At 37.1% G+C, this 274174-nt stretch overlaps 4 protein-coding genes and 1 non-coding gene across 6 annotated transcripts; 1 reads left to right on the forward strand and 4 right to left on the reverse strand.

The window, feature by feature from the left end:
• Positions 1 to 39124: 39124 nt before the first annotated feature.
• LOC109095934 (protein Wnt-10a) lies at positions 39125 to 53903 on the reverse strand. Its single transcript, XM_019109603.2, has 4 exons — positions 53475 to 53903; positions 52437 to 52699; positions 49506 to 49879; positions 39125 to 41293 (listed from the first exon to the last, which is right to left on the reverse strand). Exons 1-4 carry the CDS (start codon positions 53702 to 53704, stop codon positions 40826 to 40828), a joined length of 1335 nt encoding a protein of 444 aa, XP_018965148.1. The 5' UTR covers positions 53705 to 53903; the 3' UTR covers positions 39125 to 40825.
• An 8433-nt stretch (positions 53904 to 62336) lies between these two features.
• On the reverse strand, positions 62337 to 86241 carry LOC109095710 (protein Wnt-6-like). The gene is made up of 4 exons (XM_042763469.1): positions 85432 to 86241; positions 79445 to 79665; positions 68272 to 68576; positions 62337 to 64389 (listed from the first exon to the last, which is right to left on the reverse strand). The coding sequence occupies exons 1-4, from the start codon at positions 85656 to 85658 to the stop codon at positions 63928 to 63930; spliced, it is 1215 nt and encodes a 404-aa protein (XP_042619403.1). The 5' UTR covers positions 85659 to 86241; the 3' UTR covers positions 62337 to 63927.
• A 5683-nt stretch (positions 86242 to 91924) lies between these two features.
• LOC109072302 (chondroitin sulfate synthase 2-like) lies at positions 91925 to 105563 on the forward strand. Its single transcript, XM_042763471.1, has 4 exons — positions 91925 to 92420; positions 94323 to 94887; positions 102690 to 102872; positions 103139 to 105563. The coding sequence occupies exons 1-4, from the start codon at positions 92128 to 92130 to the stop codon at positions 104399 to 104401; spliced, it is 2304 nt and encodes a 767-aa protein (XP_042619405.1). The 5' UTR covers positions 91925 to 92127; the 3' UTR covers positions 104402 to 105563.
• Positions 105564 to 110619: 5056 nt separating this feature from the next.
• LOC109072301 (acid-sensing ion channel 4-A) lies at positions 110620 to 190866 on the reverse strand. 2 transcript variants are annotated; one of them, XR_006160785.1, is made up of 11 exons: positions 189724 to 190866; positions 119096 to 119240; positions 118724 to 118851; positions 117236 to 117389; positions 116268 to 116321; positions 114496 to 114649; positions 114302 to 114393; positions 113452 to 113531; positions 113092 to 113211; positions 111503 to 111683; positions 110620 to 111393 (listed from the first exon to the last, which is right to left on the reverse strand). XR_006160785.1 is itself a non-coding variant. In XM_042763472.1 (10 exons), the coding sequence occupies exons 1-10, from the start codon at positions 190297 to 190299 to the stop codon at positions 111567 to 111569; spliced, it is 1620 nt and encodes a 539-aa protein (XP_042619406.1). In that variant the 5' UTR covers positions 190300 to 190866; the 3' UTR covers positions 110620 to 111566. The 2 variants fall into 2 exon arrangements, 1 of the variants encoding a protein (XP_042619406.1); XM_042763472.1 differs by having other exon boundaries at positions 110620 to 111683.
• Positions 190867 to 203353: 12487 nt separating this feature from the next.
• On the reverse strand, positions 203354 to 203460 carry LOC122146257. The gene has a single exon (XR_006160917.1). It is a non-coding gene; the product is annotated as a U6 spliceosomal RNA (small nuclear RNA).
• Between the last annotated feature and the right edge of the window lie 70714 nt (positions 203461 to 274174).

A 274174-nucleotide genomic window follows, 5' to 3' on the forward strand; every position in this document is an offset into this window, starting at 1 on the left:
TACACTGTAAAAAAATAAATAAACATTCTTTATGGTTCCATGAAAAACCTTTAACATCCATTGAAACATTCCATTGACTTTCCTTTTCCGCATTAGTGATTCATGCGATTAGTATTCATTAGATTATTAAAATGTTCTTAACATTAAGAAAAAACACGCATAAGACCACAAAGTAAAACCAGTAAGCACTATACTTGTACACAGTTAATATACATAAAAGGAATACAAGTGAACACATTGGTCCTGTCCAAATGGTGCACCAGATTTAGACTTAACAAAACAGCAATGTCAACAAGAGTGTTTAATTTTGTCATTTTTTGGGACAGGGCCATAGACGCATTTTAGGTGAATAAATGCTGAACTGTTATTAAGAACAAAACAAGAACACAGAAACTGTACAGTAGTTTGTATTTAACAATGAAAAAAACATAAAAGCTGCCAGCTTTGTTTAACCTCAATGGGCCTAAATGAAGATCAAAAACTGGTTAATACTTATAAAGGCTCAATATGACTAGCCGAGCTCTCTTGAACACAGACACACCTGCCTTTGATCAAAGCCTGCTGCTTGAAAGCCATGCACAGTGTGACGTGGTATAGTTCTGTCATGCAAACAAACCTGACACTATATTTAACTGGGCAGCTATCACTTGAAAGGCCTATTTGTTTTTATCTGAATCTGAAAGACATCAGATGGCATCTGCTGCCTCAGGAAAATGAGGGGAGGAAATCCATAACACCCGACGACACTGAGAGGACCGCAAAGTGACAAAACTATTATAACTATCCAGGTATAATTTTCAAAAGTGTCACACTTGATTAGCTCTGTTGATTTATTTAATAGGTAGTTCTGGTCCTCTAATTTTGTTTCGTATCACTCCTTTTGTCTTTGTAGCAGTGTGGACTTTCTGTAGGTCACATCGGTATTCCAGTAGGTGGCGACAAGTGACTCTTTATGAGCGATTCATAAAGAGTCATTCATTCAACCGATTAGTTCAAACAGATTAGAGAGAGAGAGAAAAAAAAACAAGTTTGAATTATTATTATTGCTGTTATTTTATTATTGCTTGAATATCCTCAATAAACACAAAACATAATACAACTCCAAACTGCAAAAACATAACTATTAAAAATAAATAAATCAAGAAATCAATTAATTATTAATTAATATAGACAAAAATGAAAAAGAAAGAAGAATGTTATACAAGGATGTAAAATCTGCATTTATGTACAAAATAATTGGCCAAAACCACAAAGAAGCGAAACATGCCACTGACTTTATGAGTGTGTCATTGATTCATTCACTGGATTGAATCAGTGTTTTTGAACCAACTCATTAGGAAAGCAGCTACTGCTGCTTGGAGACATGCTATTGTTAAATCTACCGCTTCTGTTATTTTCTTTGGCAAAAGTAGACAAACAGTGACTAACAATGTTGTCTCTATGCTTGCATGTGTTATATTGCTTAATTTTCAAATCGAAAGAAGCTTTTTCAAAGAGAATAAGACCATCTGCCATTTGTTTATCACTTCAAGGAAATCATTTTGTTGTTTACAATCACGTGATCCTTGGAAATTTAATTATTCAGTTTATTAATAACACAAGGTGGAGGAAGGATGCCAGGAGTGAGGGAAGCAGTGATTTACCTACTCCTACTCTATAGCTTATGATTGGTCAAATTAAGTTAAAGAGCAGGTCATATGGTTTTTCGAAAGATTCTTTTTTGAAGTTTGTAACATAGATATCCTTCAGTGTTAACAGTCTGCAAAGTTGTTAATCAAAAAAGTGCATGATGAATTAAGATATTGTCTCTCAAAAGAAAGAGTCGACTCTGAACCGCCTTAACAAATTTTATTTTCAAAACTTCGGCCTGTTACCTATATACGTCACAAGGTAACACATTTGCATAATCCTCACCTGCCCGTGAAATACGAACACTCTGACCTGCCTACAAACACTACCGCTAGTAAGTATGTTTACATCATGTCGGGAAGACGCTGTGTTTTCAGCCTCACTATCCATTCTAACACAGTTCCCACACGTGCACCTCAAATAAGTAAATAGTAATAATAATGGATGCAATAAAACTGCTGTCACATCACGTAAAGTACCACCTACAAAGTTTAAACTTAACACTGAGAGACGTCCTGATCAAGTCCTGCTTGATGGAGTTTCCGGAGCGACTGGATCTGTATCATCCTAGAAATCAGGCTTGAATAGATAAGGTAATATCGATGCCATTTTTGTAACCTTATAGCATCTTTGTTTATGGAGAAAAAAATTATTATGGTAATGGGTGTTTCTTTTCCGACACGCATTGCACACGGAAAGAGTTTACAGACTTTATAAGCTCAGAACTGCTTTGAATGAATCATTTCAAAATCATTGAAAAATGATTCTAATATTAAATATATATTCTGAAAAAATTACAATGTTTTTTTGACCTTAGATGCATTTAAACCTGTTGTAGGGGACTCCAACACAATATTAGGACACTTACTGGCAGCTGGATGGCAGTAATTTACTGTCAAATGTTTTATTGTTACTGTATTACAGTATTTTCTGTATTTTCATTTTCATTTTCCTATCAGATGTCAAATAGACATTTAGAAAATGTCTTTAAGATGTTTATGATTTAGAATGAAAACTGACAACTTAGAGACGTCTATCGTTTTGTACTCAGCAGATGAAGCAATCTTTAAAAGACATGGGTCTGAGGGGACATGGATGCATTTAACCAGCAGTTATTACAAATGTATAAATAATGTTTTGTTTTAAATGAAGAACGATGAATACTGATATTTGAAAAGATTTAAAACATGAAAAGATACTTGAAATGTGAAATTAAAGCTGGCATATAGGTGCCAGCCCTATGTGGCAGCAATTACTGTTAATGAGCAAATCATTGATTCATTCAAAAGGTTGATATGAGTGAGTCACTAAATCATTTGTTCAAAAAACAGATTCATTCAGTAAGAAAACACCATCCTTTGTTGCTCAGCGTATGCTAAAATTTTTGGAAGTGGTGCCATACCTAGACAATTTCCCACCAGCCACCACTGCTGTCACATGCTATTAAAAACAGTTCCAGAAATTCAAGCAAACCACTAAATATTTCTGGGGATATAATGTGGGATTTTGTGTATTTAAACTCACAGTAAATAATATATCTTTCATAGGCTCAGTGCAGATGTGTTAAAGTACACATTAACAAACTGCCTAAATGTCCCACTGATGAGTTCTTGCTGATGGTCTTTTGGGTGATTGGGTGCAGGTGATGCAGAGTGAGACCCCCCAGCTGGTGCTGTATCTAAGGTCATATCTCATATTCTAACAATGGAAACTTGTACCATAGCGTAGTGACATTTTCCCCTTGATTTCAACCTAAAGGTCTTTAAATCAGCTGTTATAGAGGGGTGTTTAAATGTAAACAGTGATCTTTCCTTCCCTCACTCATTTCTGATCTGCACTGATGTGTATCTGTTCAATAGAGTTTTTCACATGAATGTCTTTTAAGCAGCAGCATAATTAAGTAATTATAATTACTGCTATTAATGAAAGTTTAACAGCTATTTTAATCAAATAAAGGAAATATTAGAAAAGTGGAAATAAAACGGCTCATTAATAATACAGTGTTATATATGGTTAGGTGTAGGAAGGTCCTTATTGTCCCAATAAGGTGGCATCCATTTAATAATATTAATAAATATGAATTTACACTCAATATGTAATTACATAGTGTTTTATAATGTACTACAGTACTGAAGTATAAATGTCTTCCACCTTATTTGCACTTAGTGTAGCTAGAATATATCACTTTTTCCACTTAGGGTAACTGTCAAAAAGAAAACAATATTTTAATTCAGTTTAAGACAGCTTAGTGTTGATTCAGTTCTGTTTAATATGTAAAGTTAATTAATTATGAAATGAGTTAAATTTAGCAATATAGCATTGTTTACTAGTATGAACTCTTATTAACAAGCCTTTGTTAAAAGAGTGGTTAGCACAATTATTTGTAAGGTAACAGGTAACTGGTTCAGTGTTTGTCATGTGACAACACTGTAGCATACTACTCTGATACATTATGTTGCTTATTGTATACTGTTTCACACACTATTCTTAAAAAAAAAATAGTAGGCAGTATACACTGTATACTGGGCAGTACGCAGTTTGTTATGTCATTTCGAACACAGCCCTAGATTAGCTGGTTCAGATGTGTTTAATTAGTGTTGAAGCTAAACACTGCAGGACAGCGGCCCTCCAGGAGTAGACAGTCAAACTTTGACTGAAGTCAAAATTGAGTTTTACCAGCAGATGGCATCGTTGTCTGTTTATGACAAGCATGAGTGTTGACTTCTATAAATCACTGGACAGCATGGCACATGTGTTTGGGGACAGGGTCATACTGAATGCTGTGCCACTGCCAGAATCAACAGACGGATCCCTGAAGTAATGCGGCTCATGAAAGGCCAAAGCCCTGTGATAAATCCATTACCCATGACTCCTGTAGTCATTGTCCCACCTCTTACTGACCTCCCAAAATAAACCCTAAAATCTTCCTCTCCCAGAGCTGGGAAACTCACTCGGACGTCCGATCAGCCGGAGAAATGTTCAACGCTTCATTTCAGGGAAAATGTATAAATACGTTTATAAGATCATCACTTGGTGTCCTGTGGTCTTTTATGACACCAATGAATGACAAAGTGAGGGTGAGAGACACAGTGAGCAGATTCCTGCGCCCCAGGCCCATTTATCAGCATGTTTGAAGTACCGAATTGACATGGAAAACACATGAAGCACAACCACGTGTGTCCAGAAGTTGGTTTTCAGCAAGGAATCATGATAGCATTCTGATGAAACTCTAGTTTTAGGTGAAGGAGATGTAAAGATGTTACTGAATGCATAATTTAAACAGTACAATAGTAGGTGGTGCAGCCTAATGGTTGAAGACCTGGGCTGCTAATTGGACAGTTGCAGGTTCAAACCCCACAGTGGGTCATCCATAAACTAATAACTCCTTGGAGTAAAACACTTGACCCCAAGTTACTCCAAAAGTACTCTATATTCTGTAAACTGCTTTAAATAAAAGCATCAATGAATTGACAAATCAGTAATCTGTTCAGACTTTCTCTGTTTCCCTTGTGAAAAAAAGTGTATTTTTTTTAAATAACTGTACTTGCAGATAATATAATATTAATAATTATATTAATATCTCACACGGGTATTGATGAGGCCTAATGGTTAGAGAGTTTGACTCCTGACCCTAAGGTTGTGGGTTTGAGTCTCCGGCCGGCAATACCACAATTGAGGTGCCCTTGAGCAAGGCACTGGGCCCCAACTGCTCCCCGGGGGCCGCAGCATAAATGGCTGCCCACTGCTCCGGGTGTGTGTTCACGGTGTGTGTGTGCACTTTGGATGGGTTAAATGCAGAGCACGAATTCTGAGTATGGGTCACCATACTTGGCTGTATGTCACGTCACTTTTCACTTTTCACTTTTCACTTTCATGAATGAAATAAAAGTCTCCTTAAGTGTACTTAAAGAATTTAGAGTATAGTTTGTTTCTTACAAAATGTTTTAATAATCTTTTGTCATGCTTTAAGGAAATACACTTATTTTGATGTGCTGGTTAACATACAAAATCACATGTAAACAACTTGATCAGAATTTGAACTGTGTTCAGTATTACTGTTCACCTAATTTAAATACATAAGAAAATGACATTAAAATGTATTTTGGTTTACCATTAATGCATGTCAGTACATTCAGCAGCAAAGACAGTGGGAGTAATTATGAAATTACAGTTAAAGGCATAGTTCACACAAAACACCCAAACATGCATGGTTTTCTTTCTTCTGCTGAAAATAAACATAAAATAAGAATTTTGCAGACTGTGGGTAATCGAACAGCTGATCGTCCCCATTGTTTTTCTTCTTTCTCCTTATTGTGGAAGTCAGTGAGGAACATCGACTGTTCAGTTACTCATATTTTTCAAAATATCTTCTTTTGTGTCTTTGTTATCTGTTTTCTATGAGCTAAGCACAGTAACATTTAGGTTAATGTTAATTTATGCATTTACTAATACATTTTTAACATTTCACATTTTATAAAATAACATTATTTAAAGGGGTAGTTCACTGTATGACTTTTTTTGACATAGAACATGAATTTAAAATCTGGAAAAAATGATTTTTATTTCATTTTATCTTATTTATTTATTTATTAAAACGTTCTTCACAATATATTTTTCACAGAAAAAAAAAATTGTTTAGTCATACAGGTCTGGAATGATATGAGTGTGAGTACTTGATGACAGAATGTACAGTTTTGGGTGAACTATCCCATGTAATAGATTCAATCTTATTGTAACATATCACCCATTAAGTGCAGTCTTAAAATACAGTGAACACACTACATATCATGTCATACGGCACAGGAGAGATCAACAAGATTTCCGCATTCCTGTTTTCAGGTGGTGGAACCAACCTCTTAATCAGTTTTGGCCACACACTGGGTTCTTTCACTGCCTCAGAGGGAAGGCTGGTTCCCTGTTCTGCAAAGTACTTCAAACACCTGGTCCAAAATCAACAGCACATACTGAAAGCACTAACAGCCGCCCCTTCCAAGCAGGACGATGATGTCACCTGAGCCCGCCATACTGCAACACTATGACTTGCGAAATTAAAGAGAGAAAACCACAGAGATGTGTACCCCTTGGAAGCGACGAGGCCTTTTTCTCCTTTCCTTCTGGGAAATGGAGATTGTGTGTCGGGAGGACAGTTTCCAGAATCCACCTGTTGCCAAGCTTTAATGGCGTGATAAACAAAGAAAAATCGTTAGAGAGCATTAAAAACACAGCCCCTAACTCGCATGTGACTTTGATTTATGAGAAAGAGGCAAACGCTCTACTCTCGAAAGCTAAGAACAGGGGCTGTTTATACTGTTTATATATCGTTTTACAATTTATACAGCACACTGAAGTGGAGACATTGCAGCCTTGTAAACATTTTTCATTAAGTGTCCTTAAAGCAACTAGTATTAGAATAAACTTTCACAACAGAGCAGCTACACAATACAGTCATAAAACAGCCAGTATAGAGTATGAAATAAGGATGTAAACTTTCCAAAAAAATAAAAAATAAAATAAAAATAAAGAAATAAAAATATTGGTCTTATCACAGCAGAAGCTATTTGTTATTTATATTTATTTAATCTCTACAGTACTGGCTACAGTATGTGGCTATTAGCATGGTTAGCATTCTTAATGATTGTCCAACAGAGGGCAACACAGTCTCCCATATCAGATGAGAGAACAAAATATGAGCATAAACCAGCTTCATAAGCCCATAATTGAGTCCCTATACTCACATAAAATGATATTTCTTATTTTAACCATCACCCTTCTGCCTGAATAATGATTCATCAATGCATGAAAAGCTGTTAAGTATAGGCCAAAACATAATCCGTGTCAAGTAAACGATATTAAATAAAGCCAATAATTTCAGCATCTGTTCTCATTATGACTAAACGGAGAGTAATTGTTTTCAAATTTGAAAAATGTGGTGATGGAGTTCTCAGCTACTGCTAATGTGGCTGTTGTTATTTCAGAGGGACCCAGAGGAGTATTTAGGCAGCTGCCGAGGCCTCCGTCCCAGCCCTGGTATCATCCCCCCATCAGGCACTCCTTGAAGTGGTTTTATAAGACATGACGAGGGAGCCCAGGCCGAAAGTGATCAGCGGGCGACGCACATCTGAAACCCATTTCCCACAATTAAAGGGGAGAGACTATCAGCTCTAAACATCGCCTGTTTCCACGGTATCGGTTCAAACATTCGCCTCGCGCACACATTCCCATAAACAGTGACAGAACATTTCCAAATATATTTGTTTAGAGAAAAAACACAGTGACCGTTCCAGCTGGGCCTGGAGGGGGGGCTTCTATGGATCAATAAAGGTCGTGTTTTTGACAGGGGTTTGAATGTTTGAGAGCTGTCCCAGCATCCACACCTGGGGTGGGACGGGTCTCGATGTGCAGCGGTGTGAGTGTGTGTCCAGCTCGAGAAATGCTGTGAGTGTGTGTCCAGCTTGAGAAATGCTCCCCCCGTCGATCCCTGCACTGGTCATTTTCTCTCTATTTATGAGCTCATCAGACTTCAAACGCAATAAAACAAATACCAGACATGCAGCTAGTGGTATGGCAGACCTGATTGCTATCAGAAACTGCAATCAAGCCATTTTAACTTGAAAATGCATTGTTATAATTCCAACACGCAAAGAGATAGTAAACAGCTATGACTTGGCGTTGTTTGGTTCATTTCTGCTCATGAAAAATGCTTTGGCTGAGAGCATAATAACTTCTGAAACTAATTCTGTAATGATGGTTTTGTGAGATAAAGAATCTGTTGGTTTGTTGAAGAAGCGCTGCAAAACTTTTTTCTTTAAGTGTGCTTTGGTCCATACGAAGGGGGTCATTAGGAACGGAGTGAAGGGGGGCGGTTTAGACCCTACATTGCAAAAAGGCTCATTATTACATCAGAAACTGAGTGCAACAACAAAGTGATTTGTAAAAAAGTCTCTTCATGCATAATAAAGCAAAATGGCATTAATGGAGATGCGTTCTAGGACCTTTAACATTTTGGTGTCTTTACACAGAATGTGAAATGCTGCTCAGAGGGGGCATTTACATAAAAATTACATTTGTATACATTAATACTAGGGGCTAAAGTGGGTCAGAGCAAGCATCATTTAGTCTGGCTTTTATCCAGACTATCATGTCTTTACACAGAATTTTGAGCAGGCACAGAGCAACCTTAACTCAGATGTGTAAAGAGGCCTTAAGTGCAGTTTTATGCCAATATTTAGTTGTTTGGAGTCACAGTTTTGATTGCTATAGGTGACAAAGACATGCTCTCAGTGTTGTTACTGTTAATTAAAACTACTACTACAACAACTACTAGAACTATATATATAGAGAGAGAACTTTAACTGAAATAAAATGAGTTTAAGTACTAACACTAAAATTAAACAAAAATAGATATTTAAAGATATTTAAAAACAAAAACTAATAGCAATTGTCAAAAGCATATATTGAAAAATAAAATTACTAAAGCCTAAAATAAATTTCAAATGAAAATGTAAAAAATAAAAGCTCAAAATGTATTAATAAATAACAGTATATAAATACATTAATGCAATATTAATACACTGATAAATACTATACTACTAATATTAAAACATTAATAAATACTATATTAGTACATAAAAATGTAATAAACTAATAGCAACGGATCTGCAAAATAAAATACATTTGACATTTTTCTCATTGTCATTTAGAATTTAGGTTGAGCATACTGTAAACATTAAAGCATTTGGGACTGTAAAACTTAGCACTGCCAGAATGTTAACTGAAATAAAATGATGAAGGATGGCTTGTGTCTGATGAACACTCCATGAGGCTTTAGCTCAGTCATATGAAACAGATTTCCCTGTGGCCAGACATGCTCTCCTTGGTGGAGGGCAGATGTCTCTGTGGACTCAACCACTTGATAGTGAAAGACAGAAATCTCAAAAGTGAAACTGTCTTTGGGGTTGGGGGGGGTCCTGCTTCATCTTTGGGGCAAACTGTGCCTAAGCTCATTACAAATATTAGACAAGAGCTGTTCCTCGGCTACCTAGACTTGTGTCTGGACACAGTGATGAGATAGAAGTGCAGAGAGGATTCCTGTGTAAAGTTTGACAACTTTAAACTTCACTTTCTTTGTAAAATTATTATGTATGCTCTGCAACATATGTGGTCTCCTGTCATGAATGGGTAAGAAAGCAGCATGATCCATATCATACCCATATGAAAAAGGCCTAAAATAAGGACAAAATAAGATACCGAAGTGGCCCAAAAAGTATAAGCACTCTTAAAAAAAAAAAAAAAAATTAATGAAATCCATCTATCAATTGATTCATAATAATATAATATAATATAATATAATATAATATATATATATATATTTATAATATATATATATATATATATATATATATATATTAGCATTCAACTTAATTTAATAATAATGAATTGCTTAAACATAAATATGTGAACATGATTTGACACATCCCTAAATCTGATTAAAAGTCAGAGAGAAAAAATGTCTCAGAAAAGTGAAAATTTGCTTCCAGATGGCACCTGGTTTGATATTTTATATTTAATGAATATTGTATCCAAATGTCTGATCTTTAGACCTAAAGCTTAAAGAAATTTGTTGAAAAATGGACAGAAACAAAAGAGTGAAGACATTTGAGTATAGATAGCGTTCTGTCAACTTCTTTAAGTCTATAACCCTGTGATTACATTTGCACTGAAATTACTCTATATGACATTGTTGAAGTCTTTGGAGGGCAGCAGTATATGCCAGTGTTAGCCCATAAAATGGCCAGCAGTGAGGCCTCTGTTCGCTGTAAGGCAATATGAGCATCTCAGCAAGAGCCTGCTAGACTCATCCATCTCTGTCCAGCAGCATTGTCTGCCTGCTGGCTGGAGCTGCATCTGGTGTCACCGTCTCTGGGAGAGTCTGCCTGCAGACCCATAAACATACTAATCATTAACACAAGCTGCTTTAGCCAAGAGTGCTACACTCCCACAGCTGCTGAGAGCACTAAAGGCGCACATAAATCTGTCCTGGGAGAAGCGAGCAGAGGACACGCTCTCTGGTGGGCACTGGGAAAATGGACATTTGTTACCGTTTGGATGGTTGCCGTTGCTGATGGGAACAAAGGTAACCTTTTGGACTACGGAGGGGGATAGGTACCTCGTTGGGCCATATGGTTTCATGTGTTTATGCTTACATTGAACTTTCCAACGAGTTACCAAGCCTATCTGTTCCAGACCAAAAATTTGGAATGATACATGTCGTTAAAATACCTACAGATGCTCCAGATGTTGATTATTTTTTGTGCAGGACTGAACTTTGAAAAATGGGTCAAGGGTAATGCAGCATTGAGAATTACTTGACTCTATCACATTATTTGATTGTTTTCTGTATTTTCATAACTCAGTGCCATCTTCTGCCATGCTTGCTTGGCAGCCAATACCATTACTATTATGAAGCAGCAATAATTGCAGATGCCCAGAAGGAAAATACAGCTGCACAAAATAGCACAGAGACACATATATCATCAGCTAATCAACTGCTGCAGAAAACTGAACCAATCAGAGGTGATGAGATTAAATAGTTTGTTTGTGCGGTTTCTGAAGGCACCAGAAGGCAAAAAAACGATTCCAGTCTTTGGCACAATATCAGTAGGATGCTTTGTGCCTCTAGGGTTTCTATGAATGTTTTGTTATTGAGTAAAATATAAACTATATATATAGTTTATACAGTTTATATGTAAAGTAAGTGTAAGTAGGTTTTACTTATTCTTTATTCATTTAAAAAAAATTTAAAGGACAAACTCATCTAATTTGTGCTCTGGAACAAGACTATTTGCTAGAGAGTCAGCTAGTCATCCAGTTTTTTCTACTAGACCAGTTGTCATCAATGCAAAGGTATGGATTAGAGATGCAATGCTCGTTGTGTCCTGTAGAGGGGGCACATCCTAACGCTAGTCACTAAGCCCTCCAGTTATTCTGAAACCCACCTGCCTGCCAGATGTCATTGTGTTTGTCCTCCATGATTCATAGAGGTTGTGTTTTTTATTCTCTTCTGCCCTAACCGCTGATGGTATTTCTCTTACCCTGCTATATGTTTATAGTAGCGTAGTAACCTTGAAGAAGGTGAGGAAAGGTGAGGGAAATTACACCTGATGACACTGCGACTGTGGGGAATCCCAGAGATGTCACTTTGCTGAGGTTACATGGTTATGGTAGATCAAAATCTCCACACCTACATTTACACACCTAAATGATTTTTAGGGACACATATGTAGGGTGGCTATGCGCCGTTCATACGGGACACTTCCTGGCCGGTATTTTAATATTGCCTAAAACATCCAAAGCAGTTTGACCAATAACATGCAGGTATTGTACATAATCGACCAATCGTTTGTTCGTTTGTTTGACTTGAAGCGTACACGTGAGTGTACTTCATTTTCAAAGTTATGTTCATTTTGTGTAAAGCGACTCTTTAAAGTTAAAATGCCTTGATGATTAATTAGTTTATTACAAAGATGCAGTTTTTCCCTTTACAAGATGTTCATTGATGGACTGCATTACTCTCATGAACTCTCATTTTTCTCTCAGACTTCTCATTCAAATGTCCCCAAATCTGATGAAGAAATAAACTCATCTACATCTTGGATGGCCTGAGGGTGAGAAACATTTCAGCAAATTCTAATTTTGGGTGAATTATTGCTTTAAGCGACTAAACAGTGATTGCAGGATATGTAGGACAACAGAAAACCCTGCCACTGTCTACATGTGCAGGTGAAAAACAGTTTTGTTCTAGTTGGTTGAAGCACTAAGCACATGGCTTAGAATAATTACCTCCTGTTTACTGATGAAAGCAGCTCACAGTACAGTGACTTGGAAAAGAGGCAGAGTAATCCTCAGAGTGTTTTACAGTAGACTATAATTGCTTGCTTACTGTGAAGGAAACATGCCAAGCACAATACTAAGTTGATTACCTGTGGTATGAAGTCACTTAAATTTGCTCAACTTCACTGTATTACTGTCTAGTAAACACTCACTCACATACAATTTGGCAGCTATAGTTTGAAAAGCTTACGGGAGCCAGAAGTATAATTCTGACTGATTCACGACAGAAATGGAGCATCACTTAATGAATTGCTTACACAAACATTTCCCGTGTTGTTATGGAGACTGTCTGTTTTGTGCCCAGCATATTAGTATTGAGATACGTTAGTCAGCACTGGCATAATTTTAGCACATCCGTTTTACAAAGCAAATGGACAAGAATGCAAATACACATCTTTGTTGTCAAAAAAGGGTGAAAAAATGGAAAAGCACAGCAGAATGCGGCCAGCGAAAGTATTTCTGCAGCTGGTAAACAGAACATGTGCATGTTTTCTTGTGTATTTTGAGATTTCACTAGATTCTCAGATATTAAACGTTCAAATGAATGAGTCCATGGCAGTTTTTATTTACACAGCCACAAACTGGCAGGGCTAGAAAGAGAAGCTCTGTCCCTACGAAAGGAACGGTCTTTAATATTTGTCGAGAAAGCCACAGCGAGGGTGTTCCCTTCAGATTGGTGGTCAGCTGTGGTAGCTGGAGCCTATAGGCCGTTTGATCCCTGCTAAAGCTGAACTTCCTTCTGCCTTCCGAGTTCAAATGCTCCGGGTCGCCTGCTGGAAACGTTACGGTTCCGCCAGCAGCAGCGGAGCAGCCCAGCTGCTCCCGGGCCACCACCACCAGAACCACGCCAGATCCTCGACATGTGTCATAGCCACAATTTACTGAGAGCAGTGTTGTGTAACAGATATATGATACCACAGTACTTATATAGTTATTTTTAACATGGTCAGTCTCCTGCCAGCAGCAATTAGGAACATCACATCTATGGGAAGCCCAAAGAACCACGGAGGCTGATAGGATTGCTGTTAGCTGAAATAGCATGTTTTCTGTGTTCACTGTGGGACAAACAAATGCTTTTCTCGCCATCTCCCAATTAGCCTCAAGCAAACACATGATTGGATTTGTTCCATGTTCCTGTTATTCCTTCAGTTTTTTTTTTTCAGCAACAAACAGTATTTCAGTTGGTCTTTATCATGTTTGAAATTTCCTGTAATGATCCAGAAGACAAGCACAGGGTCCTTTTTTTAATGATGAAATGTGTGCGTGATACATGGTAACAAACAAAGTATACAACTCTAAACCAAAATGAAGACAAGCTGTATCAGGGATTTCTGCAAAAGACTTTATGAGTCCAGGGATTAAGCAAAACAACAATGGAATGAATTAAAGAGATTTACGAAACAAAAGAAGGATTATGTCATTACAAGAAAAGTTAGGTTTGATGGCAAAATAACAGAACTACATCCGATTTTAAATTGCAAAAAATAATGATATTGCTATTAAATGAATGACACATGGGTCAGTCTGACACAGTTTTATTTTGTCTAGATCTTTTAATACATAACTGCTCATTAATATTTGAAAATTTTATCTTAAAATATCCATAATTTGACCTTTATATGACCTTTTTAAGGCAAGGTTAATTCAGGTTGTAAATTCATGTGTTGTGTCCCTCCAAGAACAATTACATCTCTGAAATAATAATTCAAAAATATTAAAAAATAATATTTAACCATTAAAAATATTTTGCATATATATATATATATATATATATATATATATATATATATATATATATATATACATACAGTAATGCTTAAGAAGTACATGCTTATATTTGTATGAGCTGTAAGAACAATTTTTTACTTTTTACTTTTATTTTTTATGTCAAAAGGCATTTTTAAATGAAAAGACTTTCAACCTTATATGAAACCAACATGAATACAAAGACTATCTTTGTCAATGACATTCTTATTTGTCATTGGCCCACATATTACTATAATGCCACTGTAAATAGAGAGGTTAGCTTTAGGAAGCTTGGTCGTCTGCACATAGGCTGAGTGGGAAGTGAATCATTCCCTACAGACCACAGAGCATCTCACAGTGATGAGTGTGTGCACCGGCCCCCTCGTGTTCCCATAGAGTCATCCTCACACACTCTCTGCCCATAGACGTGTGTGTGAAGCAGTGCCACCACATCAGTTCTGGCCCAGTGCAGCCTGCCTACATTCCCCTGACACACACACTTCTGGATGCTGGATGCCCCACCCAGCTAAAGACCAGAGGCAGTATTCAGACCCAAACACAACTATAACATGCAGTCGTCGGAAGTTGCGAAGAGCTGCAATAGCATTTAGTTTTAGGTGGGGGCTTGTTTGTTGCTAATTATGAAGTGTATGCTTGTAAAATAACCAAAACTAATAGCAAGATGATGGTCTGAAACATTTGATGTAATGTCATGATTGTGTAAGTCAGTCGATGAAAGCATGGCGGTAAACTGAGATGCCGTCTAGCACTGTGTTAGGAAGAGCCACCTCAGTATGGGAGAGCAGACCTCCGTCTTGTTGCCAAATTCCACGACTGATAGTAAACGACAGATCCTGAATCACTGGATGTTTAGAGGTGTTATGATGTGAGAGAGCGCACATCTTCAGTACTGCTCAGCTTTGAAAGGTGTTCAGCAATCTGATAATACTTTTGTTTTTTGCACGGCTTTATTCTGATTGGTCAGTTGAGTCATTCTGCAGTAAAATAGTTTGAATAGTGACCACTAGATTTTATGCAAATCTGTGGCCTCTTACTTCTTACATTCTACAAAGTTTTACAAAATAAAAAAATGCTGTTCCTATTCATCAAAGAATCCTACAAAAAATGTATCACAAAAAAAAAAAGGTTCCTATTCACAAAATAAATATTTTTAATACCAAAAAAAACAATAAACACTAAAACATCAAAAGAATCCTACAAAAAATGTATCACAGTTTCCACAAAAATAATAAACAGTACAACTTTGATAATATTTTTAATACTAAAATGTTCCTTGAGCACCAAATCAGCATGCTAGTGTAATTTCAACTTAATACAATATTTTATGTCTATTTAATTACATATTTGGCTAAGTACTGTATAATAGGATAACATATAGTCAGCCGGTCTTTATTGTAAAATAACCTATGATGATGCAAGACCCCCTTACAAGACTCCTCGCTCTGCCTGGGTTAGTTATGTGATAATGACCAGCTGACTGCACTTTATCCCTTCGTTTTAGGACTATGCAATCTTACAACAGTCAATACCACTGGGCCTCTTATCAGTATAATAGGTAGTCTGAGTACTTGGCCAGAATAAACAGCAAAGTGGAGCAACCTTAATGTTTGTCTCAGAAAAGCTAAATAAAAGGTAAAAACTGAATATATATTTTACACTTATATACATATAAAGCACTGTAATTCTGTGAATTATGTATTCAGTACTCTACAAATCTAAATGAATTATCGTCCCCTATGAAACATAAAACCTATGAGATTACCACAACTAAGACTGTGTTAGCCTGCGAATTTGACATACTGTACAGCATGTCTTGAAACTGAAAGTAGTTCCAGGTGGAGACAAAAGATATTGCCATTTTGGGGGAAATGTGTGTGAAAAAGTTAAATGAACTGCTGTATAAGTCAGTTAAATGAACTGCTGAAGAATGATGAACCTCTCATGAACTCTAGAAAAACAATAGAATTGTTTTTAAAATAGTTCTGGCAGATTTGTAGCTAATAATTAAAGTTATATATTACCAGCTCAGTCCAGCTAAGTGTTAATAGGTATTTTATGAGGCAATAACATGCAGGTGTTCTCTGTGGAGTCAGACACTTTCTTAGAAACTTCACCTCTCAACTCTGCTTCTGCATGGAGAGCTGCCAGCGACGAGACAGGAAACCTAACTGTAAATTAAAACTTAATTAACATTAACGTGACAGTCGTTCAGAAGTAAACCTTAGTTGTGAAGCTGAGGTACTGCCGTTGTTTGCTTTCTCCCTTTGCTCTTCCCCCATACGAACAGGTCTGCCCTTAAACATCCTGCTCTGAGCACAAAGCGCTGCCTTCATTTGATCTTTCTCCACTTCAGACACGACAAAAGAGCAGTATGGTTGTAATTAGTGTGAGGAGGAGAGGACACACCTCCCTCACTCTCTCCCTCCTCCCCAGCTGCCGTCCACGAGCTCAGATGAAAGGCTGGCTTTAGTGATTCAGATCTAAGTGATGTGGTCCAAAGCGGCAGCAACAACAGCAGGTTCACATGCCGGCCCCATAAAATGGCACCAAAGTGCACATGGAGTGTGGCGCTGGCTGATGAGTTATAAAAGACCCCGGCTTATCATCTGGATACAATTCTATCATTACAGCTTACTGCTGTCTGTGAGTGTGGGCACAGTTAAACATTCAGCTGATAGCGGTTAGAGAATGGTCCTCGTCCACCCGTGCAGACGAGGGGGTGAGATTGTGAAGCCACACAAGATGCAGTTTGGTGGGAAAATGAGTCTGCAGTGTGAGCCCGTGACGCGACCCCTCCTGACCTCCGGTTCGCCTGTAGGTCGGCCACAAAATGACAAAATAATTCACACGGGCGGTTACCGTAAAGTCCACTCCCTCGTTTCCATCTTCTGCTAATTGAAAAGAGCGAAGTCATTCAAGCTCTAATTATGTTTGGACAGTGATTGAAAGTTGAGCTGCAGACGGATGGCAGCTGGAATCACACAATTAGAGAGGATAATGTTTACAAACACATATGGCAAACCTATAGGACAGCGAAAGGATTGATATGCTGCTGTAAAAAAAGGCAAAAATCTAGACCTGTTTTAAGCACCTGTGGGTTCTTAAAGGAATATTCCGGGTTCTGTTCATGTGTGGCATAACATCGATTACCTTCTAAAGAGCAAAAATCGAGGTTATAGTTAGGCACTTAAACAGTAAGTAAAAAAGCTCATAATTTTAGCATTTTTTTTTTTTTTTTTAAGTGGAGTATTATTTATTTATACATTTTATAGTAAGTGTATTAAGTATTTAGTATTATATTATCCATTTTAATAAACATTTTATAGTAGTTTTAGATTTTTTGTTGCCAGTGTAATCAAATGAATTAAGTTTGTTAGATTTACTGAAAACATAATTCCCTTATGGTCTGGTTAAATTATGCTTTGTTGTTTTTTTTTTTTTTTTTTAATGGTTATGGTCTGAGAAATTTTGACTTATCGCCAATAAAACAAAATAGAATAAAAAAATAAATAAAAAGAGATAGTAATTGCAACTTATCAAACCAAAGGTGTTTTCCATTGCCAGTGTGTAGCTGCATTAAGAACTACCCTGTTATTTCAGTCTTTAATGACCTGACAAATTTGAAATCAGATCCAGAACAGACATGTGGTCTTCCTCCCTCAAACATCTCAGATGCAAACAAAGCAGGAGAAAAAAACATTGGTTTCATTTCTATTTTGCTTGGAGAGATTTCGGTTAACTATTATAGATGTAGTCATAGTCACATCACTCTTTGCTGTCCTGTGGTTCAGAATCTCACCTGAGCTCCAGTTTTTGTAGGCATGACTTCATCTCAGAATACTGATTCTTTCATCATAAACTATGCCAACATGAGTCATTTAGCCACTCATCTTCTAATGCTACACTGGTTAGACAACTATTTATTCACTTGTACCCAGACATTTAGACAAGCAAATTGTCTCTCTCTAATCTCGACCACTGTTTTATCCAATGATGGTTGTGGTAATCATCTTGCTTTATAATCAAAAGCTCAGGCTATAGTGAACAATTTGAGCCCCTTCTGTCAAGTGTTTGACATCTTACCTCTGGAAGTCTCAGACTAGTAATTTTCAGTCTTTTCAGTTTATTTCTCTCAAAGCACTCTTTTATTTCAGGTCAGACATTTTTGAGGAAGCTAGATGCAGGCCTATTACATTTAGTGAGACAAAGATTGTTCAGATTGTGTGGTCTGAATGTCTCTCGCTGTCTACTGACCTGCGCTTGCTCATATAAAATTGATGTCTTTGTAATTGCAGTGAGATGTTCAAAGAGACCAAGACCTTTCTTTAGGGTAGAGGTATTTTATGTGGACAGACATGTATAGTTGTGCTCTAAACAAACTCGACAACATTTTTTTTGTCTCTTAATGTGCCACGTACCAGTGTTTTTATGAAAAGTGATTTACAGTATTTAAAAAGTTATTTATTAAGATTGCACAAGATGTTGCCCATGCAGGGACTGATTGTTTAGATTATCTTTACCAGCTAATACATCACCTTTCTACTAACAAAATCTAATCCTCACACTACTGTATTTAAATATAATTATAATTAAAGCGATAGTTCACCCAAAAATAAAAACTCTATATTCTGTTACACATTCACAAAACATTACTGGACTCCATGGACACTTTTCAAGATTTTTCAAAATATATTTTATATTCCAAAGGAGAAAGAAAGTCATACAGGTTTGGATTAGATCAATTTGAGCAAGAGTAAACTGATTTTCATTTCTAGCTATCCCTTCATTTATCCCTTTAAAGATTTGCTCATAATTCTTTAAAGGGATAAATGAAGGGTCATATGACCCTAAGGTCATAAAAAAAAAAAAAAAAAAAAAAAAAATATATATAAAACAAAAACAAAAAAAACAAGCTTTTGAAAGAACTCCCTTATTCTCATAAGGCTGCATTTATTTAATTAATTAATCAAACAAACAAATAAATAAAACAAAAACAGTAATATTGCGAAATATAATTACTAGAATTCATTATTACTATTATTTATTATTTAAAATAAGTGATTTCTATTTGAATATAATTTTAAATGTATTTTTTTCCTGTGAGAGAACCAAGCTGAATTTTCAGCTGTCATTACTCCAGTTTTCAGTGTCACTAGTTTTCAGAAATTTCTAATATGCTTCTCACGAAACATTTCTTATTATTATTTATTATCCATGTTAAAAACAATTATGTGGTTTAATATTTTTTGTGGAAACCATGGTACAGTTTTTTTCCCCCAGTATTCTTTGATAAATAGAAAGTTCAAAAGAACAGCATTTATTTCATATAGAAATCTTTTGCAACGTAAATGTTTTTATGTTTTTCTGTTACTTGTAATCAGTTGAATACATCCTTTATTAATTTCTTTTTAAAAATGATTGGTAGTGTAGTATCTTGTAGTGTAGTAAAGTTCAGACTTAAGTCAGATTTTACAGGCTTTACAGACTCATAATTGTATTGTAATTTCAGATATGTTCATAAGCAAATAACTTTTGTGCTTGTTGGATAATCAATTGAACAACTATTTTATCTATCATTAGATTGAAATCGTTATTCATTTCATTCGTTATTTGGGCCTTTGCAGATGAGGCATTTGGCTTCGGGGATGTCCTTAACGTACCAGAATTCACATGAACCGAACCCCAGAACATCCTTTTCAAGCTAAAGGGTTTAATTCGCTGGTGTGTTCGCCCGAGTTCGGAAAACAGCTTTCACACCAACCAAATGAACCAAACTCTGACGTCAAACGGACTTGGGTCTGCACCACAAACTCTAGTGTGAAAGCGCCCATAAAGTTTACCAGACATTAATAAGTCTTTCGTCTATTGCCACTTACTAACTGTGATGACCTGGTTTGTTTTTGGCACTTCAGGCTAAAACACTTAGTATTAATGGATAGCACTGGCCAGTCACTGATTTAAGGTTCGGCATACATAGTAGATTAGGATATTAAATTTAAAAAGTAAATAAAAAGAGGAACTGTTATACAGCTTTATTTGTCGTACAGATGTCATATGCAAGTTCGAAAATATCACACACTGTCCTAGTGTGTACCATTTAAAAAATAAAAACCTGACGTAACATTCAGTTCTATAGTTTGAAACTGATCTTCATCAGTATGACCTTTCACAGGTTAATAGCACTGAGAGATCACCTGACAAGTAATTAGTTGTGCCATTTTAACTTTTAAATGAGCATTTACCTCAACTGTATCTTCAAATGCACATCAGAACACGTGCTGCTCGCTAATTGGCTTGGAGAGGAATGAGTCTAAACCTGGCTGAATGTGAGTATGAGACCACATAGGGACCACACCGCTCTCTCAGAGGCCTGTACATTCATCAACATGGACTCTCATAATGTGGAGGGATGGGTGACCTCAAGAGCAGATGTGCCGGTGGCCCAACTGTGGTCACCCATATTGATGAGAGCATCTGTAACCAGGCTTTTATTGCTTTATTTAGACTTGTGTGAATCTAGGATACAGTAGCTACTGATTCTGCATACATCCTGAACCTGATCACATGATGTGACACATGATTTATGATCAATGATGGTTGGACATGGCTCTACCAGACTGTTTTGCAAGAAAAAGCCCAAACTTTTGGGGTCAAATCATAAGTAATCTTTGTGAACACATTATAAATGAACAACAAAATGCTACCATGTCATATAGTCCTAATAATGAAACAAAACCTTCATCATGATGTTTTTTTTTTTTTTTTTAGCAATATAAGTGATGAAATAACAAGGAAAGCTAACTGACTACTGTAGCAAGCTAACTAGCCTACAGCACAATGAAAACCTGTCAAGTAAACATGCAATTAATGGACATAAAATTAATAAAGTGTCTATTTACACTAAGTGCAAATAGCCAGTCATGCTGGCATTGCAAAATCTATTTACACTAACTTTGCCCACAATTGCCTGACCCACAATTACAAAAGATACTGTACCAGTCCAGTATAAACTGAGACAGTAGCGTTGAGAGTAAAGAAAGGGGATTTAGCTTTTGACATGAATGGCCCGAGTATGATTCTGCCATTTCTGATTTCAATTCTTCTCCCTTCCCAGGTAAAAAAGAAATACAATTAAGTTGTACTAATATCGATGCACTTTTATTTTTATTATACTATACTATAACTTCATAATAAATTTAATATCTCTTAAAAACTCAAATTAAATCAAATTCCATTAAATATATGCTTAAGATGAACTTTATACTAATACACAGATCTTCAACAGATCACTGGAGCTGTGCAAAGTCTTTTCATGCTTCAAACACTCCACCATCATCCCCATCCCAAAGAAATCCAAAATTACAGGACTAAATGACTACAGGCCTGTGGCTCTAACCTCTGTGGTCATGAAGTCATTTGAAAAACTGGCGCTGGCCCACCTGAAGGACATTACTGGACCCTTGCTGGATCCTCTTTAGTTTGCCTACAGAGCAAACAGGTCTGTGGACGATGCAGTAAACACTGGACTGCATTCTGTTCTGCAACATCTAGGCAGACCAGGGACTTATGTGAGGATCCTGTTTGTGGACTTCAGCTCGGCCTTTAACACGATCATTCCAAACCTCCTCCTGCCCAAACTAACTCAGCTCTCCGTGCCCACCTCCGTCTGTCAGTGGATCAATAGCTTCCTGACAGACAGGCAGCAGCTAGAGAGGCTGGGAAAATACACATCCAGCACCCGTTTAATCAGCACTGGAGCTCCTCAGGGCTGCATTCTCTCCCCACTGCTCTTCTCCCTGTACACCAACAATTGCACATCTAATGACCCCTCTGTCAAGCTCCTGAAGTTTGCTGACGACACCACACTCATCTGGAATTCTGATTCTGATTCTAATAGCAATATATTTTAATATATTTAGTTGTGTTAAAATGGAACAACTTAAAGTATCTTTAGTGCAATTGTACTTCACGTTATTTAAAATACTTCTTGAAGTACAGTTAGAATATATTTTAAGCTTCACTTTACTGTGCTTCTAGTACATTTTGATTAGCATTATGAATGTATCACCAGCACATTATTATTTTGTTATAAAGCTATTTTTCAGCAATCTAAAATGGTATATTAAAAAGTGCAAAAATCATTTAATGAACATGCCGCATGTACACGTTTTCACATCTAGAAAACTTTGTTGTGCTATATCTTGTGTACGATACAACAATACATTCCTTGAGTACATTTAAAAAGTACAGCAGGATATACAAACTCTTGACCAAAATAATTAGAATAAATGATTATAAAATAAAGATCAGTGAAATACTATGAAAGAATTACTTCAATCAATGTGTGGAACATTTCTGTTACATCGTATTACTGGAAAGTACACTATAAATATTCCATAACTTAATAAAAATGCATATGTAATTATGTAAACACATACATAAAGAAGTTACTGAAAAACAATAAAGCACAGAAGTGAACAAAAAGTTTATTTTTTATTTATTTTTTTACAAAGTTAAGCCTGCAAATGGCTAAACCAAACAAAGAAACAGAACATTTCAAATGTCACCATCGTCATCTTCATGTGGAGGATCACTTTTCTTTGAGTATGACTTGCATTTTCTGCATTTGAGTGCTTGCAATTCAGACACTATGATTTTTGAAAACATCATCACAGGGTCTGTAAAAGGAAAAAGATTTAATCAGTGGTTTTAAGTGGTGTTTTTGAATATCATATGTATTATTATTTGCATAGAAATGCATTAGAATTTTTGTTGTCAGCTTACCTTTCAAAGCTTGGACTAAATCCTCATCAAGCTTGACATGATTGTCTGTTTTTATCCTCTTGTCTGTCGTCATTATACAGCACTCTGTGTAACATTGCACATAAGGTTAAAGAGGCCCAACATCTCTACAACAGAAGTGCATGAAAATAACAAATTTTAACTTAATATTTCACAATGAAATGCTAATTTATATTTAACATTTACTTCTTACAATTGAAAATTAAATTGCTTATTTAAAAAAAAAAAAAAAGCATGTTAATGGTGTACATTCTATAAGGACAAATTATTCTTTCTGCCAATACTTTGGACAATGTTTTTATAGTTGTTATAAGACAGACAAGAGGATAAATACTTTGCACACGCAAATCAGAACTGATAAACAGAAGCTCAGACATGCTTGCTTGATGCGCGTGAGAACCAATCAGATTTTGTCACACGTTACGCAAACAAGACTGAGCTTCCACAAAAGCTAATGAGGTTTGTTTTCACGCATCACACGGCAGGCTGAGCTTGTTTGAATTTAGGTACATAAACTAGTAAATAAATAGTTATTTTAAGCATATCTTTGGAAAAATGATTTAAGATGCACTTCAAATGATACAATGTTGAAATGTATGTGGAAAATACAGTTAAATAATAGCCTATTACAATTAATATATCATGTATTTAAAAGTGAAATTAAAATGTGTTTAATTTGTATTGCAAAACAGCCTAATATTCTCAAGTACAAACAAGTAAAAGTACAAAAGTACAAACAAGTAAAACCAAACTTTAACTTTTAAGTGTGCTTATTACTAAGGTATAGTTGAAAAGTTGGTACAATGTAAGAATACTTTTGCTTATTTTATAGCTATAATGTATTTATGTGTGAGTGAATGAATATACTTTATGAAATCTATTAAAATGTCAACAAAAATCGCAACACATCTTTTTTTGAAAAGTAGGCTGAAGCATGTTCATTACATAAATATTTAAAATATATTGCAGTATGTCTACTTATGGTTTATAAATAATATGCATATACTTTAAACCCACTAAAAGCTGTATCATTTTACTATGTTCTTATAAAAAGTAAACATAAAATATATTTTAAGTAAGAGTAAAATAAGTATGTTTTCCGTAAATACACTAAAATGTTACAAAAGTATGCTTGTGTTTTAGCATTTATTTATTACCAAAGTACTTCTAGTATACTTTTAATAAACATATTAAAGTGCAATTCAATACATTAAGGTAAGCATGTCAATAGTACAACGCTACTATAACTATACTATCTGAATTTCAAGTAAATTGTTAGTACATTTAAGAGTGCTTCTTTTTCATATGAGTTCTCCCATCACATCCCATAAAAATGTATTTAATTTATTTACTGATCAGGTTCAGTATATCTAGGGGTAGGTATAGGGTTAGGGACAAGTAAGATCCCAATAAGCCAGCATTCATTTATGATTTTAATTAAAAAATAGTAATGATGATAAAATACGCAGAATGTGTTGTTATTATTTACACACACTTACTAACTACTTAAATAAACACACTTATTAATAATTACATCCAAAAAAAAAAAAAAAAAGTTTTGTATATTTTTTTGTACAAATACAAATAAATCACAAGCATTTGTCAAATGTCATAAGTCCTTAAAAAGTGTCAGATTAAAATAAAACTCAAGTCTTTGTGAAAATGACTCTATAATATATTTCATTGCAGTGTGAATTGTGAGAGTTTAGTGAATACTTACTGTATGGTTAGTGAAGCACTAATTTATGATTTATGATTTATTTAAACATTTTAGAAACAAATAATAATTGCAATGGAAAATATCACAGTTTATTTTATAATGTATAGTTATTCAGAAAGGATTTCTTGGCTATAAATAATTTTTATGTTAAGACATTGTCGTAAATACACTCCTGTCTGCTCTTGGTCATATGGGAAAATCCATGATTCACCAACCACCTCGAGACACTGATAAGAATCTAACAGAGATTCTTGATGTCTCATGCTGAATAAAAAAAATTCCACATGCATCATCAGAACTCCTTGAATTGTGACAACCAAAATATTTACCTTGAAATATAAATTTCAAAATCACTCCAATGGTGCACTGACTTCCAATAAGGTGAATGGCTTCTGTTTCTGTCACTGCCTCCCCCCACCCCCAACAACAAATGCACGTTTATGGCTATTCACTGTAATTACAACAGTGGTAAATTTATGACAGTGAAAACCACTTAGGGAGCCTATTGAATTGGTTGTTCTTTGCATAATTTGTTATTAATAATTTAATATTATCATGCTCTCTACCTTGCAACATCTAGGCCATGAACAACAGGTAGTGAACCAATGTTTTAGACGTTCAAATGGCTAATAGTTGTTAAACTTTTTTGTTTAACAGATGCTAGACGGTACAAGTACAAGTTTCTGTACGTTCATGAAAATCTTTCAACTGAAAGCAATTACAGGAGCCACAGATAATATGCTCTCCGAGGCATTCTCTCCAAGGTGTTTATCTTGAAAAACAGTTGATGTGTTTTGATATCCCTCACACCGACCAACTAACAGCATATTTACACATTGACAGTTTTGCTTATTTTTCAACACGCGTAACTTAACATCATAAAATCAATTTCTTTCAGCATCTGATCACATATAATTGATTTTATACATCTCTGTATACACAAAGTATGATGTCCGTAAACTAACAGAGGTACGGCAGCATTCCCCTCCTCTGAGTTATGAGAGCTTGGCCACAGGCGAGAAATGTATGAGTCATTAAACTTGTGAGTGCGCCATCGCTGCTATTGTTACATGATACACTCCATTTCATAATCACAAAACATTAAATGTGCACGGCCAATCAGCTGCCTGTCATACTTTTGCTGTAGAAAGATCATAATTTGTCTCAGTAGCAGTCTCTCATGAGCTGTTGAAATGTCAGCGCGTGTGCTGTGCTGTTCTGTCATGAGATGTGTTTATAATACGCCACACAAAAACAAAACAGAACATCACAAGATCCCCTCTTTTTTTCAAAAACTGATAAAAAAGTTTGCTCGCTCACTCTCTCTCTCCACTGTTTCACAGTTTTTTCTATCTCAACTCTGTGACCTGTCTGTCTCTCTCCCTTTCTGTCTCTCACTCTCTCCAGCTCACAGTTCTGTCTCACTCTCTCTGGTGGAAAGTCCCATGTGCACTGGGAGTGATGGGGTCAAGGCACGCCACTTGCAGCTGTGTGACCACATGAGAGAGAGCGGAGTGGAGGAGTGAGGAGATAATGAGAACCTCTGTGCTGTCGGATGCAGCCAGCTGCTGCAGCCAGATTAAAGACCAGCTTTACTGCTCTCCACATGATCTGCACTTCACACTGCTGCTGCTTCTACCCAGGATCCACTCATTTCACTCACTCACTCACTCATGACTCTCTCTCAAACATGAATTCATTTTCATTCACTCACTCATGCATGTATTCACTTACCCATTCATTTGCTCACTGACTCATTTATTTCATTCACTTTCTCAAGGACTCAAACCCTAAATGAACGAGTCAGTGAGAGAATGAATGGGTGAGTGCATGGGTGAATGTAATGAGTATCTATCTTATTCACTTTTTCATTGACATTGCTCACACCAAGGATGATTTTTTAAAATGAGTTTTAATAATCGTTCTAATTCTATGAGATCTAATCCACACGACTGCATTCCATCAATTAACATCTTGTGAAGTGAAAAACTGTGTGTTTGTGATAAAAAAAAATCATCATTAAATCATTTTTAATGCCAAATCATTGCTTTTGTTGCTATGGACATTCCTTTATTCGCAATATTGCTTTCTCCAATTGTCTTGTCTGAATCAGAAGATGAATATGAACAGATCAGGAGCTTTTCATAAGTGAAAACCGTCCAAAACAGTTCTAAACAAATATGCCGGTGGATTTTGATGTGAGAGGACAACAAGGGTTAGACTTTATTATGAATTATGGATGTATTTTGGCCAGAAGTGAGGGTTTAAAGTTGAAACACCTTAATGATGGATTTGTTTCTTACAAACACACAGCTTTTCACTTCACAAGACATTAATTGATGGAGTTGTGTGCATTACTTGTGGATTATTGTGATGTTTTTGTCAGCTGTTTGGACTCTCACTCTGACGGCACCCATTCACTGAAAAATCTGAAGAAGAAACAAACTCATTGACATGTTGGATGGCCTGAGAGTGGGCAATTTTTAATTTTTGGATGAACCATGGCTTTAATTCATTCCCTTACCCCATTGTATGAATCAGGGTGAACTTGTGTCAGAGTTCACCAAACTTGAACCCGATGTGAAATTCCCAATAAGAAAATTCTTTGCCACCAGAAGTCCATCAAGCGAAGTTGTTCATTGCACTGATTCCCATTGAAGTGGGAGTTACTCAACCTCCTAATAAAAGGTCACTCATTGTCCCATTTACTCACTCACTTGTTAAGCTGATATAATCCTCATTGCTTCATCCACACATTCTCCATAATTTAGTAATTTGCACACTGACTCATGCTTTTCTTTCTGTGTGGGAAGCCCCACGCATTCATCACTCACACTCCTTTACTGCAGCCCCTCACTGCTTCCGTTCGCTTCTGGCACACACTTCAGGCTCTTCATAATTAAACACATTCCTGTCCATAAATAATTTTTTCTCTTGCATTAGTGGCAAATTGGATAAACTGTAATATTAAGAGAGGAATAGGAATGGTGGCGCTTTGCGGGATGCCTTACGAGTCGGTTTCCAATACTTTAACCACTGATTAAAATCTTCAATCCCCATTCTCCACTCCTAATCACGTTTCACACAGACGCTCAAGGTTTTTTTTTTTTTTTTTTTTTTTCTCGTTTTGGTTTTATTACACTCTCATGCAGGCAGTGTGTCATTACTGTCTGTTTCTTACTGAACATCCAAAGAATGCACAGTGACTCACTCGTCTTCATGTTCAACCACCGAGCTGGCAGGGGAGAAAAGAGAGAGAACCTAAAAAAGGAGACTTCCCTCTCAGAAAAAGATTGGACAGTTAGCTATCATTGGCAAACACTTGCTCTGTAATGGTTTCGGGGGTGGAGAGGCTTTCCATTTTTTTTTTTTTTTTTTTTTTTTACCACATCATCCAAATAGCTAATAACAGTCATTTCCATGTGCCCAAACTGCCAGACAATGAAACCTGCAGAGGTACTAAAGGAGTTGTGGGCGGGATTCTCCACCGTAATAAAATCCCACAAGTGACTTCACTGCCTAGCCTTCTAGTCAAAATGCAAAAATGTCAATTAAGACTAAGCGTATCCCATCAGTCAAAAGGACACAGGAGGTATATGCACTCAGTTGTGGTTGACACCTGAGGATGAAGCGTATACCTGTGTCACAGTCTGTTTGTAACCGCTTCAAGCTAACTTATTCAGCTCCTTTGTGCTCTGTTTATCTGTGTAAAAGAATACCCTTATGTCATAACCCTGAGAGGTGCAGCTGGCCCTCATACATTGTTTCAAAAGGCACAGCTCCTCTAGTTGGCACCTATTGCAAGGGAGTGAGAGGCCTGAAACATCTTTTTATGTTTTATCATGTAAGAATAAAAGTGCTTAAATGCACAATATACTTCAAACAAACCAAAAACCCAGCCCACATCACAAACTAAAGAGATTTAAAGGGGCAGTTCACCCAAAAATGACTATGACTTCATTTCATCTGTTGAATGTTTTTTATTCCAAAACTTAAAAAAAAAAAAAACAGGCAAATCTTTTTTAATTATCATTTTTAAACTATCTTCTGTGTTTCTTCAAATGTGAATGTCATTAATAATCACTAATGCTCGTTCTGTTTCTGAAGCCTAAGATGGCATTTGGGGCACTTACGGTCTGTATTACTTTTTGATGTAAGGACAAACATTTAAGGTCAGACAGGTTATAACATTAAAACACAGAGACTCCAACAAACACCCTAACAAATACACCAACCAACCCTCTCCTCTCTCTCTTCCTCCTTTTCTCTCTCCATCTTCTTTTATTTTCTTCTCTGACACTCCTGTTTTTTTGGAGAGAGGGTTTGATGTGACACACATCGTCATGCAGCTCCTCAGTGAATCAGGATTCAGATGGGCGGCTCGGGTCGGGAGGGAAAGTAAAGAACATTGAATGTTAACCCACCTGTAGGAAATGATAGGATGAGCTAATGTTTGCAGTTGATTTACTTGTTTCAAAGACACATGAATAGATATGTTCCACTTTAAACATAAATCTACAAACACAGTGATCCTCATTCACCTTCTCTACAGATGTATTTTACTCGGTGCTGATCTTTCACAGATCGACAGCTTCCCAGGAAAAATGGTGTGAAATAATGTATTTGATTTCATTTAATGCACAGTTTTAGACAGACAGAAAACAGGAAGAAAAATGCCAGGAATGATCCTCATACTCAGCACGGCAGGTCTGTGCACGGCATGCTGAATTTCTGTTTGCGAGCAGAACTGGCCTCGGGCTCTAGCCATTTTTCTTAACAAAGGACTGGAAGTATAACTGATTAGTGTGTATCGAATCTACACTCACTGATGCCAAAGCCTCCTCATCCAACGGATTTACAAAATATTAATCTAAGCATACAGTTGCACAAGTCTTGAATGTATTTTTATTTGCATGCTCTGCTAATGCAATAATCTCATGCATATTACAGTACCTTTGAAAAAAAAAATTGAAAGAAGTAAATCTAATTTGATTTTGCTTTGTTCAATTGAATTCGTTGGTTTGTTTTTTTGTTTCGGAGGATTTAATGTTTAAGTCATTTCTGAATCATGTCATAATTTCAAAGTCAAACAAACCTTTGGGAAACCACATAGAGCTGAATGGTCTATTCACTAGATCCCTCTAATACCAACCTGTCTTGTTTGATGTTGCGTCAGGTGGCCACAAAAAGAGGAACATTCATTTGTATGCAAATATGGCATTCGACTGAAGGAACAAACATTTTCTCTCAAAGACAGCATTGCACAAAAGATTTTCACATTTCTCCACAGTTTTCCCCTCAAAAATATTTTTTTCGCCGCATCATTTTCATTTAATATAAAAAAAAACATTTTAACTTAACTGTGGCTTTACTGAGGTTGTATTACACCAGTTTAGTCATATGATTGAATAATACAGGATTTCTGGGGGTGAAATCTGATGGTTTTAAATGTCCATTTACTGTCACTGGATTTGTTCTTTCTAGTCAACCCCCCAAAAAAATCCTGGGGCGCTGTAAAGGGGGGGTAAACGATGACGATTCTCAGGGCCCATGACTAAGAGGGGGCCCAGAGAAGCCCCCAATAAAATTGTGTGGTGCTAAAAAAAAATATTTGATAGTAAAAATTTTTAACTTTAAATGTTTCCTGGTGTAAAAAAAAAATATTTGTTTAGGAAACACAAACGTCCGTGGGCCCCTCACCCCCTCTACACCATAAAATGGTTTTTCAGTCCGCCCAATGATCCAGTAACCAAGGGCAACACAAACAGCATTGACTTCACTTATAGGGGCAGATTCAACTTGAAATGTGAAAATGCCTCAAAATCTGGAAGTCAAAAACGTCCATTTACTGAGAAAAAAAATAAGAGAAGTGAAAGAGGCAAAGGGTTCGACAGTATGTTACCGAATATTTCACAACAAAAGGTGGGTTGTAAGTAGGCCTAAATTGTTAGTGGACCGCCCGTGACAATGATCGTAGCCTACGGCACTTTTCTGTGCGTACGCACGCTTTGTACATGAGGCCCTAGGTCTCTACGGTACCATTTTTCGATAAGTTAGCACGTTTCGATAGAGCAGGGTGCAGCGGGTGCACGGCTTTGCCTCACATGCAGCCGGTGTCGGCATCTTTGTACGAGGCGGCGCCCACTTTCATCACCCTGCTGCGGTCCACGCTGTTGCACCTGTCTTGCAAGCAGTCTAACTTCATGAACTAATAAAAATCCTCTGCCAGCTACTGTACAAATCACTTTCAGCTGTTTGTGAGGTTTCAGTGCATCTCTGAAGATGATGTGGAGTTGTATTACTACAATGTCCCCTATATTGTCAAATACAGCATGATTCCTCTGCCAACTATCTTCACATAATACTTTCACATTATCTGATACAGACCGTCGGCAAAACTCAATTTAAACAGCGCAAAATGACTGCCTGTGGACGTTAATAGGTAGAAATGATTATATTTCTGTTTTTATTCACACAATAAAATTTAAACTAGTTTTAATGAAAATTCATGTAGTTTTAGGAAAAGGAGCAGCAAGGCTTTGTGATTTATTTACACAAGGATTGACTATGCAAATTTCAAAACGGTCAAAATGATGCCTTGTTCATTCTAGTGTTAAAGATAAACCATAAGTTTAAATGTTGCGCGGTCTAAAGATATAAATACATTTCATTGTATTAAGGTTCAGTGTTTCCGTTACATTTCATCTGTCATGTTAAAAATTTAGGTTAGATTAGATTAACTTTTTTGTCATTGCCAGTGTACAGTACAAATATGAGTACATTCATACAAATATAAATATATATGTGAATACACCATATGACACATGTACAGCTATGCTAATACATTATACCGTACTGAAGTAGTGTAGTATTACAGAGGACAAATTACGGGTGTGGACATGGATGGAGTTCAATTGTCTGATTGACCTTAAATATATGAGAATGATAGTCAAATACCATAAAAGCGCATGATTTTATGTAAATTAATATGAAAAAACTCTCAGCTGTGTTGGGGGCCCTGTCAAGATTCTCCCCAGATGTATCTCAACCTTTTCCTTCCTTACTATCAATAAAACGACTCAGATGGTCTCAGTATAGGTTCAGATTCTTTTCATGGGGCAAAAATTCCTGTCTCAGTATAGGCCTGCCACTAGATCTTTCCTTCCTTACTATCAATAAAACGACTCAGATGGTCTCAGTATAGGCCTGCCATTAGAGCTGAAGATCTTTGCCCGAACCCGACGGGACCCGATGGGACCTGACGGGTTCGGTCGGGTTCGGGCTTAATTTATATCATCTTACGCGGGCTCGGGCCGGGCTCGGGCTTGCGCTCCGGTTTGCGAGAAACGAGCGGTCATGTGATGTGTTCCGATTAGCGCGAGAAAGATGCGAAAATGGATGCTGAGTAGGTATAACGGAGGCTTGCCTCTGGCGATTACGTTTTGGTTGCACCAGCAACTAAAGCAAAGTCTGAGGTTTCCAGGAAAAGTTTTGACCATGTTTATAATGAGAATATGAGTGAATAATGACGCACCATCAGTGAGCGCAGGAATGCGCTGAAGCCATCTACAGTGGATTCAATAATTTTCCCTCCACAAAAACATGTAGGATTAGCCAAATCTCTGTGGTAAAGGTTTTTCAAATGATAACTAAATATTCATTAAGTATAAAAATGCATAATGTGGACAGAGTATATACGCTAATGTTGGCATTATTCTTTTATTAGTTAAATGTCAGCTGTCTGGCGAAGCAAATCCTGCGGAGCCTTTATCTTAATTTCGTTATTGCCAATACCCATCTTAATTAAAAATGTATCTTAATTTAATTTGTTTAAAAAAAAAACCTCGTTTTGTGGTGCGTTGGTCTATTTATAGGCTAAATGAGATGCCTATTTAGAGGGCTGAGATGTTAAGATGTTACAGCGGACTTATTTTTATTTCTTTATTAGGCTTCCAAGTGGTCGTCTATGTTAGTTATGAATTGTTAAAAACATGTATAAATGATTTTTGACAAAAGGCAAAAGAGCTGTGTTGCGCACATTTGAATACTGTCGGGCTGTCGGTTCGGAAAAGCTGTCAATCAAAATGTCATTCTTGGTCCTGTCGGGCTAACTTTGAGCAATCAAAGCTTGGTGGTGAAATGGATGTTCAAAGATCTTTGAAAGGGCTTTGTGGCTCCTGAAAAAGGATTAGGAAAAGAGGGACAGGGGAAGGAAGGAGGAAAAAAAAAGCTTAAGATTAAAAACCTCCTTTTCCCTTATGCACTGTTTTGAAGGTTTTTGATGCTTTTCAAGTGCAGATAAGATTCAAAGCTATCACTGTGGAGGATGGGGCATAGAAAACACTCTAACATTTTCAAAGAGATTTATCTGTGGTGATGGTGGGAGGCCCTGCTTTCCCAGTCGTCTGCATGCTAACCTCTTTGAAAATTGTGGCCGAGGTTGTGATAAAGGTCTGTTTTCTGATATTAGGCCCTTTTGGCACATTAGTAGGTATTTTAGGTATTTTAGGCATTCTTGAGCAATCAAGGGTGAAATTGTTCAAAGATCTTTGAAAGGCTCTCCTGAAAGGAAAAAAAAACATAAAACAACTAAAAAAAAAAAAACAATTTAAAAAAAAACCACATGTAAATCTATAAATATATTAATCTGAAATTAAATATATTCCCTATATTAAAATAAAAACACCACACCTGTATTAAAAAAAAAACAATTTAGCTCTTCAGATCGCTCTTCCGCTGTGCGGCTGAAGAACGTGATGTTCTTTAAGACATGCAACAAGTGACTTAAGGAGCCTATGAGAAACAGAGCTCATGCAGTATTCACTACGGCTCAATACAGAGGGCGCACTTAAATAAAGTCCAGATTTGCTGTAAGGACAGGCGGGGGAACTGAGGAACAGGAGTGCGTGGACTGTGAGCTAAAGGTTTTACGCATGGGGCCGGAAGCAGAGCCTCACTCGCTGGCTCAGGTCCATTTATAGCATGAACGACGGGGAAATATTTAACCCTGTTGATCAATATTTCAAAGAATGGCTTCCAGTGTCGTTCCCCATCTCCACACTTGTGAGGCAGCTGTCACAGAGCCTAATCTGAGAGTAAAGTGGAGCAGTCGCTGGGGAAAGCGCCACTTCACATCTTCTCTTTCTGAAAATGGAAGTGAATTCGCTGGCAGTGTTGCCTAAGGTCACCCCAAACATGTTGCAAATGGTGTTAAAAGCATGTACTTGCTGGCCCAGTCTCAATATTTCATAAAAACTGTGCGCAAATTATCTCTCTCGCTCCCTCAAAAACCCTGCCACTCTGATGTGGTCTATTAAAATAATCATAAGGATCAAACTGTGATGTTAGCACAGATCAAGTATTTGTAAAGAAGCTGCCAGAATGAGGTATGAAGCCTCTGGGGAAGAGGTGCGTGCTGCGCAGATGTATGTATTAAATTATAGTGTGGAGTTTCCTTTCATAAGAATTTAACTCAATTAAAGCTCTAAAGCTCTTTTATTGTTTTAATACTGATGATTTTGGCATACAGCTCATCTCAAAAAATTAGCATATCATGAAAAGGTTCTCTAAACGAGCTATTAACCTATTCATCTGAATCAACTAATTAACTCTAAACACCTGCAAAAGATTCCTGAGGCTTTTTAAAACTCCCAGCCTGGTTCATTACTCAAAACCGCAATCATGGGTAAGACTGCCGACCTGACTGCTGTCCAGAAGGCCATCAATTGACACCCTCAAGCGAGAGGGTAAGAACACAGAAAGAAATTCTGAACGAATAGGCTGTTCCCAGAGTGCTGTATCAAGGCACCCTCAGTGGGAAGTCCGTGGGAAGGAAAAAGTGTGGCAAAAAACGCTGCACAACGAGAAGAGGTGACCGGACCCTGAGGAAGATTGTGGAGAAGGACCGATTCCAGACCTTGGGGGACCTGCGGAAGCAGTGGACTGAGTCTGGAGTAGAAACATCCAGAGCCACCGTGCACAGGCGTGTGTTTTTGAACCAGAAACAGCGCGGCAGAAGCGCCTGACCTGGGGCTACAGAGAAGCAGCACGGACTGTTGCTCAGTGGTCCAAAGTACTTTTTTCGGATGAAAGCAAATTTTGCATGTCATTCGGAAATCAAGGTGCCAGAGTCTGGAGGAAGACTGGGGAGAAGGAAATGCCAAAATGCCTGAAGTCCAGTGTCAAGTACCCACAGTCAGTGATGGTCTGGGGTGCCATGTCAGCTGCTGGTGTTGGTCCACTGTGTTTTATCAAGGACAGGCTCAATGCAGCTAGCTATCAGGAGATTTTGGAGCACTTCATGTTTCCATCTGCTGAAAAGCTTTTATGGAGATGAAGATTTCGTTTTTCAGCAGCACGACCTGGCACCCTGCTCACAGTGCCAAAAACCACTGGTAAATGGGTTTACTGACCATGGTATTACTGTGCTCAATTGGCCTGCCAACTCTCCTGACCTGAACCCCATAGAGAATCAGTGGGATATTGTGAAGGGAAAGTTGAGAGACGCAAGACCCAACACTCTGGATGAGCTTAAGGCCGCTATCGAAGCATCTTGGGCCTCCATAACACCTCAGCAGTGCCACAGACTGATTGCCTCCATGCCACGCCGCATTGAAGCAGTCATTTCAGCAAAAGGATTCCCGACCAAGTATTGAGTGCATAACTGAACATAATTATTTGAAGGTTGAGTTTTTTTGTATTAAAAACACTTTTCTTTTATTGGTCGGATGAAATATGCTAATTTTTTGGAGAATTTTGGGTTTTTCATGAGCTGTATGCCAAAAATCATAAGTATTAAAACAATAAAAGACCTGAAATATTTCAGTTGGTGTGCAATGAATCTAAAATATATGAAAGTTTAATTTTTATCATTACATTATGGAAAATAATGAACTTTTATCATAATATGCAATTTTTTTTAAAAGGACCTATATATATATATATATATATTTTTTTTTTTTTTTTTTTTTTTTACTTGATGGTTACACTGATTTTACTTTTTGTTGAAAATATTACCAAAATTTTTAATGCATAAAACCAATATGCAGACAAAAAAGTTTTTTGTTTTTTTTCTCCTCATTCTCATATCATCTGTCATTTGGCCTTGCTATATAACTGTGGGTGGCCGTTTGAAGCATATATTCATCCTTCTGATGTCATAACCATGACAATTTCTAAACCACCCATTTTCAGCTTTTGTTTTTTTGTTAGATGGGTGGCTTTGTGGTGTGAATGTTATTGCAATCTAATTTCAAAAGAGCAATGAAAATCCTTTTTTTTCATGAAATGTCCTGTCTACTTAATAAGCAAACATTGAATACATTGGAATAAATCCTTGCAAATAAAAATATTTGATAAAACGGCAAGATAATAGGCATTTTAGCTGCAGTTCAATGGCAGGAAAAGGAACTCTTATCATAATTTAAAGTATCCATATTTTGTTCTTTTTGCTGTTGCTTCTTGTTTGTATCATGACCTTTCTGGTGTCTGACTGTGGAGAATTACTTTTTGTCTTACTGCTGTCTCTCTGTGCGTCATGCTCTAATCTTTGTGAGGCCTATTGCAAATCAAAGGACCTTCTCTCTGACTGAGCCTTTTTTTGCCTTTGTTTGTGGTTTCACCATTTTACAGATTTCCAAAATCTTTATAGTTGCCATTAGAGAGCTGAGGAATCTTTACTGGCATTAAGATGTGCTTTGCAAGTCTGAAATCAGTTGAAAAATGAAAGAACAAACGATGACAAATAGCAAATATTGTTGAGAATTGAATGAGTGTATAACAGACCAAAACTGACTAGTGGTGGGGTGGGTGTGCTATACAATAAGAAAAAATCTTAAACAAGCTCAATCCTGCCTGTTCATTTTGAATGTTCACAAAATCACACGCATCACAGAACCACAGAATTTCAGGGGCAGCTATTGCATGCAGAGTCTGACATTCAAACAAAGGGTGTTACCAAACATTATTACTATGCACAATCACAAGAAAACCTTTGATTGATAGCATTGATAAAAGAGGAATGTGGCTGATTTCCTCTGCATTATGACGTCAATATTTATTATAGACAAAGCAATAGTCATGTTGACAGCAACATTAAAAGGACAGTGACAAATAAGAGTATTTGTGATATAGAAAAAATCTAGACAGAAAACAAGTTTTTAGAAATGTTACACACACACACACACACACACACACACACACACACACACACACACACACACACACACACACACACACACACACACACACACACACACACACACACACACACACACACACACACACAAAAGTTGTACTGCTTAATATTTTTGTGGAAATTCATGGATGTCCTTGCTTAATATAATGATGTAATTCTTAGCTCAAACTTTTAAATGGTATTAGAAACATTTTTTTCTTTATTAATTTGTTATCATTTATCTTTTGAGGAAAAGAACAACACGATGATTAACAACCTTAAAGATGATATACAATTAATAAATTATGGCAAACTACCTATTTTCAAGAATTGATTTTCTTTTGTTTTCTTCATGATATCAGAACAATTGTATCACACTGACTTTATTTTTATGATGACACCAGTTGAAGAACAGACAGTGAAGTGTGGGTAAACCACCACCCAGGGGCTGTTAGTGTGTTCATCTGCCTGCACAGGATCTTTCCATGCTGAATTCCTCATGTATCTGCAAACCAATACCTGCTCAAACATTCATGTGTGGTCTCTGAGCATGTAGGCAGGTTAAAGTTCACTTATGTTTGCAAACAGATAATTAAATGCGCCTTTGACTCTCAAGATTATAATTTCTTTAGCACAGTGAAACAACCATGGCCAAATGGTGTACAGGTCTCAATACACACGGTTTGGTCTCTGCCTCTCACATGTCATGCTTTTGCTTCAGTTAACAAAATAATAATGACTTATCTCTGGCTGCAATAAAAACTGTGTCATTCTGAGCTTTGCTTGGTGTGTACAGTCTCTCTGTCTGTTCTGTCCTGTGCTTGTAGAGACTGGCCCATCACATCAGCTTGACGTGATCCACCCTTGGGGAAAAAACGCAGAACATTTATTTCACATCAGGCATTGGCACTAAGGTGCTTGTTTTCCATCGGCTGCTTTCCCCAGCTGACCTCTTTTTTTTTTTCCCTCAATGTCTTCTCAAACTTCTCTATGAGTCCCTAAGCATCAACTTCCTGCACAGAGCGTGCTCTTCAACCGCACAGAAAACAACACTTTAGTGAATGATATACAGGACACAATATATGCAAATGAGCTCTTTCTTAGAAGTCACATCGGTATGAAAGTGTCTGCCAAGAATTTGACTGTCAGTGCAAATATACTGTAAATACAGTACCATAAATCATGTCTTTTTTTCTTCAGCTTAGTTCAAAATGAAGCTCAAAAATAAATCTTCAATGTGTAGAATTTTGTTTTGCCTGTTACAAATCAGTGCATCAACTCTAATTGCATTTAATACTTGTGAATATTTTTTGCGCACATAGACATATGACATCAGAATTAAAAGGCTATGTTTGAATAAATATTATATATTTATAAAACAACATGATCACACACTTCAAATGTCTTCAGTCCTGACAAAATTAAATGCTAATTAAAGTAATCAATTTTAAAAACTGCTGTTTTTATTCAGCGTTTTGGCCCTCGAAATACAGAACATGAGGATTTTCTTATGTATTTTGTTTAATACAATCGGTTGAGTTGTCTTGTTTGGCCAGATATTAATGTGCACTTATCTTATAATTATGATAGTACAGTATAGATTATCCTGTACACTTTTATTTGTGCATTTCTTGTCTCTAATGGAGCTTTATGATACTCTTTATGAGTAATGACTTTACTATGTTCTTTTTGGCAATTAATGATTAAAAGGGTTACTTGTCTAATTTATGCTGCAACATGTTTATATAAAAGCAGAGCTGATAAGTTTTGCTACTCTATAAATGGCTGTCAACTGACTAAAGCCCTGAGGCATGTCTCTGCAGGCTGCAACAATGTACTTGTCCTCAATGTTCATGCAGTTCACAAATGAAAAATAGTTTACTTTTGCCAGAGAACAGAAGAAATGATTTATAATTTTCTTTTGCACTCTCTCTCTCTCTCTCTCTCTCCTGATTTCCATAAATTAAAAAACATGCACGATAGGATATATTGGTCTGCATGATGATCAACACATCGGTCCTGTATAATGTGTGGTTTTCTTCCTTCCTGCTGCACACACAAAACAGGTGAAAGTGAAAGCTAGTATGCAGGAATGTCAACATCACTCTTTAACCATTTATAATTAAGTTCTTTATTGTTTTACAAATATTAAGTTATCAACAAAATAAAATAACTTATATATTCAAACTTACAAATTATACCATTTAAAATAAAAAAAAATGCATATTATCGCGCTCACCCCACACAGTATTTCATGTCAGTCATTTTCTCCAGAATAATTGGTCTAAATGTGCAAACAATCAAACTAAATTAAACATTAACCAGAACTTAACTCTGACAACTCAAAACTCAACTGACTCGGTATATTTTTACAAATGCACTTTTGATGTTTTGTCATATTTTAACATGAGAAAAAAAAAATCACACAAATAAATAAATACAACAACAACAAAGCAAAACAGAAGAACAGAACAAAATTAGCAGATTAAAACAAACAAACTTTCTTCTTTCATTATGGGACAAAGTTTAAAATTACTGGTAAATGTAATTATGATTTATTTTCATCAGATACTATGAAAAATGGTTCAGATGGGCAAAAGTATACAAAAGGTTATTGAATGTATTATTATTGATCAAAGTAATGATTTTTGCAGAAACCTCATGATTTTTTTTTTAACTAAAAACAAATCTAAAACATATAGAAGTTTATTACACTGGCCATGAACAGTTACTTCCATAAAATATGATATTTTACTACTTTATGTAAGACATAAAACACAAACAACTTTGAATGTTGAATAGTCATGTCTGAACACGTGTGCCACCTGAAGAATGAGCTGGCAAAAATTTTTATATTTTATTTTTATAAAAAGTTTGGTGAGTTGAGAGGACCTATAGCTACCATGTGTGGTGATCAGGACTTGATTATACATATGTCTAAATATCTATTGACTGACATTAAAAGCTCTGGTGAATATGTTCCTGTTACAGTGAACAGAGGCACAGCCAACAGTCCGCAGGGAAATTACATACACACAAGCATCTTTAGAGGTTTAGTCCAGCTTCCTTTCATACATTTAGTATCCTCAGATCCTTTTTACAATCTGTTTTTCATGAGATTTGTCCATAACAAATGTCCAGATCCATGTAACAGTGTTGTCCTTTCCGAAGGTAACCAGGACTGATCCACAGCTTGCAATCCATTCATTTGACTGTGCTTAAAAAGCCTACAGTATGAAGACCAGTTTACACTTTTGCCAGCATCAAAGTGGTTTTATATATACTGGAAATTTAAACAAGACACACTGGCCTTTTTGAATTGATATTAACTGGTATATGATACCGTTTTTATACTAAGAGTTCATTTGGTAAACTCTTCTGAAAAAATGGCTCTGTGCAAAGGTATTTATATTTATATCTAGATATATTTATTTCTCTTCTTTATGTACCGGAATCCAATGCGTCTGCTTGGTGCTATATTACAGGACTAGGAGCCATTAATTTCTTTAATAACTGAAATAAAACAAACACCATGTAGTGTAGATGAGTGCTCTGTTGGTATTTTACTCAACAATATATCCATATTCTTAATTTATTTAAATTAAAAATACTTTATGAAATTATATGCAGTGCAAGTCCAAAATCAGTCTGAAATCTTGTGCTTGGACCCATGCAGTGCGCAAACACGTGCACACTTCTCTAGCACTCAATTCATCTCAGTCCGTTTTTGTGCTTTCCATTCGAATCATGGAAATGGCAGTCCATTGCAAAAGGGAGGGATTTCTCAGTCTTTCCCTATGTTTAATGTCTGTTTTTGTACATTTAATAGATGATTGCTTATTTCATTTGCAGACGCTGACCCACTCTGTTATCCTGCACTCCTCGCACACAACGTAACAGCACCAGTGGAACTTGCAATTGCAGCGTTCACTGCGAGTCTGCTGTAAGATGTTGTGGCCCCGGCCACAGCACAGGCTCTCACAGTTGTCCATTCCCTGGCTGGTCTTGTTACAGATCCGGCCCTGCGTCCCGGCAGAGTCCGACCCAGGGTCCCTCTCGCAGAAATCTGGGGACTTTTCAAAGTAGACAAGATCGTTTGCGTTGGCTCTCCGTCGGTGCGTCGGGTGGGCGTGCTCCACTTGACCTGTGTTTCTGTTGTGGGCTTTGATTAGCGTGGCGATATTGAAGCGATCCTTCAGCAATGAGCCCACCGTTCTGAACTCTGGAGTCACCTGCCAGCAGGTCTTGAGCTGACAGCTTCCTGATGTGCCATGGCATTTGCATTTCCTCCTCATGTGGTCCACCACAACCTGCACACAAGCAAAACAAACAAGGAAGACGTTAATATCTGGAAACCGCAGTATCTAGACCATAGCTGGCAATCTAGAACTTGCAATGCAATGACTAAAGCTGCTGCATTAGCGAAAAATCATCTTAGCTTTTATTATATGAATCACTGATTTGTGATGAATGGAAAATTATACAGATATTAATAGATGAGTCAATGACATTTAAGGGTGTAAACGGTAAGGAAAAATATTTTTAGGGTTTTAAATGTTTATTTTTTTAATAAAAATACATTTTTACAATTTTTATTTTGCTTTTCATAACAGTGACCTTTTGATGGCAACATCTTCTCATATTACATATATCACAAGTGTGAGAAATGATTCCTCAATCATTGATTCACGCCATCTTTAAATTACAGAAGGTATGAGTTGTACCTAATTAATAGGTAAACATATTAAATATAATGAATAAATTCATAAAGCTTATTAAGTTTTCATGAGGGTCTATATGGGTTTTTTTCATATATTACTTCATATTTTCTGCATGTTTCTACATGTTGGTTGGACCGCATGACTTTGATTTGGCTGACAACATTTTTTCAAATACTTTTGTTAATATATTTTATACTAGAAAATAATAAATGATTATGCCAAAATATCCTTAATGAGGTTTTAACTTTTTTAATGAGTTTTATTTCTAAAATCTGGACAGTTGTACTACCATGACATTTTTGACGTTAAAAAGACCAAAAACAAATTTAATTAATTCAGAAATTAAAAACATGCTAATAAATTTATTTTTGAATAAATGAATTTTTCCTTTTTTTTAAATTTATTTTAAAGAGTTATGTTATTGACAGATTTATTCAGCCAGGTATTGCTCATGCACTTTTTTTCTCTGTGTTTATAAGTTTCACCACATGACATCAGAGTTGGAGATGAGGATGCCCTACTCACAAGTTCAGACCTCCCATTCTCTCAACAATGCACTCATCTGTCATCCCCAGCTATAAACTTTTAGATCCAATTACCAAGAGGAAGAGGGGCCACCCTCACTACTGACAGATGCCCCAGCACTCACCCATATCAACAACACTAGCACAAACATTACGGTTTTGCAATCCCACATTTCACGCTGTCTCAGGCTTCCTAGCGCTCACCATGGGACAAAACACAATTTGAACATCTTTAGAGATAAGTTGAGTTTTGTCTGTCAAAACTCAATGGATTAGGTTTCACTGTTCATGTCACTCAGCCATTGCTTATGTTTTTATTTCTTCAGTTTCCCCCTCCTATGCAGTGGCGTCACGATCCAGGACATATTTTTTTCAGTTTTTGAATTGACTCAAAGCAACTTTTCAATCCTCCAGGGGTGAAACCTACTTAAACCGAATGTTCTGATATTCGGCGGACAACTGTTGTCGTTCACCTCGAGTCGCAGGTCACTTTCAGCAGTTGTCAAAAGCAGACATCTCCCGTCCCTGAAGATTGTGAATTCTTCAGGCTATGCGGTTTGCATACCGGTGGTTTCTATTTCAAGCTATTAGCCACCATAGGTACGCATGCAAATGGAGCAGGTCTGTTTTATATGAATGGGCTCAAAGAGTAGAGAGACAGATATGAAACAGATATCACACCCTTATTGAGGCCAAAGATAACAACGATCAATCACAACAATACGCCCACAATGGCAAATCAGGTACTACAAAACTGTTTTCACAAAACACAGACACAAGAATTTCAGGCTGATCGCGCTCCGTCTGATATGAACACCCCAGTGGCACTCAAATTAACCCTTGGTGATGCATAAACAAGGATTAACCCTGTGTAGCACCAGCCTTTTCATTGTTTCAAGGTCATTTCGGGATTGTTTCGAGAGACTGCAGCCTTCCAAAAGGAAGCCAAATCAGTTCCCTGAGGGCTAATGGGATGTGGGTACAGACAAATAAGGATATTCAAATCCTTTCCCTTTGAGTGCTGAGAATTTAAATGCCTCACCTCCAGCAGTTAGGAAGTGGACCTGCCTGCTCTTGCCATGTGCGGCCCATGCTAAGGAAACTACAGGGATGGGATGGAAGATCTCAGGGTCTGATTGCTCTTCTTCCTCCTCAGCCTGGACTCGGCACCTAAGGGCAGGAGTGGTGTGGCTGCGCGGCAGCAGAGGAAGCAAGGAAGACAGAGGAAGTGCTCTCTTGGAAGCTGCTGCCCTGCTTAAGTGACAACAGGTTAATCTGTCAGGAGTGTGTGGAGAGGTGGAGCGTCTGACTGAAGCCTGGCAGACCGTCTAGCCTGAGGAGCTACAGATGAAGTGCATTGCTGTGTCTGCCATGTACAGATTAACATCCTTAAATTAAAGCCTGTCAAGTCTCTGCACTGCCCTGCTGGCACAGAATCAAATTTGTGAAACAATAGGCTGTATCGACACATTTGCTTCAACGTATCTTACAGTTTCTATAGGGATACAGTGCTTTATATGCAGAGGAACCTACATTTACAGCGCAACCGCATGCAATCACAGGATGTTCTGGAAATCTAAAGAGGGTGTCAGCACAGAACAAACCATATTTCAACCTTACAGAGAGCAAATCTTTCGGTTTGACAATTCTTTGGCAACAGTAGATTCACAGTGGAAGAAGGGTTGCAGTTATTCGTCAGCATTTAATGTGTACAGCAACATGTGCTGCTCCAGAAGCTACAGTAACACAGCAGAAGCCACTATAAATGGATCTGCAAGCAAAACATATTAGGGCCTATAAATTTGCACATTTTCTTTTCTGACATGCAGTGGATGTGGATGTTTTGAAGGGTGTGCTGTAATTTCATTGGTGCAGAGCAAATTGAGAGCCACATCTGGGCCACTTTAATTGAAGAAAAAGTGAGACAGGCTAGCCCATAAACTGGCACCAGACTGAGATCAAGTAAAACACATTGGTAGCACATTTGGACCACAGGCAGTATACAGCAAAAACAGTTGCACAGCCCCTAATGTCAGATGCTTTTTCCTTCACAATACATCAACAATGCAAACATTAACATTTAAGCTGAGCAGCTTTTACAATAATATTCAATTATTTGGGATCTGTCAATCAAGCCATTGATACAACTGAATATTTTCAAGACTATTAAACTGAAACAGCATTTGCAAAACATTTAACTTGTTATTAATGTGCTGCATTTCTGAGTGGGACTTTGTTTTGTTCATCTGGATTTCATTGGGGTGAAAAATATTAGGCTATAATAATGTGGATTAAAATGACTTTTCTCTGTCATGCCGCCTTTTAATCATCATTTAACAAGTGGATAAAGTTATTACATTTTGATAAAATAAATATTAATTCTTTTTTTTAAGAAAAACTTTTTTTGTCTCTTACCGTACAGCGTTTCGATGTGGCAAGATTTCCCCGATAACAAATTAAATTAAATATTCAAAAAAAACATAACACATTTAAATGCATTTAAATGACTCATTAATGAATCATTGCCATTTATTCCTCTTAAAACATGCTCAGCATTAGTCACTTGAGAAAACAAAATAATCACACTTATTACATAAAAAACAAGATAAAATAATAAAAAAATAAAAACACACATTTTCATGCGTTCAGAAAACAAAATAAGCACACTTATTTTATTATTTGCATTTAAATGAATACACATCTAAAAATACACATTTAAATAAATTATCGCAGTAATATATTTGATGCCACTATCTATAGAAATTCCCAATCAAGAAATACATCACAGCTATTCCAATGTGGAACAGAATTGCTATATTTGTGAAATGTGAGAATGTTGCCATTCAATCGAAAGGTCAATTTTATTTCATGATGTCAGTAACACTAATTTACAGCCACATTAATGTCTAAAATCTCTGTATGCCAGTCCAAAAAAGCAGGAACATATTAGTGTCTGTCAACACAAACAGAGACAATCATGTGTGGAGCACTTTTGTGTTCAGGGCTTATAGTCGCAGTAAGACACCGTTAGGTATGGCTATAAGCTGGAGAGTCCACTTAAGATCTAGGACAAAATGATGACAGGGTGCCTTACAACTTTATCCTCTATCTAATGGCTCTTGATGAATTGCTGAATGAGTATTGCTTGGTTCCTTTGATGTTTTAGAGGAGGCGTTCCACCAAAACCTCAGTGTCCCAACACACCTCTTCATTAATGTCTCGGATAGATGCGTAACCGGAATGTGATGTATTTGGTCAATTAAACATGTTTACATTTAAATCATGTGTGGTGTATATAGCAAGGAAATGTAGAGGAAATGTCACTAATACTTTTAGTTCAAAGCATTGTTCTTATAAACTGTGTTTCTGTACCGTCTCATGCCCTTTGCTTGCTTTGCTCTAAAAGTAGAAACGCTGCCTGGCTTTCCAACCGGTCTTCATTGAATGGAAGGAGCTCCAATGAAAACATGCAAAAAATAATTTACAACCCCACTAGACGTTGCCATGTAATCGGCGACTACTGCAAACATAATAACATGCCCTGTTCTTTTTGCCCTGCCGGTCCACATGATGTTGGCAGAAGCAGTAAATGGCAAATTCTAAAACAATACAATTAAATCGATCCTCGTTATGAAGTTTTCTTTTTTTTTTCCCCTCTGTGTTGCCCTGGCCAGTGACAAATTGTTTAAAGTTGTATTTGGGGAAGGAAGGGCGAATATCTTTCTACTTCCCGCTGTGTTTGATCTTTTGCAGGCTTCAAACATCTGTTTCCAAATAGCCAACAGCCACTAATTAGAGCTTTTAACAAGACTGAACGTCGTGAGAACCAGAGGGTGGGCATGAGGCGACATGTACATCCCAGAAAAGTCACTACATTCCTCGACAAGTGACTACCTTTCTCGGGGAGGGAGGTGAGGGAATGCTGGGTCGCAAACCTTGCAAATAAAAAAAAGTTCTGTGATACAGAGCGTGTCCCCTTCTACACGGCCGGGACCCCTATGTCACATCACCCATCTGCCAAAATTATGGGACCCAATTCCCAAAGACAATGGGCTAAAAAGAGAAAAACATAAATATATCATGAATTTTGAGAAAATGAGTTTAATTAAAGATGGAAGATTTCTTTCTCATCTTGATGACACTGACTCAAGAAAACCTGCCAAGAGAAACATATTTCGGTAGCAGCAACGTTTCTTGTCTGTATGTTTTCTGACAATCAGGTTTGGATGCCAAATAGGCTTACTGGCAGGAGCAGAACAAATATTGTGACTCTCTGTACATCACACCCTCGCTGGCAGCTTGATCAAAGCTTGATCACCTCCTAATTGAGCTTCTCAGACAGAAATCCTGAACTTCCAGCATCCTTTATAGATCACCCAATATAAATAACCATGAATCATTTTAGAAACTGATAACCATAAAGATCCTTTGAAGTGTCATCTCTGAGTCTTGCCAAAAAATCTACAATGATCATGCTTATTATCATAATTAATTACGAAACTGTGACATAATTCATCAATAACAAAGATTCTAGAAATTTACCAAATTTACAGTCTCTAGAACAATGTGCCTAAGCTTATAGAGCGAGACAGAATTGGGCATGAGAATTCGTAGAAGTACTTTAGATGGCAAACACAGCTACTATCTGTTCATTTATTTGGGACTGATGTTTTGTCTGCATAATCAAGGGAACCAAAAAACTGATGGAACGATACTGAGACAAATTATAGAAGAGGAAGCAGCAAACAATGAACAATCTGCGACTCTGTCTATGTGAACCTGCCAGTGAAGCCCATCAGAGCTTATCATGTTCATTTACACTTTAGCTCTGTACCGTCCTGATAAAGAGTGACAACAGATTAATTCATGATGATATCTTTCCTCCCACGTCTAAAATGCACAGCTGATGAGCTGTCATTGCCACACCAAAAGCAGTTTAAATGGCTAATTTTGAAGTTACAACCAATAGTGAAACTCTTAAAATAGTGCTCAAACAGTAGAGCGTAGCGCTAGGAGTGCCAAGGTCATGGCTTTGATTCCCAGGGAATGCATGAACTGGTAAAAATGTACTGTATCTATTAAAAGCAATGGAAGTTTCTATGGATAAAAGTGCCGGCCAAATTTGTTACCTCAGGATTACAAGAAGAGAAATAGTACAAATACTTCTAATCCAACAACAGGAACTCAGAGCTTTATCTAATGTTGTTGAAAATAAGTTTCAGCAAATACTGTTTAATTCTTACAGTAAGTGACATTTAAGCGTTGTGAAGTAATGCCAACAGCAAACCAAAATGACTGCCCTCAACCACTGAATTAGCCAATAGTGGGCCTGCAAGAGTAATATGACAGGAATGGCATTACGTTATGCATGCAAGGTTTATTTCAAAAAATGTTATTCACTTAACTTTCATGATCTTATGGACTTATGGATTTGTTCAAGATAAAAAGTCAAAAACTTTGTTTCACTATTCATAGCTGACGAAAATGCACAGTCTAATATTTAAAGTTTAACTATAACTTGTGCTGCTGTTAGACTGTACTATTTTGCGAAATGCAGTAACTCACATGATTTGAATTTATAATATTTATAGGTTTTCAAAATAATATATCAGTAAAATGTAATGTGATGTTCAGGGGATAAACATTTACAGTAAAATAACATTAAACAGCACAAGCAAACTGTCTTGCCACATGAGATTCTTTGAGAAAGTTTTATATCAAAGCAACAATGAAATAACTAACAGAGGCACTGGAAAAATTGCAAAACGCAAGAGGTCCACATGTACTTTTTCACCACCTCTGTTAGTAGTTGCAATGCTGTAGTGATAGCATTTTTTTTTTTTCAAAAGCTTAGTTGTTTCTCTCACTCTGGAATAATAAATTATACATAATAAATAATGAAAAAGACAAATTCCAACTTATTTTTGCATGGTTTCTGTCTCTGTCTACATAATGCAGTCATCTTGCAACTCCTAACCAGGTTAGGATACTCTTTCCAGTTTTCTTACATAATTTAAGAAGATAATTTATGAAGTCTAACATTTAAGAACAATTGTGTTACAACTATAAAAACAGTGAAAAATTTGGAAAGGTTTCTCATGATCTTAACACAACTGTGATCTATATGCTTATGTTTGAAACTAGTTGTGTAAAAAAAAATGCCTATATGATATTCTTTACAGGAGTAAACATTTTTAGGATGGGTAACTTGGACTAAAGAGTGAAGAAAAAGCAATAAACAAGTGGCCAGATGACTTAAAAGATCCCTCAGGTCTGTTGGAAACAATGCTCTTAATGCTCCTCGTGAAGTTGGGAAAATATCCAGAGCGTGTAAAGATGTTATCAAATCAAAGAGTAAAGAATCTAAAATATAAGACAGTTTTGATTTGATGGAACGCAAGTAACAAGCAATGATTCAGAAAGGCCATTAGGATCCATCAGTTCTTTACCTTATCCATGTCCTGTCATTCCTCTCAGTGCATTTACAGTAACTTAACTGCTCTACAGTGCCACTAATCTGCCTCTTATTATCTAATTAGTACAACACAGGCAAAGACCTAGATCTCTTACATCACACATTGCCACCAGGAAGGACTCACGGATCAAAGGCAACACCAGGGAAGGCATATTTTGATAAAAAGCTTAAATGCCTTTTAAACATTCCCAAATCCAAAGATAACACGTTTCAGAGAAGCACATGTTTGCTTTTGCTCGAGTAGAGTTATTGCTCATGTGTGTGTGTATCTGTTGGTAGGTGGTTCGGGGGGTGTGTGGAGATCGGAAAAGGTTCATGAGAGCACCTAATTGAGCATAGAAGGGGCACCAGCTTGTATGTTTAGATGCAGGCAGGAGCCCAGGCAAAAGGTTCAACAAACCACTCGCAATGCCAGGGCCTCGCTTTAGAAAAACCAACGATCACATGACTCACAAACAAAAATGTTACGCTTGGAAAAACGGAAAGGGATGAAGCTTTCAAGAGCACAGCTGCAACATGAGCGTCCCTTTATGTTTAACCACCGCTCAGAGGAAATCTGTAGCTTCTAGGTACATCAAAAGGAGGAACTCAGCCACTATTGTCTCCTATAGTACATGGGACACGGTTATAGTATCTCAGTAGAAAAATAGCGCTCATCTTTGAACACCACGTTTTAACGCACCTTGAAAGGGAGCGTAAGTTGATCCCTTTGCACTCTTTGGAAATGCAATCCAACACTGCTGATTCATTCAGGCTTAGTGTCACACATCACACACACAGCCAACGTAACGCCGTCTCTCACCTGCCTGCCAACTTTGTTGTTATGAAGTCTCATCCTGGAGTGAATGTCTCTGTATGTCTCACGGGAGTCTAGGAACTCCTTGGAGAAGCGTTCCCCAAACTCTACATTAGGACTGCAGCCGCCCCATTCCCAGGAGTCCTGGGGGCCGAGAGTGTCGGCGGGAAAGTGTTCCATAACGCCGTGCACCATGCCTTTACCCCGGTTGATTGCTTCCAGCTGGAGACGGTTGAGTTTGATCCTGAATGCCTCCTCATCCCCTCTGCGTTTCTCGTCACAGCCGCAGGCCTTCAGCTTGCCCATGGCGCAGGCGTTGGACACGGCGTGCACCACACCAGCCGCTGCGATGGCATATGCAAACGCACTTTCTCTGAAACCTGCCAAAGAGACAATACAAGAGATTATTCAGGCACGCCTTGCTCAAATGTTGTCTATCCACTGCCCACTTTGCCCCTGGAATTGTTCTCTCTGTGCTTTGTGGAGAAGAATGCTATCATATTTGAGGAGAAACCACATGAGCCCTGATGTTTAAAAGCAGTACCAGTATATTCCTTCAAACAATAAGCGACAGGAAGACCTCACAGGACACAGCTAGTGAATGCTGCACAGCTCTTAAGCATTCAAAGCATGCACAATCTGGAACAATGGAGAAGGTGTAGAGGGCTCTTGTTAGCGTGGCTAAGCACAGACATGCACATCTGTACACAGGCTCTGGGCTGAGCTCAAAAACGTGGCTGCAATTAACCTGGCTACCGTTAGCGGCCGTTTGATCTACACTAATCACATGCTGCTCATCTGGATTTCAGCTTTCATCCACTGTGCTCTTTATTGGACCTGAAGTGTGGCAGACTTTAAGGCTTTCCGACAAGATTTAAGAAATTCCTCAGCAAATATGTTTGAACACACGAGAGCCACATGTAGCAGTAGCAAGTTGTGTTGTTCTCGTATAAGAATATTTAACTACAGTGTTTTTTCTCTCTCCAGGGTTCCCACATTGAGGAAGGTGCCTGCATGTGCTATAGGCTTGTTGAAAACTAATGGTCTCAAACAATAATAAATGGCGGTATCATAAAAGCAGACTCTCCTGAATCACTTTCGGGGCAGATGGGGAATTAAAGAAGGTCATGCTCAAGAACATGAAAGAGCCCATAAAGGCTAAATAGTTTATAGTTCCTTCTGCTTTGTAAAACCAAAGGGCAGTTCTTCATCATTAAAAGACCCTCTTAAGTACACATAAAATTCCTGTTTTTGCCGTTAAATCATAAAAAAAAAACATTATCAAAAAAAAAAAAAAAAGAAAAAAAGATAAAGATAAAAATAAAAGCCTATCTTGCCTTTTAAATAATCAAAAATCTGAAAGCATATGAATCTCACTCTCTCTCGACAGATAAGATTCCTATTTTTAATTATTAAATCATCCAAAAATTATTTAAAAAAAAAAAAAAAAAAAAAAAAAAAAAAAAACTTTATCCAACTGGTTAATATCAAAGATTGGAAAAAAATATACATATGAGAAAATAAAACAAACAAATGAACAAAATAAAAAATAAAAATAAAAACTTCAAAGAAAAATACATATGAGAAATATGAGAAAATGAAAGCCAATGAAATTCCCAATTCGTCATTTATTTGATCAAAAAAGGAAAAGAGGTTCATGTCAAATATCCGTACAATTTATTTACATAATATGTATATACACACATAACGACTTTTGAGTCTTTCTGTATAAAATTTCTGTTGTTTAAATCATCAAAAAAAAAAAGAAAAACTCTTGTCTGGTTAATATCAAAGATCTGAAAGAAACTCAAAAATATGAAAGCTTATTACTTCTCCATCATTGACTGTCTACATTCATATGAATTTGTGTGACCACTAATGTTGATTTATAATGCAAATTGGGGTTTGTCTTATTAGGCCTGTGAATGCAGCCTCGCCTCACCTCTGTGTCCTGTTTTGTCCATCTCTGGCAATTACTAATGACTAATGCATCTTTAAGACTTACAGTAAATCAGGTGTGAAGCAGTCAGTGTCTGGAATTCACTGTGTTTTACAAAAATGCTTGCTGATGGCAGAGCTACCCTTGGGGCTTGGAGCAAAGATCTGAGATAGCTGAATGGTGTTTAATTGATCATTTCAAAACACACAGACACTCATACCTATTAAACCACCCACCCACCAACAGTGACATATACACTCACGCAGAGGAAACCTGCATGCTGAAATACACACACGCGCACAAACACGACACCAGCCGGTGCTGCTTTTTTTCCGTACAATCCTCTCATGATTCTATGGGGGGCAAACGGCACTTAGGCACAGGCCAGAAGACATGGACATGGAAATGCTGTTTTAGATTTCCTTCCAAGCCAATGAAAGACCTGGAACAAATCAATCTAACAAATAATTTAAAGTGAGAGGCACGCCCGGCTGCGCTGATGGTGGAGGAAGTGGGAAAATGAATTAAAGATTGAAGGAAACTGTCACTTTGGGTTACAGAAACTAACTAAACAGGTTTATGCTTTTGCCACTGAGGGTTGGGAAAATGCTGAAAGCAAATTCACATCACTTGCACTGGCACAGAGCAAAATGCATTAGCTGGCCAGGGAAGCCCTCTTGCAGGATATTTACATCCACTCTTGAAGTGATATATGCCTATGGCTGATAAAGCTTTCCTACTATCAAACATTTATGTGTGTTTGCAGTATACAAACTTCAAGGATTTTTTCACCAATATGGATCCATTTCCAGCTAACCAAACCAAATTACAAGTAGCCTAGTTTGTTAATAAAGTACATATACCAACTTTAATTTTTTTGTACTTCTAAACACCAGTCCCAAGAGAAGCAAAGACCAAACAAGATTTTCCCAGAATGTTCACAAACTAAAAAAATCACTATTTCGACATGGGTTTATTAGGTTCATTCTGTTTCTTACCCCTGCTGAAGACAACACTCTCGTAGGGGATCTTGTTCCTGGTCTCCAGACTTGAGCAGTTCCAGCGGTGTCCTCTGAACTGATGCTGGCACTCATAGATGGCGATCTGGATGCCCTGTATGGCTGAGGCCGTCACATCTGGATGCCTCATACATACATCCAGCTGTTTCTTTGTCAGGCCGGGCAGTGTCAAACACACCGTGTTGGCATTGAGAATGGGGTCAAAGGGGATCTTTAGTCCCAGGATCTCGTTTGAGTTTGCCCTAGAAGACAGAATGAAACCTTATCAATTATCCAAATACATCTGCACGAAAAAAAGGTAATAAATAAAGAAGTAATAAATAATAAATACCCTGTGTTCTTTTGCATTGTGTAAGTGTTTATAACATACAAAAGATCCTTTATTACTAGGTCATACAAACCTGCTGTTGCCAAAAGTGACAAAAGTACCACTGAGGAGCCTAATGCTCATGACTATTACAAAATACACCATGTGCTGGTAATAGATACCATAAACATGCAGAAAATATGGCATCAAAAAGGGCTGATTTGAGACTATTACAAATGAGTTTATTTGACAAATAACAGATGCGAAGCTCCTTCCAGCACATATAAGATGTGAAACTATATATGAGCAACTACAAACTTAGCTCGTGTATAAGCTACTAAATTGCAAACTAAAATATAATAACATAGCCCTAAGTAATAAATAAACTGCAAAGTGGATTATATAAGTGGATTCACTGATATTAAATGAAACTCTTAGCACTTTATGACACTGACAATACTTTAGTTACATTACAAAAGAGTGAAAACTTCCAAAGATGTAAATCCAAAAACGGATGTGCAAAACTTTAAAAACTTTTTTGTTGTTGTTGTTGTTGTTGTTTTTGAAAGTTTTATGATGCACCTAAGTACAGAATATCATGGCAGTTCATTTAGTGTACGTTTGTTAGCAAATGTGTGCAGTAAATATTCACGTGCAGAAACGAATGCACTCGTTTAAATTTGACACGAAACAACTGAGCAAGTTCTTACCTTTGAACTAGAAGCGACGCCAAAGATAAAGAACAGAAGAGTCGAAATAAAAAGTAATCCATGCTGCTGCTGGTGCTCTTTTGCAAAACTCTCTCACAACAACTCTTCTGCTCGAGGAGAAGATCCGTCCAATACGCGCTCAGCTTTCCAGCGATCAGCTTCAGATCGTCCAAATCTGACGAAAAATAGAATGATGCTGGAGAGTGCCAAGCGATGTCGTGATACCTCATTCATGAAACCACTTTACAACTTTTCTGCAGTAGCTATCAGTTTGAGCTTTCAGAATGAATGAAAATGTGAGCCTCCGCTGAGATATCATCTGACACAAGACACTCATGTACACATCAGTACTCAGACTGAGCTATCTACTGTCTTCAGGACTTCTGATGTTTGCCTTATCTTGATGGCACTCAGACTACACTTAACTCTCTGCCAGCCCACCTCTACGTCAGCGCACACACACTCACACACACACACACACACAGCAGACTGCCGTACAGGACAAGTGCCTCATTAGACAAATCCCGATTGAACCGATAAACAGGGAAGTTACGACTCATTTGGATGTGTGGGATCGTTCGAGGACAGATAGAGAATGATATAATCTAACGAGGTACTTTCATGCTATGAAAATGGATAAAAATGAATGTTGAAGAATTTGATTGAGATATACGACAAGAAATATCCTATCAGATAAGCATATATCTATAATTCATTTCTTAAATGATTTTGAGTAAAAAAAAAAAAGAAGAACCTTTGAACGTTGTACCTGGTATGTTAAAATATATAAAAAAAGAACAATAAAAAAAAAAAAACAATTTTATTGTGCCCTTTTATGAAAGGTTTTGTATTCCATAACTTTAAATTTTGCAGAAATTTTGCCATATGGCATTATTGGGCCATGTTGTCACAAAAGGTCAATATGTGTTTAGTGAACTATATCTTTTATTCTTTTCAATTATTATTATTTTTTTCCAATTATGCATTGTCCAAAAGTAAATTCACAGAGAAAAGTCTCTTAATAATAGAAAATACAATGTTTGTCTTATTTCTTTAAACTTACTGTCTATTTTTAATTTCTTTCTTGGTGTTTATGTTACCTGGAAACACAATTATGGACATTGAATTTATAGTAAACCTGTGACAAATGCAAAATACAGCCACATCTTACATGCTGAGAAAGGAGCAAAAAGCTCATTAAAGCTGAAACCTTCCCACAGCTTTTGTAATGTTGAAATTCCATATGCTTCTTTGTAAATCTTCATTTGAAGAGTGTGTGCATAGTGGTATCAATAAAGCGAACCACAAAAAGTACCTTCAATGTGGCAGGATGGTTTTAGTCACAGTGAAGTAACAAGGAGGGAGTCGGTACGGTTTAAAACTTCAGTCCTGAATGAGGGTGAACGGCCCCTGCTGACTTCAAATGAATTGATAATGATCTCTGTCTTCAATTAGGCACCATCACGGCTTAGTTTTTTATTGCTAGTTCATGACAAGTTAAAAACATTAAAACAGACCCATTCCCACTTAAATGGTTACTAGTAAGATGTCGCAATGTCCAGGAAAACAAAATCCTGCTTCCATCTGGTGTGGATCCTTGCCAAGAGATCTGCGGTCAAGAATTTAACACATGCTGATTTTAATTGTGTCTTAGTGTCAACTGGGGAACCCCTTTCTCTATGATCTATTTAATTGTAAAGCATTAAGATAATTTAGTAATGACATTTATCCATGGTAGAACAACACATCTTCTGATCATGAGTTAAATGGCTGAGAAAGACATAATTTAGTAAAAGGCAAAATCATTACAGCAATTTTACATTGATTAATCACATAATGATTTCTGTCTTGTGATGTAATGACTCAAATGAGCAAAAAACAGTTTTGTTCATTGATTGTAGTGATTACCAGAAGAGCCCCAAGGCAAAAGAAAATGCTGAATTGGAATTTCCCATGATAAAGAGGTGTGCTGCGAGTAGCGTGCACTTTTCCTTGCTGAAATGGCATTGTAGATGGTAATAGCTCTTGTCCTTGTCCAAATGGTCCCACCAGGGACATCTGAATTATTCACAGTCTGTTAGGTTTCAGAAGTTCTCCAAGAAAGTCTTCACGAACCCAGAGACATGAAAATGTCACAAAAATGAAGGAAGAAACGTAAAAATATTTACCTTAGATATGGAACGTATTTTTGAGCGTCCCCCCCGTAAGAAAGCCTTATAAAGTTAAAAACAAACAAAACTGTTATGATTTTGTTTTTCAAGCTTTATTTACCTAATTATGCTAATTTTAAGGAAGTTAAACAATTCCCAGTCTTCCTTTAATATTTTCTCCTTTCATGAGTGGGCAAAAGATGTGACGCTAACAGAGAAACAGAACAGAGGGTAAACAGATCAACACTGCAATTACTGGGGCTCCTGCAGGACGTCTCATTAAGAAGGTTTTTAAAAGAATTAGAAAGTTCAACCCCCTGCTGTGGAGCAATGACACATCTGTGGAGAAATGAGTTCTTGCAGGGAAACCTTTCCTTTTTTTCAGGGGAAAATAAAGATGAGTACTAAGCTTTGGTTTTTCCCACAGGAATATTTGTCTCTTTTTTGTTGTTAAGCCATTACAGCATGATGGGAAAAGGACTTTTTGATTGGCCTAATGTAGGTATTGGCTACTCAGACGAAGAAAGTGAGGACACTCAAAGAATAGAGGAAAATAAGCACTGTGTGTTACAGCGCAGCATGCGCAGCTCCCAAGAACTGTTGCCCTCTGATCTGCTTGTTGATATGTGGAGATGGGGATGGTTGTAATCAATTAAATGTTCATTGTGTTGGAGCAAAACATTTGGGGGATTAGAGAAGTTTTGTTATTGACTGTCTTAGCAACCCAAACAAAGAGTGTCTTGTGCTGTTTAAGAGATGTCTTAAATTGGCCGCAAAAGATCTTTATAGGCCATGGAATGATGCGGTCTGTTTTGATCATAGTCACATCGTTTGTAAAATTGTTCACTGCACTGTAGTATTTAGCCGTTATTTATAACATATACTAGTTGTTGGACTTAATAACATGCAAACTCTCTTTGAAAACAGCACAACAGGAAGTTTTCTCTTTGATGGAAACCTGCAGTTAATTTAGACACTTAAATATTCTTTTCAATAGCGGAGCATAATTCTTTAAAAAAAAATGGAAATTTCTATCAACAACTGCAGTTGTTGTGTTGATACGTAGATACAATTTTATTGTTGCTGATGGATCAGATATTTATTTTAATGGATAAATACATTTTTGAACATTAGTGTTCTGTATTTAATCACAATGAACTCTATGCCACAATGTACGACTGCACTAGTTATTAATGCCTGAACATGGCAAACTGAAAGTTAGGACATGATATCTGAAGCTCCCCCTACTGGCCCTATACTTCTCCTATTGAATCAGAGGAGATGTTCGGTTTGTGTATCAAAAACAATTTCCACTGGTACTGATATTCATAGAGTCCTACCGTCAGGTACTTGCCCAGCTGCTGAGTTGGCTAAGCCATGGCTATTGAAATACAGCAGAGCGTTGCTTGTTTTCTTTACCGCTTGGGTTACTGCTCACTATCACTAATTGAGCAGAATTGCACCCGCTTGCTTGCTTTTCTTGGTACTGTGAAAATGTTTGGGTTACTGCAGCAGATGATATGACTATAAAGATATGTGAAGCAGAAGAATGTATTAGAGATAAGAAAGTCGTTCGCCGTTTGACAGAAATATGCACGGATGGATGGCTGTGTGCCACAATTTAGTATAGCATAAAGAAAAACTGCCATTCTTGGAAGTATGGTAAAAAGTCTGAGACCACCAGTGAAAATGCTTCTAGTTTGCATTTTTTCATTTAATATGTACAGTACATATGCAGTAAGAAGGAACAGTGCTTGTTATTATCAGTATTGAAAATTATAAATGCCTTTACTGTCCCTTTTGATCAATTTAATATAGTTTATATCCAGAATTTAATTACATTTTTTAAAATCCTATATTTTCAGTGTGGTCTCTGCCTTTTGAACCCCACGGTGTATACATAGAATGTACAGAAAAAACTGTGTACAATGGTTGTGGTATGGAGTCGTCACAGCGGATTTCCTCTTATGTTGAGGCACATACTCCTTATTCTGCACAGATCCGTGCTTCTGTTATTCATTCGTGAGCAAACCGTTTACCCAGAGAAGAATTCCAAAATGAATTCTGCATGCTGGTGGTTTCTGATCTAGAGTGAGAGCGAGAGAGAGAAAAAGGAGAGAAATGAGACAATGGCAGACAGAGAGTATAAAACTGAGGGAGACTTTTCACTTGTGTCATTAAGATGATGGTGAAGATAACAGAAGAAAGAGTTATTTAGAGGTCATTCAGTACGAACTGCTGGAGACGGTGAACGTTTCTGACCTTGCTGGATGTCTTCATCAAGATTCTATGAGTAAACCTCCCACGATGCACTGCACTACTAAATCTGTCTGAGAGGACTTGAAAGGCTCTGAATCAAACATCAGCAAAGTCCAGCAAATGAAGAGCCTATTTGATGAATTAAACAGCAGCTTCTGGTCTACTTTATTTTTCAAAAATCACTCAAAGCACCCTGACATCACCTTTAACTAAAAGGTATAAAACAACTCTGAATAGCAGATGTAGGCATTCCCTCTACAAAAGAAAAACTGCACTCTGGGACACCAAAATAATCTATGATCCCTTTTATCCTGCTGCACATCCAGTTCTTCCAGCTTTTCTCTTGGAATGTACAATAAATCCCTATACGCTTAGACCACCGGTTTTCAGAAGAGTATCTTCCCACTTCAGCCAAGCAAACTAATTCTATACGGCTGTCTGACAGGTGCTGCTGCTCTGCTACCTACTAACAATTGCATCCTCCATGTACAGGTCTCATTCATTGTAGGTACTGCACTGATTGGAAAACACATTAATCTTTATAGATCATGTATATTGTTCTGTTTGCTACAGTACACTTCAGGGCTCTGTGTGATCACTGTAAAAACTGTGCTTAGTTGTGTTTTGCGTGGGTAGTCTATGTATAACATGTCTACAGTAAGGATTTTGGATAGAGTATTGATTTGGATGGGTTAAATGCAGAGCACAAATTCTGAGTATGGGTCACCATACTTGGCTGTATGTCATGTCACCAGTGAATCACACCGCTAAACATATCAACTTTATCAAAGTCCCTTGTAAAAATGAAGTGCACTTAATTGTATTGAATGTGCACTTACTGTACTTCAAATCTTAAAAGTATATAAAAAAAAAATAAAAAAATCTGCCCTTGCAGATAATAAAATATTAATTAAATAAAAGGTCAATTATGTGTACTTGAAGAAAGTGCACTTTTATAAAGTGTACTTTGTAATAATGTCAAATTTAAAAATACATTTTAAATCATAATCTTGTAATGCTTTAAAGTACACTTTTGATGTTTTGATGTATTGACTAATTACAGCACATAACGTACTTTATTATTATTTTAACTGTGTTACTTGATATTATATTTAAAGTTAATATATTTTAAATGTTAAATTGCAACTTAATCATTACAAATGTGTAATTATAAATATATTTAATTACATGGCATACAAGTTTTAATAGTTTCAAACACACTTTCAGGAATTATGAAATTACATATAAAGCGGGTCAAAAAAGAACTCTAACGTTCAACAAACTGCATGTAATATAAATTAATCTATAACACATTTTAATTTAATTAGCCTATAAATAACATGGAATTAATTTCCCAAAAAAATATTACATTCAGTTCACACTTAAGTATATTCTTTTAAAGTTTTTTTGTTTATTCATGTAAGTGGAGTGGAACTCTGTATAAACCCAATTGGGTTTCGTTCCCCTCATTGTACTTTAGCCATGTGATATCCGTGCAGAACAAATAAATAAAATAAATAAAAATAAATAAATAAAGTATATTATTTCGGTAGCAGGCCTACTCGTTTTACAGTAACAGAATGCAAAAGTGGACCTCTTTTTCTTGCAACTTCTTATATCTTTGTTCGCCCTTTTCTATACACTATATTTACAGTTGTCTTTAATTTGGTTGCACTTATCTTGCTGTTACTGATGATCTTAATTACGCTGTATTGTCTTTCAACGGTGTATTTCAGAAGCACAAAATAATCTGAAGTTTCCTGTGAAGCATGCAGCCATTAAATGAGACAAATAGCTCCATCTTGTGTTAAGTGGCAAGCAGTGTTTTACGGAGTGTGCGTGTGCGTGTGTGTGACCAGAGGTTTGCATAATCCTTTGAGACCGTATGCCTGCAAACCACAAATCCATAAACACTTCATTGCAGGTCCATTTTGGAAACAGCAAGCCTGATCTAACTGAGGAGAGGGACTCAACTTCCATCTGGAGATAGAGCACGCAAACAACATTGTTTATTGACACAGACTTGCGCGCTGGGTCACTTTACGTTTTAGTCCGTCCAAAAAGAGACAAAAATGGTAACTATGAGTAAGCTTTGTTCCTGAGATATTATCAGCACTTAAAATCCTGACATTGAAAGGTTAACAACCCAGCGAGAGCAATAAACTCCGTTTATCCACAGAAAGAAATGGTGCAGGTAATTGTGTTATTTACCGAGCAGAGTCGTTGCCATTAGGGGAGATGAGGCTGTTTGGGACCTCCTGGAAACGCCTGAACTTCCATGCCCTGTAGCAGGACGTATAAATATTCCCTCTGTAAAAGACGTCCAGGATTTTACAAGATTTAGCAGTAATTATTTTTTTTATTGTGGTACTACAATTTATAACTGCATTATTGCATTGTGGGATATAACAGTTGTATTAAATTTGAATTAAACAACAGTGAAACTGTGGCAACACAGCTGATTGCACTGTTACGTGCAATAAAATAAATGCAGAAAAAAGTTTAGCGATTGACTTCAAGACTGTAACTTGTTACATTTACAGTATGTGTAACTATAACTATGTAGCCATGTTATAGTAAAAACATTGTATCTATTAAATAATCAGGGGCAGGGCAGCCATCATGGGGAACAACAAGGAACGTTGTCCCAGAAAACACACACACACACACACACACACACACACACACACACACACACACACACACACACACACACACACACACACACACACACACACACACACACACACACACACACACACACAGATACACACACATACATACATACATTTGGTATAAGAATGTCTTAATGTCTTATTTAAAAAAAAAAAAAAAAAACACTAACTTAAGTGGGGAAAAAGCTGATTAAAGTTAATTCTTTAAAATTAAAGTTATTCTTGTCGTGCATAGTATTATGGAAGTCACACTATTATAAGTAAAGATTACTATGATGCACTAGACCTGAACTGTTAAGTCACAGTAATAAATTTGACAAAAATTGCTGTTAAATTTTGTAGAGTGAACTCTTCCATTCCATCATGCACCTCACAGACTCGCAGAATAGAGTCTGACAGTGCCTAAGTTGTAATTAGACTGATTACCTCCCGATAAAATCTCCCACGAGGTTTCAAAGCCTTTATTCACAGCTCAGCTTTTATGAGTATGTCTTCCTAAAGCAAGCATCTCTATTTAGATAAAGACTGGTTGTCAGGACAAGGGGGATGCATGGTGGTATTACATTACAGTTTTATTCACTCAAGCTATCTGCCACACACATGCACCTGTGTACACATGCACATAAACCATTTCCTGTCTGTGCATTTCCTTTTTGCTCTATGATGATATAAATCCTGCAGCAAAATCTCCATTACTGCAACAAATCTTGAATCATAAATGCATTCTTCAGCAGCTTAAATGATGATTACCACCAATGACTTGCAACTAGAGTTTATGGCCTCTCGTCTGAGCGTCTTTGCACCTCATTGTCTGGGTGATAAGAGGAAATGAGAGTGTATCCCATCATGCTGTGTATCCACCCACAGTGGCAGGCTTTCATTAGTGCCCTGTGTGTTTTACTATCAGCAGGCAAAGACAGAACGATTGTCTCATCCTGCACATTTCACAGCCACTCTCTCTGTGTTAAAGTACATTGAAACACAGCAGCTATATGAATACCAACGCTTCTATAAATCTATTGGCTGTTTGCAGTATGAGTCTGGTGTCGTCCTGCTCTGGGCTGTCTATTGGTGTGTGTCTCTCTCTGTCTCTCATTCCCTCACCAATGCTCCTGGCACATTCCCGTTCTCCATCTTTCCCTGTATCTTCAACACTGTTGGCTACGCAGCCCAAATTCCTGGAAAATATGAACTTGTGCCGTCTTGCAGGACTTATACTAATACAAAGGGAGTCTTTTCCAACTGCGTAAATAACTCAAAACAACACCTTCTTCTGAGTGGCAAAGCGATACACTTGAAACCAAAATCTCTGAAATGTCTTAGCGAGAGAGAGAGGTGGGAAACATTGAGCGTTGACCCTGTGTGAAGTGAGCCAGTTAGAACAACATTTGTATGATTTGTTTAACGTCAATGAAAGGAAAGTGTGACAGAAGCTTCATTATGCTGTCTATATAAAGATCTCAGGCTAAAATGGGATCATATATCCCAGTCAAAACGTCATGTGAGAGTTACAACATTTAACCAAATTATCATTGAGGAAAAATGAGAGACAAAGACAGACTATTGACGCAAACCTTTAGAAATGGCTTCTAGCAATGTCTTGTCTGTCAATCTGAATATGTTAGAGAATAGTTAACTTTAAACTTTAGTTGTACATTTTATACAAAGTTTAGTCTCACTATATAGATAGATAGATAATTATCAATAATTTTTTAGCAAGACAAAACCCACTGATAAATATGACAGAATAACTGGGATAAAAGTTTTTGTGCATTTTATTCAGTGATGAGCAGCTATGAGATTGTCACTTCCAGTCTTCTGTTTTTCAAATCTTAAATGCATTATGATTAAATATCTTAAAATATACAGTTCTGGAAGGAATTGGTCACTTTTCAAACAGTTGTTTTGTGGAGTAGTAGATAATTTTTCACATCTTTCTGCACATTTTTTTTTTTATTTCCAGACATGAAGTTTCGTATGAGAGAGGAACAACAAATTTATCTACAGATAAAAAAGCAGGATACAGTTATTCAAGCAACAAATTTCATCTTAATTTACATTTAGTGTACATTTAGTGTCATTTTCTGTCTCAAGTCTATTATTTTTATGCACCTAAAACGAACGCATGTGAAAATTATATTTCTCATTGGTCTGTGGCTCACAAGTGCAAACTCCAGATGATATTTTGTAAAGGTATTTTCCAAAAATGCAATACCGTCCAAACAAAGGACAGGGTGCTTGAGATTAACACTCGATGAAAGTCTCATGGCTGACCCCTTAGCTTGTGAAGCTCTGCATTCTTTATATCTGTTTCTTAGCATTTCTTTTTTTCTGATTTCATTAACTGTACAGACTGGAGAAATATTTTATTTCAAACAAAATGCATTTGGATGACACTGAATGAACATGGTGTTGAAATTATGTTATGATGACCTGTTAACACTCCAGTGAAAAAACAAACAAACAAAGAAAAAACAATAAGGTGGTAAAACAATGACAATTTCTCATCCATTTCTGTGATATTTGTCATTAATGATCATTTGTAATCTGTTTTGAGAACTGTTGAGCAGTGTTAGCATACTGAAAGGCTTTTCAGAGCATATACTGTACTGTACAGTATATGAGGTCAACAAGTCAACAAGTACTCTTAAAAACCAACACAAACTGCATGAAAATGCATTCAACTTAGAAGCAAACCAATGAAAAATAGTGATCAGTATCAGTAAAAGTGCATTAAAAGCCCCATAGATTAAATATCTCACAAAGATAAAGAGTTTTTACATGTTGCTTCTCTTGCATTTGGTTTTTACCTTTGAGTTTAAGAGAAAAAAAATAGCTTTTACTCTTTCTGTTAAAAGTTCTCAAAGTGCTTTTGAAAGAAAATGACAGGGCATTAAACAAGAAGTAGTCATGATGGTATTAAATGCTTATAAATAACAGTCTTTGATCCATATCTAGCCCGCTTTACAGAGCAATATGCCAAATCCTTGATGATCTGTCAGTTCAGAGCATGAACAGCCATTACTGTGGTGCTGATGTGGATGTGCTTCCATTCATTCAGTCTGCACTCGTAATGTATATAGGGCTGATCTAACAGAAAAAGCCCTTTGATAAGAAGCTTTCTGAATGTCTTGACTTCACAGCTGAAGAACCCCTCCTAAATTTTGAGTGTAGTCATTGAGACTAGCGGTCCTGGGTTTTCTGAGAGGTGAATCACAAGTCAGACACTCCTCTAGGCTTTTCCAAAGCCTCAGGGTTTGAAATGTGTATGCATGAATCTGGAATGTTGTAGATTCTTTTGGTCTGAGACTGACACTACTACCTTGTTTGGAATCGCTCCGCTCAATCCCATCATCAAGGATTCTCGGGTTAGTGACACAAACTCAGTTCCTTCCTGACCAAGCACTTTTTACACTGGACCACGCAGCACCAGTGGAAACGGCAGAGACAGTTCTCCTCCAGGACCACTGTCTCGTCCCGGTGGCCCCGCTCACAACACAGAAGGTCACATCCGCTCACGTCCAGCGCTGTGCTGTTACACATCCGTCCCCGCGTGCCCAAAGAACCCGTCTTTCGATTGGGCAGGCAGAAGTCTGGCGACTCGGCCGAGTAGATGAGATCTTGCTTGTCTGGAGGTTTGATGTTCTGCCCCACTGGAATGAGAGTCTTACCATCATTTCCACCCATCACTTTGGATGCCCCATTGAAACGCTCCAGCAGGCGGTTGCCCACTTCACGGAAGTGAGGCATTTTCTTCCAGCAGGTCCTCAGAGTGCAAGAGCCAGACAGCCCGTGACATTTACATTCAGTTCTCATATAATTCTTCACCGCCTGCAGTTCAAGACACAAAGATAGTTCAGTGAGATAAAAGAAGAAACTATTTAGAAGGAATTTACCCTCGTGTCTCCCCTCCTTCTTTAGCCTCCAGCCACTCGAAAGCCAACCCAAGAGCTTGAAAACAGACATTTTTACAGTTCTATACCTGTTGAAATTAACATCTGATAAATGCTGCATTAACATTTTTGCTCACTTTACATCCAAACAAGTTGCTGCGTGGCATTTGAGTCCTCATTAATGTAGAAGAAATTCACCATCTGGCAAACATGCCTATATGCCCCATTAATGCCTATTTACCTGTGACTGACCCCATGCTAACGGGACCTTAGGCTGTGGGGCAGTGACCTCTGGAAGACGAAGCACTACTGACATTAGTGAATAACTTATCTGAGGATTTGGTCAGCTGTTGACTGATGATGGCTTGAAGGAAACCGTAAATCTGACTTCTTTACAGTACTGATTCAGTACTACTGAATAATAATGAACTATAAAATTTTAAACTGAGATAAGAGTAGTTTTATACTTCAAAATGATCTAGCACACACTTGCACCAGAGGTTTCTATCATACAGTATTACAAAATTAGCTACAGTGCTGACATCAAATGACTGTTTAAAAAAAAAAAAAACACTGCTATTTATTAAAGACACACTTATTTTTGTTTCTGCTAGACTAAAATATGAAAGAAAAATGTAAACATACTACTATTCAAAAGTTTGTGGTTGGTAAGACCTTAATGTTTTTTTTGAGACTCTTATGCTCACCAGGCTTTATTAATTAAAATATTGTGAGATATTATATACATACATTGGTCTGACATTTTTGTCAAAATTGAGTTATTCACATATTCTTATTCTGTGACACTTATTTCCATTATGTGATAGATTTTTTAATGTTGTGTACATTTTGAGACATTTTATTCAAAAAACAAAAAAGTTTCTATCTACACAGTCGAATGGAATGCCAAACCTTTGAAGCTCAATATCCCAAAACTACACAGAATGCAGATAGAAGTTAGAACTTTATAATTCCAAGGGGACGAATTGTTATATTTTCAGCAGCCATTACTCCAGTCTTAAGTATCACATGATTTTTCGGAAATTAGTGAATTTGCTGCTCAAGTAACATTTCCTATCAATGCAGAAATGTTCTGCTGCTTGATATTTTTTTGGAAACTGTGATACATTTTTCTTTTTGTATTATTTGATGAATAGAAAGTCTAAATACAGCATTTACTTGAAATTCATTCATATTATGTTAAACAGTTAAATATCATTATGAGTTAACACATCCAGGTCCCTTCAAAGTAGAAAAAGTAACTATTATTAATTTTGTAATTATTCGGGTCAGCAGTTTGTGTGAATGACACTTCCAGAATATGTGTATATGATTTATTGAGATTTATTATGAAACGTCTGCTCCGCTAGGGACTTCAGTGTTTGTATGTGAGTGGTTGTGTTTAAAAGGGATGCTTGCACTGCAGCTCTGATCACTTCCAATCAGCTCTCAATGTTGTTTTAGTAATCACACAGAACAGTTTCCATCTTAAATCAATTAAAAGCATTAATATATTGAATGCATGTTAATGTTATTACTGTAATTTGAAAGCGTTTTTTTTTTTTTTTTAAATGACACCCCTTTATTAAATGGATATAGACAGTCAATAAGGGAACAGAGAGAGTGGTGAAGTTATGAAACTAGTCTCAACTCAGTTCATAATGCTTTCTCCAGCCTCTGCCAAGTATATTTTCATAACATTTCGGAGCTCTTCCATGCTTGGGCTTTTGAAGTGCACAGTGGGCTTTTTGATCTGCTCATTTAAGCTTGACTATCTCTGAAAGGTTGTACAGGCAAAGCAGCACACGACTGTGCTTGTATCATCTATGCATCGATGCAAAAAATCTATCCACACTGATATCATACCAGGAACATTAAAAATAAAAAAAACATCTACGAACATCTACACAAAAACCTGCATGAGGGCGACAGGTACTATAGTCGTGGCCAAAAGTTTTGAGAATTACATAAATATTGGAAATTGGAAAAGTTGCTGCTTAAGTTTTTATAATAGCAATTTGTATATACTCCAGAATGTTATGAAGAGTGATCAGATGAATTGCTAGTCCTTCTTTGCCATGAAAATTAACCTAATCCCAAAAAAAACCTTTCCACTGCATTTCATTGCTGTCATTAAAGGACCTGCTGAGATCATTTCAGTAATCATCTTGTTAACTCAGGTGAGAATGTTGACGAGCACAAGGCTGGAGATCATTATGTCAGGCTGATTGGGTTAGAATGGCAGACTTGACATGTTAAAAGGAGGGTGATGCTTGAAATCATTGTTCTTCCATTGTTAACCATGGTGACCTGCAAAGAAACGCGTGCAGCCATCATTGCGTTGCATAAAAATGGCTTCACAGGCAGGTGTGAGCGCATCTGCACGCACAGTGAGGCGAAGACTTTTGGAAGATGGCCTGGTGTCAAGAAGGGCAGCAAAGAAGCCACTTATCTCCAAAAAAACATCAGGGACAGACTGATCTTCTGCAGAAAGTATAGTGAATGGACTGCTGAGGACTGGGGCAAAGTCATGTTCTCCGATGAAGCCCCTTTCTGATTGTCTGGGGCATCTGGAAAAAGGCTTGTCCGGAGAAGAAAAGGTGAGCGCTACCATCAGTCCTGTGTCATGCCAACAGTAAAGCATCCTGACACCATTCATGTGTGGGGTTGCTTCTCATCCAAGGGAGTGGGTTCACTCACAATTCTGCCCAAAAACACAGCCATGAATAAAAGAATGGTACCAAAACACCCTCCAACAAGAAGTTATTCCAACAACCCAACAACAGTTTGGTGAAGAACAATGCATTTTCCAGCACGATGGAGCACCGTGCCATAAGGCAAAAGTGATAACTAAGTGGCTCAGGGACCAGAATGTTGAAATTTTGGGTCCATGGCCTGGAAACTCCCCAGATCTTAATTCCATTGAGAACTTGTGGTCAATCCTCAAGAGGCGGGTGGACAAACAAAAAACTCCACTAATTCTGACAAACTCCAGAAGTTATTATGAAAGAATGGGTTGCTATCAGTCAGGATTTGGCCCAGAAGTTGATTGAGAGCATGCCCAGTCGAATTCCAGAGGTCCTGAAAAAGAAGGGCCAACACTGCAAATACTGACTCTTTGCATAAATGTCATGTAATTGTCGATAAGCAAAAACGTATAAAGTGCTTGTAATTATATTTCAGTACATCACAAAACAACTGAAACAAAGATCTTAAAGCAGTTTAGCAGCAAACTTTTTGAAAACTAATATTTATGTAATTCTCAAAACTTTTGGCCACGACTGTACTGTATGTGAGGCTGCTTTTAACAAACAAATTAAGTAAATACAAGACACCTGGCTAGTCATAGCAATTCCTAACTGTGTTTATTGTTTTGTATATAATAAGGGTTGTGTGAACCAAGAACTAAATACGAAGACAAATGACATTTATTGCATTAACTGTTCTCGCACATTCATCCTAGTACGGATTATCTAAAGACAGCACTCTGAAAACAATTTCCTACAATACTGTATTACCTGTTTTCTATTTTAATATATTTTAAAATGTCATTTATACCTGTTATGGCAAAGCTGAATTTTCATTCATTTCAATCATTACTCCAGTCTTCAGTGTCACATGATCCATCAGAAATCATTCTAATATGCTGATTTGGTGCTCAAGAAAAATGTATTATTATTATCAATGCTGAAAGTAATAGTGCTGCTTAATATTTTTCTTTGGAAACCATGATGAAACCATGATGATCTAAAGAATTTTTAACATTTATTTATTTTTATTTTGTAGCTACATGTGTCAAGATAAAGAGGAACTAGCATACCAGTCGTCCAGCCTCATTATTATGAAGGTCTATCAGCGTGCGGATGTCACTCTTGCCCTTCCTTCGCCTGGCGTCCATGAACTGCTTGGACTTCTCGTAGCCGAACTCCACGTCATCTCCGCAGCCCCCCCACTCCCACTTGACCCCCTCAGTTGGACCAGTACTGGCTAAATGCGGGGGTGGCCCTCTGCTCCGTGTGGCCTCGCAGCCGCATTGCAGCAGCTCCCCCATGCTGCAGGCCTGAGTCACTGCATGCGTCACACCCGCGGCCGTGATAGCATACACAAACGCTGTCTCCCGGATGTCTGTGAAGACACACACACACACACACACACACACACACACAATATAGATAGATAGATAGATAGATAGATAGATAGATAGAATCAAAGAAAGCTTCTGATTGTTGGCCAGGCTGGGTTACATCGAACTCTGATAATTATGGCACTTTAGATATCCTAAAACTGCATGGGCTATTTCTGTGACAAGGCAGTCTCATCCACAATGACAGCATTACTGTGGCACAATGAGCCGTAAGAGGTCATGGCATATCAAACCAGAATAAGCTGCATTGTGAATCAGAGCGTATGCTATTCAATTAAAGATCTTGTTCCATAATGTTCCAATATGCCAACAACCCAAAATTAAACAAAACCTTGAAAATCAGGGGTCCCATGGTCAGAAAAACCTAAAAAATTCTGTTTATCAAATTTGCCCAAAAAGATGGAAACTCTGAAAAGTATTAATAAACAATTGCATTAAACACCACAAATGGAAACATTTATTTATTTATTTTTTGTCACATGTACACTACAGTTAAAAAAGTTTGAGGGCAGTATGATTTTTTTTTTTTATTAGAAAAGACACATTAATAAAAAATGACAGTAAACACATTTATAATGTTAAAAAAGATTTCTACACTGTAAGAAAAAAAAAAGAAAGAAAATGTCCTGGTACATTTCTATTAACCCTAAAACACAACACAACGCAATGAGTGATTCAAAATACAGGTAAAACAACTTTGAAAAAACTTTCTTTTTTAACAGTGTATTTGATATAAATTATATTCTTCAGAGCTTTTTATTTATCAAAGAATCCTGAAAAAAATCACAGTTTTCACAACATATATTAAGCAGCACAACTGTTTTCATCAACAAGAAATGTTTCTTCAACAGCAAATGATTTCTGAAAGATCATGTGACACTGAAGACTGTAGAAATGACTGCTGAAAATTCAGCTTTGCCACCACAGGAATAAATGACCTATTTTAAAATGTATTCAAATCAAAAACAGTTATTATTGTTGTTATTGTTTTTACTGTGTTTTTAGTAAACATTATGGACTTTTTTTTAAGTAGTGTAGCTTATCTTTCATTTATTTTAATTACTTACAAGGAAATGACCTGCTTCTCTTTCTGACAAGAAAATGACAAGGCATAAGCCAGTTCATTGAAATATTTATTAAATGCTAACATTTAATAATGCTGATTGAAAAATGCTGTGCAATATCAGAAAAGAGAGAACAGAGCAAAAAAGAATGGAGAGGTTGGAGAGGACAGATGTGTTTACCCACTCGTAGTAAGGGAGTTGAAAGGAATTACTTTTATCCTGTGTAAACGCTGGATGCAATGAGCGTACAGTCACTCTTCAGCCCTGTGCCAATTCTGCATCGCATGATTCAGTGAATGGGATTCATTAAAGCCAGTGAAATGGAATCAGAGCTCAGAGTGCACACACACACACACACACACACACACACACACACACACACACACACACACACACACACACACACACACAATACACAGATATTAATCCCAGCTGTCCATTCACACGCCCACTGTCATCTTCATACTGTGAAGCAATGTGTGTGTGTTCCTGTTTTGATACATGTATGGGCATTCTGACAACACCCCACCTGAAAACACCTGCAGCTTTCTGGCGCACAAAACACCAACCAAGTTTGTATAAACTGAACACTGTTCACTACGTTACTATCAAAACATGCAGTGTCCTGGAGAGTAGCAGCCTCTCTGCTCCTTCCAGGATTTGAGCAACGGAGAGCGTAACATTTAATACTTTATTTTCCTCCAGGATTACGATGGCAGAATTTAATGCAAAATTAGGCAAATATATTTGTGGAAGCTGATTCCTGTCCAATTCCTGACCTACACTTGTCTATTGTCTTTCCGACATTTTAGCAACGGAGAGCGTAACATTTAATACTTTATTTTTTAGTTTTACAAATGATCTTTCCAAATAATTAATTCCTGACCTACACTTGTCTATTGTCTTTCCGACATTTTTGCTTTCAAAATAAAATAAGAATGGAGACGCAACTGCACACGCGGTCAACATTTATATTTATGTGTTAAGTGCATGGGAACTTTCTAAAGGTTCAAAGATACTATTAAACTACTATATATAATACCGAATATAATGTATATTAGTTCCCATAATACCTTATTTCACTAGTAGATTTAAATAAGTACACTATTTTACTGGATATGCACTTTCTGTAATAAGCAAATACAATAACTTAAAATACTATTATAAACTGTAAATAATAATAATAATAATAATAATAATAATAATAAAAATAATAAAAACAGATATAAACCCCACACAACCCATCATAACCCTGTTGGCATGGGTTGCAGGTCTGTTGTGCATTAATAGACAGTACGGTATCTGGTTTCAGTTTAGGATGTCATGAACCACCTGCATGTGTGTGCACTGTGAAAAATGATTGTGATTTTAACAGTAAAAGACTGTAAAAATGCTACAGCATAAACCTGTTAATTGGTCATCAGTAAGTTTCCATACTATATATGGTGAATAACTGTAATTACATTTAATTGTAATTACAGTGAAACACTGTTAAAATTACAGTTTTTGGAAGTGAAAAAGAAAAAGTCATTGTGAAAACTGTTAATTGACACTCCCAGAATTCCCTGCATGACACTTCATATTTTATATATATATATATATTTTTTTTTCGTTGAAATAACTGTTTCGTTTAGTTTTTTCTTATCAGTTGTGTACTTGGGTTTTAATCTAATGTTTTTAAATTAGTTGCATTTTTCAGTATCATAAGTACTTGGAACAGTAAAGACAAAATTGCTTTCTATCTGTGGAGTCAAGACATTTGCAAATATGTTAAAAGAATAATATTACAAAACTGAATGTGACATTTATTATTAGGTCTTTCAACACATACATGTTTTACAAATAAAATGACAGCACTTTTAGAGTTCATCCCATATTTGATGTGAGCATAAGTATTGGAGCTGAATTTTAGGCAGATGAAAGATTAAAAGCTAATATTTAGTTGCAGGTCCCTTGCATGCAATCAGAGCAGTGAGTCTGTGATACAGACATCACCAGACTCTTGGGTCTTATGCTTTGAAATGCTTTTCTCCAGCCTTTATGCAGCCATTCCAACTGTTGCTTGTTTTGGGGAGTTTCTGTATTTAGTCTCCTCTTCAGCTGGGGAAATTAATATTTAGTATTTAAATCTGGAGATTGATTTGGGCAATCTAGCCAAGATGATTTTGTACCCTTAATTCTGCTACTGAAGACAAAATTGCTTTCTCTGCTGTGAATATGAAGTGCTTTCTAATGAGTTTGGTGGCATTTTCTTGAATATTGTTAGCCAAGATGATTTTGTACCCTTAATTCTGCTACTGCCATCATACATTAAGTCATCATTAAAATGAAGCGCTCCTGTTCTAGAGACAGCCATCCATGCCCATGCCATGACACCACCTCCACCAAGCTTTACAGATGAGGCTGTATGCTTAAGATCATTTGCAGTTCCCTTTTTTTCTCTCCACACTTTTGCTTTCCAATCACTTAGATAAACGTTAATTGTTGTCTCATCGTCGGTCCATCAAAACTCAGTTACAAATCTTGCTTTTTCTATTTTTGATGCTGATCAGAGGTTTGCATCTTGCTGTGTAGCTTCTGTAATTCTGTGTCAAATTCTCCTGCAGACTGTAGATTGACAGAGCATCACCCCAGATTTCTGCAGGTTGTTGGGGATTTTACAGATGTGTATTTTAGGGTTCATTTTCACAACTTTTATGATTTGTCTGTCATCAACTACTGTTGTTTTTCTCAGCTGATCAGGTCGTCGTTGATTGCTGATGTTGCCGGTAGTTTCCCAAACTCTTGATTTCTCCAAGCCCTTTATTTTTCCTTTAGTTCTAATTTACTTCCACTTTTCTTTTAGCATCCAAATTGCTTGCTTTTCTTTCAGAGTCGCTTCCTCGTCTTCATCCTGGTTTGTGTGTATCATCGAATGCAAGACTCAGAATGCAGAAGCAATGGATATAACTGATAAGACACATTCCCTGCTTTTAATATCTGAAGAATGAATGCAACAGAACACAGCTGAACACTTAGAAAGACCTGTGAGGCAACTGTTCCAATACTTATGCTCACATCAGATAGGGAGATGAAGCTCTAAAAGTGCTGATTTTCTTAGCTGGTAAAACATTTTTGTGTTGAATCACCCAATAATAAAATGTGACATTCTGTAGTCATCTTTTAATCATATTTACAAATCACATTAAAACACATCTAAAAAAAAAATAAAACATAAAAATTTCCAATACACATTTACAACACTTCTCAGCTTGTGGAAGAGCTGTTTGTGATGAGCTCATCATGTTCATCACATATATATATCTATCACCACCTATTTTGGTGGTTATCATATATACACAATGGTTCAAAACAGATATAAGTACTTCATATGTAATCAGTTTATTGATTACAGAGTACATGAACAAAATTTTTTTTCATTGTGAATTTAACTTAATCTCTTAGAAGGCACATTTTTGCTAACCATAATTTGATTACTTTTTGGCAACATTTAGATTACGGTTGTGCTAACCCTTATTTGTCACAGATTTTAACTTAACACTGATGGCTAGCTTCACTATTCTTTTTCTATTCTATCTTTTTCTTTTTAATTTTTGAATTATTTAAAATGCCCTTGCTACAGACAACATAAACCACATTGAAGCTAACTGACGACATAGTTATATATGTTTTTTTTTAATAAAAAAAATCAAAACAAACAAAAATAATAAAAAAATATCTACGAAATAGCTTTAAAAAAGTTTTATATAATTTTTTATAAATTTAATATAAAATAAAAAGCAAATCACTAAATATAATGTAATGGCTGTGAGATAGTGAATTAGCCTTTTTTTTTACTATTTGACAATTGTAATAATAAAAAAAATCAAAAAACATCAACAACCGACTCACACAACCAAGTCCAACACCAAAAATTTAAAAATAATCAACAACATACTGATCGAACCAAGTCCCCATCCAAATATTGATAGAAAATACACCAAATTCAACACAACAAAAAAAAAAAAACTACAACATCATCCCAACATACACATCAAATAGATAAGCTACTTCTATTGCATCGCAACATACAGATCAAAGTGATAGCATGGTCCCATTAGCTCCTGCTAGTAGATGTCCTCACCATTATGGAGCAACCTCCAGGTATTTCAGACCATCATTTTTTAAACTCTGGGTCGTGAGCTACTTGTGGGTCATGTAAGAAAACCATGTTCATAAAATGTCAGAAATATGAAAATCATTTTCAACCAGTTTGTTGATGGCATAACTGGCACAGATGTAATGCAGCACCGATTACAGAAGTTTCTTGCTGTGTATTTCAGCGTCGGTACTGCTTATGTGCTGTAGGCCTAAACAACAAACATGCTGGTGACCTGTATAGCTCCACTCATGAACAAATGATTCTTATTAACCTGTTTGTCTCTTCACTCAATGAACTCAAACTGAATTGAATCCATCAGAATGGCCACTGAATCAATTTGTGGCTCACTTACTGTGCTTATAATCATTAGTTAAATTACCTTTACTTAAACAATAGAAGTAAAATGTATTAATTTCCATGACTTTTCCAGAACTAGAAAGTAAAAAAAATATATAAATAAATAAATAAATAAATAAAACTGATATTTTCCATCCCCATGGGAACCCTAATATTACCTCAGCTGTTTTAAAAGTCAGACATATGATCAAACTATATTTTGTAAACAGTGTGGCATCCAACATTTGAACTACTACAGAGACAAAATTCACCCATCTGGATCCACATTATTCTAATCCAATACATTCATAAGACGGAGGCTGTCATGACACGAGGGTAAAAAGTCTCTTGATTTCACTTCCCTCTCTTATTTTTTCCTCCAAGACACAAATTCCAAACAAATTTTGTGCAGCTGTCTATGCCCAGGCCTGCCTAGAAAAGAGAGAGAACTTAATGCCAGAAGGGGTTTCTGTGAGAATTAACAAATATTTTTTTAATACTCAATCTTTGAGTCAATGAAGCATGGGGCTGCAGGATGAAAAGAGATGAGAAGGAATTGCCCCACCAGCGGCTCCACCAGTGCTGATGGGCGGGAATCATTTTGATTGATTTATTTTGCCACCATGTGCTGCCTGCATGCAGCGAGGGTTGAGACAATCTTTTATCAACTGAAGGCAACCACAGCAACACACACACACACACACACACACACACACACACACACACACACACACACACACACACACACACACACACACACATCCTCATGGACAATATGAGTAATTCTCAGGCTATTTGACCTCGATTTCTTGGTCTAAACCAGAATTTGAAGCAAGAAAATAATTAAATTATGCATTAATACCAAATTCAAACTACTAGGGTCCACATGAAGTGTAACCATATGTCACCTTTTCAAGTGGACTTAGGAAATCTGATTCAGAGTTTGAAAATTCGCTTTTGATGCTAACAAACTTAAGTGAGTTCTGACGTCAAATGGACTGTCTCAGCTCTCAAATATGTCCAATACAGTTACTCTTGTGCGCACAAGGGATCCATTACAACAGGACTGGCTGTCCCTTTAAATGATAACACATATTCATGCAGTCCTTCATGCTGAGTACACTGGCCTCTGACCTGTTTTAACAGTGGGGTCTGAAATAAGGCGTTATTGAAAAGGACTGAAGAATGCCACGTGTGTTATGTGCTTTGGTTTGTAGCAGACATTAGGGGCTTGAAATAGGATTATATAGAAAAAAGGAGCTTTTATGGCTTGGAGATGTACTGCAGAATTATTTTCTGATATAAGCTTACCTTTTTATCTTTTTTCCACTGCCTCTTATCCCCTGCTCTTTTTTCAAATGCATGCATGCTTACAAGTTCAAATGTGAGTTCACGATCACTACTATCAGAATACTGAAGATACCGAACACATCTGCTGAACAAATGGTCAATGTGTGGAAACGAGGATGTTATTTCTGATAGTAAATTCGAGGTGGGAGGGGGTTTTGGGTCATGCACCTACTATATGACACTTCTGGCTCTTTGTTTCCCTAGGCAAGATAAGATGTTACCAAAGAAATAAACACTTTTTAATAACTTATTATACTTCATGTAAGTGTGATACAAAGGCATTTAGGGAGACCTATTTTAGCCTATTTTTATATATACTATCATTCAAAATAAATGATTTATTTTCATGTGTTTAACATGCATTCAGTTGATTTAAATTGAAGACTTTTAGATTTTTACAATATATATAAAATACAGAAATGAAGAATACAAATGAAAAACCATCTATGTTGTTCTTTAGAACTTTTTATTCAGTATTCTGAAAAAAAAAAAAAAAAAAAAAAAGATTGGTTTCCACAATAATATTAAGCAGCATAACTGTTCAACATTGATAATACATTTTTCTTGGGCACCAAATCAGCATATTAAAATTATTTTTTAATTGTGACAATGAAGACTGGAGTAATGACGGCTGGAAATTCAGCTTTGCAATCATAAGATCAAATTACATAAAACATATTAAAATATAATAACATAGATTATTAGTTATTTTGAATTAATTCTATATTACTAATATTACTATATTACTTTTAAATTAATATTTTCATTGAAAAAATTCAAATACATTAAAAAATCTTCCCAAAACTATATATATATATATATATATATATATTACATGGAAAAAGGTAAAAACACCTTTTGATAGTATAGTGTAAATTTAAGATATTGAAGGCTAAAGACTTAAAATATATATATAATGGAAAAGGTAAAAACATACACAAACACCTATATCCCTTATATATATATACTTAAAATATATATATATATATATATATATTACATGGAAAAAGGTAAAAACACCTGTCTCCCTTTCACCATTTATGCCGTAAATTAAAAGAAAATTTAATATAATTCAAATTTAAATGTGAGTATAGGAGCATGCTTGTTGTAATTCTGAGACCTGAACCTGAGGTAAAATGTCAGTAACCTCTGTACATCAGACAGTATACACATTTATATTTACAAAACACATTCATTGACACAGACAGAAACAAGAGGTCTTTGACAGCAAAAATAATGAGGCACATTCTTGAGGCGACAGGGCAAATTACGCACACATGGCGTCCTTATCATTTCTTGTTTTTTTAATTGGAACCGCATATTGTTTCTAAACGATTTTAACGACTTCATTACAACCTCAGGGACAACATGTAAGAGAAGCCGGCAGCATTTCCAGCAAATTCTGGCATTAGGAGGCCACTCCCTTGGGCCAAGAAAACAAGCTCTGGTTTACGTGTTTGAATAGGGGAAGAAAATAGCCCCCAGTTATTTAGCAATGGAAGAAATATGTTAGACACTTTGTACAACCCTATCACTCGGTGCAGGAAGTGAACCTGCCTTAGCAGAGATCTCAGCTCTGACATGTGGTCATTAGAGCCAAGTCGCACGGTAATTGTGCTAAATGCATGAAAACAGAAGAGCACTTAAGTCTCACTTATAAACACAGAGGAATTTATGATTAATTTCCATTTTGTGTGGCAGTCTCCAGTGCTCAGTCTAAGATGGGCTGATGCAGACAGAGGAATCATGTTGCAATCCGTGTGTGAACATGTCCACACTGGAGGCCAATTCGTGAACTTTCAGCTCCAGACCTGGATATGACAAGCCTGCATCTCTCTACATCACTGTGATATGGGCATGTCTAAAGATAAATCTTATGTGAAATTAGGCAAAAAATTGTACTGACCCTCTTAATCTCATACCCTGCTGGCTCAGGGCAGAGCATGTTGAGCCAAAATAGAGCCCTCTACTGGTGACAACCAATTAGACTCTATACAAACAGAAAAAGGTGAGCAACATGTATCACCAAATTTACTACTAATGATTTTCTCATGGATATTTATCAGAAGCCAAAAAAATATGTATTATTAGCCTGTAAGATTAGGGTTAGTAGAATAAGTTGACATGCACTTACTTATAGTCAGTATAATGAATATAATAGAATGTCTGTTGGGGGAGCATCAAAACAAAGTGTTAGCAGACATTAAGCAGTAAATCTACTAATATTCTAATGATTGGTGGCTGACATGTAGTTGCAAAGTTGCTTATTTTTAGTAGAATGTGAGCTATCAAAATAAAGTGTTACTAAAGTTCTCATTGTAAACTGAGGCCTGAACTAAGGATTGCCATTCATCAGGAATGCATGTTCACTGTAATAAAGAAGCAAAGAAGCAGAACAACTGCTAGAATTTTAACCACTGAACAAAGATTGATTACGAAAAAAAAAATAAGAAAATAAAAAAAAGAAAAATAAGGTAAGTTATCAATAATAATAATAGTAATAATACTACTAATAATAATTGTGTCATAGATGAAGATGTACTTGTCCAAATCCTCATGACCCTGTGTCTTCTGCCATCATTGTTTAGGGACGTTTTGCAAAGAACAGTCTCCAGAATCTACAGTACCTCAACCATTTGCTTCTGGACTTTCATACAGTAAATTTGGATTACTGGTACATTTAGATTACCCTAATTTCATAAAAACCTTTACAGGTTCATTCAAAGTGTGATGCTCGACTAGAGACCGAAAACAACAACAACAACAACAACAAAAACTAACAAAACAAAACTAAAACTAAAATGACTTTTTGAACCATAGGCAACTTGTGCTGCCTCTCCAGTGCCATACTAAACTCATCCAGCTACCTCCACTGTTTACAAGAAACGTACCTTAAGTCAGATTGTATTTGCTTTGTTTCACAATGTTTGTAATCCAAGTAAAAACTGCACGGTTGGTGAAAACCACAATAGGAAAGGAACAAAAGCAGTTGAAGAAAACCATAAATTCATGTGTATTTGTATATGTAATGAATGGAACATTGTTTTCATTAATTTAAAATGGATGTTTGAAGTACTTAAGAAGTAACACTTCAGCAATCAGTTTGCATGGATTTAGCAAATATAATTAGACTGCTGTTCAAGTAAATACAATTAAGAAATTCCAAGTTGCAGGAAATGTTACATAAGTTAGCTCAACTTAATTAAATGTTTAAACAACTTAAACAACTTAAATACATAAATAAATTAATTGTTTGAAATTAACACATAGTACATCGTACTTAATCATTTAGTTGTTAAAAGTTGTTGAAGTAATTCTGAGTTACCAGAAATTGCATGTAAATTTACAACACTAAATAAACATTTGTTAGTACAAAAAATTAGTTCACTTTCCTTGGTTTCTTCAAGGCAATAGGTTTGTATGATTTTTTTAAGTAAGGTTTACTGATTAGAATTTACAGTGTTGGAGAGCATTTACACTTAGGGTTTGGGTTGTTTGTCAGATCTTTAAAAGAAAAGGTTTCCAAAATATTAGATAATGCCAGACAGTTTAGCATCAACACTGCTGTTGTGAGGTACTGTAGAATAATTGCCTCTGCTGAACGAGGTTAATCCAACGTGAGAAGGGAGGGGTTGAACCCTGTGGATGGCCTTATAATTGTAGAGGCTACGTTAGTTTATTACTCTTCAAAGGGCTGAAAAATGTGGCGGATCAATGATTATGTAATTTGGGGATCGTTTTTAGAGAGCAATTTAACACAGAAGAAAGGTAAACGGGACACAACAGCTCTCCTTGTTCTCTCTTGAACATGGATCAGACATGCTGAAATGAGGGCACACGTCTCTAGGTCTCAGGGCCAGAGTTCATGCCCTCAGAAAGACATCGCTGACCCATAATTGAGACAACGATTGATTAACTTTGGTAGAGAACCTTTTGCTCTGATAGGACAAATGCTCACCTTGCTGGAGAATTTTGCCAAAGTACTTGTTCTGGCTGGTACAGTTCCATCGCCGAAAGCGGAACTGGTATTGGCATTCGCGCACACCCAGCTTGGCGCCCTTTGCAACTTCGTTGACGATCTCCGGCTGGGTCTGGCACAGCTCGGCCTGCTTGCCTGCCAGACGTTTGGTCTTCCTGCAGATGCTGTTTGGGTCCATGACCAAGGGACTCCCCACTGCCCTGAAACGAACAAAGCTTCATCAGATGACTCATCTGAACTACACAGGTTTTCACAAGATAAAAAGCGGTCACCTTCTCAAACCACACGGCACACAAACCACTTTAAATGATGTAAAGCATTATAAATTTAATGTTCTGTTGCTTTACCGCAGGGTTCACATTAAGGTCTGAGCTGATCCTCATTCATTTAAAGCCTTTCTTGGTTTTTAGGTGTACTCATTGTTCCTTGCAGATGACAAAGAAAATATACAGAAAAAAGACAACTACTAGAGTCAGACACACTATAATGTCAGTGGTAATCGAATTACCCCTTTGAACATAAACAGATAACATTTAAAGCAAAAAAGCTGCATCTTAATTGCTGGGTTTTATCAAAAGTGATGACAGACGTGTGTTTACACTTGAATCAATTGTTTATTTCAACTGCTAATGGGAGAAGAGGCCTCAGGTCCAAAGCATTGAGCAGGCTGCCAGAGCTTTCCTGTGACAGTCGCTATATGACGTAATGTGAGAACGGCACAATCCTCCAGTTCTTTCTTTTTAATAACTCTCGCCGTATTGGAGTGAAGTTCAGTGTATGTGATCCGTGCAGCTGAAGTCGGTTTTTATCATCACCTTGCCGTATGGGGGAGCAGAGCTCTGTGCGAATACCTCATTGCTTTTCATTCAGCCCTGTCAAGGCTAATCTTTCAGACTAATAACATTCATCTGCCATGCGAGTTTATTTTAAAAAGTCAAACCAACGCTCTTGCCAGTCACCTTCCATGGCGGTCTGATAAGAAATATGAGAGGAGATATAACAGGTTTTACAAGTTATGCATCCCATTTTGATAAGCCTAATATTTCATTTACATACGACCATTCAACAGAAGTCTTTGGACATGGAGCAATGCGAGCATGTTTTGCTGTGATATACATGCTTACATACTAAAGGACACTTCAGATTAATTTCATTACACATTTTAAAGAATTATATTTTACATTAATTTATTATTCAATTCATTTAATTATGTTTTTTTTTTATTTTTTTTATTTTATTTTATTATTTCAATTCATTTAATTATATTTTTTTATATTCTTCTTCCAATGACAAAGGTATTAACTCTTTTTCCTTACTACTGTATGTGTCAAACAAACATCACATGACATTGTTTCATTTTTAGCATATCATAAAACATGAGACAGAACTTGTTACTGTACTTCAATTGCTTATATATTTTAGTGGTCTAATGTGAGGAATATTCCACATATGTCTGGCTACATGGAGTACAATAAACTTATAAACATTAAATTTTTGATAGTCAGTGCTCCACTGAGGTAAAATGAGTGGACAGTTTTTAGTCTTTCTTTTGAATCACATGTCTCTCAAATCAGTGAGGGTTAGACTATTGTTTTTACAATTTGACTTTAACCATGTATTATGTTGCAGTTCCTAATAAAATTACAGGCCAATTGGCACATACTCGACAATGTCAATTTGTATTTGCATTTGGTGCTTGAAGAGTGTTTTGGACCCTGCCTATAGCAAAAAAAAATAAAATAATTAAAAAAATTAAAAAAAAATTAACCCCACCAATTGTAAAGCTAAACATTACCACTGTGTATTATGCATAACACTACTGTAAAGTAGTACTTATTCATCACAAATACCTGATGACTTATGACAATAATTTATGAAATTGTTAACAAGCACAGTATTGTATCTCACAGGTTTGTGAAGGCAGCACAAAGTGGACAACAAACAACAAATAAATCTCTATTAAAAACAGAATTAAAATGCTGATATCGTTAAGATAGTTATATGTGATGCATTGTTTTGATCATTTTTAAACCCTTCATGACTCCAGATTTAATTTTCATCTTTTGTTTTAATTTACTGGCAACACATTTGATCACATTTATTTTAATGACAGTCAGACAATGTTTCTCTTTAAAACTGTTGTATCTAAGGTTGCATTCAGTTTGATTTTTGACAGTCTAGCGTCCCACCAGGAAAAGACTTGGTGTTCCCTATGGCCAATCCATCCCTGAGTGTCAGGGTTTCCATAGTGCTGAATGGACAGGCATGTAATAAAGCCTCTATTAGTATATCTCACAGATCTTGATCTATGATGCGCATACCCCTGCATGATAATAATGTGCAGATTCAGTGTTCTCCTCTGCAGCCTCTGATTATTTACAAACCTGTGAGTTTCTCAGTGCCAGGATCACTGCTTAAATAATGGAACCACATTTTACAGCAGGAGGTGTAGATTCGTAAAAGAGCAGACAATGTTGGAGCGACTCTCTCTTTCCAAGTCCTGCTTCACTGTCAAAAGGGGCGAGGCAAAGCGCCTGCTTTTAAACGAGAGCTTGAATATCACAAAAGCGGCCCTGGGTTGCATATGTGGTCACATGTTGGCTTGGGTGATATAGAGATGAAGATATTTGTCTGCGTCTGATGATGAACCATCCCTTCCCTGGCTCTAATCGAAACCAGCTACGACCAAGACATAACAAAAGACAAAGGAACATGCCTGCAGAAAGAGTCAATCTGGACATGACGACGACTGTTCTAAGATCACTTCTGCCATTTCTCATACAGTGATTCACATAAGGACTTTAACAATGGAATAAGAATGGTCTCTAAGCGGTGGAAGACCACATGCCCTATAGTCCAACCATTATCCTAACGGCTTTATTCAAAGCCACTCTTTCCTGCTTCTCCTTTATCTGGTAAGACTCCTGATAAGTGCAAGATGGGGCCTAATCATAACATAGAAAAAGATGTACCCAACTTGTGCAATCAGTAATATTCAAAAACAGCCACACCATGATGTATGAGAGAGATAATGCAGAGGGAGAAATTGAGGGGGGATCTGTGATTAAGAGAAGTTATCCAAATAATCAGTGCGAACATACACATGCACATTTATCTTTTCGTAGACCTGTCGTTCTCTGCGCCTGCTGAGACCTCAGGTTACATTATGAATTGCATGGTTACAGATAAGTCTCTTCTTTTTTCACTTTGTAAAAGAGCGAAATTTATCCCGACTTAATCCCCCAAGTATGCTGGATATAAAGTCAGTCACGACAGGGCTGGAACTGCACAGAGTGGCTTGGGTTCACTTCTGTCACGCGTGGCGCAGAGCCATGGCACAACCTCCTCTTGGAGCACACTACTAAATCATGCGAGTGGAACCACGGCGCTGCACAACTCCATCACTACAACACTGTCTGTCACACGCCGATGGGATAGACCCAAAGTATGAGAGAACAGCAGACGCACGTTCAGAGGTGTGCCAAACGGGCTAAGCAGCTGTCATCTAATCGTTATATGATCAGTCTCTCACTGCTTGATTGTATATCTCTCCATTCTCCAAACTAGATTCGCTTCTCCCAGATTGAACATCGGAGCGGAGACTGTGCAGTCTGGGACATACTAATATAATATACATTGGATAGGTCCAATAGGAGACCTGTAAAAAAAAAAGACAGTTCTGTCACCATTTACTCAATCTAATGTTGTTCCAAACCTGTATGACTTTCTTACTTCTGTAAAGCACAGTGGAGGTATATATATATATATATTATCTATAATATATATATAATATATATATAAATGATTATCCATATATATATATATATATATATATATATATATACACAGTATATAGATTGTCCATACAATGAAAGCCAATATGGGCCAATGTTCCCTTTTGGGACTCCATTGCCTTTTATTGTATGAGGGGAACAAAAACTGTTCTTCTTTTTTTGTTCCACAGAAGAAATCATTAAGTTATACAGGCTTAAAACTACATGAGGCTGAGTAGATGATGACAGAATTATCATTTTTGGGTGAACTATCCCTTTATTACAGTGGTCCTCAACCATGGGGGCAGAAAAAATTGTTTAAATTAAAACTTAAAAAAAATTTAATTCAAATATTGTAACTTTCTTAAAATGCTTAAATACACATACTACACACTAAATAATTATTGTAATAAACTAAATATAGATTGTATCTAAAAATCCCCTATTTCATTGCAACATTTAATTATTATTAATAATAAAAATCTATCGTTTTATTAAAGAACATTCAAAAATTCTGGAACAAAAATTATGTTACTTAATTTAACATATCAAAATTCCCAATTTCTGTCAATAAAATGTTTGTAAACGTTCAATATTGTATTGGATAATGGAGGCCTTTAAGTCAAAAAGGTTGAGAACCACTGTTTTAATAGAATAAAGTGAGTGTGAACACAGATTGGGTCACAAAGGCATTTAAATGCAAAAATGTTGACTGAGAGTGTATTCACTCTCGGGACACACACACACACACACACACACACACACACACACACACACACAGACATAAAAGCTAGAGGGTATGGCGCGTGCACAGGCACACCTGTCCGACAGACTCCTGGCGGGCCGCCAGCACATGACCCCGAAGACTCCAGAAGAGGTGAGGCTTCCCATTGCTTCCTCAAGCACTCAGCTCTCAGCCCCATAGATCAGAGCACAATCAGAGTCCTGAGAGCCAGTTTATCTGCCTCCGTTTCATCTCCTCTCAGCCTCAGCATGTGAATGGCATGGTGTCTGTCAGAGACCCTCAGCACAGCCCAGCCCCAGACAAGAGGTTTGTGATGGCATGCGTCGTGCCCCAAAGAAAGCATCATTGTCTTTGCAAACCTCCAGGTGTATGAGAGAGAGAGTGTGTGTAAAAAGTGAGGGGAGCTTTAGGTGCAGCTGACCTTTTATAATGTGAAAATTTGAAAACTGGATTAGCTAAACAACACCTTTGTTAAAGTGAATGCGTCATTTTGGATTGTCTTTGTTTATCAAACAATTTGTACCAAACTCTTGTCAAACTCGTGCATTTCAGAGTGTTAAGGGAAGGAGTAGTTTATGATGACACCCACAGCCCGGAGGTCCACCTAAAATTCCAACTCTGACCCCCAATATGTCTACCTCTAACACAGAGTACAGCTTAACCCTTAGTAAACCCATGATAATGGAAGCTGTTTAACAACTTTTATGTAAAGATTTTAAATATATTAAGGTATTTAGAGTGACCTTCTGATACACCCGTTTTGTTTTTTTTTTTGTTTTTTTAGAAATTCATTTTAGTTCAATTTTGTTTAACAATTTTTTTCTTAAAAATAATCGTTCAGATATTTTATATCATCCATGCAGTTATATACTGTGAATAATTCATTCTTTTTCTTAACATTTTTGAATTTGGATTTTTTGAGAAGTGTGCAGGAAATAAGGCATATTTATAATACTGAAATTCATCTAACGCCTGTAATCACCGAAACTGCACCACATTCACTCTAAACAATAAATGTGAAACAGAAACAAAATTCTTTACAACCTGATGCAACAAAATGACTCAAAAGTACAGCTAACAGATTTTTATTCTTTCCTTATGAAACAATCTGCTGCTTTACCGTTCCAGCAACCAACATAACGATCTGAAGAACCTATGTGTAACATGAAGAACGTTTTTAACCTCTAGAGAACCATAAAACCCACTTTGGAATACAGTAAGAAGTTTCTTGATACGAAGAGGGGGTTTAGCCGAACCTGAGAGTGCCTTAGGATGTTTGTTCAATAAATAATTATGTGAAATGTATGTGAAAACCCGGAACGGTGTGGTTATATTTTCTTATTCGATCATTTCTAAACTATCACACCACTAATCACACTGATCGAGCTTTAAATATGGAGCTTGCTGGAAGGCGATTGAGCGCGCGCATGAGATAGCAGGCTACTTACCACCAGAGCCCGATAATGTTGACTGGACAAAGCAGGATAAAGAAAAGGGCAAGCTGTGTTCTGGAAAGTGGAATCGTCATTGTCAGATGCCTTCCGAAGAATAAAAGTGTGTGGTCTGATGCTGAAGAACTAGTCCAGAGAGGAAAGAAGCTTGTCCTGGGAGAAAGTTGATAATTTCTGAGGAGATTCAGCACCCCTGAATAATACACGTCCAAGAAGCGCATCATCAGGTGTGGACGATCGCAAAATCCGCTTGGAAAGTGGTCAGCATCTTCAGTCTTACTTCTTGGAGATCTTTATCCACCAAAATAAAATGAAGAAAAAATCCAGGCGTGGAATGCCCTCAAACCTCACGACCTACTAAAATGCCAGAACTTTTAAAAAGAGTTTGGGTTTGGAATGTAAGTAATTCAGTTGTTCTTTTGAAGCGCAAAACTGTAGATCTGAGTGCCATGTGCTGAACCTGTGTGCGCGCCCTTCAGCGAGTGCTGCAGATCTCATCCTGATCCAAACAGGTAGACGTCTAGAAGGCATTTCGTGCTCCTCTCGTCACGGGATTTTTTTTTCTTTTTTTTTTTTTCCTGCCTTCAGCTGGGAACCTTTTTCTCGTGGTGTAAGAAACTCAGAGCTCATCACCCACTCAGTGACGTCGCCCGGGGCTTGAGTCAGGAACCTTGTCATACAGGAAAGAACGGTTCTGATCTACAATTTCTGGAGGATCAGGTATACATGTCACATTATGAATGTCCAGTGCTGCTAAGCGGTACATTTATAGAACAACTTTATAGAACAGGCTGATATAGATAGATAGATAGATAGATAGATAGATAGATAGATAGATAGATAGATAGATAGATAGATAGATAGATAGATCATCGATAAAAATGTGATCAATTCTCTCTCTCTCTCTCTCTCTCTCTCTCTCTCACACACACACACACACACACACACACATATATATTATTTACTACTGTAGCACAAAGATCGTAAGTGAAAAAAATATTCTTTGTTGAACTAAATGTCCTGCAAATATCTATTGAATAACTATTATTTATTGATTATAAACAACAACAAAAAGAAAGAGATTTGGTGTACATGCTTGATTTATGACTGATTTATGACAATATGACCATCTCTGAGAAGAAGTCTAGAAACATGTTTAATTCAGTTATACAGTCCAGACAGGGTGAGCAATGGTGACACACTTTATTACAGTATTTGGTTACTCGTGCTCAGGGATCTAGGATCTTTCCCAACTTACTCCAAGTGACTTAGCCTTGCTGTCTTGCTTCTTCAGAATTAAATATTTTATTAAATATTTCAGGATTTATTTAGTTGTATAAAGACAACCCAAAAATTCTTAAATTCCATTCAGCTTGTGCTTTTGCATTCCAGCCCCCCATTGTTTAAATAATGATTTATGAGCATATCAAATCATAAAAACACAATCGCATTTAGCCTGAAGCGCATTTAAAACAAAGCCATGAATCTCACACATTTGGCCTGTAATAGCTGACCTCTCATCTATCATCTGCAAAGATCTGCATTATCACCCTCATTAACTGTCCTCCCAATGTAATTTGTGGCTCTCAAGATAGTTCTTCATTGTGATGTTGTCTTCATTCGCTGTACACGCTCTACCTCATCTATCCGATGGCCAGGGGGTCCCGGATTGAAATCCAAGACCTCCCTGCTCTTTTGAAGTCTCACTTTACTATTGGATTCAGATACAGTGATGTACTGCATCACATACAGGTACAATCAAAGATAGAAGCTCTGGTTCTGTTTTCATATCTCGTTTGAGATAGCTGAGAGCAGAAAGGGGATGTGATAGGCTGTTTATCTGTTATCTCAGGGTCAGGTCTTTTTGATTTTCATTCTTTGTTTTCCCTCCAGCTTCAAAGCAGCAAATATGGAACAGTTTTGTCTGAGCTGCAGGTGTTTTGCAGTTCCATTTATCATTACATAAAAGAGAGAAGATAACCTGCCTGTCTTGTGAGATATTTTAATTACAAAGAAACAGCAATCAATTCTGGTCTGAAGGCAAATAAATTTACTGAAAGTTAGTGCATATACAAAATTGATCAATTTAGCAAATCAAATCAGTTTAATAAATAGCATCTAATCACACTAAGACAGGTTTGTTCTTGTTGTTCCTGTAGTAGTTATATGAGATGAAGAGCCTTCTTTATATTAAAAAAAGTTATAAAAAGTACTTTATCATATCCCATCTATATATATCTGCTGCATAATTGGAAACATGGCTTTGACGAAACAGACTGCGCTCTTTCTCCCTTTCTCTCTTTATACGTGTGTGTGTGTGTTTTGTTTGGGAGGAGCGATTCTTCATACTTGGCTTAAACTTTATGGACAATAAAGATCCCATTTCAAAGTACAGCAGGGTGTTGAGCCTGGGGTCTTGGCTGAGTGTTCCTGGGAACAGCCCTCTGAAGACCAGGAGAATATCTTCAGCTGACACACGGCGTGGAAAAATCCCCATGCAAAAGTTGTCCACCATACAGAGAGTGTGATAATACCATCTCTCATTTATTCAGGGCTAAATTTATATTTGATCAAGTAAAACCGAGCCGCCACTTTTGCTACTAATACAGATATCCATTATTTAGAAAACACTGTTAATTATTATCTCCCCCTTTTTCCTATTGTTTAACATTCTGACGTCAAACAGGGAGTGAGACAACTCCCTGTTACGTTAGCATCCAATGCGATTAGAAATCCCATTGCACACAATATTTTTTAAGCGTAGTTAAAAATTACGTCCAAATCAAAACCACATGACATAACCTTTATAAACAGGCCACAGTCATTTCTGGAATTCCCATAAGAAGGCAAGTTCATGAAATTCCTTCACTACTGGCAGTAGAGTTTGTGTTATAAAACATCAATATTGCCACACGCTTCTGTGTGTCTGTGAACAGGCCGCTCAGAATGGAGAAAGGACAGTGTCAAGTCATGCGATGACCTAAACAACAGAGGATGGGAGGGGATTCGGCAGACGTGCTGTTTCCTGGAACTCGTATCAGATGAGTAAGTTTTTGTCTCTTCAGAACATGAGGGCAGAGTAAAAAACACGTATAATCACAGCACACCGTATAATAATCTGTTTTGTGCATTCTAATTTATTCCAGTAAAAAAAAACTGTTGCTCACCACAAGATTTGAGCCATCGCTGAATCAGTGCTTGCTTTGCAAGACTTTTTGGAGACAGAAAACAGATCATGCGCTCACCCTATCAGCAGCAACAGTTTTCACTTGGAGTACAGTAATTCATTCCAGAAGAAGTTGCAACCTTCAAATGGGTCACTTTTAATACTCTGTAATGGCATGACATGTGAACTTTGCCCCAATGGAGGGTGTTTAGTTTTAGGGAAGATGTCTTCTGCTCTACTGGGTGCCATTTAGCATATGAGTACAGTGTGGACGGTCGCATTGGCCAGGTTCATTTAACACTATCTTGAGGAATTTCTCAAGTACACTGATGATTCATTTAATACGCTTCACCATACAAGATGGAAGATTTCCGATTTTGTGGGATTTTCTAAATTGAAATTACAGTGAAAATGACTCTAAAACATTATTTGTAATGTTTGGATTTTTATGGATTTTGATATATTTGGGTTAGGATTTATATCAATTTATATTGTTTATATTTACATTTTTAAAAATAGATAGATATTGATGTATATTGAAACATCTAGATGAACAAACCATGATACCATAAAAATGAGACATTGGAGTAATGCAGCATGGAAAAAAAATGTAGTCGTTGCAAGGTCAAAAAGCCATGTTTTCTGGTGAGATACACATTTGCAAGGAGATGAGCCAAGGAGATAATGGGCCACACACTGATTACTGGTGTGATAAACTCTCTGCAAATTAGAATCAGCACCTTTTTTGTCATGCTGCATAAGTAGCTTTTCATCCAGTTCTCTTTCCTTATGTTTACTCATCTTATAAACGGGAGAAGGAAAAAGAAAATCAGCAATGTTTAAAAAAGGAAAAACTATTAAAAAATTTTTTTTAACAATTTTGAATTTCTCAATAGTGATAGATAAATAGTATTATGGTAAAACAGATGTTTCCCTGAAACATCCCATTTATTTAATAGGCACATGGTTTTATGAAGCAAATATCGTACAGCTGAATATGATTTTCATTAAGCCATGAATTTTAGGGGAGACTTTTGAACTCTAAATGTGTGAGCATATAGCACCACCATGTGTTAAGATTTTGTTTTGTAGGCAGATTTTGTTACAGTTTTTTGACGTACACTTGGCTACAGTTTCAGAGACTAGATGGGTGTGCTGAAAAATGTGAATTATGTTAATTTAGTGGAGTTCAATTCAAGTTGATTTTGACATGATTCTATCAAAAAGAACGGATTTGTTTTAATCACAGCCATTTGCATGCCAACTGTTAAATACTTCCAGGAGTAATAACAATCAAATTTAGCCAAGGAACATCTGTTGAAAGAAAATGTCAACTCTCATACACATGCCTTTATCCTAGCAGCTTGACATGAATAAGTCTGATGACAGATCATGACTGTCAGATGGCTTCCGCAACAAAGTCATTCACCTCTCCTGTCTGCAGTATAAAATCCAAAGCAGAAATTAAAGTCTCTGTTTTGATTAAACCTTTCCTTCTTTAGAAAATGACAAACGCAATACTTATATCAAGCAAATTCAGTTTAACATGCCCTGTCGAAGTTCCACAGAAAACCCAAGAGTAGAAAAGCCAACATGTCCTGACAGATACTTGATAGGTTTAATCTGGGACTAGGCTGATCATGTTTCTCACTCAGATCAGCAGAACTAGGTGAGGTGCTGTGATTTCCAAAGGAAAGGGTTTCCACTGTGATGTCGTCCTAAGGTAAACATGCAAATATGCTTGATAACGTCTAACACACCCTTGATCTATTAGAACAAAGAGCTCAGTGAGGGAAACGTTGCCTCTGGGTTTTTTTGTGGCCCGTAAAGAAATTGTTTCCACTCAATGTGTTTGTGTCTGATGTGTCAGAGAGATTTGGGTGGGTCTTGTACATTTTCATTCACGTTAAGTTACTGCAGAGTTCACACCTCAAATCAGAAAGAGAATTATTTAATGGAATGACTGCTTTTGTATATAAATTTGTTTCATATTTTCTTCCATATTTTCTATATCTATCTATCTATCTATCTATCTATCTATCTATCTATCTATCTATCTATCTATCTATCTATCTTAAATAAAAAGACACTGATGTACAGACAATCAATGAACTAGAGAGGTCAGTGATTATTTAAAAATTAGAAAAGCATAAGCAAAGATGCAATAAACAAACAAACAAATAAATAAATAACTGCTCGGTAAAGACAAATAAATCCATAATTCTATAACAAAATAACTGTGTGTCTTTATCCTCTCCAAGCCAAAAGTATGTCATGCAATTTTTCATATGGCTAATGGAACCTCTCAGAAAGGTTTAGTCATAAGTTGAATCTTGTTCCCTCTCTCTTGACCTGCTTTATGCATTGCAAGGATTGTTAAGTATATTTTTATGTTAAGTGTATATATTAAGTATATTTTCATTCCCTCGTTATATATGTTATATATATTATTCGTTCATTTGTTTGTTTGCTAAAAAGTTACAGAACTCAGAAATTATTGCATAACAGAAAAAACCCTGAAAACACTTGCATAATTGCCTACAGTTGAATTAACTCATGCAACCATGACTCAATCTTGACACTGGTAAAGATGCATGGTCATGTCAACTGCTTTTAAATAGCATCAGGAAATCATGCCACTTAGATGAGTGCCCCAATGCCAAAAGAAGTAATCAGGAGCATTTACTTTTATTATTACTATAAAATCTTGACATTGGTAGATAAGTGAAGTGCCATTACTTTGTTTCTTATTGTTTATTTAGTTTAGTTATGCTGTTTGTTATTATTTTTGTATTATATTTAGCTTACTTATAACAGCGTATGGTAAAATATGAGCCCAGATCCCCCTCTAGTGGAAAAATATAAGTCATGATAATAGGATTTAGAGTAAAAGAAGTAAACATTTTCGATTCCGAGCTCATGACAGAAAGTATATATAAAAAATGTATGTTTGTAAAGTGCAATATTCTGTTTATGTTAACTTACCAATTTGAATTTGTATTGGTTTTTCAAAGGATCAAACGTCATAACAAAGAGACCTCAGCTTTAAAAGAGTAATTTTTCTCACACTGTACAACAATAATTACTATTTTTGCATTATTGTAAGGAGTAGATTTAGGGTTGGTGTAGGTGCATACGTTAAAAAAACAAGATTAACAAGACAGGTAGAAAATTCAATTTATTGTTAGCTTCCGGTTTTTGCTGTATCCCTTCTAGACATAACCCCATTGGATTTCAAACGGGACGGCTTCGTCCATAGAACACCATAGCCCCGCCCACTAAGGGATGCTCCGGCTCTTCGTAATGACGTTTGATTTTGTGGGCGGGGCGCTCGATTTTCTCTGGGAGGAGCAAGCCACTGACACGTACGAGTGCCTCAATAATTTGGAGGAAGGTGATACAGTTACAGGAAAGGAATACGTCCAATGCATTTCCGCTAGCATTCGAATCGCTTTCTTAATGTGCGCTACTCTGTTCAGAAGGTCGCGCTTAAGGGAGGTGTGCACAGCACCATTAGTCGGAGTACAATGAGGTTTTCTATGTTGATCGGTCTGTTAAGGCCGATCGGCCCGGTTATTATCGGGATCTCTCTGGGATTTACTCTGAGTTTGCTGAGTGTGAGCTGGGTAGAGGAGAGCTGTGATATTAATTTTATAGGAGATGAAGGAATCATTTTATCCCAGGATGGAAGTTTAAAAGGAGCCCGGAGACCCAACTCCATTTCCACTGGGAATGATGGTGAGGAGGAGGAGGAGGATTTCCAGCCGAGAATAATCCCATATAAACCAGTCAAACAGTCTCAGCCCAAGAAACTTTTCAGGTAACGTTAGACTGCCTCACTGTCTTTTATACTGTGGTTCGCGTTAAAAATAATAGAATCTCAGAATTAATACCTAAGGAATAGTTAACTAGGCGAGTCGATTCCACGCTGGATGCATTTGCTTGTAATAGTTTTGGCCTTCCTGCATTTTTTAATTTTAAAACACCATTGTGTGCGTGTATACCAATAGAGACAGAAAGACAATCAAAACCTCTGCTGGGGATAATAGATTCTTAAATTTTGTCCTAATTAAAATCTAAAATAGCCCATATTTAGGGAATGGAATGTGGATTGAGGTCAACGTATAATTACAGTAATTATTATTATGAACGATAGCCGTGAATAGGAAATCATGAATACCAGCATGTCTGTCTGTGAGAGTACATTTCTCGGACGATTAACTAAAAAGCATAAAAGAACCACACAAAAACACACCAGGTGTTATTGTTGTTTACCTTTGCTGGAATTTGTGGTTTTCCTGAATTTCAAGGTTAACACAAGGTTAGTAATCCTGTTTTAATCAGCCATGCCTATGATGTTGATTTCCTCAAAATTAATGCACGTTGCATTTTGCAACAGCACTAAAATGTTTACATTTTATTATTTTTCTTTCTTAATGACATTTTGACAAGATAAGTGACTTAAGTAGTTAAAGATCAGCATTTTTCAGCAAATGGAAATATAAACCTTTCTTTATGTTCTTCCCATAATGAAGAAAAAAAACAAAAATACTACTCTTACTGGAGCTTTGAGTTTAGTTTTAACTTTTAGTAACATGACTGAAACCTCAACACTTCACTGTTAGTGGTTTTCACAATTACAGATGAATCAAATATTTGCTTTTGCTATTAAAAGGTTTTCGCAACAAGATTTTCAATGACTCAATGTCATTTCACAAACACTGCGAGGTATTTCAATATTGTTTTATGGGATTTATGGAACAGGCCTGTGGCAGGCTTTTACTTTTTTCTTTCCCACAATCTCCTTCTTTTAATATGTCCCATTGGGAACTCTGTAATCCTTCAGGGTGGCCCCATGGTGCTCATTTCTCTATTCCAGTCAACACTTACAATGTCCAGAGGTAAATTAGGAAGGTTAGAGACTACAGTTAACTAATCCCGTAACATGAAAGGGTCAGCTGTCTTTGGTTATCAGTTAGGCTCACGTTGACCTCATACTAACCTCTTCCTCCAGGCACAAAGCTGTATCCTGATTGTAAAATTTTATCCGAAACTACTGTTTTCAGGCTGACACCCAGAATTTCTGCCTACAAAAAAATTAAATGTTATAATAATAGTTATTTCTCAGTGTTGTAACATTGTTTCTTATAATTGCAAATGCATGCTTTATCTCAAAATTGCATCTTTATATCTCACGTACTTATTTCTTACTTATTTATTGTAATGGCAACTTTGTGTTCAATCTGTTTTTTAATATTATTTATATACTTTTATAGTTTTTTTATTATTCTTTTAAATGAGCATTTATTTTTAGATTTTCAGTTTTAATTTTAGTAATTTTGTTGTTTGCTTTTGTCATTTTAATTTTTTTCCAATATTTCTATATTTTTATTTGCATTTTAATTTAAAATATTATTTTAATCAACATTTCTAAAATTTAAAATTATTTTTTTATTTATTTTTTTTTTAATTTAAAATGAATATAATTGTAATAGATTGATCTTCAGTTTTAGATGTAAGCAAATCGTTAAATCTCACAATGTGGCCTTTTCTTTTTTTTCTTTTTTTTTTTTTTGCACTTTTTAAAACTTTATCCCAGAAATCACTTTTTTTTTTTTTTTTTTTTGTGGTTAAACATTGCATTGCATTACATCCTGAATTGCACAATCATGAGTTGTAAATTGCGATGCAAGTTGTAAAAATGATCTGTTTGTTTTCTCAGGGCAAAATACATCAGCACAGAGTTGGGAATCCGAGAGCGTCTTTTCGTGGGAATACTTACCTCCAAAAACACCATCAACAGTCTAGGTGTGGCTGTCAACCGCACCATCAGCCATCATCTGGACAATGTTGTGTTCTTCACTGGTACGCGAAGCCGCAAGATACCCCATGGGATGGTTGTGGTCACCCACGGTGATGAACGCCTCATCTGGAACATGTTCCAGACCATCAAGTACATTCTAGAGCACTACATCACAGAGTACGACTGGTTCTACCTCGCCCAGGATGACACGTACACTCAGGCGGATCGAATCAAGGCTCTGGTGGAACACTTGAGCATGGACCGGGTGCTGTACATGGGCAGCCCAGAAGAGTTCATCGGAGGTGAGATGCAGGGGCGGTATTGCTATGGGGGTTTTGGATACCTGCTGTCCCGAAGTCTTCTGCTAAGGCTCCAGCCCTTCCTGGAGAACTGCAGGAACGACATCCTTAGCGCCAGACATGACGAGTGGCTTGGGCGATGCATCATTGACTACGCTGATACCAACTGCGTGGAAGAATTTGAGGTAAAAAGTTTTGCAATAATTAGATGTTTACAAATATGTAAACCGTTTCACTCAGCCTTGGGAAAACCTTTTATATTCAATAAAATTCTATATCTGTGCAAAAATGTACATACAATACATTAAGATTTTTTTAATGTTTTTGAAAGAAGTCTCTTATGCTCACCAAAATCCCCTTTTTTAGATCAGAAATACAGTAAAAACTTAAAGATATCATAAATAATTAAAAAAAAAAACAACTAATTTAAAATTTAATTTATTCCTGTGATAGCAAAGCTGAATTTTCAGCATCATTACTCCAGTCTTCAGTGTTACATGATCCTTCAGAAATCATTCCAATATGCTCTTGGCACTCAAGAAGCATCTTTTCTTCTTATTATTATTATTGATGTTGAAAATGTGCTGCTTAATATTCTTTGATGAATAAAAAAGTTGAAAAAAACAGCATTTAATTGAAATATAAATAAAAAAAAAAAATTATAAAAAACTTTAGAGTAACTCCAGACCTGTATTCATCATTAAACAATACAAAACAAAAAACACTCCAGACCTGTGATCCTGTCTTAATCATGACACTGTGTAAAACAACATATAACGCTTAAGACCCGATGACTGATGGTTAACATACTTCAACATGTTTAGCTCATGTGGGCTATACAAGGCTAAGGTCATCTTGCATCATGCCTGACCATGTCCCCCTTCTTTCCATCATTTCCTGTCTTGTTTTAAATTTCCAGTCTATAAAAGTGTGAAAAAGGCTTAAAACAATGAGTATTTTTACATGTGCAATCATAATTAAGGTGCAGGTGTTGATCTCCAAATATACATGACAATGCATAATCAAATATATTTAAAAGAATAAATACACACCACACATCACCTCTGTTTTTCAGAGTGAGTGTGCATCACTGAAGGCAATTGTATAGTCCGATTAACATGTTTATATGCTGCAAGCCAAGCTACAATTGCATTATCCAGCTCTATTGGTCAGACTTCACTAAAACCTGTCTGGTACAATTCGCTCTGACTAAAGCATTTACATGACATTTTAAAAACACATTTTTTTTTCTCACTATAATCAACATTTAAAGGGTATTTAAACACAATGACATATTTCTTGGCACATCATACTTCAGTCATTAAAGAAGAACGTGTAATGTGTGATGATGTTTAGGGCATTTTACGAGGAGTCTAATTCTATGAGTATTATTATTATTGTTTTATTTCCACACATAATCATATTTATGTTTTGTAGATAAATGTCTGCGAATGTGAGATGCTAGAACTTGGTGTTATTGGAAATGCTTTTGTGTAGAAAGAAATGCTTGGCATATTTTCAACTCCACATTATTTGAATGAGCTATCACTGTCTGTAATTTCCATCTCTGTGGCCTTGATTGAAAGAGAGTCAGAATCCCTGTAGTAAACCTGCGGTGTTTGATGACAGACAGCTTTATATGGGGCCTTATTCTTGATGAAACTAAATCTCACTGCCTTTCAACTCACCAGCATACGTTTACAACAAACAAAGACAAGACTCAGATGTCTCCTTTGAAATATGCTGCTGTTCTCAGCAATTAAAGGGAAGATCTCAAGTCTGCTGCTTTAGTCTGTCAGTCAGCACAGCATAACCTCTATTCTATAAAGTTTCACCTCTGTTCAGCTCTTTACGCTCACAGCCAGTAACTGCTGGAATTTAGGTTAGTGACGGTGAAGAAATTTTAATTGATGTGTGACAACACCGGTAATACCGGCAGGGGCGCATTAACGTACGGGCTTTAAGTGGCTGAAGCCCAGGGGCCTACACTTGGGAGGGGCCTACTGGCTGCTGGGAAATAACATTTCTCAAAGTTTGCAGCAGTGACAACAGCATTCTGTAAACAAACTTAAACACTCATTTTCAGCGATGCCCTGCTTGTAGTATTTGTAGTGAATGGTTCAGTTTAGGTTTCCCCCACACAGTTTGTATAGTTGGTATGTTCCACCGATATTCTGTAAGTGGAATGCACAATGCGCTAGTAAAGAAGCCTGTTAATGTGCTAGAGTCCTGCATTGCAGCCCAGGCCCAACAGGCCCCGACTTTTTTACGCCCCTCAGGCTGGGCTTCGGGCCTATTTTCATGTCATAGTTCAGATGCGGGCTGGGCCTCGGGCCTGTTTAAGGCTTCTCATTATTTTTATATTTTAGACATACATCAGTTAGTGATGAAAAAAGGCACATGAGACCGTGCTGCCGCGACTGTCAAGAGCGGCTCTACGGTGTGTAGTGTCCTGCCAGCAGCAGCATGTATGGTGCGTGCTGTCAGCACATCTGAAGAGTTCTGCGTTTAAATGCACGCAATAGGCTAATGCTTGCAAAGCATCTGCAAAAGTAATTACCATAAATGTGTCGGGGTGAAACAGTAAGGAGATATTTGAATTATTTACTAATAGTGTTTTCTGAGTTGGTGTGCAAGGATAAAGTTGCCGATCCTGACTCGCCATCTCCTCAGACGTGCCTTCAGAGAGAAGTGCATCTTTACGGATTATGATTATAATGAAAGAGTTTTTGTTTTTGATCTGTTTTATTTTGTTAAGTAGTAATTTAAAGCTTTCTATATATATATATATTTATCATGTCAGTGAGGCATGTATTTGCTGAGTTTCGGTTCATTTTTGTGAAATGCTCCTGTTCAAGACGAGACGGCAGAAAGCGCATTATGTTTGTTTTCTTTATTTTATAAAAGCGTTTTGTAGATATTGTGAGTTTACACAAATACAAGTAGACCCTTTACAGTTATGATTGATGTATTACTCATACCTTTATGAGCAAAAATAACGTTGTATCCACTGAAAAAAAATATGCAAGTAATCTGGCGCCTCCATGTCCTGCAAAGCGCACTTTAGCTTCCACTCTCCGCACAAACTATTGGATATAGCGCACACTTATCTAGGTTTAACGTTTAAACATTGTTATATGCTTGAACTGTTTTAGTCAAGTCAAGTCAAGTCTGCTTTATTGTCAATTCTTCCACATGTACAGTACATACACACAGAGAATTTAAATTGCGTTACTCTCAGACCCCCGGTGCATACAGATAACACTAACAGTAGAGCCTAAAAATCCACATAGATACAGATCAAATCGAAAATAAACTATACACTATACAAATAAGGGCATGAAAAAATAATAAAAAAATTAAATAAAGCAGCACAAGGCACATGGCAGATAGAGTGCAAAGGTGAGGTGAACAAACAGTGCAGATAAAGATTGTAGTGCAGAAAAAAAAAAAAAACCTTATTCAGTCTGATTAAAGTGACAAAGGGCTCAGAGAGCAGTTCTTTTATTTAACTGACTGAAGAGGTAGTAGAATGACGTCAGTTCTATGCTGAATGAGGTAGTGAGCAGACCAGTGCTGCACAAAGTGACTGGTGCACGTTATCGTATGTTAGTGGGAGGGGGGAGTGGAAGGACCTGGGGATGTGGGACCTCATAGTTCAGTGGTGCGGGTTCAGCTTCCTGACAGCCTGATGAATGAAGCTGTCCTTCAGTCTGCTGGTCCCTGGCCTGGAGACTCCGCAGTCTCCTCCCTGATGGCAGCAGACTGAAGAAGCTGTGTGACGGGTGAGTGGACTCACCTGCAATGCAGAGGGCTTTGCGAGTGAGGCGGGTTTCGATAAATGTCCTGGAGGGAGGGGAGAGAGACACCAATGATGCTTCTCAGCTGCTCTCACTGATGCGTCACAGATATATAATATATATAAAATAATAATGATGTGCACAATGCATGGTTCATAAAATATGACATATTCACAGATATATAATATATATAAAATAATAAAAAATTACTTGACTTAAACAAGGATATCAGTGCATTCATTCTTACCATTGCAGTGTACAGTTTGTGCATGAGGGACCTTCTTTTGATCCGTAAACAAAAACCTATCACTTAACACCATGTTCTCTTCAGTTAGGCATTTTAAATCCCTCCGAAATCATATTTAATCTCATAAATATATTAATTTTAAGTGATCATTCCATAAATAGGTTGATAAATGAGTGAGTCAGTCAGCCAGTAAAATGAAAAATGGTCATTATTTTTTTTTAATTCTGCAGCGTGCGACTCTCTGTGGAAGACAGATGAAAGCGCGTGCAGATCAGAGGCGTGCAGTAAATGAAGATGAAACAAACCCACAAATTTATGTTTTCTGTTATCACTCTACGCTTAACCCTGGTTTAACAATATAATTTAAATCGCGTTTTGATTGATCTAATTTCTGTATTTTAATAAATGCTGCATTAATCAAATTTCAGGGCTCTGTACTATAGGTCATTAACATCTACATTTTCATTGGAAAGATAGTTTTATAGGGTTATAAAAATAACCTGAGAATAACCGTAAAGGAACATTCTGTATAAGTTATTTTTAGGTTATTTAAAAACAACCACCCCGCAAAGTTCTGGGAACGTTATTTTATGGTTGCAAAAATGTATCCTAAAAAGAACGTTCCCCTAATGTTACTAATTGGTTCCCAAAAAAAATAACCAAACAGGAACCAAAAACTAACGTTAAGGGAACGTTCTGTGTTTGTTGGGTTTAGCCTATATATAAAACATAGAACTTTTATTAACAAAACATAAAAATATACCATGCCATAGGGCAGGCTATGCCTAATATAAAATAACAAATAACTTACATAAAGTTTAAATAAGTATACAAAACTGGAAATAAGCTAAGTAAACATAATATATAACCAAATAAGAAACATAGAAAGTTTATTAGCAAAACAAGTAAGAAAGCTTGGAGACACGGCAAACACCTTGATGTCAAAAAAATAAAAATAAATAGCACAAAGTTTAAATAAAGTAAAAATCAGCAAACAATGTGGAACCCATTAAATAAGAAACAAATGTTTAAAAAAACTTCCAAAATCACCTTAGATAAACGCCAAAAGTCAATAGGCTTTTCAAAATCCAAAATATTTTTGCATTTCGTTTCGCTACTAAATCATTCGCCATCATCTTGTCTGTCTCAACTCACTCTTCTTGTCAGTCAGCTCGACTCACTCTCCTCACTGGATAAATGAAATCTGATCTGTGATGCGACTGTCATTCGGCACACTACATTGAGCAGCCATGTTCAGTTTTTAATTGTAGTGTCTGTCCTTTTACTGAACTAAATGATTTTTATCACTATAAAAAATCTAAACGACGGTGGGCAAGTGACGTAACCGGTGGCTTAATACCGGTATCACTGTCAGCACCGTCTATCGCGGCAAGCCTACTGGAATTAAATTCAAGACACTATCTACAGTAGTTGCTATTTCCACAATCTTCAAGTACAGAAACAGTTTGGAATGTTTTTTTGTTTTTCAATGGTAATATGGCATCATGGCCTTTCTCACCTGAAATACCTTTTACATTTTGGAGTCTGTCTCTTCTGACTGCAGTAGACAGAGGTTGGATCTCAAAGCTTTCAGTTCTCCTGTCTTTCTCTCTGGGTTAGAGGTGATGTAAGTCAGCGGCTTTGTTTGTGCATCCACAGATCCCTGTTTGCCCAGATCCTGTCTGGGAAATCGGCAGTGCGTACTTCGTAAGCAAGAAATAGTCTAGAATATATACAAGCTTCTTTTTTTAAAGGCAAGAATTCATAATCCATAATTTTTTAATTAAAAATATATAGACTTCCCTAAGCATCTCTGTAGTTTTGTCCTTTCCACTTGACCAGGCAATTTTAAAAGAATTATTAAATACAAGACAAGAAGGACTACTACTTATTTTCGATATATACAGTCTGTCTTATAAATGCTGACATTCACATGTACATTTTATACATATAACTTTTTCTGGCTTGTTTATGTGACTGTGATTTTGTTTAGAATGGTGCAAATTGTGGCTTAGTGTTTCCTCTTGTTCTCTTAATAGCTTGATCAGATTAGATTCACTTTTCTCTGACTGTGGTCTAATCGGCTCAGGTGCTTAGCTTCTGCACCCCACTGGCCAGTACACAGTGTTCAGCACTGTTTTGTTTTTGTTTATTTTACTAGAGTTATAAAGGACCACAGGAAATGTGAAGCATGATAATGTTTTTTTTTTTTTTCATGTGCTTTTGGGAATCATCTATTTTCTTATTTTTGGGTATTTTGTAATACAGTTGTATTACATCTATGGGAATGTTTATGGTTTGTAAATGCAGCAAATTTAGGCATTATTGTTGTTGTTGTTGTTGTACTTTTCTGTATGAGTGGTTAATTTTGTTTTCTTACCAATATTTACTACAAATACCTTAAATTATAGGTACTAATTTATTGATATGTATGCAAGATATATATGCATAGGTTTTTACTTTAAATCCCCCACAAAAAATGTTTAATGCAGGAAATTCTTTGGTGTATTCAGTTCTTTGTCTGGTAGAACTGTATAAATTATAGCACTGACATTTGCCCAGAAATGGACTTAATGCATTTAATGCGGTCCTTACATAGACTTCACACTTTCTTTAATTTTTTTGTGGGTGAAGTAGTTTTGAGAACCTGTTATGCTATAATTTCCCACTGTGGTCTTTCATTTAGCTAGTATAAACACCTGCTAAAATTTGTACTGGACTCTGGAAACTAGAATAATTAGAAGAGAACTTGACCAAAGTTACTGCCATACACATTTCAGACTCATACCAACTCAGGCAGACTCATTCAGAGTCGTACAATGTTTTAAATTTAATTATTCACAATAAGCATGAGCATTTAAGACAATTCAACAATAAAAACTTCAATGTTTGTCTGCTTTGTGACCGTGCTATTGAGCTTCGGCACCTGTCGCCCAGACAGAATCACAGCTCAAAATTGTATCTCACCTTCAGAGACTGAGTCATATGTCACACTTTTATTTGGAGGGGTCTGGGGTCCGCTGGTTAATCTTTTCTTAGAACAGGTACTGAGACCTCTATTAATCCATCAGAGGAGCATTAGATGTCTAGATGTTGGGGGTGTTGGTCAGACACACTAAACATGATGAACTGTGTCTATTTTGTCATTTCATCCAGTTATAAATCCACCTCTGCCTTTGTCTTAAAAGCATCTCCTGTCTCTCAACACATCATTGCAGTGTGTCCTATATCCTTTTATGGAGCAGTACTCCTGCAGGATCAAAAGTGGAAGCATTTACTTTGCTTGAACATCAATTGTTGCAACCTGGAGCCAGCATGTAGAAGAGGTCAAGAACCTCAGCTAAACCTTGGTTTACAAAGGAATGCACCAAAATGTTAATTCTGGCTGATGCAGATAAGCCAGCACTTATCTTTGTGTTATGAATGATAATTGATAAATTCTATACTGTTTTGTCTGAATAAATAAAAACAAAAAATAATAATCATAATTTTATATGGTACAAGTGAATTTAGGCAAATTTGCTGAAGATTACATTTAATAGTGTTGTCATTAGTGTTTTTAAAGATTACATTTAAAGGGATTGGGCTCCACCCAAAAATGAAAATTCTGTCATCATTTATTCACCCTCAAGTTGTTCCAAACCTGTATGTTTGTCAGTAGTTACTGTCAACTGTTTGGTTACCAACACTCTTTAAAATAGCTGACTCTTTGAAAAAAAAAAAAAAAAAATTTTTTTTGGAACAACTTCAGTGAGTAAATGATGACAGATTTTTCATTTTTGGGTCCCTTTAAGTGAGAATTTTATCCCTTAAAGTGAGCACTTGATGACTGCAAAGGTCATCCAAATGTAAAAATAGTAGCAATGAGCATGCTCAAACAAATGAAATGGAAAAAAAGTTTCACTAACCATGCTTTTTTTTTTTTCTTTTTTTTTTTCAGGGGCAGAAGTATTATTATTACGAAATGGGAAAAAATTCTGACCCCAGTAAGGAAGATAATGTGCAGTTTAAGAATGCATTGACCGTCCACCCAGTGTCTGATCCTGAGCAGATGTACAGACTTCACAAACACTTTACTGAGATCGAGCTTCAGAAGACATATGAGGAAATCGAAAAACTGCAGGTACCCTTATAATAAACCCGTGCTGACTAATGCTGATGCCAAACTGAGAAGAAATAGTTATTTCCCTTGACCTTTTGAGTACAGTGATTCATTATGGGCATTTTGTAAGGGTGTGTAAAATTGCTAGCACTTTCCTTTCTGCATTTTCAAAGTGCTCTGGTAATGTGCAGCGTAATTTTTTTTAAAATGGAGGTAATAACCTGCTCATCAAATATCTTAAAATGCTTTAATTGTATCCCACACCTTGCTCTCTACTTTTTTAACAGGCGGAAATAAAAAATGTGAGCGTGGTGGCTTTCGAGGGCAACCGTAGTGCCCTGTGGCCAGTTGGAATCAATCCACCCTTTGAGCCAAAGACACGTTTCGAGGTCCTGCGGTGGGATTACTTCACAGAGGATCAGGTGTACTCCTGCATTGATGGTTCTCCGAAATGCGAGCTCCGTGGTATCGATAAGCTGGACGTAGCTGACGTCATTGAGACAGCAATGGGAGAGCTGAACAAGAAGTACAAGCCCGTTCTGCACCTGAAGAAGCAGCAGCTTATTAATGGATACAGACGCTTCGACCCCACCAGAGGGATGGAGTACACCCTGGACCTCCAGCTGGAGGTGGTTAACCAGAAAGGACACAGTCGCTCCATCACCAAGAGGGTCCACCTGGTGAGGCCTCTCAGTCGGATTGAGATCATCCCCATGCCTTATGTTACAGAAGCAACTAGAGTCCACATCATCTTACCCGTCTCTCTTCAAGACCGAGAGCAGGTTCACCAGTTTTTGGAAGTGTACGCCACAAACGCGTTTGAAACCAGTGAGAATGCCATCTTGACCTTTCTGTTTATCTACGATCCAATTGAGGCCCAACAAGTCAACCAGAATGACATCTTCGCCAGCGTCAAAGCGCAGATCAGTGCTTACGAGCACCGGTATCCTACGGTCAAAGTCCCCTGGATCAGCGTTAAAAGCGGAAGTCCCTCTCAAATCAAATTTATGGACATCATCTCCAAGAAGCACCCGGTTGACACGTTGTTCTTCATCGCCACTGTGAAAACCAGCATCAACTCGGAGTTCCTCAATCGCTGTCGGATGAACTCCATCAACAACTGGCAGGTGTTTTTTCCTATCCATTTCCAATTCTACAATCCCGACATTGCTTATCATAACCAGCCTCTTCCCAATACGATGGATTTGGTCAAAGAGGCTGGCCACTTTGATCGCAGTTCCTTCACCGAAGCATGTTTCTACAACTCGGACTACATGGCGACCCGGACGCGCATGTCTTCGGATGTCCAGGAGAATGAGGAGATCCTAGAGAACCTGGATATATATGAGATGTTTGTCAAATACTCTGGCCTCCATGTTTTCCGAGCAGTGGAGCCGGACCTGCATCAGAAATACAGTTACCAGCCGTGTAATCCTCGTCTTAGTGAAGATATCTACCAGAGGTGTGTGCAGAGCAACCTGGACAGCCTTGGGTCACGCTCTCAGCTCGCCATGCTGCTGTTTGAACAGGAACAGGGCAACAGTACTTAAAACCAAACCCTGAAGACTGAGAGATGACTGAGAGGGCATAAACGTTTTTTTGTCCATTGGGTTGATGCTTTACTAGTAGTCGATCTGTGGCGTCACAGTGCTGAACAATCAAAAATGCTGTCAGTACCAAATGAAAGACTAAAAACGTTTTAAGTCTGTTTAAATATAGCATTTTTGTGACAACAGGGGATTCATGATTTGCAGTCATTCTCTTTGGAGCAGATTGGTTTATGTTGGCTCTTAAACCATGCAACTGTTAGCTGTTGAAATAATAACTACCGTAACATATCTAGATCGACGTGCCTTCAAAAAAATGCCGTCCTTTCATAATACTTTTGTCTTGTCATCACAGACACTTTTGCTCAAGCATTTTTTTTTTTAAGGAGTTTTAATGTTTGTTTAATGTAACAGGGTTTTTGTAGAATGAAGGAACCATATCCAGGTCCTAACAATAATAGCAGTGGGTTTATTTTTGTTGAAAGGTTTTAAATGCTTCAGTCAGTTCAAATCTTCAGTCAAATCTTAGACTGATTTTAAGAAGGTAAAACCAATGACTTATTGCCCAATAGTGCCAAAAAACAAATGTCAGGACAGTTTTTTGAAAGTTTCAAACACTGTTTTGTCCAAAGCATTACAGCCAGCATTTTTCCATACTGTATGTAATTTATGCTTGAATTCTAACAAGAGAACACAGATGCAAATATCTGCATTTAAATGCATATAAATATTTGTACCATAGAAACCACCTCAAAGAGATTTTTCTGATGAAACATGTAAACTTGCACTAATACTTTCATTGCTAGTCTGTCTTGTATATCATAATGCTGCACAATACGCCTTTTACAGCATTTCATTCTGTTCAAGAAAGATTATAGGGTGCATTACACGGTTACAGTTAGTTCCTGTGCTGTCTACCAGAGAGGAGTGCAATACTAGTGCAATACTGTTCAGATGGTGCAGTGTATTGAGTCTGCTCAGAGCCAGCTGATGGAAGCACTCCGGATGAGTTAAATACATCTATTGAACACATTTCTGAAGATGCACTACAAACAGCCTCTATTACGTACCATTCCAAACACTTCACAAAACGACGTGTTTTCGTGACAATATATTGGCTTATATAAGATAATTCAGATTTGTTTTTGCAAAGTGAGTGTATAAAGCCTGTATCTGTTTTTGTGGGTCTCCTTTTTGTCCCTATTTCTTGGTACGTGTTTACTGTATTGACTTAGTGTTGTATTGAAATTTTCTTTTGTTATTTTATATTTAAGCAATCATAGACTTTATGCAGTACACTGACAACATCTTACACAAGTGACTTGTGTTCACAATATCATGATGCTGGATGTCAAATGATTTTGCGTACAAGAGCTGTGAAATAGGTTTTACAACGTAATATGTTTGGTATGTTTTAAATGACACATGCACAACATTAATGGACGCATCACAAAATGAGCACATATTGAAGCCGCTACTGGCCTTTAGGGGTCAGCAAAGGAGCGTGGGATTCCCTGCTCTCGGATATGTAGACTTTCACAAGACTATTTCTTAACCTTTGTTGTTGTTTTTTCACTATAAATATTCTTTATAAATCTATTGTATTTTGTTTTAATATTATTGTACAAAATGTTTAATAAAGATTTTATTTTAGGGCTCAGATAAACACGGGAATTGTCTCTTTTCTCTTATACTTTCATGAGGCCATTTCTTAATAATGTTGATATTTACTTTTAGGTCAGATTTTTACCAAAATTAACCGATTTTTCTGTGACCATTGTTGCAGCATAAATCAAGGTTACAATAGGTTCCAGATTTCAGCATCAGTCTTAATGAGATGCTGTAAATTTTCACCTCTATTTATATGTCCTCTCTTTTAGAGCCCTTAACCACACACACTGCCTTTGGGCACACGGTGAACCCATATAAGCACCAGGCAGCTGAAGTCAGCAGTATATAATTATATATGACTCATTTTTACATCACAGGTTTTATTCCACCCTAACTTTTCCCCAGCAGCTCAATTTATAACAATTTACATCCAACAATCACTTGCATTTTTGTCACTCCAGACAGTGTGATACATCATCACAAAATCAGACTAAAATATATGAAACACATCAGCAGTAAAAGATTTGAAATCCAATGGGAACAGTTTTTTTTTTTTTTTTCTATTGGTGGCAGACTTTTAGAGATTCAGCAAAACACTCTCATTTACTAACATTATATATAACATATTGCATACATAAACCCAACATGTTTAACATCTTAAAGAGATAACTCACCCTAATGTCATTCTAAACTGGTATGGCTTTCTTTATTCTGTGGAACATAACACATATTTTGAGAAATTATCACCACAAGGTTCTATCTGCCTTCTGAGCTGTTTCTCAAGATATTGAGCATCAAGGTTTTTGCATTCCATATAGTGAATAACTCAATTTTGACAAAAAAAAATGTCAGATAGAACCTAATAATTCCAAGGTGACAAAATAAATATCAGTTATCAAAAATCTAAGTCAATGGTCACCAAAACTGATTGGTTACCAAAGTTCAATCTTCTTTTGTGTTCCTCAGAGGACATAAAGTCATACAGGTTTAGAACGACATGAGGGTGAGTAAATGATGATTTAAGGCCACGAGTACTTAAAAAATGCTTCATTTTGGACTTGGACTGTAGTTGAAATCTAGATATTATCACCATTGTGGGAACTTTAGATCAATATGTCATAATATATTATGCTGTATCTTTTAGATTCAGCATTTGTGTCTTTTGAATCTATTGACAGCATCTGTGACACAGTTGATTGCCAAAGAAAATTATGCTTTATTAGTTTGTCAAATGTTCTTATAATGGAAATGTGAGGAAAACATTTTGGTATTTATTTATTTATTTATTTATTATATTATTATTATTATTAGAGAATTGGTGGCTAATTCATATACAATATTTCAATCTTATTTATTTATTTATTTATTTATTATTGTAAAAATAACCAATATACGGAAGTTCATAAGAATTTTACATGTTGGAGAATTGGTGGCTAATTCATATACATTTTTACAATCTCATTTGTATATTATTTATTTATTTTGGTAGGGTCTACTTATGCCCCACTAATAATTAGGTTTAAGGTGGACCTTCATGCTTGTTTTCTCTAAAATTATAATTTTCTGTATGAATCACATCATACAAATTAATACCTTGTAAACTAGTTGCATTTTCTCATGAGATCAGATTCCAAATAACAGAAATTACTGTGTAAAGTTCTGTTTAAACTGTAAAGTAGTTTCCAGTATCCTTTTAGCCTTATGGTTAATTATTACAGAAGCAATTTTAACAAGATTGCACATTTTTGCTTGTTTTTATAAACTAAAGGACATCATTTTATATGGTAATTGACAGCAAGCCATGGATACTGTCAAGAGAGTAAGTTGTATTGAACCCAGCACATTCCTTTAAGATGTCCAGCATCCTCAGTGGAAGCATAAGCCATCAAAAAGCACACAGTGTGAAGTGCTTATATCTCAGTGAACAGAACCAAAGTGATTCATTTATCAAGATTTTATTATTGGACTGCAGAACGTACCATTGTTACAGTTATAAAAACAGAAACCACGGTCATAACAGCAGACCTTTGTACAAACTGTATTATGTGTTCTCTGAAGTCTGGTATACAGTCCATTAGGTTCTGGAGCATAATGGGTAATTAGCCTGATTAGTCTTGATGCCTTTAATCGTGTGGAAATCTCAACAGTCTGTTTGTGCTATATGCTGCTTCAGTGCCTTGTTTTATGGCCCCCTCTTGGAGCTAAATGGTGGTCTGGCTGGCAAAAGTGGGTGGAAAAGAACAGCATTTCAAAGTTAAAGCAGCATGGCACAGCTATAAAAAAAAAAAAAAAAATACCTTCAGAGCTCAACAATGCCCCAAATGGACCAAAATGGAACTGACGTCTGAAGATGAAATAATATTATATGAATGAATATTACAGTTGTCCGGATCAATTGTACATATTTCTCCAAACTAAGTTCCGTATATTTAAGACCGCTAACACAGCCATCCAAACGGCAGGGCTGTGCAAAATTAAGAACTGAAGAATCAGCTTCCTTAGCAAGTTGAACTGAAATTTACTGATTGTTACTTAAAGTAATTCAGCACAGGTAATGCATTCCAAGTTATGGATCCAAGAAAAGAAAAGTGTAAATGTTAAATCATTACTTAACTGAATTAAAAAATAGAAAATTTGCTGGAAGAAACCCTATAACAAAATGTGAGTGATTCTGAATTCACTCATGCACCAGCGCTACATGGAGGAACTGGACATAAACCACAAGTTGCTCCGGTTGTTTCTGCTGTGCCTCCGCTGTTGCTCTCTCTTTTCCCTTTCCGCTTCCTACATTCTCTTCTATTTCTCTCCCATAATCTTTCACCTGTAGTACTCCAAGAAAATGATGTAATTTGTATGAAATCATGAATAGATACAATCTATTTAGGAAAACAGAACTGTGTTAATTGCTAAAAACAGAACAGTGTGTAACACCTCCATTTGGATAAATGTTTTATTGGTGTGGAAGCATTTACATCCTCTTTCTGATGCAGATCTGCCTGCTGGATTGCACAAAATCGCTGCCATTAGCTAAATGGCAAGGACTATGAAAGAAGTCCTTTTTAAAAAGACCTGTGAGTCGTGCACACACAATTGCATTTCAAAATTTGGAGCAATTCCTTCTGCACAGGTAAGATAGGCCACAAATGCAGAAATATACAACTGTACAAGTGCATGAGGTTGACAGATAATGCCAAATCAAATCTGAGTGATTTGTTCCAGTGCAATTTTTGGACATGCACTGGCATGTCAGCTCTTCTGCTTTCACTGCTGACAACACAGTTATTTATGACAGTGAACTGTATTATTATGCATAACCGGCTCAGTGTGCCATCAAGAGTCTGACTGGGAACTTTTAAAAATGCCACTTTGATGCAGTTTTATGAATATTAAAAGCCTATATTAGCCATAATTACATTTATATGAATGGATTATATGTTGCATGTTTTTGACATCCAAATATGAGATGCATTTCAGAAAATATGAAAATAACAATGCAAAATCTCCTTAGCAAATAGGATCTAATCTATAGAGGATACACTCTGTCATTTATAAGAAAATTCTGTAGTTTGTGAATGTAGGGAAACAAAGTAAACTCAGAAAATGAGTAAAAATGCTGCTGCAATTAGTTATAACAACCTAAAAAAATTTGAGATAAATAATATATGTAAATTAAAGTTAACTGAACTTTAAGTCAAGCACAAACACTTATTTTTTTAAGTTGAAACAACACACTGTTACTTATTCTGACGTTGAAGTTTAAAAGTTGCGATAACTAATCACAGCAGTCATTTGTTACAGTATACTAAATGTGCAGGAGAAAATTATATAGCACATTTAGCACATTAAATATGAATAAATATGTATGTACTGTATGTGTGTTCTATGTAATATAACAATTTTACATGAGTCTTACATGATATTTAATTATAACACCTATTAACCTAACAAAAAAACTGCACCATTTAAAAAAAGGAATACACACACACACACACACACACATATATATTTAAATGATACACACACACACACACACACACACACACACACACACACACACACACACACACACACACACACACACACACACACACACACACACATATATATTTAAATGATACACACACACACACACACACACACACACACATATATATATAAATGATAAAAAATAAATACAATAAAAAACTGTAAAATAAATAAAAAATTAAAATAAAAAAGTTAGAGGTGCTACACTGTTGACTTACAGTACTATTAGCCATATTTAAAACTACAATTCAATACCGGCATATACGATAGGACTGTAGCTAAAATTTAAAATATTTTCGTCTTTGAAAATTGTCGTTGAATGTCAGTTTCTTGCTGAATTTCACACACAGAGAAGCCGGTGGTTTCTGATTGAAATGCTATGCACATCTGGCCTTTTGTCAAAGAGACCGCTAGACATTTCACAGCTAAGAACCCTGAGAAAAACTCAACGACCAACTTTTAAACATGTAGCCATACGCTGCGGTGCACCAGATTACTCATACTTTGTGAGTGTGCAGAGCAAACCCGGTTTATCTTTCTCTGTGGGACCGGTGCACTTGGTCTCATTCAAAAGTGAAACTAGGAACATAAGGTCTGTTTTATTAAACACTTTTGGGAGGTCTGGGAGACTGGATCCATCAGCTGATGCATGGATGAAACAAACCTTTTCCATATGGCTACCACAATGGCTTCTTCTGGCTCTGGTGGGCTGGTGGGCTTTACTGTACACATCATTTGGCTCTCCATTGTGAAGTAACCTCACAAGAAGATTATGTTGTTACTGCTAATGACACCCGTTACCACTCACACGTTACATCTCTATAAATAACATTACAAAATTTGTGGATTATTTAATATACTTTAAGTTAAATTAATCATAAACCATTTGAGAGGAAAACATTTACCAGACATATCCAGTAGAGATGGATACATATTACTTTTCTGAAACACAAACTATTCTACACCATCCCCATATTTTCAGTGAAAGAGTATACCAGAGTAAAGTTATTTCTCTTACTGCTCTGGAGCCTAAGGGCTGATAGCCATAATTCAAATACATCATTTACATTTGTAGGTTAATCTGATTTATAATATTTCACAAGATGAGAACTCACCAAATAAAACTCTAACAGCTGACAAAATATAAAGAATGTAATGCTTCAAACATGACCTGGAGTATAAAGTGGCTCTAGATGTCATGCAGTCTATGCCTTACTATAGTAGAGGCCCAGTAACAAGGTATCCAGTGTAGAAATCGTAGAGTTGCCACTGATGTCACTTCCTGAAGGGGTGGGGGGTGGGCAATGAGGACAAGATTTCAGATAGTCTCCTGCTGGACCGCAATGTCCGATCCATGCCTGCGTTCAGTTAGAAGCGAGGGTTTAGAGTTCGACTTTGGCTGTAGCTTTAACTGGTGACAGTGAGAGAGAATAGCGCTGAGATTTGAGGGTCTTTCAGTGAGCCCACCTTCAGCACTGAGAGAACTCTTTCTGTAGATGTCAACAGCACTTGACCCGCCTGACAGGTCTTCCTAGCAGGCAAAGTCCTCGAAGACTCGGTGATGGGTACGGTGGTGGTGATGGTGATTTGGGAGGATGGTGTTAGCATAAGCTCCCTCCGAGTGGCTCCGGCTCATCTCGCCAGAATCCTGACAGGAATAGAGAATGTCAGACAGGATTCTACAAGAATACTTCGACTCCTACATCTTACACACTGCCAGGTTGTGAATAAAATGCCTAATGCTGTGACTCATTGTTTAATCTGTGTTGTCATAAAATGAAAATCTACTCGCGGCTGAGTGTTACAGTAGTTTATCATGGTTAAACCCCTTTAACCATGGTAAACTCACTGGTATGCACCGCCTTGAGTGGCTTATTGCATCTATAAAATGGTGGCAACAGTATCATGATTAAAGACAGAATTTTTAACCAGTAGTATCATAATATAAAGTCTTCTGCCATGGAGTCTTTTAGTTTGTAGTTTTCAAACTAGGTCTGTGAATCTACAGGGTGTGCAAGGAAAATTTCAGAAAAAAAAAAAAATATATATATACTCTACTGTTCAAAATTTGGGGTCAGAAACAGTTTTTCGTAAAGAAACTAATACTTTTAGATTGCTACAAAATTTCAAAACAAACTGGAAATAATATTAAAAAAAAAAAAAAAAAATATTAAGCAGCACAACTGTTTTCAACATGGGCAACAATTAGAGCGATTTGTCTTTAAGCAGCACAACTGTTTTCAACATGGGCAACAATTAGAAATATTTCTTAAGCACCAAATCAGCATATTAGAATGATTTCTGAAGGACCGTGTGACACTTATATATGAGTGAGTGACGTGACATTCAGCCAAGTAATTTAACCCATCCGAGTGCTCTGCATTTAACCCATCCGATATCCCCAAGTGCACACACACAGAGCAGTGAACACACACACACACACTGTGAACGCACACCCGGAGCAGTGGGCAGCCATTTTTATGCTGCGGCGCCCGAGCCTAGCAGTTGGGGGTTCGATGCCTTGCTCAAGGGCACCTAAGTCATGGTATTGAAGGTGGAGAGATATGTGCTTATATATTTATTTATGTTTTGTTCTCTAACGATTAATCATGAAATTATAAGTAAAATTATTTTTTGTAGTACAGTAACAATATACAGAAAAATGCATATACAGTATATTGGCTATTTTACACTGGCTTCAGCATGATTCAGGTTTTAGAGCTGTATCTCACAACTTAATAATGAATGAACAATCTTGGGTCAAGACCCACTGGCCATGCTCTGAATCAAATTTGTTTTGAGCATACTACATTTCTCATGAATACAGTGTGCTCTGCCAACATCTGTGTTCTTCTTCCATGAACAGAAGATGGGATTGCAATAAGAACAAGGGATATTTGATTCAATCCCAGACTAAGCAGACAGCCTGGCATCCCAATCATGGCTCAATATCCTGCTGGTGATGTTATATTTCCCTCCGGGCTTTGTTCCTATTCACAGAGTTGATCTGTGCTGCATCCTAACAGTAACGCTCCAGAGATTAGCATGTGGCTCACCTTAGCTTTCATCTCCTCCAGCTTTACTGTGGCGACTGTGCTTGCCTGTTGCTGCTGCTGGGTTTGCTTTTTGTCATCTCTTTGTGACCTAAGCAAACGCTCCAACCTGTGTTTGATCACCTAGGAAAGTGAGGGGGAGTCAGGGTGAAGAGGGCAGCAGGAAAAGTAGGACAAATGAGGGCTATAAACAGAGGTTAGCAGCATCAGCAATTCTGCTGCTCAGCTCAGAGGTCCAGTTTTATCTGCTCTTTTGGGAAATACTGTTCACAATGTAAAAACACTGCAGGAGAAGAGCTATTGGTTAAAATGAATGGAGGTGGAATGGGAAAAGGGGGCCTAAACAATACATGCTTTGCTTACTTCATATACATAATCCAGAATCTCCAAGATGGTGAGAACACTCGCTCCTATAAAAAGACCCATCTGCCCACCAATGTCCCCTGAAATCAAAAAGTAAGAACGAGTAAGCACATTATTTTTTTCAAGATGAATTGTCATTTGCAACACAAATTCTTTAATATGCCATGTTTTTGACTCAAAAAGTGTTGTTATTGTTAACTAAAACTATTAAAAATGTATTTTTTTTTGTTAATTGAAATAAAGCTTAAATATTAGATGAATAAAAAAATTGAACTATAATTAGAAATGTTGCCTTAGCAACTGAAATAAAATAACAATAACTAAAACACAAACAAATAAAAAAAAAACAAAAATATATATATATATATAAATAATAATAATGATAAAAGCACTTATATATATTAAAAAATATATATATATATATAAATAATAATAATGATAAAAGCACTTGATAAAATTATATAATAAAATTAAAATGAAAACTAAAAATATATAATAAAAGCTAATAAAAAAAAAAAAAGTATTTAAATAGTATATAAATAGTACTAAAATAACAAGGGACTGAAACAAGATTTTGGGTGATCCAATAGCTTGTGGGGCCTGAAGTGTTTTGAAGTCATTTATGATAAAGAAAAAAGTTATTATAATTTGATTAAATTATACAAAATTATACAAACATGTTTCTTCTTTGGAAAAATGTGCAGTATTGAATTGTTCACAATAACACCAAGTGCATTAAGAAAGTAAAGAGAGTTTAATTTTATATTGGTTTTAACTCAGAAATGTTTAGGTGTACTGAAAACTACTTAAAGATAAAATGAAGTGGTAAAATGAGGCTTATGAGACCTACCTAATAAACCTGCAACGTCATATGCTTTTTTCTGTTCTATTGTTTCATAATTTAGAGCTTCAAAGAAAATGTCCAAAACAAGGAAGTTGTCCCTAAAACAAAAGGACAATAAAACATGTATGTGTAAATCATGCAGAATCAGTGCAGTATTAGATCTGTTTCAAACTATACTGAAGATGGAAAGGTTGCCACACCTGATGTAGTCTTCAGACTTGTCGTATTTTCTAGATAGGTAGCGAGCCGAGCCTTTGCTGGGGATTTTTACCATGGACAGCTCTTTACCATAACGCGTCAGATTACAGGGAGTTTCACAGGAGCATGTGTCACCTGAACTTGTCTGTAGCAGTGCTGCGAAGAGGACACACACACACATTAGTTTAGAGCAGCAGACAGATGTGTGTGTGTGTGTATGTGTGTGTGTGTGTGTGTGTGTGTGTGTGTGTGTGTGTGTGAGAGCAGGTGCTCCAGCCCACACCTGCACACCCATTCTTCATTCATCAAACTAATGTGGAGAGATAACACCAGTGCTAAATGATCATCCATAAGATGCTTAAAACACACTCAGCATGTTGTTCAGATTTAATTTGGTTTCTGAAGGGCATCCAGAAGAGAGCACACACACTCTCACATGCACACTCACACACACTCATGCTTATAAATTTGGCCGTGTACACAGGATACACTACACATTTAACATTAATTCCCACTTTTTAGAACAAAATTTAGTAGACATGCCATGACACCACCTATTTGATATGCAGATGTTGCAGTTTTGGGGAAGCTACTTCGAAATTTATCAGGCCTCTCATAATTTCAAGTATTAAACAAGTCTCTAGGCACACTACAAGCTACTAGCAGCTAACTACTCTGAAGTTATTAAGGTGGGAAGTAGCTTGTTAAATATCCTATATATCTATATTTAGAAATGAAGCTGTGTGTCTCTATCATCATATTTCATACAGAATATAGAGTATGTAATAACTACCATTCAAATGTTTGTAGTCTGAAATATATTTTAATGTTTCTGAAATAATCTCTTATGCTCACCAAAGCACCAAATAAAGTACTACTACTACTACTACTACTACTAATATTGTGATATATTATTACATTTAATATTTTCTATTTTAATATATTTTAAAAGGTAATTTATTCCTGTGATGGAAAAGCTAAACTTTCAGCAGCTATTTCTCCAGTCTTCAATGTCACATCTAATTTGCTTATTTAGTGCTCAAGAAAAAAATCTTATTATTATCAGTGTTGAAACCATGCTAAATTTTTTCCAGCAGTGAATCTGTGAATTGTTTTAAGTTATATGTGAATCTCAATGCTTTTAGATAAGATTTTAAGCAAACATTTTTGTTGTTGTTGTTGTGTTGTTTTGCATGTGATATATTTATATCTACAGATGTGTTTGCGTGTTTGGGTGAGAAAATAAATAATTAAACTAACCTATCATAGAAGAGATTTCAGTTTAAATATTTGAATAGGTCAATCCAATGAATGGTAGTACAGTCGATTCTTTCAAGATATATCTGGATTTAGTTCAACCACCCATTAAATGGGGTCGGGTTTCCTTTTGACTGTGGAGATAATTAAATTTCTGGCTTATTAGATAAGGACTATCATAATTGTACCAATACATCTCTCATCATCAACTTTTCATGAGCCGCTCCATTTAGGAGTGTCATAAAATCAATGGAACAAGACACCTACAGTGGACAATAACGCCGTGAGGGTATCAGGGGGTAATGCACTGCAGGGATCTTCAGTTTAACACTGCTCTGTATAGGATGTCGAAGCACAGGAGAACATTCTCCTTCATGGACTGACTGAGTAATCCTGTGTCTCCCACCCCAGACCATGCACACAAACATCTGTTTATCTGGGATTTAATTATTTGTGCCACTACCTCCAGAGATATAACACTCCAGGGCGTTAGCAAAAATGAAATACGCTTGCTTACCAAGTGCTTTGTCCACACATTTGATATTGCTGGGAGTACAGATATCGGCATCTCCTGAGAAACAAAATACATAATGACTCTGATCAATCATGAGCAAAATGATTGCTGTTATTTCACCGCCAGGAAGAGAAAGCGTGAGCGGCAGAGAAAGAGACAGCGCGCCTCTGCTTTGTTATTCATCCTAAAATGATGGAAGGCAGTGTGTGACTGAGGGAGATGGGTTCGCTTTCACCACGCCTCCCTCATGACCATCAGTCTAGGCCTAATTGCACCCAAAATGGACTGATCCAAACCCTCCCCAAAGGCACATTTATAAAGTCTGTAAAACCCAATCCCCATCAACACACAATACCTCAGGAGGTCTAACTCACCACCAGAATCCATCAAAAGAGCAACCGGTTCGAGGAAATACATATGGCACCTAAGAGAAAATGTCCTTTGAGTTAATGCATTTGGAACAGTCTCTCTTTTCAATTTTCATTATGGGAGATTGATTTAGGGACATTAAAGGAGAAAAGCAGAGAAGCAGAGCTTCCATTAGAGCGCGGCCACCAACAGTCACACGCTCTCTGAAAAGCCACACTGATAACAACTCAGGTGTGGTGGAGTTAATTAGAAAAGAGGTTTCTGGGGACAGAGAAAGTCCCTCAGTCTATACATCGTTGGTTTTCTAAAGAGAAAATAGTTTATCAGCTGCTTCAAGTGGAATGTAACGTCCATGTTCATCATTGCTGGTGGATTGCGATCATCTAAATTTTCCCTCCAATCGCCAAATGAACCACCCAAGCTCCTGGTATTGTGTGACTAGACAGTAAGTTAATTTAGAGACTTGCATTAAGCTTTCGGCTCCACTGCCTGGAGCAAATTAGATGAGAAGAGTTTATTCATTTAGTATTTTAGCAATTAGCAGAATACATTAGCGTGCTGATTACGTTGAGTGGGAAATGAATGCATCGGTGTAGCGTTACCCGGCATGTGCACCATCCTGCATTTGCACACACGCTGAACCTCAAGAGTCTCGCAGCGCAGGCGGCAGGCGCTGATACTGTAGGTATCATAACCCGGGATCATCTGCTCACTGGTGGAGCGGCAGTTCCCCCAAGGCTGGGGCAGGTAGGTCAACTACACACAGAGAGGGAGAGCAGTGAAGAGAACAAGGGAGATAAAGTGAGAGGCAAACAGACAGAGACAGATTGTAAGAGCAGGAGAGAAAGAAATAAAAAGAGAATTAGTAAATGCAAATGAAGTATGCAAATAAGCAGTGTTCTCAAGCTATGCCACAATTTTAAAGAGCATAAAACTGAAGTGAATGACAATTTAGCAAGTTTTAGTTGTATGTGGCTTGATTTTCAGAAGGAAAGCTTAATGAGTGGCCTGCCTTTGAAACAAAAATATTGCATCCAGCGCTCATTTTTAAGCATGAGTTTGATAGTGTAACCATAGACAGATCTGAGATTTAAGAATATGTTGCCCTACATATTAATATATACAGGACAACAATATTTTGAATTTGTAGTACAAAAGTACTTTTCAATGCACTTCACCCTATCTATTTTCTGAATGCCTGTTATTGATTTTATTGCAAAAGATTCAACCATGCATATGTTCCAATTTTTTCTTCTTGTAAATTTTAAATCAAAATGATCTTTCGGATGAAACATCAGACTTTCTGATGATGTATGCCAGACTTCTCCAATCATTTAGTCTGCTTAAACCTGCCCCTTTCCTACAGTTAACTATAGGCTTGCATTCAGATCTGCCTCCATCCAATCAGCAACTGATGGATAGGACCAAGTCACCAACATATATTTCTTGTTTTATGATAATCTGTTTCACCTGGATGCTATACAGAAGAAAGAAAACAAAATGTCGCTACTTCTCTTTTAACGCAACTAAGTAGAATCTTTTTGTCATCTTTCAGTACTATAGTTTATTAATTTTAGCAATTCAATATGCGCCATTCTCCTGCTCAAAAAGCAAACAAACAAACAAACAAACTTGATGTCATATAGCACAGATACAGAGTTTAGATTACTACACAGTTGATGGATTTAGAAATACTGTAATATCCACATTTATAGTTCAACTTCACAAGCATGGTGACCCTTCAACTGCCAGTCACTTTCTAAACTCTGAATGTGTTTCACACTTGCAAAGAAATCCTCCTCCACTAATTGCTTTCTTACTGGCCCATATTTTTATTTATTTCTTCACTTCAGTATAACGAGGAACAGCATGTTTTCTCTGGAATTCTGTATGGCAAGAGCTGTGTAACAAAAAATCTACTTTTGTAGGAACAACATGACGGTAAGTAAATGATACTAGACCATTAAGATATTTTAAAAATTGAGGGAATGTTGATGTGACTAGATGGTACTGTAGTTGGATGGTCTGGTTTCATTGTAGGTGGTTGTTAGACTGAAAAGTTTGAAAGTGATTCAAGGGAAGGGTTATACCCTTTGTTCTTGACAGGATACAAATGTCTGAAATCCCGGAGAGACTCCAAATCCCAGCTGATGGATGTAGGGCGGCTCGTCCTGACTGTGGATCTGAACACGGATTCCAGCCTCTAAAGATGTTTCATCTGCAAAAACAAGAGGATGAGCAAGGCAGAGAGAGGGTAAGAAAGCAGAACGAGCAATCTGAACGATAACACAAAGATAAGCCTCATATATCCCTTTATCAATACAAATGGGGAAAACAACATCACAAATTAACCTTGAATTTAAACATGTTTATTTTAACAGATTGTGCAGACACACATCTGAGAACCAGAAAATATGCAACTTCCGGACCAGAAATCATCTCTGTATTGAATTATGACTCACTTGTCTCTTTCCAGATAGGTAGATATTCATCCTGCTGGATATCCAACATGATCTCCAGCCCATTCCCCATCCCTCCTTGCTTTGTCTTCCTGGAGGTTGTTTTGTTCCCGTTGAAAGTATAGCATTTTCCATATCTTGTGTAGACCTATGAAAAGACACCCATGACTAATTAAAAAAGTAATATTCTGGTATCGAGGAGGCCATAACAACAAACAAGCTACAATCTTTGAAAACCATAACCTTTGTTTTTCTATGATTTAATACTTTAATGAACCTTTGGATCCCTCAAATAGATGCCTTTTAAGACGCTTATGATTAATCGGGGAAAAGGTCACTTTAAACTTCAAAAGTTCTGAGGCATTAAAATCTTCACAGAAGATAGTTTTCCAGCTCACATGAAAAACCAAAAGAGACGCTGATTAAAAATTGTACAATTTATCATTCTGTCAGTGGGCATTTGTGTTCGGTGGCATAACAATGTTTTCTCATGTCTCATTCCTGTCATATTCATTTTGACGAGAGAGTGAGACAGTTCTACAATCCACTGCATTATCATGCAATGCGTTTGTTCCTCAAACAAGAGGAAAATGAATACTTAGAAACATATCCACTTCCACAATGAAGTCATCCCAACATATTAATTGCTCCATATGGGTAATACTGATAAGAGAAGACAAAATCAAAAGCAATAACTTTTCAAATGGGACTTAAAATCCTTACCACAGCCACTTAAAATAAATAAAATAAAATAAAATAATATAAAAAAGCATGCAATTTGGTATTTATGGACCCTGTATTTCTTCAAGCAAAAGTGACAAAAAGACTATTATTCAGGTACACTGCAGCCTGACTTTGCAACAAAATACTCAAAGATTGAAGACAAAACCACTGACAAATAAATGTCAGGAGGGAATGGATCAACAAAACACAGATGGATGAAAAATAACTCTAAATTGGTGTCCAGTGACTCAAAACACAGAAGAAAAAGAAGAAACATATTCTTGAAAGATCTAGAAATTGATGTTTTCACTTCAGTCTTGGGTGCTCAACTCTTTCTGACCTTTTGTTCACAACATTTTTGGTTCCAGTCTTTCGCTAAAATGCCATATCAAATCACTACCACAAATAAAAACAAAGCTTAATTTGTTGGATTGCCTGAAAACACTGGCAAGAAAGAAATGTAAGAAAGACACTGGCAATTCTGAAAAGCATAGCTGGGTTCCAGCACATGTTGTGTTTTTGGATGCTGGTCCCAACAACTGTCTCATCAGTCTGGTTAAAGAGATAATTCCTTACAAAAATGACAATTCTGTCATCATATATTAGGCCTCATATCATTTCAAACCTCTGTGGTTTTCTTTCATGAGATGTTTAGCAGAATGTCTGAGCTGTTCTTGTAAGGTGGGTGGTGACCAGTGACCACTGCTGTCAAGCTCCAAGCAATGTTATTAACTAAAACTCAGACTATTAAAAATAAGTTTAGTTAACTAAATAGAGCTGAAATAAAAGTTGAATATTTAACTTAACTCAGTAAATTTAAGCTTAAGTACTAAAATTACAGGAGTAAAAATAAAGCTTAGAAGTATTCAGAAAAAATAAACTTAACAAAGCATAACAAAATTACTCAAACTAAAGTAAAATATAACAATAAAAGCTAATTAAAAATATTAATAAATACTGTAATAGAATAGAAAAAAAACACTATTTATAATAAATGTAAACATGCGCTACATTTCAAGTCTTTTGAAGTCCTACAATAGCTTTGTGTAAGAAACAGGTTTAATTTAAGTTGTTCACTAAAAGTCTTGCTTGATAGCACCATTCACTTTCACTGTATGGAATAAAGCAGCTTACACATTCTGCTAAACTCATAAGTTTCACTTGTAAACAGCATATTTATCATGATCCACCATCTAGTACCTACCCAGTACAAACCAGTCTACAAATAAATACATGCTGGTATAAGATGATCTTTTCCTTAGGCAGACTGACATTAAAATTTATTGTTATAAATCAACCAAATTTCTCCAGCAGCGAGGCTTGTTCTGATGAGAAGGGACCTTTAGGGGCCACACTTGTATGTAACACATGGCTGTTCATTTAGCAGCCTGTGTGTGGAGTCTGATCTCAGCTGGCTCCGTGCTGAATCAAAGCAGGGCTCTCTGAGCAATATGGGCATGAAGTAATTGTCAGCTGCAGCTGTGGACGCCGCACACCATACAGCTGTAATTAAGGCTGGAGACAGCCAGTGTTTTCACAAGCAGACGCTGGTCAAATGGGATAAAGGAACACAGATATAAACATTTTATATAATCAGAGTGCAAACAGACAACACACAAACATTACCCCCACTTATGTATTGTACATAATGTATAAAACACACACATAAATGTGCATGAGTAAAATGCAGTTCCAATATTTTGTATAAACATATACGAGAATATTTAAAAAAGGTCAAGTGTTAATATAACATTTAATGTAGTCATATAAGTCAACATGACGGTGTGATAATGGCCTTTTTGACTGACATGAGCTATTAATGTGTGATGGGGCAGTGGAGCAGCAGTAGAAACAGAGGTCCAGCAACAATCGATTCAGTCCTGTTTATTGACTTGTTTAAGTTTTCCATCGCTGCTCTAATCCGGTCCAATAGAAAACCAGGAGGACTGCTAAGAGCAAAGACCTCTCATTCCAGTTCTGCTCTGAAACTTCAACTTTCAGGGGATGGTCCACTTTGTGTTCACAAATGGTTTTTGGGAGGGCAATGGAAGCTTTCCTGTCATGCAGCAGTAGAAATGTCTGCTGGCACAGTCTACTCCGCCTCATTTCTCTGCTTTAGAGCCTAGTGCCTAGAGCATATCTGATTGATGGACCACTTTATCTTGGAACATCTCGCCCAAAGTCAGCAAAGGTAAACAGTCCAACTTTTTTTTCTGTTCCCAGAAACAGCCATCCAGTCTGGTGTGTTATGGAGTTATGGACAGTTTATTTATTTATGTAAATCTAAATGTTTTTAAATCAAATTAAGTGTATCTGTATTAGATCCAGAAATATAGGCCAAAATTTATTTATTTTAAGGCAATTTTTATTTTTTTCAATCTGAAAATCTTTGCTTAAACCTTCAAATGACAGCTATGGCATATTTAAATCTAAATATATTGCCAAAAAATTAGGAGATATTAGTAACTAAAACATATTGAAATTAAGTGCACATATAGTACACACACACAGACACAGACATAACTAATGTTCATACATATTGATGAATGGGTTTAAAAAACATTTATTCTCCAAAAATATAAATATATCATCACAAATAATGCTTATGCCACTATAGAATATAAATTTTTGGATACACAAATTCCACCTGCAAAAGCTAACCTGAATTTAACGAATTTGCTGCAATTTTAGAGAAGATCATTTTTTGACAAACACAATATTTGCTTACCTTTGAAACCTCTTCACACTGGACCACTACCAAACAGGCTTTCAGCCACAATCTTTGTTGGAGAAACGCCTGACTGCAAAGCATTTGCATAATTCTTCTCTTTCCACTAATACCACAACTTAATTGGGCTTAATGGCTGGCTATTAACTGTCCTCTGTTTATCTACCACTTCCACTCAGTTCGATGTGTCTTTACTGTCTTTTCTCTTTTCAGCACAAAGATGAAGTAAAACCCAAAGCCTCTCATTTGTGGCAGGCATCAGACAGATTCAACTGCTCACCGTTCTTCAATTATCTAGTGAAGCTGCATGAGAACTTCAGTTTTTTAACATGCAGGATGTGAGTTGGTGGAAAGACTCTGATTATAAAAGTGAGTTTAAATTCAGCACTGGTTTTTGAAGGATTTGAGCTAACTGCCTCATAAGAAATTTGTAAGTATCAGAGTGCCCAGAGTGTAAAATGTATCAGTCATTCCCTGGTCCTAGTAAATTGTGGTGCGGTCAAACATGGCGCTTTGACTGACAGGATGGTGATTCAAGCATCAACCCAAGAGATATATCTGAAAGGTATTTGTACCAGGGTGTGTTTCCCAAAAGTAGTTCTCATAGAATTGCAAACAGCATCTCAAATTTCTGTGGTCAAAAATCAACCAAATTTACTGTGAATTCATAGTTCCAACGAACTGCAAACAGCATCTCAAATTTCTGTGGTTGGAATTTCAGCTCTTAAACTGTGGTTAGAAGCATAGTTTCTAATTAGTTTAACAGATCATGCTCTAGAGCAAAAGCAAGCGAACATGTAATACAACTTTTACAAGTTTTAATGTAAGTGTACTGTATCTCTTTTAATTTGCCAAAAGAATGAAAGCGAATGTCCATGTCTGAATGTGCTCTAGTACCCCGGAGAATGACATAGACTGAATGATGATTAATTATTCAGATTATTGCTCCACACCCTGTGTGACTATATTGTACATTATTGCACTATACTATGATAGTTAAGCAGAGAGTTACATTGCTTTACAGAAAACACACCCCTAAACAGCAGCTGTAAATTTATTCACTTGTTACACTGATACACACATAAATATGTTTTCCCACATATAAACAGAAAGAGAAAGCAGAAGTTATGTCTCTCATATTTACCAAACATAGCAAATGAACACCAAAAATATGCAAGTTCCAAAAACCAATGCTTTTATTTGAATACAAGCGCAATGTATTCTGGGATTGCTAGAACAGATAATGTAAGGCTGCTTTAAAAATAAGGTGTCTTAGGGAGCAGTCACAGAAATAATGCAGAAAACTAGACTCACAATTGATTTTTGACATTAACATGTAGCTGAGCTAATACTCAGTGAAGCTTAAAAATACGTAACATACAAATGTTGCATGAAATAGTCTTAGTACTGAAAATGATATCTTCAAATACTGCCTCTTTAGGCAGCTCACTAGGTTTTAGAACAGAGCGCTAGTTTTGTCTTTACCTAACACATCAAAATCTTCAGAGTAAACGTTGGAGACTTTTAAACAGTCAGACTAAACAGTTGAGCCAGAAAGTGCCATGCAGCGTTACGCTCCATTAGTTCAGCTCTCGTGGGTAGCCGCTCAACTCTGCATCTATGGTGTCTCTTTGGCAGGCTATCAAGCACTTTACATTTATTGTATCAATTCTTAACTTCATTAAACAACTGACTGGCAGTATCTTTTCCTAAGCAGCTTATCCCTCATGCACACTATGCAGAAAAATTGGCCACGTCTCGAGGACTCATCGACACCGTTTTACACTTGTTCCGAGAGGATTATCACAGTTCTTCATCTTTAGGCATCAATCTGAGATAGAAATGCTCAGAGATCCGACACAATCTGACACTCACATGGGATGTATCAGCACAAAAGCATGTCCCTCTCCAGTGAGAAGAGCTCCTCTATTGTGACTGTTCATAAACTGAAAAATACATCAAGTAATCACAGTAAAGACGACTATCAGGAAGCATGGGAGTGTGATAAGAATATAATGGGGAAATCCTTCAAGATAGCATCAAAGCTTTCCATTACAGTGCTATGAATTGAGAATATTGGCAGAAACATTGTATATCCATACATGGATATTACCCCAGGCAATCATTGTCACTCTTTGCTCAGTTTGTTACAGAAATGTATCGTGTTGGGCTGATGTTTATGGCAAGAAACCTTACACAAGGCAGAAATTCAAAAACTGTCCCAATCGCCATTAATTCACCCACTGAATATTATACCATTATCATATGTATGTCATCTGTTTCTGTGTACACAGTGCTGCTGCAGTAAGTATTTTGAGACCTGATGATACACTCTCTGCCTGAGGCTGGTCAGATAAACCCTGACTATTTTACTTGAACTTTGATAACCTGGACTGGAGCTTAGCTGAGCGGGGTAATTTGCAGCTGTGCAGCTTATAATTATTATTTTTTTAATTAACCATGTGCTATATGGCCCACTTTTGGATTAATTTGTCCCCTTTTCTTCACAAATAAGCAAACACCCTGCCAGCAGCATTAGTCTAACTGTGTTTTTGAGACACACTTTGTTTTCTTCAGCTTTAATTAAGGTGCCTTTCTTATTATCATAAGCCTCCATTTCCCCTGTCTTTAGTTTCTCTTCGCTGAGAAGAAGCATCTCACCAAGGCCCAGTCAAATATCAGCCCTGACCGACACTACAGAACAGCTCTTTCACTGCAATCAGCTGAAAAGGTAAGCAAAATAACTTCCTTACATTCTATCAGAATGACACAATGTCCTTAAAATGGTGGAAAAAAATATTTGTGAATTAAGTACCCTGGATATTTGTGTTTCTGCAGCCTCTGGAATCAGGCTGCATGGCAAATACTATACAAAGGGGTCTATGATGTTTTAAAAGTGCTTTAAGTACAACATGTGTGTCACAGAGGAATGAATGGCCCACTGCTCGTGTAAATAAGACATGCAACACTTGATTTATTCACAAGGTGGTGCAATAGCCACAAAATAACATACCATATTATATATATATATATATATATATATATAATATATATATATATATATATATATATATACATTACATATACACACACACATACACACACACATACACACAATACATACATACACACACATACACCACATATAACATATGCTGGTACACACACAATATAATATTAGAATATCATAAAATTTGATATTTCATCAATTCCATTCAAAAAGTGAAACTTGTATATTATATTCATTCATTACACACAGACTGATATATTTCAAATGTTTATTTCTTTGAATTTTGATGATTATAACTGACAGCTAAGGAAAATCCCAAATTCAATATCTCAGAAAATTTGAATATTACTTAAGACCAATACAAAGAAAGGATTTTTAGAAATCTTGGCCAACTGAAAAGTATGAACATGAAAAGTATGAGAATGCACAGCACTCAATATTTAGTTGGGGCTCCTTTTGCCTGAATTACTGCAGCAATGCAGCATGGCATGAAGTCGATCGGTCTGTGGCACTGTTCAGGTGTTATGAGAGCCCAGGTTGCTCTGATAGTGGCCTTCAGCTCTTCTGCATTCTTTGGCATATCGCATCTTCCTCTTCTCCATACCCCATAGATTTTCTATGGGGTTAAGGTCAGGCAAGTTTGAGGGCCAATTAAGAACAGGGAATATCATGGTCCTTTAAACCAGGTACTGGTTAGCTTTGGCACTGTGTGCAGGTGCCAAGTCCTGTTGGAAAATGAAAATCTGCATCTCCATAAAGTTGGTCAGCAGCAGGAAACATGAAGTGCTCTAAACTTACCTGGTATACGGCTGCGTTGACCTTGGACCTCAGAAAACACAGTGGACCAACACCACCAGATGACATGGCACCCCAAACCATCACTGACTGTGGAAACTTTATACTGGACCTCAAGCAATGTGGACTGTGTGCCTCTCCTCTCTTCCTCCAGACTCTGGGACCCTGATTTCCAAAGGAAATGCAAAATTTACTTTCATCATAGAACATAACTTTGGACCACTCATCAGTCCAGTCCTTTTTGAAGCGAGATGCTTCTGACGCTGTCTGTTGTTCAAGAGTGGCTTGACACAAGGAATGCGACAGCTGAAACCCATGTCTTGCATACGTCTGTGCGTAGTGGTTCTTGAAGCACTGACTCCAGCTGCAGTCCACTCTTTGTGAATCTCCCCCACATTTTTGAATATTGTTTGTTTCACAATCCTCTCCATGGTACGGTTATCCCTATTGCTTGTACATTTTTTCTACCACATCTTTTCCTTCCCTTCACCTCTCTATTAATGTGCTTGGACACAGAGCTCTGTGAACAGCCAGCCTCTTTTGCAATGACCTTTTTGTGTCTTGCCCTCCTTGTGCAAGGTGTCAATGGTCGTCTTTTGGACAACTGTCAAGTCAGCAGTCTTCCCCATGATTGTGTAGCCTACAGAACTAGACTGAGACACCATTTAAAGGCCTTTGCAGGTGTTTTGAGTTAATTAGCTGATTAGAGTGTGGCACCAGGTGTCTTTAATATTGAACCTTTTCAGAATATTCTAATTTTCTGAGATACTGATTTTGGGATTTTCCTTAGTTGTCAGTTATAATCATCAAAATTAAAAGAAATAAACATTTGAAATTTATCAGTCTGTATGTAATAAATGAATATAATATACAAGTTTCACTTTTTGAATGGAATTAGTGAAATAAATAAACTTTTTGATGATATTCTAATTATATTACCAGCACCTGTATATAAACAAACATATTTGGGATCTTAAGAGTCCACGCCAATGGGGGCTGAACACAACACCGTGTTATCAAATGAAATGTAAAACTTGAAAGTCTGACTTGATGTGATAAAGTTTGAAAACCTTATAAAATAAGAATAGCAGCCTGTCCATCCAGAGCTTTCACAAGCCCACTATGGGAAGTTCGCCTGCATATCTCTCTCTCTTCTAAATGAAGAGATGTATCTAGAACTGCTGGTGTGCTATTAGTGATGTGGAGCAGGGCCATCCTCACAGATGTTCAGCATGTGGACTCCACGCTTGCCAAATTGGGATCACAAGATTGCAAGGTTCTCCAGCGAGGCCAGTCTGACTCCCCAGCATCAAGAACAAGTAGATGGTCAATATTCTCCCTCCATGAAGAGCAACTAATAAGCTTAGCTCTCTCAAATACACGACTGCAAAAGTTTCACACTGCTGACCTGCAGCTGCTTGATTTGCAAGTTTATCTGGCAAACATGCCTTTAATAGTTTTTTTTTCCCCTCATCCCCCTGCTGAATGAGTGACAGATGTTGTTCGAATGCATTGTATGGCAAAAGTACAGAATTCTCAATCAGAGCTGTAGCAGACAAAATGGAAGCAGAACAGACATCTGAAATATGTTTGCCTTAGAGTGAATAATTACTCCATTTCTGGGTTAAGTATTTTATTTATTTATTTTTTGCTTTGAATTAAAAAAATTTATTTTTTTTTTATTAAGCAAGCATGCATTAAACTGATCAAAAGTGACAGTCAAGACATTGATAACATTACAAAATATTTGCATTTCAATTTCATTTGAACTTTCTTTTCAGAGAATCCTAAAAAAAAAAAAAACAGTTTCCACTAAAATATTAAGCTGCACAACTGTTTCTGACATTGATGATAATAAACGTTACTTTAGCAGCAAATGAACATAGAATGATTTCTGAAGGATCATGTGACAACAAAGACTACAGTAATGATGGGAAAAATTCAGCTTTATGATCACACTAATAAATTACATTTAAAATATTTATTTAAATAGAAAACAGTTATTTTAAATTGTAATATTTTCCAGTATTACTGTTTTTACTGTATTTTTGATCAAATAAATGCAGTCTTGTTAAGAATATGTGTATGTTAGCTTTTAAAAGGTACAGCCTTTATATACTGGGACAATAGACTATAAATATTGATGGCTTGGCTTACACACTTTTTGTCTGATCAAATGCTGACATAATTGTTAAGAAAATCTGTTTAGTAAAAAAGTAAATTGTGAGATGAATTTACAATGAAAAATAATAACAACAATAAAAACAAAGACTGTTTTGTAAGATATAAAAACATCATTGTGAGATGTAAAGTCACAATTACCTTTTTATTTTTTTACTGTCATCCAGAAAGTAAAGTTAACTTCCATACAATGTCCTTCTCCAACTATAGCGAATCGTAATTTATGGCTGTGACATGACCTATTGGCTATTTTAAAATGGAATTAGCCCTTTGACATGTCCTACCCTTCCTGTTTCACTAGGAAATAAATAAATAAATAAATAATAATAATAATAATAATAATAATAATAAATTGAATCTGCACTGAATCTTGCTCAATTTTCATCATATATTTACAAAAAAAAAAAAAAAGTAAGTTTGCTTTGGTGTCCACAAAAATGAAGGTAAATACCAATCTCCTCCCTTTTACCAGTGTAAAGACTGTCTCTCTTCCAGTCAAATTCATGTGCTATTAACATGCATCAACAGTGCTGAACTATTTCTAGCCGAGAGGGTGTCAAATAATGTGCATCTGAAAAAATTGCCTGTTGCTTTGCATTTGCATTCGGTGCAAACATCATTTGAATTTTTCATTTTCTAAAGGTTCTTTATAATTTTGCATATGCAGTCGCTATGACACATTAATTTCCTGCTGGTTAGCCCTGATTCTACCTGTGTCCTGTGCAATCTCGAGAGGTAAAAGTGACACAGATTTCCTTGCTGATGACCTAAACTCCATCTTTGGAATAATTTTATTTTTTATATTTATTCAAAGACAGACATGAGAGGGAAGTTAATTGATTGATTCACCTTATAAGGCCCAGATGGCCCTGAGCAGAGCAAACCGAGCAACATGCTTCAATATTTGCCCTTTCATCTAGACTGAATGAAATTAATATTTTTTTAATTAATCTAATGCGTCACTCAAATACATAATGTAGATGTGAACTCCGAGCAGGGTGAGAGCCAGAGTCTTGTGCCATGTTGAATTCCAAAGAGTTTGATCTTGTTTTGATTATTTTTTCAATCAAATCTCAAGGTCGTGAAACAGGGGACCAGAGAAATGGAAATGTATCTGCTGCTATCCACCACAGCAGCTGACAGATTTTCACTCTACCTAGTCGCACAGCTGAACCTAATCACAGCAGAATACAAAACACTGAATTTCATCACTGAATGCATTAACAATTCCCGATTGCACACATTATATATGTAAACAGTGAGGTGGTGTTGGCGGTGGGATTAGAAAATACTGCCAGTTAATGCTTTGAGATCGCAATCTTAATACACAGGTTTATTACATGTAAATAGCAAGGACATGAATTTGTAAGTCAGGGATTCTGCAATTTTAAATGGTTTAACTGTATCAATTAGTCCTTGCTGATTTTATTTTCGGTAATACCCTGAATCTATTTTGACTGGTGAATAAACAAAGGACAGAGGTCCAGATAACCATAAAAAATTGATTTAGAATGTGAGACAAAATAAATTACCAAGCTGTCAGACAGATGGGAGCTCATCTCTCTCTCATTGTCTATCTCTATCTCTTGATGTGGACATACTGTCCTGTAAAAGGGGAGCTGGCAAAATTTTATGTGACTGCTTGTTGCCTGAGATGAAAGAACAGAATTAATCATGGTCTAGAGTATAGCATTTAATTCAGGATGTGTCCTTAAGTTCACCTTGCATGTTATAACATTTCCTATTAACTGGTAATCAGTGTAATTTTTAGTAGTATTAAGTATACAGTACTACAGTTATATTTTTATATTACAGTATTTATTGATATCTGGAATTTATTTTTATTTTAGATTAAGTTTTTTTTTTAAGTTTAGGTTTTTCATAATAATTATATTTTGTTTCAGATTTAAATAAATAAATAAATAAATAAATATATGTCATCAATCCATACATCATTACTTAGTGTTATGTTTAATGAAAAATAAAGTTAAAAAAAAAAAATGTGTTAACTAAAATAAAAACACTGAAACTAAACTAAATACATTTTCATGAAACTAAACATTAGACCTTTAAAACATTAAAAGTACCCTTTAAAATTAAGCCATTCAAATTTAGCTTTTGAAACGGAATAAATTGTAAAGGAAATTCAAAACTAATTTCCCTGGCATGAGTTTGGGGGTGTGTTTGACCAGCCAATGGCACATAAAGTAAGAAAAGTATTTGTGAAAACTGTCTGAAAAAAGATATTATTGACAACTCATTTGGTGAAGCTAGTGGTGCAGAAACAGCACACTTCACCTTTAAAACTGACAATCATCTAGATTGTCATGGCATCCCTGAGGTGAAATGCACAGCAATCAATCTACCTCAATGAATCTTCAAGGTCTAGGCTACATCTTGAGCTTTACACACACACAGTGCACATTTTAGAGGGTATGCACCTCTATTGATGCATTTGTGTGTGTGTTTCGTTGTTGGGGTTGGTTGTGGGGGACGGTGAATACATAGATCAATGAGGTTAGATTCCCTGAGTTGCTCTTTGTCTGGTTTTAATGCCTTGTGCAGAGGTGGCAACCCCAGGCTTGCTCCCACCCAAAGGGGTAAAGTCAGACATCTGATACTGATGTCCAGGAGTCTGGGATGCCTGTGCAAGAACTAAAAAAAATTCTCAAGCAGCCATGTCCACCTCCTCCAGTCTACCACCAGCAACCACCCTCCGGTTTTCTTGATGGGTCATTTTTAAACACAGCAGGGAAACACCAAAAAAACACCAGCAAGGCTGATGTTATTTCATTCATTATTTCCACACTTCTAACGTTTTAGCTATAAATCTTAAACCTTACAACTGGCACTTTAACATTCATCATATCATTCATTTCCAATATTTGTATTTTTTTTTTTCTGGTTTAAAATGACATAAATAATAGATAGATAAAATGCTGTATTTCATAGATTGCAAGATTCAAATTCACTAAATATGTGCAATGAAAAACATTGACTAAACTATCAAAACATTAAAACTTGGACTAAAACAAAACAAACAAACAAAAACATTAAAATTATACATTACTTTAATAACAGTCCTGACTAAAAATGCAAAAAGTCCTCAATTTTATGCTCACAGTAGAAACAGATGATTTTTTTTTTCTTTTCAAAGCATATTGTCATAAATCAATTATGGTTTGCACAATAACCCAAACCTTAAACCTTTCATTGTAAAAACCATAGAAAGACTTGCATCAGTCTTGCTCAAAATTTAAATGAAGTTTGACCCTCCCAGGGAAATCTCGAGATGATGTGGAACAAGCGTGTGCCAGTTTCTTTCCTCTTTTGTACATCTTGAAGTTCTCTGTAGGATTTCAAAGAATGCAAATACCAAATTGGATCAAAGATATTGGACAGCCTGAACCTTGTGGCTCCTTTGTCCGCTGTTGACACAGTGAAGGCTAACGTGAACTAAATTTCAGCCATGAATCTCATTATCACTCCAGAACATACAGAACAACATTATCCAAACCACATGCATCACCCATTGATAAAGTTGATTAATTAAAGCAGTTTGTATTTTGGCAGTTTACACTGAATATAACAGATTGTGATCCGCCGTTAGTGAGGGAGATTTCCTTCCAATCCCACACAGACTGTACACCGTATCGGTTCTAGTGCTTCTCATTTCTCAATGACCAATAACCCCACACATTAGCTCTGAGTGCACGATACTCCATAAACAGAACTACAAACTCAATCTTGACCCTTTCAAAATCCCAGTTTAATTAAAACCTAGTCTGTCATACAGTAATTCAAGGTCTCCTTTAAAAAAAATATATATAATAATGAAAAAAATTAAAAAGTACCCTCTCCAGAGAGTCTTCCAGTCAGAGGGAAACACTTCGCAACAATACAGCTTAATTTCCCATGAGACCTTGAGCATAGCAAGTATTTAACAATTGGAGGGACAAGCCCACAGTGTGTAAGCAAAAGGTAAGGTCTTTTTTAGCCCAACCTCACTTGAGAGCCATCTCAGTATTTTACTGCCGGATTGCACTTTTCATGACACCTGACCATAAAAAAAGTATTTGGTACAATACAAACCGTGTACCAACTCTGATCTAAAAGGGCCCTTTTGTGTTGGGGCACAGAATACAAAATCAATCTGTTCTGCCTTCTAAAAGATGCACAGTGTGCAAATATGCAAATGCGCGCGTGGAATCACCTCCACGATACACTGGACCAACCCCTATGTGGTCAGAGTAAATATAGCCTTTATGTGGGAAAATGCAGTGCGGGTTTGGCGAAACAGGTTCCTTGCGAATGCATAAACTATGCAGCAAGGTTTTGCACCTCAAGCACAATGGATCCTTTGAAGAGCTTTGCAATCAGAGCCTGACTGAGATTTGGTGCTGAGGGAATAGACTCCACCGGAGCAAGCCTGGGTGCTTTAGTACGCAATGACAGCACGCAAAACAAACTGTTAGAGCTCTGTACCAAAATATATAAAGTACATATATATAAACATAAATATTCTAGTATAATTTATATTGTGGGTGGTATTGTTCCCTAATCTCCTTCCAGAGGCTTAAGAGCTTTAGTACTTGGCACTGTACTGTTCCTAAGATTTTGGAATTCTTCTGGATTAATAACTTTCCCTGGAATCTGCAATAGACATTCCTTCAGCTGGGGTTTCACAATCACTATTGGATCTACTTCGACATACTCTCTGTAACTCTTCCTTCGGTATCTGGTATCTCCAGTTTCTCATACATCTTCTATTCAATGTACTGACAGTTTTGACCACCACTTCTATAATACATGTCCTCCTCCTGTCTATGATCAGAATCAGAATCAAAAGGAGTTTATTACCAAGTATGTTTACACACACAAGGAATTTGACTTGGTGACAGGAGCTTCCACTGCAATCACTATGTCAGGTTGGTTTGCCCGTACTTGCTTGTGATTGTATGTTGAAGTCCCACCGGATCTCAGAATGTCATTTTGGACTTGGTAGTTTTCAGCAAGTATTCAGCACTGACATATGCCAGTGACTTGTTTGTGCCATTCACTGTATATGCTGTTCCCACCTGCATCTAACTTCCTGTTGTAATGTGTTGGACGGTCTCAGGGGCTTTCTTGCACACATAGTCTGGGGTCTTTTGTAATGCTGTAGACCCCTGTCATGATTGATTTGGGGCTGAGTGCTTGTGTGCTTTCCTAGTTCTGCCATTTCTAGTAACTGGAGGGATTTTACAGTGTCAGTTACCTTTGCTATTTGTCAAAGACGACTGTCTTTTTGAGTAAGTCATTTTATTAATTCACATTCATTTACAGATTCATTCCAAAAAAAAAAAAAAAAAAAACAATAAAAAACATAAAAAAACAATTGTCTTTACGAGTAAGTCATTTGAATTATTCACTCAACCGATATGTTCATCAGCACTGATTCATTCAGGGAGAAAATAACTGACTGTCTTTAAAAGTGAGTCATCTGAATCATTTACTGAACTGATTTAATTCATTCAGAAACACATCTACTGTGTGTTGCTCGTAAACACACTGTGGCTGATTCTGAGCTGACTTTGTTTAAAACTATTTTCATTAGCGGAGCACAAAAAGTAATTTTCAAAATTTTCAGTTTTCAGTAGCTCTTTGTTTGAAATGTTGTTTAAAAGCCATATCACATTGGCAAATACAACAACATTCTTGCTTTTAATACATCGCTTACATTTTTAATTGTTTAAATAATAATAAAAAAATATATCTCAATCTATTTCTCTTTTAATAAAGAAAAGAAAAAAAATCTAACTTTCGGTCTGGCTTTTATGATAAATCAGACTGAAATGATGTGATCTGCTAAATGTAAATGTAGTGTAAAGAAAGCTAAAAATCCCATAACTAATCTTGTTCAACCTGTACAATGACTGAATCTTAAATGCGCTCTTCTGTGAGGAGAAAATGAACCAATGCTCATGGGAAGAGGGTCATTTAGGGTGTAATGCTCAGATTTGAAATCCATCTTCACTAGAAGAGCATCTGGTTAGATAGAACACCAAGCCGGATGCAATATTGGCCCTTCAGTAGAAATATTGTTTTACTCAGAGCGGCTAGAGCTCTTTGTTTGATGCATGTATTTCATGAAGAGTGTTTGACTCCTCTGCGCCTTATGTTGCTGCTGTAGAACAGAACGGTCAATTACGAAGGCCCCGGCCTAGTGCATTTTTTATTAATGCACGGAAGCAAATATCATACTAAACTGATCACGAGACTTGTGTCAAAAGCAAACAGTGTTCCATACATAGAGCTGATTGAAGAATTCATGTGAGGATTGAGATCTGTGGTGAGTGAATGATATGTATACAAGCTGATATTCATGCAGTTCACAGAGGAAAGCTTAGCTGCTCCAAATCTTTGCTTTTCATGCAGCTTGTTCTCTGATGGTGGCTTTCTATTCTATTGACAAACAGCATATAAAGGGAAAGATTTCATGCAATTCACCCACTCAGTATGGATCTTTTGGAGGACAGCAAGGATTAAAGCAATATCTTGCAGAAAAAGCAGATGATCTTACATTACAAAATACGTAAGATATTTTACCAAAATAAATAAATAAATAAATAAATTCCCTCAAACAGTGGTGGCTGCTGGACGCCACATCCAACAATTTTAGCATGCATCCTGGTATGATTTATCCCAGTATAACAGTTAACATTGACAAGATGACTGACAGGCCAGTTTACTTAAAGACACAATTGTATGACTTGATAGTATGTCCCAAAGCTTGCTTACTCTTCTACTACACACTCAAAAGTGTGTGCTTTTTCTTTAACAAAAGAGTACATAATTTAAGGGCATAGTAAGTAGGCACACTGGGATGCATCATGTGAGAACAATTCTAGGCGATTATCTGCCAGTGTGAAAAAAGGTGGCCAGATTTCTGAAATGAAAACCGGGGACATTTCCTAGTTCAGTGATCAATATATCTTTGAAATCTCACATGTGATTATCTACAAAATATTTGTGTATGTTTTTTAATTGTTTTAGTTTCCATATATTAATATCATAATTAGTAATTAAATTGATGTTGAATGACCAAACTTACCCTAGTTTATCAATAGGAATATAATTCTCCTGGTCTGGTCATCCTACCAAAAAGGGGCAGTACTTTACATGACTTGACGCTGATTGGACTTTAGATCCAGAGGCAGAACAAACAGTCTAGAATGCTTTGGCCCTATCGCCCTAATGAAGAAACCGCCCCTGCACTCAAATTATTTTACTTATGAAGAACTTGGGATAAACTTTTACTTGAGAAATGGGATGTTCTTCTATTACTGTTAAAAAAAAAAAAAATATGCAAACCGGCAGTGAATGAAAAAAAGTATGGGAAATATCAAATAATTTGAATATGTATTAAATATTTATTATTATTATTTTTTCATTGCTTTGCATTCTGCTGTGTTCCTTTCAGCTGTTTTTGAACACAAGAACATATTGCCCTTAGAAATGCTTCTGACCTGGGTTAGGTGAACCTGATCAGGTCTTCCTAAGTACCTTTTAGTCAACTACTTGTCCACACAATCCATAGACTGGTCGATTTTGATGTTATGTAGGTTTTATACATCCCAAGCCTTGGGTAAATTACGAAGCTTAAACAAATTATAAACCCTGAAGTACCTTGAATGTTTAGTCATTGGCAGATAATGTCTTAATCTAAGTGTAATACACAGCATGCTGTTAGCGATTACATTAATCAATATGTTCTTATAGGACATTCTAATCCTTAAATATCCAGTGGGGCATCCTTTTATCCTCCAGTTTTCTCCTTACCGCCTGTGCTGAGTGGCAATAGAGTGGACGTCTCACTCCCATCAGCTGTAAAGAGGGATTAAGTGATAGATTTAGAGCCCTAACCTCTACAAGACCAGCCAGAGGATCTGGAGCGAAACAAAACAAGACCAGTTTTGTACTGAGAGTCCACTGACATTTATGAAAACAACATAAAACCAAATACAAATAGGTGGTGAGGGGGAAAACAACTAAAATAAAAAAATAAAAAAAAAAAAAAAAAAAAAAAAAAAATAATACAAAAAATTCAGTGTGGTTAAAAAAAATAAAAAAAATGTTCAAGTCTGAAATTAAATTTAATTTGACTGAATCAATCTGACTAAAATAAGTTACACAGACAAAAAATAATGTTATGGATTAAATCAAGTAGAAATTGGTTCTTAAGGTAACAATTGCACCAATCTTACAGTATATCAAACTGGCAGATGAAAGCCATCTGTTATACTTAACGCTGACATTTTTCCAATTGTGAATATGTAAAATGATTCACTGGAAGGGAAACTACTCCACTGTACCTGAATACATGACAGTCTGGTGGAGGATGGGAATAAGCAAAGCATCTGGCTTTAATTCCTGCCTCAATAGAACTAACATCTGTATCTGTATCTACTATACAACAGTTAATACATGCAAACTATACCATTTTAAAAATGCCTTATAATAATATAATATAATATAATATAATATAATATAATATTATAAAATAAAATAAAATAAAATATAATATAATATAATATAATATAATGCTATTTTTAAAATATGTGTAACATGGACACTGCAACATCGCTAAAAATTGAACAAGGACAATAACTCTTATACTGAGTAATACTGAGCTTGTTATGGTCAAGGTACAAAAGGGTTATTGTACATCTATGGCTCAACTTCTCAACAGCTGAGATTTTACAGTCTCCCTAAACCTGTAATGTGGAGCATTTCTCAAGGAAAACATGAGCCGAGTGGGGATATTGTTGAGGAGAAAAAAGGCTAAATGTGTCTTAAAATGTAATTTCTCTGAGTGTACTCGGTAATGGACATGGGATGATGAAAAGGTAGGTTTTTCCTAGATGGATGTGGCTTGAGTTGGGCATTACACCCCACTCAGTTTGCATCAGTAATCCTCTTAGGAGCACTTATGCCACATTAGCCCTGTTTCAGCCCTGGAAACCCAGCTCACCAGCACCTCCATTCCCCTTCTATTTTAGGAGACCAAAAATGGGCACAAAAATAAAAGAGCATAAGTGACGTTGAATTATTTCTTCAGCCGAACACTGTGAGTGTACCAGGGCTACGTGCGACTCAACACAGAAACTAACAGCAGATCTTAGGAGAGAGATGGCATATAATTGAATCTAAAAGCATGAAGCCTAGATCGCATTCAAAACTACTCCGAGCCTGCAAATTTGCAAGCAAGTCACGACCCCGGTGAGCCCTAAGTACAATTCTACGTCAAATCTTGCTTGCCTGCTTGTGTGTCTCTCTGTCACAGGCAATCCAAATTCCCCCATCAGCTGGGTGGCAGAAAACACGATCCCTGACAACTTTTCACATCAGCCAGGGATTAAGGAAGAGGGGTTTGCACTGGCCTTGCCAAAATCAGGGATAACATTTTTTTGATTCAGCAATTTAAACTAATTTCAAGGCTGGCTCCGCAGCAATTTTCTGGATCAATGGAATGTCATAGTTGGCTTGGTCACTAGCCCTCTTATCACAGGTGGCTGCAAGAGAGCGTGCCTATGCTAATAGCTGACGTTTGGATGGTGAAGTGCAGTGTATTTAGCGCAGCACAAATTGTCCTGATTCGAAGCAGCAGACGTTTTTCATAAATGACGTTAGAAAAATTATCGTTTGAGAGTTTATTCCAGCAAATGAGTCGTTTTCAGCAAAACATGTTAAAAAGGGATCCTACAAGCAGCTGTGATTTGATTTCTGTTTCTTTGAATGCCGTTTTGAAACTAATTACATATTAACATTACAGCATCGATTTGTAGAATTAAACTCTCTGATAAAATGCTTATATAGCCCACAAGCTGCTCTAAAAATGTCCAAGTATATCCTCATTAGAAGCATTAAGAAACTATAAGTATTGTGAAGCTATGCGAGTCACAAAGTATTGACTGATGAAAGTAAAAGGAACCTGCAGAGGAAAAGGGGGAAAAAACTAAAAAGATTTATTGAAATTACTGCCATATTATCATTGCTATTTCACTTCATATTTTGATGGCATTCCCAATACCAAAGATGTACTTGATTATTGTAGTTTTTGAGCTTTGAAGAAACTTGACTGAAGAATCATTTTTTTTTGAGCTATACTTTATTGTTCAGTATAGTTTTAAATACTTTTTTTTTAATTTTTTAGTTAAAATATACAAAAAAATTCACAAAAATCCAAACAACCACACTACTATTAAATAAAAATACAAATACAATATAATTATATAGTTAATGTTGCCAAAATTATTTACAAATAGCCTAGTGCTAAAAAAAAATATAACATAATGAAAAAATAAAAAACATTTTGAAAAAGTTGCTAAAAAGATTGATTCCAGTTGGTGAAAATATAACATAATGAAAGATTTACAAGCAAATTTGAAAAGACCAGGAACACCAAATTATGCAAAGGATATTCAACACAGCACAAGGGTTAAAAAAACATTGGACCTTACTGACTTTCATTGCACTAAAAATATACAAATATATTTTAGATATATTTTATATAAGAAAATATATTTAAAATATCTTCCTTTGTGTAAAAATTAAAAAATAAAATAAACTAACACCAATACAGGTTTGGAATAACAGGAGGGTGAGTAAATAAAAACAGGATTTTCATGTTTCATGTGTGAAATATGCCTTTAAATCATGGTAACATTTTAAAGGGAAAGTTCATCCAAAATTAAAAAAAATATATTTTATCATTTACTCACCCTCATGTCATTCCAAACCTGAATGACTATATATTTTAAGTTTAAATATCTAAGTTTGCTCAACACACATATTTTGATTAATTTAATGAATCAAACTAACATAGAGATATTTATTGCTATAATTTTTAAAACATCTAAAAGCACCTGATTTTATTTCTGTGTAGTCACACCAAACACAGGCACACAAACACAGTAAATCACTGTATAGTCTGGCAACCACTGCTGCCGCTCTTTATGATGCAGCACAAACCACCTCAGGCTACCTCATAAACTGAACTATGTAAATAACAATAACTTCATTTCAGTGAATTCACTTCAGATAACACTTTGTATGGCAGGCATGAGAGTGACAATTTTTTTTTAAAAGGGCAGTCAGACTCTAAGGTTATGGCAGAGAGCCTTGAGGCTGTAAAATAAATAAATATCTACAAATCATTTCAGTCGAGTGGCTTCGGGGTGGTACAGCTGAGGACAGTGTTATAACATTCTCAATTTACTGGAGCTGCTGGCAACTTCATTACTTTGAACATGAATAACTCAAATGTGAGTCGGAATCCTCAAAGTGATTGCATTCTGTGAATATGTTAAAAAATAGATATCACTATTGTAATTCAGTAAATGTGTAATTTTAGACACATCCAATGTTCGGTGCTTATGCTTGAACTCAGTTTCCCTTTCTAGAATTTAATAACAAGAACGGACCCTTTTCAGGTTCTTTGTATTGTAGACATACAATTTGGTGTGCTGCTTAATTACAATTTGTGCTTGTTATCACTATTATAATTAATTATTTCCATATGGATAACATGAATGAGGTTTCATCTGTTAACATTAGTTAACTGATATAAACATGAAGTAACAAAGAGCAATATATACATTTTCAGCATTTATTAACCTTTGTTAATATAAGTTAATAAAATATTCATGTTAAATAACAACACATACATACAATAAAAACAAAAAAAAACCACAATAAAAAAAAAAGAACACTTAAAAAAAAAAATAGGTGTAGAAACAGCTATCACTCAAAAATTGCACAAAAAATTATGGCACTTAACACACTGAATTAAATGTAAAAAAAAAAAAAAAAAGTACTTATCCTGTAAAATATACTGCAATAATTTATGTTTTATTTACAACTTCAAAAACTTTTTTATTTTATTTTACAGTTGATTAGTAATTGTTGAGATCATTATTAATAAAAATGTTTTCTTTTTTTTATCTCTATTTACTTTTAGGATTGTTAACTATTTCACGTTAACTACAATGTAAAAAAAAAAAAAGTTTTTTGCAGATTTTGTGGATTTTGTTTCACAGTAAAAATACTATTTCAGTCTTTCTACTTCAAAATTTCACATTTAATCCAGTGTGTTACCTGTCATTTCTTTGTTACTGATTGTGAAATTTACTAGAAATTTCTGAGTGAAAATTCTTTCTATGCCATTTTTTTACAGTTTAATGTAGTTAATAAAAAAGTGTTACCTTTGTACTGTATGCAATACATGTACACTAATGGCAATTGTCCTTTTTTCCCCCGAAATCCAAGTCATCCTGTGTTAAAAAGCATCATTATGCCCATCATGGCATATTTCTAAATGTATGGTGGCAAATGTTGGTGCAGATGGAGAGGTGGTTGGGGTAAGGACTGGTGGAGGAAGGGGAGGTTAATCCCTCTGTTTAATCTGTAAGGGTATGGGAAGCTCTTATCTCCCTCTTACTGGTACCGACACACACTTTCTGCTCAGCAAGGCTGACTGGCCGAGATCACTCAGCGGAAGAGCAGAGGAGGGATGACTGCCAACACTCATGATAGTCCCTCCACCTCAGCCAGGCCCCAGACCCCGGCACGAACAACCTCACCGCTGATGCTATCGGCTGCCCTGTGGGCTAAAAGCATGGTGTTTCTCCCTCGGGCTGTTTGTTTTTCAGTAGGAATAATGAGGGATTGTCTCTGGTGGCCTGAGACTCACCATCAGCTCACACATGGGCTCCAACAGACAGAAATCAGAGTGGAGAAATAAGAAGCTGCCACTGGATAATAGGCTGAGACTGAAATGTACAGCTTGTCAATTCAAAGTGTCCAGAATGTCACTTTCAGCTCATCCATTTAAAGGTGCTTTGTGGCCCCCAATGAACCTTCCTGCTCAAAGTGTTAATGGTAATGCCAGCAAAAGGAGTTTGGACATTTTTTCTTTGGCTTTTGTTCTGAGAGAGAAGCGGGAGGATATATCCATCTCCCCTGTGAGATAAAAACAAAGTTTGTGTAGGAAAAGAAAAACTCAGTGGGTGGAAAAATGAGGCTCAAATCGCTGTGTACCTGTTCATTTGTTTTCATATAGAGCAGGCGTTCCACGCTGACATTAACCTTACAACTCTGATTAGTGGATGAGCATGAAATATGAATGTAGAGATGAGAGAGAGAGAGAAAAGAAAGAGATGAGAGAGAGAGAGAGAGAGAGAGAGAGTGTGGTTTTGGGGGAAAAAAAAGGAAGAAATGAGATGGAGAAAGAAAGTGTAACGTTACACGCTTGGTTTGCTCATAAGGTTAATGCTGTGGATGGCCCAAGGAAGATATGTCACATCAGCTTTCTTTGAAAAGGCCTACACCATCCTCTTATTACCAAGGACAATGAACGGATGATTTTCAAAACCTTATTTGACCTTATGCAAAAACATGGTTTAATGCCTTTAAAGACCTCTAATTGTAGAAGCTCTCAGAATATAGTACTATAAAGATTACACAATTTCAGTATGTCCAATAATTAACCCATGGATATCTCCTAATTGCTGGATTTCTATCCAAACTTGTTATGCATTTCTGAAGAATCAGCTACAAAGAATGCGAAACATTGCGTGTTTCCATCAACTGTGATATGCTCATAATATTCAGAGAGCCTCCATGTGCAGAAATCCAGAATATCCACCTCCTCCTAGTGAAGAAACTTCCATGTGAATTTTGAGAGTTTATCCACACAGAAACCATTTCCATTCAGAATTTCTTTATCACAGAATCAAGATTCGCATATGGAAACCCAGCAACAGAAACAGAAATATTGAGGAAAATACTGAGGACTTCCAAGCAAACCACCTGCTTTGTGAAAATCCAAACAGCGGGCAAATCATGTTTGGATTTGGTTGGATGCTAATGAATTTTGATAATGAATTACTGGCTATGCTCAGCAGCTCAATTTAAATGGGTTGAGAAAATTGTTCCCAGTTAAGCCGAAATGGCACAGTATTAATTCCAAATTGGAAATGTTCCCTGAATCAATTTTCACTACAACAGGAAAAATAAAACGGCCACCTAACCCATATAAAAACTCTGACCTCAAGTGGAAAATAAAAACCATATAGCATTTCTCTTCTTTATTCAATAGGGTCACTATTTTTCTGCAAAATAATGAAACATTTATGTAACTGTTATTGTGCATTTGATTGACAATCCACATTCCACATGTGTTATGTACATGCTGTTTTCACAGAGTCTCCCCAGTTGGTCTTTCAAACTTCATACCACCAGTAAGTAAAATTATTCTGTATTCTTCAAGAGTCCTGGGCAATTTATAGTGGTTAACACACCCACAAAGGCTAATGGCTGACATATTAAGTGATCATAAGCTTTTAATGGCCATTAAGTCTCAAACACTTGGAGAGATCATCTATTTAAAATGAGGAGCTGAAAATAGCCTGAGCAGCTGTCATCTTGCCAATCTGAGAGATGGCTATGAACCTCCAAGACCAACTCTCTTTCTAAATGAATACCAGTCTGAAATAGCATAATTTCTTGTTTAAAATGAAAGGCACTAGTGAAGAGAGCCATTAGCTTAACATTGGATAACAAGACTTTTGAAATAGTTTTTGACAGGAGTTGTCAAAGTTTTGGAGAACGTGACAAGCAATGGATGCTCTCAAACTAAAACAGACGCTAAAATGAGAATCGTTAGTGCTAAACGGCGAGTTGAGATTTATGTTGGCAGTGAACATATACTGCCAGCGGAGCACTTGTTCCGGTCTCCTCCTGTGACAGAGAACACTTCCTGCATCTCAAAGGGCTTCTGATGAAGAGACTCAAACTGATCACACGCACACAGGGTGTAAGTTCAGCACCCCCTGCTGAGAGCTCTCTGGATTACTGTCTCTCACTGGTCGTCTTCCAAACCTCTGCTTAGTAGGTATGTCGGTGATGGTGTATGTTTCATTCAGTACTGGTAATACTTGCCCTTATACTGTACATCTAGAACTACAGCAAGTTAAGCTATTAGGGGTGCAAATATTTATTTTGACATTTTCGATTCTTTACATTATGATTGCAATCTAAAACACGGTCAAGTTTTCATCTGATTAAATTTGATAACTTTAGAACGATTCATATTTTTTTCCAAAAATATTCTGAAGACAAATGTAACAAACTGGCAAGACAAAACATGATAGTCGAATATTGATAAAATAATAGTGTTCCAAAGTTGGTTGGTAGGAGTTTTATTGATTTTTAAATGTCTATGAAAGACTCTTATGTTCACCAAGGCTTAATTTATTTGATTAAAGATACAGTAAAAGCAGTTATACTTACCTTTTAATGCAACTATTGTCTATTTTAATAGATTTTAAAATATAATTTATTCCTGTGATGGCAAAGCTGAATTTTCAGCATAATTACTCCAGTCTTCAGTGCCACATGATACTTTTGATATCATTCTAATATGCTGATTTGCTGCTCAAGAAACATTTCTTCTTCTTATCATCATCACATTTACACACATTTAGTCATTTTGCAGACGGTTTTATCCAAAGTGACTTACAAATGGGGGAATTATCAAATCATAATTATCAAACAAAGCCATGTTGCGTAGTATTTCTGTGGAAACTGACACTTTTTTTTCCCAGAACTGTTTAATGAACATAATCTTTCAAAAGCACAGCATTTATTTGAAATAGACATTTTCTGTAACAATATAAATATCTTTACTGTCACTTTTGATCAACTGAATGCATCACTGCTGAATGAAATGATTAATTTATTTAAAAGAAAAATTCTTACTGCACACACACACACACACACACACACACACACATATATATATATATATATTATATATATATATATATATATATACAGTATATATAACAGGGTCTGTTAAAGCACATACAGTATTCTTTAAATATTCCAGAATATGCATAATAAAATGCAATATCCGTAATAAAATATAAGAGGAACAATTAACTTACTTTGCTCAAATGGATGCATGCAAAAGTCTGAACTCAGCAGCATGAATTTCCTTTATTTAAAGTGCAATTATTTCTTCAATCTTCTGAGTCCAGTGCTTGTGTAATATGAGACGACTCCTGTAACGCACTGGGTATTATTATAGTTTTCATAACCGATTATTTAATTCTATAATCAATGCATTGTTACACCCCTAATAGCAAGATTGGCCATGTAACAGGGCAAAGAAGCATTTTTCTGACTCATTGGCCATTAGTATCTGTTAAGGAGACCTGCTCAGGACCAGCAGGGCTCACAAGGCAGATAGGCAGAAGCTCTGGGTTGTTGAAGCCATGCAGACAGCCATAGAAGAAGCACATCTTGTGACTTTCAGCTGTCAATATGCTTACTTTCCTGGATCAATTCATTTCCTTTTTCTTGGCCACTTCACACATTTCATCAAGCCTCATTTTAAATGCCAGTGGTTTCATTGATTTCCAATAGGACTAATCACTCCTATCAACAATAGTCCCACCAAAAAAATAACAACAACCACTAACAAACACAATCCAACTCAATAAATGACACAACAACACAAACACATACCTAGTGAGAGGGTGTTAAATGTGTTTAATTCAAGCGTTACATGCCTTCTGATTTAAAAAGAAATATCCCACAGACCACCTCAAGAAAATCAGACACTTTAGTGTGAAGGAGGTTCAACCTTCTTGGTGTTCTTATATCTTTTCCTGTCAATGAAACATTGCCCTTCAACCTCCTGAAGCTGTCGAGATGGAGTGGGCACCATAAGACATGTGGAGTGCAGGGTCAATGTCTTGACGAGTGCTCGACATGGAAGCGCACCCAACAGCACTCAGAACAGAGGCTCTGTCCAGGGGACATACTTGGATGTCATATCGTATCACATCACGGGAAGTAAGAGAAGGTCAGTCAGTGTGTGAGTGGCTCAATGTAAGTCTCCGAGCTAATGGGGGGAAGGGGATCTGCGACTGGAATAAGCCAAAACAATCAGTCCCTTGATGATTAGATAGTGTGAAAATATCCCTCAGATCACACCCTGAATCCATCAGGCCCTTAGCGGTGAGACCGCTAGCAGACAGACATAGCTGCCCACACCATTAGTGTAATTGTCAGATTGAAAGCTTTGCCGTAATTGGCCGGCTGGCTACTAATCTCCAAGAGAGTCATCAGAGCTGCTGATTAATGTGTCATGGTCAAATGTCGCCATGGACGATGAACATGGGAAACATGGTCTTGATGCGGTCTCCATGGTAACTCACAAATGTTAATACCGTTCATCTCATTGTCTGGACCTTCTGTACTGAAGATGGTAATTTTCATAGCTCATTTGTGTAATGCTCATTGTCGATTCCGTACATGACGTCTTACAGTTGATCAACTGATTTTTTTTTTTTTAAGTGGTACAATTTCTAAAAAATGAATTAGGGCTGTGCTGATACAATCATATACTGATACACACAACCATTTTAAAGTCAGTATTAATATTATTATTTTTATTTTATTTTTAAACAAAGATGCATTCAATTAAGCAAAAGTGATAGTTAAGACATTTATAACGTTACAGATTATTTCTGTTTCAAATAAATGCCATTCTTTCGAATTTTCTTTCTCTCTCAAAGAATCTTGAAAAGATATGTATCATGTTTTTTAAAAAAAAAAAAAAAAAAAAGCAGCACAAATGTTTTCAACATGGATAATAATAAAATGTTTTTGTTTTTTTTTAGCATCAAATCGGCTAAATTAAATTAAAATTAAAAATAAAATTGAATCAGGCAATTAATATAAAATCATGTGACCCTGAAGACTAGTAATACTAGCAGTATTATATATATATATATGCTATAGTATATATAATATATATATATCACATCCATAAAATATATACACCACACACCATTCAGAAACACTCTTGTGTTTTATCTTAGAGTTGCTTCTACAAGATGCAGTACTGGGCAAAAATGTTTTGATTTGCTCCTACAAGATTAAAGCACTGTGCAAAAATGTCATTCAGAAACACTCTTGTGTTTTATCTATAAATGGCTTTACATGGTAAATTTTCATTCAGAAAAATATTTACTCTTGTGTTGTTATTTATATGACATAATACATATTGGTTTAAACTCTATAGTAACAACAAAAAACTATTTGGATGCGATTGAATCGTGATTAGACATTTGACTCACTAGTAAACAATATAAGACACACAAGAGGTCACATGAATTTGAAGTTATCTCAGTAAGCGCAAACTTGCAACCACATTTATTAGTTAAATTAGAGGTCAAACAAGATGCAAAATTGGGCATCAAGCACTTGAACTATCTATCAATCCATGTCATTAAAAAACTAATTCACTCTGAAATCAATTTACATATCACAATAATATAATGAACAAATAGAATATCATTAATATGGTTAAAAATTGGGCATCAAGCACTTGAACTAATGCACTCTGTAATGCATTTACAGATCACTGTACTGTACTGAACTGAACTGAACAGGAACTTTCAGAAAATGTTATTACAGTATGACTGGCTTGATACTGCAGTTGACCTTTGCAGAAAGGGTTGAGTTATAATAATTCGGCAGCCTCTGTCATGATAAGACCTCTGTTTATCACATGGTGGACAGTTACGTCCAAAGCCTCATTTGACACAACGGTTCCCTCTCATGTCTGCCTCTTTATAACAGCCGTACCCACCTCTCTGACCTCTCTGATGGGTCTCTTGTACAAAATACTCATTGACTGGCTCCTGTCCTTAGAGGTGTATCACACTCTTGAATATGGTGAACAGCTGTAGTACTATTTGAGATAAATTGGCAACATTTATTGGAATGAATGATAACAAATGGAATAAATGATGACAGAATTTATACATTTGAGAGACAGAAAAAAATGGAATGAAATATACACAATATTAACCATCAAAGCACATAAACCATTGATCAAATTAAACCTGGGTTAAAAAAAACAACAACAGTTACTCACTTCATGAGACACAATAGGTCTTGAGGGGTTAATATGAGTGACTCAACACAGAGTTGTATGTCCGCCATCATGCAATATTCCTCTGCAAAAAAGCCAATAAACTCACATCAGTGAGCACAGGGCTTAAGCTACATTCATACATTCAGTGTTAATCTCTCTCAGTGTGTATCTGATCTTCTTATGCTAAGCATGGAAAATTGCAGTCATATAATGCAAACACTGAATAAGTGATGTACCTGCAGAACTATGTAAATGCTCATAAATGAAGTCGCAAAATGTTCCATCTGATAAATTACTCACCTAACAACAAAGCACCTGTCATGTGAATGTGAAATTCCCCGTGGGCAGTTTTAGCTGACCAATGCACCTACTATGACCACTCAGGTAACACTGATGATGCCCTGAAGATGTGCAGATCAAGGCAAACCTTGTCACGTTCTCGCCTAAAAAAAGCAAAGGCATTAACAGCACCTTGCTGTTGTCAGCAGAAAACGAGCAATCCTAACACAATGTTAGCTAACCAAGCACTCTGCGAGCATTTCGAGGCTGGATGGAAAGCAAGCTTTCTCTCAGAGTCAGCTGGTTCATGTTATGAAATGTTTTGGGAATAATTTTGTGAAAGGTAAAGACTATGAGTTGATGATGTGGAGGAATGAGCGCGCCTGCTGCAGGCTGATAAATTATTATTGATTTTACAACCATAAACAGCAGACAGAAGGATCAGAGACTGTACACAATCACAGGAGCTTCTGATTATGTGTCCCTTGACAATTGCAAGATAAAATATAGACTGAACACATGCTTTCATACAAAAGAAATGCTCTCCTGAGGAGAATATTTTTTTAAAAACGTATTATACTCTATATCATGACTTTGTTACATAATGGAGATACAGAAAATTGTCCATAGTAATTGATAAATGCCATTTTGATTTTTGGGGTCTCAAAGGGATAGTTCATTGACAAAACAAAAATTTGTCATCATTTACTTACCCTCATTTAATTCCAAACCCATATGACTTTTGTTCATATTCAGAACACAAATTAAGATATTATTAATATTCTCTCATTCATTTTGTCCATCCATTGAAAGTCCATGAAACCAAAAAGTTCAAAAACTAACAAAAAACACAGTGAAAGTAATCCATATGAGTGGTTTAATTCACATAAACAGAGAACAAACCTCATTAGTTGTCATGCGACAAGAGCAAGCACAGTTGAGTTTCCATTTACCATATTTGATATGTTTTTTTCTATGTGCGTCGGTAAATATTTATGTGAATAAATGCCTAGATAGAATCTGTTTATGATATAAAGCAATTGTATCTTTTCAGAAGATTTGGATTAAACTGCTACCTTCATATGGATTCATTTTATCATCTTTTTTTTTTAAAAAAAAGCCTCAAAATGTTGTTTTCTGTGGACTTTCAATGGATGGGAAAAAAGGTGTACAAAAGTCGTGTGGGTTTAGAACAAGGGAGAGTAAATCATGACAGAATTTTAATTTTCATTTAATTTAACATTTGGTCATGTTATATGAAAGAACCAATAAGATTTGATTTTGAGGTTTACGTCACCATATTTGATGAGGTCTGTGCATGCAAGTGTTATTCACTGTTTGAATTTGATTTGAGATTGAATAACGCCATCCCATTTAATCTGTTTAACATAGAAAGTGATCATGTCATATTTAGAGTATACCTCAATGAATTGCACTTAGAATATACCAGAATGAATGGATTATTTTTACACTACCTTTGTCCTTTGAACCCAATGGCTTTCACAGTATGAACAAACTAATGTAGAATAACGTTAATCGCATCTCTTTTAATTGTATTTATATAATGCAGTTTACTGTGCAATTTGGACAAGAGTAAAGCATTTAGAGATGGAAAACAGATGATAAATATCATTTTGACAAGGTGAATAGATGTATCTTGCTTAAATTAGGCTCATACTTCACTACGGCAAAGGATTTTACAAATATCACCATTAGAGGAACATTGGTGTTGAGGAAAAAAGGCTAAAATCTCTCTAAAGATCATTAACTGTTGAAATTTTTTAGGGATGTCCTACATGTGAGCGTCATTTGAATTGAAATACTAAAGAAACCTCTTAGGTTTACATTAAGAAAGAGAGACTATTTATATGTTCTGATGAAGCAGCTGGTCACTGTTATAAAGGGGGGTTGGGGACCCAGCGATGCCGTTTGCGGCTGTACTCTCAAGGCATTTCAATGGCTTTCTCGCTGTTCACAGATCCCTTGGCCAAACATTAGTGGAAGCAAATGTTAATTAGCGCTTGTCAGCAGAGCCTTGCCTTTAAAAGGGGCCGTGGAAAAGGTCAATGTATTACATTATTATATCTTCTGCTTTGTGACACAGGAACTTTCCTCCCAAGTTTACGAGTTAGTAATGATCTGCTGAGCCACACCAGAACTGTGCTGTCCAATTAGCTAAACTCACAAAGCCATATGGCACCTGGCTATTAGAGTGTTACAGAAGTCCTTAAGATGATCTCTGTGTGTTGTGAGTTATGAGTCTTCACTTATGTTTTATTTTAGAAATTTGGCAACTCAACAGTTCTCCAAAATAAATCAAATGGACAATTTTATCCTCTACTTTTAGTTGACCTTTGGAAGTCTCTCTTGTGGATTCAAAAAATCAAAGGTGTGGCATCTCAAAATCAGCCTCTGTAATTTCGATGTGTTCGTGTGTGTGCGTGATACCCTCATCTCCATCAAGATAAGATCATCCCAGCTGCATTAGTGTCACAACAAAATTAGATCCATAAAAAACAGGTGTTCAAAATCAGCACAGTGCTGAACAGATTGAGGAGAAAGTGTGCGCCTAATGTATTTATTGGTTTTGCCAAGCAGTCAGGGTCTCAGTGCTTCCAAGTCGCTAGATTAACAAGATTTCATCGCTGTCAAATGAGTTTCATGTGAGTCTCATGTTACCAAATCTCTTCATTTCGAATTCATAACAACATTTTATCATTTTAAATCCTCTGCCATGTTCGGTGATAACAGAAATGAACAGTTGCTACTGCCAGAGCTGCATCCCTAAACGTGTTGGCGTACGCAGCGGAAAAATCCTCATCCAGGTCTAGTCTTTACACGGGAGCGGGTCATTAATCAGGTATCACTCTCATTCAATACCAGGCGAATGGGAGGGCAGAGATAACGCAGTATTATTGTCTCCACCTTCATCATCATGGCATTTGTTACACCTCACCAAAGTGGGGCAAATATTCATCTGATGTGATGCAATGTTTCAAAATCATCTTGGATAAAAAGAGACAAAGGCTCAGGCAACATCAAGGGCCGGTGGACGCAGAGTCATGCTGACAGAGACAGAGGTGGGGGTGATGGTTTATTACCATGTCAATGGCAGCCAAAACAGCCATGCTTTATATTCAGCAAGTCCACTCGGCTCTGGCGCAGATCTCCTCCACTCTCCCTGTAACCGGTCTGCACAGTGGCCCAATCACAGGCCATATATTCACAAACACAGTTAGACTTTTGAAAATGACATTTCTAATCTGCAGCCTCAAGCCAGGTGAGATGATCTACAGCAGTCTACATCATGGCATATAAAACATAAATCTGACCAGCTCGTAATTTATGAAGATTATAATACAGGGGCTCATGTTACTCATCTCTTGCTGGCAGAGAAACATCTCACCATTTGCTTCACAAAGTTTACAGAAAACCATTTTTCTCTTGAGTTCTGTGGAACATAGGGAAGACTGGGGAAAGTTGCCACACAAGGTAATTGTCACAAGATCTATATCTCAGTAAGTGAGGTTTTAAGTCAAAATCCAACTACACAAATGTGTTTTTGTAGCAGTTTTTTTTTTTGTATGTTGGTTTCAAACATGTAGTTCAACATCTTCTTATAATAATTAATGAATTAATTAATTATAATAATAAATATTAATAATACAAATATAATAATAATAAATACACACACACAAAAATATTTTATCAAAATAAACATACATATATAATTCAGACTAACATTTTATTACATTTACATTTATGCATTTAGCAGAAGCTTTTATCCAAAGCGACTTACAGTGTGCATTCAGTCTAACATTTTTTTTTTTTACCTAACATATATATATAATGTACATTTTATTGATTGATTGATTGATTGATTGATTGATTGAAAAACATAAAGATTAAAATGAATCCTATGGATGCATTTCAGTCTTCAAAAAATATGCCTAGGCATTTAATGATAATGAATTAATCATTTAATGTTTCTTAAATATAAGTATGTGTCTGAGGAGGAGTGAAATGGCCTATAATAATATCTTACACACTTTGGGTCAATTAATTTCACTTTCATTTCAGTTTCTTGATAGGGTTCAAGCTTATGAATTTATTTTAATCTGAAATGTTTAATGAACCTTGTAAGCTTTAATTTAATAATTACATACATGCATGAACGAACAACAAGGCGTAGAAATTGGATGCTTTCATGGACAAAACCAGCTCATTAGCTTTAAAGTGCATGAGAGTTTGTCTTGACTAGAAACCTTTATCTTAATCTTGGTTTAGTTTTAGTTTTGAACTCAAATAAATTGTTCAAAGCTGCATCATGTCGTTAGCTCATCTGGCTCACATCATTCATTCATCACTCTATTGTTCATCATCATTTCCTGTCATCTCTACACTGAAAATACAAGGCAAAAGAGACTAACTCACTCTTTAAGGCTCTACACCTTTAAGCATGCTGGATTCCTTTTCGGCCAGTTAGTCATCAGAGGGAGCAGATGGCTAATTTGAGGCACTTGCTGCGTGTGTTGTAGAGGATGTCATGGCTCACGTGTACACGCTAAGATCAAGAGGGCGACTGTGATGTTTTAGGTTCATGCTGTTACATGGAGGCCAGGCATACTTGAACACGAAAGTCATTTACACTTTCACCATCCTCAGTGTCGCATTGAGTTCCGCCTCTAAACACACATCCTGCATTAGGGCGTAAAGATACAGCTGCCTCTGTAGATTCTCCTCACCCTGTAGGCAGAAGGACTGCTCCGCCACTCACCCGACACAACACATCCGGCTCCTCAACATGGACGCTTCTAGGGTCAGTCAACGATCAGGGTTTCTGTAAATGTGTACATCCTTTGATGAGATATTAGAATGTGTTTCATTTAATGAAGTAAATCTCTCAATATAACTGGGACTAAAAATGTCCCACTAATTGTAGCCTCAGGAATGGCCAAAAAGATAAGAAATCGGTTGTTAATAGACTGCTAAAAGTTAATTATTTATAAGAACATAGAGTTAATGGATAATTCATATTTTATATTAAAATGTATTAATCAATATCAATAACTAATAAAATATGTAAGTTAAATAATGCCAATAATCTAAATTATTTTTATGTACTATCTATGAATTTGTGAATGTATATATGTATTTTATGTTTATGTATTTAATTTTCACTAAATACTATAAACACTAAAGTTTTAAAGATACGCACTAATGTTCAAAAGTTTTTGTTGTTGTTGTTGTTGTTGGTTTTTTTTTTGGGGGGGGGTGGCAGGTATTTTAGTCAACCCTAAACTTTTGAATAGTTGTGTATCATATACTGAACATGTACATGCAAATTCAACACATAAGTTTTTAGATTAACAGCATTAAATAATAATAAAAAAGCATTAGATTATGTAAAATGTAAATATTTATTTTATTTGCATATAATATAGAATTAAAATAGAATTTATGCTGTCAAAAATAAAACCAAAACTAAAGACTTTATTATAATCAAAACATTATTATAGTTATATTTAAGACTAAAATATTAAATAAATCACAAAGCCCACCACTAACTCACCATCCTTACATATGAAACAAGCTGCACACCTGCCATGACTGCATGCGCTGTCGACTGCTTACAAAACTGCTTCAGCCACACCAGGAAGATCCGCCTTGACCAGATTCCACATCATCCAATATAAACCAGAGAGGACATCAACTCAGAAAGCAACTGTGGTAAAATGGCTATCAGGTTGCTGAGGCACACGTAGTTGCTCCAGGTTGGAAGTGTGTAGAGGTTGTGCTGTGTACAGTGATCAGTTCTACCCTACCAGTAAAGACCAGGTGTGTTTGTGATGTGCTCTTTATCTGTCTCACAGGCCGGCTTTTCTTAAATTACCTCATTATGTTCATGACAATATCAAGTGTGCCCAGGAGGCCCATGTTCTGTACTACAGATGATGTCGGCAACTTGCTTATGCATAGTCACACGCTCCCGCCTGCTGTGCATTACAGCCGATAAGCCAGACAGGTCACAGGCCCTATAACCAGCAGCACGCAATACCATGAGTGTCTTACAATCACTGCCATTTACATGATCCTGTCTTAATTTACAAGAGTGTGTTCGTAAGACAGGACATCCCAAGGGTAGAACTGTTATATGGCTTTATTAAACTTCAGACCTTTTGGGGAAAATTTTATAATATCGTAAATATGCACATATATTCATGATTGAACAGTATCAAACAGGGCCCCCTGCAAACAGGGCCTATGCCAAACATCATACAGTGTATTATAAAACAAAATTGTAATATAAAAGCCTAGCAGGAAAACAGCTAGTGCATTGCTTTGGAAGTAATTTCCCCAACTGTTATCTCGTCTATGAGAAATGGATTCAAAGTTTTCCTTATGGTCTTTGAGTCAATTCAAAAGCTCAAAATGTGAAAGCACCCTCTGAGAGTTAAGGCAAGATTTAAAAAAAAAATATCAATACAGAAGTCATTGATTTTTTTTTTTTTTTTTTCTGGTGAAAAATTGGCTCTATTATTTCTGCTGCAGTTCAAGCTTATTGTGTTAGCAGTTCTTTTATGCCTTAAGAGGTGAATAACATAAATGCTGTTGACCTATGCAAACACAAAAAGATTATCCGACAAACAGAGAGGACGGGTAATAATTACAGGGGGCAGCAGTCCAGACAACAGCTCACCAAAACCAGATCAGCGAGCGATGATAACTACCTCAACCACTTATGCAATGATTAGCCTTTCCATGACCCCCATCCAGCACCAAAATTAGATTAACAACATATTTGCATAATTAGGGACAGAAACTGATGGAAACTTCCAAAATAATGTTGTATATAAGATGCATATAAAGGTAAGAGAGCATGCAATGTGCATCTTTGCAGCTTAAATAAATATTGATCCACATAAACCATAATTTCTTTCATTGATCATTGAGGTTTAGAAATGATTCTAATAATGAACTTCTTTGTAACAAAGTTCATTATTAAAACAGGCATTCATCATGCCCATGATCCATAAGGTCAGGGTTGAAGGTCAAGTGTACCTTCACCATAGATGGCACAAAATCTCATCTGTTTTGATGCACTTTTGATGAAGAGCTATGCTATTTTTAATTTCGTCATTTCTTATGAATATCAAGATTTGTGAGATTTAGTAAGCTGAAACAGTATTAAATGATTTTGTGTCTAATTTTGTTAATGAACAATTTGTGGACACATCAAAGTTCTTAGATCATCTTACCTCTCTTTTAATATTCTACATTTCGTGCCATAATAACTAAATTAGCAAATGTCTCTATTTCCTAATAACACACTGGCTGATGCATCATCATCCTGCACATGCTAAACTTACATCTAAATATGTTACACCATCTTACCCTATCATTCACTTTACATGAATGTTAAATATAGTTAAATGGCTATTAACTGTAAATTGCATTAACCTTTAGAAGAAAAAAAAGGCTATATTTATTACACAGTTATTTTGTTGTTGGTTCTAATAAAACAATAGCCTGTGTAGCCTAAAGATGGTCAGAAAGAACAGATGGACCCACAGTATCAATAACATATTGCTGTAGGAACAAAAATTATAGTCTTTAATTTCAGCTTTAGATTTTTGTTGGCTAGATGGCTTTGTATGCTTAAACACAATAGTGAGGAAAGTAGATTGGTTAAACCATGAACCTTTGCTCACCGTGTCAATACTATTAAATTCAAAAGGTCAGATGCTCCTTGAGGATCTGAGGTCTTTAATCAAATGCATTCAAGATTTGAGTACTCAAAATATTAGCACCAGTGAAAACAAATGTAATCTTTGACCACAGAATGGTCAAATCATATTTCCCTGTATTATGACAAAACGCATCCAACAGCTAATGACTGCCACTTTCACGTGTATTATGATTATGAAACCAGACCACCCACCAACACCTAAAAGAGGTATCATTCTCACATTGGCAATCTATCAGTCTATTTCACACTACATATATCATTAGAAAACACCCACTGCCAGGTCTTATGCAAAATCATGAACAAATACAACAAAACAAGAACAGAACAAATGTAGCATGAAGATTGTTTGCACTCAGATTGCTCTAAGGCTTTTCCCCCACTCCTTTTTTTCCCTCACCCATTTGAGAGACAGATTTCATATATTTCATCTGTTTTAGGTGGGGAGCAACATTTATGACTGCCGATGTTTGAAAAATAGCTTTGAGAATTCTTGCTTTTATTAAGGGCTTGTGAAGGCTCCTGTATCTTGTGTTCCACAGTTATTCTCTAAAGCATGTATAATACCAGTAGCACGAGAACATTGACCCAGAAATCACAAAACTGTTCAAGGTTGATACAAATATGATAATAGATTTATTATATATATATATATATATATATATATATATATATATATATATATATATATATATATATATATATATTAGGGCTGTCAAATGATTAATCACGATTAATCACATCCAAAATAAAAGTTTTGTTTACATAATATATGTATGTGTACCACATTTATTATGTATATATAAATACACACACATAAATTATATATTAGAAAATATTTACATGTATATACATTTATATATTTATATTCTTATATTTTATATTATATATAAATATATTTAATAGACACAGTACACACACATATATTATGTAAAACATGCATGTGTGTGTATTTATATATACATAATAAATAAACACAGTACACATACATATATTATGTAAACAAAACTTTTATTTTGGATGTGATTAATCGTGATTATTCATTTGACAGCCCTAATATATATATATAGATATATATATATATATATATATATATATATATATATATATATATATATATATATATATATATATATACATACATACATATATATTTACACACACACATACACACACAGCAAGGTCAAAGTGAGCCAAAGTGAGTGTCAATTGGCTTTTCAAACTACCCAATAAAGCTATGAGCAGAATAATCTGATTTATACGTAAATTTACAGATTTACAGATAATTTTTGTACTTCTGAAATGCACAATATCGATACACTTGCAGCATCTAACACTTTAAGAGATGTACAAATGTTTATGAATCCTTTGAGAATAAGTCAGGAGTGAATAGTGGGAATGTTTGCCAGGGCACCACCACCAGTGACCCAATTTACTCACAAAGCCCATATTTATTTATAAATGAAATCCAGTGGGACTAATAAAAGTGAAGTGATTTACACTCTTCATATGGCTGAAATCAATTATTATGCTCAAAACCAGGGGTCACCAAAAAATATGCCTAGGCATTTAATGATAATGATTTAATCATTTAATGTTTCTTAAATATATGTATGGGTCTGAGGAGGAGTGAAATGGCCCCCACATGCTTTAGAGAATAGCTGGTGTCCTGCAGAGTTTAGCTCTAACCCTTATTAAACCCACCTGAACCAGCTAATCAAGGTCTTACAAGGTACACTTGAAACATCCAGGCAGGTGTGTTGAGGCAAGTTGGAGCTAAACTCTGCAGGACACCGTCCCTCCAGGACCGCCCTTACCAAAAAGTAGTATACTTCAAGTTTATTTTATTAAGTATACTTAAGTAAAGTTCAAGTATATTTTTAAGTATACTTTATGTAACAAGTATACAAATATCAGTGTTCTAGTAGTATACTTGTAAGTGTACTGTTTCAGTACTCCTTGTGACTAAATTGGCCCACTTTCTAGTATATAAAAGTATACTTTTAAGTATACTTTAAGTATAACAGTAGCAAACTTTGAGTACACAATGAGTTTACCTGTATGTTTGTAGTTTGTACTGCAATTATACTAAAAGTGAACGTATAGGTATACTGATAGTTTACTAATTAAATACTTTATACACTTTAAAAGTATAGTTTACTACTTTAGTAGTTTTATACTGCAAGTTTTCTTTAAGTGAACTTTACATCATACTTTAAGTATACTACTATGTCCCTATTTAGGTTTTAATTTGTATATATTTTGTTATATGAATATCTGAACATACAAAACATACAAAGAAAGAACAGGGTATCTGCTTGTAAGCAAAAACATTTTATTTTAGCTTCATACATTCTTTTTTAAAACACTTTAATGTGGGTAATTTTCATACAAAATAAAGAAATAACATTTTGAACAAAAAGCTGAAAAAAGAATACAAAATGAAAACAAAAATATAATAAAAATTCAAACAAAACCCAAAAACAAACCAAAGCTTGACTGTAATTATTACCTCTTCACCGGTCGACATTTTATTCCATAACTTTACAGTTCCCTTTCGATACTACACTTGTACTGCGTCGTAAGCCGTTTAGGCTAAGAGGCTACGAGAAAAGTCATTTTTCTCCAATTTCTGAAGACTTTTTCAATCACACAGTGAAACTGCAAGAACATTGGTTTGTGGAGTTCGATAGAAACGAACCAGTGGCAGCGCGGCAGAGCTATGCAAGCCTATGGTGAGCAAGCCCGCCCGAGCCAGCCAAAAAGGGCGGGGCATCGGGCTATATAAGCGGGCATCTCACCCAGGCAAACTGATTCATTCTCCTTCAGTGACGACTGATATCTCTTCGCTGGATCCTGCAGTGTCGATCGCGCTTTGGGGCTTCCACTTGCTTTTGCTGAGGTTTCTAAAAGAGCTAATTTCTTAGAGCAAATTTTGCGGTGTTGTTGCAAATGTTGGGCCACAGCTGTGTCACGTGCAGGGCCCCCCTGCATGCTGATGATGGCCACAATGTGTGTCTGCGAGGCCTGGGGAAGTCCCACGCTGAAGCCGCGCTCATCGACACGACCTGTCCACATTGTGTGAATATGAGTTTGGCCTCTCTGCACTCACAGATAACTGTCTTTTCAGAAAGTGACTCCGCCCCTTGCGCCCTCCCGTTTCTCTCCTCCCAGGAGCCAAACAGCAGGGCAGAGGATCCCAGCGCTCGGATGAGATCGAGCTCACATCGGATCAAGGCCCGTGTGCATCAGTCTCTCCTCAGAGATAGTTCTCGCCTGTCCGTTTCTCCCACCTAGACCTTCTGCCAATGCAAATGACCTGGTCTCATTTGGTGGGTCAGAAGTCGAGCTGCTAGACGACAGCATGTCAATAGCAGCCTCAGACGCCGAGGATTGGTCGCGCTCGACTCAGGACCCCGTCCCCTTGCCGTCTAACCAGCCGGTCGATGCCAGGACTTCTGTGGACACCAAACTGATCCGTGTCCTGTCTAAGGCTGTCGATGAACTCAGGCTGGAATGGTCTGCACCTGAGGAGCCCTCATGCAACCAACTAGATGAGTGGTTCCTGCCGGGACGCTGCCAGGCCCCTTCCCAGAGGGCTGCACCCTTCTTCCCTGAGGTCCACGAGGAGCTCACGAAGTCGTGGCGTGCCCCTTACTCTGCTCGCCTCAGAACATCTGCCTCTCACACCCTCACTGCGGTTGACGGCACAGGGCACAAGGGTTATGAGAAGATTCCTTCAGTGGACGAAGCCGTGGCCATACACCTGTTCCCACCTACCGCTATTGGATGAAAGTCTAAGGCGACCCTCCCGTCCAAGCCATGCCAGAGGACTTCGGCTCTTGCTGGGCGAGCATACACCTCAGCTGGCCAGGCTGCTCCGGCACTGCACTCCATGGGGGTGCTTCAAGTGTACCAGGCCAAGCTCCTCCACACCATGGACAAAGTGGGGCATGACCAGGCCACATTTAAGGAGTTGCGCAGCACTACGGACCTGGCCCTGCGCGCTACTAAGGCCAACGCACAGGCTATCAGGCATTCGAAAACACAAACATACTCAAAAAGAGAGCAAATTTCCTCTATTTACGAGCACCACAGTTCCTTGCAGCGACTCAGTGCCCGAACCAATACAACCCCTCGCCACGTGGGCCGAGGCACGGCAGGCCATCCCCGGAGTGTCAGAGTGGGTGTTGAAAACAATGAATGAGGTTACGTACTGCAATTCATTCGGAGCCATGGTCCTATCCTCTGTGACAGGCGAGGATGTGCATGTTCTCCGCTCAGAGGTAAAATCTATGCTGATGAAAGCGGTCATAGAAGTGGTCCCCCCAGCACAGAGCGAGTCAGGCTTCTACAGCCGGTACTTCCTCATCCCCAAAACGGATGGCGGTCTCAGACCCATCCTCATTTTAAGACATCTGAACCAGGCCCTGAAGAAGCGCTCAGTCAGAATGATTACTTTGAAGCAGATCCTCGCACAAATACGCCCAGAGGACTGGTTCTTTTCCCTGAATTTGAAAGATTACTTTCACATCCAGATAGCCCCCCATCACAGGTGCTTCTTGAGATTCGCTTTTGAGGGAGTGGCATATCAATACACAGTCCTTCCGTTCAGGTTGTCCCTGGCTCCCCACATTTTTACAAAGTGCATAGATGTGGCTCCCTCCCCTCTGAGACAGAGGGGAGTTCACATACTGAATAACCTCGATGACTGGCTCATTTTGGCCAAGTCAGAGGCGGAGCTGGTGGCTCACAGATCCTTCCTCCTCAACCACCTAGAGTGTTTGGGGCTCAGGATAAATTTTTCCAAGAGCTCGTTGTCCCCCAGCCAGCGTATCACGTTCCTGGGGACAATTATTGACTTGACCCGTATGAGGGCCCGTATGAATCTCCATATCAACCGCCTGGAAATGCTGGCTGTATGTCGAGCTCTCTACGTTTTCTTATCACTCCTGTCAGGGAACCACGTCCTAGTCTGGTCGGACAACATGACAGTGGTGTCCTTCATAAATCGCCAAGGCTGTCTCTACTCAAAACCCCTATTCACTCTAGTGAAAAGCAACCTAGAGTGGGCCCAGCACCACCTGCTCTCGTTAAAGGCAGCGTTGTCCTGGAGCAACCTCCCTTCAGAGGAATGGAGGCTCCATCCCCAGACTGTTCAAAGGATTTGGAATGTCTTTGGGAGGGCAGAGATCGACCTCTTCGCCTCCGAAGACAATTCTCATTGCCCAATCTATTTTAGAAAGTCAAGGATGCTCTGGCCCATGGCTGGCCCAGGCTCCTCCTTCATGCTTTTCCCCCCGATCGCTCTGATCCCCCAGGTCATCAAATGAATCAGGGAGGATGCCCACAAGGTCCTCCTGGTAGCCCCTCTGTGGAGGAGCCAACCATGGCTCTCGGACCTGTCGCAGATGTCGCTAGCGGAGCCATGGCCGATCCCCTTGAGACAGGACCTCCTCTCTGAAGCAAACGGAAAGATATGGCACCCCAGACCCGAGCTGTGGGCTCTTCATGTATGGCCTCTCGACGGGAGTTGGTAGACCTCCCAGAGAACGTCATGAATACCATACTGCAGGCTAGAGCTGCATCAACAAGGCACCTCTATAGCCTTAAATGGTCAGTTTTCACCGCCTGGTGCACAGCCTGGGGTAAAGACCCATTCACTTGTGACATATCACAGATATTGTCCTTCCCCTAAAACTTAATGGATAGGGGCTGTACTCCCTCTACCCTTAAAGTCTATGTTGCGACTATCACAGCCTCTCATGCCCCCATAGCCAGGCAGTCCGTGGGCAAGAACAACTTGGTTGTTCATTTTCTGAAGGGGTCCAGAAGGCTGAACGCTCCTTGCCCCTTCACGATCCCCACATGGGATGTATCCATGGTTCTTAGGGGCCTCAAAGACTGCTGAGTTACGTTCTCAGAATAAACTTATTTTTCGTAAGTTTGGTGACCCCTGCTCAAAACAAATGAAATTCAGTTAACTTGTTACTGTATTTGTGCATATTAAAACCGAATTGAAACTCTTAAAATGAGCGAAATGTAATAACAGCATTAAATAAATGGGATTTTAATTAACATTATTCACTATATGTACCATAAATTTATCCTATTAATTTTATTAGTTCACTATTCTAAAAGGATTCATAAACATTTAAACGTTTCTAATGTTGTACAGTATGTGTGTAAAATGCCCAAATTGTAGATGCTGTCTGTCCAGATCTTGTAGGTTTTGTTGTCTGCCTGAACATTTGAAAATGCATGTATGTTATGTTAATATGTAGGTTAATACTTATGAATACATTAGGTCATGTTGCATTAAGAGTTACTGTAAATAAGAAACTCTTGGTTTTTGTGAAAACCAGCAGTCAAAAAGCACATTTTTCTCTGCTAACCACAGTACAGTTACCAATAACAACCATCTTACTGGAAAGCAGCACATTCAGTGTTTCAGAGAATTCCTTTGTTGCCATCTTTCTGCTGTTGAGAAGCTATATAAGTTTTTTGTCACCAGTCTTTGGAGACCTCTGTGATTTTATACATGACAGTAGCAGCAAAGCTGTTTTGCTGTGTAAACTACCTTTTGTTTTTCTTTTGAAGGTCTTCATTTCTGCTTTTGATTCCATGGACCATAAAAACGATACAAATAAAAACAGCATTGCAGTGAGACCTCTTTACTGCTATGAAATGCCAATACTGCTGCTCTCAGGTGCAGAACACTGTCATAAAATAGAGGCATCAGAACAAACTCCTCTATTCTTTTGGACACTGACATCTTTATGTGCATCCTGATTCCACACCTCTAACACAATCAACATCAATGATGCAATATCTTAGGACTGCAACTAACGATTATTTTGATAATTGATTAGTTGGCAGATATATATATATATAAAAATTCATTAATTTAATTTTATTGACAAAAACACACAAAAAAAAAAAATTCTTTATTTTAATTTTATTGACAAAAACACACTATTCCACATTGTTCCAGCAAATGTGCCACCTGAATGCTATGAAAACACAGTGCTTAACACTTTATTAGACCAACTGTCATAATAGAGAAAACACAAATATTTTAGGATTTATGTAAATCTAAAAATGTTATTGTCATTTATTGGGCAAATAACAACCCGAAACAACTAGTTTTATTCACATAATAACAAAAATGGCCTCCTTTGCCTTTGATAACAGCTTGCATGCTTGCTGGCATTGTTTATATACTTTTTGACTAATTGGATATCTGAATATCTGATATCTGTTTTAATAGATTTGTTAATCACTCTAGGCAATATAGTTTAAATCTCTAGATCAAAAATTAAAATAATGAAGATAATTAAGACGAATAAAAAAAACAGTAATGTTCTGCGGGAACACTTTGATCACAGTCAGTATCCTCTTACTGTCATTTCTTTATCCTATAAAAGCGTCTGAACAGTGGCGGGACACCCCCGCAGTCCCCGCGGTGCGTGGGGGCACCGCCTTTTGTGGTGCCCCGTCGCAGGACATTCTAAAAGGCAGTGCTTCAAGAAGACACTGCAAAAGATGCGAGACATGGGCGCAAAGGTAGTGCAGTGGAACGGGCTTAATGTTCTAAAACAACAACCGGGGGAAATCATTTTTTATTTATTTATTTATTTATTTATTATTATTATTATTATTATTATTATTATTATTATTATTATTATTAATATTATTATTATTATTATTATTTTATCACATGTTACTTGTCATAAACTTATAAAACAACCACACCTTAATCTAAGTGGATATTTTTACGCTTAAAGTGGCTCATGTACGGAGCCCCACATTTGACATAGTAAAGCGTGCGCACAATATAATTCATTCCCTTGTTTTACTAAATCGTGCACACAACTTACTAACTTGTTCCGTCCTTTTAAGTAAATTGTGCGCACATATAATAATTCGTTCGTCGATTTGAACTAAATTCTGGCCAAGATTTAGTAATAAAGTAATGCACACAGTAAAACGAGAAAACAAATTCGTGCTCACGATTAATTTTTTTCCCCTGCATGTGCGAGGCTTATCTACATAAATCATCATCCTTCACAAAGCTATAACAGCACATTGACGCTCTGGTCACGATGAACGCAACAACGGACTATTTCAACTGAGCATTGTAAGTGTTATATGTTTCTTTGTGTGTGTTTTGTTTTGATAATGAACAGGCTGCGATGTCAAGGGAGCAAAAATGTTGTGTGTGCGCATGAGGCGCCAGTGCGATCACTGCATTGTTTTCCCATCTGTTATTCATAATTTAGTCGGATACCAACGCCCGTATACAATGTTACAAGAAAGAACACTCCCCAGTTTAGCTCTAAGTATTAGGATTCCCAGCACTCGCAACATTGACAATAGCTGCAGTTAAAGATTTCGCGCACCAAAATGCTCGAAGAGCGCAAAGGATTCAGTAGAGTTTTTGCTTGTTTGTGGTTGTAAGTTAATAAAAAGAATAAAGTTAATTGCAAAAGTTGGTAAATGTATAGAAAGTTGGACATATAGTTTCTCCTAGGTTTAATGTTTTTTTTTTTTTCACTTTTCATTTACCGAAAGACATGAATTTTGCTTGTATAGTTTTTTAAACACTTACATAGTCTTATGTAGGACAGGGTTTGAACTGAAACGTGTTGGCCATTAGCCTACATGAAATGCATCAATGCAATGATAATTCTCCACATTCATGACTGATAAATCAGTTATGTAAATGGGAGAGATGGACTCAGTAGTATACTTGCAGCAGGTGCACAATAACTTTTTGTACATGACATCACTGCTGGTGGGAGGGGGCCCATCTTGTTCTTTGCGGGGAGGCTTTAAGATGTGTGCGGTACGCCACTGCGTCTGACATTTATATTCAGACAATTATACACTGCTGTCCCTACAGTTTCTAGTACTCTCATAAATTACTTGCACTGCATGTTGACTTTTAAACATAAATTTAATGTTCAACAAGAGATTTCAGCACAGTGAATGTTTTTGTGCTGAATCCCTCTCTACTGTGTTCCGTCTGTTTAATGCCGGTGCTCTTTCAGTAAAGATTTCAACTTAACGCAGACTGTCAGGATGGGCCTTTATGCAAAAATGGAAAGGCACGTGTGAATTTTTGACATTTACAGATAAGGATATGACCATTAACAGAAAGTTTTTTTGCGCTGAGGACGCACACATGTATCTGTCAAAGCGACTGACAGGGCAAGCCATTACGCTAATGCATCAGCTTGAAGCTTAAAATAAAGATTTCTCATGTTTTGGGCAGCCTGGATTGGGTTCTTTTCCTGCAGGAGCTCATTCTGTTTCCTCCGCTATTTTTAGATGCATTTTTGTCCATAGAAATTCAGTGCTGTAATTTGATGCGACCGGCTGAAGTTTCTGTTCAAACTTTCTGCTTTTGTAATTGTCTTTTTTTAAATAGTAAAATTTAACGCCTGTTGTTTATATTCTGGTACTCTTAGGCAAGATGTGGAGAAAAAATAAATAAATAAATAACATAAGCATGATTAACTTCAAATAAGATTTCAGTAATAAATATAATTTAATATAATTTAATATTTGGTCATTACTTCCCATTGAATATTCTGATTGCACTCAAAAACACATCACATTACAAAAGTTAAAATGTATTGTGAATGCTGATGCTGAATGATATTGTAAGAAATTAAAGGAAGATAACTCAGTTTGAACTTCTATCGGGGCATAATGTTTAATAATAACTTTTTCACATGTATTTTGTAATTAATTTTATGGTTTAGTTTAGGGTTTTTTTTTTTTTTTTGTTTTTTTTTTGCATGTGCTGAATGCTGCAGGTGAACAGGCTCTCGTCATTGTTTGACACAGCATAGTTGAGAGTGGCATCTGAGTAAATACATCAGAAGCTGTAGTTAAAGTTGCCTGCTGCCCGTGTGCAGTGACTGACAGCATGGTGACAAGATACAAATGTGAGCCTTCATCACTTCGGGCACACACATAAACACTCACCACCCCCGGGTTGCTCTTTGAATTGCTAATTCATTTTCCAGAAAAAAAAAAAAAAAAAAAAAACATGAAATGCAGAGAGGGAGCGCCATCACTTTACACGCCTCCCATCTCCAGACTTCCTACGATGTCATCAGTTTGGGTTGTTTTTTGCTGTCCTGCTGCTGGCGGATGGACTGGACAGTCTTCCATTTGCAGTGGCTTTGATAAGCCTCAGTGTGGAACAGTCGGGGATGCGAGAGGGAAAATGATCAGTTAGAGATGCTGAAGCGGGGTGCACTGCAGAGAGACTTTGATTGACTTTCCACTAGGGATAAACTATGTTTGGCCTGAACATTGATGCTTTACAGCACTGCTTGAGAAAAACCAGGGGAGTCTGATGATGAGAGAAATTATTTACAAGAGAAGAAGTGCTTTTGTTTTTGCCTTAATGTGGGCCCTCCCCAGTCAATACAAATGTGGAAATACAAACCAAGCCCCTGCTAGGAGCTGAAATTTAGCTCTCTTCCTCTGTCTTCTTTTCCTTTATAACAATTTTGTCTTAAAACAACATGTAACAGCATTCGCAACATATTTAACTTTAGTAAAGGAAAAAATTGACCAAAAACAACAACAACAAACAGTCACATCCATCTATATCAGGATGGCATATTCAGTATTTCTGGATACAGGAGAACAGGAGGAGGACTACTAAACCTGCATCTTTCAAAGCATACTTTAATTGGGATAACTTAGTCAGTTCAAATGATCTCATTCAATAATGTCTCATGGGCTCAGGCCCTTATGTTGGTAGAGTCACGCTGGGAAATCTGATTCATTTCAGTGAATTATCAATTTTCAAATTATCAAAAAATGAAAACGTTCAAAAACTCCCAACAACAACAAAAAATAAAAGCCTGAAATGTATCCAGATTTTGTAAGTTGTTGTGAGTTAGCCAAAAGTTCCCATTTGCGTACTTTTGTGAGTATGTAATGTTTCCAAACATGCTATCATCAGGCTTACTACACTATATCATTAAAATACAGGTATCTGCTTCAGTATCAGAGAGTAACAGTCACAGTACTTATGAGTGCAACCTGGTAATGGTATCAGTGCAACCAGGTTTAAATTACAACCAGACGATTGCAGGTTTGATAGAAATTCACTGCATGCAGGAAGAGCAATCTGCACTTCTGTACTTGATTGTTTTCTGCTTATGCCGTACACGTTAACATATGCCAAAACAAGATTTTATAATTGATGTGATACCTATGTGGGTGCGTTCTGCAACAGATGGGTTCCACCAGGTCTGAAATCGATGGGATTAGAGAGAGAGAGCAGCCTCGTCCTTTATAGAGAGATCTTTGTGTTCTGGCCAGAGCTCTGTCTGGGGACTTGTGCCTTGGCTAGTGGGGGTAACAGATGGGTTTCCCCTTCTGATGCATGTACATGCAGCACTGGCTCATATAATTCCATTCATCTTTTAAACAAGTTTGGTGAAAAATCAATTTCAGGCAATTCAATAACAAAATGCTTGGGTCAGGAAATGAAGATATGAAGTGGTTGTTAATTTGCTAAAAGGCCTATTGTACAGCACATCAATAGCGTGCACATGAACTTCAGCAACTCAACGTTACAAGGGTTTGGCTTTCTGCATTTATGGACTTTGTGGTTCAACAAACCAGCTACTCCATATGGAACATTTCAAGCTGTGTCTGAGAGCCTTCCAGTAAGAGATTTTCATCTGCTTGCCAGGTGTGCAACACATCTCCCACACTTGTCATCTATTGTGAGTCCCTCTTGTGTTCCAGAACATGGAATGTTAATGCATAATGACCAAAAAAAGATTTCCATCAAGCCAAAGTATAAAGCATTGTGTAAAACACATCAATCTTTAGTACTAATTTGTAAGGAACTGAAATGTTCAGACAACTGTACGATGGCAAAGTTTCACTTTTCATCATACTGATTACAGCTCTACAGTGCATTTGGTCATTTTCTTTGGAAATAGCCACAGTACACCATGGGAAATGTGTCGTATAGAAAACAAGATCACATACAGCCCTGTAGAGTGCACATATGAACTCTGGATAGACATAAGGGTAAAAGCCTCCGAGGTACCCTGTGATTAAGCAAAACTTGACATTAAAGCGCCTCTGACAGGCTTTAAAGCATTTTAAGCAACTCCAGGCATGGTTTGAGAACCTACAGAGAATGTGAAATGATCAGGCCTCCACATACTCCATAATCTCCATGACTCTCCACGCTAAAGCTGATAAATTGTATTAGATTTCCCATTAATACACAAGGCTAGGACAGAGCCAGCCTCTGATGTTTGGGCACATCTCTTTTCCCTAGACGCAGTGTCTGGAGTGACATGAGGAATTTACCTCAAACTCTGATGGGAACACACCAATCAGGTAGATATATTACAGGCCCGACTTGATCAACAGATCCTGCACTCTGCTCTCAGAGCACCCAGTCCACATCCAATTTTTATTTATCTGTTGTTGTTTTTTTTTTTTGTTTTTTTTACCAAACGCTGTTCTCTCCTTTACAATCTAAGAATGCTTTCGGTATTTTTTTCCCAAGTTGCTACAAATAGGCAGATTGGCTTGCACAGATCTATAATAATTCAACAAGCATACTCTCTTTAGTGTGGATTCACGGGAAGCCACAACATTCATGTAGCCTCTCGCAAGTCCACTAATAGGTGAGTTGATAGAATTCAAAGCAGGTTCCAGTAGAGCTCTGAGTCAGTTGAGACACTGCTTAACATTCAAATCGTGAGGCTTCTGGCTAGTTTTAAAAAAGAAATGTCAGGTCATTATAGATTGCAATTTTTGCCTGAGTAAAATGAATACATGAAATCTTTATTACCCACCAGACACCAAGCAAGGTGGAGCGACAGCTTCAGAATAACTCGGATTCTATTCTCTCCCGCCTTCCCTGGGCACATCAGAGAAAGTTTTCCTTTTTTCCACTCATGCTTCTTTTACAAGTTCTCGGGCCTGTCGTGTCAGGGTCAGTCTCTAATCACGCAAGGGCTTGATCAAAGCACCAGGAGTGAGGAAAGGAACACAGAGCCTAATTTCTCTGAGGGCAGGAATTAATACTGCTCCCCTGTCAGCGCAGAAACCCCAGTCCACACTCTCCCACCCCTTCCAGCCTCTCACCGGGCCTGACGGCTCCCACACCTGTTGTAATCAGTATGATTAACTATATACAGAGAATCCAAAATATGCTCTCGGCAGAGAGATGATAAAGGCGATAACGTTAGAGGCTAGCCAGAGTCTCTGAGCAAACTGATTAAAAAGCTTCTAAAGTTTGGGACTCTCTGGAATGTGCTTCCTTCGAATCATGACATCAATATGTTACAAAGTGCACTCTTTTATCTTGTCTTGCGAGCAAGGACGATTATCATCTTTGAGAAAGATTCATGGAAAACAGCCAGGCATGACTCAAGAGAGGGACAAACAGAGATGTTAATCTGTCAAGTAAAGTAATTCTCTGTACAATACTAGGCAAAACTGGACACTGAATTGAAAACAAATCCCAGTCATGGCAAAGCATGTAAACAGCAAAAAGCAAAAAACAAAAAAACAAAGACAATGAATAGAGTCAAATGCAGAATTTAAATGTTTTTCAAATTGATGTGTGCAGTTGATATCAACACAAATGACTAATTCATATATTATATTATATTATATTATATTATATTATATTATATTATATTATATTATATTATATTATATAACACTATAAAATAATCATAATAATTTAAATTATTATTACAATTATTATTATTATTATTATAACAATAATTCACTTTTGATTAATTATTTAAAAGTTGTCTTCCATGGTCTTCGTTGGTCTGATGAAGAGTCGTGGGCTAAAAAATATCCACATAAAAAAATAAAAAAAAAAAGATTTATTTCATTTATATATATTATGCAGACTTTTCCCCCATATATTTATATTTTTATTTCTATTTTTGGCTGAGCACCTACATTTAAATTTGTTGGGATGTGCTTTCTTTTGTTTAAACCTGCTTACACTTCACGCTTTGCTTTCACCGCTTGGTTTGAGGAGGCCGATTATAACCAACCCAAAAACCACTCCGGGTGCAGTGCTGTATATGTTATCAACTAAATGGAAAGAACACGTACTGGAGGGTACTTTTGGCCTATGAACCTCACAGAAAAAAAATTAAATAAATAAAAACACACTAAATTATGGGTTTTCTGCTAACGAGGAAGGTGAGAAATATGCCTTGCTTGGTTAAATCAAACTACTTCAAATCTTGTTTGCAGCATCATCTATACCTACAGTATCCTTTCGCAGCACACCCTAGACTGTCAAGTTATCAAGGTCAAAGTAAAGAGTTGATACTGCTGAGCCAATCTCATATCCACCATCACTCTCCCTTTATGCTCCATGGTGAGTCCTCTCAATACAGCCTCTTTGGGGGGCTAGCATGACACAAAAACCACTAGAGACTGGGGTGGACTGAGATTCACTTCATCTAGCGAAACAGCACTAATTTGACCAGCTGTTGATAGTGTGAAAGAAGCATCGCGTCTACAGTATCCACTCATCTGAGTGTCGACTGCTTTATGGGGCTCTGAGCCCTAATGATGGGCAGGTTATTTGATTCCTGTGATTGTATGCCCCGCGTTCAACAAGCCCCTTGACTCCTTTCGTTTGCTGCTCCGGTGAGCAGGGACACTTATCTGCACGAAATGAAATCAAGGGTAATTGCATGTTCATGCCACAGAAAATGGCAACTACCAGACAGCGGGAGACTCCTTCCTTTCGCCAAATTATCCTGCTAACAGCCTGCTTCCAACTTGCTCTGTTAAACAACCTGTATATTTTACTGGCTCTGTGTGTACAATTTAATACATATCTTTCTCTCAGTCAGTCTCTCCCTATCTTTTTCTATTTCTGTCGAATGTACCTGCCAGGGGCATTTTCTTTGAGAAGAGATGCAGTGCCTTCTCCGAAAATATCTGGATGAGAAAATAATCAACAGTGCAGAATTAAATCTAAACAAATACAGGGAAATTTGTGATGAAATCATGTGTAAATCACTCATTTTTCTAAAGTGACACAGTCCAGCAGTGACATCAGCATAACTTTTGCATTTGCCTGACTTGAGCTCATTATCCTCTTGGACGGACTCTCTGTAATGTTCTTATCTTGCGAATGAATCAACGGAAACAAACAAAGGAGTATACAGGACTGTCGCTAAGGTGTTCTATGCGGTTGTTAGCGTACCTGGGGTGGTTGCTAGGGTGTTGCTGAACGGTTGCTAGGGTACTCAGAGTGGTTGCTAGGATGTTGCTATGTGGTTGCTAGGGTACCAAGGGTAATTGCTAGGGTGTTGCTAAGTGGTTGCCAGGGAACACGGGGCAGTTGATAAGGTGTTTCTATGTGGTTGCTAGGGTATTTAGGATGGTTCTAGGGTGTTGCTATGTGGTTGCTAGGGTACCCAGGGTGGTTGCTAGGGTGTTGCTATGTGGTTGCTAGGGTACCCAGGACGGTTGTTCTGGTGTTGCTATTCAGTTCCTAAGGTACTTGGAGTAGTTGCTATGGTGTTGCTATGCAGTTGCTAGGGTGCTCAGGTGGTTACTATGGTAGACACTCAAAATGATTCCACTGAAATATGGTACGTCATCACACTGTAAAACTAAGCAACTACATATTTTCCAGTTCACATGAATTTTTGAGTCACAAATAACAGTGAAAAACATTGAAAGACACTAACAACAACACGCGCAAAATGTCTAATAAATAACTTATAAACACAGAAAAAGCTTGTGAAGTAAAGTTAATTTCTGAGTCATCAACCTTGTGGACATCCCTAAATGTACAAGACGCTGTTTCTATTCAGTGTTAAGGTAAAGACGCTGCATGTTCAATTCATTGTGAGTTTTCAAACCAGAGTTCACGGGCTCTTACATATTCCAAGCAGGCAGGCCAACATGGTCCCACTCTTGCTCCGTGGTTCACACCTTTTGTCTGTAAACCCTCACACTTCTATTTTAATGAAATGCTAATCCCAAGCAAGCTATTCCACTGTTTGGTCTGGAAATGCTTTTATTTATGCAACATCCAGGTACGTGTTCTATCTACAGAGATCAAGCTACACTCAAAGAGCTGCATTCATAAAAAAGATAAAGAGAGAAAGTAGATAGAGAGAGAGTGAAAGAGAGAAAGGTGACATCGTCGTGAGCTTCATTACACCTGCTGTGTTGCTGCCTTTTCATGTATAATCTAAAGTTTTCCACTCAGTTTCACTGACTCGTTTCTATGTGTATTCATTATTTGTTCATGTAAAGGCAGCCTGCAATATGCCGTATTTTCTGTCTAAGAAATTTGCTGTGGCCTTGAGGAAAATAAATGCCTGGCATCAGCCTCAGGTTCATCTCAATTACAGATTAATTGAGGACATGATTATGTGATCTGCACTGACTGCCAGTCTAAATGGGATGTGTTCAAAGAACAATTAGAAAAACACACAGAGATTGAAGGATTCCTCTACGTTACTGTTGGGAAGAACTAACTACAAGTAGCAGCACAACATTTAGTGTTATTTCTGTCATGACTACTCTCGGGGGGATTGGCATGGTAATGTACATGACAATGTTAATGTATTTGGTCTTGGCGGAATAGATCTGCTACGCTGCTGCTGCTGCGGCAGAGCATGTAATATATTGCTACTGCAAATATAACATACATGAAATAACCCCATAGCATGCATGAATCACCTAGTAGCAGATCTATACAGGTGGAGCTGGGGAAGGTGGAGGGTTTCTGAACTAGTCATATATTTGAATGCTGAGCAGTGAGCTCATTGGCTACCAATACAGGAGAGAACCAATCAGAACTGATGTGATGAGACAAAACCAAGAAAACCCATTACAAACAAGGCATTTGTTGCATCCAGTGGGAACATAATTACTGATTATAATGACTTAAACTGTCTTTTTACGCATTGCGTATCGCGCTGCGTAAACATAAAACCATGTCTGCATTTGTGATCGGAGAAATGACAAAAAACAAGTGCTACTCTACACTGCTCAAAACTCATGTTTGAATCATCAGTTGCAAATCCTTTACATATGAAAACATACTTAACAGACTGTGTGTCAGAAGCGCCAGACTGTCCTTGCAAAGTTGGAATTGCCCCACTTTATAGACACCAGCATTGTAGTCTACTCTCACAGGAAACAGTCCTTGTCCTCCGCAAAATGCACTGCACACATCTAAATATTTGGGTTGGACTGTTCTGAAACAGTGTTGTAAATACAACTTAACCACTAATTTCTAGTTGTGTCCTCTTTTCAAGGCCAAACAAAGTAGCTTCACTTTCACCACGAAACACAAAGCATCTCCACAACATGGCGCCAGCGGCAACAGCGAGAATTAAAGTTACGCCTTCTTTCTTTGCGTGAACATTTGGGTGGCATTATGCAAATCTTCCCACATCATGATGTAGACATGTGCGGCCATGTTAGAATGAACTGTTTTAGGTAGGAGTGGTTGACTCTTAACTTTTATGAAGAATATCTCTTTGGATTTGAGACTTTAGTCTTTGCAACTTTACAGATCTTCTTTATGCACCAAGAGCTTGTAACACTCCAAAGAGAAAGGAAAAATTGAAATCGCATCATATGACCCCATTAAGGATACACTTTCTGCCCGGTGTTTTACTTAATCAGTGGAATCTGGCAACCCTGTGTGCACTCACTGATGGCGGAACAAGCGCTGATGATATGAAAACATACCTGTGCTGGAGTTTAGCGATTCCTCCACAGTGATATTCTGCTTAAGTTACATGGAAGTGTCATACAGTCAATGTGTGTTTTTCTCACAAGCCAGAATGCATTGCTTTGTCAGGGGGCAGCTGATCTTTGCGGCGCCGCATGAAGTCGAACAAGCCTATTGATATGACTGCGATAAGCGGAGGCTTCTGATGCTGCATGCAGCTGAAATCAACCGCACACTCATCACAATGAAAACATCAACCTTAGAAATAATGAACATGAACACTGGGATAATCGCAGATCTATATGGTGAACCCCCTTATTTCATTGTCCTTTACTATCAGCGTGTCCTCAGAGCAATTGCATATGCTCTAAACTGCATTTTGCTCTAGCTGTTTAAATACAGATTCTAAATGCTGCTGCTAATATGCTTAATATTCGCTCCTGCATACAATGCAAACTGCTAACATGACACTTAGTTAAACTTGATTATGGTTGCTCATTTTTTAATTCAATTAGGCAAACCACGCAATACACACAGCGATATGGATTAAAAGAGCATTCACTTATTGAAATTGCTGTTCTGAAGCAAGCTGCACTGCTACAACAAGCTCTAGTTATATATTTGAATGCTGAGCAGTGAGCTTATTGGCTACCAATACAGGAGAGAACCAATCAGCTGTGCCATGTGATAATGATGTCATTACGTCAGATTGAGTTAGACCTATCAGACTGCACCATCAGAGTTTCATGCCAGAACTCTGTATTTCATCTGTTCCAAGTCTGATACTGTCACTGATTGATTGTGATCAATTATATTAGAGTAGTTCACTCAAAATCCTTAATTGTATTAGTAGTAGTAGTAGTAGTAATAACCCAGACAGCAACATAGTGTTGGCCCAGATCCAGCCCACGTGAAATCCATGCGGGCCAGATCTGGGCCGAAACTGCATGCTGTCTGGGAATAATAATAATAATAATAAATAATAATAAATTTTAAGACAAAAAAAACCTGTTATTTTGACTTATTTTCCAGTTTTTGGTTAAAACAAGAACAATTTTCAAAATGAAAAAAAAGAAAAAAGACTAAGATTTGGGTTCTAAGAAGATTCTTAAATCATGAAATTATTTTAATAATTAAATCTTAAATATTTAAGCATAATTCTAACAAAATGTATGCTTACCGTAAATCAAGAAAAACAATCAGAAATTTGGGAAAGAAAACTTAATTCAAGAAATATTAAAGTTGGGGTGCTTGGACTCGGGACTTGGAACTTGGACTGGAACATGTCTTGACATGGACATTTTAAACTCAGAGTCAGGATGAATCCATGTAATGTGTAACATAAAAGATAAAAAAAAAATAAGTAACAACAAAATTAAGATAAAAAAGACCTTAAACATCTACCATTCAGATGCAATTTGTTAACCCTCTGGGGTCTTAGGGTGTTTTGGGGCCCTGGAGTAGTTTTGGCATGCCCTGACATTTGTGTGTTTTTTTCTTTTCAGTATATTAAAAAATATGGACTCGGACTTGACAAGGACTTGGACCCAGCACTAATACATTCTCAAAAATGTCTTTATATCATATAAACTTTGATTTTTAAAAGTAAATTTACCCTTTTTTACTGATTAAACAAGACAAAAAAATAAAAAAAAATAAAATACTGATTAACAGTGCAGGCTGTAATGTAGCTTGCTACTTAAGAAATGTATTTCAACTACAGATAATAAATTATAGGCATTTAGTTTCAATGGTCCTTTCTCAGCATACTCCCGACCGTTCGGCTCACACTGTGGAATATGACGTTTGTACTATAATATCACCTTCAGCAACACATTCACTCTCTACTTGGCAAATGGGATTCTGAGCTTCTTTCAAGGGGCTTATGCATATAAACAAAATGTTAACATGTTCTTCATTTTCCCAAGAACAGGGCATGAAGGTCAAGAAGGATGAAAAGAGAGGGGAAAAATTGCACCGTAATTTGTGACTGAACAGCTGTGACATTTATTCCTGGTCTTAACGGATCCTTCCTGAGGTGCTCCATTAGCTGTTCTGTAATCCCAATGAGAATGTCAAGGGCAATTGTAAACATGAGCCAGAGTTCTATCCTTCATTAAAATATGTATTTACTCTAAATGATCCCCTTATCATTCGCTGCATAACAAAACGGATGAAAATACAAACGAGGAATGAATGGTGCGTTCAAGTCATGTCGGATACATCATATTTATGATTTAAACGCACATGAACACCACCACAAAGTCGTAATCACAAGTGGGAAACTCAGAATTTTCTCTAAGCTCTGAGGTTCCGAGTTGGGGGCGTGTCAATGAGAAACATAACAGAATCAATGGATAGATGGATGCAACGTCTGTTGTTGATGGTAATTTTTTTAGGTGAAATTGATAGACAGGATTGCAATATAACAATTAATAAGTTTTTATGTAATACAGATTAAAGTGGCTTCATAAATTATATATATATATAAAAAAAAAATAACGCAAAACACACTTGATGCAAATTCTTTGCTCTTCATTTTCTATAAGCAGAGTTAACAAACCCTGTTGTATTTTCTTGTAATTTATTAAAAGAAGGTACACCGCCATCTTGTACCGACTAAACTGTCTTTGAAAGCACCAGACGTCGTAATTACGACTTGTCAACTCCTAAGTACAAACTTCCCAGGAGGACTTGAATGCAGCAGAAGCATCATTTAGTTTTGTAGTTCTCATTGACCATTTGCTATTTTGGAAATATGCTACATGGATGAGGGCAACTTCTGTTCAGGCAAATTTATGTGGCCACAAATGCAAAATCCACTAAAATGAAAGTAGCATCAGAGCTCCCTTCAAAAGTGGCACCAAACAAAAATCATAGAACTCTCAGGAGTGTTGTTACAAAGCTAATTTGAAATGAATTAACGAGGACTAGACTTCTTTTGTTTAGAATGATTTCCCATTTTAAAATGAACAGGTGTGCTCTGCATGAAACACTTACCAAACAGAAATCAATCCATTTGTTCTGCTTCCTGCTACGGGAAGCAAGAACAAATTCCTCAAACAATTCTGTGGCGAGTCTCGCAATTGTTTGCGTTTACATTTTATATTGAGCTCATAAATGGAGCTTGTACTGCCGGGGAAAGCCGGGGACATGACACAATATTAACAGCCCAGCGTCTCTCTCTCTCCCTGCATCTCCCGGGACACAAGTGTTAATCGGAGCCATCAGGTCCTTTCCTGCAGGATCAATGTCAGCACAAATTTCAGATTGCTTTCCTGATGCACGCCAACTTATCTGTGATTCAACTTTAATAGGTTATTGAACGGCACAAGCATTTAGGGAGCAGGGCCGTATTTCAAGTTATTGACAATCAAATCCACACAACTTTCTCATTACCATACATTAGGACAAACAGAATTAATCTTTGGGGGCACTGTCAGGTGAAAGGCAAACACTGTGATTGAAAGAGGTCACAACCTGAGTTGAAGGAAAATAAATTACTAATATCCAGTTGAGTTTGGAAAGATTTTTACCAATTATATATATATATATATATATATATTATATATATATATATATATATATATATATATATATAATAAAACTATTTTTTGGTTGAATATATCTTTAAAAACAAACATAAGTATTATACATAAGTTTGTGATGTAAAATAAGAAATACTAATGTGGCGTTCATGTCAGCTTGAGTGTTGGCAAAGCAAATACTTGAAAATAATAACATAAAATAAAATAAAATAAAATAATATATATATTAACCATTTAAAAACTCAAGGCATTCATTCTATCACACCCAATTATGAAAATGTGGTAGAAAAACATACAATATATATATATATATATATATATATATATAGATATATATATATATATATATATAATATATATATATATTAGGGCCGGGACTCTCGATTAAAAAAAATTAATCTAATTAATTAGAGGCTTTGTGATTAATTAATCTAAATTAATCGCATTTTAATCGCATATAAATATTTGACCTGAGAACAGTGAGAAGTAATTTTTTTTCAAATGGATTTATTGTATACCATTGAATAATGACTGAATACATAAGCTTAAGCAACAAAATAGTTTATTTTTGTTCAACCAAGTCTAGCAGACCAGTGCAATTTTTGCCATGAAGTGTAGCCAATAGCATATTTAGAAACAATTTAGAATACATTTCAGAAAATTCAGGAAGCTTATAGGTGCTGGAACCTTCTGTAAAGAGTTTTTTAAGTAATACACAATACTGTCAATTACATTCAGAACATTGGAAACCCTGACTATTAGAAAACATCTCTCTGTTGCTTCAGAGGCCATAACATACTAAGTCCAACTCTCAATAAACTTGGCCAAAACAATAAAGAGTTCAACAAAAACTGTTGCACCAACAAAATAATACATAGTTCAACATAAAGTGTAAAGTCCACGCTAGCTGCTATATGTTTTGCGTTGAGGTGATACTTGAGGCTCGATGTGCTGCGCCGGTGATATGCGAACGCTAGTTGGTGCTTCAGTATAATCGGTCCGCCGAAATGCATCCAGTCAGTGAGAAACATTCCGCGGTGCAAAAATAAGTTATTAAAAATGCGGGAAATTTTTTTCTGTAATTAATTAATCTTAATTAACGCGTTATTTTTTGTGTAATTAATTAATCTCAATTAACGCGTTAAAGTCCCGGCCCTAATATATATATATTATTATTATTATTAATAATAATATAATTATTAATTAATTATCTCTCCACTCCAAAAAGTGACAGTAAAAGACATTTTCTACAAAATATAATAATAAATGATGTTTCCCCAAAAATATTAAGCTGCATACAGTATTAAAAATAGTTTTTAGCACTGAACATAAGCAGGAATATATCATGGCTGCTGACAATTCAGCCTTGCCATCACAGGAATAGATTACATTTTAAAATATATTCAGACCCTAAACTTTTGAAAGTCACATTAAAATTAAAAGTAGGAGTATATAAGTAGGAGTATATAGGACGCATATGAAATTTAAACATTTCCACTATTGATCTCAGACTTTGGGACCCTGTAATTATAGAAATTTGTGTCTAAAAAGTCCAGCAGAGTCTAGCTAACTATCGAACACTGAAATGTGTTCCCTCTGTTGGTTATGAACGTGTCAAAAACACTGGGTGGCCGTTTAGTGGGTCCCAGCTGCTGCAAGCAGTTCTTATACTGCAAATGTCCACCATGGCCTTGAATCACACAGAGCAAATTTCACATCAAAAGCAACAGACTTCACACAGCCGCCGAACTGACGGTACTCTCTCGCAGCTGAGGAAGAATGTGGGAAACCTTTTTTAAAAGAAGAATGAGCTACATACATCTACTGTCTGGGAGTGAAAATGAATTACAATAAAAGCTATTTCTGTAAAAATAAAAGCTAAATTTTCTTCCTGTAGGTTGAATGCTAAAAGAAGAAAATGGGGCAGGATAGGTACCCACAATTTCAATTTACATATTCACATCAGGACTGTGTTTTGGCTGGTTCTGTGACTCCAAACAGCTTCAGCCTACAGCATGTGTGTTACTACAGCTTATTGTAGTAAACAGCCTCAGTTATTAGTGCTCCAAAGGTGTCAGAAAAATTTTACTCAGTATGTCAGCACCCTGATTATCAACACTGAAGTCCTGCCGGCTGCCGCAAACTCACCCGAATTTCTCCTGAAGGGGCTTTACATGACCAGTCATTTTAACAACTGAATTCATAACTTGCCTCATTCCAAACAAGAACGTTAGCTGCAAACATAAAATAAGACCATTTAAAAGTTAGCATCCATTTATTCTGCTAGAATCACAAAACAATTATGCTCCACAAGGTCATTTCCAATGCAGAGTCATGCAATTTTCATACTGTGGGCCTTTAAAGAACACAGCAGAAAAAAATAGATGCTGCATCACTTTCACTGTGCAGCATGATGCAAAGCAATTTTGTCCTTTCTAGTGGCTTCATTACAGTCTAATGTGTTCTTCAGGACACTTCATAACCGAAATGTACTCGGATGGGAAAATGAGGGGTGGTGAATCAAGCAGAGTTTGATGAATTATATGACATTTCCATGCATCTGAAGGTTGAGTGGTTTGTCAACATCGGTGAAACCTTGAGATGAATGACTGACTGATGCACTGCGTACCTCTCTGTGAACGTCATTGTCCACTGGGAGGGAAACACCTAGGGAGGTTTGTACACATGTAGTCTATGTACAATTTGTTGTATTCAAATGGTTGAGTCTCTTTAATCGTGGCAAGGAATCATTTTGTGCATGTTTACATGCGCCTAGGGCCTTTATAGATAGTTAGTTGTCCAAAGTGGCCCATTCTGAGCTCCTCGTTAAGACTCGCTTGTTGCCAGATAATTACAGTCACGCAGGACCATTTTCAGTATCATTTACCACACGCAATGCCGCTTATTATTTCTAACAAATAAACATACTGAATAAAATTACTTGAGAGTTATTGGAGATTATTTTCAGTGAGCTGGATGCAGCTAAATTTACAATACCCACACCAAACATGTTTGCATTTACAAGCTAAGGGCCCTGAAAAATGTTCATAAGCCCCATGGACCAATGGACCTATAAAAGTCCATGAAGAATGAAATGAATGCAAATTAACTAAAAGTGTTAATCCACAAAGTATATTAATTTCACTGCCACACAAAAAAAAAAAAATCAAAATCCCACCCCCAATCTTGAATCCAATATCCAATACACCTCAGCTATCCTATCTGTGCTGAGAGAGAGAGAGGGTGAAGAGGTGCATTCTGCATTTGTCTCCTGAGGGAAGGATTAAAGCAAACGTGTTGCTTAAAACACAGATGAACATATTCGCTCTTTGTTTGAATAGGAAGGTTTAGATTCATTGTGCAAGCACAAGAAGAAGATACTAACCGTTTGTTTGAATGCAAGATTTGGATTCGTTGTACAGGTCCTTCTCAAAAAATTAGCATATAGCATATGCTAATTTTTTGAGATAGGAATTTTGGGTTTTCATGAGCTGTATGCCAAAATCATCAGTATTAAAACAATAAAAGAAGACCTGAAATATTTCAGTTTGGTGTGCAATGAATCTAAAATATATGAAAGTTTAATTTTTATCATTACATTATGGAAAATAATGAACTTTTTCACAATATGCAAATTTTTTGAGAAGGACCTGTATATGGCAGTTTTTGATAAACAGTTGATTGTGTGCTCACAGTTTTATAGCAGTTTGACAATTTTATTTGCTTTCATTATAATGAAGAAGGCCATAGTGTAACAGCAGTAGTTATTTCACTTACTTTTTTCACTTTCACTAATGATAAATTTGATATTTGTATTGTAACCATCTGCACAAGGAGTTCTGGGTATCTTCAAATTTTTCGATACAGTACACTTTGCTTTGTAGTGCATGCAAGTGTACAAACAAACCCCAAAGATCAGCAAAAGGCAGTGCCAAGTGTGTGACATTCGACATAATTCAGAGCACAGGGTAATCGTCTAACCAAGCAGACATGCCAGCCCTTCATGCTCTGCTAGACCGCAGACCAGAATACACTGAGTGACATTTATGTTCTTTAATTTTCCACTTTACTGTTGCCTTAGCCTCTCCAAACTGACATTTCCAAGCATTAAGCAGAACAAAGATTTTCACTTGTGCACTTCATTTGATATTTGAGCATATGCTGCTTTTTTCACACAGTAATTAAACCGTGGCAGCGAAGACAGAGAAAAGCACATCCGTTACCCCGTCACAAGGCCTGATGAATTTTTAACATGAATTTGTAGCTGATTCAAGATTCAAGCCCCTACCTGACAATAATACAACAATATTAACAAAACTACCTGAGCATGAGGGTACAATAATACAACAATATTAACAAATAAAATAAATAAATAAAAACATCTCAGTTTGGTCAGTTGATAAAATACAGTAATGGCAGTGTATTTGGAAGTATAATTTGTGATGCATAATTGGTAGGGCCTTTATCTGTGATATTTGTGATAAGTAACGGCAACATATTTGGAAGTAAAATGTGTTTTTGAAGTAGGAAGTAATGAAAGTTTTGGTAGCACTTTACAATTTAGTGTTACAAATTAGTTAACATTAGTTAGTTAATGCATTAGGTGTTATAAAATAACAATGAACAATACTTTTACGCCATTTATTTAGTTTCTTTAATAATAATTTCTACACACACTACATTTTAAAAGTTTAGGGTCAGTAAGACTTTTTATGATGTTTTTAAAGGAAGTCTCGTGCTCACGAAGGCTGCCTTTATTTGATCAAAAATACAGTAGAGCAGTAATATTGTGATATATTATTACAATTTAAAATAACTGGTTTGTATCTGAATATATTTTAAAATGTAGTTTATTCCTGTGATGGCAAAGCTGGATTTTCAAAAACCATTACTCTAGCCTTTAGTATTTCATCAATCAACTGAACTGAAAAATAATAATAATAAATAAATAAATAAATAAATAAAAAATAAATGAAATAGCATTTTTTATACTGTTTTGAAACAGTATAATTACATGATAAAATATAGCGTAATTACATAATTATGTAAAGGATGCTGACATTTAGATTTTTAGAGAGGCTGAGATGAAAGACAGGGATCTGAACCTCTCCTAGACGGGGCCTAGAAACAGCTATGATTTGTGACGATATATATGATGTGTGGCTCAGAAACTAGCTGTATAATATCGTTGTGCACCCCGATTAAAATCCAGTCAGATACTAAAGACAGACGACTGCTGTGCTCCTATTCAGGGCTTATCACTTTCTTATTGCCTCTAAGCCACGTGGAAGAGGAAGTTCTGAATGAAAAATAAGCTCGAACAGAATTTCTTGCGGCATATGTAAACAGTGTGCCAAAGAGTATATCCATCTTTCTGCTTTAGCTTATTTTATTGGTAAGCATGCATTTAGCTCAATGCAAAAGTGCAAACGTATCCATACGGATGGGTTTCTCCTCATTATCAAACACAGCAGACTTCCCGCCAAAACCAGAGGAACAAGATAATTAGTCATGCCGGGCTAGGGCCTGGGAAGTAAACTGACAGAAGAATATATTGATTTAGGAGGGAGGGTGAGGCAAACAGCCGAAGTTAGGGGTTACTATCAATCTTCTCCTCCAAGTCTATCAGTATATGATGAAGCACGTATGCACAACAGCTCGCCGGACAGCTTGTCAGAAAGAGACAAATGTAAGTGGGAACTAATGTCTCTGTGGACTCTGGAGGGAGTTTACAGCCTCCAAACATTAGGGCCCTGCATTTTTTTTACCAAGTTTAAAGCTATCCCTTGAGCTGTAGACTTTTCGGATGTAGTCAGCTGGCTAAATCGGAGGATGATGAGAGGAATGGTAAAGGGGGAAAAAAATCCCTGCGAGTGAAACACCGCCTCTGCATTCATAATATACACCGATCAGTCTCAGGTGTGGGTTGTCTTATGGAATGCTGCTGCTGATGTGTTTAGCGTAAAGAGCGCTGATCTATTTGCCAGGGATTCGAATAGCCCCTCTGTGATTGGTTGTGTGTGTATGTGTGTTCTCTCTGTCTGTCCTTGTCTCCTTTGCACAAACATAAACACTCACAACAGTCCCCACGTCCCCTAAAAGCAGGAATGGCTTGAGGATAAGCATGTTTACAGCTATGCCTCTCACATGCAATTGCGTCTCCGTGCATCAGCAGGCGTGCTGAAGGAGAGATAAACTGTTATGCAGGCAGCTGAAGGCTGAGGCTTTGAACAGAGGATTTTAATGTATCGGTGGTTCTGCAGTTCAATAATCTGTTGAGACCTGTGACAGTGTAACTGGGTGGCTAATTGACGGGCTGTTTGGACAGACCCGCGGGAACGCGGTCACTTTCACGCCCCCTTAGTCCTGTGTTTCTGTCAGGAAGATGGAAGAAGGAGCAAGGGGAACGCAGAGAAGAGCCAGACGTTGAGCCCGCAGGGGGACCTGATGTCACTCACACAGCACAGAGCTCTCAGGCAGCTCTCGGAGAGAAAGACATTCTACCTCAGGAGCAGAGAGTGCCAGCTCCTCGCTAACACAATGTGAAACACCTGTTACTGCCAAAAGCCCTCTCATGTATCGTACCTCAAGCTGACTCAACACGGCTCCATCTCAGAACTTTTGGCTGCTTCAGAAGCCACTGTACTCCTGCTTCGCTTTTGCACAACTCCTGAACAAGATCATTTTTTGATGTTTTAGTGGGATCAGGACATGACACAAGCTGGATTCAAACCCATGTTTCTCATATGAGCACCATGGCTCAATGTGCCTGAAGCAAGGAGGTCTATAATTCTAGAAAAAGCTATCTGTTAGCATGAAGCAATGACACTTGCTCGGTTGGCACAAAAAACACAGAAGTATGCTATTTAAAATCTGCAAAACTCTGAAACATTTCATAAGCAACTGTCCTGAACTGTAATATGAAAGGCAACATGAAAAAAGTCAATTTCACACTTTAAAAAACCCTCCAAAATAACTACTGTAATATAATATTTGTGGATTAATGTAAATTATTATTATTTTTTTCATCAAGGACACAATAAATTGAGTAAAAGTGACAGTAAAGATATTTTTAATGTTACAAAAGAATTGGATTTTAAATAAATGCTGTTCTTTTCCACAAACACATTAACCCTTGTGCTGTGCTGAATATCCTTTATTTTATTTTGTTGTTCCTAGTCATGATGATCAGCTTTTTAAAAGTTGCTCATAAATCTCCCAATATGCTATATTATGTCCCAATCTTGGATTCAGTGTCATTTTTGACTGGGAACACCACAAGCGTAACAAGGTTGGAAGAAAATCTCTAAAAAGTAGAAAAAACTTTTTGTAGGAAGCTGTTATACCCTGTGTGAGCAAAGTCAGTAGGTTTTAGTCCTATGTGATAACATTAGAATTTTCCAGAAAAAGAAAATCCTCTCTGAATCAGAATGACAACATGAGGGTTAAGCAGCACAACTGTGTTCAACATTAATAATAGGAAATGTTTCTTGAGCAGCAAATCAGCATATTAGAATGATTTCTAAAGGATCATGTGACAATGAAGACTGGACAAAAAAAAACAGAAAATTTAAATTGTTAAAATGTTACATTTTTTACAGTATTTTTAATCAAATAATAATAATAATAATAATAATAATAATAATAATAATAATAATAAATCTTATCAACCCAAAACTTTAGGATCATTTATACAATAAAAGTATTGTATTTATTTTTTGTTTATTAAATAAACAAATACATTTAAACGACTGTCAATGGAGAAAGAAAGATGATTTTTGCTTCCAGATGGTGGAGGCTAGTTATGGCATCTACCAACACATGCTAACTGGCTAAACATTGACCCCTTGGTCTGGAGCATAGTCACAGCACTAACCACAGGACAGAAAGATAACTTTTGAAGAAATTTATGCAATAATGAAGCAGCAAATCTGCAAAATCCACAAGACAAGACACCTGACATTTTAAAAATTCTGAAGTGGCTTGTTTTGTTAAAGGCATGACACCATACCGCATGAGCCATTCACTCACACATTCACTCACACATTCAGTTCTTTTAAATCTATTAAAGCATGTGGCTCTCAACACTCCTGTTCCAAACTGACATGACAAATGCTATAGTGGCCCTATAATAATGTCTGTCCTCACCCTGGGCTTTGAGTCAACCTAGGTCAGTGTCACTCAGTTATCCGTGGGAATATATGCACAAGGGATCTGTCCTTGCTTAAAACAAAATCAGAAAATGTGTCTGCAAACAGAGCAAGCGGGAGAGTAAACACACAGTGTGGAGCAGGCAAAAAGAACCAAAGACCTCAGTGTATGTGCTGGACTGAACTAAACCACTCACAATCCCCTTCACCACCAGGAGCTGACAGTTAGGTGGAAAAGAAAATTGAAGCACAGCTATTTATTTATATTCAATTATGTTTAAACATGTTAATATGATATCTATTGTGAGCAATTATCATGAGTCAATAACAGTGTGTCAGAGTGTTTTAATTATACCCCATGTCGAGGGGAACAGAAAGTAAATAATGCTGCAAATCACACACATACACATACAAATATACAAAATGAATCTCTATTATAAGGTTTTTTTTTTTTTTTTTTTTTTTTTTTTTTTACACTAAACTAATAATATTTTCTATCCCTTAACCTTAAACCTAGGTTCCACAGAAACGTTTATTTTTGCATATTTCTATTTTTATCATTTTATTAAGACATTATTTTGTACATTTACTGTGCTTGCTGGGACATTTGGTTCCAAAAGTGTGGTCAAAACTGATCTAGACTCCTTGAAATGCGGCAGCATAATAATGGTTAAACTGATAATCACAAGTGCTGTCATTTGACAAATTTCTTTTTACATTTAATCAGAATTACTGTACCTTCATGTAAGCACAAATCAAAAGAACGTTAATCAATACACAGGATTTATTTGACCTCACCTAGTTTCCTGATTTATTATATTTAGTACACGAGCACACTCTCTACATTATGAAAACTGGTAAAAGAAGCTTTTCACAAAAGCTAAAAGAGTGAATATTCCTAATATTCCTATATTAATTCCAATAATTTGAAATTAATATATTTTTATATATATAAAAAAACAACAACAACATTGTAGCACAGAGGTTGCGTAAGTACATTTATTCAGCAACCATAATTGCAAACAGTATCATCGAGATTCATGTTTGGATTTATGTTTGATAGTTTCACTGAGAAGGTTTGCTTGAAGATTTAGTTGCAGCAAACAGAGCAAATGGTCATGTGAACTACACTTTCACATTATCATATTTTCACAGATGATGCTGCACTACACATTCACAATATCGCAATTGAAAACTCCAACCGAGTTGTCAGATCATCTGTGCAGAAAATATATCTATTTAAGTGAAAAGCTTTATTTTTGGGGATTCAACTCTTTGACATCTGGCAACCCCAAGTAGGTGGAGGCTTGCGTCCCGTTACAATACGGGACGCGATTTGCAACAAATGCTAACTGAACATTTCAACTAATAAATACGAGAGCACATTTGCGCGTGAGATGGAAAATATAAATATGATTAGTACCCCTTTTAACCTCTGACATGATCAATGCTAAAATAAAAGAAAAAACTTTAAATCGTTAACACCTACAAAAAAAAATTATTATCACCCCTAAAAAACAATGACAAGAGTTTCTGGTCCCCAAGGACTCTGTTAGTAATTGTTGAAGTTACTGAGGACCAGAAGCTGTTTGGTTACCCACATTCTTCAAAGTATCTTCTTTTGTGTTCAACAGAAGAAAGAACTTTAAGCAGGTTTAGAACAGCCTTGAAATATGATTTATACCCCCATTTAAAGTGAACCATCTGATAGGCCTATTGTCAGTCTGTTAATTCCATACAGACAGAGCATAGACATCGTTTATTAGACATTATTAGACAGATAAATACAAGATTTTTATGAACCCTATTTATTACATCATGTTAATCATAAATATATACAAAATGTTATACATTTTTTAAAATATGTTTAGTATTAAATGTCGTATTTGAGCAATATGAATAATAATTTTATCCCATAGGAAGCTGCAGAGTCAAAAAAAAGACTAATAATAATTATAATTAAATCCATAACAATATTTTATATGTTCTGTTGGAAGTTTGAAGAAAAATGCTTTGAGCATTATTTTGAATGCGTGAATGGGTGTCCCTTATTTTGCTTCTCTGAAGGTGGCTACACCAATTCCATGTACAACTGAACTTTCATGAGAGAGACAACATAATGGAAATGCTATCTTTTAATTTTCAGCCCTACCTTGAAATAACATCAAAGACCTACTCATAAAATTTTTTATGAAAGACCAATATGTGCATGTCCCAGAAGTGAAATAAAAAACCAAAAATTAAAAAAAGTGATACACTACATTAAATTGAATGTGGTTACACAATTCATGTACATCTATGAGGCACAATGGAAATGCTATTTTTATTAACATCAGCATAAATCAAAGACTATAAATTAAGCATTTGTGCTTAGCAACAAATGAATATATGCACACCCAATTAGGACATTTTTAGAAAAATGTTTGATGATGAAACAGTGTGATGATCTATGATGCAGACATTCGAAAGTACCTCTGTTCTTTTGATATAATGATTATTGTTGTAGTGTTTCTGAACGAGAAGAGCTCTAGGACATTGGGCGTGAGAATGACAAATGAACAGCTAATATTATGAGTGCAATTGCTGAAACCAAGTAGTGGGGCTAAATGCCAGGGATGTGATTGATCGAAAATATACCGCTTTCCCTGCTGATGCAGTCATTAGATAAACGCAACATCTGGAATAGGCTAGACATGAACATGCTGTGTGCTCTTTCCCTCAGGCTAGTAATCCGCACGCACCCAGAGGCCAGCAAAGGTCATCTCTTTATGCTAAACACTAAGCTCATCTAAAGTCAACACTTTATGCTAAAAATATCAGTCTGTCAGCTGTCAATACAAAGCTTCTGGAATAGTCACAGTGCTCCTGTTTCCTCTTACATCTGCAAACTAGTCACACTGGAAAGGCTAAAGAGATGCTTCTCAAAAATCGCTCCTTGTTTTTCTGCCCAGGTTGCACAGCCTGTGTGATGGAGGAAGTGTCCCGTCATGCGTGGAGACAGAAAGATGCCTGTAACTAATCTAACTGACAGCCTCTCAGACACAGATCACAGGGCTGATGGGAGAGAACGGTGGAGCAGGGAACTTTCCAAGCAGATTAATTCATAAAGAAGTCCTTCTGTGGCTCCCGAGAGGCCCGTGCTGACATTGGATAGCCCATCCCATCTTAAGAAACAAATATTTAAAAGAATAGTTCACTGAATTAGTAAAAAAAAAAAAAAAAAACATCTCCTGTCATTCTGTCATTATCTACATGTAAAAGAGACCAAGGGCAGGTTAATTTAGTTCAAAAACAACTTAAATTTTGGTCTGTTCATTTGTCACAAACATACTTTTATGGTGCTTTTGCATTCTTTTTGAAGCTTGAGAGCTCCAGTCCCAATTCAGTTTTGTTACACTGAAATATATTTTTCAGAATTTCTCCAACAGGTTTCCACAGAAGTCACACAGGTTTGAAACGACATGGGGGTGAGTAAATTGTCTTTTAATGTCTGATGCAGATAACTGGTGCCACTTGAATTCATCTTTGAATCCTTCAGCAAACAGCAAGCATAAACAACTGTGAGGACACTTCACATTTGCCTGTCACAACTTTTACTGCTTTTCTCTTCTCAGCTTTGCTTGTATGTTTCTGCAGAAGCATGGCATTTTTCCTGCCATGGCCAACGGGAAGAGAGACTGTACAAAAGGGGTGAAAGAAAGTAGCACATGAATAGAAAATAAGATCAAACGTGTATCTACAGAGAGACCTTGAGTAGAACAGAAGACTAAAACTCGACAACACATAAAAGCATCACTCCATGTTATCATATCCATCTCTGGAAGGAAAGCATCACTCCATGTTATCATATCCATCTCTGGAAGGTATGTATGTCCAACACATCCTATTAAGACTTGAAAAATGTTCCTTGCCATTACCAAAGCAATATTCATTCATCCATCAGTACACATAACATCAATAAATATGGCATGATGGACACATATAAGACCTTCCAGAGTGGACTTGGTTGGCTTATGGAATTTGTTTTATTAGTTTTAACCAATTTAGCTAATGCAAAAATCATGTATGATTTCAGACTCTAAAAATTTAATTCCAACAGTGACAGGATTGAAATACAACACTGAGAAAACTTCACTCTTGGTATAGGTGGTGTAAAAAGTGAGTGAGAGTTTTTACAAAGCAGCATTGTTGCCATGCTCTCTTTCAGCAGCTGACACTGAAGGCAGAATCAAACAACTGAAAAGTAAATATAAAACTGCTCTTCTCCCTCGAGGAGAACAGCTGAACTCCCTGCTGATGTCGGTACATTATAAGAAATCATGAGTACAGAGAAACAGGACCTCTCCTGTGAACACAATGAGGGTAGCGAGCCAGGTCTGTGCCCTATTACCAACACTATGTCCAAATGAATAGTCACTACAGGGGAAACCAGAGAAGAAAGCATATCTATCCACCTCACTGCTGACAGTTCCTCTTGTAGTGATAAATTGAATTTATTTGCAACACCTCAGTTTCATCTGAAAACAGAACATTCGCTTCTAAAGTGGAAATAAACTCACTATTCCAGCAACTGATACAGGATTTTGGACATTTATTGCTCTTTACAACTCCACCATGTTCTTGATTCTAATAATAAATAGTAGTTTTTGCCATTTACTTTTTCTCTAAAGTTAACTTTTTGAAGCAAAAGTTTGCAAGCCAAAATCAGAAACTTTTCTCGAGCTTACCACTGTAAAGTCTTCGGCCGAGCAGTTCTGCCCACTGAAGTTGCAGTTCTTCAGCATCTCTTGCAGCTGGTGACCCGTCCGGTTGAAGATGTCCTGCATGTCCGGTGCTGGATACTCCAAATCGGTGGGCTTGTGGCCATCCTTGTTTTTGGGGGGCAAGCCAGTCAGGTTGGCCAGGTGGTAGATGTCGGCATCAGTGAGAGCGGAAAAGCGGAAACGGTTGATGTTGCAGATGGTCACGGCAGGGAACATCATCTCCGGGGTGGCCTCCTCATTCAGCGCCGTGACGTGAGGATGCTCCAGGTAGGAGATGGCACACTTTGCCGCCTGGTATAGAAAGAGAGCCAGGGACACCAGGAATGCGAGAGCCCAGAGGGTCTGTCTGACGCCCAGCCGACCTGACACAAAGATGTGGTTAATCCCATGGAGCGAGCAGGCACTGGCGAAGCCGGCCAGGTCCTTGGCTGGGGGGCTGCAGCTCTCTTCGATCAGGCTCTCCTTGTCCCCATCCTGGTTGCCTTTTTGCTTCTCATCCTCCTCTGCAAATTTGATTTTGCAAACAAATTCGATCGGCATGTGGGCAGCCAGGTCTGCGTTTGGGATGCTTGGATAACAGCTTGGAGCTCCAGTATCCTCTAAGTCCCGTTGCTCTGAGAAACAAGATCTCAACTCCAGAAAGAAAAGAAGGGAAAAAAAGGCATGCAGAGCGAGAGTGAGAGCGGTCGCTGCTGTCGCGTGCAGTGGAGGGAACTGCTTCTGTCTCTCAGTTAGCTCTCCAGTGCTGATGCTCCTGGTGCTGTGCTCAGACTGCTCATCTGAGCACTTGTTCGACACGCTTACAAAGTCCTGTTTACCAGCTGTGATACACCTAGGGAAACAAAACAACAACAACAACAACAAAAATACACAACAAATCTCCTCTTCGCTTTATAGCAACAGATGAAAATGCAGCATTTTGGCTCAAGCTAAAAAAGACTGGGGGGGCTTCTTAATAATTCATGAGGAAGCAACACTGTGATTATTTCCTTTTCACCGGCACAAGCAGCGGCAACTCAAACACCCCTCACGCTCTCGTCCTCTCGCTTTCTCTCTCCGTCTCCTGCTCTCTCTCTCTCTCTCTCTCTCTCTCTCTCTCTCTCTCTCTCTCTCTCTCTCTCTCTCTCTCTCTCTCTCTCTCTCACACACACACACACACACACACAAACACACACACACATGCGTTTACACTCGCACCCCCCTTGCTCGCTCTCTTACTTAATCTACTTGTTTGAGACGCTTTCTTACCCCTTTTACCACAATAAGTTTCCGTCAAAGGCTGCTTCGCTGAACATCCCGGATTAGATGAGAACGTTAGTGGGGGTCAGTGGATTTTAATGCCGGCCCAAACACCCACCCACCCACCTTAGTCCCAGAAGATATCCTAATTGCGACCATAATGAGCTGTGAGGAGTGAGCATAAACAGCCCACAACACAACGATCAATCTTCAAGCAAAAAGAAAAGAAAAAGGGAAATAGAGAAAGAAAGGATATTGATCCCGCAGAAGCATCAGTCAAAGATTAAAGAAAGCAGTACAATGGTTAGCATCACCAGGCTCCAGCACGAATTTAAATTAGTGCCTGTCTCCCAATCTAGCTTCAGATGACACCAAAGACACAAAAATAACATATTGATCTTGACCCTTCTTTCACACTTTTTAGCTTCTTTCATAGGTGAGCACTCTCATGCTATTAACAGCCTTCTGCTATTGCCAAATAAAATTATACAGAATGCATCTCCTTAATGCATAGTTTTCTTTAATAAACATAGCTTTACAGGTCAAATCTCCTTGGAATGAATCATTTGGAGAAAAGCAGTATTTTAAGACTAATTGAAAGGCTTTAAAAATTCAAGACCCAAACAAACTTTGGGTCTTGTAAAAGCTCTCTTTGACATTTAGGGGAGTATTATTAAGCATAACCAACAAGTTACAGTTTTATATCTATGCTATGCATCACTCAAACATCACATCCCAATACTGCTGATTTTGAAATAAATAATTTAAAATACGCAGTCTATGCGAATGAGACTTTTCTTTTTCTTTCATAATTTTTGGTTGCCACAATCAGTTTCGAACTCCATCTGACTGGATAATGGAACCAATCATTAAATATAGTTAATTTCAGATACTGGAGCCTGCTAAGATCATATAGACATTTAAAAGGACAATTCACCTAAAAATAAACATGATGTCATAATTTTCCATCATTTACACAAGTAAGAAAGTCATGCAAGTTTGGAATGACACATGGTTGAGTAAATGATGACAGATTTTTTTTGGTTGAACTGTCCCTTTAAGGCTTATCTACATGGATGCTTCCTTTGATATCATCTGTGAGTGAACTAGACAAGCATGATATCTGTGTATAGTAAGTTTCCATTTTTTATTCACAGTATACTATTCTCTGTAAATTGAGATCTATATTTAGACTATATGAACGTGTTCAAGGGCACCCTTACTGTAAAAGAATTGTATCTAAGAATAAATAAGCTTACCTCACCTCACATTTACCCCTGGGTGTGATTGTGAAGGAACTTTAATATCCGTTACTCATGCAAATGTGTATTGCTGATTGTAATGAAATTGCTCAGATTCGTCAGTTAATTATAAGAGACTTTATTGGGACAATAAAGACAATAAATATATGGAACAATAAAACATTTCCTTCTAGTGTGTCATGGCCCTACAGGCCAAATGCATATAATGCATGTTAAGCATGTGCATGTGCATTAATTAAATGTGTCATTTCCTCTTAACACCAATGTCTATGCAATCCAGGATTGTTGTAAAGCAGTATAAAGCTGTTTTTATGCTACATTTCTCTGCAGTCTTCTGTTTTTCAGTTTCCATGCCAGGTCAAATTTTCTCAGAAGTGTTGGTGGGTCCTTTTTATTTTTAGCTCCAGTTTTACTTTTTAAAAATGACTGCTCACTGATAATATATATATATATATATATATATATATATATATATTTTTTTTTTTTTAAAGTTTATCATATTCTAACATTCATAGAACTGGCACTAGAATGACCCCTGCCTCTAAACTTCTGACACAATATGGCTGTAGTGTTTTTTTTTTTTTTTTTTTTTTTTTATATGTGTACTTGTCTGTGCAACACTTCACACAACAGTCTCTTGATGGTGAGCCTCTAGAGCTTGCTGGAACCTCTGGGATTCCCTTTCCCCTCTGAGCAGCAGTGTTCTCCAAAGCCATTCAAACATTATTTATGCACCTATCAGCCTCCTAATGTTCCAGTCAGTCAAACATGGGGCGTTCAAAGCTGGGTGTTCAAAGTACATTTAACTCACTGCATACAGTTCATAACCCAACAAGGTTTTCCAAGTTAAATCTCATGTTTGAGCTAAATTTCAGAATTTGTTGTCTTTAAAATGTCTTTCCCAGAGGAGACTGTTTTCAGTCACATGTTGGAAGCAAAATGGATGCACTGCAGGGGGAGGGAGGACAGGGTGAGGAATGAATTCTAACCTGTTCCAGTGATATGAGACAGCAACATGCTCTGAGGACACATCTGTCATATGGCATAGGAAAGCTCCTAAACTGAGTTATACTGCTTTTGCAACAAAACATGTACATTTGTCTGATGTGGCAGTGAGAAGTGTTCACTTCACAGAAAGATTTGCAATTATTAATTTATGACTTTGGAAAACATACAATTAGTAGGATTTAATTGTAGGGTTTACCACTGACCAATAACAGTACCAATTAATATTATCACAAAATATGCAGTGAATATAGCCACATTCTATTGTACTTTACATGCCATTTATTTATAAATACTTGTTAATGGTTTCATAGTAAAAGTTGCATGAGCATTGCTTTTCTGGACCAGGATCCGAACCAGGTGCAGTAAATTCTGAACAGTGCGAGGGAGAGAATATAATTTTCCTGTGAGGGATGTTCATTCAGGAGGTGTCAGGAATACCTCTTGATCTGTCTTCAGTGATGCTAAAGAAGAGAGGCTGTTAGACTCTTCCTCCCATTTACAGAGAAAATGCAAAATGGACATCATATGAACATCATGTATATCAGTGGTTCCCAGTCCTGGTCCTGGAGAACCCCCAACACTGAACGCTTTAGTTGTCTCTCTTATCTGACACACACATTTGCGGTCTTGGAGTCTTAACTAATTAGCTGATGAGTTGAATTAGGTGTGTTTGAATAGGGAGACATCTAAAATGTGCAGTGTTTGGGGTTCTCCAGGACCAGGATTGGGAACCACTGACGTAAATCATGCCAAATATAGAGAAACAGTGTTGTTACAGTCTGGTGTGAACAAGTACACAAAGGAATATAGTTCCATAAGAGTTCATTTAATAATCCACAGAATGAGACCGGCACAACCAGTCAAATCAAATGAATAAACTTTAATAGCAGACAAAGGAACAATGGAGAACACAGGCTTTAAATACTGGAACGTAATCAGGTAGAAACAGAAACCGGTGTGGGGCTAATAAAAAAAAAAACCCATGGAAACGAACAAGGCAGGATAACGGAAACACAAACTAAACCAAGACCGATCATAACAGGGGCAGTTCGCCCCCTCCCAGAATGGTGCGTCCTCGCACCTACAGAAATAGTCCAGAGGCGGGAGGGTGGGGGGTTCAAGAGGCGGGTGTGGGGCAGAAAATGGACAAGGAGCATAGTCCATATGGCCAAGGTGGAGTGGATGGAGGGAGGAGCCCGGAGTAGGGGAGCAGATGGAAACCCAGAGGCCAGCCAGGATAGTGGCCCACGGTGGAGTCGCTGCGGGAGGAGCCATGATGGATATGGCTGACAACTCCAGGGTGCCGACTGACGGAGACTAAGATGAAAGAGGAGGCCAAGATGGAGGTGAGCAGACAGACAGCCAGGGTGAAACAGAGGATCTGGCGGGCCAAGGCGGAGCTGAAGGCTCAGGTGACTGAGGTGGAGATGGGGCTCCAGAAGACCGTTGCAGGGCGACTGAGGATGGAGGCAGAGCCAGAGGGAAAGAGGAGCCTGACAGAACCAGAGGGACAGAGTGACAAGGCGAAGCCAGAGGAGTGGAGTCCCGAGGTATCGGATGGTCGACAACTGACCAAACTGGAGCCGGAGGAACGAGGGAGCCTGGTGGAGCTGGGGGGATGATGGGCCACGGTGGAGATGAGGGAGCCAGGAGCCAAGGTGGAGCCGAAGGACCGAGGTGGAGTCTGGGTCTCAAAGGCTGGGGGCGAAGACAGGGGATCCTCACGCCAAGGCGGAGCTGGACACTGGAAGTTCCGAGGCGGATCAGAGTGCCCAGATGGCACTTACTGAGGGTGAGCTGAGGGGCTGACAGGTACCAGCAGAGACGGGGCTAAGGAACTAGCTCGTTTAAGAGAAGGAGGGAGAGGGAGGCTGGGAAGGAATACTGGAGGACAGGAACCAATCTATTAGATCCATTTTAAAATAGTCCATTAGTTCATCATATAGTCTGGGATATTTTAAAAATGCCTCCCATCAATAGTCCAGTGACCAGTTCTATTAGATCCCATTTCTCTGGAAAAAGTAGTCCACTTTCAGTGCTCATCAGGCTCCGTGTCGATATCAGCCAGTTGCGACCAGTCAGGCTGCAGTGGGCTCACCCTCAGCATGATGACACCTGGCTGGTCTCTGGTACGGCAGTGGGGCTGGAGGGGGGGGCTTCCCGTCCAAGCCCTCGATCCTCTTTGGGACCAAAAGGCTCTCTGGAAGCTGGACGAAGTTGCCAGCTCAAAAAAGTCCCTGGTATGGTCACCTTGGTGCAGAGTATATCTGCTGGGATTACTTGAGGAAAGACGAAACAGGCCGCCTTACTCACTTTGTGTCGAAGATACGGTTCAGTGAACACAAGCGACAACGAAGCCAGGGATAGAACATAAATCAAAAAAAAAAAAACAAAAAAAAAATAGGCATCTCAAACATCTGCAGTGGGCCCAGGCATCACCCTCATGTGTTCCTCCCGTGAGACCTCCGTTCATCTTCGCATAAGATATGAGATTTAGTCTGCTGGTCCCTCCATGGTCTACTGTCCACGTCCAGAAAAGGTAATAAAAACACGTAGTCCAGTGACATCAGGGGTCTGGAGAAAATACATTTTGGTCCAAAATATCAAAAACTACTCATTGACTCAGGGTCTGTTAGAAGCGGCAGATGGTGATATCCGGTTCGGTGAATCCGTTATTCGAACTCCAGCACCCACTAATCCACAAAAAAGCTGTTAACGAGATCTGAGTTCTCTTTGGGACCCAGCCAGATAATGAACGAAACATTGACTCGCTGGTCAAGAACCGTTTTCTGTCGCCGTCCGGTACTGCGCACGTGAAGCAGACTGACAGAGCGTCTGAACCGAACTGTCATTGATGAAGTGTGCGTAAGGCAAACGGCAGATCAAAAAAGTCCGTCTGGTATGGTCCTCCAAAGCCGGTTCGCGGAAAAGAACAGAACTTCCCTCACTACTGGTGATCCTGTTGCTCCAGAGTATATTTCTTCGCTGGGATTCACCATTCAGTCAGGAGAGAAATGAAACTCCGACGAAACAAAAAAAAGTTAAGAAAAAATGCCGCTTAAGTGTGAACACACTCACTTTGTAGGTCTACTACTATAATATCCGGTCTGAACACAACACAGACCCGGGAGCGCAATGCAATAAAGTCGTAGTTTTTTGATATTTTTGGAACAAAATATTTTCGATGCTTCAAAAAATTCTAACGGACCCTCTGAAAAGAGCTCTTTTAATACCGTCATACACGAAAGAGACAGAAGGCATAACCAAATATAAATCAAAACAAATAAACATTAATAATAGCAGACAAAGCAACAATGGAGAACACAGGCTTTAAATACTGGGAACGTAATCAGGGAGAAACAGAAACAGGTGTGGGGCTAATCAATCAAAAACCATGGAAACAAACAAGGCAGGATAACGGAAACACAGAAAACTAAATCAAGTGAGATCATAACCATGACAGTTGTTATAACTAAAACCAAACAAAAATTTAAAATTGATTTTATGTATTAAAATCAAGCTGAAATAAAACAAAATATACATTTTAGATTAAAAACTTATACTTACACAACCTGAATGAAAATTAGAAACACTGTTTTGGCAACTAACTGAAATAATAAAAAAGTAGTAAAATTACTAAAATAAAAGGGGGTGTGTTTACATTCTTAGTCCAGTTCTCTTGGTTCTTTTGTTCCAGACCAAAAAAAGAAAATGATACATTTAGTCCAAGCTTGCTTAGCATTCACTGTCATTTTTTACACTGAAGCTAACGATATGGTCATAACCTGATTGGACAGTGAATTTATCAAACATCTAAAACAATGCTGTGTGCTGGGCTAAATGAGCTCGTTGTATGTGTGTGCATATGATATTTTTACCTGCTTATAACCCAAAATATGTCAAAGCAGTGGCAGGATTTCCTCTGTGCACACACAGTGATCTGCTGCAAGTATACAGCTGTACCGAACCATAAAGGCTAAAATAGCTCCTATGAGAAGAACTGGATATGCTTGAGCATTTTGTTCTTTTAGGGTCACATCTTGTCACATCACGTCCTATTTTTGGATTGTTAAAAAAGGCTTTTGTCAATGTTGCGTACATACTGTATATCAAACCGCACCAGAGTTTGTTTGGAAGTCAGGGGATCTCAGTCCGCTTGTTTGGTGCCCACCAAGGTTCATCTGTTTGAACAGTGAGCAGTGTTTACACTTAGTCAAATAAACCACGTTAACAGATAAATCACAGTTATTTTTAACTGAACCAAACCTGCCAACACTAAAACTGAAATTAAATAAAAACAAAGCAAAATATAATTGTTTTTATTTATAAAAAAGACAAAACACATAAATAAATTTGCTAAAGCTAAAAATTGAAATTGAAAATATAAAAATAAAAGCTAATTCAAAAAATGAATAAAACACTTAAAAAAATACTAAAATAACAGCAGATGAATCTCTGATGGTACAATATTTGTACAATACAATATTTACCATATTCTTTGAGAGGCTGACCTTTTGTCTGCAGTGCTGGCGAAAAGCTAAATGAATTAATGAATTAATGAACATTATAAACAAATGTATAAACCAAGCAATGAACAAACCACTGACAGATGGAATCCTACTTCAGAATGACAAATCATGCCACACAATCAGTCAAAAATAATGTTCCAGAATGTCTAGAAAGGACGTTCTGGTGCAAGACAGAAAACAAGTGTACATCCTGCCTACACCAAAAATAAAAATAAATAAACAAAAAATTAAAAAACTCTGGTACTCTCCAGTCATCAAGTTGAAGATATGGTGATGTGTGTTTTTGGATATGTTGGTTTGGCGGTTCTATTAAGTTTCACCAAAGAAAAAACAGAGTGAAAGGGAAAACAGAGCTGGATATTTCTAATCTAATACACCTTTTCCATAGCCTGGTAATACCAAACTCTGCTACTTCGGCTTGCTCCGTAGACAGAGTCTGGAAGGGCATAATTGACAAGCGTTTACTTTCTCGTGGGGAGGGGGGGGGTGCTGGTTATGACGTGTGTTATGCGCCGGCTCGGCCGCCTCGAACTGAAATAAATTAACTTGTTGAAGTTAATAACCAAACCCATGTATGCAAACTCACTATTTGTATTCGATGTGTGCCTCGTCAACGACAATGGCCACGAGGTTGTCTTGGTATAGGGTTGATGCCAACATAGCTCGCCATTTTGGATTGAAAATCCAGGATTCGGAGCTACCAAAAATAAGGCTGAAATTCCTCTCCATGATTTCTCAATCATCGTGCACGCCAAGCTGTGCAGCACACAGACCGAGTTTTGCTGCCTCCTTAACCTGATCCTCCATGAGAGCAACCAAGAGGGAAACAATTATTATTAATAATTAATAATAATTATTGCCTTGCCGTACAGACACTCCAGTTTCTCGCTGACAATCGGTAACAGTTGATAAATTAAACTTTTCCCAAAACCTGTCGGGAGTAGGGCCACAACATCACCTCCATTCAAAATGTGAAACAAACACTTTTCTTGTTTGGGCATCAGTTGGCAAATGGCGGGAATATTCTCCACAACAGAGCGAATAGCATCCTGTGTCTCCATGTCCACTGTCGTTTTCGATTTCCCTAACCTAACTACAATCTTAAATTCAGCACTTAGCGTCTACGTCACGGCTCTCAGTCCGCCCAGTGTTTGTTGATTGGACGGCTGGTGCGGAGCCGGAGAAAACTGGAAGCTGGTTTGCTATCTCAGACTGAGTACAGAAGCGAACTGAAATTGAGCAGAAGTACAAAGTCTGACGTAGTCAGGATACCTTTTCCACAAAAGTGGTGATGGTTGTTGTGCTAGAGCTGGTGCTTGGTTGGTGTCAAACATGAATGTTTTAGGGGGCGATGTGGAGCTGACTTTTCCATCCCAGAACTGCCTTTAAACTGGTAAACATATAGAACACTGGATCAGGGAAAAGGGGATAAAAGATCACTGCAGCCTTTGTGTAGCAGTGACTAAAACTAATGATCATTTTATGTGCAAGCAGACAGACCTTACTGTAAAAACTTCATTTTTATTTTATGTTCAGATGCAGTTGCTTCTTCTGACTACTTTTGATGTACTGAAGTGGATGTGGGAGATTTGAAAGGCACATCAGTTCATTTCAGGCATGCTCAGATTCTGCTCTGGTGCTGTAACCTTGCATGATCTTTTGAGGTTTCAATGCATAATAAAAGCTTTCATTGACAGGCTGAACCCGTTTTCACATCAAGTATGTGGAAACTCACTTTGCACCATGTGTAAATGTATTGCCCCGAAGAGCAGACAGAGCTTTCTGTAGACTGAGAAACAGACTCACTCTGCGAACTTCAGAAGAAGGGTCAAGGTTCATATTTTCCCCCCCTGGGACCCTTCTGACCTTAAGAACATTGTTTTATTGAAGTGTACAGAAACCACTCAATATATCAAAATGTGATTAGTGTTTCATGTCCAGCAGATGGTCCAGAACAACTCAATTTGGTTCTTTCAAGCTTTCCGGCTCGTTTGATTTGTGATGGCGGGGAGGTGAAAGGTCTTCAAATAGGAAAAGCTTGGGGTGGCCCCTGAAATATAGCCAAGGATTGTATCATTATCTCACTGGCAGTCACGTAAAGAGGAGTGTAGAGGTAATGGCAGCCCTGTTAAGGAAACTGCCTTAAGTGAGTCCAGTGGTTGTCTTATCAACAAAGGCTACTCAAAATTCCATTACTCCAACTCAAAGTATGTTCATGATAACAAATAATACTGTAAAACTTCTATGCTTATACGCAGCTGCTGTTTATTTAATTTATTACACGGCTCTCTGGAATACTTGATTCTGATTGGTCAATTGCAGCATCAAATGGTCACATACTGTACGCTATTTTTAACCGGTTAGCCAGCACCCCCCATTATGGGACTCACAGCTGAAAGTGCCCTACCTAACTTAAAATTGTAACAGTTCCTTACTTCAGTGTGTTACACACATAATTTTGGTGTCTTTGGAAAGAAGACCCTTTGGGCTGTACTTTTTTTTATCAACCAGAGTTGATAATGGTCAAAAATATTAAAAGTTATAGACACTGAAGTGCCTTGAAATTTTTTACCACACTGATTTTTTATTTTTATTTTTTTTTGATATAAAAATACATGAAATCAGTCCTGGAGCAATCTAGAAAAGTAATGGGTTGGAAGTCAAATGTCTCATGAGTTTCTGTTTCAAATCTGAAGGAGATACCATGAAAAAATTTGATTCCTGCAACCATTTTTCTGAGACTATGTCTAGTCCCCCCAAATATAAAAAAATATTTACCAACTGTATTGAAGGGTTCAACAAACTATTTTAGTCATTAAACACACCACTGCATATTTTTTTCAATTATAAAACATTAGACAGAAACTTAGACATCATATAAGTGATTTGAGCACTAGAAAAATACAATAAGAATAATTTGAGTAAGAAAAATAAAAAAAGATTTAACTTTGTATGCCAATTACAGAACATCCTGAGATTGCTAGAAATGCAGCATTTACAATGAATTACAATGAAAATACGTGCTGTTGTGCTGATGGCCAGTTATAGATATGGTAATCATACTGTATAAATGCGCCATAAAGTCAATAGGCTTGTTTAAGATGAGCAAAATCTGCGCAGAACCGATCACCGGTGATCACCGCGAGATGCATGACTGTTAGAAAAGTGTCAGAGTTACGTCCGCCTTGCTCTGATGTCATGCTGACGTGTACCAAAAAACTCTCGCGACGGCTGTGTCGGATTGAGCAGTCGAGCGCAGTTGCTCTCCACCGACTGCGCTATTCAAAAGCATGATGGGAAACGACTGACTGACGACACAGCATCATGCTCATTGGCTGAGAATGTCAACTGATACATTTTCTCTTTATTCTAAGAATTAGATTACCCATTTATATATTACATAAGAACTAAACAAAAACAAAACACGCCTAGTGAAGTTAAGAATTAGGACATGCGTTTATTTTATTTATTTTTTCTTTTAATTAGAATTCTCACTTTATTCTATTGTATGTTTGTGTGAATTAATAAATCAATTCATTAAAAATATACATGCACACATACATATCTAAATGGACTGTTTAGCCATTATGCCTCATCTTTGTGTGGTTTCATCTGAGAAGTGTCAGGGTCTGGCTTAAAACAAGGGAAGAAATTCTGAAGAATGTTTGCTACAAAACAGCTTTGACTTGCATATGGAAAAATACTATGGACGTGAAATGGTGGCAGAAACTTGCTTGTTTGCAAACATTCTTCTAAATTTCATCCTTTGTGTTCAGCAGAACAAAGGAATTGAAGCACATGATGACAAAACAGTGGTTCCCTTTCATAGGTCACTTCGATGCTGCGGTGACGTCACCGTATGGGAACACCTTTCGGTGTGACGAATGTCTGAAGCCCTATACCATCCCACCAATTTAATTGGCCAAATAGCGCTTGGCACCGCCTTACACATGCATACGCATAGTATACCTGAGTGCCGCGGGCTATTTTGGGTTATAGAGATGGTAATCATATAAATGCGCCATAAAGTCAATAGGCTTGTTTGAGATGAGCAAAATCTGCGCAGAACCGATCACCGGTGATCACTGCGAGGTGCATGCCGGTTAGAAAAGTGTCCAAGTTAAATCTGCCTTGCTCTGATGTCATGCTGACATGTGCCAAAAAACTCTCGCGACGGCTCTGTCGGATTGAGCAGTCGAGCGCAGTTGCTCTCCACCGACTGCGCTATTCAAAAGCATGATGGGAAACGCATGCATACGCATAGTATACCTGAGTGCCGCGGGCTATTTCGCTCAGATTTCATTTCCTTCAGGAAGGCGAATCATCTGTGCCCTAGGAAACCATCTCGCGTTCTCAGCAGTTTTTTCTTCAAGCAGTGTTCAACTCCTCTTCGCGGACGCGATGAGTCAACGAAAGGTAAGAGCCGTATAACGGGTTTATCACGGGGAGGCACTCATGAGAGGTTCGTATAGCAGCCTCTCTACATGTTCTCTCTGTGATAGCCTGCGGCTACATTTCTGCGCTCGGGAGTGTATTTTCTCTAGGTCGCCTCGCGTCTAACCCCCGCCGTTACGCTTCTGCGGTCACCAAGGCGCCGCACGAGGCGGTGGTTTGGGGCGATGTGTGCGGCTTGGACTATGAGGACAGTGATTTCGCTGGAGATTTTCCACTTCGCTCGCTCTCCCCCACTCGAATGTGTTAAATCAGCAGATTTGCTTTTACAAACTATGTTTGTCCACCGCGGCTTCGGACTCAGAGTATGCTCTGGCCGGCACATGCGGTTCTCTCCCTCCGAGCTGACAGGAGAAACGCGCCTCCCCTTCCTCAGTGAGCTGTTGAATGTGGTTACCCGCGTGGTGGATAAACTCCACCAAGAGGTTTCGAGGTCCTGGAAGCAGCCTTAATCAGCGCGCATCACGAACGCCGCGGGTTTCGCCACCATTGCTGACATGGCGGACCACGGTTATACAGCGATGCCGCTGGTGGACGAACTCTCTAGCCGAACGTATCGTGCCGAACTCGGCCACGGCCTAAAGTCTCGCCCCCTCTCGAAGGCGTGTTGAGTCGCATCTAATCTTGGCAAATTTACTTCACTTATGGCGGTTCTTAACGAGAAAGATATCACAACCGGAAGCTGTGAAAAAGCTGCGGGGGGCAACAGATTTGGCGCTAAGTGCTACCAAACATACTGCCCGAGCAGTGAACCGTTCTATGAAAGTGAAAGTGAAAGTCTTGACATTTGTCAAGTATGGTAACCCATACTCGAAATTGGTGCTCTGCATTTAACCCATCCAAGTGCACACACACAGCAGTGAGAAGTGAACACACCGTGAACACACACCCGGAGCAGTGGGCAGCTATATCCAGCGCCCGGGGAGCAACTGGGGGTTCAGTGCCTTGCTCAAGGGCACTTCAGCCATGTGTAGTGAGGGTGGAAGAGAGCGCTGTTCATTCACTCCCTCCCCCCCACCTACAACTCCTGCCAGCACCGAGACTCGAACCTGCGACCTTCTGGTTACAAGTCCAAATCTCTAACCATTAGGCCACAGCTGCCCCCAAAAGATGGAGCGCTTCACTGATTTGCGTGTCATCCTTTCGCAGGGGCCATGCTAATCTTCTCTGTATCGATCCAATTTTAGTATATGTGCCGCCAAAGCAAGCACAATCTATGACGGGGAAGTTAATGGTTGATCACCACCTTGGCTAATCTTGCCGACATTACAGAAAACCTGAGTTGGACGGCAAAAGCCTCTCTTCCTCAATCCCCTTACAGCAGTTCCTGATACTTCTGCTGTTCGTCAGGGACTGTTCCCTCCACTAGAGAGCGCTGTTGGATTGCTAATACACATCCAACCCTCTCACTGCAGTCACCACGCTCTAACATTGACTGTCTCGCAGCAAAGGCACCTCGAGCATCATTGGATCGAGCTATCACTTGAGCGCCCCCTCAGACACTCTGTACAATCCAGCCTTCAGAGTTTGAGGGAAGGCACAAGAGGCTGACAAAGACGGCCCGTTTATGACGGCTCTCGCTAGCGGCGGACCCTATTCTCACTATCTTCGAACAAATACTTCCATTTTATATGATTAAATCCTGCCGTGGATACACTACAAAACAAAGCACAATGAAACGTAGTGACTTTGACACATGCGCTTTCCTTGCTTACAGATGCTGTGAGCTTTCCGTGCTCGGACATTTATGGGTAGCGCTTGGCCGGCATTTTCACTATGGGTGTTACGCACAATTCGTCACGGATACACCATTCAGTTCAGAAAGGCCCGCCTCTTTGCCGCGGAAACCTTCCCATGGTTGTTAAACCAAAGGAAATCGTGGTGCTGCGGCAGGAGATGCCATCTCTGCTGGGAATAGGGGCTATAAAAGTACACCCCTCTCAGATGGAGTCAGGTTTTACAGCCGTTATTTTTGTAAAAAAAAAGTGGCGATTTACGCCATTTGTATCTTGCACTCAGGATGAGCAAAATCAAGATGTTAACGGTAAAGTCTATAATGTCTCAGATTCAACCAAACAGTTGGTTTGTCACGATCGATTTGAAGGATGCATATTTTCATATTCAGATCATCAAGAGACACAGGAAGTTCCTCAGATTCGCTTTAGAGGGCAAAGCGTATCAATACTGTGTTCTTCCCTTCGGCTTAGCCTTGGCTCATCGAGTATTTTCGAAATGCATGGACGCAGTTTTGGCCCCGTTGCGGCTCCAGGGCGTTCGCGTATAGAATTACCTGGACAATTGGCTGGTGTAAGCACAATCGCAGACTCAAGCACACTCCCATAGGGATCTTGTGCTGAATCATCTAAACAGCCTGGGCTTACGCACAAATTTCCAGAAGTGTGTTTTAATTCCCTCTCAGCGGATAACCTTCTGGGAATAGACTTGAACTCTAGCGCGATGACAACAAGACTATCTCTCCCACGCATTCAGTCTCTCACGTCATTCCTGCGCCATTTCATAGCAGGTCGAGCAGTGACGGTGAGTTTGTGCCTCAGACATTTGGGTCTAATGGTAGCGGCATCCCCTGTAATCCATCTGGGCTTGCTTCACATGCGCCCATTTTCAGTGGTGGACGAAAAGCCAAAACATTTCACCCCATTGTTTTCCGCATTGTACGATTTCGGTGACACGGAGGTGTGTTATGTCGATAAAAGCATGGATGTCAGCTAAATTCCTTCAAACTGGAGTTCAGCTGGGGATTCGTGCTTCCCGCGAGATTGGCACGACGGACGCGTCTTTGGCCAGTTGGGGAACTGTTTGTCAAGGACGCCCAGCTCACGGAACATGGACGGCGACGCAACGCGGCTGGCATATAAACAGGTTGGAATTGCTGGCAGTTTTTCTAGCCCTCCAGTATTTCTTGAATCTGCTGATCGGCCGTCCTGTACTACTCAGGTCAGACAACATAGCGGTTGTGTCGTATCTGAATCAGCAAGGAGGATTACGCTCTCACCCCCTGCAGGCTGGCGAGGATTATTCTTCTTTGGTCTCAGAACAGATTTCTGTCGATCCGAGTGGTTCATGTCCCCGGGCACATGAACTTCAGAACGGATTTGTTCTCCAGACAGAGCCTGGAGCAAGGGGAATGGAGGTTGCAACCCCAAACGGTAGCCTTATATGGCAAGTATTTGGAGAACTGAAAGTGGACTTATTCGTGTCGAGCACGACTCACATTGCCCGCTATGGTTCTCCCTATACCCTCCATCGCCCCTTGGCTTGGATGCATTAGCTCACGATTGCCCCAGGACCAGCTTATGCTTTTCCTCCAATTCGACTAATTCCAGCAGTGCTATCCAGAAACTGGCTGGACAGTGTGAAGCCACACAGCCGTGGTTTGCGGATCTGGTCAATCTGTAGCGGGCTCTCCGTGGGAGATTCCCCTCGGACAGGACTTACTATCGCAAGCTCGAGGGATGACTTGGCACCCAAGGCCAGATCTATGGAAGCTGTTGGCGTGGCCTCTGAGCGGAGTGAGTTAATATGTCCCGGTTTTTCAGTTGGAACCACCGAGACTTTAATGAATTCTAGGGCAGGTTCTACGAGACGCTTTATGCTTTCAAATGGAAACTGTTTACGGCCTGATGTGGAATTCATAATATAGATCCAGTTTACTGCCCTGTGGCTTCGGTACTGGAGTTTCTTCAAGACCGTTTTTCTATGAAGTAACACCAGCCACTCTTTAAGTTTACGTGGCAGCCATTTCAGCTAACCACGAATATAGAGGTACTTCAGTGGGCCATCATCCAGCTTTGGTTTACAGGGTTGTGACGGCTAGGTCCTTTCCCGCCCTGCACGAGTTCCTTCATGGAATTTATTCATTGTGTTGAGTGTCTATCAGAACATCCATTTGAGCCCTTGGAAATTGTAAAAAATAAATAAATCCTACTTTAAAGACAGTTCTTCTTGTGGCTTTATCCTCCCTCATGAGAGTTGGGGATTTGCAGGCTGGCTTTCGCCCTCGTGCATGGACTTTTCCCCAGGGTTTGTGAAAGTACTGTTGCGACCAAGGCCTAATTTGTCCCTAAGGTCGCCTCGAACCCTTTTCAACTTCACCAAGAATACTTGGAAGCTTTACCCCCTGCTGAGGCGGGGCTAGGAGATCTGAGTCTTTGCCCTGTACCATACGGTGACGTCACCGCAGCATCGAAGTGACCTATGAAATGCAACAGCTCGGTTACGTATGTAACCACGGTTCCCTGAATAGGGAACGAGATGCTGCGATCCCGGCTGTTCCGTACCTTGATAGCATTTCTTCAGTTCATGAAATCTGAGCGAAATAGCACGCGCCACTCAGGTATACTATGCGTACGCATGCGTAAGGCGGTGCCAAGCGCTATTTGGCCAATAAAATTGGCGGGATGGTATAGGGCTTCAGACATTCGTCACACCGAAAGGTGTTCCTATACGGTGACGTCACCGCAGCATCTCGTTCCCTATTTAGGGAACCGTGGTTACATACGTAACCGAGATGTATTTTTGATTACATTCACTTCGTCTGCGATAAAAAACGCGAACACGATCTCCTCCATTGCTGACGTTTGCAGGCGACAAAACAGCGAGATTCAGGAAGTGTCCGACTTCAAAGGTCTTTTTTGACCCCTCCCCTTACACAAACAACCCACTCTCGCCTACATTTCAGGCGAGGCAAGGCGCATCTCAAAGAAGCCTAATAAATCGCACTCTATTCGCGTTCACATTGATAGCTGTGATTAAACATGTAATAGCGAACTGATTGGCACTTAAACAGATGGTAATCATGCAGATACAGGCACATTCAACATAAAACACACTCACACATATATAATGAAACATATATGTTGAAAAATAAAAAAATAAAGAAAAAGGCGATCGCTAAGTTCCTCCTCCATCAGATGACAGGTGCGTCAGAGCGTGCGTCACGAGCCATCACGAGAGAGCACCAGAATTCAAATAAACAATCTTCCGCCTATCTTTCAATTTTTTTATTTTTTTATTTTTTGTGGATCATCTCATTCTGTTTGTGACACTGTATGCTACAAAACCATGCCGTTTTTTACTACCAAGACGCAGTTTCTGAGCGTGAGTTATTCCATAATGGACACAAACAATTCTGTCCCTGAAGAACTAAAACGTAAACAAAGGAGTTATCATCCATATTACAAAGTTATTGCTTCGTTGGACTAAACGTGCTCCATGAGATTTCGTTCAGTGGACCCTTACCTTTCTAACTAAACTGGGATTTACAGCTGTGGATGTGTTTATGACTCGTTATTACGACGAATCTGGTATGTACTGCATTTTCATTCTTCATGTTTTCATGTGTACTGCTTACACAAATTTAGCAAATACATTCTTTATAAGCTTTCCATTGAAAAACAGTGATCTGTTGTCGATGCTTGAGCTTAGATCTTTATAATGATATATAGTTTGTCAAGATTAAATTTGTCCCGTTTCATTTAATCTATTCGTAAATATTCGCACGTGCAAACAAGGGGAGTTGAAGACACCGGCCTCGGGGTGCAGGTTAACAGGTTTTTAACAAGTTTTGGTTCAGTAAGATTGTATGTTTCTGAGGTCTCTTATGCTCACCAAGCCTGAATTCGATTGGTCAAAAAAAACAGAAAAAAATAGTAATATTGTGAAACATTCTTACAAATAACTTATATTTTAAAATCTTTCCTGTGATGGCAAAGCTGAATTTTCCACAGCAATTGGTCCAGTTTTCAGTGTCACATGATCCTTCAGAAATCATTCTAATATGCTGATTTGCTGTTCAAAAAAAAAAAAAAAACATTTCCTATTATTATCGATGTTGAAATCAGTATTATGCTAAATATTTTGTGGAAACCAAGGTCATTTTTTTATGATTCTTTGAATAAAACGTTCAAAAGAACAGTACAGTCTTACTCTCTCATTTCAAACAAACACAATTACAAACTACTGCAGTGTAAAAAAAAAAAAAATACCACATTAATATTACTGTAGTATTGTTGCAGTATTTGTATTGTTGCTAGGCTTATTGTTTAGTAATGGACTTTTTTACTTGAAGTTTTAAGATAATACATACGACTTTAAAATAGTTCAAATTAATATGTTCAAATCAATATGTCTGCATATTTATTTATTTATTTGATGAGAAGTATTGTAATTAACAGGATAATGAACAGTTAACCATACCATCCTTCTCGTAAAATAAACCTCTTCATAATTATGGAACTACTACTCTAATAAAACCTTTCAAAACTTCAGTGTCGACTAAAATAATATCTTTCCACAATTGTTCAATGTCAGCATCTATAAAGTTTTGACTGAGCAAAACCAAAAGTATCCTGCCCGCAACAATTAATAACATAATGACTTTTTTGCTTTGACCTACAATACAGTGTGATCAAATCTGAGTTCTATTTTCCACAAGGTTACAGCAAGAGCAAACCAAATTTGAGAGTAACCATTCTTCCTCAGCCTTCCAATTATTTTTCCCCCTTTGTTTCATTTCATTTCACTTTGTCCTGCCAAGACCTCAAATGGGAAAGAAAGGCACTCTCAGCTTATATGTTATATTTTATAATAATAATAATAATAATAATAATAATAAATAATAATAATAATAATAATAATAATAATAATAATAATAATAATAAAAACACTCATTCATGCACATTTTTTACAACGCACAACTGCCTGTAAATAATAAATGTGCATTTCTCATTTGGAGCACTTCTTAATATAAAGCCTTTTCTATCCTAGGTTCACTGGAAGTCATTGTGTCCCAGTGTGAACTGAAGTGGTTTTGCCCCGCATCCCTCTGGGAGCAAGGCCAGGGCCCTTTGTTTGTGTCCCTCCACCTCACCTCCCCACGGCAATAATATCAATCCTTCTCCAACCAGGCAGGACTGCACAAAGACAACACACAAACAAACAGGTCATGCAAAGATTTTTTTTTTTTTTTTTTTTTTTAATAGACTCATTTTATTCCGTCAATAATATATTGACAAAACTACTAAAGCAAATTATTTATGCATATATCCATATGAAGCCAAAGATGTGAGGATTTTATTTTCCCAAGACATCAACAGACACAGTGACTAAGTACCTTAAAAGGCTAATTTGACATCTCTTCTTCTGGTTCAATTATCTATCTGTTTGTGTTTGATGTCTTGATGCGGAGTGGGTTGGTCATTATCGGACAGCTGCTGTGTTGCTCCAGTGCTCACTGGCTGTCAATGTCTGGACAGATGGGTTTGCAGACCAAAAATGTTGCAGCCACTGAAACACAAACAATAAAAAACACAAAAGGCATGACACTCCCAGAATCTATGGCCAAACTAAAACTAGGTTCCTGGGAACTAGGTCTTAACTCATTGGTGTTGCGATGTAAATCATACATAACATACCAAACCTGGGAGACAAATATACTACCCAGTCTTACATCACTATCTATCAAACATCTATACTCTATCTATGTAATCCTATCTATCCATGCATCCATTCCATGTATATATTATAAATAATGTCCAAAAAACAACTTTACATGATTTTTAAATAGTTAAAAGACTCACAGTAAAAACCTGTTAAGTGTTTAATAGTAAGTTATTCATAGGTTTTCAGTCACATCCATACCTGTCAATTTTCTATCTGTTCCAATCCAAAAATATTTAGATCAACTCTTAAAAGAATAAAACAAAGATATGTGAACAAATTAAAAAAAAAAAAAAAAAATGGCCATTACTAATCCAAAGCACCCGTTACAATATTTCAATCACTAAAAACAGCGGTACATTCTAAAACGTTTAATTAAAAAACAAAAAAAGTACACACCTTTTTGATGATGCGTGCTTTACACAGGTAAGAAAATAAACTCGGAATATGAACACAATGCGCTAGATGGTTAAGCGTCTTCTTTATAGTGGTTTTCTATGGGAAAACATTTAATATTAAACTTTGTAAATTGCGTTTATAATCTGGGTTCATCTGCTTGCCTGTACAAAGTATGCATCATCAAAAGCTGTATACTGAATTTTGCCTTTAAATATCATGTCTTACTACATTACAACTTAATAAAATCCTCATAAAAATAACTGGCAGTCAGTGGAGAAAAAGCCTTGTTTTACCCTCCATGTGGACGTTCCTGTAAGGATGTGACATCACATGCAAAATATCAATATATGGTTAATAATTGTAATGGGTATAATATTACATTTAATGTAATTAAATTTTAATTAATGTAATTTTTTAAAAAGTGAATAAGAACAATTTCTTAAATAATTTACAGTAAATAATTGACATTGCCTGTGTGACTGAATACTTTTTCAATTAATATATGGGCAGTGGAAGAACCAAAGCACAAAAAGAAAAAAACAAAAAATACTGTGTTTATGGAAAGGAAAAGAAATGTACTGTAAATAATGTAATTAGATTTGAATTGATGTGGAAGACACACATAAATAAATAAAAATTTGTCCAAAATTATCTTAGGTGGCAGAATAATTAAGTTGCCTACGTTTTGGAACATCTACATTTGGAACATCACTGTGATATCTTTAAAATGCCGCCTCCGTGGGCAGCTCACAGCGTTTTGGAACAGAGCAATGGAAACAGCTTAGTTTGAGCAATCTCTCAATCACTGAACAGAAAGCAGCTGCTGAATGTCCTGGTGGAAGTACAGGGTTGATCAGATGGTACTGCCCTGTCCAGAATGCCAGATGCTATAAAGAGCTGTTCTTTGAAAAGTATATCTTTGAGTTGAGAAATGTGGATGTAGAGCTTTGAGGCAAGAACAAATCCAAAAACTAAGATCCTGATGTAAGACTTTATACTGGGTTAAATACATGTAGGTGCTGCCAGTAAATTGCATGCACATAATTTAAGACGTTGTGAATAGATCAGTGAATTTCAAATGCGTGTTGACATCACATGCACACATTAGTCTAAGTAAAATGTACAGTGGCTACCTTTTGATAACCAAATAAGTAGAGTGTGCACATTTTAATGATACTATGATATCCTCAGTGATTAAAGAACAACATGCCTACAGAACAGTGTCTGGTGGGACTGACCTGCCTCGAGATATTAGGACTTGAATAAATCATGTAATGTTGCTGAATCATCTATGTCCAGATCAATCTTGCCAGATCAATAAGTCTGTCTCAACTCATGATATCCTAGAGACAGGAGAATAGGCACCTGGAGCACATTAACATGAGTGATTGGTAATATGGCCAAATGCACTACACCACATTAATTAGATCAAATGAGTTTTCACAAGTTTATGGAAAGACTGATCTATATCGCTATATAGTAGGGGAAATTCACTGGCTCTCCTGAATGTTTAGTGACAAATTCTTTTGAGTCTGACTTTAATAAATCGATTCGGTTCACAAAACCACTCTGAATAATTCGAGAACTGAGACTCAGTGACTCAATCTGGTTGTAACAGTTAACAGCTCATTAGACTGCAACATGTTCAGTGAACAACAGAAGGCTTTAGAAGACTTGGATTATGGTGATTGTAAGTGGAGTAGGATTTACTACTTTTCTGGTATTTTTATGTTGCCTTTGCGTCCATTTTTGAACCTTAACACTCCAGTCCTCATTCATACTAGTTGCATGGAAAATAGTTATTTTATCCCAAATTTATCCTAGAAAAAGTCATAAAGGTTCGAAACAACAAGAGGGTGTTTAAAGGACAACATAATTACCATTTTTTGGGTGACTTTGCCTTTAACCTTTGGCAAAATAGATTCAAGTTCAAAACATGTTGGAAAAAAAAGTGTCATCAGTAATGCAAAAAAAAACAAACAAAAAAAACACAATAAACCACCAAAACCCTGATTTTGAATTAACACATGCCTTCTGGCAGCTGCTTGCTTTAATTAGATGAGCGGACTATATAATACCATATGACCTTTACCACCATCAGCGCTTTAGCTTCCAGATTGGGATATTTAGTTGTCGCTGTGGACAATTATCTTTCAGATACTACCTGCTGTGTCGGATAATAGTCCTTAATTAGCACAGAAGCAGGGAATGCAGAAAGAGGTCTCTCCTTGTCTTTCCGACTGCAGCAGGGGATGCAAGAGTGGAGGAGAGTCAATCGTGTCCACTCTATTGCCTACTCACTCACCCACCCACCCAGCAGGGAGCTTTCTGCTCAGATCCAGTGCTTTCAGCAGGGTGGGAATCATGATGCATTCAGAGGGGGGCAGATGATGGTCCTGAACTTCTAGGGCTGCCCCTGTCTCCGTCTTTCAGAAATGTACAAAGAAATATTGAATGCGCCGCTGGGGTGCGAAAGATTTCTCTGAAACTTCACAGTGGCTTACAAAACGCTTGGACCTGAATAGAATTCGAGTACACGAAACGACAGGGGTGAACCATCCAAAAAACAGCAGGGACTGTAACCCCATATATACAGCGGTCTAGCGTCAAGATTGGGTTTTATTCTCACTTTTCAAACAAACATTTAAAGAGCGTTTTACGTAATTGCATATCACTTTATTTCCAGCCTGCATGTTTATATCTGTGCTGCATTTTTAAAAGGGCTTTCATGGCTCCTCCAGGCGTGTTGTGAATGAACCAGGCCGTGAACCCCTGAGAAACAGATCAGTGGGCCTGGCTCTCGGATGGAGCAACAATCATGATCATTCATCTTTCAAATACACTTGGAATGACATCTGCCTCTTTTTTTCTTTCCCTTTATTTTTATTTACCAGTCTTATTAATCTAAAAGCACAAAGGAAAATAAAATTTAGAGCATGGCAGTCCAAAATACACACTAACAATAACATACCAATGGCTTTTTCTTCCACAATCCCAAACCAAAGTTAATGGAATGGCCATCATAAAGAGACTGTTCACAGTATCAACTATCCGAAGTACTGAATGTCTCAAACATGCTCAGATTTAGATAAATATGCACGCGCGCAAACACACACAGACACACACACACACACACACAAAAAAAACACATAATTTCTGCCAGTCATCAATTATCCAGAAGTTGTCCTCATTGTACAAAAGCCCTATAATTACATTTAATCTGCAGTATGCATGTGAAACAGGAGGTTAACATAATATCACTGAGCCATCTTCATGGTTCAATAGTGCTAAATGACTCAACTAATGAAAGTCAGTCTGCTTCACTAACACCTTGTGACTGGTCATTTTTTTCATTTTTTGTGAAACAAGGCATTCTTGAAAATCCAATTTTCTCTTGGCCCCGTTTCTTTTCTTTTTTTCTTTCATGGCTGTTCACTTGTCATGTCTCATGCTTGGGAGATTATTATTTTTGTGCCGTTTTGCTAGTTCTCTCCAAATCTATCACTTACAGCAGGTACAATAGCCGAATTTAATAAATCTCTTCTGCATGGACTCCCTCCTGTGCAATGGGCTTGAAAAACGGAAGGAAACGCTCGGGCTGAATGAGTGTGTTCTTGGATTTAAATATGATGTAGGCGTTCAGCAGTCTTAAGTGGTTTGGAGGGGGCTGGTGGTGGGGGGGGCACTGGTGTTTATGCTGCTGAGCAAAGTAAACTATCTGCAAACTACACTTTTGGTGAATATTCCTAGTGTGATAGTATTCCCAAGGTTTTTCACTGGTGCATGTCCAATAATTTAAAGTTAGAGTTCAACAATTCAACTCCAGAATCCGCTGTGTATCATAAGGCAGGAAAGAAAATATCAAGAACAGAATTCCAAGAAAATATCTGATAATTGCAAAATAGGGAACGGTCCAGAATGTACCTGAAACAAAAAAAATTACAATTCTTTTCAAGGACTATATCACAGTGTGATTGCTGTGTAAGGCAGGTTTTTTTCCTTCTAATATGCGGTATGTAAGGCTGCTGTGTTTGAGCTGGTTTGAACAGGACAAGTGTTATTCACTTTACTGGAAATTAATTTTCTTTTACATTCTTAAAATGAGTGATACATTTACAGCCTGATTCCACAGAAGATTTTTTTAAAGACCCACAAATACCCTTTCTACTATTCTCTAGTTCTTAACCAAAGTAAACCAGGAAACCGAGGAAACTACAAATGTAACAGCAAAAACTTAAATATAATAATAAAAAAAAAAAAAAACATTGAACCCAACTGATTGATTAAATAAATGAATACATCTTTCCAAGAAAGATTATATGTCTTCATACAGGTTAGGAACAACGTGAGTAAATGATGACAATGTTAATTTTTATGTGGAATCCCTTAAAAAACCTTGCAGAGAAAGATTTTTCTTGATAATTAGATGATAATTAGATGGTTCCTGTTGAATCAAAGGTATAGAATAACCTTTATTTTTACTGATTTAAGTGCAAAATATTGTCTTTAAATATTGTCTTTTAAAGGAGTCATATGATGCGATTTCAATTTTTCCTTTCTCTTTGGAGTGTTACAAGCTCTTGATGAATAAAGAAGATCTGTGCAGTTGCAAAGACTAAAGTCTCAAATCCAAAGAGATATTCTTTATAAAAGTTGAGACTCGTCCACGCCCCTCTGAAATGGCTCGTTCTAACACGCCCCCCACATATCTACATCAGTATGTGGGAAGATTTGCATAATGCCGCACAGATGTTCATGCAAAGAAAGAAGACGTACCTTTTATTCTCGTTGTATTATTGTTGTTGCCGCCGCCGCCATGTCGTATAGATGCTGTGTGTTTCACTGTGAAAGCGAAACTACTTTGTTTGGCCTTCCAAAAGAGGACGATATCCGCTTCATCATGCCTGGAGCTGATCCGTGCTGGTCGCTGAGGGAATATATCAACTTTGTACTGTGGATTGCCAAATCAGCTTTCACCGTGGACGAAGCGGCGTCCAGCCTGGGGTCATCACATGTGGTTGCTGCAAGACCAAGGTACCCTCCTTCTTAGAATCCACCTGCTGCACCGTTCTCAAGCCGGCCGCCTCTGCTCACTGAAGCTGGCCGCGGCTCAATATAGACTGTGGCTCACTCTAAGCCTCCGGCCTCTGCTCACTCAAGGCAGCGTGTGTGACATTGTTCCATTGAGAAAGCGAAACTACTTTTTTTTCCTCCCAAAAAAAAAAAACACAACAAAAAATCATTATAACACCACTATAATAATTTTTATGTTTTTTGTCTCGTCGCTCCGGCCGGACAAGGCTTCACAATATGTTAAGAGGTGTAACATTTCCGTTTCACATTTGAGGCATTCGGCTAACCACAATGCGCTGGATAGCTGGCCAATCACAGCACACCACGCTTTTCAGAGAGATGAGTCTTGTGAAAATCGACGCGTTTCAGAAGGCGGGGCATAGAGGAGAAACATTTTTTACCTTAAACCGCATAAACACATTGCATTACACCAAATACACAAAATAATGTTCTTTTTAGCAGCATCATATGACCCCTTTTAAGTGCTTAAATATTGTCTGTTCCACAATATCAAGATTTTCCTTGCAGACTTTCATCTTGTCAAGACAATGAACAAGAAAATGTGACCCTCTTCTAACCAGACACCCTACCTCCTGTGGTCACAGAAGAGAATGGTGAACTGAGTTGGTAACAAAACACAGCAAAAAACAGTCCTGACACTCTCTGGAGAGGCGGACAGCCAGTTTGCAATGAGACTTCAGAGACAGTAGCATTTAAAAGGCAAGTCAGGAGCATTTTAGCAAGGCTGGCTTCAACATTACACCAATTTATTTTTTTTCCTTCCACTGAAAGACTGCATTCATTTTTGCTCTGTTTTGCAGAATGGAAACACTGTAATTGTGGATTATTTTACCAATCACTCTCTTTGATGACTTCATGAAAACAACCCACTCTCTCACCTCCCACTCAACTGAAACGCTTTCAGGCCTTTGAGAGTTTAACAAAATGTTTGAGGAAGTAGATTTTGAAAAAATGACTAATGCATTTTGATATTAATTGAGAGAGTGCTTTTTCCTTTTCTTCGATATTGATTACCATCTAGGTTTAAATGCCCAGATGATATTTAATGTTCATTCTTTCTGGTGAAACCTGAATGCATTACACATTTAATGGTCTTAATTTCTGCAGTGTACTGAGAAGTGACCTGACTCACTCTTTATATATATATACACAATAGTTCTTTCTGGTCCTCAAAATCTGATTTGCTAAGAGGTCTTTCCAAATCGTCTACAATAGATATATATATATATATATATACAAAAATAAAAATAGATGCCAAATTAACATTTTTTATCATCAAAAATAAGTGGGAATGTCAAAATCGTCTACACTCTTTATTTTCTGTGCTCTTAACAAGCTCCTGTTTTGGCTTTCCTTTATCAGAACATACTGCCAGAACATGAAAGATAAATGTTGTTCCCGATTTTACCTAGAGCATAAACCCTGCCCATAATTCAGAGCCTATTGCTTACAGCCAATTGTATGAGTGGGGAGAATACTAATTTATCTTAGTACCGCGGTAAAGCTTTGATGTTTGTGCTGTCCTTGTGCTTAGAGAGTATGTGCTAGGCCTTTGCTTGAAATCACTGGATACACACATGAAAATACCAATCAACAAATATAAATGGTTAGGTCTTTAAAAGGAAGAACATGTCATCATTTTCTCCGTCTTTGTTCAAGGCTGGGTGTTCACAGTGTTAATTGCTCATCTTTTATAATCAGATGGGTTCATTTACTAGAACTTACACTCTACAATTGTGCTATTGTCCCTCTAGTTAAAATGACTATTAACAACAGACCTATTCTGGTTTGTTAATGTATTGTCTTAAAATAACAACTAAAACAAATGAATTGAACATGTTTGTACAAAATATAGCTGGGATATTTAGTGGGACAAAAAAAAATATATAATTTACTCACTCTCATGTCGTTACAACCCACATGAGTTTCTTTTAGTCTGAAATTAAGACAAAATATTCATCTTAAAACAACTTACTTTTCTTGTCCTTTTGGGGGCTTGAACTGCCATCCATTTTTATTGTATGGAAAAGCGCATGTGTTCAATATAAGAAAACAAACTGAAAATGTTTTTCAAATGAAATGAGGGTAAGTAAACATGACAACATTTTATTTATTTATTTATTTATTTATTTATTGGATTAGATTTCGGATTAGGGTTATAATAATACATTTTATTTATAGGCACCTTTCATGACACTCAAGGACACCTTAGAATAATAAATATACTGTGTCCCCACATAATGAATAAATGAATTCTACGTTTTGAATGAATGCTATGCTATGCCAAAAAAGCTATTTTCCTTAAAATCTATACTAAGAGGGGAAAAACAAGCCTAAAAGAAAAAAAAACACCTATTTTCTCTGAAAATGACATCATGGTCCTACTGTTGTCTATCGTTGCAGTGACAGGGACCTTTTATCTGAATAGAACCTGAACTTGAGATTGGGGAAAAAACCATTGAATTGCATCATGGCAGTGATATGAATGGAGCTCTGATTTGACCCTCCATGTCCATAGGACTCCAATCAGCCTCCATATAGTTAGACAGTAGGTACAGGCCCCATTACACTGCAGGAGAGTCAGTCATCATAGATATCCTTCCTGACAATAGAGACCTGAAGGTTCTTTAACTCCAGAGTAGAGAACAGAGTGAACAGGTGGAGTGGCAGAAAGGAAAAGTCCACAATATGGAACACACACACACGAAACAGGACAGGAACATGGGTCACAAGCCTCCTAATCTACCAGTTTACAGAACTAAAAGATTCCCCTGCAATTCATGAAATTTGATGCTTTAAGACGTCAAAATGGAAGAAATGGAAGAAGAAGAATAAGAATGGCAACAGATACAATATGTCCCTATGCACCTTCGGTGCTTGGCCTCTAATAATAAATATCAACCTGTCCGCAACTAATACGCTCGTATAGGTCGTTTGGTCCAAATCCCTGAAATACGACCCATCAGAGCGTATACTACAACCGCGCCCCTATCGGCAAAAGGTCGTTTTCATATTAATGTTTTGTACTCTTTTATTTGCACTGTGATTTGCGTTTCGTGTAGCTCAGTTGGTAGATTATTGCGTTATACCTTGATATGCAATCATGCTATCATGGGTTCGATCCCAGAGAAACGGACGTGCACGTAAAATGTATATGCTCAATAAATCATAATTTAGCATGATTTCTGTGAGGGTTAGGTTTAGGGGGTGGGGTTTAGGTGTGGTCATTCGAACGAATAAGCCCACCTAGTAAAATATGTACGAATTACTGTGAGAGTCCTCACATTGCATTTAAATAAGCGTGCGTTTTGATTGGTAATGACGTTATACGTCATTTCATGACGACAGACGCAACGCGAAACTGTCATTATTTTTACGCCCGCTAGAGGCCGCTTAACTTTAAAACGTAAATATAGGTCGTAATAAGGTGCTTGCACAAACGACCTATATGGTCGTTTTTTGTTGGAGGACAAACAAAATAATAAATATTTAGATTAAAGATTAATACAAACTGAAACAACAAAATCTATGGATATCATGATACAACTAGTAATACAACAACTACTCATACTAAACATGATATTTGGAGTGTTGCTTGTCCAATCAGATAAGAGGTCCGGAACTAACTTTTGTATAACAGAATTGTACAGTCTACAGTCTGTCCTGGATTACAGGAAAGTTCTGTTAAATGTACAGGGGGAAAAAATCACTTACCAATTTCCCCTTGAACGTTCAGACTTCATTGGACATGTGCTGTAGCTTTCACCTTTCTAAGCTGCTGACACATTAAAGTCCTCGCTCACTTCACCTCCGTGTATTGTCAAACAGAACGTGCCCGTCACATTTCCGTTCCTCCTTTCATTAGTACAGTAAGACCTGAAGAAGGTACGGAGGGTGAGAACCCAAATACCTTTCTCAGAGTCACTCCGCATTTTCATTAACACATAAAAGAACCTTAATGAAGGTGTGACCTTGGCAGTGTTTTTGTGAAACCTGCGATTTAACAGTCAAGGTCTTAGGGGCAAGATAAGCCACAGTGCATTTTAATCCCTCCTCTGCTGAGTGGGGCATCTGGTTAAATTACTGCCTTTTCACCTCGTTTCTTTGTAGCAAGGATTTCTGTTTCGTAACTGCTTTTTTCACTGTAGATCCCCCTACCCAGTACCTAAGATGCATCTATTGTGTGATCATATTGAAGCAGACTTAAGCTCCAATCCCAGGCATCCGAGCAACACCAGAGAAGCATATTCCCAGGAACATCGTGAAAGACCTGCTATTCTGGGTGAAGGAAGGATTATAAAAGTTTTCAAATGTTTTCCATCCCTCCAGCCTCTGCGAAAGCTCTTCCTGGTGCTGTTATGGTTGAATATCCAAAAGCAATTAACTTTTTCTTGCTGCCCTCTTGTACCGATACCCCTTTGAACATCATCTTAGTCCAGTGCACGGTGCTTGACATCCCAGGTTTCCAAGGCAACCAGCCACTAGTTCAGCATCACAACACCAGTTCTTCAACCAGGTTAATGACCAATCACAGATAAAGGACTTATCTATGCACAAGACACGGTGCACATGGAGGGCGAATGCAAATAACTCTGCAAAGCTCATTATTCTTTCTCATTTCAATCTCATATCACAAACTAATATACACAACACAGTTTGCTGCAAATAAAACCAAGACACTTTATACACTCTCATTCTAACAATGAACTCTTTGAGGTCTAGTCTTGCAGCATACTTGGGATCTTAAAAAGGCGCCACTCAGTGACACAACTCCTTTTTTTTTTTTTTTGTAACTTTGGTGGGGTGTCACATGGTTCACCTTCAGGCATCTGAGAAAATAACAGCCCTCTCATCCCAAACAGACCGAGAAATTTTTGTATGATGCAAAATGGAGGGAATAGTGTGCAAGAGAATCAAATGCATCCAAACAAGGAGAAGCTGAGTGAGACTTATGGGGGCACAGATGTCAAGTTCAAACAATAAGCATTGCCTACTAGTGTTTTGTGGCATAGATTGTACTCAAGTCTCAAAATACTGGCAGTGTCATAGTATTTTCCAAACGGGAGTGCAGGATCACAAGCACATAAATAAAAAAAAAATAATAATAATAATAGAATAAAAAAAGTCTTATATAAAGTTTTAGGAGTACAATTCCTTCAGTTTAGATTTAAGGTTTTTTTGTATAACAAATTGTAATATTCACTGTATTGATAAAAAATAAACATATTATTGTTATTATTAGTATCTATATAGTTATAGTACATAGTTGTTATTATCACCCTTATTATTATTATTATTATTATTATTATTATTATTATTATTATTATTATTATTATTATTATTATTTTACTGTAGTAGTAGTAGTAGTATCAGTAGTTGGCAGTAGTAGTAATAACAAATGGTTATTACAATTTTTTAATGAATATTTTAATATTCTAATCATTATTGTACATATCACACAATTTGAATATTATTTTTTTCTATACCAATTCACTATATCACCATAATAATAATAATAAATAGTAATAGTTTTTACTGTAATAATAATAAAATATTAATAAATTATTATTATTCATATTATTTTATGCTAATAAAATGACAAATAATAAGTAATAATAATACTAATAATAATAATAATATAGTTATTGTTGTTTATTAAAATGATTGTGTAGAACTTTTTTTATACTTTTATTATTATTATTATTAATCCATAGAACTTTTATTATTATTATTAGTTTATAACTTCATTTCTACTGTAGTAGTAGTAGTAGTAGTAGTAGCAATGCTAGTAGTAATAGTAATAGTAACATAATAAATAATAATAATAGTTGTGTTATATCACAATTGATAGCAATTGTTGTTATATCACATTCTTTTTCCATCAGACATAATTAAGGTGTTATCATGACAACACTATTAACTAAAATTAAAATCATAATTTTAAAACAGTGAAATTTTGTCTGTACAGTGCTCATCTCTTTAACTCAATAATTATGTTTTTTAGTAAAACTCTCAACACGCTGTACACAGAGACTTTGAGAAACTCTTTAACACTTCTTCTGCATGTCTAAGGGATACAGTGCTGTGAATTTACGTAAGGCCTGAGCTCAGTTTTGCAAAACCAGAGCGCTGATTCTGGATCAGTCTATTTTGACCTTTCTGCCAGACGGCATTACAGTGTGTGGTGTTCGGAGCCAAGCTGACGATGGAGGTGCACAGCCTCGGGCTCTGACGATTGGCATAACTCATCTCTCTCCATGCAATGAGTTTGACATTACGCCCCTTCCTCACCCCAAACAGATCTGCACAGAAACATGCTTATGTAACAACACACACAGTGAAGAACAAATCTGTCTCCAAAGTCACTGCAAGAGTTTGAAGTGACCTAAAATATACTGGGTAAATCAAGACACCAAATGCAGGAATACAGGAGTTCATAGTTACATTGTCAAAATATGCATTTGCATTCACAAAACAACCTTGCGATTACATAATAGTGTACATCTCCAACAATCTCCCAGAAGCATTGAGAAACAGACTGCATCTCACAGATGTATCGTTCAAAGGAGAGATCATAATAAGTATGTTATTTCTATAACAAGACGTGGTTAAATATTTTAATAACTTATGAATACAGAATGCTTACTGCTGTAATATGTGCAATGTAAACAAGAGCTAAGGTGTTAACTTTCAAGACCCCACATGACTGTCTGGTTTTGTAGTGCATTCAAAGGCTCAGGATGAAACAAGAAAAAAATAATAATCCATGAACAAAATATAAGAAAATAACTCAAATAAAACAAATGGAATATTATATTGGTTTCTGCAGTGTATAAATGGAGCAAAAACATTTTGCAGACACCAACAATGCAACAAAGATTGTTTTTACAGAACAACAAAAACAAAAAAAACTGTTAATGCAAAACAATTAATAAATGAATGTTTCAATAAATAAGTCAATAAATTAATTAAATGAAGTCATGAATGAATTCAATGAATGAATAAATTGTCACTAAAAATAAATGTCAATATGTCAATAAATTAACGAATTAGTCAAATACATAATCCCAAAATAATAATTTGCATTTATTGCATAATTTGCAATAAACATTTTGCAATATCTTTCAATAAGTCAATAAATAAATGATTAAGTCAATAAATCAATGAATAAGACTACAGCAAAACTACAGCTATCCTCTGAATCAGTAAATTAAATAACAGGTGTCCTACATTAATAAATGCAATGCAAATATCATTTAGAAAACAAATCCTGTACAAATAGTGCTTTAAATCTGTTATTATATGAATCCCACCAAACAGGGTTAAAATATATATATGTGTGCATATATTTGACAATTATGCATAGCGTTTCCATTAATTCCATAGCCAAATTGGAGATCAGGGTAAACCTGCATGGATCTTATATCACATTCTGAGGATAAATGAGAGCTCTTTCAGTGTGGCTGCAGCATATCATTTACTGGGGGTGTAATGAGAAGGCTCAGGAAAGGCAATTAACATTTAAAATGAGAATCAGCTCATTGGAGATGGCAGTGATGCCACGGGCCCCTGTGTGCTGTGAGAATTAGCAAATATTTGACAAATTCTGGACAATAAGAACAAAAGGGAGGGTCAGGAATGTCCCGTTGTCTCTACGGGCACACTGTGCGTTAATTTTAACATTTTATATTTGAAATTTCAGTTACTGTGTCTGAAGGTTCCTAAACAAAGTCTTTGATCAAGATTTGATTTGATCAACATTTTGTTTGATGATGCACTCATGCTGTTCAGCCTTGTCCTGTGCTGTCTGCTACACATTTGAGTCCAACAAGCACAATGTAGATTACAGAGAAAATACAGGATTATAAACTAAAATGGACACAACTACTACAAACTAGTACAGAAGTGGATTTTCTGTATTTGCAGTGTCCCTTTTAGTTTGTAATCCCTTTATTTTCTCTGTAATCTACATTGCGCAGTGTTCTCACAGAAATTAAGAACATTTATGATTCTGTATATTTTTAAATACAATATTATTAAGAACATAAAATAGGCTACATATTATTATTATTAATTTTAATTTTAATTTTAAAATTTGAAGCAAAAACTTTTTGAAAATCAGAAAAATAAAGGTTACAGATAAAGGTTGCAGAGATTGGCAATTAACCTGATAATATTTATTGTAAAGCAAATAAATATTTAAATATTTTAAATGAATCATTATATATGAAAATTAATTACTTCTTATAAAAAGTAAATACAATATGTTATGGTGAAATACATTACTTACTTCTACAGAACCATATTAAATCAATAAGCAACCTGAGGCTGCACACTGATTTTACCCTAAAAGACACCAATGTTCAATAAGCACTCCATTGATTTTATTTTTATTGATTTAAATGTATTATTCATAATTATTGGAATAAACCATTCTTCCATATTAATTATTATAGCTGCAGGCCATACACAGTTGCCAAGCAACACACAACAACTTGCCACATTAATAAAGAACGTGCAGTCACAGGTGTGAGTTTATAGTCATTTTTACAGCTCAGCTTTGAAACGTGACTCATTTAATCAGAATTTACATTTGGAACTACCCGTTTTATTAAAAAAAAAAAAAAAAAAAAAAAACATTATTTACCAACCTCAGAGCTCATGGTGGGTCTGTCTCCAAAGTTTTATACTTCATCAATTTGTCTATGGAGATTCTGAATGAGTTTATTTTTTTATTTTTTTTACTGTTGCAGCAGGCCTGTCTTGTGGCAAACTCTTTCTATTATACAGTACATACATGTCTCCTAGAGACTGTGGATTTGTTTCAGAACTTTTTTGTACAGGTAGAGCAATCCAGCCAAGAGCCTAGCCCTGTATTTCACAGCCTGTCCTTCACTGCTCAAGTCTGAAGGACACATGATGTCCTGTGAATGGCCAATCAATCAATCAATCACTTACAGAGGAAGAACATCTCATGATTGCTCATTTCCTGCTCAGTGTCATACTAGCCAGACAGTGTGACATGAGCTCTGCTCCAAAACCTAGTGCGCTGATTCGCTGCCTACCGTCTAGATAAGCAGCTGTTTTCTAAGGCAGAAACCTCACAGAACCTCATAACTGATGTTAATGTTTATCAAAGGCAGCACTCCATATATGTTAGCATGTTGCTAAGCTAATGTAACTTACTGGAAAAATGTGACTCTAACTACTGTACATTATTGCAAAACTCCAGAAACACATCCTTACATACAATTCACTGCAGTTTCCAGTTGAAATGAACACTAGTGGCAATAAAACACCAACATTTTTTATTCTTTTTTTTTACACGAATTATGACTACGAGGCAGATTAGTGACTAGCAAAGATACATTTTCACACCATTCCTTTTATGACCTCAGTATACTTTTACAATAGTGCATGGGTTATAAACTAATACATCTTGATGTTTGTATCACATACTGTAAGCAAGTGCATATGTAAACTTGCTCAGTTGCTCACCTGGTACAGCACTGCACTTGTGATGCGGAGCACTGGGTATGAATCCTGTGAAACATGAATCACAATTTTTATCTCACGTTTACTTTGGTTTACTCCATCGGTTAGGTTTCTGGTAGGGTTTAGTGAAGGTGGTATGTTTTTGAAATTGAATGCACTTTTAGCATCACTCACTGTAAACTGATCCAAATTCTGTCATCATTTACTCACCCATAAATTGTTCCAAACCTGAATGGGTTTTTTGCTTTTGTGAAACAATTTTTGGATGAACAAATCCATTAAATAAAATAATCGATTTATAATAACACTGTACTTTAAATATAAAAGTTTCAGTATTGAACAAAATATATGTTCATAAAACATTTTTCTCCCTAATTCACCATGTTGGATATACTTTTTACCTGAGTGCAAGCAGTACATCCCGGATTCTTCTTCTCCGCTAAGGGAAAATGCAATGTTACCTATGAGTCAGAAAAAAAAAATGCTTGAGAGATGCTTTGCGAGCTTTTAGTATATCTTTCAGCTCATTTGGTTTGGGAACAGGGCAGTAGTCAGTAATCTATAATTTATTTATTTTTTCCTTTAGCATTTTAGAAGATTTTTGCAATAAAAATAAATAAAGACTACTAATAAAAAATGAATAAAAAATAATTTTAAAAATTCAACACGAAATTATCTTCTAACCTAATGTTTCACAATCACAAGAACAAACACCAGAAAATAAAATACTTAGTATTATTCAAAGTGGCACTGAAAGATGTTGATTGACAGCCAGTTAACTTACTGTAGCACTATTTGGTGTGTGCAAAAGCCAATCCCAATCTGACAGGTTGCCACACTTGAATGGGAAGATACACCTATCCATGATTGGAGAATTCCCTTGAGAGAGAGGCAGTGGGGTTCAGAGTTATGGAGGTAATGGTGGGGAGATGGGGGAACAAAGGAGTTTTACAAAGAGAGAGTGACTGCTTTCTTTTCCATTTCTGTCTTGCCTAAAATCATCTGAGCGATGTGAAGCTGTAGCATGTCTGTTCTAGTAAACCTCAAACTCTGCTTTCCTTTTTTCATAGCCACTCTCAAACAGTGAACTGACAAATGTGATCTTTTGTCAGGAACAAGAAGCTTTGTTACAGAAGTTCCACAAGCAAAAATAATTTGCTTAAAATCTGCAGGAGCATTTTGGGTTGTAGGGCACATTCTGAAGCGAGAATACAATTTACAATTTACATTTTTTTTGCAATTCAGATTTAATGTGGCTGCCTGAAGAAAAAGGTTAACAGTGCCGTTGCCAGTGTAACATCGTATCTGCTACAGTGAGAGCACAGGAACTATGGGACACCTTTCAGAAGGAGCAGCCAGTTTAACAAACAAACAATTAGATGGATTGTTTGACTGAAATGAGAAAGCCTTTTTTCACCATTCGCACATACAAAGGGTCACTAATTATTTCAATAAACATCTATACCATAAAAGCAGTCCTTCTGGAAGAATCTCCTTGGGTATTCAAATAGTATTTATATTGTTATTTACCTCTGATTCATGCAATGTCCAAAATGTTAGAACTCTCCAGAGCGCGTTGTTGACATAGATACTCTATCTACAATCTCAATAAGGAGTGTCAATGGTCCACTTGAGAGATAGGTGGTGGTAATGCACTTATAAGTCCACCATAAAGCAAGAAGAAGAAGAAGATGCCTCATGCGCCTGCTGCTGAGAACGTGCATAGGAGGACTCACTTAGGAGAGTTCTAACAGTTCGGACATTGCGTGAATCAGAAGTAAAAAACAATATAAATACTGTTCAGTTTCTTGCACAAACTGATCGTTTTGTGTCTTTACACATCAATGTATCGCCATTTGTTTGTGTATGTTTTTTTTTTTTTTTTTCAATTTTAGTGTATGTTTTAGCCAAGATTCCCATCCACTTACATTATAAGACTGACAGACTGCAACGGTTTGAGTTATAAATCTTGGTTTGTGTTCTACTGAAGAAACAGTAGAAGTCACCTAGATCTTGGATGCCCTGGGGGTATGTAGATAAACATAAAATTTTCATTTTTGGGTGAACTATCCCTTTAAGAGAAGTAAATTCAGTCTTTTTGTTTCAAGGATGAGCAGTGGAGGATGAGCAGGCAACGATAACCTTCTGTACTGTACATAGCGGTCAGGAACTCCTTTATCGCAGCAAAAAGAAAGCAATGGCTTTCTTGAGCTGTCTTCAGATCCATCTCATGATGGGTGTACAAAACAGATCAGGAAAAAACAAGCCAGAGAGCGATGCAATATTTCCTCCGAGGCAGTTGTATAATGGCCTCGATCTCGGCTGTGATAGATTTTTCTTTGACGGTGTGTAAAGGAAATTTCCACGCTATCAGGATTCCATCTGTAAGCGCAAACAATGGCAAGATGGGTCGCCGCCTAGTTTACTTGTTTCGCATTTGTTCTTTATTCCTGGTGGGTAATAGTTTGCTGAGAAGTGACATTGACTTAAACAGACAAACATTTAAGCCGAGAGGTGCCTTGACTGTAAAACAGTCTCCGAAGCCACCGCTATTGATTTCTTGTCCAGGGCGCACAAACAGAGGGCCAGGGGAGACTACCATCTTTATCGGTGCCTTCCATCTCCACTCTGACTGATAGGTTTGGTCATGAGCCCCGGGTAACTGTTTTGTCCTCTACATACATGGGTGACGCTAAATCCCCACAGCATTGTTTACTTATATGGCCCTGTCATGAGCGAGCACCAGTTCTTATGGTTCTGAACTAATGGACTGATACAGTCAGACCAGGCAATAGAGCGATGGCAACAAAAAGCAATTCAGAAGGACAGTCGGTATTTAAAAATGTCAGCCTCACTAAAAGGATGAATTCTCGCCTTGAAAGTTTTGCAATTAAAGGTCAAGCTGTTTTATACTCTGTTATATGGTGCTGTAAGACTTTATATCTGTGAGAAGTGTGTGAGTAATACCATAAAAGTCACAATGAAAATGAACTTTGATGAGCTTTCGACTAAAGCAGTACTTTATAGAATACTTCAGCCAGACTCTTGCCATTTTATATATCTTTGCTTTATCTCTCAGTATACTGTGCATGTCAAAGACATGATACTACATTTTTCCTATCTGTTATTTCATTTAAAAATACAATGACTTGAATACACATTTTCTAAGATGAGCATGTGATTTAATAAAATAAAAACAATTGGTTGTTTCATTTAATTAAAAATTCAGTCAGGTTCTTAAGGGCCATAAATTATATACAGATGGAGAAAAAAATGCAATTCTTGGAAAAATTTTAAGCAGTATAAAATTATTATTATTATTATTATTATTATTATTATTATTATTATTATTATTATTAAATGTAAATTAAATTGTTATTAAAGTTTGTATTACGTCTTATAAAAATAAATATAAATGGCTTAATTTCTAGTTTATGAAAAATGTCTTTATGATATTTGAAAAAAAAAGCTTTACATTTTCTTTGAACATAATGATTAAGATGTGAACACATGCATTTAAGGTGTAAGAAAAACTTTTTACTATATTTTGTACTCAATGGTTACACCACATTACATACAGTTTACAGTCATTAAATAAACTTCTGTAAACACACACACACACACACACACACACACACACATACACACACACACACACATATATATATTAATAAATATATATATAAAATAAATTTGAATATTTTCCTTATAAGTTTAGCTCAAGTAAATGTTTCATATATATATATATATCATATATAATTTTCAAGTATGAAAACATACTTGGCACATGTATGTTAAACTAGATTTTGTTTCCCCTTTTTGTTATTGTGGACACTCTTATGTGTCATTGATCCACATTTACAAGAACACTTCTGTTCACATTAGTTGGCCATCAAGTTAACTTGTGATAACTGACATCACATTTAACCAAACAAGCTCATGATGCAGTAATTAAATTTGACAGTGGGGTGTCATTCACACACTAAATTATGAGAAATGAACCTGATCATTTACAAACATCCATCAAGGCATCATCCATACCATTAAACAAACCTTGAAGTAATTTTTAGAGACATATCCATCTCTGAGGAGAACACATAATGAAGACTGACCCAGAGAGAACAACTGTCAACATGAGGAGAAGTAGTTCTCTCCATTCTTCACGTGAGAGGCATCTCCCGGGCCCCGCAGAGAGCTGTCAAGCACTTGAAGAGCACACGCAGTGCAAAGAATAACTCAATTTGTAAAGAGAAGCCATCAGGCAAACACAATAAAATAAATATATAAAAGGAAGGCACAGGGCATATGGAATGAGACACCTGTTTCCAGCTGAATACACGGTGACAGGTAAAGAGAGGTGGCCCTCTCTGAGGAACAAGGCTTTCAAATGGCTACATGATGACAGGGTAGAGGCAGCTTGGAATCTCTACCCTGAAAGCAATTCCCAGGGTCTCAGACAACAAACAAATTCTAGTAACTTAAGGAGGGTGAAGACAATAATTGTGTAATTATTTCTGCGCAAAGTAAAACATATTTGGCTTCTTGTAAAGTAATGTTATGAGGATTATGAAAACAGTTATCATGATACCGTCAAAAAATATTTTGATCATTATGTTCAACATTACCTCATTAGTAAGGTATTTGTATATGAAGTGTCGTTGTAGCACACATACATTTTTGTATGTTTGAACAGACAATATTATAAACATATGACAGATTCTACAACTGGTGGTCGACCGATATATATCGACCGATAATTGGCATTATTTGTATTATTTTGATTCATTTTCAAATAATTTATTTCTAATTTAGTAAGAATTTTGTAAAATAAATAGAAATTTCATTACATGTTATTTACTTCACTTTATTCACTTATTTACTGATTCAGATTAAATAGTGTGATATGAAATGTGATGTGTTCGTCCAACCTACTCTCAAAGATATTGGCATTGGCCATCAAAAAACTGAGCACTGAACAAGTTCAGAAACATATAAACCTTTTAGATTCACAGAAAACTGAATTCATGGAATTAATAGGGTAATTTTATTGTATACATAAATACTTTACAATACAATACACATACTGTACATATTGTACAAATGTAAATGTTAGGTACACATACCTACAAATGCTAATGAGATCTGGCTATTATAACAACTTATAACAACTAATTTAACTAATTTGCAATTAAATTAACAGTGAAAATATGTAAATTTGTTTATACTTAAAAGTTTAAGGCATGATTAAACTTACATTTTCAATATTCACAGTGTCAGTTAAAACTCAAGGGATGGGAGTTCATTAAGTTTTTAGCATCAGCCGATCCTGAATGCCAAAATGGCATGTGCCATTCAACTGTTATGACAGACAAAATAAACTCCACTGCATTTTACGATGTTATTGACTAACCTTAATTGTCCAATTGATTCTGTTCTCTAGGGTGATCACATAAAACTACTCAATTAAAAACACAAATTAAAAAAGGCTGACTGTCTAGAGGCAAAATTGCTCTCATGCTTGGCTAAATCAATCTGTTTACTGTACACTCCTGTGAGCATTTTGTGAAATAACAAAGTTAACAATGAAGCCTTATCTCTCTATTGAAAACGCACTGAACACTCGTCATACGTGCCACAAAGCACCCTCAGTTCTACTGAGAAAACATAACCAATCTAATTACATTGGATCACAGACATCTGACATACCGAAGCTGGTCAGAAGTTTCATTTTAAGCTCTAGATTTGATGACAGACAAATCCTTTTAGACCGATTTCATTGCACCTATTGATCCTGAAGAGCTGGAGTTTATGGGATGAAAGCAGAGAATGCCTCAGTTCTCTTGTTTCTCATCCCACTCATCACACTCACACAAACAATGCTCTGTTTATCATTACCTCAAGTCAAAAAGATTTTGTTTAATCATAATATTCATGAGGCGTCAGTTGACTGTGTGGGAATGACCTTGGCTTCATCATTCAGAGAGTCAGGCAATATCAAAGGGGACCCAGACCCAGAGATCTAGGGCAGAGACATCACCCCCATCCGTCACAGGCCCCGCTGTGGAACCGGCTCTCTGGGGAAGAAATTAGACATTACTGCGTTTCTTTAGCTGGAGGTCTAATCCTCTGTGACTGCTGCCATGTTGCTAGAATCATGGGATGTGGGGAGAGAGTGTGCAGCGAGACACCTGACAGTGATTAATGCAAGAAACAAAAACGGCAGAAGAGGAGGCAAAATATATATCGAAAGCAAAGCAAAACATTTAATTTAAGTCTTGCCCAAATGTGTTCGTCATCTCTGACGAATGAGAAAGCTCTACTGACATTCCCCTGCCTGATCCAGTTTGCGATTGGCCTGGCTCTTAAGAAATACCAATGCACTTTAAAAAGACTGGCAACAGTTGAGGCACACCTGTTTTTTCAGCCCCAGAGAGGGTCAGAAAGATAAGAAAGCAAGCTAAAGTGGCAATGCAAGCACATTAGAAGCTGCTGTAATGCATATATGAGCTCAAGCCGAATCCACACAGAAACTGCATTTATAGTGACAAGCTGATATGGGCAGAATTCAAAACATAACAGTTAGAAAATCTACTGACACTCTTGTCAATGGCTAATAACAAATATTTGCAATTATTAAATTGTATTTTATCTGCATTATTTTAGTTAGTTTTTAAATAAATTAATACAAAGTCTGATATGCTCTCAAAGCTGCATTTATTTGATCAAAAATACTATTGTGAAATATTATTACAATAAAAAATAACTGAATATATTTTAAATGTAATTTATTCCTCTCATGGTAAAGCTGAATTTACAGCAGCCATTACTCCAATCTTCAGTGTCACATGATCCTTCAGAAATTATTCTGATATGATGATTTGCTGCTCAAGAAATTTCTTATTTTCAATGTTGAAAATGTTTTTTTTTTTTTTTTTTTTTTTGGAAACCGTGATAAAAAAAAAAAAATACCCCAGGATTCTTTGATTAATATAATCAGCATTTGTTTGAAAGATAAATCTTTGTTACATTATAAATTATAAATATATTATAAATAAATTATAAATATATATCTTACTGACCTCAAACTTTTGTATGTGATAACATTTTAAAAGGCCTTGCTTTAATCCAAATATAGAGAAGACTACATTTGAAATATATTTAATCAAATAAGTAAAGATTCTTTAATTGTGTTTTTTTTTATTTTTTTTATTTGATGACAGAGTCAGAGATGAAGAATATAGTGGAATGGCAAATTTGTCACATGCTAATTAATCAATCCACTCGCTCCCCAAGTAGAAAGAGCTCAGATTGAAGCCATTATTAATGGGGAGCATTCCTCATTCACACCACCCATTTATTCTGTGGTGTCTCCCATGTCTGTCAATTTATGGGACTCAGGAGTGTACCTGAGACCATGGAGAACGCTCAGCCTTCTCTGCCTCTCAGATTGTGCAGAGCAAGCACAACCGGCAGGGCACATTCAGAGGCGAATTTACATTATTTATGAGAAGACCATTGGAACCCCTGTTCTTAATTATTTTCCAAATTTCCATAAAATGCACTTGCCATGTCTGCTGTGTTTTAAATAGCAAGTGTCAAACAGAAGAGCACCAGTGAAAAAGTGATGATGAGTGCACTTCATTTCAATTCTGGCTTTATTGCTGATCGATCATGTTTACTTATCAATATTACGATCTGAGATGTCTTATAAAATGTTTAGGGCAAAATTGCACCAAGAATGGCGCTGCTGTTTCCTAGGTTATTTTTTCTATCCAATCACAAAACATATCAGCTATTGTTGTCCAGCAGCTCACAGGCCATAAATGGTAGATTAAATTAGGGTACTTTGGTAAAGCTCATTCAGCATAGCCTTGGGTAACAAACAAGAAAATGAAAAGAAAATAAAGAAGGGATGTTTGTTCTTTTCTGTGTACAATACTTCAAGCTCATTCTGTTCAAGTCAGTTAAAGGATAGAGAGATGTAGAAAACAAAACTGGCTTTCATGTAAACAAACCTTGGACCTTGCAAACTTTGACAAATTCAGCCCCACTAGAACCACTAATTGTAGAAGTCTGGTACCTTTTCTCTGGGTATTTTTTCAAGGTTGTATCCCCTGGCAGAATTCCATCCTGTTTGTAATCTAAACTGATTCTACTGGTTGAAAGAATGGATACACTGTTCAGTGCCCATTTTGAAATCCTACAAAATCGCTGTATGACATGATCTTTGTAATTATACGAATACAATTAATTCATGTTTATGTTATCACACACACCCTAAATAGTCAAATTAACATTTCTTTTCTTTAAAAAAAAAAAACTGATTGCCAGTTAGCATACCAACTTTGCATACTATTAACAAAGTTCCTCAATGGCAAGTCATGTCACTCAACGGCTTTGAAACACCTCTCAGGCATGCAAGTGCAGCTCCTGTCTCTTTAAATGGGGAAACATCAAATTCACCAAGCTGTTTAACTGTTCACCAAGCTTACAATTAAATTTCATATTTGACATCTGACAACAACTGACTTATAAATGTTGTTTCTTTTGCTCAAATAACGTTTAAAAAAGTTTATTTTTTTCAGGCTAGATAAGCCAGTGCGCATGTACAGTCCTGAGTGTGCATCTCAGAATGCTGACTGTTTCTATAGCAACCGGGACTTTTAATGGCAGCTGCAGTGATGTGCTGATTTTACTGATTATCGATTGGCTCTTTCACTCAGAAGGCAGGGCTTTCTTCAATAGAGCAGCCATATAGAGCGTCGCATTTTTCCCCATTCAAAACTATACGAGTGACATCCCATACGGTGGGAGGTTTTGTGGGCATATAGTCTGCAATACACACAATTTGGAAAGAGTATCCACAAAACTTATTTTATAAGATGCTATGGACATTTTAACAGGTTCTCTGAAAGCACAGACTAGTATTTTGTTGAACTGAATTTTCAGTGAAAAAAAACAAAACAATAGAAAGACCAAAACCAATAGAACAATAGAAAGACCAAAAGAAATACAATTACAGAAATGCAATGCTGCAGTGGCACATAAAGTGTACTGTAATACCAACAGCAGGTACACCTGTGAACATCATGTGCAACCCTCACACACACATACAGCATCTCTAGTTTCTGACTTCATTACTATCACATGGAGTAATTTTATCATTATGGCTATTGTCTTACTGACTGTGGAAGCGTTTGGTAAAAACAAATGTTTAGTTATCAATGAGCAACACATTGGAGGCTACTTCCCCAGGCACAACCTTTAAATAATGTCCTGGCTTGGTGTTAGAGCGTAGAATAATCAGACAGTCCTTAAACAGTGCTGGCAGAATGGTTTATTCCCACTTTGGCTCCCAGATTAGGTTTTTAATGTATTTAACAAATTGCATCCCCGTGGTGAAAACCAAACGTGCTTCTGCCGTGTGACCCTAAATTAATTTTAATATTTGACAAATCAAATATACTTAGCCGGAAGACCTGGCTCTGGGAGAGAAGATTTATGAGACATTATAAAATTTGTGTGCAGCGAAGGTTGACTAAATATTCCTCCATGCTCCTCTGCGGGGGATGGGAGACCTCCAGGAGCCCGAGGTCATGGGGAGGAGGTCAAAGCGGCACTCTAGTGTGGTGGCGTGTGCAGTGTTCAGAGCAGCTGGAATACAAGAATCAGCTTTGAAAAACAGCCACATCAGTCTGCTAAAATGATAACTGACGCTGCGGGCAGCACAGAGTGATGTTACAGCCTGATCTTTATTGACATTGCTGAGACTACAGTCGGCACCAATTCATGATATGGATGTTAAAGATACATTTAAAAATACAAGTATAATATCTACTCTTTTGGCCTTAGATGGCGTGCTCAGAATGTTCATTAAATATTTGATGCATATTGCACAATTAAACACAATTCATGGAAATGTATCAGTCTATCATGAAACAAAGTGATAATACTATATTTCACAGTAAAGCTCAATTTGTTTACATCTGTTAGTTCATGATACCTACAGTAATGCATTAACAGCATTTATTAATCATGTGTTAAAAAGCTCCTGTTAATTTCTGCATATTTTGATATTTTTAAATGTTTAATTTGTTTAAATTAACATTAAAATGTCATAATCTATTCATCCTTCAGACTTTCTTCTGAAAAATAAATAAATAAATAAATAAATAAATAAATAAATAAATAAATAAATAAATAAAATATTGTATTTTCAAAACAGCTTTTGTCCATAAAATTAAAGTCAGAATGGTCCAAGATAACATTGGACCCCCATTAACTTTCACTGTATGACCAAAAAACACTGTGGACATTTTTCCAAAAATCCAAACATATCTATTGAAATAACCACAAGTTAATTATCATTTTAAAATTGATTAAAATAAATCAAATGCAACTAATGTTAACAAATCAAACTTGTTTCTTAACGGGATCATATGATTCCTTTCTCTTTGGCGTGTTACAAGCTCTTGGTGCATAAAGAAGATCTGTAAAGTTGCAAAGACTAAAGTCTCAAATGCAAAGAGATATTCTTTATAAAAGTAAAAAGTCAATCACACCCCTCTAAAATGGCTCTTTCTAACACGCCCCCACATCTCTATGTCACTGTGTGGGAAGATTTGCATAATGCTGCCCAAATGTTCACGATAAGAAAGAAGTCATAACTTTTTTCTCTCTGTTGCCAGTATAAGTCATTACAATCAGTAATTATTTGCCCACTGGATGCAACAAATGTAATGGGTTTTATTGGTTTTGTCTCATCTAATGATGTCCTGATCGCAAACAAATCTTTCTATTTAACCGGATCTTAGTGAACCGGTCGAACCAGTTCACCAAATCGAACTGATTCGTTTGAAATGGTTCGCGACTCCAGTACGCACTAATTGACAAATTACTTAATTTATTTGGTTTATAAACATGCCTTACACTCCCTCTGATGCAAAATAAACCAATATCCAGAGTTATTCAGTTAGTCCTAACAGTACATTGACTCAACTGCTAAAAGAGAACTGATGATGGGATGTGCACGAGCAGAGCAGCTGGACTGAGTCTCGTGCTGCTTGGAGCCAGCATAGTATGTTAAGGGGCATAACATTTCCGTCAAACGCTTGAGGCATTCGGCCAATCACAGCGCACTGGATAGCTGGCCAATCAGAGCATACCTCGCTTTTTCAGAATGATGAGCTTTGTAAAAATTGACGTGTTTCAGAAAGGCGGGGCATAGAGGAGAAACATGTACATTATGTGGAAAGTAAATGTTTTTTTTTTACCTTAAACCACATAAACACATTGCATTACACCAAATACACAAAATAATGTTCTTTTTAGCAACATCATATGACCCCTCTAAATGTTAAGAAGGTCTTCAAAGAAAAAAATGAGCAATTCACAAGAACTAGTTGCTCGATTTGCCTAGTCGAAATTTACAGGGTTTGAGGCACTTAGAAAGATATTCCAAAATGTATCTTGAAGCATTTAAGTCAAGTCAATTTATCTGCAAACCTTTGCACAATACACGTTGTTTCAAAGCAGCTTAACAAAGTTGCATGCAGTTTAAAGCTGGACGACTGTATAGTTTACATGTCATGACAATATAAATCAAGCAATTGAGATTTTCTATACAGTATATCATGTGATTATGTGAGTGTATTGTATGTGGATAAAATTGGAAGTACTTAAAGTAGTTGTAAATTGGGGTTATTAATTTGTTACGCAGTGATATAGAGTATTATAAATCTACAAGGTTTGGCACAATTTATAACAATTAGGTGTAGTGACAAGCCTAATTACTATTTGGTGATGTACATCACTGCCACTGTTAAATGATGCATAGACAACAGGATTTAAGAACCACAAAGTAAATAAACGACAAATCCTCAAACACAACTGTATAATTGGGTCTATTTTGTCTCTTAAAAAAAAAAAAAACACTGTACCAGTGGGCAGTTCTTGGCCAGACTGATTTGCAAAAGTGACTGTAGTCAAGAGCTTGGCTTTGTGAGACTGCTAAACTCAACTACTGCCATACATATCCCACCATGAATTCCTAACTTTGCCATGCACTTCGCCATATTCAAATGTTTCAACACATTCATAAAACATGAGACAAAATTAAGGAATAATCTAGTTTTCAGCAGCTTGGTAAAGGTTTTGAGTACCAATAGCAGTAAAAGCAGGCTCATAGAGTTGATATATGGATAGTTAGGTGACTCTTCACAAGATGATGGAGCTGTATTAGAAGCCATTATTAATCAAGTAAATGACCATGTGAGAGCTGCCCTTTAAATTCCAAGCCTGTTCCATGAAAATTGATGGCTATTAATATTTAACACATACACGTGTAGCGTCACAAATCGATCTGTTCAACCAATTACTCCACATTTACTCAACTGGTGGTCAAGCAGCGATGCCGCTTGCATTTATTGCTGACATCACCAAAAACCACTGAGGGAAAGATTTATACATACAGGTGCTGTTATGTTGATGTTTTTCATTTCTGCCTTGCACCGGCTGGGTCAGAATGCCATTGCCATTTCTCTGAGCTTTCGTTTAGAGCTAATATAAAAGGTATAAAGCTCATTGTCAGGATCCTGGCGGTGCATAGAAACAAGCATTAGTCCTGGAATAAGGTGTGTGCAGACAGGGCTGTTGTTAAACCGATATTTCCGCTCATAAATATGCATGAAGCCGCAGTGTTCATGGATAGCAATAAGGCAGCGTCATCACAGAGCTCACCTCAGCATACCTCTCCTCCACATTCCCTATTAATTCACTCTGACACCCACAGCCCTTGACCCAGCCACTGTGAAGGTGAGAGAAGGGAAGAGTGAGATGGAAGGAGGAAACGAGTCAAAGTTGTATTTCCCTGTCATCCTTGCTAAAAACAACAACTTTTTCAAACCAGCCTAAACTGGTCTGATAGACTTAGTTGGCCTTCCAGGCTCGCCTGGTGGCTGATCTAAGGGGAGTTTTGGGCACTTTTCAGATGGTCAGGCTTCTCAATCAAGATAATCTCAGTCGTAGTATTGAGGGTGGAAGACAGCGCTGGTGGTACCAAGTCTCAAACCTTCAACCTTTGGGTTACAAATTCAATTCTCTAACCATTAGGCCACCACTGCCCCCACTAGCAGTCTACTAGCTGCCCCGACTACTAGTCCAGACTAGCTTAAACCACATTAGGCTGGTTTAAACAGTTTCTTTCAGCAGGAATCCTCACCTTCCAAAATCCAGAAGGTGCCTAACAATAATAAAAGTACCACAAAGTATCATAGTATTGTCACGTTGTTTCAACATGTACTACAGGAGCTTTACCCAGCCAAAATTTTGTAAACAAATATGATAGATTCAGAACTATAAAACTGTACATATTTCAGTAACTAGGCTCAGAATGCAAATAAATCCAACTCAGATTTTAGATGTTATCTTAACTGTTATTTCCCAGCAATACCCAAAGTAAGTAATGCTGATTCTTTCTTCCTATTCCACACAAATCTGTCTTTCCTGGACAGTTCACGCATGCTCTTACAGATAGCCTAAATAATAACATTGAAAATCATTAGCAGATTAACTCTAAATAAATGCCTCGATAAGTACACCCGAATCAGCAGTAATGACTCTGTCTAAATAGAAGATAAAGGCTTATGGATAATTACTTGGCATTGGAAAAGTCTTTAAACGGGCTGTGTAGTAGAGGGAACCGTCATGTCTTAATGAACTGTACATTCAATAATGTACTGTAGAATGGATTTGAGTAACATTCAGCATGTATAGGGAAGTGCTTTGAGTACTAAGCACTGCAATATTACCTCAAGACAGTTATCTGAACGTATTATGATGTTATGATGGCATATTTATAGACTATGAGACTATGGATTACTGTCAGAACTATGGACTGGTCTGTGTGTTCATCCCCAACCCCCCAAATTGTTGATTTGATCCAAGGTGTGTCTCCTTAGTTCCCTCATTATCCTGCCTTTATAACCCTAGTCCTTTCAGTTCAGTTTTGTCGGGTCTACCAGTCAAGTACGTGTGTCTTCCTCTTGGTCTCCATGTTGTATTTTTTTTTTTACTTTCAAAGTGACGGTAGCCATGGACTTGCATTTTACAAATCCCCAAGAACCACAGTTTCAGCTAAAAATAATCTTTACTGTTCAACTGCAAAAAAAAAGGTATCTACATCTCGGATGACCTGGAGGTGGGTAAAAAATAAGGAAATTTTCATTTTGGGGTGAACCACCCCTTTAAATTCAAACAAATTATGCCAACTTTCTTTCTTTGTGGTGTAAAACATACTATTATAATACTAATACTATTGTTTATCACATCACAAACTATATATATATATATATATATATATATATATATATATATATATATATATATATATATATATATAGTGAGTGTGTGTATGTGTTTGATCCACAAACTGTGAAAATCTAATTTATATCACTGCTATTTTTCAAGGGTGTTGCTTTGTCATCTGAAGAACAGATCATTTAAAGACGTTTACTCTTATACATGCTAGAACCGTTACATAAATGTTTCACTGGCTTTGCTTGCTTCAACAAGTTCCTTTCACATATGACCACTAAACAGAAAAATGTCATTAAATGTGCAGAAAATCAGTATGTGTGAAAGTTCTTAGTGGTTCATTATAAGAACAATACTTCAAACAGTATCATTACTGTGAGGCTCATATTAGAAATAATGAAAGCAAGCACCGGTGAGCTGGTTAAGCCTGTGGTAATGGCAGCTGTGTAGATAAAAAGGTGGGACACGCTATTTTTTTAACTTCCTCTTTGAGAGGATTAACCTTTACCCAGCTGTTTGTTACAGCGACTCCTTAGCCAAACACACACCTGAGAAAGAACCACCACATGGTTCCTCTGGGTGCTCTGGTCCACACCCAGCGTCTCTGAGCTCCAGGTGTGTGGTTCAGATGTGGAGAGGAGCTTATTGTACTTCTGTAGTGCAAGTGCATTCTGTCGACTAGGGGAGTGTGAATGTATGGAGTATTTAAAGATAATTTACATGCTTTTACTCTTATCACAACTGCTGCAGAGCCTCTACATCGTCAAGTGAGCATGAGGGGCTGACAGCGTGCTTCTTCTGAGTGTCTCTAGAGTGAGTGAGAGGTACAGTATTGTCATGTGCAGACTGTTATTCACACTCTCAGAAATAAAGGTACAAAAGCTGTCACTGGGACGGTTCATTTCCAAATGGTACATTTTTGTACCTAAAGAGTCCATTTTGGTACCTTAAAGGTACATATTAGAACCGAATAGGTACAAAAGTGTACTTTTAGAAAAGGTACTGCCCCAGTGACAACTTTTGTACCTTTATTTCTGAGAGTGCGCACCACTCAGATCTTACAATGAATGCACCGCTAGGGTGTTTTTAACTCTTTGAAATGTTCCTGTTTGCAGATTTAAATAGGTTGTGTCATGAAAAACATGTTTTTTCTTTGCTCTTTTGAAATAAAAGAATTTGGTATACTATGTAGGTATACTCTGATATTCACAAAAAGGCTTCAAAGTTCAATCAGGTCATTTATGGAAAACAAGCTGCAGAAATGGGTCCTTTAAGAAAATAGCATGGTCATGACATCAAAACAATGAACTCATTTACACATGGGCTGCATGATTTGCAGAAAAAAATCTATTTGCGTTTATTTCTAATAAAAATGTAATCAATCTAAAATAAAAAAAGAAATCTCTACGTTTGCTTTTTTCTAAGTTTAATATAGTTTTGTGATTTATATCAAAACAACCATAAAATAATACTACTACTTTCTTAGTATTTTATGATTATTATTATTATTATTTTTTTATCGTTTATCATTTGTTTTACAGTACAATCTCATTTTCAAATCATAAACCATCAAGTTTTTATTTTGGCCAAAATCTGCAGCCCTGTATGACATGCACATTTACGTATCTGTTCAATATTTGACAGCTTGGCCTGACTGGATGAATGACAGTGTAAACTATAACAATATGCTAGACTAGCCAATCGTAACAGAGGGCATTTATATAAAGGTGCACTTCTGGTACTTCTTCCCAAGACTGAGAGTCATCATAGTCTAGCGGTAATTTTTTATAATGAACCAAGCAAAAGTACAACTCGACTGTAAAACAGCAGAATTTACTTTATGATAACACTGTTTGAGTGTCATGGGAAAAACCCAACCCAAATAAAAATAAAAATAAGAAGTAATAATAAAACCTGACAGAAGCCTTCATTGTAATAATTACTGAAACATCTTCAGACCAAATTTTATACTTTTGAATTATGAACTATAGCAAGAACATACATTATTAATGTCTCTATTGTCACTATTCCAGAATATTAAGAATGTTAAAAGTCCTGCATCTATTCAGCATTGGACAACACAAGGCTAAACTGCACCTTATCTATGCATCTGACAGCATATTTTCTGAATCAGAGGATGCTCTCTGCAGTCCTTCAGAGAAAGGCGGTGACCCTGTGACAGATTCCCTGGTGCGCACTTAGTCTGGCAGTTATTTTCACAAAAGGCTGACATTTAAATGAATGTATAAAATATACGTCATTGAATGATAAAACTCTTCTGTGTTGTGTTGTGCTGTGTTGTTGTGTTGTGTTGTGTTGACAAATTAATATTTTGTAAAATTTTGGACTGATTCCCACAACCAGCCGAACACAAAAACTCCCTGGTTCTGGACAAATTACACTTAGGTTAAATTAGGATAAATTATATAATTTGGCTTCAAAACACAAAATTCTCTAAAAGGAGACAACTTTGAGAAACTACTAATTTTTCACCTAAAATAATTAACTTTTTGGTCATGGGGGCACATGCCTCTAGTTTTTCGTTCATTAAAACTTGATTAAGCTTAAGTGAACTTCAGAGAAAAATAAAATGCTTCAAAAAATTGTAAAACAGAGCTTCTTATAGTTTACAAAGCACTGAGATCTCTGCGCTGCAACAACAACAACAACAACAACAACAAAAACATCAATACATAACCCCAACTTCATTTGCAAATGAAGGTCCTACACAAACCAAGAAATGCTTTAATTGTCTGAACATTAAGTGAAGCCCTCAGGTCTATAGCATATAGATTCTTTTGCAACCTGCCCCATTAACTCTGATTTATAGTATCAACAGCATAATAGCTTCAGAGCCCCTGTTCAACTCATTCTTATGCTTCTTATTCTTATGTCCTGTTTTCTCAGACTGTCTACCTGCTGCTTTTCAATGTAGTTCACAAGCTCAGACCCAGCAGTATCAAGTAAACATACATCCTTCTCCTCTCTCTCTCTCTCTCAGCCACTCAAGCCCTGCTCGCTCTTGTCTTCATAAGAGTTCTTTGATCTGAGCAGTAGTCATGCTCCTACCTTACAATATTTTTGTTGTTTCCAGCAACAAGCTACATTTACCATTGTGTAATAATATGAAAAATAAAATGCTATATAACTGTTTGAGTACATTGTATTACCCATTAATTAAACACTCTCTCCTATATATTGCATTTAAGAAGCTTAAATTAATTTATAATATACACACACATACATACTATACATACAGACGCACTGCTGTTCAAACATTTGGGGTTATTCTTTTTTGAAAGACATTTTGTGTGCTCACCAAGGCTGCAATAATCAAAATATACAGTATAAAACAGTAATATTGTTAAAAAAAAAAAAAAAAAAAAAAATCAACTTTATTATATTATAAAATGTAATTTATTACTGTGATGGCAAAGCTGAATTTTTGTCTTCAGTGTCACATGATCATCCAGAAATCATTACGATATTCAGATTTGGTGCTCAAAAAACATTTCTTATTATTATCAATGTTGAAATTTTGAATATGTTGAATGCATTTTCTTTAGGATTCTCTGATAGAACGTTTAAAAGAAGCAGAAAAGATGTCTTTACTGCCACTTTTGATCTATAAAAGAGTCTTTGCAAAATATAAAAATGAATTTCATTCAAAAAAATAAAATCATACCAATCCTACATGAATGGTCATGTATATAAAATAATGCACACACAGTGGGTAATGGCCACTCCACTTAACCACTTTGGATGTGCATTTTTCATCCAAGTTTAAACTGGGAAGTTTAAACCGTGATCTTCCGTCTGGTACAGTTGGATACAAGAGTCAAGTAAAAAGCCTACAAGTCTCCAACCAACAGAAACCCACAGGATTTTATCACTGTTATGTAAATGTTCATTTAGTAGTGTTGCTAAGCAGGCTACTAAGCAAGGATAGTTTGACTAGTTTAACCACTTTAAATAAATAGCTTGCATCTTATCTTATAATTTCAAGGTAAATTCCCCATGCGGGTTCTGAGGCATGAGTCACATACATGCACTGAAGTTTATCTCCCATGGTCTCTTAATTGAGCACCAGAGAGAGAAAAGACCCCCTGCATGGCAGAGCTCATTTGGACGGGGTAATTAATTACATTACTGGCTGCATTCTAATTGGAAGAGGAGAAGGGGGGGATTTCCTCCCCAACAGCAAGCAGCAATGAACGGGCATTCAAGAAAATCTAATAAGTTGCTGTTGATGCAGGAAGGTCTAGCAAAATAAGGTGAAGGCACTGGCTCATCAGCCACATTCTCGTGCTGTTTTGCAATTCAAATCTAATCAGAGACCTGTCTCTAGTTTTGATTGGCAGTTCAGACAGGTAGATATGCAGGCATGCATATGAAAGCTCAACGAGGGTATCTCTGAAGAGTGAATTGGCTGCGGCTTATTCATTCTGATCTGGGAGACTGTAGAGTAATCTTTGCATTATGCTTAGTGTTAAATGAGTGTTTTGTTTATACACAATTTGGCTAATTTAAGTTTACAGCCTTTATCTGTGCAATGCTTGGAAGATCTGAGGTTGCTGAATGTCATATTCAGGAAAAACCATGATATCTCTTTTTTATAAACACGACCGCATGTGAAGCTATGTGTGCTATGCAAAAGATGTATAAAAGCTATGTGCTGAAAAGAGGAGTGTAATTTCTCTGCCACTGCACTTCCCCACAACCCAGAGGTGCACTTATCCCTGAAAAAACACTCATGCAATTTTATCATCAAACACGCACCTGTGAAAGCCTAGCGCGAATGAGGGCTGAAAGGAAAACCGTTTTTCATGTTCATGTACAAACAAATACAAATCTAAAGCAAAGCGAAGGAAATGGCAGACTTAAGGAATTCACAAGATGTTGTCAAAATTGACTGATACATAATGGAAATGTAGTTCGTGTTGTGCTTAGGGAAGTGTGGAAAGAGCCGGAAACAACCAACCGGAGCCCACCGGGTCTCATGCTCCATCAGTGCCTATACTGTATCTGTTGACATCATATCTGCCATCTCTTCTCTCGCCTCTGACCCAAAATCCTGCCGTTATGTTAAATTTTCCCAGCAAGTTCCCTATCTTTTGCATCTCTTTCACTGTAAAACCCCAAAAATCTACATAGCCAAGTCATCTGCTGATGCGTACGACCAAAACCTGTGTCTGCACAATATCAAAGATGACCTTATCATCTTCAGGTAAGATGATCTGAGGAAGACAGTACCTGTATAAATCAAGCAGAGTCAAAATAATATGTTGAGCAAGCGAAAATGTTGGACCATATTAAAAATATGCTTCTCTCATAGGAAAAATTGCTATACATAAAAAAATGATGTCTTACTAAAGCAGAAACTAAAGATATCATTAGTGCATCTTAGTCAACACAAGTCAGACAGCATCATAAATCACTGTTAACAAAGTGCTGAACACATGAGTTTGTGCATGTTGTGGAAGATCAGGACTTCTGTTATAGATCTCTGAAGGGTGTTCTGGGGGGAACACATTTTGAATTGGTGGGTGGTAATGAGTTAATACACTGGAGGTGTGATTGTTAAAGCTCAGGGGTTGTAATCAGAAAGCTGCTGGTTTGATCGCCGCAAGGAACAAATAATTACTATAGTGCCCTTGTGCAAGGCACTTAACCCCGGGTCACTACAGAGAGACGGTCAATGTTATAAGATGATGTAAGTTGCTTTGGATAATAGCATGTGCTAGACAGACAGACAGACAGACAGATAGATTGTGGAATGAAAAAATAAGCAGGTAATGACAGAACTAGCGATAAATAGAATGAAAGAACGATACATAGACAGACAGATGAACAGAATGACAGAACAATGGATGGATGCATGATGAAGAGACAGAAAGATTGATAGAGAAAAATAGAGATAATAGAGAAAAATTACAGAACTAGTAATTGATAAAATAGATAGATAGAAAGATCAGTATAAATAGAACGACAGAACTAGTAATTGATAGAACGATATAACAAAAGATAGAATGATAAACAGACAGACAGGTAGATACATAATGGATAAATAGAAAGAACAATGTATGGACAGATGGATGAATGGTGCATAGATACAAAGAACATTGTATGGATGATGGATGATGAATAGACAAAGATTTATGAATGATGGAAAGAATGATAGAATGATGGATGGATGGATGGATGGATGGATGGATGGATGATGAAGAGAAAGAATGATGGACAGAATGATAGAACGAGGGACAAATGGATGGAAGGAAAAAACGAGAACAATTCTTGACATCTGCTTTATAACAACAGATGTGACTGATATTTGCAGTCAACTGATGCAGCTCCTCTGTGTTAAAATATGAGATATTCACAGAGTTTAAACAATAATTGATTTCTTTCTTCGTAATATGTCAGTGAAAATGGATTGAACCAGCTCATCAGGTGCTGAACTAACAATTAGTTGGAGGGGGAGTAGCTGTGAATGCTGTCAGGGGGGCAGAAATGAAGAAAAGCACTTTTCCACATGCATGTATTTCTGTTAGCATCTGTCAACCAATGACTGGCTGTACCATACCGAGGGTTTCTTCAGATTGCATCCTCATATCAGCATTCACTGTTTCATATTGCGCTTCTCACTTCACTTCACAAGGCTCCCAGAGAACTGTAACGTCTAATCAGAACTGATGTTTCTGTTATGGAGATCAACCTAATTGAATAATTTCACAGATAAAAGAGCGAAAGATAAGCTGAACTAATACCCCTCAGAGAAGCCATTCAGATGCTGCAGATTTAAGTTTGCAGGTAACTTTAAACAGCACCAGGCATCAAGAAAATATAATCAAAGAAAAATACAGCATAAAAAGTATAGCAATGGGGGTTCACAGTACATTTTTTTTGGATATAAGGTGTATGTCTGGATCTTAATGTGTTGTTGAATGGCTTGTTACAGGAAGCATCTCTCATGCGTCTGTCATTCACTCGATACATCTTCAAGTGCGTGATGTTGCCATGTGAACGTGTGCTAGCTTAAGGCATAGTCGTGTTGAAAAGTGTGATGAATGCCAATAGATGCATTAAGCAGAAAGCCTTCTGACCTGAAGGCCATCAAGAATGGTGCTCCTGATGGGTTAAGCACCTGCCTTCTGCATAAAAGTCCACGGCATTTTACCTTCTCTATTTCTGCCATTAACAAAAACATTTTCGCTTAAATCTGAGGCTATGAAGGGATGAAATGTTAAGAGAATCTGGCTTCCTGGTTTTTCACAGCATTACATTTTTTTAAAAACAGGCTTGATACATAACTAAATGTACCAAAAAGTGGGTTTTGGAAAGTGAAAGCATTTTAGGGTGGGATGTGTGACATTTTATTCCACCGTTTAATTCACTCATCTAATAAAGTAGAAACAGTCACAAACCAACTGAGAACAATAAACTAGTTGGATGCGTATTTTAGCGGTGCATTTACTGGTGGTTAAACAAATAATAACTGTGCCTGAACAGAACAATGTGAATAACTGAAAATATAAATGTGTTTTCCTCCCATTTCTTTTCTCAGTTGCTAGAAGATAATTAAGTGTTTGGGCTTTGAACGTCCCTTATGAATTTCCATCTTGGCAAGACAAACACAAAACACAGGCAAACAGAGAACATAAAAAAGAGAAAAACACTGGCAAGGTTGTTGAATGGAAGCATCCAAGCTGTTCTGTTACAAGCATAACGGGTATTTTATCCCATCTTGTTGATTCAAATTGTCCTAAATTATTTGGACCTTGTTACTCAAATGTGACATTTAATGAAGCACATTTTTATTAAAGCAGATGCAGGTCTTTTAAAAGACAAACATTCACTATATGGTTTAGCATGATCATCAAATCAGCTATAATTTAATTAAATAAATATATGCATTGTGTGTTTGTGCTGATTTGAGAGTGGCACTGTGTTCTTTTACAGTGCATGCAAGCAGCTTATGATTTTCGGTGTCTCAGAACGGCTTGCTTTGCTGTAATAGCTGAGTTTGGGTTGCTTCTATCATGCATTCAACGTGCCAACCATCTTCCCAAACTTGTCATGAGAAGTTTATATAAACCGCCTGTTGTCAAGAAAAGAGAATAATTTTTTTAAATGCTCCCTGTGGTTTTATGCCAAAATAAAAGCTTGAAGTTTAATGCTTAAAAATGAAGAAATTAAAAGACAGCCATAAATATTTGGAGAGTAATTTTACAGATGTACAGTAGAACTATTATTTTTGTTCTTCTTAGAATGTTTATTTTACAGTGAAATATAACACTAGCAATTTCATATTTTGTTCAACCTTTTTAATAGTTAGTGTACTTTTCAATAACACTAATATTTATACATAAATAGCACTTTTTAATTGCAATCACTGTTTTTATCAGGAGAAAAAGAAAGAAAAAAAAAACACCTAGCCTGCACTAGCTTTTCTTCTTTTGTTTGTCTCACTATAGCTGCACAAATGGAGTGGGAGCCAACATAAAGTGTAGGAAAACAGAAGCATGGATTATGAAGACATTGTGATACATTGATTCCCACTAATGCTGTGTAGAGTTCAACATGTTGCTGGGAGAATTGTTACAGTGCTATCATTTTCCCAGTAGTACTGCAACACGCTGTTAGGATCGTTGAAAGTTTCATTGTACATTATTTAATGTTGCTGCTGTTGTGCCTGTTTCCGAAAGCAGCACACAGTGTTCATTATAAAGTAGAACTTAAAAGTCACATTAGAGGAGCTGTCAGACTCCGGGATTCTGAATGGTGGCCAAATATTTCAGGACTTGATGTGTTATCAAAACAAAAACCTTTCACAGATAGTTTAACAAACAAGATCATTTCCGTGCTTTAGTGTTGTTTATGTGATTAATAAAGATTGTGAGCCTTGAATGTGATGGGGAAAAACAGAAACGCATTGGTAAAACAACATCTGCCAAGAATATAAATGTGAATGTAAATGTAAATAAACTGTGCTCTCATAGAAAGCACCTTTTATGCAAAAGCTCTTGACGTTCCACTAAAGTTGTATTATGCAGCACAGAAAACAATGGACCTCCCTGGAAAGATAAGATTGTATAGCAACTAAGAGAATTTAAAAAACTCCAAATAGAAGTATGCATGTATAGCTAGTAACAGGCTTTTATTAACAGTTTTGTTGTTCTTGTTGTTGTTTTAAGATATACATAAAGTCTTGTAAATTTCAAGGGGATGAGGGGGATTTCTGCCTGAATTAATAAAGGCTGTCTGTGACCGTATGATAATAGCAGCTCTTCATACTGAAAGCTGACACTGAAGTTGCTTTATTTACACTTTCAAAAATGTGCGTTCAGTAAAATATTTAATTAATATGCATTGCGGCATTACATTGATCAAAAGTAACATTAAATACATTTATAAGGTTACAAAAAAATTATATTTCATGCTGTTTATTTGAACTTTCATCAAAGAATTCTAAAAAAAAAAAAAAAAAAAAAAGTCTATAAACAGTTAAAGATGGAAAAGAGAGAATGAAGAGCATATTATTAACAGATAATAAACATTTGCCTAGCATGGCACAAGATGACTAATCTTGCAACTAATATATTTAGCTGACTAATGTGAGATTTTGGAACACTCATTTGCTTAATGCTTAATGTGACCAAGTGAGGAACAGAAGGAATGCACACACACGTATATATATATATATATATATTTTTTTTTTTATTCAAACCAGAGACCTTGTAAATACTTTATGACAAGAAAGTTTGTTGTTAAAAAGCATTCAATAGTGCAGGATCATAACTATTCCAGATACACACGTCCAGGTCTGAGGCACATGCCATGATGTAATCAGTGAGATTGAAACTAGAGCCAGTGAACATGATCAAATTGTCCTTTATCTGACAGGCACATTCATCATACAATGACAGATCCTTTTTTACACCATCACTAAGTTCCTCATTTGATCTGCTGTACTGCCTCCATGATGTCAGTAAACAAAAAAATCTTTAAACTGCATTGCCGAAGATTTAGAAGGTATGCATTTCTGATCAGTGTAAATCTCATTAGGTCTGCATAAGCACACATTTGCATATCTGGTGGTGCAGTTATCTTCTGTTTTACAAACAGTGATGCGTTCTCTGACTTACATCACAGGTAGAGATAACGGGTCAATGCTAATTTTTTTTTAGGGTTCAGGATCAAAGACAAAAATTGGTTTATTGAAAGTGCTGGAGTAAACGACAACCCTACAATGTAATATGGGTAACACAGGATTAAATACATGAAAAACAGAAGTTTTCTGGATTGAAATTTATATTCAATCCAGATGAAGCACACCTGCAATATATATATATATATATATATATAATATATTTATATATATATATATATATATATATATATATATATATATAATTAAAAAAAATGGTTATCTAATTTTTAAATGGTGGTCCGTATATACTAATTAGGAATATTTACTTAGGCAACAATCACATTCATTTTCATGCCATTTTAACTTTAACTTAATTAAAACAAGTATGTTCATTTGCACATTCTAAACCCCTTCTTCCCCACCTCTTTTTCACACCTGCAAAACCGCAGAAAGAAACCAAACAAAATTTGCATTTCAGTGCTTTTCTGCAAAACAAACTCACTCAATGCAAAAGACTTGGGAAGCATAAAAACCACATACTTTAATCACTTTTATAAAAAGAGTTAGATGACATCTCTAGGTAACCTAATTAGATTAAGAAATACCACTGTTTGTAAATAGGAGCCCATTTCTCAGATGAATTGCCTAATGCATGCCTTTTCCCCCCCTAAATAAATCAGGATGGCAAACAAGGAAACTATTTCTTTATACAGGACCCCTGGGTATTTCTTGAATTTACAAAGGAATTATTATTGCAAGTTTCCTTTGTGAGATTTATAACGAAAAAAATATCATCACCACCAACAAGCAAGCAATCATTTACCTACAACCTGATACAAAATTATTCACAATTATAACATCAATAACATCAAGAATAAGTCAGTCATCAGAAATTCTATATTTGCAGACATATACATATTCATATGTATCTTCATGTTCACCACAAATTGTTACCCACTCAATAATTTTTACATTTTCATATATCATAAATGAAATAAATTTTACAATCTTTAAAATAATTTTACGCAATTAAAGCAAAATTACTGAAGCACAATTCTCTAATTGCGATCAGATCATTTTAAGCCACTAAACTCCGGGAAAGTTTTCAGTCCAATGATCCAGTAAGTGACAGCATTCAAACAATCCATCCAAAACAGCGCTAATATAAAGGAAACCAGGCTGATTACATCAGAGATTGCATAGAGAAAAGAGACTTGTGTTGCGTTTTCAGTGAATTATTCATTCCAGTGTGTTTTGCTTCTAAACACGAGTTCTGTCATATTCTGTGATTGTTTCTGAAGCGCTGTATGGCCAGATGAGATGCAAACTAATGTTTCTTGACTGGATAACCAGTGTCTCGCTAGTATAGTTTTGTTAGATGAAGATTGGAATCTAGGTAAATTCGATTGCGATGGCATACAGGACTCGAACAGTAAGCACGCGTGAGTCCGTTGTAATAATGCGTGTATATCAGTGCTCTTGACGCACGGATCACACATTGTATTTATGCACAGGCACAGACATTTCTGTACATTCACGTTGTTTCCACACACATTCACGATAATGTTTTGATTTTTCATGTGTATGTTGCTGTGTTTAGTTATTCTGAATGGATCCGTGTACTGTAGTAGATGCAGTCAGCAGCCGGTTGGTTTAGGGTTTTATGGCATCTCCATGTGGTCCTGTTCGGTATCGCAACTTGACTTTTCTAAAATGTAAAAAAGCTCTTTGCTGTTGCACTGTACACATACTATACGAATTCAGAATTATTATTATTATTATTATTATATATATATATTTTTTTTGCATTTGTTTTGCTTTTTTTTCTTTCATATGTGCTTATATGGGCTCCTTATATCACTTGGTTCTTTTGTGTCCTTTTGGAGTTTCTAAGTGTCCTTTTTTGGAAAGACATCTGCATTTATCTTGAAAAAAAAGCTTGCAGAAAATATGGATTTTTGAGAATCACCCTTCAATGTTTTGGTTTACTTTGCTGGATATAGCAAATAATTACAAAATAAACATTCAAAACAAGATAAATGGTCAATGCATAATTTCATCAATTTTAATTTTTTATTTTTTATTTTTTTATTGACAGGCCTAATATATATATATATATATATATATATATATATATATCAATATATATATATATATCGCAATACACACACACACACACACACACACACGCACACGCACACACACAGTATATATAAGCAATGTCACACAAATATAATCGCAATATGGCTGCATATCAGCATGGCTGTGATTGGTGGCCCAGTTCCATAGATAATGCTTTCGCTCTCTCTCTCTCTCTCTCTCTCTCTCTCTCTCTTTCCCTATATATATATATATATATATATATATATATATATATATATATATATATATATATATATGCCATCCATTGCTATGGCGCAAGAGCATTCTCTTTGTAATCATCAAAATCTGTCACTCATCTTAGTTCATCGCGATCTCACAAAGTTACTTTATAGACGGTTTCATCGGGTGCACGCGCCTGGCCCTAAGTTAACTTCCGGTCTGTGTTTGTTTATCAGTCTGGCTATGGTGGCATCTACAAACGCAGTTAAAGTTAAGGTGATGAGTAGACTGATGTTGGGCTCAGGTGGTTGTGCTGTGGGATATGTTTCCCATACATTTATTTATTTGTGGCGCTCACAATATCAGAACTGACCGATTTTCCAAAAGGCTTCGTTGAATAAACATGAGCACGTACTGCACATTTAAATATCAAAACGAGGCGCAGGTGTTTTTATATCACTGTATTTCTGAAGGAAGACTATCTTTAATTAGTCTATTAAATTTTCGATGTCATTTTCATTTCATTTTGCATCTTATATGCCTGATATATCAGCGTTTGTGAGCTCAGCGCTGCTTTGTGTACAGCAGTTACTGGGGAAACCTCTGTTTCTCATGCTTTAAAGCACCTCCTGCTGGCAGAGAATGAATTTGCATTTTCAGTAAGTCTGATTTACACAGCAAACACATTTTGCTTGTTATCAGAAATAATCTACTCTAGAGGGACTACTTAGCTGTTGTTATTGATTCTATTTGGAAGTCTACTGGAAGTTAAGTTAGAGCCACAAAACCGTGCATGCGCAGTAATGTTTGTTTATGTTGTTGCCGTTGAAACGTCTATAGCTAATCAATGAATTTCATACGCTGCGCAATGAATCTCTTATTTACATCACGTCTACACTTTGTTATAATGAGATGATTTGTGCTGAACACAAAAAAAAGTCTTCTCACTCACTCAACACAATACCTGAACAAAAACTGCTGCGATTTGAGCGGTTAGTGGATTCTAACTTAAAAGCCTCTAATTGGCTTTTGGGTTCAAGAAATAAACACATATGTTTGTAATTGGCTACATTGCTCAATGCTACTAAAGATATAAAATAGAAATAGAAACTGATCTCCAGAGCGCAAACCATAAAGCACTGGATAGTTTGCCAAATCTGCAATGAAGTGCAATTATCACAGCATTAACTGAGGGTGCTATTGATTTCGTTTGAGGGTGCTTAGCAGCCTCTAGCACCCCCATGATAGAACCGGGCTTGGTGATATTGCGTTTATATAACGTTTATATATAGTTCAATGGCACAAGTGTGTAAATAAATAAGCAACAACCACTGAATGTCTTAAAACATTTTTTTTAAACTATAAGAATACTTTTTGTGCACAAAGAAAACAAAAATTATTTTAAAAAATATAATTTCAGTCACAGACGTACTTGGTACCCACCAATCCAGTGAATTCTGGGCTATAAGGCAGCCACAGCACAATCATGACTAACACATAGCTCATATGAACATCTACATTAAAAATTATATTAGGCCTTGTGGACCCTTTTCCTGGTCCTGAGGCGGCTGCCGCACAGCTGTCTCCAGATTCTGCTGCAAGGACTCTGATTGATGTTTTTATAAGTAAGACCTTGCTCTGCCCTCCCCCCTCCGGGTCTGCCCTGCACTTCCTACCATCAATCACGTGTCATTTCCTTTCCATCGCCATCTTTGACAGAAATACAGTAAACATGATCTATGTGTGTGTGTATTTAAGTAATTATTAAGTGTCTGGCACCTCCAATAAATCACTGACATCGCTTTCTCTAGCTTGAACTTTTTTTCACTTTTTCCAAATATAATAACAGCTCACAAAAGGTAAGAACCTAATTTCTATCATACTTCAAGTTCAACTGTTCCATCCTACAGCAACATAATGCTTCCAACTACAAACTTACCATTGATTGCAGATTACATTTGGCCCCTCAAGGGTTAATCTTTTAATGTTATCACATAGATCTCTTGAAAACAGTATAGGCTACAGAAATATAAAAAAAGCAGAGCTGTAGCCTACATGACAAAAGACCAAATGCACACATACTATATTTAAATATATTAACTGAATATGTGTTACTGCAACAGATGCTCTGTTGCAGTAACACATATTCAGTTTCTAAAAATTCAGATATCAGCATTTTTTTATTATATCTGTATCTGTTGTTATTTGGTATTTAAATGTTTACACCTATTTTAAGATTTCAATCATCATCTATGACTAAATGGTACACTCTCAGAAAAAAAAGGTAAGCTGTCACTGGGCGGTACCTTTTCAAAAGGTACACTTTTGTACCTCTAAGGTACTAATATGTTCACTTTAGGTACTAATGTGTACCTTAAAGGTACCAATATGGACTCTTTAGGTACAAAGGTGTGCCTTTGTAGCAAAGCTATGTGCATTTGTGCATAAACATAATTGAAGCTCATTTCCTTGAAAAAGTACACCAACTTCATTATTGTTATTCTAAAGAGAACTGAACTCAAGTACACACACACAGACGTTCTTTAAAATACCAATCTTTAAAAATCTAATCAGAGGTTTTCAAGGACTACCTCTTTTATTACTTTCAAACAGTATATTTATAGTATAACAGTACAACAGTAATAGTATAAAGAGTATAATAAGTTTATTTTTCTATAGCAGATTTATTTCAAAGGGTACATTGTCCTGTTGTGATCAATATTATTGACTAGCAGTGCCTATAATATAACATACAAATCTATTTATTCATAATTTATCATGATTATCGTCCATAACATACAATACCATTCAAAAATAGTTATTTTTTAAGAAATTATGTTATTCAGCAAGAACATATTAAACTGACAAAAAGTCAAAGTAAAAATATTTATTTATGTTACAAAAGATTTTGGTTTCAAATAAACTCTGTTCTTTTGAACTGTCTGTCCTGAACATTTTCACAAAAAATATTAAGAAGACCAACCGTTTTTCAACAGTGATAATAATATGAAATCAGCATATTAGAATGATTTCTGAAAGACTATTTGGCACTAAAGAATGGAAAAATGGCTAGAGTGTGTATGTGAAGTTTTAGCTCAAAAAAAACCACAGATATTTTTTTTTATAGCTCATTGAAATTGCCACTTTATGAGCCAAAACGCGCCGTTTTTGTGTTTGTCCCTTTAAATGCAAATGAGCTGGTGCTCCCGCCTCCCTTTTCAGAAAAGGGCAAAGTTTCAAGAGCTCATGCTCTGGCAAAATAGGACAATATAACGCAATATGATTTTACTGTGCAGTAAATGCGCGTTTATGAATTACACAGACGGGGAGCACAGCTCGTTAAAAAAAAATACATAGCTGGTCTCATGGTGCCTTCGCGTGCTATCACATTATGAGCTCTTACAGAGTGCCAAGAAACACTCTGGAAAAGAAAATATGATGTGTGATGCTTTCTTTGTCTGGAGCTGACGTTTGCACACAAATCACAAATGGGTGGGACTTTTCCCTACTATGACGTCAAAGTAGGGAGAAATCTAGAACCGCTCGTTTGGAGGGACTGTTTATGATTTACTGGGATTATAAAAATAAAAAAATTAGTGGGTTGATTTTTACCATTATAGGCTGGCTGTTTTCACACACTGTGGCCACACAACTCTGTTCAAACATCTTATAAAAGTGATTTTTGCATAATAGGGCACCTTTAATTATTGCTTTACCAATAAGGAATTTCTTGATTAACCATTCAGCTGGCCCCCGTTGAAAGTTCATCAACCGGTTAGCAGCACCTAAGATATGAGTTTAGAGGAACAGAACAATGCAAGAATGACAAGATGCATGGCTGCACCACTGCTCTGAATGTAATAAGAAACGGGACATCAGTTGAGTAGCAATGAGCAACGACTGTAAATAACGCAGTAATTACAGACAGGAAGTGACAGGCAGGGGGTCCCCCCCACTCCCCCACTCTCCAAGTAAACACGTGTCAAGGTGATAGAGGGGTCAGGCAAGCTTGCAGCCTTTTATAGGAATTTAGGATGCCAAGACAAACACAAAGATCCTCCCCATCAGAGGGGCCATCACTGCAGCAGTGATGAATGGACCTGAACTGGACTACTTTTTCTGTCAGAAAGGAAGAGGAAAAGGTAAAATAATGCATCTGTGGCAAATTGCTTCCTTAGAAGTCTTGTCTCAGATGATCAGTGCACTAAAGAGAGTGTCCTAACGTCACTGCACTAACGTCTTAATCTAGAGCTTGACATTTCAGTACAATCATACAGATGATGAGATAGCACTTAATCTTATTGAGCACAGGTAAGCCAGCAAAATCAGTCAGAATGTAACACAGCAAAGAGATCTCTTTCTCTCTCTCTCTCTCTCTCTCTCTCTCTCTCTCTCTCTCTCTCTCTCTCTCTCTCTCTCTCTCTCTCTCCTATGCTGAGCAGTCATTTCAATCAATGTCATTAAGGTCCTGGGGTACCATAGTATTCACATCATATGCTGATGTTCATTCATGATATTGATTATTTATTTTTGCAGATGAATGCAAATGTCTCTCCACAAATGATTTTGGGACTGTAAACTTTCATAATCTCTGTGACATTATTCACAAGACTTTCTTTACTCTTGGCATTAACATGCATTTCGGTCTCTGGGCCACAACTGGATACTTGAGTGATATGATAGACTGGACTATTGTAATGCACTGCTAAGTGGTTGTCCCGCATCTTCAATAAACAAGCTACAGGTAGTCCAAAATGCAGCGGCCTTACCAGGTCAAGAAAATATGATCACATTACCCCAATTTTACAGTCTCTGCACTTTCTACCTATTAAGTTCTGTATCAGTTACAAAATATTATTACTTACCTATAAGGCCCTTAATGGGTTAACTCTTGCATACTTAGCTAGTCTTCTGCCACACTACAATCCATCACACTCCCTAAGGTTGCAAAACCCAGGACTTTTGGTAGTACCTAGGATAGCAAAGTCCACTAAAGGAGGTAGAGCTTTTTCGCATTTGGCTCCCAAACTCTGGAATAGCCTTCCTGATCATGTTCAGACGGTTCAGACACACTCTCTCTGAAATCTAGATTAAAGACACATCTCTTGGGCCAGGCATTCAAATATTGCATCTCATAATCTTGTACTGCAGTTATATCTGATCAAATGCACATTATTATTCTTTAGCTTGGGTTAAACAAATACATTTTGCTTGGTTGGAACAGCAGCTATGCTAATTATGTCTCTATTTCTTTCTCTGTTTTTGCCACGGGATGTAACAAGGATTTACACAAGCTTCAGTCTGGATCCAGAACACCTGAGAAGAGATGATGCCAACCCCTCAGAGGAACTCACATGATGCCAACCTTGAAACAACAAACAGAACTACCAAATTTTGCTATAAGCTTGATTGCAACATATAATAATTTATTAATCGTGTTCATTGTCTGTTTGATTATGTCTTTAATTGATTTTTCTGTACATTTCTGCCATATGTGCATTAACTGACAGTCACCACTGATAAGCTACTACTAAATATATTGTATAAACTTAATTTTCCGTAAAGTTGCTTTGCAACGATTTGTATCATGAAAAGCGCTAAACAATTAAACTTGATTTGAATTTAATTTAATTAATTGCAGAGCTGACCGATATAATCAACGATTGCTGGACCAATGCATACCCAAAGACTGAATGAGAGGAATGATCATCCGCGTTCCAAAGTAAGTATCGTTCCGGACGATTATCGAAGAAAGTCTTGAATACCAACAATGGCTCCCGAATCAGCTTCATTGATTTTGTTAAGGCCTTTGATAGTGCACATTGGGAGACATATAGAACATTGTACAAGCTTATGGAATTCTTAGCCAATATGTCAGTATATTCTGCTTCTTTAATCAAGACTCAAGCTGCTGTTTTTGGACCGATGATGGGGCCTTCAGCACTGTCATAGGCAGAGGTGTGTCCTCTCCACCTTCCTGTTCCTGCTGGTGGTCGTTTTTGCTATGTGACAGACTGTCGGCCAGGGTGAGGGGTTAGGGATCCCCAGGGTGAATGATTGCCATCTTGCCAATCTGGATAGATGACATTGCCCTACTTGGTCAAACAAAGAGAAGTCTACAGGACCTAATGCATCATCTAGACAGTGAGGCTGGATGACTGGGGCTTAGAATTAGTGTGCCCAAGACGAAGGTCATGCGCATCGGATACTCCCGATCAAATGTCGCAATATCCATCGGCCAACAACGCATCAGGGAAGTTGAACGATTTACCTATTTGGGCAGTACAATCACAAACAATGGAGACATTAAATATATGACGTCACTTGCTGGATCAGGAAGGCTCTCTCGGTCTACCAACGCCTTCTAGATGTCATCGTCATCCCAAAGGCAACACACACCTCAGAGACATGGAAACTAACAGCAAGCATTGAATGACGAAAGTTTTCCACCAACCCTGCCTGCAACAAATTCTGCAAATATCATCCAGAAATCATATAACCAACAAAGAAGTATACCGCTGCACCTCAAGTCGACCCCTAGTGGACTTGGTTGCTGAGGGATGTTTCACAGAGACTGGAATAGGATGCCAAAACGGAAGCTTGGTTGCCCGAAGAACATTGGTGCAACACATTCATCAAAGACCTGAACACTGAGGGAATATCATGGGATGAAGCTGCAGTCATCGCACTAGATTGAATATGCTGGAGATCACTCGTCACCTAATATGAAACAATACATTAAAACAATATTTCACAATATTACTGTTTTACTCATCAAAGAAAATGCAGTATTGGTGAGCATAATAGAATTCTTTCAAAAACATAAAATAAAATAATTTTTTATAAAATAAATAAAAATAATTAAATCTTGTCAAGTCAAGTCACTTTTATTGTCACATCACCACAGCACATGTGCCTTGGTGAGTGAAATTCTTGGGAGCGTGCACCAGAAATTGCAGAGAAACAGTTAACATATAACATACAGACTCAACAGGTTGAAAATATGCAATATGCAACATACATATAGTCATACAAACAGAGTGTAACTATTGGACATACTTACAGTTAGCACTACACATTTTAAGCAATATGTACATACATACAGTTAGCACTACACATTATACACTATACACAGAAATGTACACATTTACATTATGTAAACATATATTACGCATGAAAATATGCTAAGGTGCAACAGAGTGTACGTGGACTGGATACAGAAATGTTATGGATGTGCAATGGATGGAATCCAGTGGTATAAAGGTTAGATTATTGTATTAAATAGTTCGGATGTTGAACTGTTCAAAGTTAAAGTGCAGTGTGTGGGCATACCATATTGTGGAGTATGCTGTAGGGTGTGGTATTAGTTCAGACTGTTCATAAGTCGGATAGGCCTGAGGGAAAAAAGCTATCCCTCAGTCGGCTAGTGCGGATCGGATGCTGCGGAGAGACGTCTTCCTGAGGGCAGCAGAGAGAGAGCAGTCTGTGGGAAAGGATGGCTGGAGTCACTGATGATCCTCCGGGGATTTCCTATACACCGCCTGGTGTAGATGTCGCTGGAGGGAGGGGAAGCTCACCTCCAACAATGTGGCTGGCAGTTTTACGCACGACCTTTTCAGAGCTTTGCGGTTGCCAGCGGTGCTGTTTCCAAACGGCAGGCAAAGTGATGCAGCCCGTCAGGATGCTCTCTATAGTGCAAGTGTAGAATGATCTTGAGGATGCTGGGGCTCATTCCAAATCTTCCTTCCTCCCGTCTGCAGGAAGAAAAGAGGCGTTGATGGGCCTTCTTCAGCACTGCATCAGGGTGTGTAGACCAGTGAGAGATCTTCACTGATGTTACAACACCGAGGAACTTGAAGCTGCTTACCCGCCCCACAGGTGTCTTGTCGATGGTTGATGGGTGTGTGTTCTCTCTCCTCTGCTCTCCTGAAATCCACCACCAGCTCCTTGGTCTTGTCGATGTTTGAGTGAGAGCTGGTTCTCCTGACACCATTTAGTCAGGGTGCTCACCTCCTCTCTGTAGGCCGTCCTCATCGTTTGGCGGTGATCAGGCCTATCACCGTTGTGTCATCAGCGAATTTGATGATGACTTTGGAGCTGTGTGTGTGCTGTACAGTCATGTGTGTACAGGGAGTACATGAGCGGGCTGAGACACAGCCCTGAGGACACCAGTGTTGAGGGTCAGCGTGGAGGAAGTGTTGTTGCCCCTTCTGACCACCTGGCTTCTGCCTGTTAGGAAGTCCAGGATCCTAGCTGCACAGAAGATCTGTTTAGTCCCAGAGTCTGGAGCTTCGCAACAAGTGTGGCAGGCACTATGGTGTTAAATGCTGAGCTGTAGTCCACAAACAGCATTCTCACATAGGTGTTCTTATTTTCCAGGTGGGATGAGAGCAGTGGGTGTAGGGTGAAAGCAATAGCACTTCGTCCTGTAGAACGGTTGCTACGATATGCAAATTGTAGCGGATCCAGTGAGGCAGGCAGCACAGAGCAGATGTAGTCTCTGACGAGTCTCTCAAACACTTACTGAAGATGGGTGTGAGAGCAACAGGCCTCCAGTCATTCAAGCATGTGATTTTATTTTTCTTTGGTATGGGCACAATGGTGGATTTTTTGAAGCCACGAGGGAACCACAGACAGAGAGAGGGAGAGGTTAAAATGTCTGTAAAAACACCGGCTAGCTGGAATGCGCATGCTCGGAGCACACGGCCTGGGATGCCATCAGGACCTCCTGCCTTGCGGATATTCACCCGTCGGAAGGATCGGGTTACATCCACGACAGAGACGGAGAGTGCACTCACATCTTCTGCAGCAGCTGCGGTAGCGCTCTCTGTGTGGGCAGTGTTGTGAGCCTCGAAACGAGCATAAAAGTTATTTCGCTCGTCCGGTAGAGAGGCGGCAATGTTCACAGTAGCTGGTTTGTTCCCTTTAAAGTCTGTGATTTTATTGATTCCCTGCCACATGCCTCTTGCATCGCTGGTGTTGAATTGTTCTTCAACTTTGTTTTTGTATTGTCTTTTTTGCGGCTTTGATGGATTTCCTGAGATTGTAACTGGCTTGTTTTGCGATCATCAGCGTTTACGGATTTAAAAGCGGATGTCCGCGCTGACAAGGCTGCTCGAACATCGCTATTAATCCACGGTTTTTGGTTGGGGTAGATGTGGATTGTTTTTGTCGGCACTACATCTTCTACACACTTCCTGATGAAACACGTTACAGTTTCTGAGTAAGCCTCTATGTCGTCATCAGACGCTGCCCGGAACATGTCCCAGTCCACGTGATCAAAACAGTCTTGTAGTATAGCGTCTGTTTGGTCCGACCAGCATTGAATTGTCCTGAGGGCGGGTGCTTCCCGTTTCAGTTTCTGCCTATAAGCAGGCAGCAGCAGAATGGAAGAGTGATCCGATTTGCCGAAGGTGGGCGTGGGAGAGATTTGTAGGCGTCCCGGAAAGGAGAGTAGCAGTGGTCCAGTACACGATCACCACGCGTGTTGATGGTGATGTGTTGAAAATATTTCGGAGCTATTGTTCTGAAGTTGGCTTTGTTAAAGTCCCCCATAACAATAAACGCTGCATCTGGGTACGCGGTTTCCTGCTCACTTATATTCCCATACAGTTCCTTGAGTGCCTGGTCTGTGTTGGCTTGAGGGGGAATGTAAACAGCGGTGATTATGACCGCTGTGAATTCCCTCGGTAGCCAGAATGGTCGACACAGAAGCATATGAAATTCCAGATCAGGGGAGCAAACTTTTGAACAGTGTATATATATGAGAGAAATTGTGCAATTTATTTATTTTTTCCTTTTTTTTTTTCTTATCAACAACCACAACAAAGCAGTAAGTGATGTATTTATTGCCAAAATCAGAGACCCTTTTATTACAAGCAGCCACAGGAGGTGCATTTGAGCCCCATGTTAATAACAGGTATAAACAGCCATGTGTCTCAGCTGACAACTCGTGATCAGATCACTCAAGACAGACACTAATACCAGGTGTAAACAGGGCCTAAGATATCTATCAGTTTGTGTCAGAAAACACCCTCTAAAAAATCAACATGTACTAAACGAATAAAAAGCCAAAAATGCAGAACACAAACAAAGAAAAAATGCCAAATCCTAATGGAACAAACAGTTTCCCCAAACACCATAGGGACATTGAAAAACATAAACTCAAAGTGAAGAGACAGTCTAGCCCAGCCTTTTAATGCAAATGACTGCTTTCATGTTATGCATTAGGATATTTGCAAAACAATGCCAATATAATTGTGTATTTAACTGCATTTAAGAGAAGGTACGATGTCTGTCAGTGTCTACAGCAATACAGCAATCACTAAGTCATCAACATTCACTCGTCATCTAAAAACTAATAACGGAGAAAAGAATATCAAACATGGATTCAAAGAGAGGCAATAAAACAAGCAGAATGCCATTTATTTAAAGGGGACCTTTTATGCTCCTTTTCACAAAATGTAAAATAATCTCTGATGTCCCCAGAGTGTGAAGTCTTAACTCAAAATATCTTACAGATGATTTTTATAGCTTGTTAAAATTGCCACTTTTAGGGTATGAGCCAAAACGTGCCATCTTTGTGTCTTTCCCTTTAAATGCAAATGAGCTGGTGCTCCAACAAAGAGAGCGGAGCTTCAAGAGCTCAAGCTCCGGCAATACTGGTGCTAGCCTTTGCAAATAAACACTCCACTGTTAGTATAAGCCTGTTATTTTTACAGAAAATACACTCAGTTTAAAAGTCAGTCATCTGATTGTACTATGCATAAAAAAGGCACTTTATGAATTACATAGACGGGAGCAAGGTGCGATAAAAAAATAACTCATGGGGCCATCACATGCTATTACAAACTTCATAAGCCCCACTTGTGATTATGAGCTTGACTAATTCCAGCGGTCGACTTCACATTGCTTTCATATGCAATTTGAAATCCCACTTTCCTATTTACGATCATTCTGGTAGCACGTGAAGGCAGCATCAGTGAAAACAGACAGACAATGGTAGCTTAGCAGCATTAGCCTTACAGAGTGCCAAGAAGCTCTTTCAAAAGGCAATTTGGAAAACTAACCTAATACTTACTACTTATGGAGGTGTAGCTGGATCATGAACAGTTGGCACTGCTCCATCCTTCAGGAGCAACTTTTGTGCAAAACCTGCTTTATATTGACCCTCATTCACAAAGCAGTCCAATGTAAAATGATTTGCACAGACATAAACAAATTTCGGTAGAGTTGAGGGAGCCTTTTCTTAAAAAAAAATTAATCCACCTCGTCTTCAGTGGCTCAGATTTCGGGAGTAAATGTAGAGAGCTATGTGGATTCTTACATACAGCTACAGAACACCTAAAATGCTTGGGAGACATTCTCGTCAGTGCAGCAATGGCGGACTGTGTACAACTCGCTGTGAACTCGCTCAGGACGGTTCTATGTTAAAATGGCAGTGTCTGTCAACTTTCATGGGCGGAGCCTGTGGCTAATAAACGTCGCATTAGCAGCAATGCTAAAAACAGGTCGTTGGGAGACACTGCTTATTATTTATGAGGATTAAAGAGCACCTATCATGGAATTTGGAAATTTACACATGTAGTGTGTAACATAGATCTAAGTGAACAAAAACATCCTGCAAAGTTTGAAATATGACAGTGCACCGTATATAAAGTTATTGTCTTTCAAAAGTAGAGTCGACTCTGAGTCATTTTTATGAATCGTTAGAAGACCGAAGCTTTTTCTCTGACTAGATGACGTCAACTTGTCAAGTTATTTGAATACGATACGCCCACTTATTGCGCTCCAAGACGCCAGTGAAAACTAGAAAACATCATGGCGACGAGATGCTGTGTTCTGAAGTGCGACTCAAAAGCAAACTTTTTTTCATCTGCCCAAGGATGAGCATTTGAAGGACTAAGTGGCTACAATTCATATATACAACTGTAACACAGAAGGTATAGTCCGAGCCTTGTGCTTTGTTCACGCCATTTGAAGACGATTGCTTTACCAACTTATATGCAATCAAACTTGGATTCGCGAGCCGGCTCTGATATTGAAGGAAGGTTCAGTTCCAAGTGTATTTGCATCAGCTTCCTCCTCCGTATCACAACCTGTAAGTGTTATTAATAATTGTTGCTTTTACGTTTTTATGTAGCATGCTTAATAATTGTTTGGTTGTGTGTAAGCACCGTTTAGCTTCTAGGTCTTCAATGACAACTGTATTGAGATATGTTAATTGTTTGTCGTTGTGTATGTCTGATCAGTATTTTAAAGTTGCAAATTGTTTCTGTGTAGTTGTAGCCCAAGGTTAAATAACTATTACTATGTTAATTTTTTTATATATGCTTTCTATCTTTTCAAAGTACATATAATGTGTTTCCAGGTAAAGCACGATATTACGGTCTTACTGAAGTAGTTCTAAAAATTCGCAGTGAACCTAAGAATATGTCGATTATTGTAGACTGACGTCGTTCTAATTACTTTGTTTAATAATAAAGAATGTAGTGTAGCACACAGACTTTATAATAATTTGTGAAACTGCTGTTTATTGTGCTGCACTGGCAGTTACAGGGTTAATGCGGGAGAGATGATTCGGCTGGTGCTCCTGTGAGCGTCTTTTGTCTGTCGTTCTTCAAACATTACAGTAGACACATTTTGGTTTAAAAACTGTATTGTTTAAATCAGTTAGTCACGTTAGCACTCGGCTAACGTATCTACCTAGGGTTCACAGTTTAGCAGCTAAACTTTAGCTGTGGGCACGATTCGCTTGCATAATTGTTTTTTGTATTTTATGTCATTATAAGAACGGATTGACTATATTATTGTTTTATGTAAAGGTTACTTAGTCAATGGTAGCGCTGGCTAACTGGCTCAAGGACTCATCTCTGTGCCAATCACAAAAAGGTTTGGCCAGCTGACCAATCAGAGCAGAGTAGGCTTGAGGAATGGGAGGGGCTTGCTCCGAACTTGCTTGGAACGAATCGTTTCCTAATCATTGGCAAAAATGACTCTAATATTTAAATGTATATTCTGAGAAAATTACAATGTTTTTCTGATCTTAGATGCATTTAAACCTGTTGTAGGGCACTCCAACACAATATTAGGACACTTTAAAATACCATCTGACCTGCTCTTTAAAAAAAAAGGAGTGGGTGGATTTTTATCATTACAGGGTGGTTGTGTATAAACATTGCCAACACACATTTATGTCCATTTATGTGAAAGTGAATTTTGCATAATACAGTATATCCCTTTTAACTAGAAATTGTGATGGCAATGTGTGTACATACATGGGACCAAGGAAAGGTACCTGTATGTACAAAAAAAAAAAAAAACCCATCTGCAAGATCCCGAACACATGCACACAATAAATGGACAAAAATAAATAGCCTGGACCTCTGAGCATGCTGACCATGAACTGCACATTCAATTATCTGTTCTTCAGTGATGGAGATACAAGAGGAAGTCATGTTTTACAATGTTCAATGTTACAAGTTCAATTTAATTCCACCTAATGTATCCTACAACCACACAGCAAAACAAAAACAAACCAAATTCCCCTGAACATCAAATCAAGAACTAAAAGCTAAACAAAAAGTGGTAAGATAAAATAAGCACCCATTTCATAGAGCCTCAGCAATAACAAACAGCAAACAAGCATAATGAAGTTTACTCAGTTTGAAGCACTCTGGCTATTCGAAACAAGGCAGGAAAATTTGCCAGTCCATCTGTTTGGCTGAGAGGGCTGAGGGGAGTCTGAGCTCCTGTGGTTTCCGTGGGAGTCTGAAACAACCTCTGACTACAGAACGCTCGCACAGACCCACATTCACACCAAAATTCACTATTGGGGCTAGATGATGCTTCAGACCGGTTAGAGATCCATATCTCCCACATCTAGCATCTAAGCCACAAAGATCAGTGGAGGCCTGGATCAGTGCCTGGAAAAACTCTGGCACATACCAGGAAAACAAATTTGTTGTGGTGGAGATGAGATTAGATGTGGCAAGACAGAGCAAAGAGCGAACAGAGATGAGCAGGAGGTCTGATATTTTTAGTTGTAAGCTTGTAAGATTCAATCGCAGATATTTCTATGCTTAAGTGACACTGAATGTTCGAGTTACTCTTCCACAAGTATCAATAACAGATGAGGATACGTGGTCACGGGCATGCTGACAAGGAGTAATTGAATAAAATAAGTAATTATCATAATTCAGTGTTTCTCCATGTGATATGTGGACACACCACAATGCTATTTTACAAAGCTTTCTTTAATCAGAAAGACAGAAGATCACCCAGAATGTATTATGTACAGTGGTGTAGTGCAGGCTATACGCAGGTCAGTCGGCATTGCATATACCCACTTCTAAATCCCCTCTGATGCACATAATTCAGTACAGTCCTGCATTAGCTAAATCATGACAGTCCAGCACCAGTGTTGCCAACTCTCACAAGATAAATAAGCAACCACAGATTCAAAAACAAGTAGTTTTGGAGATGGAAAAGGAGAATAAGACAAGAGCACTAAGGGGGAGCTTTAACATAGCCTAATATTTTTAACAAAATAAACTCAAACCATGTACTATTATTATTACTGCTTATTTATTGATTGATTTATTGATTCATGCATTATAAAAGTATTTTATCATACAGCCACGTATGGTGACCCATACTCAGAATTCGTGCTCTGCATTTATCCCATCCAAAGTGCACACACACAGCAGTTGGGGGATACTGTACATAAAGTGATTTTTCTTAAAGAGGCACACAGACACAGGAAGTGCTTGTAATACCAAGTTTTAGACATTGTTCAAATAAGTACAAGCTAGAAAGAGAAGGAATAAATAAAGAGAAGGACAGTTTTTTTTTTTATGTTGAATTCAAGTAGCTTCGAAAGAGATGTGTTTTAAGCAGTCTCTTGAAGATTGTCAGGGATTCTGCATTCCAGAGAGGGGTGGGAAGATCATTCCACCAGCCAGGAATGGTGAACGAGAATGTTCTGGAAAGTGATTTTGTGCCTCTCTGTGATGGTACCACGAGGCGTCGGTCACTAGCAGATCTAAGACTTCTGGAGGGGATGTAGATTCGTAGTAGTGAGTGGAAATAGGCGGGTGCTGAACCTGTGGCTGTTCTATATCCAAGCATCAATGTCTTGAACTTGATGTGAGCCACAACCGGTAGCCAGTGCAAGGAGATAAAGAGAGGTGTAACATAGACTCTTTTGGGCTTGTTTAAGACCAGTCGTGCCGCTGCATTCTGAATCATTTGTAGAGGTTTGATTGTGCTTAATGGAAGTCCAGCCAGAAGAGCGTTGCAGTAGTCCAGCCTAGAAATGACAAGAGCCTGGACAAAAAGTTGTGCAGCATGCTTTGTTAGAAATATTTTATTTTTATCAGTTCATATCAAATCATTTAATGGTTTAAATTTAATTAAGAAGCCCATAGTAAAGTGTTAAATGGCAGGTTCTACTGTGACAAAATCTTGTTGCAGTATCGTTAACAAAAACTAAAATGCTAAACTAAAAGAACAATATTTTCATTAATTGAACTAACTGAACTCAAATATAAGTAAATATAAATTAAAATAAAAAATAGAAATGCTGCCTTGGCAACTAACTAAAAATTCAGTAGTTTAAGTTGAACTACTAAAACTAAAAATTAAATACAAATAAAAATAAATTAAATATTTTTTAAAAACAAATAGAATGGCAAACTTAAACTAATTAATAAATTATATTAAAATAACACTGCATCCTTGATCAGCATGTTCAATAAATTGTATATTTTTTCCATGGGAAATAACGTGAAACAAGCACCAGTTTCACCAATTACTGTCAATTAATAAACTGTAAGAATTGCATAGCAATACCATTTACTTAATATATCCTGCACTACACATTTTCTTCAGATGAGGATTATCTACAGTATTTAATTTAATCACCTTTGTCACAGTAAAGCATCTGTTTACGGTCGTCCACTGATGGCCCAAATTCATTGGATATGACGTTTGCCTACCCTCTTCCTCCCTCCTCTTTGACCTCTCTGATGGGCCTCTTGTCCACAAGTCATCAATTGTTCCACTTGTCTTGCAGTCAGTCCAGCTCTAAGCTGACAAACTGTAAATGCGCACACAAACATACACACACACACACATTTTTACATAACCAACCGTGGTTACCTGGGCTGTGCTCAATATAGCATTACAACTATGTATGGTATTTAATTTTATATTTGTTTTCCTGTATGTAAATTATGGTGAGGGGAAAGTTCTGAAAATCTATGATGTAGAGCAGTGCTCATGAGGTGATTTAATCCTCCAGTATGACACCACACCTCCTTACGTCTACCACATAACAAACCGATGACAGGGGCTCAGAGGCATACACCACCACACCACCACATCAGCACTGTGACCTGACAAGGGAAGAGCAGGTGTTATTCAGCAGAGACTACAGGCCTCTTTGTGTCTTTAAGGGTCATGGTTCAGGTGGGCTGACACAGGTCACGTGCACACCAGTCTTTTACTCTGGGGATAACAACTCAAGCATAAAGCCCGGTGTGGCAGCCACCCTCAGCAAAGCTGATCGCTGAGCTGCAAAACTACAAATATTCCATATACCCACAGACCCATCTACACACATAATACATAAAAGACAAGAGCTTTCTCAAAATTACCAGCTACAGTCTGACTGGCTGCCTTTAGCCATTTAAGAGAGTCAAAGTTAACAAGGCTTTTTTTTTTTTTTTTTAGTCTGCCTGGAAACAAAGTTGTGTTTACATGCCACTAAATGATGTGATCCGAGTTGGTATTGAAGGTTGACTAAAACCATACCCATTTTATGCCCAGAATTGTGTTACCTACAGAGGACTAGGAATTAAAGATACAATGAAGAATCAATTTATTAATGTAAAATAAAAAATAAAAAATGAAGATGCACACAAATACATAATTTCAAACTAAAAAATAAATGGATATATTTAAAACTATTTTATTATTAAATTAATGTTGAAAAAATGTAGTTACATAATAAATGGCATAAATGTCATTATAAAAATTAATTATAAAAATATATATTTTTATGTTACATTTTATATCAAATTGTTATATATGAATAATATATTATATAAATTGTATTATACTTTATATTTACATATATTAACATAGTAAAAACTATTTATATAAACTATATTTAGTATAAGTATTTTTATTAAAAACAATTATATTATTACAATTATTATAAATATTTATGTTTTTGAACATAATTTAAAGGGATAGTTCACCCACAAATACAAACTATCCCTTTAAATAGCTTTAAATATTTAAATACTTTTAAGTTATATATTAAATAGTATTATTTCAATAGACTGATTGATTTTTGAATTGATTTTCTAAATGCAACTAAATGCAATATACTCTGAGTGTAAGCCTGCATATTCCACCTTTCTCTTGGGATTATGTCCAAATACATATTTACCTGCCACTAAACATCACCTAATAATCAACTGTTATTGGTCAATTTATATGACAGACAGCCCCTTCCTGATTAAATGACCAATACTTGGCAAAACAGACCAGACTTTATGCAGAATATCAAACGTCTGGCTATGCCATACCAAGCTGTACAAATGAACTACTGCTTATCCATAAACATAAGCCCTCCGTCCTCTCTGATTGACTGATAAAAAAAACACTCCCCATGACCTAATTTCTGCTCTCACTCTGACCCTTTCACCCTCTCTCCCAACAGTGCTGCTCTGAACACACTGATTTTTTGCTTGCATGCAGAGAAGGCAGAATCCCCAGCACCTTGTTTGCATGTTATGAGCTCAGCGATAGGAGCGATGCAGGTTGTAGTGTAGCCAGCATGGGCTGCATAATTCAGTCTAGCTGTTGCATCTGGGTGGGAGCTGGGCCGCAGTGCATCTCTGTAGCGGTGTTAATGATGACAGCCTGGCCGATAATGGTGCGGACTGCCAGACAGGATCCATACAGATAACCCAGGCATGACACTGATGGAGTCTCTCAGCGTCATTACCATCCATCAGGTGGAATTACAGGGCAAAAACCAGCAGCAATATATGTCATTAGCAGAGTCACGGTTCAACACACAGCCCTGCTAAAACAAGGGTTGAGACTAGAGCCATCAAACACAGCCTCAGTATCCCACCCCACACACACACATAAGCTGCATTTACGATATGTTTGATTCATCTACAGAATATGGCTACACTCTTTATGTTGATATCATCCTATCATATTACCTTAGACTTTGTAAATCTCATGCACTTGTTTTTAATATTCAGACAATTCCTTAACATATAAGCATCTGAATTTTTCATGACTTTAAATTTGTTTAAATGCAAGAAAGAACCATTCACAAGCAGACTGTAGTCAATTAAGCATGAAATATTAATTCCTTAAGTGGACCTGGAGGAAAAGCACACACACCTTCGAAGCTATATTAGTCAAGACTTCTTACACACACATTAGTTTTCATAAAAGCAAAAAACTGCATCCTTATTTTTCTGATTTATAAGCATTGTGGACCACTTCAAAAGGTAGATTATAACAAGTTGGTTTGATACAGCTTCCCTCATGACAAATTCATCACAATCTTATAATCACAATAACAATCATAAACAAAAAATTTAAGTAAATAAAACAATTCTTCTGCTCTATCTTCACTACTTGAATTTACTCTTGAAACTATGCATTGCAGTACTGTGAGTACTGTTAGCTGCTATTTGATAAACTTCTTGAGCATCATCATACGTTGCTATGGATAAAAGCATCTGCTAAATGACTAAATGTAAATGTCATAAGACAAATCACTTAAGAAAAATTGTTTGGGTTTAAAACTTAAACAGTGTTTACACAGCCAAACAAATAAATGTGTCTACAACTGATCAGTAGTTCTTGTTTGGAAAGAGCATTTATATGCATTTATATGCAACAGAAAATGTGTATACAGTATAAACACGGTCCATCAGCACACTTGAAAATAGAAGTTCTTTTATGGCATCTATGGTTTCATGAAGAACCTTTAACATCCATGGAACCTTTCCATTGTACAAAAATTTCTTTGTGGAAAAGGTTTCTTTAGATCATTAAAATATTCTTCACAAAAGTTATTTTAAGAACTTTTCACTGAAAGGTTCTTTGGGGAACCAAAAACGTTTCTTTGGTGACATTGCAGTGAAAACCCCCTTTTGGAACATTTATTTTTAAGAGTGTTTGATTGTCCCCTTGTATAATTTAATTTATAAAGTTAATAACTCGACACACTACATAGATAATTAGAAATGTTCAGTAGTCCCTACTACCCATACCAAAATCTGCACTTTTTCTTTGAATGAATACATTCAGTAAGGTTGAAGTATACAAATTTGTATGGCATTCAGTTTCTTTAAAAGCAAGACAGATTGATTTGCGAGCAGGTTGTAGACAATAATTTAGGATAACTGTTAAAACATACAAAACTCACTTCTTAAGTTGTTCTGGTGGGAAATACAGAAACATTTGCTATAATTATCCTTTTGCTGAAATATGTTTCACAGAAATTAATACTGCATTACTTGTATTATTTATTTCTATAAAACATTTTCAACCTGCCACTCATAAGCCTCAGGGAGAAGTCAGGGAAATGAAAATTATGCTTTGGGAGATCACATAGGCCTAACAGAGATCCTTCCTCAAATTTACACTACAGTATTGAAGCAGCCTATATGTACATTATCTGCTTCACAACAGGGTTATAAATCCAGGGAGAAAGAGCAAGTGAGAGAAAGAGAGGAAGAGCAAGAGAAGCGGCCCCACTTCCTCAGGGTTTATCATTATGAGCATAACGGCGGGATGAAAAGGTTTTCAAAGGTTTGTTTAAGGTCCTGTGGTGGACAGGTGATGACAGGCTTTGAGGCAAAAAGACCAAGCTTTTATTAATAGAAGCATGTGTGCGTTATCTTCAGGAGCGAAATGATGCTTCAGCAAACCTAATAGATGTCTTCCAAATCAAATTCGAACAGATGTAAATGAATCAGACTGCGAGACAGATGATAAGTCTGCCATTACAGAGGCGCCTTTCTAGTGTGTTTACTCTTGTGTGCTGGAGTCAGTGTATTTAAACCACACCGATGATAATATGATATTAATTCATTAAATGGACGATGCATCACGGTCCAGCTAATTAATTTCCAAGCATACTGTGCGGATATTTTTTAACCATATTTATTTAGTATGCTATGAAGGCTTGTTGGCACTCAGGGAAGTATCTCAGTAACCATAAGGTCAGGATGTTTTTTCTTTTTTTTTTTCCTTTTCTACCAGTGCTTTCAGATGCTTGTTATAAAGAACTAATTTAGAACTTCCTTAAATTATTATTATTAGAATAATTTGTTCATTCTATCCAACAAACTGAAATTCAATTTTCATACAATTTTATACTTTACAAACTGTATGTGCTATTGCCCTACACCAACCCTACACCTAACCCTACCCCCTACAGAAAACTTGTGGTGCATTTTTACTTTCTTAAAAAAAAAAAAAAACTAATTCTGTATGGTTTATAAGCATTTTGAAAAATGGGGACATGGGTTATGTCCTCATAAGTCACCCTCTCCTTGTAATACCTGTGTCATACCCATGTCATTATACAAAGTTGTGTCCTAATATGTCACAAAAACACACACACGCATACTAAAACAAAACAAACAAAAAAGACCCCCACTGTCATACATAATGGTAAAAGTCAACTATATAATGAAGGCAGATTTCAACTGAAAGATTGAACTTAAATCTAAGAACCAGTTGTATATATATATTAGGGATGCCACAATTCTCAATATATTAAACCATTCGTTATAACATCCACAGTTCAATATGTGCTCGTGAATTTATTTTTATTCTTTAGATGAGGAAACTCCCCACTTATAACGTGCATTTGAGAAAGCAACACACGCCATCTTCTACTGTACAGGACTATTGAGAAGGGGTTCTAAAGCAGTAGTCCAACAAAAGAGAACATTATAATGTTTTTACTCCACAACATCAGTTGAATGTTTGAAATAACTTCTTTTTGTGATCTGATGTGGCTTCATATCACAGAATGAGGCAGAACATATTCTATATACTGTAAAAAAGGCTATGTCTATTATCAATGGATTATACATAAACTTAATCAGTATGAGATGGATTGAGATGGACATCTCAATCCGAGATGGATTGAAGAAAACAGATAAACCGTATATTGTCGCAGTCGTGTGTTTATTGTCTTCATGTTTCATCATTCAAATCGTTTCTCTCTTCTTTTATTCAGTCACAGTGATTGGTGGATGCCTTTCCTGGAATGTCATGAGTTCTATTACTGTTATGCATATTTGGAGTTTCTATGAGGAAGACTTGTCTCATTTTTTGTATATAATTTTATTTGTGCAAATAAATGTTAATTACATGTTAGTGCCTTTTTATTTGTGCAAAGAAATGTTAATTACATGCTGTCTTTAAAAGATGTTATTCGCACTTATTCACACAAAAGCATTTCTTCTTTCTTCAATTATATATATATATATATATATATATATATATATATATATAATAAATCTATAGACATATATATATATCCATGTCTATTCTCCAGTCTACTGTAGTTGTTATTGTCATTAATTTGTTTAAAAAAAAAAATCACATTTTAAATTGCACAAACACTCTGATGTGAAACCGACGTACGTTAAAAAACCAACGTATGTATTGAACTGTGGGCGAATTGTATTGTTGCACCCCATTAATATATATATATATATATATATATATATATATATATATATATATATATATATATATATATATATATATATATATATATATATGTGTGCATATGTATTATGGCCAAAACAGTAGTTTGATATGTTGTGTGTATTTTTGTATTGTTTACATGCAGTTCCATTAATTTTGTTAATTTTGTTTTGTTAAAACCACGTGTGTGCTAAGGTCATCCATTTACTGGACAGAAATTCTCAAGCATACTAGAGTTCGTCTGGAAGTGGACCAAGACCACAGCTTCAGCTGGGTCTCGGTGCGGTTGTTTGGTCTGCACTCAAGTGCGATTGCCACTGTTTGTTTATGAATAATCCAGAAAAATTAACAAATGTAATTTATAATGACATCCATCTAACCTATGAATTAAATGACAAAAATCTGAAACTCAAAAATCCAAACTGGAATCGTAACGACTCATTGTGTCACTGAGTCACAGTGTCATATTTCAGGTTCATATGAAAAATCCTTAAGATTAATGCGACCCAACCTCTGTGAGCCCTTCAGAAGCTTGCCGAGCTCATTGTGCAGTACTGAAATGCCATTTTCTGGTCCAGTGACACCACAGTGACTCTCATATTGAACATACCCAGTGGCTCGGGTTCATGACTGGCATCTCAGACACGCATTAAAAGCTTTCCCTTTAGTACAGAGATGTTAAGTTTGTGATGTGAGGCAAGTCCCACTTTTCCATCAGCTACTGAGATGAGCTCGAAGAGCATTCTGGGAGCTCTGTAAGTCACCCTCTATTAAAAATGACAAGATCACACACACACACACACACACACACACATACACATGCTCTCTCCGATTGTGGATGGGTGGTGTCACATCACCTCTCTCTTCAGACAAGTTCCGGAATACATCATCATGCCAAAACACAGCTCATTAAACACTATTAG

The sequence above is a fragment of the Cyprinus carpio genome, chromosome A9 (assembly GCF_018340385.1).
Source record: "Cyprinus carpio isolate SPL01 chromosome A9, ASM1834038v1, whole genome shotgun sequence".
NCBI classification, from domain to species: Eukaryota; Metazoa; Chordata; class Actinopteri; order Cypriniformes; family Cyprinidae; genus Cyprinus; species Cyprinus carpio.

Coding starts and splice junctions, on each gene's coding strand:
- LOC109072301 (XM_042763472.1), bottom strand. CDS start 190,299: ATGCCGATCGAATTTGTTTGCAAAATCAAATTTGCAGAGGAGGATGAG. Junction 118,852..119,095: donor ACCTATCTGGAAAGAGACAA/GTGAGTCATAAT, acceptor TTGTTTTTGCAG/ATGAAACATCTTTAGAGGCT. Junction 114,394..114,495: donor AAGTCTGAAGACTACATCAG/GTGTGGCAACCT, acceptor CTTTTGTTTTAG/GGACAACTTCCTTGTTTTGG.
- LOC109095710 (XM_042763469.1), bottom strand. CDS start 85,658: ATGATGCGCTTCTTGGACGTGTATTATTCAGGGGTGCTGAATCTCCTC. Junction 79,666..85,431: donor AACATTATCGGGCTCTGGTG/GTAAGTAGCCTG, acceptor TGTTCGTTTCAG/GGCAGTGGGGAGTCCCTTGG. Junction 68,577..79,444: donor TGGCAAAATTCTCCAGCAAG/GTGAGCATTTGT, acceptor GTGTCTTCACAG/ACATCCGGGAGACAGCGTTT.
- LOC109095934 (XM_019109603.2), bottom strand. CDS start 53,704: ATGAGGTATCACGACATCGCTTGGCACTCTCCAGCATCATTCTATTTT. Junction 52,700..53,474: donor GCGTCGCTTCTAGTTCAAAG/GTAAGAACTTGC, acceptor TCTGTCTTCTAG/GGCAAACTCAAACGAGATCC. Junction 41,294..49,505: donor ACAACAAAGTTGGCAGGCAG/GTGAGAGACGGC, acceptor GCTTGTGTGCAG/GTTGTGGTGGACCACATGAG.
- LOC109072302 (XM_042763471.1), top strand. CDS start 92,128: ATGAGGTTTTCTATGTTGATCGGTCTGTTAAGGCCGATCGGCCCGGTT. Junction 92,421..94,322: donor CAGCCCAAGAAACTTTTCAG/GTAACGTTAGAC, acceptor TTGTTTTCTCAG/GGCAAAATACATCAGCACAG. Junction 94,888..102,689: donor ACTGCGTGGAAGAATTTGAG/GTAAAAAGTTTT, acceptor TTTTTTTTTCAG/GGGCAGAAGTATTATTATTA.